General features: G+C 38.7%; 2 protein-coding genes and 1 long non-coding RNA gene across 3 annotated transcripts; all 3 read left to right on the top strand.

Moving 5' to 3' along the window:
* Window positions 1–28,946: 28,946 nt before the first annotated feature.
* On the top strand, window positions 28,947–31,407 carry LOC136691239 (uncharacterized). The gene is made up of 3 exons (XR_010801863.1): window positions 28,947–29,041; window positions 30,277–30,416; window positions 31,292–31,407. It is a non-coding gene; the product is annotated as an uncharacterized lncRNA (long non-coding RNA).
* A 73,859-nt stretch (window positions 31,408–105,266) lies between these two features.
* Window positions 105,267–174,855, top strand: LOC136692507 (neurexophilin-2). The gene is made up of 2 exons (XM_066665972.1): window positions 105,267–105,637; window positions 173,780–174,855. The coding sequence occupies exons 1-2, from the start codon at window positions 105,584–105,586 to the stop codon at window positions 174,575–174,577; spliced, it is 852 nt and encodes a 283-aa protein (XP_066522069.1). The 5' UTR covers window positions 105,267–105,583; the 3' UTR covers window positions 174,578–174,855.
* Window positions 174,856–180,995: 6,140 nt separating this feature from the next.
* On the top strand, window positions 180,996–212,067 carry shmt2 (serine hydroxymethyltransferase 2 (mitochondrial)). The gene is made up of 12 exons (XM_066663781.1): window positions 180,996–181,100; window positions 192,632–192,826; window positions 196,602–196,681; window positions 197,223–197,423; window positions 198,062–198,143; window positions 201,301–201,423; window positions 206,858–206,997; window positions 207,353–207,515; window positions 207,982–208,081; window positions 208,395–208,550; window positions 208,655–208,762; window positions 209,255–212,067. Exons 1-12 carry the CDS (start codon window positions 181,068–181,070, stop codon window positions 209,380–209,382), a joined length of 1,509 nt encoding a protein of 502 aa, XP_066519878.1. The 5' UTR covers window positions 180,996–181,067; the 3' UTR covers window positions 209,383–212,067.
* The last annotated feature ends 5,438 nt before the right edge of the window (window positions 212,068–217,505 follow it).

A 217,505-nucleotide genomic window follows, 5' to 3' on the forward strand; every position in this document is an offset into this window, starting at 1 on the left:
AGTAGATACAGAAATGCTGGTTATTTTTCTAGATGTTAAAGTACTCTGAAATTAGTACTTCAAGTGTTATATTGCACTATGTCTAACATATTAGATATTAAAGTACTCCATGGTTAGAACTCCAGATGATCTAGATATTACAGTGGTTTATGATTAAGATACAAGTGACCGTATGTCCTTTTTTCACCAGACACGTCCTCTTTTTGGGACCTAAAATATACGTCTGGCCAGGATGTCTAAATCGCTAAAAATGTCCAGCATGTTGCTCTCCTCCATCCCAGTTCTTGACAAAAGCTTTACACCCTTCCTTCAAGTGTGCACTTTGATGTTGACAATTGTGAGCAAAATGGGTGTGAAGGTTGAAGTGTTCTAGGGGTCAAAGTGTCAAGAGCAGAATTAGGACACAATTTGTGCGAAGGACGTCATGTCTTAAACACAGTTCAGTTTTTTTGCCAAGCTCCGCTCAATGTTACAATGTTTTACTAGAGCCTCAGACAGAAATGTGTCGAAAGTTCTTAAGGTAATTCATCATAATCTCTTCTTTATGTGTGGAGGCGTTTCTGTGACCCATGAAATTTTTCTCTCTGCTCTTTACAAAATGGAAATCTCTTCTGTGCCTATAATGACACAAATAGACAGACAAATCTGACTGTTACTGACATTGATGAGTAAATTGCATGTGCGCAGCTTTCTGACATGAAAACAAGTGAAATCTTGGGATTATTAAAGCCAGAACTTTGAAGAGTGAGGAATGAGACTGTGAATTAATACATACTGCATTTTTTTATTAGCCAGACATTTCTATGAAATATAAGTGCATAAATGTATAGTTCCCAGAAATGCCCTGTTCCTTTATCAAGTATATATTACTTTTAGTTGATAAAATGTTGTGCTTGATTTTAGCAACATTAAAAAATCAGAGTATATATATATAATATAATATCTTTTTTTTTTCTTGTAATTATTATTTTTAGGGACAAATGTTGAATGGAAAGGAATCTGCCCATAAAGACATGTGTTCATTGCCTTGTTAAAAAGTATCTGTTTATGTCTTAGCACTTTAATACCTGACACATGAAATAATAATACAATAAAATGATTTCAAAAAAGATATATATTTCTTTGGGAAAATGACACATTATGTGACCCTTTAACTAAAATTCCTAATGTAGTTCGTTTTTAATTTTGAATCATATACATTTTGAATGCATTATATTTAGGCATTTAACAGTATATATATATTTTTTTCTTTAATTGGTCTTTCATTTAGTTCACTGCATCAATTAAACCTGTTCTTTAGACTTCTTTAAAATTTTTCTTAACTTTGATTAATTTCAATTAAACAATGAATAGCAAATGATATTCTAACAGTGAGCTGATGGGGAAACACTGCTCCAGAGGTCCTTGACCCATGATTACTCTATTCTTCATTCTGACCTTTTTACATTTCATATACTGGTGGTGATAAAACCACATAGGCTCATTTTTGGTTGATCTGCACAACCGTGTTTCCACATTTAGAGAAAGTACAGTTCTTTCTGTTACTGTCTGAACCAAGGTATGAGGTCATTCAAAAGACCTCCCACACTCCTCTATATCATCATCATCATCTTCCTCCGAATCTCACAAAATCTATGTCATCAACCGAACCGACACATTTTGGACATAAAGGCCTTTAGAAAACTAAACATACATTTTTGTTTCATAAAAATACTTGGTAAATTTATCTAGATGTGTTTTGCTGCTGTAAAGAACAGATTGAATTTTCTGAATATTTATCATTATTAATGAGCATTCGGCAGGTAGAATACTCTACAGCTATGAAATGGAACAAAAATACTTAAATTTACTGCAAGTAACATCATTCAAATCATACCTGGAATTGATTCAGTTTTGCAAAAAATAGCCTTGAGATTTTCTCCTGTTTTCATGATGATAGCAACAATTTTGTAGTGGTTTGGTAAATGCATGGAAATACTTCCACTTCATTCACAGTTCAGTAGAGAACTCAGAACACTTGCCCCAAAAGGATGGAAGTTTGTTTCAGTATTTCATACAGAAGATCATGTATTATATTTGATACGTTTGGATTTAAAGAGTTAAAGTTTAACAACCACATCATGCAGCAAATGTGCCCCAAGTGTCTACTTTATTGAAAACTAAAATATGGTCACTCTACATTAGCTACTGGAGTGCTCCATGGTTACTCATGTAGGTATTAGAGTCTTGACTTTAGAACACTAGATGCTGAAGTACTCTATGGTTAGAGCATAAGTCATGACTCTCTGCACTGGAGAGGCCTCAGGGGCCGAACTACAGCTGAGAGACTCAATCTTTTCCGAACACTTAATCGATATCCTGGCCCCGATAGGGAGAGAGGGGAGGAGCAAGAGGGACGAGTGCAGGGCTTAGGATTGGGGGATGAAGAATGAGAGTGGGCTTTATTTTACTCACACCAGGGCTCTGCATATCAGTGCTGACTGGGGTTTTTCAGCAGAGAAAAAGTGAGAGAGGGCAAGATGAGAGATAATGGGGCTCGAAAGTAAGGAAAAGTGAAGGAGAGATGCTGCGCTAGATCACTAGAGAGAAAAGAGTGGAGAGGAGAAGTCTCTCCCTGACCAGGTCAGCACACACTTGACACACCTCAGCTTTTTCCTCTCTTCTTGTTCCTCTCATCCTTTTCTCTTCACTGTAGGCTGTTGGTGGTCTGGAGACCCTGGCCCAGTGCTATTTAAGCTACCTATGCTTCATTTAAGCACAGTGCATGATTCAAAAAATTATTTTCCGCTCTGAGGCTTTATTTCCATTGTTGTTGTCGTAAAAAGTGACATGGATGCAGGGTAAAAAAACAGTTTCATAACAGGATTATACTAGGAGGAGTTAATGGCACAACTCAAAACAAATATACTCCACAATACTCAAGCCACTGTAACCTTCTCTCTCTCTCTCTCTCTCTCTCTCTCTCTCTCTCTCTCTCTCTCTCTCTCTCTCTCTCTCTCTCCTACTTTTGTCTTTTTCTGTCACACTCTCATTTTTTTCTTCCAGCTTTAAAGATTGGTGATCCATAACCTTACCATCTGACCAGTCCAATGATGCAGTACTCTGTTTCTGTTTTCCTTTCTTTTCATGTTTTTCTGTTTCCGCATGTATTCCCATTTTTTCTCTTATTTTTCCCCATATATATATTTCTCTTTCTCTCTCTCTCTCTCTCTCTCTCTCTCTCTCTCTCTCTCATGCACATACTTCTCTCTCTCTCCCTCTCTCTCTCTCTCTCTCTCTCTCTCTCATATGCACATACTCCTCTCTCTCTCTCTCTCTCTCTCTCTCTCTCATATGCACATACTCCTCTCTCTCTCTCTCTTTCTCTCTCTCACACGCACACTGTTCTCTTTCTGATGTCAGGGTGAGTGTGTGAGTGATGGCTGATGCTGATGGCGAGTGAGAGAGGGATGACGGATGTGTGTGACAGGCAGATGGTTTTGGTTGTCGTCTCTTTAATCACTGCGACTCGGCTGGGCGTGAAGGCAGAGCTTTGTCTCGTCATGGAAACACAAACAGGAGACAAATTTATCCTCTCTCTCTCTCTCTCTCTCTCTCTCTCTCTCTCTCTCTCTCTCTCTCTCCATCACTCCTGTGGTCCACATGTTTTTATTTTTCATTTTCCCAAGTTTTTGAACAAGCAAGTGTGAACAAGTGATAGGGCACATGGTGAATGATGCTTTTAGAAATAAAGGAGAGCGCATAAGAGCGGCTGCATTGTGTTTTGAGAAGACAGTGAGACACAGCTCCAGGGACCTGGAGGTTGTAGGTTCGAGTCCTGCTCTGGGTGACTGTCTGTGAGGAGTTTGATGTGTTCTCCCTGTGTCTGTGTGGGTTTCATCCGGCTGCTCCGGTTTCCTCCCACGATCCAAAAAATACACGTTGGTAGGTGGATTGGCGACTGAAAAGTGTCCATAGGTGTGAGTGTGTGTCGCCCTGTGAAGGACTGGCGCCCCCTCCAGGGTGTGTTCCTGCCTTACGCCCTGTGCCTCTGGGTAGACTCTGCACCCACCGCGACCCTGAATTGTATAAGCAGTTACAGACAATGACTCACATCACTCAGAAGTACAGAAGCCCACCACTTCTTTGTGTCAGGGGGATAAAGGATCATACTGTTTTCCACTGGCATTTTCATCATAGAATCAAACGGAAAACTGTTAGCATGTTAGACTCCAATGCATTTGTCTGTTCATGTAACCAAATCTACAGACACAAGCAACATATATTTCTCATTCTTTTTCCCCTGTTTATGGGGTAAATGATCAGGTCTCTGAGAGTTTCATGTAGGGTACGTTTTTTTCATGACTGTCTGTCTAAATTATTGCTCTGGTTTGGCTTAAAGTGTAATAAAGTACCTTTTTATTGTCTGAAAATGTGTTTTATCATGTTTCCATGCCACACTGAAGCTGAAAATAATTTTTAGCCAGCTACAACATTCACTGGTGTCACAGTGGTGCCACAGGTAGTGCCGCTGTCACACAGATCCAGTGTCCTGGGGTTGTGGGTTTGAGCCCCCCTCCGGGTGACTGTCTGTGATGGGTTTAGTGTGTTCTCCGGGTGCTCTGGTTTCCTCCAATGGTCCCAAATCACACTTTGGTATGTGAATAGGCTAGTCAAAAGTGTCCATCGGTATTAGTGAATGTGTGAGTGTGTTTCACCCTGACGAGGGCTGATGCCCCCGAGGTATTCTCACCTCGCCTAGTGATTTCGTGTAGGCTCCGGACCCACCATGACCCTAACCTGGATAAGTGGTTACAGATAATGAACGAATTAATGAAAATTCACGTTTCCCTTTCAAATTAGTGTACTGTCTGGTTAAAGTATTTTTAGATTTATTATTTTTGATGTGCTCTATGTAGTATATAGGGTGTATGACGCTATTTGGGATGTGGCCCAAGGTCTTCATGCCTCACAGACACAGACCAACCGAGCTCTGTTTACAAATGAGATGTGAATAAATGGGTTAGGATATACAAACTTACTTTAATTTAATGTACATTCAAGGACTAAAACCAACAAAACAATTAAACAAAACAGTTTTTATTTGAGTTGTGTGTTCATGAGAAATGATTAAGTACCCAATAGGGAAGCTACTATACACAGTGAAGACACTTGCAGCCCATGGACAGAATCAAACAAAGGGTTGTTTACTGTAGATGAAGTACCTTGTAAAACTGACTTGTGGCTCACTCACATATTCACACATTAACTCACTCACTCACATTAGACATTAATCAAACTGTAGACGCTCCATAGGTGTAAGCTATTAGCCATATTTTGTTGCTTCAGGGTAAAAAGCGATTTTTCTTTCTCAGAAAATTAATCATTTTTGAAATGTTATGCCAGTGATGATATGCTTACCCCACACACCACTCTCTCGTTTTTTTCCTTCTTCTTTTATCATAACTCCGACAAAACTTATGATTTTAATAAACTTTCTGCTTGAAACTTTTCTTGAAGATTTTTAAACTTTGGTTGTTGATATTTAAAAAGACTGAACATGCATTTGTTTTAATGCACTTCTCAATCATTGTCCTGAGTATATGTATATGTATAAAAAGCATCTAGAGCTGCCTCTCTGGATGTACTAATTATAATCTGTAATACAGGAACAACTGTGTGGCTAATTTTGTAATCATGAATTATGAATTCTGTTTGATTTTCACTGAGTTCATACATTGTTAGTAGTTAAAAAGTGCAGCTTTCTCTCACTCACACACTCTCTCACATTCTCATCTCACACTTCCTCACACACAGTTTTTCTCTCTCTATATCATTCTCTCTCTCTCTCTCTCTCTCTCTCTCTCTCTCTGTCAGAGTATGATTGCTGTGGATGTGTATCTCAAGGTTAGGCTGTCAAGGTTAAATAGACTTTAGATTAATTAAGTGTCAATTAAAGGGGTAATTGTTTCATAATGTGGTCAGCCCTGGAGACAAAGGTGTGAGTGAGTAGGGATGGCACTGTCAGACTTGCTTTAGTATGAGAGTAAGAGGTGTGTGTGTGTGTGTGTGTGTGTGTGTGTGTGTGTCTAGATGAGAGGGAGATCAGCAGAGATCATTTGGTTGTGCAGGTAATTCATTTGCTTTCAGTGACAATTGGTTAGTGACCCCGCCCCTCCACCTGACACACACACACCCACACACACACTCTCTGACTGTATCGCAAAGAGGAAGTGAACAGATTTGGTGGCTGAGGACTGATCCAACAGGATAGAGATGTGGGACTGGTATAGGGAGTGAAAAGAATGGAGAGGTATAAAGAGAGGGGGTGAGACAGATTGAGCTATAGAGAGATAAAGAGAGAGAGAAGGTGTTGATGAAATGGTGATTGCCTCTTGTCTTTAATGGCTGGCCTGGAGCTTTCCCGCACAATGGAGCCCATTCATTCTCTCTCTCTCTCTCTCTCTCTCTCTCTCTCTCTCTCTCTCTCTCTCTCTCTCTCTCTCTCTCTAACACAAATACATTTTTATTCTCTCTCATTCTGTATTTGTGTTGGGAGGCCCAAATGACTAAACTCTCCTAAATAATGAAATCTGTTAATTTAATCTGGCTCATTTCAAAGCTCTTCGTAACACTTTAAGACCTTGTGATTCCTTCTTGTATTCTTTTCACCTCACACCCTTCTTGGTGTTAAAGTATTTGGAGCACTTGTCAGGAAGCTAGTAGATGTAATAGAGCTAATGTGTGCTGGAGCGAATGAGTGTCATCTGTATTTAAAGTGTAGCGGAAGGGATTTCCCAAAAAAATTGTTTATTTTCATAGATAGCACAGCCAGGGTGCACAGTTTAGTTAAGTCATGATGTATTACAATAAACCTCTTAGTGAAATATATGACTCTATGATCTTATATATTTTGTTTGGGTTGTTAAATAACCTATTCATAGTGTATTAATCATTTATCTGATTTTCATATAATATACATTCATAAACATATTGGAGCACCCAGGAACATTAGGTTATACAACATTCTGTGTTTCTACTGAGACAAAAATGTGGCTACTGGAAATAAAGTGATAGCTATTTTCTATTAAAAGGCCAAATGTTAATGTCTGTCATTTTGTAGAACTGTCATACATGTTATATATGTACTATTGTCATTATATAGTTATTTCATTCATCAAGTTTGTTTGGGAGCGGCACAGTGGCACAGCAGGTAGTGTCGCAGTCACACAGCTCCAGGGATCTCTCCCTGTCCCTCTCCGGGTGACTGTCTGTGAGGAGTATGGTGTGTTCTCCTTGTGTCTGCGTGGGTTTCCTCCAGGTGACTGTGAGGAGTGTGGTGTGTTCTCCCTGTGTCCGCGTGGGTTTCCTTCAGGTGACTGTCTGTGAGGAGTGTGGTGTGTTCTCCCTGTGTCCGCGTGGGTTTCTTTCGGGTGACTGTCTGTGAGGAGTGTGGTGTGTTCTCCCTGTGTCCGCGTGGGTTTCTTTCGGGTGACTGTCTGTGAGGAGTGTGGTGTGTTCTCCCTATGTCCATGTGGGTTTCCTCTGGGTGACTGCCTGTGAGGAGTGTAGTGTGTTCTCCCTGTGTCCCCGTGGGTTTCCTCCATGTGCTCCGGTTTCCTCCCACAGTCCAAAACAACAAGATGGATTGGTGACTCAAACGTGCCCAGGTGTGAGTGTGAGAGTTAATGTATCACCCTGTGAAGGGCTGGCGCCCCCTCCATGGTGTGAGCCTGCCTTGCGCCCAATGATTCCACGACCCTGAACTGGATATGTGGTTACAGACAATGAATGAATGAATGAAAAAGTTTGGTTGGAAACAACAGGGTTAAAAGAAAATTATCCTGTCAAGAGGTATTCAGTGAAACCTCTCTGACTGACTGAGAATTCAGAAGGCCTTACATATTAAGCAAGTGGTCCAATAACTACAGCAGAACTGCATATTGTCAGGCCACTATACATCTCTGATACAGTAATAGTAACATTTTTCATTCAATCATTCAGGGTTGCGGTTGGTCCAGAGCCAACGCGGAATCACTGTGCAAGTGTGGAATACACCCCAGAAGGGGACACCAGTGCTTCACAGGGAGACAATCAATTACACACTCACATCTACGGACAGTTTTTGAGTCGCCAATCCACCTATCAACGTGTTTTTTTGACTGTGGGAGGAAACCGGAGCACCCGGAGGAAACCCACATGGACACGGGGAGAACACATCAATTTACTCACAGTCACTAGGAGCTGGGCTTGATTCCACAACCCAGGACCCTGGAGCTGTGTGGTAGTAACATTAGCTATGGTTGGGAGAAAAAAATAATCAGAACAACAAAAATTGGCCAGTTTGTTAGATGGATTTTTAGGTCCATGTGAATCCAGTACCTTTGGAGACTCTGTATCTCTGCCTTTCAATTAAAAACAGGTTTCCCTGCACATTCACACACAATCTACCATAAGACACAATGTAGACAAAGCGGAATGAGATGCTGTCTGGTAATCCACAGTGACTTGAATTTTGAAATAATTATGACTTGATATATATATATATATATATATAATTTGTTTTTGTTTTTTTCGCCATGGTCCAGCACCCATGAAAGCCTGAGAAACTGTGAGCTGGATCTTTGGTTAAAAGGATGGACGACTGCAGTATTAGACCCACTCCCAACAGAACTTAGGAAATTTACCAGGAAGTCACAGTCAAATTGATTTGTCACATTCTGATTTTCAAACGGTGGGAACAATTTTCAGTTTCAATGTTGAGAAACAAGAAGTCAAAAACAATCCTTTCAGAGTGCTAGCATGTTTGAAAGGGCAATGTTGGAGTAGATTGTGTATGGATCTAGTTTTGGGACGATCCATGTAGAACTTGCTTTTATAGACAGAAATTATGCGTAGCTCTAATCACTTTCCAGACCAATCTATTTTAATTACATTTTGAATCAGTGCAGCGGTAATGAGTTTAAGGCAGAAACATTGCTCTCTGGCTCTTGTACTAATTGATATTAGGTCTTGAGTTGTTTGTTGTGTGGCCTGGGCTCCTACTCCTTTTATATGTTTAATTATTTGCTCATTTCCTGCCATTTTTGCAGCACTAAATGAGTAGAGAATGACTGGGTTTTTGGACGATGTTGATCTGGAGACCACAGCTGAATGGCATTCACATTTATATCACAATTGCAGGAAAAAATCAATGTGAACTGGAAATCTTAACATATTTTTCTTCCATATCATGTATAATTTTTAACAAAATTCAGAGGATCTTTAATTATAATCAAACACAAGATGAGATGTAAAATATCTTATGGCAATACATTAGAGCATCACACTCTAATGGACAAGGCCCACCCCCCTCTCTTCCTACTGGCAGCCACACAATTTCTATTGCTCCAATCCTACAGCTACACCCTAATGTTGCTGTGGCCATTTATGATCCGATCATCAACCAGTTACCCCTAACTTCTATGGTTATTCGTTGAGCTCATCACCTGAGTACCCAAACCACTCACTTCATCACTAGCTCTTCACAGGGGTCATCCAGTAGGCACCTCTGCTCATCAGTGTTTTGCTGAATTAAGCTCACAACTCCTCCAGAAGGCTCAACAGTGAAGCCTGGTGTTCCAGACTCACCACCCTCCAAGTCTACCTTACGCTTTACCATCAACAACTGTAAATCCACACTGGCCTCCCTGGTGAAACCAGTGGCCTTATTTTGCCTGTGATGCTGCTGAGCTAACAGGGTGATTGGTGTGTACACTAGGATGGGTATATTAATTGGTCAAAACTATTTGTTAATGGTGCTCTCAAGTGGCTCAACATTGGTCCTCGCCTCCATCACCTCACCTCCTTGTTGATGCCCCACCCATTAAAAGCCAGAAGTCCAAAATTGCTGGAATCTCTTCATTTGGGAAAGATGGGCCTCCCCCCTCAACTGATGCCACTAATTGGCATAAGAGATTTGAGTGTGATGCACTGTCCAGTGGTGTTGTGTTAGCAGCATGGCATAAAGAAACAGTCCCATATATCTCACAGTAAGCATGTGCTTGTCATAAACCCTCAGATTGGTAGCATGATATGATTTGGGGGAGTGTAAGCAAACTAATAGTGGAACTGGAACCAAAAAAGGTGGGAGAAAATAAAAGGGTAACATAAATAAATGAATATATAAATATAAACAAAAGAAAAGAGAGACAAGGCAAGCCTAGTTTGCTGCATCGCCATTAGCCATATGCCATGTAGCCATTGTCACAGAGGTTTTTCTGGCATTTCCAAAAAAAGGAAACCCAAAATACGTACCCTTGTCATTGGAAGGTCTGGAGATGCTTTGGTGTTTCATATCAATGTCTTTGTTTACATGTGGTTTTTATTATGTGATTGTATTGTACAGAAAATATTGAGGGCAGGTAATAAATGAAGAAATGTAAAAAGGAGCACAAAGTTTTGTTCATAATATATAACATCATCAGTGTTTTTCTTGTTCATTCGTTGTCTGTAACCACTTATCCAGTTCATGGTCATGGTGGATCAGGAGCCTACCCGGAATCATTGGGCGCAGTGGAGGCACACACTCTGGAGGGGGTGCCAGTCCTTCACAGGGCGACGCACACACACAGACACTTTTGAGTGACAAATCCACCTACCAATGTGTGTTTTTGGACCATGAAAGGAAACTGGAGCACCTGGAGGAAACCCACATAGACATGGAAAGAGCACATCTGGAGTGGGACTTGAACACACAACTGCAGAACCCTGGAACTGTGTGACTGCGACACTACCTAAAAAAGATAAATACTACATGATCTATCACATAAAGAACAAAGAAGACCAAGAACATTTTGTTGTTTTTAAGATTTACAATGACTTATTTAATCAATGTAACGGGTCAGAGTAAAACACATAAATTTTAATGTGGCTGTGCACACACAAAACTAACGCCACAAATTGTCTTCCCACCACAAAGGCACACACACTCACGAAATAAGACAAATAAAACACAAATAAGTGGAGAAACGTAACTAACTCGGAGCCAAACACAAAGGGTGTTCCTGCCTTATTTCCTATTATTCAGCCATGGTTTGCGCTGAAGAACCTGCTGTTCTTTGGTTCCAGCTGGGAACGAATTATTCTGGTTCACTAACCAGTTTATGTCAGTGGAAACATGTCAAATGGTTCTAAATTTAGTTCATGAACTGGAATGTGAAATATGGCTGAACTAACAATAGACGTGTATTAGCACAAGTTCTTTCTGTGAAATACACAAAAAAAAAACAATTATTACACATTTGTATAGCAGTATTATTTACTAACATTACTCCTCCCTGCTCCCCTACTCTTCATTCACTAATACATAATGACATAACCCAAAATGGAAAGAGGTGGGACTAAATTAATGACATTGAAGTAATTACATTAAATAGATAACAAGAATGTATGCTTTTAGAAATTGTAATATAATTAATGATGTTTAACATTCCCTTCCTGGATCAGGGCCTTGTCGTGGCAGAAGGGCTTGTGTGGTCTCATGACCTCCAGGGCTATGTCGTCGGGAGCTGTTAGCTCCCAGTAGGGTCTCCCATGGTGAACAGGTCTGGAGTGAAGCTCCAGACAAACATGATCCAAAAGCATCCCTATGAATACACCCATTAAAATTAAAATTCAGTGTACCCTGCCCAGGAGAGGGTTACCGGGACCTACCCCTGGAGCTAGGCCTGGGGGTAGTGTCCAACGGCGAGCGCCTGGTGGCCGGGCAGCCCACGTAACCCGGCCGGGCTCAGCCCGAAATGGCAACGTGGGAGGATCATGTGGACTCACCACCCGCAAGATCCAGAGTAGGGGTGCGGTGCAATGCCCATTGGGCACAGAGCGGGGGCGAAGGGGCACCTGGCATTGTGGAACTTGTCAGCGGAAACTGGTTCTTGGTACGTGGAACATAACCTCACTGGGGGGGAAAGAGCCAGAGCTGGTGTGTGAGGTTGAGAGATACTAGCTAGATATAGTTGGGCTCACCTCTACACACAGTGTAGGCTCTGGAACCAAACTCCTTGATAGGGGTTGGTCTCTCTCCTATTCAGGAGTTGCACAGGGTGAGAGGCACCGGGCGGGTGTGGGGATACTCACAAGTCCCTGGCTGGCACCTGTACAGCTGGAGTTTGTCCAAGTAAACGAGAGGGTCTTCCTTGGCTTGCAGAGAGGAAAACTTTGACTGTTGTGTGTGCGTATGCACCGAACAGCAGCTCAGAGTATTCTGACTTCTTGGAGGCAGTGAGTGGAGTTCTAGAGGGGATTCCATGCACTGACTCTATTGTTTTACTGGGGGACTTCAATGCTCACGTTGGCAATGACTGGGAAATCTGGAGAGGAGTGATTGGGAGGAACGGACTGCCTGATCTAAACCCAAGTGGTGTGATGTTGTTGGACATCTGTGCTAGCCATGGTATGTCCATAACGAACACCATGTTTGAACATAAGATTGTGTAGCAGGCAGAGCTATCACTGAGTCATTAGTTATTTTTGGGCTTGGGCAGCCACCGTAGTTGAGGAGCAGCTCAACTGCACTCCCCCCTCCCCCCTTCTCTCCTGGGTCATGCTGTTGCTCATTAGCTCCAGTGTATATATACGCAGTTAGCATGTGGTAGGCTAAGCTCCCACTTTTTATCGTTTGGGTCGCGGTACTTGCTGCTGAGCGTCTCTGACATTCTACCAGAAAGAAGACAGGTGCCACTTTCCCCGTCGATTCACCACGTTGCTAGCCGTTAGCGGCAGCTTTAATCTGGGACAGTGCATATAAAGCAGTTGGTGAGTACGATTGGTTGGACAGTAGACATTAGGAGCTACTGTCACCTATTTTAATGAAGTTGATTGACTAAATAGTAGGGAAATTAACAGGAAAATGTCGTATTTAGGTGTATGTTGGTGTGCCTGAGAACGGGTGGGCTGGCAAGCTGCATCAAGGTACGAATTTCATTCTTTTAGTTAGGCTGGTATATGTTTTAGTTATAGATGGGTTTAAGGGCTTGAGGCACGGAGGGTATGTGTGCTTAGCATGTGGCTAGATTTATCCCACCTATTATATGACGGTTTTATATTTTTATGATTAAAATGTTCCTTTTATTAGGTGCTCTGGGGTGTGACCATTGGAGGTGGCCCAGGTGGTGTGGAGCAGAGCTTCTCCTAGTCTCCTGCTGTTTTGCCTTTGTGGATACATTGTGGGGTTGAACCACTTATATCTTGTTTTATCTGGTTGTTTCTTTTATTCTGATTATTTGCCCTTGTGGGTTTTCTTATTTGTTTGTTATTGAGTTCTTTGTTTTTCTTTGCCTTTTAAATGAATCCTTTTATTCTGGTTATTATTTTGGATTGTGTTTGGGCTGTGGGTATTACAGTCCTTTTAAGCATTTGATCTGCCTGTTTTACGTAATTGTGTATTTTACCTGTTCTTGCAGAACAACCTGGTACATGAGTGTCCCTTTGGTTGACTGGTTATCCTTTTCGGACATTTCTTTCCTTTTTCCTGGGCACTTGATCTGCTGTGTGTGGAGTCACTAGCCTATGAGTGTTCTTTTTGGTAACCTGTGTGTGTGGGTTGTATAGTCTCTAGTATTGGAACTCTGTATAGGAGAGCATCTGTTTGGATCCCAGTTAAAATATATGCAAATGGTGGGATCATATGGTGAGCCAATCTAGTCAATAACCTTGTTGGGGTTATTTTCAGAAGCGAATAGGTAAAACCCCACTGTATTCTTTTGTGTTTTAATTTTTTTAAACTTATTAATAAAATTGTTATTTTAAATGTTGTAAGACAACTGGTATTAAGTAAAGGACTTTGTACGCTGAACTCCATTTCGTGTCTCTTCTCTTTTCGGAACATACCTGTGTGCTTCTGGGAAAGTACTTGGGGTTATTTCCTAGGGTGAAACTCCCTAGGTTGCGTAGTCGGGCTCACACTAATTTAAACACTAGCCAAGGCCACATTTGCTCATAAGTGTACTTGGTACCAGAGCACTCTGGGCCAAAGGTCAATGATCGACTTTGTGGTTGTGTTTTCTGACCTGAGGCCGTATGTTTTGGACACTTGGGTAAAGAGAGGGGCTGAGCTGTCAACCGATCACCATCTGGTGGTGAGTTGGATCCGATGGCGGGGAAGCTGCCGGACAGACCTGGTAAACCCAAACGTATAATGAGGGTGTGCTGGGAAAAGGTGGCAGATGACTCTGTCCGGATGGATTTCAACTCTCACCTCCGAGAGAACTTCTCACATGTTCCAGAGGAGGTAGGGGGAATGGAGTCTGAATGGACACTGTTCTGGACCTCCATCGTGGAAGCAGCTGCATGTAGCTGTGGTCAAAAGCTTGTTGGTGCCTGTTATGGCGGCAACCCAAGAACCCATTGGTGGAGACCGGGGGTGAGGGAAGCTGTCAAGTGGAAGAAGGAGGCTTTTCGAGATTGGCTATCTCAGGGAACTTCCGATTCTGCGGATGGGTACCAGCAGGCGAAAAAGGCTGCAGCTGTGGCAGTTGCTGAAGCAAAATCCAGAGCATGGGAGGAGTTTGGAGAGGCCATGGAGAATGACTTCTGGGCGGCCCCAAAAAGAGGTTCTGGAAAACACTCCGACAGCTCAGGAGGGGGAGGGGGGACACTGTCCAAGCTGTGCTCAGCAAGGATGGTGAAACTCTGAACTCGACTGAGCGTATTGTTGGGCATTGGAAGGAGCACTTTGAGGAACTCCTTAACTCACGCGTCATGCCTCCTGTGCAGGAGGTACGGCCAGAAGTGTCTGGGGGGTCAGATTCCATTTCCTTGGCTGAAGTCACTGAGGTGATGAAAAAGCTTCACAGTGGCAAAGCTCCAGGAGTGGATGAGATTCACCCAGATTTACTGAAGGCACTCGATACTGTGGGGCTGTCTTGGATGACATGCCTATACAATATTGCATGGACCTCGGGAACGGTGCCTTTGGATTGGCAAACCGGGGTGGTGGTTCCTTTTTCAAAAAAGGGGACCGGAGAAAGTGTGCCAATTATCGTGGCATTACACTTCTCAGCCTCCCGGGGAAAGTCTATGCCAAGATGCTGGAAAGGAGAATCCGTCCGATAGTCGAACCTAGGATTTTGGAGGAACAATGCGGATTTCATCCTGGCCGTGGAACTATGGACCAATTCTTTACTTTTTCACAGATGACTGAGGGGGCATGGGAATTTGCTACTCCACTCTACACATGCTTTGTGGATTTGGAGAAGGCATATGACCGTGTTCTCCCAGAGATTCTGTGGGAGGTGCTCCGGGAGTATGGGGTGCCAGGGTTGCTCCGGCGAGCCGTACGGTCCTTGTACTCTCAGAGTTTGAGTTGTGTTCGCATCCTTGGTAGTAAGTCAAGCTTGTTCAGTGTGGGCATTGGACTCCGTCAGGGCTGTGTCTTATCTCCACTCCTGTTCCTGATATTCATGGACAGGGTGGCAAGGTGTAGCCTGGGGCAGAAGGGCTTCTGTCGAGGAGCTCAGGAGGTGGCGTCTCTGCTTTTTGCAGACGATGTTGTTCTTCTGGCTTCTTCGCACGGAGGCCTCCAGCGTTCACTTGAGCAGTTTGCAGCCGAGTGTGAAGCGGTTGGTATGTGGATCAGCACCTCCAAGCCTGAGGCCATGGTTATCTCCCGGAAACAGATGGCATGCTCCCTTCAGGTAAGGGGTGAGAACCTGCCCCAAGTGAAGGAGTTCAAGTATCTCGGGTTCTTGTTCACGAGTGATGGGAAGAGGGATGGTGAGATTGACCGTAGGATAGGTGCAGCGTCTGCAGTAATGCGATCACTGTACCGCACCGTTGTGGTGAAGACAGAGCTGAGCCATAAAGCAAAGCTCTCAATTTACTGGTCAGTCTACGTCCCCACTCTCACCTATGGTCATGAGCTCTGGGTAATGACCGAAAGAACAAGATCGCGGATACAAGCGGCCGAAATGAGCTTTCTCCGATGGGTCGCTGGGCGTACTCTCCATGATTGGGTGAGGAGCTCAGTGACTAGGGAGGAGCTCGGATTAGAGTCGCTGCTCCTTGGCATTGAGAGAAGCCAGTTGAGGTGATTTGGGTATCTGATCAGGATGCCTCCTGGACGCCTCCCACTGGAGGTATAGCAGGCACGTCCAACTGGAAGGAGGCCCCGGGGTAGACCCAGGACATGCTGGAGGGATTATATCTCCCGGCTGGCCTGGGAAAGCCTTGGGTTCCCCCAGGAGGGGATGTTGCAAGGGACAGAGACGTCTGGGCTTCTTTGCTCGCCCTGTTGCCACCGCGACCCTGAAATGGAAAAGCGGAAAAGAAGATATATGTATGTATGTATGTTTAACATTGATTTACTATAAATATATTGAGATGTTGAGATTTTAACATAACAATTAATCTATGCTTTTAAAGGAAGACTTCAGCACAGTAGCAGCTATCATGAGACAAATGATCAGGTGTACATCAGGTGTAAGTTTGGTAGATGTTACAGGCCTACTCACTGAATCCCAGATTTATCTCATATCAGTAAGCTGAAGTCATTTAGCAGTCCAAATTATATAATTATATAAAAATATTAGGTAATAACTGATTTAAGGGATAACAGTTTTTCTGTTATCTTTGTACAGTAATTGTCTCAACTCCTATTGGATGTCTTCATACAAGACATTTTGTGAAGGATCTGATTGCAAAATATAAATATATCAGGTTAGTATTACAAGAGAGATACTGGAACCCGGGCGGCATGGTGGCGCAGCAGGTAGTGTCGCAGTCACACAGCTCCAGGGGCCTGTGGGTTTGATTCCAGCTCTGGGTGACTGTCTGTGAGGAGTTGGTGTGTTCTCCCCGTGTCCGCGTGGGTTTCCCCCGGGTGCTCCGGTTTCCTCCCACAGTCCAAAAACACACTTTGCAGGTGGATTGGCGACTCGAAAGTGTCCGTAGGTGTGAATGTGTGTGTGTCTGTGTTGCCCTGTGAAGGACTGGCGTCCCCTCCAGGGTGTATTCCCGCCTTGCGCCCGATGATTCCAGGTAGGCTCTGGACCCCCCCGCGACCCTAAATTGGATAAGCGGTTACAGATAATGGATGGATGGATACTGGAACCCTGCTGGCAGAAAAAGTTACAAATCTGTATTATATCAAAAGTGAGTGAGTGACAAATGCATCCATAACCATTCAACTATTTTGTTGAACATTAAAATATAAACAGATACTTTTTAACAAGACCGCAAATGCTTTTGTGGCCAGATTCCTTTCCTTCCATTCTGTGGCTCTAAACAATAATAACAAATAAACATTTTGTCAGTTCCTGATAGTGAATGATCATGAAAAGCCTGTACTAAAAGCACTGTATTGAAATAAATCTGATGATTTTATTTATTCATCTAGACATGCTTTTAAACAAATGAATGGATGAGTTCTACACTTCCCATCTTTCTTTTACAGATGTTCTTTTGTTGACGTTCCTCTCTCTCTTCCTCTCTCTCTTCCTCTCTCTCTCTCTCTCTCTCTCTCTCTATCGCTCTCAGACTGTGTTTCTGTCTCTTTCTTACATTTCATCCCTTTTTTCCTAATTTTGCATGAGGTTGTTTTCCTGGCTGCTCGGCAGATGGTTTGGACACACACTGTTGCTTTAGTCTGAAGGGATAGGATGGTATGGGGGTGGTGTGTATGCATGCTTGCGTTTTTTTTCCTTTTCTTTTTTTTCCGGAATGATTTTTGATCACCTGTCCCCTAATACACACTATACCCACTCTTCCCCTCCCCCTCCAAATGCTCCTGATTTCCTCTACATTTCCTCCATGCTTTCACTGACTGGGAATCACCACAAACTCCATGAACCTTTTCCTAAACATCTCCATTGATTATGGCCTCAGCTGGATTTATGGAGCTGGTGGTGTGTTATCTTCCAGGTTCTGGCAGAAAGTGGCGTGTTAGCACAATCTCAAGCCTATTCAACAAACATGTCGATAAGTAAGCACTTTTCCTAGCTGCAGGGGAGAATAAAGGGAAATTTTGGGGCCCTGTTGTGTGATATCCCCCTTATCTGGAGAGCATTGTAGGTGGCAGGTAAGATGCTGTAGCAATGGAGAATGTCTGTGGAAATGAGTGAAAATATATTTCATTTATTGCGTCTTATTTAAGGATATTCACGCATGTGTGCTCAGTATGTGATGCACGCACACACACACACACAGTCAGCTGCTGCTGTTGTTGTTTATTCAGCTTTGACCTTCCTCACATGCCCATGTCCAGTCTTTCCTGTTTATAAAAAAAAATGCATTTTAAGAAGACACAAATGCTCTTTTCCATGAATTCTGTATTATTTAAAGAATGACAGCAATTGCTTTGGAGTCAAATGCGCTTGTCACTTACCTGCATTAAGGAGCTTTCTGCCCTCAGGGATCTCGTTGTTGTTGTTGTTGTTGTTGTTGTTGTTGTTTTCAAAATCTGCACATTTGATAATATTTGTCTGCCATTAATTTTAAATATAGATTTTCAAGCTAGCAGCTCTGACAATTTTGATGTGCCCTGTGTGTATGTGTGTGTGTGTGTGTGTGAGAGAGAGAATGTTTTGCCATTTAGCAATTCAGGTACAAGTTTGAAACATGGCAAGTCCCAGGGGAGACAGAGGGAGGAAGAGATGCTGGAAAAAATGGGGAAAGAAGAAGCCTCTGGAGCTTTATGAGATGAGAAGAGGAGCAAGAGTGCGAGAAGGAGCGGAAATCGCAGAAAAAGATATTTGTATTTGTTAAAGACTAGAAAACACTTCAGTAATCACAGAAATGCAGGTATCTAACATCACCTTTCTTTTACTCCTGCAGCATTACCCTAACCCAGCGTTTTATTCTCTTAACAGTCTCTTTACAGCTCAAAAATAGAATAAACATTATTTGATTGGTTTGCAGTTCAGCATATTGAGTAAGTATACTTAATTGTATCAGGACTGTGCAAAAAATGTTAGGCACTTGAGAAAATGAGAAAGTTATTTATCTGAGCAGTAACACAATTTAATCCTTTTACTTTGACTGTAGTTATGTTTTTGTATTTATTGTAGTTATATATAATTTAATATAACAACTCACTTATTGAAAAGATAAAAAATTTAATATTATAATAATATACGTAGGTGCATACGTACTAAGACCTTTGCACTGTACTGTATATACAATAAATATAGAATAGGGTAAAATTATGTTTCCAAACTAAAAGCACAGATTATATACCTTGGAGGGTACCACCACAGTAACACCACAGTGTAGTGCACTTACAATAATCCTGAGAAATGTGTGATCACTTTGAACAGTATAGAAATAGTTTCCAGAAGTGTGAATTTTCAATTTCAGTTTCTCTTAAATTGTGACTGAACTTATACAAAGTGTGATTAGAAAGCAGTCTAAACATCAAATTATGTTTCTTAACTGCTTATAAAAACTGAACTGCTTATAGCCACATTTATAAATGTTGGGATAAACTGGTATTTTTGTTATTATTACTTTTACTATTGTGTATATTTAAGTAATTGCAGAGAAAAGTTTCCGTATTAACAGTTGGCTTTGCTGTGCTAATCTTCCTAACCCTGCTGCTCTGAAGGTAAATATGCCTAACACACTTGAGGCCAGCTGAACAAGGGAGGTCTATTACACCCAACCTCTTATATTGCTGCCTTGGCTGACCACTGGCAACCATGTTTTGTTGTTGGAAACCACACTCATGAATGGCTCTCGAGGATTCCCCATCTACCTACTTTGCTTTGCACAGACCAGAGAATCCCACCAGTCTCCCACCATTTAATGCCACCACTGAACTGTACTTCTTCAAGATGCTGCACTCACATCTTGGAAGATATTTCAGATATAGTTAAGCGCAGCCGTAGCGAACAAGCCCATCCCATCAGACACATCATATCAGCGCAGAAATGATGTATTCATTTGCCATTGGGACAAGCCCTCCACTCTATCACGAGAGCGGCAGTAATCTAATACAGACAGCCACCATTGATAACACGCTTACCGTGCATGAGGCGAATGGCTGACAGAGCGCTGTGCAGATATATGAAGATGTATCTGCTGAAGCATAATGAGTCAGTGTCTTACAGCTCTACGTCAGTTGTGGGGGGGCTTGGGGGCTGGTGGGACTCCAATAAAACAGTGCCTGTCGCTCTCTGTGCGAGGGGGTCAGGGGAAAAATAAATTACGGAAGAGAAAAATGAATTAGGGATGACGGAGCGTTGGCTTTGAAAAATTGGACTGTCAGGGCAAGCAGTCGTGAGAGTCTGATAATGGAAGAGGATGAACTTCTCTCTTGCTTTGATTGTGGAGCGCGTGTGTGTGTGTGTGTGTGTGTGTATGTATGTATGTGTGTGACAGAGAGAGAGAGTATGCTGCATATTACTGTATTATTTAAGGCACATGCAGACAGATAAATGCACTGTTTTGTCCATATTTTGCATACAACTTCACTGAAACAAGTGCACATTTTTAATGTAATTAAAAGCTATGTCATGTTTAGTCCTTTACCATATCATTGTGTTCTTTTTTCTATTGCATGTATGTGTTAAAACGATTTTTGTCTCTGCTTTGACTATTTCCTGTTACTGACTGTCTGTTACTTGCTGTTTCTCAGTCTTATTAGCTGTTTGTATGTGTGGCCTTCTTGAATGTTACTGGGTTGCTGGGGCCCTAAGAGACATCCTTTTGAGGAGTTCCTTCAAACAAAATTATGTGATTACACTTTATTAATACACATAAGAATGAAATATTCCTGCATGAATAAATATAAATCATTCTCATGTGTTTAAATGAGTCTGAATTCTGTTTTCTTACTTTTTTTTTTTTTTTGTTAGAGCACTGATAACAGTGTCATTGTATGCTTACTTTGTACTTTATATTGGTATGCAGTAACCTTATAGTGTTTTCAAGTTTACAGTTTTTTTTTTAATATTTGCCTGAATTCGATGGCAGTAACACAATCCAAAAAGATGGGACAATGGCATGTTTACCATGGTGTTGCATCAACCAACTCTAGAAACTGAGGAAAAGGGATTTGAATGATTAGCAAAAAAGTGAATTCTGTTTTGCTTGCCTTTTGCACAGCATCCCACTTTTTCTGGAAATGGGGTTTGTAAATCTTTATGGGCACATTATTTTATACTGATAGGTGCATAATTATATATTCATATGTCGAGTTATATGCTTGTGTGTATGGTTACATACTTGTGTGTACAGTTGTATACTCCTCTGAGTATAGTTATATGCTCATGTGTATATTGTTATAAAGTCTGTGGTGTATAGATATATAATTGTTTGGCCCCTCATAGGCCTAATCAACTACATCTACAGCTCATAGCATTGAAGGCCCTGTCTTTCTGTACTGTATGAGTGAACAAGGAAAGGCCTGTGTGTGTGTGTGTGTGTGTGTGTGTGTGTGTGTGTGGTGGCTCAGCTCTCCTGGGTAAAACACAGTAATGTTATTTATGTGGCTGCTGGGATGTAATTGAATGAATAATGGGGAGAGAGGAAAGTCTAAATGGGGAAAGGCTTTAAGCTCATTATAGGGCACTGTGTGTGTGTGTGTGTGTGTGTGTGTCTGTGTGTGTGTGTGTGTGTGTGTGTGTGTGAGAGAGAGAGAGAGAAAGAGAGAGTGCAAGAGAGAGAGAGAGAGAGAAAGAATGTGGTATCATCTGGAGCTGCCACTTGAGTTGCTGCCCAGTCATAGTGGCATGGAGAGAACGCTGACATCTGGAATAGCAAACACACTGATCATATTCACTCCTCCACTGTCTCACCTGAATATACACAGACACTCACCTACACCCGCACACACACACACACACACACACGCACACACACACACACACACACACACACACACACGCACACACACACACACACACACACACACAAAGATCACATTCACTCCCCCTGCTTCTCTATTGAGTGAACAGACACACACTGTGCTGTCACTCCACTTATTATCTTGAATCTTATCTTCTCTGCAGACTGTAATCAGGAGATATAAATGCATCAGACAGCACAAAGCGTCTCACAGCTTCTCTCTCTCATATTCTCCTCTCGTTCATTTCTTCAGACACTGTGGCCCTTTCCCGGGTGGCTGCTGTCTGTGTCTTTGCCCTGTTACCTGCCTCTACAAATAAACACACACACACATACACACACGGTCACCTTTCCTGCTTTGCTTGTGAAGGTTAGACAATCCCTGCCAACTGAGCCTTGTCTTCTTCCTTAAACAGAGTCTGGCAGAAGTGGTCACTACAGCAAATACCAAGAAATTTGTTTTGAATATTTGTTGTTTGGCCTGTGAAGGACTGGCGCCCCCTCCAGGGTGTATTCCCGCCTTGCGCCCAATGATTCCAGGTAGGCTCTGGACCCACCGCGATAAGCGGTTACAGATAATGAATGAATGAATGAATGAATATTTGTTGTTTGTGAAGAAAAGTATCACTGTACCCTAAACTCACTGTCCAGTATCTGACCTACTTATTGAGCCCAGTTCAATGTTTTATAATATTTATGATATACAGACCCCATTTCCAGACATTTATGGATTTTTATAACTGCAATAAAAAACAGAATCTGTGTTGTAGCACTGAGATAGAAAACTTTCCTCCCACAGTCCAAAAACACACGTTGGTAGGGGGATTGGTGACTCAAAAGTGTCCGTAGGTGTGAGTGAATGTCTGTGTGTGTCTGTGTTGCCCTGTGAAGGACTGGTGCCCCCATCCAGGGTGTATTCCCACCTTGCGCCCAATGATTCCAGGTAGGCTCTGGACCCACCACGACCCTGAACTGGATAAGGGTTACAGATAATGAATGAATGAATGAAAAGATATAATTTGTACAGTTTCTCATTATCCAGATTAAAATAGACATTAGAAGCAAGTTGTTACCCAGTTACAAAGAGGAAAGGAACCAGTGAGGTTTTGAATGTAAGTAACCAGACAGCAAACTTAATTTTTAGCAACGTATCTTCCTTTTTGTCATTTCTGTCTTTAAGTAAGCCTTGCACTCAAGTCCCTACCACACCAGCAGGAAGGAGTATTCTTTTTGTCTGGAATGTTTACCCCTAGATACGACTATACAGATAATGAATGAATGAATGAATTAATTAATAATTTAAATAAAAAATATGATGACTGCAGCACACTCCAATTATGGCTCAAAAATGTAAACATTTCAACACTCTCAGTGTTAATTTAACAGTAATAGTGTGCCAGAATTTGTGCAAGATTGATCCAACTGTTCAAAAACATTTCACCATCTACTGTACGTGATATTGTAAAAAGACTAAGGTAATATGGAGATATCTCTCTCTGTGCAGGGCAACACTCCTGCAGTGCATGACGATTGAGCCCTCAGACATCATGGCATGAGAACCTGTCATCCTACCATAATATATATAGCTCAATGCAAAACCCTAGTCACATAACTCCGTCCACCACTCCATCAAGGAATGTAACTCTGAAACTCTGTTACACAAGGAGAAAGCCACACATCAATTCTATGTGGAAACACTAATGATTTCTCAGGTCACAAGCTCATCTTACATGGTCCATAAGACAGGAGAAATATGTACTGTGGGCAAAGGAATCCATGATTTAGCTTGTTTTCATTAAAATAAAGATGTCAGTTTTTCAGTGCTATGGTAAAAAAGACCATCAAGACTGTTATCTGCAATAAGTGCAGAAGCCAACACCTGTCATAGTATGGGTGTGCCTCAGTGACCACGACATGGGTACTTTGTATATCTTAGAAGTTTCCACTGATGTTGATGTGAACATAGAGGGTTTTTAGAGCACCATATACTGACATCTTATACTGAGAAGTCCATGGTCATTTCAGCAAGACAAAGACAGGCCTCATTCAACATGCTACAGCATGGATTCATAGATGCAGATTGGATTTGTTTGACTGACCTGTCTGCAGAACAGATGTGTCACTTATGGCACATCGTGAAGTAGAGAATTAGACAACGGCAACCATGGACTTTTGAGCAGCTGAAGTCATGTGTCAAGCAAAAATGCACAAACATTCCACTTCTACCTTAAGAATTCTCATTTCCCAAACGATTAAAAGTTTAATTAAAAGGAAAGCTGATATAAAACAGCGGTGAACAGGCCCCTGTCCCAAAATTTTTGGAGTGTGTTAAAATGTCAAATTCTAAAATGTGATTATTTTTTACAAAATACAGTGTAGTCCAGTGAATACATTGGAAATAATTTCTTTTTGTTTTTGTCAGTTTAATAAAGCTTCAAGACTATTAGCAAATCACATGTTTATGGAAATAGGGTTTGCATTACGATTCAATGCACCTCAATGTATTTGGCATGTAATTTGTAGAATTTTGGCTCATTCTGCAGGCGACTCAAACGTGTCCAAAGGTGTAAATGTGTGAGTGTGTCGCACGTGAAGGACTGGCACCCCCTACAAGGTGTTTTTCCTGCCTTGTGCCCAGTGATTCTGGGTAGGCTCCAGACCCACCGATACCCTGAGCTGGATGAGCAGTTACAGACAATGAATCAATGAATGTAGTTTGTGTATTTTAAATATATGACTGACTGTCTTAACTTTGACTATGCTTAATTTGTGTTTTGAACTTGAGATGGTGAAATTTGCAATTACAATAAATACATTTCAAAATTACAACGTATAATGTTCAGATTAAAAAAATATCAGATCCATAAATTAGAAATTCTCAGATATGAAAGTCTAGCCCAGCGTTGAACCATTCAGGCTTCCCAGGAAAATAAACTTCCATAGAGTGACCAAATACAGCGCCCTATTCTCACAGCATCTAATCTGAAAACTGCCTCACTTCCATCCCAGATCCTGCCATAAGCCCTAAGTCCTTCCTTGAAATGTGCACTCTGATGATGTTGCATAAGGGTGAGCAGAAGGGGCATAAGAGTTCAAGGGGTCAGAGAGCTGATAGAATTGGAGCACATTTTTCCCTTCAGCTGTGTATATCACAACTTCTTAAACCCCACTTACTGTGGTCTCCAGCCAAGCTGAGCTCAACATTACACTGTTTTACTGGACGTTCCAAAAGAAACCCATTCAAATCAAATTAATGAATTATGACATTAAAGTTTAACAAATGGCACATAAATGTACTTAAAAGTACAAAACTTTAGATTCTTAGATACTCATGTCAGTCATTCAGCTCTGTAACAGCCTGAATTTAAACTACGTTCCCTGGATGCTGCTGACAGCACTGAACGAAAGGAACTACACTCAATAACAACACAGCACACAGCTGGTTTTATTATACTATGAGCTCAATTCAAATGGGATTGCTATTTCTGAGTTACAGGTTCAGTGAATTATAGATTGTTATTCTGTAATAGAAGTCTAATAACCTGAACATGGTTGGGTGGGGCTGAACTGCTATATACTGAACAGATGAATATAAAGCAGCTCTCTGTATGTGGTTTGATGTTTTAACAATGAGAAATACAGTCCAGCTGGAATAAACCTTCCCATGTCTGAGCTAGCCATATTTACATACAGCTTGGTGCTAATTCTGGTCTTTGGCATGCAGAGCCCACCCAGTCTGAAGAAGCTGAGACAGCTACAGCCTGCAGTGCTGGTTTAGCAGCTACTCACAGATTGGGCTGATGGGAACAGGGTGGAGAATCACACCCCACATAGAAATCCATCTCCTCCAGCAGGTGCCACTCATTTAATCACTCAGCACCTCCCCATTTCTCACATTGGGCTTGTAAAAATAACATTTGATAAATAATTATTCATGATTATTCACAGAACTGATCCTAAAACTTAAGCCAAACAGCCGTGTGCCTGTGTTTCCATTAATTGTTTTATATCTTGATTAGAACCAGTCTGAGTTCATTATCTGAGTAATTGAAAATTGTAAACTTCACTGCTGATTCATGATGATGAAACGTCATTCCTTCACAGTACAACACACACATTCAATCACACCTACAAACAATTTTTGAGTCACAAATCCACCTACCAACAGGTGGTTGACCCGGAGGAAACCCAAGGGGGACAGGGGGAGAATACACCAAACTCCTTACAGACAGTCACCTGGACTGGTACGTGAACCCACAACCTCCAGGATCCTGGAACAAGTTGACTGCGGCACTACCTGCTGTGCCATATCCATGCTTGGAAGAATCTTTAAATACGATTTTTAAACACCCCTACACCAGACCATACAAGTCCTTTATAAGTTTTTCATCATCTCTGCCTGCCTCATGCATATTATTGGTAGCACCTGCACACGCTAGAGAAGGCATTATGTATAAGTAGCTATCTATCTTTTTAAAAACACTTTATTGCCTTCAGTAAATTATTCACATGAAGATGTTAGATTGTTCAATTGTACCGTTGCACTTAAATGCTGCATTGGCGAAACACAGGTTTCAGGCTGAAGATATGTTTTTAGGTGCTTTGAACGTAACTTGTTCAGATTTTAAGGTGGAACAGAACATTCAAATAAGAAGCCAGGTTTATTATAGGTTATTTTTTTTATTTGGATTGTTTGTATTTTCTTCACAACATTGGCAGAATATGTATTAAAGTCATCAAGAACTTAACATCTACTGCAAACTCAATGTAATGTATGCATCATTTTAAGGTGGAAGGGAAAATTTGAACAAGAAGCTAAAAAAAATGGTGGCTGTAGTAGTGATATTAGTTGCTGCTGTGAATAGTCCTACAGTAAACATAAATATTACTCCAATGAATCAATACATTGATGTATATGGCTGAGACACACTGTCCCCTTAACATTTCACGTTGTAGATGCTGTATTGGTCCCAGTAGGAATGGATGAGATAGGACAAAGGCCTAAGCTACAGTGACTTTCAGTGATATTATTCCCATTTATTCTGAATCAATTTACACATGGTTCATGTGGAAGAGATTCTGTATAATGTGAATTTTATTTTCAGGGCAAGAAAACTGATGACAGATTTTGATTTTTGGGTGGCTTATGCCTTTAATGTTAGTCAGGTACAGGCCTAAATTTTGTATGGTAGTAACCTATAGTATGTTGATTTTGCTCTGTAATATATTGTTTGTGACCCCTGACTTCAAAGGCTGTGGTGCGGTATGTGACACATTAGCTGCTGTAATGGATTTATCCATGTACTGCAGACATTACAGTAAACAAGCAAGACTCTGTAAGGATTGTAAGACTTCAGTTTACTGAAGTCTGCGCTCTACTGGTTTCCAATAATGACCTGAAGGAAAAGTTGGCCTCCCCAATTGTCACTGTATAATTCACACATTGGGTGTAAGGGTAACAAAGTGTACATGACAAATGCCCAATATACTGCTGTGAATGTCTAAATAAACTGGAGATTTCAGTGATTGTTTGACTCTGTCTTTATTCTTCTCATTTCTACGAGGGCCTGAGGAGTATAATTTTGGAACTCTGTCTTCCTTTCTGGCACAACTTGACTTGACACAACAACAACAACAACAACATTACATCTATAATGTATTATTCTGTGATTGAATCCACCTACCAATGTGTGTTTTTGGACCGTAGGAGGAAACCCATGCGGACACAGAGAGAACACACCAGACTCCTCACAGACAGTCATCTGGAGCAGGACTTGAATGTGTAACTCTGGTTCCCTGTGTGAAAGTGACACTACTTACCTACTACCGTGCCACCCCAATAATAATAATAATAACAGTAACATAAAACATAACATCTATAATGTTTTATTATTTGGTTGAATTATAATACCAGATAATAGAAACATCTCCATGTTCATTATCTATAATTAAAACTATGAGCAGGCACACCTCATAATGCTTATTTCATTTAATGATAATTAATTTAATTATTTTATATTCCATTAAAAAATGCAATCTTCCACCCCATGTTAAATTATACATATTCTTTAATTTCACACAAACTGACAATACATTTTTTTTAAATATAAATATTATTTAGTCAAACATCCATGCTGCATTCACAAGGATAATTAGAACAGACAGTAATGTAAATCCAAAATATACAAAATGAAGAAAAATAAGGGAGAGGCACCAAAACCCTCATACATTTCAGTAAAAACTTATATAAGAAAAAAACGATAAGTCAAAAATAAATGCATAAATACCCTTAATATACCCTTTATGGAATACGCATATGTTTACAAACACATAATACATGTGTGCCTGTGCACAGAGCCCCTGACGTCTAAGGGGTTTGAGACTTTTATTTTAACAGCGGAGAGTCGCTCAACATAGCACCCAGTGACATCTAAGGGTTTGGGACTTTTATTTTAACTGCTGAGAGCCTCTAAAGAACAGGCCATAGCTCAGACGGACCAATGAAGTGAAAGTAGTGCTTTAAACCCGCCCACCTTTCCCCATCAAAATAATGAACCGTATATTCGCTTAGGAGACAGAAACGAAAAACCAAAAACATGGACTGAGTTCTCTGACAAAGTCTTTGTCTTTGTGTGTTGAAATTGAAAATGAATAAACGAGCAATTTTTTGGTTTCCCTCATTCTACATTCAGTCTAAGAATCAAATTAATAAGATGTACACGAATCGAGGAGTATTCAGGGTCCGTGTGCCTTTCGTTAATTGGTTATTCATTTCTAATCCTGCAATATAAAAATGGATAACGACCCATTTTTCTATTTTGTGTGTTATCAACAGTACCAGAGAATGAAGATTTGATTAGTTTTTTCTTTTATTCCAACGTATCAAAACACAAATACAGGTAATATTAGAGTCGGATATATTTAAGTTCACTATACATTTATATTATGTTTCGCATTTTTTCGTATTTTGTATTTAGTTTCATTATGTTGTAGAAAACGGTCTGTTTTCCTTAAATCAGTGATATTTGTATCATTCAAAATAGGGAAATGGGTAGTTCTCTGTTTTTCTATTACAGGATTAGAAATGGAAAACCAATTAACGAAAGGTATACAGACCATCCAGCATCAGGGAATTTTGTGTGGCAGTGGGAATGGGCTCTGTCTGTCATCGTCATAAACCACACCCAAATACTGCCTGTTCAGCACTGAAGAAACTACACTATGTATCTTTTGATGTAAGGTAGGAAATTCATTTCACATAAAGTCAGGGTCACGTCCCCTTGTCTTTATTTTGAGACCGAGAGGTACAAGCTGATCAAGAAGCTTGCTACATGGTGAAATTTAGAACTGATTCAGATGCTCTGGTGTTGCCCCACACCTTTTGACCGTGTTAAAGGCCACACTGTGTGTTTGATGGGAATTTCTCCACAGGCAATCTTAAATATTCCATAACCATAAATGCACTCCCTTGACTCTGGTACTTTAGAGCAAGTGGTGCATTCATCCTGAAAGAGATAATATCCTCTAGCATCTCTCTCTCTCTCTCTCTCTCTCTCTCTCCCTCTCTCTCTCTCTCAATCATATCATGGACTTCCTCTTCACTTAATGAAATGTCCCCTTGCTTCCAGAGCCACACACACTCACTCTGTCTCTCTTTTACACACACACACACACACACACACATACATGAAGCATCCACTCTTCTCTATGGTAACCACTCTATTGTTGTCTAATGAATGGTTCTTTGTTTCTAATTGCATTAGCCAGTGGCTTATTGAAGTTTCCCTCCATAAGTCAGTGTGGAGAATGCTATAATGCCTGAGCACGGTGCTGGTCAAGTCTGGATAACATTAGTGTCAATGCGAGGGGAAATATGCTGCTAATTTAACTGCAGGCTAATCAGAGAGCTATGAGAAAAGTTATTATAAGGCAATATGGCTTTTAGAGCCAGAGGATGAAGTAGTTGGCTTTATTTGTGTTGTGCCACAGATGAGATTAGACAGAATTATGTTGCAGAACTAGTTGGGATACGTGTCTGTTGGAGGTTTGCAGTCTAGTGAAGTATGAACAGAAATTTTGTTTACTGTATTCTGGTTCAGACAGAGTTGAGCTAACATCAGAGTCATGATCATGCAAAGTTCATTAAGGCTATAGCCAGAATGGGTCTTAATTTTGTTGGGCTACATCTGTGTTGAGTCTTATATTCAGATTTCACCATAAATTTACCTGCCGTTCAGTTGTCAGGTATAGACCAAATAAGTTTATGGCTATCATCCATGTCATACAGAAGTGTCATGGCATACAGTCAGGATTGGACAGAATTTACTGGGGCTACAGTTTAGTTTGTTTACCATCTTGCTGCTATAGGTAGCTAGACCTTTCAAGCATCACTGTTAAACATATTTCATTCATTCATTTACTCATTCATTCATTTATATACCTGTATATTTATCCATCTGTTTATTCATCTGTCAGTTTTCCCTGCCTGGGTGTCATTTGATTGAATTGGATGAACCATTCCGAGTGGGAGGAAGAGGAGGAGGAGGAAGAATGTGGTATTAGGAGATGCAGAAGGAGTCAGACTTTTTGAAAATGTGCTTGTGCTGGGGGCAGAGGTATGTGCACAGATGAGTGTGTCTCACTTCCATGTCATTAGTTTTGGCGGGTAATGGCAGCCTCAGCTGTCAATCATCCATAAGTGGCACATGTTGAATTAGCTGTGTGTGTTTGTGTGGGTGTGTGTGTGTGTGTGTTTGTGTGTTTGTGTAAGAGAGAAAGCGAGAATTCAGAATTCTCCTAAAGCACTTAAGCACTGCCTCAGACTGAACTGTCTCATATTAAAGGTGCTGTTTTGCTGTCTAATGGGTGCCGTTTCCAGCTTCAATGCTTTTTGCCAAAGGCCCAAAACAATCGGTACCCCTACTCCAGTCAGTCTGGAGAAGGAAAAGTTTTGCTACTGTGATTAAACAAGGCCTAGAACTCTTACAGTTTGCTCAAGGAATATGATGAATGGCAATGAATATACAGACTGAGGAGCTGAAGTACATTGGCTGTCAGAAAGGATTGCTCAAGTTTGCTAATGCTCAGGCCTTGATGACCAACTCATTCTCCATACCACTCACACCTCCACTTTCTGACAATTACATGTTTCATAGGCTGAATATTTTGTCTCCACACATTCCCCCCGAAGCCTGAGAGGGGAAAGTGAATGGCACATTGTGAAACTTTTTTCTACAGTGTCTACAAGCTGCATTCCACTGGTTAATGCCAATAAAGTGAAAAAGATGATCCATGATATGAACCCTAAAAATGTACAAAGTAACAAGTAAAAAACCCTAACCTTTTTATGCTGATCTGAGGTCAGATTTGTGCTTTCCTTGCAATAGTTTTTGATATTATATGGCTTTGAATTTGCTCTCTCTCTCTCTCTCTCTCTCTCTCTCTCTCTCTCTCTCTCTCTCCATCTCTTCTCTCCATCTGTTGTCTGAAGGAGAGGTGGAGGAGTAATGCAGCCATGAGAACATGATAGCAGAGCTGATATCACTGAAGAGAGGCCGGTGTGTGTGTGTGGGCTGCGGGTGTTGAAGGGTCCGCCGACTGCAAAGGCAATTCCAATTTGTCGGTGAGCATTGTAGCGGTGTGGAGTGTGTATGTGTGTGAGTGTGCAGCCTATGTGTGCGTGTATGTGTGTGTGAGAGAGTTAATGAGGCGAGTATGTGAGCTCTTACTCATCCTGCCAGCACTGGCCGATCGCTCTCTGATTACTATAATGAAACGGTCAGGGGATTATTAACCAAACCGCCACAACACACTCTCTCTCTCTCTCTCTCTCTCTCTCTCTCTCTCTCTCTCTCTCTCTCTCACACACACACACACACACACACACACACACACACACACACTACAAGAAAAAAAGAAGGATCGCACCCACATGTTGTCACTGAGTCATTTTGGCCATTTGTCTGCTATTTGTTGATAGTGAGGGAGAGAGAGAGATAGTGAGAGAGCAAGCTTTTCTAGAAGATATCGCTGCCAAAACAACTGCCTTCTCGGTGAAATGCCACAAGAGTGCGTGGCCTCGAGCCACCACGGTGTATGACTTTCATTAAACTCAGATAGAAGAAAGAGACAACGAAAAGGATGGCCCAAAATAAGACCAGGGGTATACGAGCTCCACTGATAGAACAATAGGTCAAGTAGAAATGCTGTTATACCTCTGTGCCGTGCTGTAATGTAGCTTTCTGCAAAAGACAAAGCACCAGAGCAAAGCTCGTTTAGTCTATGCAGAATGCGTTATGTTCATTGACAAATACAAATGAGCAGATGTGTGAGCCGTGCACAGCTGAATCCTGCCATCCCAGCTCAACTGTAGCAACCAAAACATGCAGAGCATGCATTATACAAACTCCTCGCTGACTTGGGTTGGGAGTGTACTTAGTTCCCTATCAAGAAAGAACCCATTCCTTTTATATAACATAAAGAGACAGTTCACACAGTCATAAAAAGTTTCTGCTTTATCCCATGTAATCAGTCTACCAAGACACATCTGGTCTCCAAATCTGTAAATTGGCACATTGATGCTGGTTTGCTGAAATGTGATTTCCACTGTCGCATTTTAGTCAGCAATATTGGTGAACAAATTCTTTCCAGGGCGAATGCATCTAGTTTTTGAAATTTCCAGATTGAGGTATTGGTGACGTTTTTACCATAGGGCTGCCATTTTGGCTGCAGTGACCTGAAGGTGTAGGGCTTTGTATAGCAGTATGGAGGAATCTCTAATTGTATCTTTGTGTGGTTTGAGTTGTCAATCTTTCAACACAAACTGCAAATGTTTCTTCAGATCATGTTTCAATAAAATTTTCACAGCCCATAGAGCTGTACGTTTATTTTTAAATAGCCAGGGGAAATCTCTTGATCAGTGTGTTAGAGTAACAGAGACTGTTCCTTCTGAGTTACAGAGCTCATGCTGACACTAGAGCTAACTGGTGCAGATGTAGATAATGGTGATTAATGGAGTAACCCCTCATTTTGTGAGTTGGTGAAGTATAATGGCCAAAACCAGTGACTTAACAAAGCACACCAGGGTTCAATTCTCTGAGCAAGGCTCTCAACACTGCTATTTCCTAATGCTGTGATGTAATTAAAAAAATTTTTTCCAGAAAGCATATCATCTAAAGTTTTCAATGTTTTTGTTTCTGTAAGTTTTTATAGTAGTCCAGCTCTGTCAGTCTCAGCAGATGTAACAACACGGCATTGGCAACACACTTATATTAATGCAGACGTGTGAAAAAATTCTAAATTTAATCGTACACTATTGGTTATCTGTTTGTATTGCAGTGTTAAGCCATTGTATATGGCAAATCATTATGAGACTATAGCTACACGCCTCAATAGTCCACAACAGCGATAAGCGAAAGAGCAAAAAATATTGTAAGCAAAGAATGAGTTTGTTTTCATTGTGCCGATATTTGTAGGCTGATATGAACAGCAGAAGACTGTTGTGTGGGCAGTCTAGCCTGATGCAAGTATTTTTCCACCAAACTATCTCCTATAATGAGCATGGCATGTAATTAAACCTTTGATTAGGAGTCGTTCTTAAGCACCTTATAGGAAATGAACTACAATCCATCCTCAGTGGCAGTTTTCAGGTGGAGATACACTTCTGTTCAACTACTCTGCCTTCTAATGTTAAAGGCGCCAGACCTGCTCTTCTGATCTTCGGAGTCTGTGGACGGAAGAGTATTGGGACAAAGACTGCGCAATAAAACACAAAAATACACGCTTCAAAATAAAGGTTTTGTGAAAGAGTGAATGTGAAGAACCTTTTAAAGGTTAAAAAACTTCACCTAATGTAAAGATGATTTAATTTTAAACATTATTAGCAAAAATAGCTCTTTATGGAACCAAAAGTGGTTCGTCTATGGCATTCCTCACAGAACATTTTGTAGCATTTTTAAGAGCATGTATTAAATCTCACATTATAATCTTTTCATTCTTGGCTTGATACTCATTTGTTATTCCTAAGACTCAACCAGTAAATTATATTAATTATTCCATGACTGTTATGAAATTAGTATATGATAAAATGGGCAATAGTGCAACCATCAGTTAAGGTATGGTGTTTCTTTTACCTAGTGATAGAAAACCTAGTAGTGCAAATAAAACTCCGAATCCAGATGCTGATCCATTGTCCCACCATTCTGGGGGAAAGCTTTAATGTGTTATAGCTAAGTCTTTCAGCGTATCTTTACAACATATTAAAAGACTTGTAGAAGAACATTACATTCTCCTGAATGTATGAATACATATATAAAATGAACAAAAGCTTAAACTATGGGGGTAGGAATTCCCTGTTTTTTTGTAAAACAGATGCCTAGCTTATGTAGGGCAATCTTAGCATAGCTGGCAATGCTGGAATTTGAACCTGCAGTGCTAAGCAGTGATCTACATGAAAGCACCCTTGGGTAAAAAGTCATTATGATTATAGCTCAATAACGTAAAGCATTCATGCCTATGCTGCGGTGAAACATATTTTTTAGATTAAAGCCTTAAATTGGGTGTTTACAATAAATAAAATGGCAGAATAAATGAGCATATTCCTTGCTGCTTAACACCCAGTTGTGTGTTGGTTGTGTCCCTGCCACACAGCTTCACAATCTTGCACTACTGTGTTCAATCCCTGCCTGTCTTTGAAGAGTTTGGTGTGTTCTGTCTGTGTCTGTGTACTCCTAATTTTCCTCACACAATCCAAAAACACTTTCTTGTATGTGGAGGTAAACTGGCTGTGATATTGTGATGCTATGTACAGAAGCGAGTGTGTGAGTGGCTGGGTGAGTAAGTATTACTGTCCACAGGTGTGAGAGCGTGAGTGACTGGGCGAATGTGTAATACACTGTGATGGACTGGTTCCTTGTCCTGGGTGTGTGATTCACGGTAGGTTTTGGACTAACCTCAACCATGATGAGGATGAAGTGATTAAATAAAATGAATAAATTAAGCAATAATATGCAAATAATGTGAGATATTGGCACTAGGGTGCTCTTGTCATAGGCCGAAGATCAGTACACCATTTAACCTTGGTTCTCTTGTACAAGCCCGTACATGTTCACACCAGATTTGTTGGAAAATATGGCTGCATTATTCAGAGCTGCTTTCTGTCTAAATATAAATCTAATAAACGAATCAAGTCAGTAAAATGTCATGGTTTAACCATTATTTACAGTGGATTCAGATCGTAGTGATATATATCATACACTAAACGATGCCAAGTTCTCTCTGTTTAAGTTAAAAGTGAGTATTTTGGAGTATCGCTCCAGAGCCGTGCTGCTGAGCTGGTGAATAAAAGCAGTGGAGAAAAAAAGACGTTCCTTGACTCAAGTTAAACACAATCACAGAAACCACATAGACATAGCAAGTTACTTTTATTCATTTATGATTTCCTTTTGTTTCCAAATCAGAAAGCAGATAATAGTCAACTGCGCAATAATTCTAAACTCTGTTCAAAATAAGGTGTGCAAATGGAAAATTAAGTGTTGGGTGAAAAAGTCCAAGCACAGTGCTGTCTTGAAAACATTGCTGTCGTTGCTAGGTTACATGTATTTTGCAGAGTGATACCTGAAGAGCTTCGGTCAGAGTGCCATTATCGTGTAATATTGGCACTCCTGGAACGTCTCTCAGCCAATCACATTACAGGGTCGGAACTAACTGTGGTATAATTTATGTTTTGGCATCGAAATGATATCAAAGTCTAAGCATTTGCAGTATCCTTTGGAGACCGTCAGTGATAACACTGGCATTCACTATTAGCAGTCCATAAGAGCATAATTGCCCTCTCTCTTCTTCTCTTGGTGGTGATTAAAAAAACCTGGCGAAATCAAAGCACAAAAATTGCCCTCCCTTATCTCCTAGTTTTTGCACAAAGCCAGCAAATACCAGTTTATATTGGCAACAGAAAAATGTAGATAGCTTCCTCCTCCAAGCATGTTGAGCACCAATGATGTTGTGTTTGAAAGAGGTGGAAAATGGTGTCTGTGATCTTGTCTTAGAAGGAAAATTTGCTAGTGGTCAACATCCCTTGGCATTACTTGGTAGCCCTGTGTGACTTGGAAAGACCACAACTGGCTGTACTAACCAGACTGTAATGTTTAATTAATTTTCCCCTCCTCATATCATCTTGTTGTAGTTCATATCTGCAGGTTCTGAAGTAATACTCTTTTACTGGTACATTTTGGCAGGAAACAACAAGGATAAAATAGGATTTGCTTGTCATTGCTAATTACACCATTTTAGGTCCTGTGGACGGATCGCTGTGACACCACTGACTAAAGATCAGTCTCAATGATGGGGCCAGCATTTACACAGTTGCACCAATCTTGAGCCCCAGTGTAGGTGTTTCTGTAGTTTGCAGATATTAAGCATTCTTGGAACGCTTAGAAGGCCCAAAGTGTATCTTATAGCATTTATGTGATCACAGATCCTCTTTTTCTTCTTCTTGTGAGTTAAGTCAGAGATGGAGGAGCTGCATATTTATTTTCCCTACCTCCACCTCTTCTTGCTCTATATGTAGTCCACTTACACCAAAGTTCATTTACACACACACACACACACACGCACACACACACACACACACACACACACACACACACACACACACACAAATGCAGCAGGAGTAATCAGAACAAGCAATAGCAATCACATCACATCGACCAGTATAATTCAACCCAGCATTGCATTCAGGCCCATTTTGTAATTCTTCACTATTCACCAGAGCTCATCACCCTTGTGCTACTAAGAAAATCAATGGTCTGAATTGTCGCACAGCGTTGATGTTGTGTAAAGTTTGATTGTTGCACAACAACAGTCATGTTTTGCAACCTGCTTTTGCTGGGATCTGGGAGTTATGCTGTATTCAATGTCACCAATGTTCCATTTTCTGAAACTACAAAAGTGATTTGAAGAATCATTTGCCTATGTCTTTATCTTTAAATGTTATGGGTTCATTACGTTGTGGCAGTGTTTGTGGAGGTGAGATTGCTGTTGAGTTATATTCCCACTGCCGATTTGTACTTTGAATACTGCTTCTTTATTTTTTTGGTTACATTAGTCATGGATGTTTTTCCAATTGGACAAAGACTTGCATGTCGTCCAAGTGTGAAAAGAACTGTGCTTTAGCTCCAGAAAGGTTTATGAGAAGCAATTAAATATTATATATTTTCATGTATTTCTGAGTCAGACATCTGTGTTACTTAAGGGGATACTATGTAAGAACTGGCTTTTTTGTCTCTTGGGCTCCCCATATTTTGGAGAGTAATTCACATTTAATGTCACAAAATCAAGTCACACAAACACCCATCTCTCTCTCTCTCTCTCTCTCTCTCTCTTGCACATCAATGGCAGTGTTTGCTAAATGTTTGCATGTTGAGTCTGGGGAATCAAATTAAATGATAATGCCTACATGATAAAAGCACAAAGTGTAATTCTAGGAATTACAAAAACACAGCAACCACTAAAAATGCACTTATTACCAGAATCAAAGCTTAATGCTAAAAGGTTAGCTAATCAGGCTGAAGCTAGCAGTTGCAAACCCTGGCTCACTTATCAGCAACACTCAAAACCCTGATTTTAACACACAACAAAACTTATCACCAACTTACACAGCAACCCATCAAGTAAATGTAACAACATGTTAGTACATACTATTCCAACAAGGAGAAGGCTTGTCAGTAGAATCAATGTCACTAGTATCACTGTCACTAGTATCAATATCAATAGTCAGAATTTCATTATGGATATTGTCTCTGTCTAATTAAAAACACGTATCTTCATTTTTAGCCGTTTTCAATTTTTTACATTTGTTAATGTGGGCCTTTATCTGTTCATAACAAATGTGTAAAAATGTAAAAATTACACAGTTTCTACTAGTACCTCCATTAGCTGTTAGGCCTGTCCATCAAAACCACGTATTTCCCCCCTCCCCCATCTCCCAGACCTGAAGTGAGCATGTGAGTGAGAATAGTATAGGAACAACTTCCTGTCCTGCAGAATTTTGAAGAAGAGTCAACACCCAACAAGTAGAAGTGATATCAGACACTGCATCACGCTAAATTAATGAAGCAAAATTCACTGTCTGTCACAACGTTAGCATTTTCTAATAACCTAATATGAATATGTATGTTGAGGTTTATCTGTGTACCAATGACATTGCCTTACAGTACCGTCTAGGTATCTAGCCTAACTGCTGGGGATAACTTTACCACTAGTGCAAAGCCAAACCTGAGTGGGTTTTTTTCAGTCATTCTTGCTATATAATGTAGTCCTTTCATAGTCCTCTGGGCTGAGTACCAAGGATTGACCCAGAGCAGGCCAGTCCTCAGAGATCACTCACAGTGCTGCATTCTGTCTGAATTTACTTAGTTTCCCTGAGGAGAAAAACTTTCTAAGAACCATTTTCATAAGTGAGTTGTTCATGTGAAGGTCCTTAATATAACTGTTACTAAAATCTCTAAATAGAAGTTTTTGCATTTTTTCATTCTTTCTTTCATTTTCTGCCAGTGTTATACAACAGCATTCTACAACTAATAAACACAATCAAGCTATCATTTGTGGTCGGCACAGTGGCGCAGCAGGTAGTGTCGCAGTCACACAGCTCCAGGGACCTGTCTGTCTGTGAGGAGTTTGGAGTGTTCTCCCCGTGTCCGCGTTGGTTTCCTCCAGGTGCTCCGGTTTCCTCCCACGGTCCAAACATGTTGGTAGGTAGATTGGCAACTCAAAAGTGTCCGTAGGTGTGAGTGTGTGAGTGAATGTGTGAGTGTGTGTGTTGCCCTGTGAAGGAATGTTGCCCCCTCCAGGGTGTATTCCCGCCTTGCGCCCAATGATTCCAGGTAGGCTCTGGACCCACCGCAGCCCTGAACCGGATAAGGGTTACAGATAATGAATGAATGAATGAAAAGATATAATTTGTACAGTTTCTCATTATCCAGATTAAAATAGACACTAGAAGCAAGTTGTTACCCAGTTACAAAGAGGAAAGGAACCAGTGAGGTTTTGAATGTAAGTAACCAGACAGCAAACTTAATTTTTAGCAACGTATCTTCCTTTTTGTCATTTCTGTCTTTAAGTAAGCCTTGCACTCAAGTCCCTACCACACCAGCAGGAAGGAGTATTCTTTTTGTCTGGAATGTTTACCCCTAGATACGTCTGTAGTGCCATTGTAAGAGACAAGTAGGCATGTGTGCAACCAACATAGTAGTGATTATATTTTTTTGAGTAATTTTAAAAGTTTTAAGCTTATTTCTGCTACTATCCTTTTGAAATTAGGACAGAGGATACTATATGTCCAACACCTAGAAAACACCCCTTGTAATGAGATCCCTCGTCTAATTCACAGTACATCCATTGTGGAAAGAGATGCTCAGCATCCTTCACAGATGTTCAGCTTGACTCTCCACAGAATACCATAAAACTGGATGCTGAAGAGCAGCCGAACACTAACCTAATAACTCAATGTGTAAAGCTGAGGGTTGGCTAAATTAGCCTACTGGGACCGGGCTGTGTATCAGTGGAAGATATACAGAGACACATTTGGGATAAACTGCCATCAAATCCTCAAAACAGTGCCCAACCTTCTAGTCTAATGCCCTCTCAGGACCAAAGCTGAATTAATTTAGGCCACAATTTCTTACACTTTCCAAAATATCTTTTTTTTGTTTTCTGTTTAATAAATATTCTAGAGAATTAATAAACCACATGTTCTGTTTTTTAGTGTAATTTACAGTGTCACAACTTTTACAGGTACTAAAAAAAAAAAGAAAAGAAAAGAAGAAGCCATAACAGAAAAACAATATTTATTATGTTATAATATTTGTATAATCACACATAATTCTCTTTGAAAAGAGCAGTGAAGAGAAATGTCTATATATATATATATATATATATATATATATATATATATATATATATATATATATATATATTAGTGTGGTGAGGAGTCCCAAGACACTTCTGTTCACACCCTGGCCTCCTGGAACTGGAGTTAGCATTACAGCTGCGTACAGCTGGGGAATATCATTTCCATGCAAAGTGCCGATCTTGGGGAAAAACGAGGAGGTGAGATTAGAATACAGAAGCTGGCATCTTAATATATACCTCTCACCTAATAGATGTTCTGTCTCAATTAAGCTCTGATATAGATGTAGCGCGGCGCTAGCGTATCCAGGAGAAGTTCATCAATCTTAGCAGCAGCCATCCTGCCAACTAAAGCGAGTACGGCAAATTTCTGTATTTAATTAATGTAGCAGCTCTGTTACTGCCGCTCAGCATCTTTCCGCTGCCAATATGTGAGTAAAAAAAATACAAAGAACTAATATTCACCCATGCTACACAAGCGTGGAACAAGAAAGAGAGATTAAGTGAAGAGCAGAGGAACGAGAACAGCAGGGATCTGCAAACTTTGTGATGAATGTTGGAGTTTGGCATCTATGATGGATGAGGACACAATGGTGTTTGTCACAGAAGTGAGAGCCTTTTTTGGATTTCATATCTGCTCCGCCATGCTAACCCAGCACACTTAGTCCACAGAGCCCAACACTAACCACACGATTACAACGTAATATGTGCACAAATCCTTTTCCACAGCCAAATAATATGGGTAAAATGTGATGTTAATATTGATTGCCTTCTTTGATAGTTTAGACCTTAGCTGTGAACATAAATGATGCTCTGAGGGATTTTAAAACCTCCCAATCGACTAGGTCTCGGCACAGGCTTAATAATGTACGTTAGCGGACATCCTTTATAACCAGTGATTTCGTATAGTTTGGTGCACCCACAGTGGAAACATATGTTTAATTATACACACCCAGTTTGTATAATCTCCATAGAAAGGCATTGAAGGAATACTGTGGTGCAGCTACAAATGAGCTTAATTTCATCATGTTTAAAGGGAACATAATACTCGTTCTTAATAAACATCTGTGGTATGATTTAGTCAAAATACCACAACAATCTATTTCCTAACCTCATCTTAAAAACTCAGACAAGGCATGACAAGTCTATTATAGGACAAGTCTTCATAAGATACAGCAACAAAACACAGCACCTCATTTTATCCTGTGTTTTCAGACTTAGACAACAAAATATGACATATTTTAATGTCTGGGTTAGTAATAACTCCAGATCCTAATATTAATATGCTAATGAACTCAAAAAAATGCCCTTGTTTCATAATATGTACTCTTTAAAGGCAAACAATATCTAGAAGGGAATAAAGCTCCCAAACTTTGAAATGCAGAGCAGTAGAACTGCATTCTCTGGAATGATGGCACTCCATCTGATAGCTGTGGAACACATTGGAATAGGGCTTGTGATTCAAATCTAACCCCACCTAATCAATATCTTTGACTTCACTAATACATCATCAAATTCCTTCCCAAAAATTTTGTTTAGCTATCCACCAGGTTCTGCCCTTATTCAGTTTTAAGTAGTAATGTACGAGCAGCTCGTACCAAAGCAAATCACAGCATCTGTTGTTTGGACATGTTGTGTTTTGACTTTAATAAAGATGACACTGAACAAAAACAAGTTCCCAGCTACATTAGAAAAAAAAATACTCATTGAACTATGAGGGTAAAAAATACAAAAACAGAATAATCGTTCATTAATATTAATTGTGGTAAAATGTACAGTTAATTGTGATATTGATTTGTGCTCATATCCCTCAGCACTAACTGCAGACGATTACGTGTTTACAACATGATATTACTATACACAATATGAGCAAAGGTTGGTGTTTAAATTTGAAAATATTCAGCCACTGGATCATAAATGTGGATGTGTTGGATGATTAGGTAGTGTATTGTGCTCCAGGGCCCAGTGACTATTGTTTTTAGTTCCCTCAAGCCAATGCTTGGCATAGGTCATTGTGACAATAGGCTCATGTGCAGCTGCTCCAGTGTTTCCCATTTTGTCTCATGCTTTTCTATAAACTGAATTAATTATTAGGGGTGTCCAGAAATACTTGGACTTACAGTGTATTAATCCTTTAATGTTATTTTTTTGTAATTATTATTACTGTTAAAATCTGTTGATTCATGTTAGGTGTAAAGTTAATGCCGTCTAAAAATTAGTCTGACATTTGGACTGGACATGACTTCCATTTCCACATTTCTGAAAAAGAGCAGCTGAGAACATGTTCACATCTCGATGAAAGAGGAATATCACAGAGATCCACTATAAGACAAAAGAATGAGTGAGAAATGTCTGTGGATGAAGAGTGAGAATGAGAAACAGAATGAAAGAGAGGAGGTGGCAGGAAGCCGGAGGAAAAGAGAGGTGAGAAAGACAGATTGAAAGGGAGAGGAAGAAGAGGAAAAGAAAGGAGAGCAGTAGAGAAGTGGCAGCAGAGCCACATCCTTGAGGAGTGAAGTAAAAGAAAGTGGGAGGATGAGGAGTAAGGAGAGAGAGAGAGAGAAAGAGGTGTTAACCTTGAGAGAGCTCATCCATTATAGGCAGACTGCTGCTCTCTCTGTCACACTGTCAGAGAGACGCCACCTCTATAGCACAGAAAAGGTCACCTCCAGCACCACACACACAGACATGAACACACACCTGCACTCCACAGCTCCTTAAAACATTATTAGTCATTCTCTTCTTATGCCCCAGTTTTTGCCCAAATTTCACCCAGTCGTTAGTCGTCTACAGTCCCACCCGTTTAGCTATTAGCCGAACTCCCCCATCGCACACACAATGCGACCAACATTGTGAAGGTGCTTCCTCTGAGATGCGTGGTGTCAACTGCTGCCTCTTTCTGCACTACTGCTATTGCAAAGTCAATGGATGGCCTCATGCACTGGAGGATGGTGCCAACTGCCCTGGTGATAGATGACCGCAATGACTGGCCTAATGTTAGTGGACAGCACCACGTTCTGGAGGCGAGCACAGATAGCCCATGTCCATCACACCAACTGCCATATAACCATCCTGTCATTGTGCAGTTGTGCTCCCTTAAGACTCCCAGCCTTGGATAGCTGAGGCATCACCTGGATTGAACATGCGATCTCCTGATGGTAGGAGTGCTGGGCCACTCAAGATTCCATTAGTCATTCTTAAAAGTGAAGTCACATTTGCATTCACAAAGACTTCACAGCTGTCCACATGCCATCACATGTTTGGATAAATATAGCAAGAAAAACAACTGTTGACTGTTGCCTGTTTCCCTTGTTTTTCAGTGTCACTTTGCCCCTCGGAACTGAGTTACAATGTGTTGTGGTTAAAATATTTCCCTATATGTCATCAGAACCCAAAGATATAAAGAACAGCACTTCATTACTACAAAAATATACTAAAATATATACGTAACTGCATTTTATCTATTATCATTAAAATGTTTAATCGCCATAACTTTCATTTTAAATTGCCCCTATATTAAGCAGCTTTTACTAAGTAAGTTTAATGACCCAAACTAAATTTGTAGTTTGTAGTTTACAATGTAGTTTGCATTTGATGAAACGTTAACGTATCCATGTCAAAATTAGCACCTGGAAAAGTTATACATTAATCCGTAGACATTGACTGAGCTACTTAGATTCTGTTTTAGATATTGTAATTTAATCATGTGCTAACTTTTAATTGACTGAAAGTTTAAACAAAATGAACAAAAGGCACATTTTCAGACACTCCTTGTTTTGGTTGCAGTGAAAATTGTTTTGAATTGAGATGTGTTATAGTGAATCAACGTGTGAATGTTTGAATCATGCTGTATTTGACATATCTAAGATTTTCTTTGTTCATATTTATTTTGATATAAAAATGACAAAAAATATATATCAGGTGCCATCAAATGTGGCAACTAGCAATCTACACAAGAATAACTGTTCATCAGACATAAACTGTGAGAGTATACCTTGTCTTCTGATAAGGACCAGAAACATGGAATGGATTATAATTTGAATTTTTAAACAATATTTCTTTACCTTTTTTGTGAGAAACAATAAAAAAAAACACACTGCATATCACTATCATCTTCAGAGGGTTAAACACCACATTATTATTATTTCTGGCATTAAAGGGTAAAAAGTTCTGAAAGAGAGCTTTAAAATGGCGGTGGACCCTGGCAAGAGGCTGAATTCCACTCAGGAGTGATGTGCGGAAATGTGAAGTTGCCACACATTGATAAACTCTGATTTCCCCAGATGCATGAAAGTGAATGATCCATAGAATTATTCAATCTTTTCTAATGTTATACTAGAGCCAAGTTTCAGGCTTTGTTTTTTTTTTTCTTCTTTTTTTTGCACCTTTGACAGAAGCCCCTTTCCTTTTGTCACTTTGTAACACACAAATGCATGCACACACAGATATGGGGCACACACAGATACACACACACACATGCACGCACACACACAGTGTGACAGTGGTCCTAATGAAGTACATCTGGTCTTCACACCTTCCCACTCACCAAGTTCATTGTGTGTGTGTGTGTCCTTTTATTAAAGCCCTGTTATCTGCCTGATTATCTACTGAAAGCACTGCACTACTGTTTCCACTTCTACATCATTATCAGCTCCTATACCATATGTCAAACTGTGTGCATCACTCACACTGAGTTTTATCCACTGTGTGAAATCACTGGAGTTTCCTTTAATACATTTGCAGGGCATGAATTAAATACTTGAAATACTTTAATACATACAGTCTTTATAACCCTCCAGCTGAGCAGAATCAACACTGTCGTTAACATCGCTCATTACCAGCTCTAAACATAATTAGTAACCTCAGCTTTTCCACTTGGATACTGCTGGACAATTACTGATATAACTAGGTTATCTGTAGGGGTTGCCTTTTTAATATACGTTATCGTACTTAAGTGTTATTTTGAAAATCATTTGACTTGTTACCTTATCATTTAAACCTTCTAAGTACTCGTTACAAAGACCTAGACATGTTTGCCAGTCTGTCTGTTTTTTTATTTACAACATCCATACAGTATGTGTCCAAATGTTTGTAGATTTCTTTATGGCCTGGACACATTGTGGTCCCAGGCGCTCAGTTGTACACACACATCTAGTATAACTTAGAAAGGCTTAAAATGAAATGGCTCACTGTGGAGCAGTTGCACACAAGCTAATGATCCCATGCTCAATGCCAAGCATTGGCTATAGAGGTATAAACCTCCTCAGCATTACACTGTACGTAGAGGATCTGTGATCATGGGAGCGCTAGAGCTCCATCCGATACTTTCATGGCTGAACACTATCAAATCCCAAAGTTAACTATGTCTATTTGTCCTGTAAAGTTTCCAGTATCAAAGTAAAGGATTTGATGTGTTTTTCAGCTGCAGTTGCCAGATCTAAAATGGCCACAAAGTCACATTACAAGCCTGGTCCTCCCTTCTTGTCCCTCCCTCTGTTATTCTCTCTCTCATTAGCCCTTCATTTCACTGAGTGGAACAGGTGGCTGAAAGGCTGAGAGATGGCACCTTAGAGAGAGAGAGAGATAGAGAATGCAAATCTCTCCCACAGCCGGCTCCAGCAAACACACACACACACACACACACTCCTTCAGCTCCAGAGCACCGAGGAGGCCTGCAGTTAGTTTCAAAAGTAGCATTAGACACTTTGAGAGTCCAAGAGCTGGTTAATGTATATTTTCTTTGTTTTCAGTAGTTTGGACTTAGTTTTATACAGTGTTTAGGGGCACTTATTTATTCAGGAAGCTTTTAAATACGAGCTTGTTGCATTTGTAAATTGAGATGACGTGTTTTGGAATTTGTGAATAGTTTCTTTGTCCTTGCATTTTTATTTTTCATATTCTTTCAATGGTCTAGGTTTATTTTAATTGAACCTGTCTACACAGCAACTTCTCCAGCACTAGTTGTGTTAACTTTACACTGAGAGTGTTAAATTATTACGCTCACAGTGTATTACACTCACAGGTGAATTTGCTGTGTACACATGAGGTGGAAAAGACAAATCAAAACCAACTTTATCTACTGTCTCTGCTTGCATCCTCTATATCAGTGGTTCTCAAACTTTTAGACCAAGTATCACCCATTATCAAACCAAAACCTCCAAGTACCACTATGATTTTTACCACAGAAACATGTGCACCCGTGGTCCTAAAATCCAAATTGCTCACATCTGTCTCTAGCTCTTGCTTACATTCAGCAAGCAACTGAAACTGGGTTTTTTTTTTTATATGGGATTTCTCAGAAAATTGAGGGAAAAAAAGTGGAGGAACGCTGTGCCTCCCACCCGCACCTTCCGTTTCATTTACGGACGTAATCAACTACGGTTTAAGCGTAGCATGTTATTTTCTACAACTACAGATTCTACAATTCTACAAATTAATTTAATTGGGGCATAATTATAGAAACTGAAACATTATGTAATTTACACATAAAAACTTTAGATTTTATTGTGTGCGGATGTGTGCGTTTAGAAATTCCTTAATTAAGTAGCAAATTTTTTGAGGTCATTTGGCGTACCACTTTTTGCTGCTTCACTTACCACTAGTGTATCACAGTTTGAGAACCACTGCTCTATATAATCGTTAAGGCAGATAACATATATAATTCAAAATGTTATTATATGTTATATATTAAGACGACACCAGTTGTCCTTTCATGGATTATGTGCGTTTTCTCTCTAAGGGCCATATTTTTATTTTATTTTTTATTTTTTTATTTAAAAAAGTATTTATTTATTTATTTATGGATCAATTTGAAAGAAGAAAAAGAAAGGAGAGAAAAATAGGCTTCTCACATGATGTGTCATTTTTACCATTATTACCATTCTAAGAGGGCTGTTTACACTGTACCCAATTGTTTTGCTCTCATTTGCAATTTAAAAAAACACTCAGCCACAGGACAATTTTATTTAATATGTACACTCCTCTAGGTTGCTGTCACTGAGGTTAGAAAATGCCTTGAAGTATGGATGAAGAGACCTTCTCATCTCTGTACCTTAGAAAGTATTTTGACCTAATGTAGAAATATAATCTTGTGTCACATTATTTGCAGGTTGCAGTGTGTCAGGCTTTTGCTAATATTGCTAACAAGAGCCAGATATGAACGGCAGCCTGCTGGATGTTCTCTTCTCTATTAATGATGTTTGACAGACATTCTCATCCAGGCTGAGTCAAGTTTAAAACGCGTTAAATCTTGCTCAGGTTAGGAATCAGATCTTAGTTCATTTCCACTAGACTATAACAACTCCTGCTGTTACGCCCCTACTAATGGGCTTCTGGGTCTAGGGTGGTAGTAGTAAGGAAAAGAGAGGAAAAGAGAAGCCAGCCAAAAGCTAGAGACCAAGTTGCTCAGGGACTACAAACATTACTTTAATAACAAAAGATCATACAACAATAACATGACAGGTAGACAAACCTTAGGAGGGAGGAACATGGACAGTACCAAAGAAATAAAAATAACAAAATCAGACTAACACCTAAGCTATGTCAATATACTCTATAACTGTATTCTATAAAGAAAATACAAGGGGTGGTACCTGCCCTCTACCCTGGTGTATCTGTACAATACGGAAACTACATGTGCACCATGTAAGTATGCACACATCTAGCTTGTTTTCACTCTCCTAGGGAGACACAAACAAACTGACAACCTGACAGTTGCGCAGCAAACCTCAACTGATTAACTGGTTACAGACAATGAATAAATGAATGAATGAATAAATGAATGAAGACGTCAGTGATCATAGCTGATGATCTGAACGTGCAGTGTCCTTGTTATCATGGTCTTTGAACTGTATTTCTAGTCCAGGCCAACTCTGTGTAATGCTGGTCTAAACGTGCCCTCCCCCACATTCCTTTATGAGAGGAAACAATATCAATCATTGCCATTGTCCTTTATTGTAATCATTTTTAGCATAGTAATTATGATACCGTTCTGTTAGTAATAGTTATGCTGCTTTGTCTGGACTGACCTGATTCATCTGAAATGACCAGTATTAACCAGCAGGGACATTTCTCATGAACTCCAGGTGTATTCAATCTTAGAAGTCGGTTGATTTTTGTTTTCCTGCTACTCAAGGGTCCGTTCAATTAAAAGGCTTTTAGTGGTGTTGAGGTCTGGACTCTGGGGTGGCCAGTCCATTGTTCTGAGATTGCTAACAACTGTTAGTTTCCTTTGCCAACATACTTCTTTTTTTCTACATCCATATATCAGTAACTCTTAAAACATCCTCTCTCTCTCTTTCAGACTTTTAGCACTCACTGAATTGCATTCTCAAAGTGGATGAATGAAGAGGGAGAAGGTAGTTTATTTTGAGATCTGTAGCAAGATGTGGACTTGACTTTATATTTTGTCTCAAAGAGGAAAATGTTAAATATTGTATTGTATCTGATAAATCTGGTGGCTTTGTACAGCATCTGTAAGAAGTTGCTTTGGTGGAATATTTCTGAACATTGTCCAGCTGCAGGTTGAATTTTTCTTTCTTGTACTTTTTAAATATTCCACTATAAAACAAGTGTTTCAGTTCCTCTGAGAGTCCTATAAGCATTTTCCACCCCGATCTAGTAAATCAGTGGTCACCAATCTTAACCACAAAGGGCCGGCATGGCTGCAGGTTTTCCAACCAAACAGGAGCACACCCTGTATAACTGTTTAGAGAAGGAGACTAGTTGATCATACAATTAGAACCAGGAGTTCTGCTTAATTGGAATGAAAACCTGCAGCCACACTGGCATTTTGTGGATAAGATTGGTGACCCCTGTATCAAACAAAATAGTGGCTTCTTAAAGCTTGACATGTCCATGTTTAATCTGATACCATCCTAAAAGTGCGCCACGATCATCTTGACGCTAACATCTTATTAGAAATCCCATAGGGTGGCTAGCATAAATAAACGTAATCCTAAAGGTGTTTTGACAATATTTTAATATTTACGTCCTGAAATGAATGCTCATCTTTAATAGACATGGTTTACAATGGTTGAGTTTAAAAGAGGTAAGACTTTGGTTTACCTTTTCCTGCCTCTGGATTTTCAGCCTCATGTCAACCTTCAAAGACAACAGCAAAAAATGTGAGGGTGTGTGTGTGTGATATTTTGTTATTTTCACCTAATACATACCACTCTACTGCATTCAACGCAGAGCACATTTCTTGGGTACTTTACAGAAGACACTGTTTTTTATAAATGAGCATTGTGTTCGGTTCTTGGTGTCCGTGTTCTCATGCCTTCCCCCTTCTTTCTGAAGAAAGCTCAACAATTAGCATCCAGAAAGAGAACAGTTCAAACCTCCAACCAGCAATTAAAGGAAGGAGAGAAGAAAAGCAGCATGATAGGGATTTTTTTTTGGTTGTTTTCTTTTTCCCTTTTTTTTTTTAATTGGGCTGGTGTGTCACTGTTTTTTTTTTCACCCTCCTCCTTCTGTCCCTTACACACACACACACAAACACACACATACTTGTGCACACACCAATGCTCAATTAGTCTCGGCCAATCAGTGGCCCAATTAAGTGTCTCAGTGACTGGCTCACCCTCTCGTGTGTGTGTGTGAGATTAATCAGGAGTCATCTTCCAATTAGTGCTCCAGTAATTAGGACTGACAAATGCAAGGTGATGACAGTGCCGCCGTCTCACTGACAAAGACCAAGAGAGAGAGAAAAAACAGAGAGAACAGAGGATGGCAGCACGTGGATATGTGCGTGTGTGTGTGTATGCCTATGTATACATGTTTGTGTGTGTTTGTAATTGTACATTTTAAGAACAAAACAAGAACATCACTAATGCTTACAAGTGTATGTGGTACACAAAATAACGACCACACACACACTCAAAAAATTGACTTTACATCCAGATATATAATTTGACAATAAGTACAGGTTACTCTGAATGTACATTCTTTCATTTCAGGTATCATGCAATTTTAGTAAAATCTAAGTGTCCTTTTTTGACTGCTCACATACACACACACACACACACACACACACACACACACACACGCGCGCGCACAGTGGTCAGTTTGATCACAGACACCTTCCATATAGGGGCACTTAAAGACTGAAGCCCATCTGTTGCTTCAAGTGTTGCAGTAGATACTCCAAAGAGGAACCCTTTACAAATGGCTCATTATGGCTCTAAAAATACTAATTTACTTATCACCTTCTGGAATTTAAACTGATTTTGGAAGCTCAAGTGTTAGCCAGTGCCAGGATCTGTTAGTTGTTATAACAGTTTTGGGCAGTTAGCTTTCTCCTCTAGGCATATTAAGCCTTCCAGAAATGATGCATTAGAAGGAGTGATAGTCATCTTCATGTGTCAGCAGAAGCCCAGGTCGGTGGCTTTGTGTGTAATTAGGGGACACTCAGCTAACAGCTAATGAAAATTATTAAATTGAGGAGAAAATTAGGTAAAACTGATAGGATGCTGCGGTCTTCAAAAATTAATGAAAGTATGAATGGCGCATATTGATGTAATGTAGTGGGTAACACCACTGCCTACAACACAGAAGACTGAGCTTTAATTTCCCACAAATCACATGTGGTATCTGTACATGTCTCTGGCCAAGATACCTAATGCTACATTCTACTATTTTTGTACCACTCTAGCCATATTATTATTATTATTATTATTAATAATATGTTATAAGCTGCGCAGAATGAGATTCCCTATATGTAAAGGCTATTTATCGCATCAATTAATATTATATTTGTCATTATTCTGAAATCATTTATCATTTTATATATAGTTTTGATGAGTTCTTTTACCACAGTAATATTTTGTCCCACTGTCAGGGTATGGACCTAAAGGATATAAGGCTCCACATCCTGACATTGCAAAAAAACATACCTGTGTGTGTGTGTGTGTGTGTGTGTGTGGTGGAGAGGCAGCAGTCAATGTGTTTTAGTGCATGGCACGTGTGTGTAAGTGTCTGTGTGTGGTTGCAATAGAAAGAAATGCTTTTGGGAATCTAAAAGCTTAAAGAGCAGAGCCAGTGTCAGTTCACCACTGTGTTTTTTTTGTTCTTCTTGTGTAAACAGAAGATCCGTCTCAGATCTGTCTCAGATCAGTCTGCAGTCTGCCCAGTGGATTAACCTCCTCTACTCCTCACTGCCCTATCTCTCTCTCCCCCTCCCTCTCCATCTCTGTCTTTCTTCATGTGAGTCTCTCTCTCTCTCTCTCTCTCTCTCTCTCTCTCTCTCTCTCTCTCTCTCTCTCTCTGTGTGTGTGTGTGTAGCCGGAGCCCTGTTCAATGACTCGAGGAGAGTGTCATTTCTCAGGTTGTTCCCGGCGGCTTGGCGTCAGGCTGTGGAGAACAGAATGAGATGTTTGAAACAGACTGTTCAATTAGGCGCGTGCTGCTGTGAAATTGCCTCCAAACGATAAGCCTTTATTATTTCTGCTGCCTGCCCAGAGCTGTGTATCACACACACACACACACACACACACACACACACACACACACAGATTCACAAGCCTTTCTTGATGTGGTTCTCAAGGTGAAAAAATCATCACCTGCTTTATCCCTTACAGCATCTTCAAATTATGTTTAATTGTTTTTGTTTCAAAGCTCATTGACAGAAATTCTGTGTAAAATCCAGATTCTAAACATGCTGCGTTTGATTTTGTAAGCAGAAGACAACTTGATTTTTAGAATATGAATTTGATTAAAAAATACCTGCTGTGTTTAGTTTTGTTTTATGTAAAGAAATACATTATTTTTATTATAATTTAAAGAATTTCTTTATCACCAGATTTTTCAGAATTTTCTCCCAAGTTATTCATCACTGCAATTTCTCATCAGTGAGCCAATGAGATCACACACAGTGTGACCTGCTCAGGGACAGTGGGACATGAGGCCAACCCACTTGTTCTTTTTTAACTGTCCTTTATACAACACCACTGAACAGCTTAACAAACTGGATGAGAATGCAAACTGCCCATATATGTTACATTAGCGGACTGACGTCTGTACTAGCAGTGGGTTGGGTGACGGGAGGGCCATACTACCAGGGACATAGCCACCACCCAAACTGGATTTTCTTACATGACACAATTAGATTTGAAAGCTATCAGTAGAGAATACACAAGATGTGAAGAACATAAATATATTATTATGTAATATCATACTTTACTAATTAGTATACATGATTTGAGCAGTAAACAGCAGTAATAACCTGAGATGTGTCCAGTTTCATTTACTCTGGCACTTGTGCTCAAGCACTTTAATAGATTTTCAAATGGTGTAGCATATTAGTGAGTAAAGGTATCTACTCTTTACTGATTTATATCTATTTATATTAAGTCACTAATTTTATATGGTTTATTTTCTTTAATTATTGCTGGTCATCGCATGTGTATCTGCTGTGCATTTAGTGATAAAGAGAAAACCAGCTGAACAAATTTTATTTGCTGCCAGTAATAACTCATCACTTAAACTGAACACCTTATAACCCTTTTCCAAAACGTGACAACAGTTCCCGGGGGTCTCAAAGAGACATCCATATGTATTTTTTTGTCAAAATGCCACAAGGATCAAGCATCACAGCACAATTTTACCCCCATCTAAACAGTCCTGTTCAGTAGGAAATGTTTCAAGGCCTGTTCCTTTAAATGAGGATGAGCCACAGATCTGTTCAGCATGAGAACCCTGAAGTGAGGATCGAGGACCAGAAGATCTGGTTTTTAGTCATTTTCACTTTGTTCTCCATTCTTGTATTCTCTGTATTTGATTGTTACTCTGGTGTCTCAGCACTTGTTGTTTTGATTTGCTCCATTTACCCTTGTCTTTGCGCTCTCACACAAACGCTGGTCCAGTTCTGTGACTGGATTGACTCAGATAAGGAGGAGGTACAATTCAGTCTCTCCATTTGATAAAGGAAGGGGAGCAAAATTAGAACAGTTCATTTTTTCACATTTTCTGACTTGTGCAGCCCACTGGGTGGTATTATTTCACAGATACACACATTTATTCATTGTCTGAAACCACTTATCCACTTCAGGGTTGCGGTGGGTACAGAGCCTACTTGGAATCACTGGGTGCAAGGCAGGAACACACCCTGGAGGGGGCGCCAGTCCGACACACGCACTCACACTTTGAGTCATCAATCCACTTACCAACGTGTGTTTTTGGACCATGGGAAGAAACCAGAGCAGCCAGAAGTAACCAACATTGACATCAAACTCCTCACAGACAGTCACCCGGAGCAGGACTTGAACCCACAACCTCCAGGTCCCTGGAGCTGTGTGATTGCAACACTACCTGCTGCACCACTGTGCCTCCCACAGATACACACATGTAGATGCAAATTCACTGAAAACTTTTGTCTATAATATGCCTAATTTAAATATTCGTGAGCAGACACATTTGTAGTTATATTCAAGCTGGGTTTTTTTAATGTACTTCTACTTTTTACATTTTCAGGTATTTTACAGAACTATTTGCGTCATTATCATTAATATTACAGTCTAAAATAACCCCCCCCCCCCCAACTCTTTCAAGTAAAAGTTAAAGTGTAGCATTAATGGCTTGAGGGCCTCGTGTTGGTTGACGTTGTGTTGTATCCCATCATTACAGAGAACACGGTTCCACTGCACTCAATGCTGTGGAACGTTATACCCCTCAATTTGCATTGAATGTGTTTGCCCTAGGATCATTTGCAGCCATTGCATTGTACTACATTTTCAGAAAAAAAGTATGGTAGAGGTACATTATTGGTCACTAAACATACAAATAGTGTAAATTTACCTTTAAAACACTCAAACAATGAAGTATTGGCATTTGTTTGTTTTAAGAAAATAAATTAAGTTGATATTAATGTATTTAATCCATTTGTAAAATATACTTAAAATATGTGTTAAATTAACATAATTATCCAAATAGTTAATTAAACGTAAATCAATCACCCCAAATAAAAGAAAATGAATTAAGTTTATCCAAGTCTCTTGCAAGATGCATGCGATGTGAACACGTGGGCTCTTATATGAGCCTCTGAATAAGGCTGAGACAAACCGTGTCTAACTGGTGGATTTGCTTGGCCGTCATCTGCTTCTCTTCGGTAATTGATGAATTTGTCCGTCCATCAATGTTTTTGCTTTAAACTGACCAATGGACTCCCCGAAACCCTTAACTCTTAGTAATGTTTACTTCACATTGGAAAAGTTTATAGTTGAACCTTTAGTAATGTTTACTTCACATTGTAAAAGTTTATAGTTGAACCTTTAGTAATGTTTACTTCACATTGGAAAAGTTTATAGTTGAACCTTTAGTAATGTTTACTTCACATTGGAAAAGTTTATAGTTGAAACTTTAGTAATGTTTACTTCACATTGGAAAAGTTTATAGTTGAACCTTTAGTAATGTTTACTTCACATTGGAAAACTTAATAGTTGAACCTTTAGTAATGTTTACTTCACATTGTGAAACTTTATAGTTGAACTTTAGTAATGTTTACTTCACATTGGAAAACTTTATAGTTGAACCTTTAGTAATGTTTACTTCACATTGGAAAAGTTTATAGTTGAACCTTTAGTAATGTTTACTTCACATTGGAAAACTTTATAGTTGAACCTTTAGTAATGTTTACTTCACATTGGAAAAGTTTATAGTTGAACCTTTAGTAATGTTTACTTCACATTGGAAAAGTTTATAGTTGAACCTTTAGTAATGTTTACTTCACATTGGAAAAGTTTATAGTTGAACCTTTAGTAATGTTTACTTCACATTGGAAAAGTTTATAGTTGAACTTTAGTAATGTTTGGTTCACATTGTGAAACTTTATAGTTGAACTTTAGTAATGTTTACTTCACATTGGAAAAGTTTATAGTTGAACCTTTAGTAATGTTTACTTCACATTGGAAAAGTTTATAGTTGAACCTTTAGTAATGTTTACTTCACATTGGAAAAGTTTATAGTTGAACCTTTAGTAATGTTTACTTCACATTGTGAAACTTTATAGTTGAACTTTAGTAATGTTTGGTTCACATTGTGAAACTTTATAGTTGAACCTTTAGTAATGTTTACTTCACACTGTAAAACTTTATAGTTGAACCTTTAGTAATGTTTACTTCACATTGTAAAACTTTATAGTTGAACCTTTAGTAATGTTTGCTTCACATTGTGAAACTTTATAGTTGAACCTTTTAGTGATGTTTACTTCACATTGTAAAACTTTATAGTTGAACCTTTAGTAATGTTTGCTTCACATTGTGAAACTTTATAGTTGAACTTTAGTAATGTTTGGTTCACATTGTGAAACTTTATAGTTGAACCTTTAGTAATGTTTGGTTCACATTGTGAAACTATATAGTTGAACCTTTGGTGATGCTTACTTCACATTGGAAAACTTTATAGTTGAACCTTTAGTAATGTTTGCTTCACATTGTGAAACTTTATAGTTGAACCTTTAGTAATGTTTACTTCACATTGGAAAAGTTTATAGTTTAACCTTTAGTAATGTTTACTTCACATTGGAAAACGTTATAGTTGAACCTTTAGTAATGTTTACTTCACATTGGAAAAGTTTATAGTTGAACCTTTAGTAATGTTTGCTTCACATTGTGAAACTTTATAGTTGAACCTTTAGTAATGTTTACTTCACATTGGAAAAGTTTATAGTTGAAACTTTAGTAATGTTTACTTCACATTGGAAAAGTTTATAGTTGAACCTTTAGTAATGTTTACTTCACATTGGAAAACTTAATAGTTGAACCTTTAGTAATGTTTACTTCACATTGTGAAACTTTATAGTTGAACTTTAGTAATGTTTACTTCACATTGGAAAACTTTATAGTTGAACCTTTAGTAATGTTTACTTCACATTGGAAAAGTTTATAGTTGAACCTTTAGTAATGTTTACTTCACATTGGAAAACTTTATAGTTGAACCTTTAGTAATGTTTACTTCACATTGGAAAAGTTTATAGTTGAACCTTTAGTAATGTTTACTTCACATTGGAAAAATTTATAGTTGAACCTTTAGTAATGTTTACTTCACATTGGAAAAGTTTATAGTTGAACTTTAGTAATGTTTGGTTCACATTGTGAAACTTTATAGTTGAACCTTTAGTAATGTTTACTTCACACTGTAAAACTTTATAGTTGAACCTTTAGTAATGTTTACTTCACATTGTAAAACTTTATAGTTGAACCTTTAGTAATGTTTGCTTCACATTGTGAAACTTTATAGTTGAACCTTTGGTGATGCTTACTTCACATTGGAAAACTTTATAGTTGAACCTTTAGTAATGTTTGCTTCACATTGTGAAACTTTATAGTTGAACCTTTAGTAATGTTTACTTCACATTGGAAAAGTTTATAGTTTAACCTTTAGTAATGTTTACTTCACATTGGAAAACTTTATAGTTGAACCTTTAGTAATGTTTACTTCACATTGGAAAAGTTTATAGTTGAACCTTTAGTAATGTTTGCTTCACATTGTGAAACTTTTTAGTTGAACCTTTAGTAATGTTTACTTCACATTGGAAAAGTTTATAGTTGAAACTTTAGTAATGTTTACTTCACATTGGAAAAGTTTATAGTTGAACCTTTAGTAATGTTTACTTCACATTGGAAAACTTAATAGTTGAACCTTTAGTAATGTTTACTTCACATTGTGAAACTTTATAGTTGAACTTTAGTAATGTTTACTTCACATTGGAAAAGTTTATAGTTGAACCTTTAGTAATGTTTACTTCACATTGGAAAAGTTTATAGTTGAACCTTTAGTAATGTTTACTTCACATTGGAAAACTTTATAGTTGAACCTTTAGTAATGTTTACTTCACATTGGAAAAGTTTATAGTTGAACCTTTAGTAAAGTTTACTTCACATTGGAAAAATTTATAGTTGAACCTTTAGTAATGTTTACTTCACATTGGAAAAGTTTATAGTTGAACTTTAGTAATGTTTGGTTCACATTGTGAAACTTTATAGTTGAACCTTTAGTAATGTTTACTTCACACTGTAAAATTTTATAGTTGAACCTTTAGTAATGTTTACTTCACATTGTAAAACTTTATAGTTGAACCTTTAGTAATGTTTGCTTCACATTGTGAAACTTTATAGTTGAACCTTTTAGTGATGTTTACTTCACATTGTAAAACTTTATAGTTGAACCTTTAGTAATGTTTGCTTCACATTGTGAAACTTTATAGTTGAACTTTAGTAATGTTTGGTTCACATTGTGAAACTTTATAGTTGAACCTTTAGTAATGTTTGGTTCACATTGTGAAACTATATAGTTGAACCTTTGGTGATGCTTACTTCACATTGTAAAACTTTATAGTTGAACCTTTAGTAATGTTTGCTTCACATTGTGAAACTTTATAGTTGAACCTTTAGTAATGTTTACTTCACATTGGAAAAGTTTATAGTTTAACCTTTAGTAATGTTTACTTCACATTGGAAAACTTTATAGTTGAACCTTTAGTAATGTTTACTTCACATTGGAAAAGTTTATAGTTGAACCTTTAGTAATGTTTGCTTCACATTGTGAAACTTTATAGTTGAACCTTTAGTAATGTTTACTTCACATTGGAAAAGTTTATAGTTGAACCTTTAGTAATGTTTACTTCACATTGGAAAAGTTTATAGTTGAACCTTTAGTAATGTTTACTTCACATTGGAAAAGTTTATAGTTGAACCTTTAGTAATGTTTACTTCACATTGGAAAAGTTTATAGTTGAACCTTTAGTAATGTTTACTTCACATTGGAAAAATTTATAGTTGAACCTTTAGTAATGTTTACTTCACATTGGAAAAGTTTATAGTTGAACTTTAGTAATGTTTGGTTCACATTGTGAAACTTTATAGTTGAACCTTTAGTAATGTTTACTTCACACTGTAAAACTTTATAGTTGAACCTTTAGTAATGTTTACTTCACACTGTAAAACTTTATAGTTGAACCTTTAGTAATGTTTACTTCACATTGTAAAACTTTATAGTTGAACCTTTAGTAATGTTTGCTTCACATTGTGAAACTTTATAGTTGAACCTTTGGTGATGCTTACTTCACATTGGAAAACTTTATAGTTGAACCTTTAGTAATGTTTGCTTCACATTGTGAAACTTTATAGTTGAACCTTTAGTAATGTTTACTTCACATTGGAAAAGTTTATAGTTTAACCTTTAGTAATGTTTACTTCACATTGGAAAACTTTATAGTTGAACCTTTAGTAATGTTTACTTCACATTGGAAAAGTTTATAGTTGAACCTTTAGTAATGTTTGCTTCACATTGTGAAACTTTATAGTTGAACCTTTAGTAATGTTTACTTCACATTGGAAAAGTTTATAGTTGAAACTTTAGTAATGTTTACTTCACATTGGAAAAGTTTATAGTTGAACCTTTAGTAATGTTTACTTCACATTGGAAAACTTAATAGTTGAACCTTTAGTAATGTTTACTTCACATTGTGAAACTTTATAGTTGAACTTTAGTAATGTTTACTTCACATTGGAAAACTTTATAGTTGAACCTTTAGTAATGTTTACTTCACATTGGAAAACTTTATAGTTGAACCTTTAGTAATGTTTACTTCACATTGGAAAACTTTATAGTTGAACCTTTAGTAATGTTTACTTCACATTGGAAAAGTTTATAGTTGAACCTTTAGTAATGTTTACTTCACATTGGAAAAATTTATAGTTGAACCTTTAGTAATGTTTACTTCACATTGGAAAAGTTTATAGTTGAACTTTAGTAATGTTTGGTTCACATTGTGAAACTTTATAGTTGAACCTTTAGTAATGTTTACTTCACACTGTAAAACTTTATAGTTGAACCTTTAGTAATGTTTACTTCACATTGTAAAACTTTATAGTTGAACCTTTAGTAATGTTTGCTTCACATTGTGAAACTTTATAGTTGAACCTTTTAGTGATGTTTACTTCACATTGTAAAACTTTATAGTTGAACCTTTAGTAATGTTTGCTTCACATTGTGAAACTTTATAGTTGAACTTTAGTAATGTTTGGTTCACATTGTGAAACTTTATAGTTGAACCTTTGGTGATGCTTACTTCACATTGTAAAACTTTATAGTTGAACCTTTAGTAATGTTTGCTTCACATTGTGAAACTTTATAGTTGAACCTTTAGTAATGTTTGCTTCACATTGTGAAACTTTATAGTTGAACCTTTAGTAATGTTTACTTCACATTGGAAAACTTTATAGTTGAACCTTTAGTAATGTTTACTTCAAATTGGAAAACTTTATAGTTGAACCTTTAGTAATGTTTACTTCACATTGGAAAAGTTTATAGTTGAACCTTTAGTAATGTTTACTTCACATTGGAAAACTTTATAGTTGAACCTTTAGTAATGTTTACTTCACATTGGAAAAGTTTATAGTTGAACCTTTAGTAATGTTTACTTCACATTGGAAAAGTTTATAGTTGAACCTTTAGTAATGTTTACTTCACATTGGAAAAGTTTATAGTTGAACTTTAGTAATGTTTGGTTCACATTGTGAAACTTTATAGTTGAACTTTAGTAATGTTTACTTCACATTGGAAAAGTTTATAGTTGAACCTTTAGTAATGTTTACTTCACATTGGAAAAGTTTATAGTTGAACCTTTAGTAATGTTTACTTCACATTGGAAAAGTTTATAGTTGAACCTTTAGTAATGTTTACTTCACATTGTGAAACTTTATAGTTGAACTTTAGCAATGTTTGGTTCACATTGTGAAACTTTATAGTTGAACCTTTAGTAATGTTTACTTCACACTGTAAAACTTTATAGTTGAACCTTTAGTAATGTTTACTTCACATTGTAAAACTTTATAGTTGAACCTTTAGTAATGTTTGCTTCACATTGTGAAACTTTATAGTTGAACCTTTAGTGATGTTTATTTCACATTGTAAAACTTTATAGTTGAACCTTTAGTAATGTTTGCTTCACATTGTGAAACTTTATAGTTGAACTTTAGTAATGTTTGGTTCACATTGTGAAACTTTATAGTTGAACCTTTAGTAATGTTTGGTTCACATTGTGAAACTATATAGTTGAACGTTTGGTGATGCTTACTTCACATTGCAAAACTTTATAGTTGAACCTTTAGTAATGTTTGCTTCACATTGTGAAACTTTATAGTTGAACCTTTAGTAATGTTTACTTCACATTGGAAAACTTTATAGTTGAACCTTTAGTAATGTTTACTTCACATTGGAAAACTTTATAGTTGAACCTTTAGTAATGTTTACTTCACATTGGAAAACTTTATAGTTGAACCTTTAGTAATGTTTACTTAACATTGGAAAAGTTTATAGTTGAACCTTTAGTAATGTTTACTTCACATTGGAAAACTTTATAGTTGAACCTTTAGTAATGTTTACTTCACATTGGAAAAGTTTATAGTTGAACCTTTAGTAATGTTTACTTCACATTGGAAAAATTTATAGTTGAACCTTTAGTAATGTTTACTTCACATTGGAAAAGTTTATAGTTGAACTTTAGTAATGTTTGGTTCACATTGTGAAACTTTATAGTTGAACCTTTAGTAATGTTTACTTCACACTGTAAAACTTTATAGTTGAACCTTTAGTAATGTTTACTTCACATTGTAAAACTTTATAGTTGAACCTTTAGTAATGTTTGCTTCACATTGTGAAACTTTATAGTTGAACCTTTGGTGATGCTTACTTCACATTGGAAAACTTTATAGTTGAACCTTTAGTAATGTTTGCTTCACATTGTGAAACTTTATAGTTGAACCTTTAGTAATGTTTACTTCACATTGGAAAAGTTTATAGTTTAACCTTTAGTAATGTTTACTTCACATTGGAAAACTTTATAGTTGAACCTTTAGTAATGTTTACTTCACATTGGAAAAGTTTATAGTTGAACCTTTAGTAATGTTTGCTTCACATTGTGAAACTTTATAGTTGAACCTTTAGTAATGTTTACTTCACATTGGAAAAGTTTATAGTTGAAACTTTAGTAATGTTTACTTCACATTGGAAAAGTTTATAGTTGAACCTTTAGTAATGTTTACTTCACATTGGAAAACTTAATAGTTGAACCTTTAGTAATGTTTACTTCACATTGTGAAACTTTATAGTTGAACTTTAGTAATGTTTACTTCACATTGGAAAACTTTATAGTTGAACCTTTAGTAATGTTTACTTCACATTGGAAAAGTTTATAGTTGAACCTTTAGTAATGTTTACTTCACATTGGAAAACTTTATAGTTGAACCTTTAGTAATGTTTACTTCACATTGGAAAAGTTTATAGTTGAACCTTTAGTAATGTTTACTTCACATTGGAAAAATTTATAGTTGAACCTTTAGTAATGTTTACTTCACATTGGAAAAGTTTATAGTTGAACTTTAGTAATGTTTGGTTCACATTGTGAAACTTTATAGTTGAACCTTTAGTAATGTTTACTTCACACTGTAAAACTTTATAGTTGAACCTTTAGTAATGTTTACTTCACATTGTAAAACTTTATAGTTGAACCTTTAGTAATGTTTGCTTCACATTGTGAAACTTTATAGTTGAACCTTTTAGTGATGTTTACTTCACATTGTAAAACTTTATAGTTGAACCTTTAGTAATGTTTGCTTCACATTGTGAAACTTTATAGTTGAACTTTAGTAATGTTTGGTTCACATTGTGAAACTTTATAGTTGAACCTTTAGTAATGTTTGGTTCACATTGTGAAACTATATAGTTGAACCTTTGGTGATGCTTACTTCACATTGTAAAACTTTATAGTTGAACCTTTAGTAATGTTTGGTTCACATTGTGAAACTTTATAGTTGAACCTTTAGTAATGTTTGGTTCACATTGTGAAACTATATAGTTGAACGTTTGGTGATGCTTACTTCACATTGCAAAACTTTATAGTTGAACCTTTAGTAATGTTTGCTTCACATTGTGAAACTTTATAGTTGAACCTTTAGTAATGTTTACTTCACATTGGAAAACTTTATAGTTGAACCTTTAGTAATGTTTACTTCACATTGGAAAACTTTATAGTTGAACCTTTAGTAATGTTTACTTCACATTGGAAAACTTTATAGTTGAACCTTTAGTAATGTTTACTTCACATTGGAAAAGTTTATAGTTGAACCTTTAGTAATGTTTACTTCACATTGGAAAACTTTATAGTTGAACCTTTAGTAATGTTTACTTCACATTGGAAAAGTTTATAGTTGAACCTTTAGTAATGTTTACTTCACATTGGAAAAATTTATAGTTGAACCTTTAGTAATGTTTACTTCACATTGGAAAAGTTTATAGTTGAACTTTAGTAATGTTTGGTTCACATTGTGAAACTTTATAGTTGAACCTTTAGTAATGTTTACTTCACACTGTAAAACTTTATAGTTGAACCTTTAGTAATGTTTACTTCACATTGTAAAACTTTATAGTTGAACCTTTAGTAATGTTTGCTTCACATTGTGAAACTTTATAGTTGAACCTTTGGTGATGCTTACTTCACATTGGAAAACTTTATAGTTGAACCTTTAGTAATGTTTGCTTCACATTGTGAAACTTTATAGTTGAACCTTTAGTAATGTTTACTTCACATTGGAAAAGTTTATAGTTTAACCTTTAGTAATGTTTACTTCACATTGGAAAACTTTATAGTTGAACCTTTAGTAATGTTTGCTTCACATTGTGAAACTTTATAGTTGAACTTTAGTAATGTTTGGTTCACATTGTGAAACTTTATAGTTGAACCTTTAGTAATGTTTGGTTCACATTGTGAAACTATATAGTTGAACGTTTGGTGATGCTTACTTCACATTGCAAAACTTTATAGTTGAACCTTTAGTAATGTTTGCTTCACATTGTGAAACTTTATAGTTGAACCTTTAGTAATGTTTACTTCACATTGGAAAACTTTATAGTTGAACCTTTAGTAATGTTTACTTCACATTGGAAAACTTTATAGTTGAACCTTTAGTAATGTTTACTTCACATTGGAAAAGTTTATAGTTGAACCTTTAGTAATGTTTACTTCACATTGGAAAACTTTATAGTTGAACCTTTAGTAATGTTTACTTCACATTGGAAAAGTTTATAGTTGAACCTTTAGTAATGTTTACTTCACATTGGAAAAATTTATAGTTGAACCTTTAGTAATGTTTACTTCACATTGGAAAAGTTTATAGTTGAACTTTAGTAATGTTTGGTTCACATTGTGAAACTTTATAGTTGAACCTTTAGTAATGTTTACTTCACACTGTAAAACTTTATAGTTGAACCTTTAGTAATGTTTACTTCACATTGTAAAACTTTATAGTTGAACCTTTAGTAATGTTTGCTTCACATTGTGAAACTTTATAGTTGAACCTTTTAGTGATGTTTACTTCACATTGTAAAACCTTATAGTTGAACCTTTAGTAATGTTTGCTTCACATTGTGAAACTTTATAGTTGAACTTTAGTAATGTTTGGTTCACATTGTGAAACTTTATAGTTGAACCTTTAGTAATGTTTGGTTCACATTGTGAAACTATATAGTTGAACCTTTGGTGATGCTTACTTCACATTGTAAAACTTTATAGTTGAACCTTTAGTAATGTTTGCTTCACATTGTGAAACTTTATAGTTGAACCTTTAGTAATGTTTACTTCACATTGGAAAACTTTATAGTTGAACCTTTAGTAATGTTTACTTCACATTGGAAAAGTTTATAGTTGAACCTTTAGTAATGTTTACTTCACATTGGAAAAGTTTATAGTTGAACCTTTAGTAATGTTTACTTCACATTGGAAAACTTTATAGTTGAACCTTTAGTAATGTTTACTTCACATTGGAAAAGTTTATAGTTGAACCTTTAGTAATGTTTACTTCACATTGGAAAAGTTTATAGTTGAACCTTTAGTAATGTTTACTTCACAGTGGAAAACTTTATAGTTGAACCTTTAGTAATGTTTACTTCACATTGGAAAACTTTATAGTTTAACCTTTAGTAATGTTTACTTCACATTGTGAAACTTTACAGTTGAACTTTAGTAATGTTTGCTTCACATTGTGAAACTTTATAGTTGAACCTTTAGTAATGTTTACTTCACACTGTAAAACTTTATAGTTGAACCTTTAGTGATGTTTACTTCACATTGTGAAACTTTATAGTTGAACTTTTGTAATGTTTGCTTCACATTGTGAAACTTTATAGTTGAACCTTTAGTAATGTTTACTTCACACTGTAAAACTTTATAGTTGAACCTTTAGTGATGTTTACTTCACATTGTGAAACTTTATAGTTGAACCTTTGGTGATGCTTACTTCACATTGTAAAACTTTATAGTTGAACCTTTAGTAATGTTTACTTCACATTGTGAAAGCTCATAGTCTATGTTCACTTCACTGTGTAAAATTCATATCATCGCTATCTAAGTAATGTTTACTGTGTACAAGTTAATTCCTTGTGTAAATGTAAGTTTTCCTTGCAAATAATAAAAATGTTTTTATCATATTGTCCTGTGCACATGAAACATTATATTTCTTAGAATTTTAATTATTTAGTTGTGTGCATATGTGACTTTATTTGAAGTGTAATATTCCTGGAAATCTCCCTTCATATTAAATCAAATCAAATTTATTTATATAGCGCTTTTTACAACTACAGTGCTTGATACATAATTAGTATCAATACAGATAATTTGAATCAAAGCCCAATGCGAGCAAGCCAAAGGCGACAGTGGCAAGGAAAATCTCCCTCGAGGCTGGAGGAAGAAGCCTTAAGAGGAACCAAGAATCACAAGGGGGACCCATCCTCCTCTGATCAAACTACTGATAGAATTTTAAATTATTCTAAGTGTATAGAAGTGTCATTATGCTACATAATAATAATAAGAATAATAATAGTGAAATCAATCTGGAGGCATAATAAAAGTGCATCAGACTGGAAGCATCAATCATTATCTGTAACCGCTTATCTAATTCAGGGTCACGGTGGGTCCAGAGCCTACCTGGAATCATTGGGCGCAAGGCGAGAATACACCCTGGAGGGGGCGCCAGTCATTCACAGGGCAACACAGACACACATTCACTCACACCTATGGACACTTTTTTTGAGTCACCAATCCACCTACCAACGTGTGCTTGTGGACTGTGGGAGGAAACCAGAGCACCCAGAGGAAACCCACGAGGACACGGGGCGAACACACCAAACTCCTCACAGACAGTCACCCAGAGTGGGAATCAAACCCACAACCTCCAGGCCCCTGGAGCTGTGTGACTGCGACACTACCTGCTGCGCCACCGTGCTGCTAAGCATCAATCAGATGCAGCAGTAGATGGAGGTGAGCCGCTGGTATGGTGTGGACTGCAGGAGAATCCCGCAAACAATCTTTTATCAGTGGGCCGTCATTTTCTCAGAAAACAGTAAAGAGAAGCAGTTAGTTTGGTTGAGTGCAGTAGAAAAGCGTATGTGAATATTTTAATTAGTGTAGTGACAGATCTGACAGTTACAGACTGACTGGAAAGAGGGAAACCAGAAGGAACGCAGACATTAGGGCATCCTCAGACAATGACATCCATCCGCGCCACCATCCTCAACAAGAGAAATTGTGAGCACAGAGTTTACTATGATTCCCCATATCCATGAGTTCCTGAAACAACAACCTTAAACTAGAAGAAGAGGTTAGTTGCCAAAAGCTAAACTGAACAAGTGGGTTTTGAGCCTAGTCTTAAACATAGTGACTGTGTCTGCGTCCTGAACACTAGCTGGAAGTTTGTTCCAGAGCTGAGGGGCTTTGTTGGAGAAAGCTTCCCCCCCTCTGAAGTCTTATGAATTCTGGGAACTAGTGAGAGGATGTTGTCCTGAGATCTGAGTAATCTTGGTGGTTCATAGTGCGTGATGAGGTCTCGCAGGTATTCAGGGGCGAGACCATATAGGGATATATACGTTAGTAAAAGAATAGAGTGCAGCAAGTGTAGAATGCAGCATTAGATTTGTGTGAAAGAGAAAGACAGACAGTGTGTCCCCACCCTGTCTTTCAGGTGTGCATTCCTCCTAGGTGTGTGTAGGAGAAAGGGAGTAAGAAACCTCTTTCAGCTGACTTAGTAGTACCTGCATATTTATTTCTTTTACAGAGAGGATTCACAGCTCTCGGGGACCAGTGAACTACACCAGTCAGCCTCACTTCAGAGGTCACAATCTCCTTCTTTGCCTGATACAACCCAAACAACCTCAGGTGAACTGCCTCCCTCACAGCCAGCAGTCCTCCCACAAAAGATTTCCCCTGAAAAGCTTTCTCTGACTGTTACCGTACCTCAGTCTTCATCAGGACAAATGCCTCCCTCACGGCCATCAACAGCCTGACCAGCAAAGAGGCCCTTCCACACAGACAACAGCAAATTCACCACAGCCACCAGCCCATCATGCTACAGTGCCAGCACCTACACAGTGGCTAGCTATGCTGTCCTGGAAGACCGAAAAAGACCTAGACTCTGCTCTCCTTGAAGGCTTCGACCAGCTCGGACACCAGGGCCACAGTTCAGTTACGTATACCTCTACATATACACCCTTTGATGTGTTCAAACTTTACTTCCTTGTACAAACTGAACAAACATCAGCGTCAGGGAAAACTGGAGACAAGGTCACCTCTTTTTGTTGCCTCAGCCATCATGCCATGGTACAGATACAGAGCTGTGTTAAGGAGTCTTCATCTTAGTGATTCTGATGAAGATGTCCATAATAACAGAAAAAAGGGCACAGCCAGCATGATCAACTTTTCCAGCTAAAACCCCTGATGGACACTCTCAGGAACGCCTGAAAATCATTTTATCATCCTGACAGTGACCTAGCTATGGATGAAAGACTGGTTGCCACCAAGACTAAAACTGGGATATAAAGGAAAAACCCAAAAAAGTAGGGGTTCAAGCTATTTGTCCTGGCTGACTCAAGGAATGGCCATACAGTAGACACTGGACATGGCCTGTCCTATGGTTATTCTTTTTCAGTTATAGCTTTTACACAGTGAAGCACATAATAATGGAATGACAGTGATGTTTAACACAGTAGAGTAAACATTAAGCTACTATTGGACACACCATGTACTTTCTGCAATTTATTTAGCATTTACTATTTGACACAATGAATATTTACACAGTAAACATTTGCTAATGGACCCAATTATCTTTTACAGAGTAAAGTAAGTTTAATTAATGGTCAAAGGTGAATGAATATTTTGTCAAGTACAGTGATATATAGCACTTACTAAATAAATGATTTTACAAAGTTTCATTTGAATTCAGTATTTAATTCATACTGTCACCTTTTCTGTGTCACCAAATCTCTGGTAAACCCATTTCGATAACAATTTGTCCAATGAGTAAAGGCACGTTTTGACAAAAAATATAAAGAATTTCCAAAATCTGAATTACATTTTTCAGGGTTTGGGCCAGATTAATTTTTTAACACTGCGTTGAAGGTCAAATGGGCCTTACTTATGGATACTGAACATTTTGAAATAAAACCTGAGGGTATTATATGCATGAACTTTAAAGGCAAATTTCAGAAAATATACAAAAATATCTTAGACCCCAAAAGAGTTCAAATAAGTTGGACCATTGTAATTATAAAGGAGTTAAATCAACACAAATAATTCTATTATTTGAACATAAGTAAAATAAATTTCATTCACACTATTAAATCAAGTTCAGATAACATTAATCAGTTAAGTAGGAATTTTGAAAACATATTAAAGTATCAAAATGGTATTACATTCATTATCTGTAACCGCTTATCCAGTTTAGGGTTACAGTGGGTCCAGAGCCCACCTGGAATCATTGGGCGCAAGGTGGGAACACACCTAGGAGGGGGTGCCAGTCCTTCATAGGGCAACACACACAATCACACATTCATGGACACTTTTGTGTTGCCAAATCCAACATGTATTTTTGGACTGTGGGAGGAAACCCATGCGGACACGGGGAGAACACACCAAACTCCTCACAGACAGTCACCCGGAGTGGGACACGAACCTACAGCCTCCAGGTACCTGGAGCTGTGTGACTGCAACAATTTGTGTGGAAATACTTTACATGATTTAATTAAGTTAAGCCAAAGAATTTTTTTTGAGTACATTGTATACTCTTCTTCAGATAGAGGTGAATATTTGTAATCTTCCCTTATAGAATTGTGTAAAATAAAATAAAATAAAACAATATAAATCCTGGAGATGAAATTGCGTGTATGAAATCAATACAGATTTCAAATCTACAATTATAATAGAATAAGGTACAATAATGTTCCTTAATTAAAGTTACTCCTTAATGGTACAACCACATGACAGTTTTTCTCACAGTGTAGTGTACCTCTTTTCTTGTTTCTCTCCTCTCTTCTCTGCTTTTTTTCTTCTTCTGTCTCTTGCTGTTTTCATTTTCTTCATTCTTCCATCTTTCTCTCTCTCTGATTAGTATAACTCTGTTCGTCTGTATGTCTATATGCATCTCTCTCTCTCTCTCTCTCTCTCTCTCTCTCTCTCTGCGCTATTACAGTTGGGCAGCATGGGGGTCATTTGTTTCTGACTTGCATTGTTTGCTAAAGGTTAAAGAAGAGAGCTATCTCTCTGCGAAAGAGCGAGTGAGACAGGGAAAGAGATGAAAGAAAAGTGAGTGAGCGAGAGGGGGGGTACATGTGTGCAATTATCTACAGTCTCTGTGCGATTCACACAATGGAAAGGAACATGGCAATTAGTCAAGAAATGGTGTTGAGCTGGAGAGAGTGTGGGGGAGTCTCTCTTTCTCTCACTCTCTTACTCTCTCACCCTCCTCCTACTCATGTGGAGGGGGCAGTGTTCTGTCATTAGAGCGAGGGATGGTAGGTGCGTGTAAAGATACTCTCAGATTGCCATTGCTCACTGCTTCATTTCCTCTATAACCTTATTAAAGCAGCCAGTGGCCTCAAGACTTTTCATGTCCACCACATAGAATTCCCACAATGTCCTGCACATAGAAAATGACAAGAGTTGGAGTGGCACCCTTATTCAGCACCTTGTGCTCTGTATTTACCTTTCAAATATTTCTGTCTGAACAAATCCTAGTATCTTCATTTTGGCCTGTTACATAGGGTGAAAATATCAGGAACACATGACCAGTATAAGACCAGATAATCCATATAATCTGAACCCAAGGACAAGCCAAGGAAGGAGCTGAAGGACATTCCCAATATCCAAGTCTAGGCTTATATCTAAGCTAACCTGCCCAAATCATAAATCCTGACTTGGATATATCCTCAGCTATTTTTTACATTATGTCAACACTTATTATATATTATGTCAATCCAATGTTGAATGGACCAATTGTATTCGTTGCATTTTCTTTGAAGTCAGTGTAAGAATGGTTTACAAGCTGTTTAAATGTTGTTGCCCAGACACGGCTTAATACTAGTGCTGAACTAAATACACCTTTCAATGGAAAATCCCAGTTCAATATACTGTGGTCTAGGCTTAATCCATGTCTGGGAAACCACTCCATTGTTCATTCATTCATTCATTATCTGTAAGTGCTTATCCATTTCAGGGTCACAGTGGGTCCAGAGCCTACCTGGAATCATTGGGCGCAAGGTGGGAATACACCCTGGAGGGGGCACCAGTCCTTCACAGGGGAACACACACACACACACACACACACACACACACGAACTTACAACCTCCAGGTCCCTGGAGCTGTGTGACTGTGACACTACCTGCTGCGCCACCGTGCCGCCCCCCACTCCATTGTCATCTTTAATTTTTAGAACACATTAAAAACTGGAATAAACTTAACCTTCATTGTCACTTTTTGAGTCAAACAGACGTGTCATTTCACAGAAGTGTTCACACATACATTAACACTCACTGAATACCAGCGCAACTAAAGAAAAACATACTAACAGCTAATGGCAAAAACTCTCATAATTATAAAATACCTTCAGGCGTGTGAACTCAATAGAGCACAACTGTTAACTTAGTCATCTGTTTCATGAACAGGAAATATTACCATTATTAAAAAACTGCTTTATGCAATGACAGACTTCCCTTTTGAAATAGTGTTTAAAAATGACAGATTTTGCCAGATATTTTTTATTTCACATTTATTTACTGCAATTACTCCATAATTTACTAAATTACCTCATCATACACAAAATAAATAATCTCAGATCCTCAGAAACATTTGATACTGTGTCTATGCTCACACACAAAAAGAATAGGAACGAATAACAAAGGAATTACCTACATTAATAAAACATGGTAATTTGCTAACTGATTTTTGCATCTTCTTCTGTAACATTATTCATAGTTGCACAATTTATAATAATTAAATCAATTATTGTAGCAGCCTAGATATAATTTAGTGTGGGTGTGGGTGTCAAACTTATCTCCAAAACATAAAGGAACCCAATGAAGCACAGATGTGAGGCCCTTCAGTCTTACCATCCTTACAGTAAACTAGCTGATGATAGCATTCATCCATATGCAGCAGATACAATCTAATTCAGAAACTTAAATACACACAGTGCCTTCTCTGGCTGCACAACAGCAGCCTGAATGAAAACACGACCAATGATGAGTGAGGCAGACAAGACGAGAAATGGTGTGGTCCACTTTAGGGAAGTCTGAAATTATATTACATAATTCTTCTAGGCATGAATATAGGAAATATTTTGATATATATACTTGACCCCTCCCCACCAACCACAACCCTGAAATACCTTTTTACCTCCAATCCTCCCTGTAATTCAAACCACATTTGTTGCCTTTCTATTACATAAAAACACTGATTCTCAGATTTTGAATAGTGGTGGTGGTTGTGTGTGTGTGTGTGTGTGAGAGAGAGAGAACTCGAGAGAGAGAGAGAGAGAGAGAGAGAATGCTTGTGTGTGATCACTTTATCCTGATGTTGCTGATATCAGCACACATTGCCCTTCGCTTCTACAGGAGTTTCATCTGACAGTGAAAAATCCCCTTCCTTAAGGGCCAAGCTGAGATAATGTGTGTGCGTGTGTGTGTGTGTGTGTGTGTGTGTGTGTGTGTATGTTCTTGTGCATGTGCTCATGCCATGTAAGGTCTACAGATCTTTGGATGCTCAGTGTTTCAGTTATCAAGTGTGTGGACAAGATGTATGATTTATATAAAGAGCAGTGTGTGTGTGTGTGTGTGTGTGTGTGTGTGTGTATTTGGCTGAGGAGTGGAGTGCCAGATACTCAGCTCATGCCATTAAAGGCGATGTTCATGATTTTGATAAAAAAAAAAAAAAATTGAGGATGTTTCAATATCAAGCCAAGGAAAGAACTGGGGTACATTCCTATCAGACAGTCCTCAAGTCTAGAATTATGTCTAGACTAACCTGCCCTTATTAATGAATGAATAAATAAACAAATAAAGAAATAACCTGGCCTATTTCTTTCACTGTCAACTGTTGTTCTGATGCTAGAGTGACCAATATAGACCGTGGACAAGTGTTTGGGGGCTACAGTTTGGGCCTCTGCAGCCTCGTATGCAGCCAGCTGTGATATGTTTTGACACTTTTTAATCAGAGCCTGGTTTACCTCTTTCAAGACTTTGTGCCACAGTAGCGGGTCTGTGGGACTGGATCAGGTGGGCTAGCCTTCATGTAACAGTGTGCCTTGCCTTGTTAGGTACTATCCACTGCATAACAGGAACAGCCCACAAGACCTGTTGTTTTTGCTTGCTTCATTTGCTGTGTAATATACCCCACCACTTTAGAGGTGCCATTGTAACCAGATAATCTGTCTGTGTTTTTTACATTGTGGCCTTTTGGAACTATTGCATTCTATATTCTATTTGTGATTCATATTTTTAATTAATTGCGTAGACTCTAACAACTGCAAACAAATTGCATAGACTGAGAAACCAAGTCTTTTAGATCTCTCTGTGTACTTAGGCTCTGAGAGAGAGAGAGAGAGAGAGAGCGAGAGAGAGAGAGAGAGATTGTGGTGGCCACCTGTGAAGAATGATGATTGATGAACATGTTTAAAAATTCTTCATCTGTCCTTTTTGTAACTGGCCATTCCCCTTTCAGTTCCAACTGCCTCTGTTTTCCTGTTTCCTGCTGATGTCGCTGAAATTCACTGTGTGTGTGTGTGTTTGTGTGTGTGTGTCTTTGTGTTTGTGTGTATCTAAGATTCAATATTCTGATTTAATCTCCTTTTTGAAAAACTGACCTGTGTGGTTTAAAATCAATGGAAACAATTCAGAGTTTTATTCTTCTGCACATTTTCTTGCCTTTACTTGAGTGCACTCTCACACATCTATAAACACACTGTATGCTGCAAGAAGTAGGGACTTATTCAATGCAGGTAATAGCTCCTCAGACAAATCATCACTGTTTCTGTATTCCTCTCTGGTGAATTGCAGACCTACTTTTGTGTGTTTTATAATATTTTTCAAACACCGGTTTTGTTAAGATGTGTTAAATGATGTCTGACTGCTTTTTGTGTTTTGACTGTTTTCCACTCTGAGAACTAGCATGTAAATAACATATGTGACGTGATATTGAATGGAGTATTACTGAAGCCCCTTGTCTGCTGATAGGTAGTTTAGATTTGGACCAGTTTCCATCACAGTTTCACCATGGTTTTAGTACATTTTAGTGCAGAAAGTCTATAACAGGCTCAAATCTAGCACCAACACTCAAATATAAAATTAAAGAATCAGGAATCTGCTTGAAATGAGTATCTAAACAAATAAACACATTTGAACTAATTCTGAAACCAAACTCAAACAGAACTAAAGTGTTGCTGCGAGATATTTGCAATATTTCTAGGATAATACAGTGCAGTGTAAACAGCACCATTTTTACATTGTAGTGAAATGGCCTGAGCTGGGGTAAAAAAAAAAAAAAAAATCTGACGTAATTATTTGATTCCGAATTTCATATATATATAATATTTGGAGTATTATTCAATTACTCATTCACCTCTATGGTCGTCCTTTTTGGTACAAATAATTACAATGATTTTTTTTATCATTACCAAACTTTGATACTAAAAGTTTGATACACTTTATCTTTGGCTATTTATTCCCCTTAAATAGGGGCATTGGTGTTACACATGTTGCTTTAAAACCTGTGTATTGCAAGACAGCAGACAAAGGCTGTAAGAGAAGCCAGTCAAATTTGGTACACTGTTAAATATTAAATTAATCGTTAGTAACAATCTGGACCACTGAAATGGATGTGTAAGCAGCTCTTTAAAACATTTAAGGGTCCGTATTGATGGAAGTGATAACGGCTGTAGTTGGGGATGCAGTGCATCTTAACAGCTGACACCCAAACCAATGCCTCAGAAAAAGAAAGTGCTTCACTATTCAGGAGACAGTGACTTGAAACATGCCTCTGAAGCTACTATGGAGTTTTTCAGGGCCAAAAAGTAGAATCCAAAATAAAATAGTTGTCACTCAAACATTGTTCACTGATGACTGAGGATGGTGCTGAAAATTCTTTATGAGATGGGGTATTAAAAAAACCTATTTGAAAAAATCAGTCCAATGATCTGTGCTATGGCTGCATCGATTTATATGAACACACTCAGATATAAAATTATAAAATGAAAATGGATAGTCTTGGCAAATCTATGCATTCCACAATCTGTGTACTTCCCTGGCTTGCATGTGTGTGTGTCTGAGTATCAGGTACTAGTGTATCATCAAAAAGAGTTTTTAATACTGTAGATCTCATTAGATATAGTGCCTTTGACCTAAATACAAATGATGATTATTATGGTTATTAACAGAATTAAAGCTGAAAATTAGTACAGCATATTCCAGGCTGATCTTGTAGATGAATTAATCTAAATCATTAAGTTCAAACCTGTCAAACTTATGACAACATGCTCCATTAGACTGTCCTGTTTGAGGCTAAGAAATAAGTAATCTCCACTATTGCTGCTCTCAATCCATGTTAAACTGGCTTTGTAAATCATGCTGATCTTTAGATCAGTGAAGAAAAGAATTGAAATCATTCTTTCTTACAGAAAAATGTGTGGCAGCTTGACAGTGCCAGGTCCTGGGGTTCAAGGTTCAATCCTTGCCTTGTGTCACAGGCTGTAAGACGTTAGGTGTGTTCTCCCTGTGTCTACATGGGTTTCCTTGGGGTGCACTTGTTAGGTTTGTCTAGGTTTGGCTTAATCCTGGAATGGACCCATATCATTGCAATATTCAGATTGTAGTGTGCATATAACATACATAAACTACTGCAAGGCAGCTTGTTTAAAATTGTTTTTGTGATGTTGTGACAAGCAACTTAATAGTTGTTCAAATGGAACTGTGCCTTATCATGATGGTCTGCAAGAGCATCCAGTTCCAATTTGGGGAGTAATTGAGAAAGAGCCGTCAAACCAGGCAATTTTACTGCCAGCACTCCACATGAGCCAGAGGTTCTAACAGCATTGACAAATTAGATATAACATTACTCTGAAGAATATAAATTTGAAATTGCATGTGAAAATAATAACCTCAAATTCACAAATATCATACAGCACAGTAAAATGTAGGATATTTGTCTTTAAATAAGCAAATGTGTCCAGTAGAATTTAGTTTTGTTCTCACAAAGAGGTGAAACTGTCCAAGCATTGGCCCCATCATCGGGAGTGGAATCCCCACTCATGACTTGACCATGATTGGTGTAAGAAAATTAATTAAAAGAATTAATGAAACACACTGGGTTAAATTGGAACCATATCAGGTCAATGCTGAACTGAATCATATTGACTCAATAATGAATCAAAGTGTATCAAATCCTAATTTGTTTAAACGTATCTTTTGCATCTTATTGTGAACTGTGAATCTAGGCCCCAGGCTTCTGCTGCCGAAATATGAAGTTATTTGCAATGTTTAAAATAATTCTGTATTTTTAAAGATGTGTATTACTTGACATGTTGTTAGCTATAGCATACCTTGACCACACAAATCTTCCTGTTGTCCTTATACCCTGCAAGGGTCTGCATGTAAGCCCTTTCTTTTTGACACCTTTATCTGGTATTCAGTGAGTGTAGTAGGAAAAACATTTATAAAAAGCCCTCATAATTCTCAATTTATTTAGCATGATAATTCTGAAATCAGGCGGCACGGTGGCACAGCAGGTAGTGTCACAGTCACACAGCTCCAGGGACCTGGAGGTTGTGGGTTCGATTTCCACTCCGGGTGACTGTCTGTGAGTAGGTAGGTGGATTGGCGACTCAAAAGTGTCCGTAGGTGTGAATGTGTGATGCCCTGTGAAGGACAGGGTGCCCCCTCCAGGGTGTATTCCTGCCTTGCGCCCAATTATTCCGGGTAGGTTCTGGACCCACCGTGAACCTGAACTGGATAAGAGGTTACAGACAATGAATGAATGAACTCAAATCAGGGCAGAAATGTGAGAACGGACACATCATATGACAACAACTGTTGAGATATTTGTTAATAAGGAGACGATGTGCAAAGCCTGCTTCTGATTTAACAGTGGAAAAAGAAACCGTAACCGGGCTAAATGTTCTATACAGCTACAGACCCTTCATTAGAACCGTTTGGCCCTGCAGTGGAGAAGAGACACTAGTGTCTGAAAGGGAGAGGTCCCTCTCTTGGGGTATAACATTACACAAAACATGGTCACAGATGCCTTTGGCCCAGATGCAAATAATTACAGTTATTAACAAAATAAAAAGTGCAAATGTTCTTAATGCTGACTTTAGGTTCAGATATAGATAAACATGAGTGTTCTCTCAGCACCATTTGAGAATTTTCAGAGAAGAGACTCTACTGCTAATATTAAAAACATCTTTTTGATTATCTTCCTCACTGTGGGATGTCCTAGAGCAGCCAAATCAATCACCTGACCTGAGTCTTTTAGCATGTATGTGTTGTACTGAAGAAAAGACTGAACTCCCAAAAGATGCAGGAACTAAACTGCATCACTTACCTGCCAGAGCATCACCAGGGAAAGCATGGATTATGGATTGCAATCAGACATTTATTGATTGTAAAGGATTTACAAGTACTAGACAGGACATCTTTATTCATGCTGATTTCTCTAATTCCGTTTAAATGGACCATGTATAAAATGGGTTTGATCCTTATATGGTTCACCCAATATATATGTAAATACCTTTGAATTTAAGCTGCTCAGAAACTGTAACCACATAGTTAGTGTTTTATTTCCCATGGCCAGACAACAGAGGCAAACCACCATAAAAAGCCACCATCCAAATACACTACATAAAGCAACCAAAACATTAAAATTTCCTTCTTATTTCCACATTCACAGTTCATTTTATCACCTCCACTGGCCATAATATTGCATGTTGTTGTTCTACAGCTGAAGACTGTAGTCCACCTGTTGCTATGCATACTTTGTTAGGCTCCTTTCATCCAGTTCTTGAGTGGTCACGACTGAGCAGGTATGATTTGGGTGGTGGATCATTCTTAGAGCTGCAGAGACACTGACGTGGTGGTGCTGTGTTAGTGTATGTTGCTCTGGTATGAATGGATCACACACAGCAGTGCTGTGGGGTCCTGACCGCTCAAGAAAAAGGGGAAAGGAGGTTAAAGTGTGCAGAGCAACAGATGGACTGCAGTCTGTAATTGAACAACAAAGTGCATCTGTATGTTCAGTGGAGCAGATAAAATGTAAAATATATGTAGAAAAAAGATATAATTTTAATTGTACAGCAGATTGGGGTGAAAAGTTTATTCAGTATATTCCCTGTAATCAAAAGTAGTTTGACCAACTTTGGTGCCATAACATTCCACATTATTTACTAAGAAAGTTTGTTTTTAGAAAATGTGTAAAGACTAGGGGTGGGAGATATGGGCCTAAAATAATATCACGATATTTCAGGGTATTTTGGCAATATGACAAAACACTGAAAATAATTTTATTCATTTTAAGAACACACTATTTCATCCATCCATCCATCCATTATCTGTAACCGCTTATCCAATTTAGGGTCGCGGGGGGTCCAGAGCCTACCTGGAATCATCAGGCGCAAGGCGGGAATACACCCTGGAGGGGACGCCAGTCCTACACAGGGCAACACAGACACACACACATTCACACACACCTACGGACACTTTGGAGTCACCAATCCACCTACCAACATGGGTTTTTGGACCGTGGGAGGAAACCGGAGCACCCGGAGGAAACCCACGCGGACACGGGGAGAACACACCAACTCCTCACAGACAGTCACCCGGAGTGGGAATCGAACCCACAACCTCCAGGTCCCTGGAGCTGTGTGACTGCGACACTACCTGCTGCTCAACCGTGCCACCCCCACACTATTTCAACAAAATTAATTTTATATTAATATAAATATATTTAATTAATTAGTTAATTACATTTTATTTTAGTACAAATTTACCATTTTGAAACATTCAGAAGAAACAACAAATATATGTGTAAACATTTGCTTATTTTGTAAACAACTATAACTTGCCAAGATTCTGACATTGTATAAAAATATTTACAGTGTTGAGATTTTATATCCAAACCACCTCCACACGACTGAAGTCACATGTCTTTCGGAGGAAATATTTGAACACAGAGCAGATTTCCACCGTACATGTCGCCACGCTGGAATGACTCATGTAATGAATGTACGCCATATTATGTGTAACTGCATGACATCATTACGTAAACAAGTCAGAGTATCATGATAATCACAATATAGATTTTTTATCGTTTAAAAATATGGCACAGCCCTTGTAAAAACTTAATTCTCTTGCTTTTAGCAACTTTGGCTGATATCCATTTTTTTTAAATATTTAAGCTAAATGTTCTTATTTATTTTTAATTCATTTCTTTTTACCTTGGTTATTTACGAACTGATTTTAAACCGTGTTTAAACTTCTGTAAGAGTAGTTTAATTATAAAGTGGTACTAGTATTTCTGTTATTTTGTTGTAAAGCACTTTGAGACTTGTTCTAGAAAAGAGCTAATTAAAAATTTTCATTCAATTACATTAGATGCTGGAACATTTCTGTGAGGATTTGATGGCTTTGAGCCAGGAGCCTATAAGTAATGCAAGCACAGGAAATTTGCCAGTGTTAAATGATAACGTTTAGTGTTAATAGTGTGAATGTTAAATTTTGAAAGTCTCAGTGATAATTTAACACCAAGACTGTTGAAGTACCATGAGCAGATTTGCTGTGTACTGATGATGAATATGTTTTTTCTAGAAATTCTTCTCTAAAGTATTGGATGGAACTCACTCTGGATAATGCTGTTTCACAACTCCACAGGATTGCTCCTGTGGAGTCCACATTTTGCATTGGGTATGGTAAGTGAATGCTCACGTGCTGCTTGGTCCACAGTTGGTGCACCTTAAATATAATTGAACAGACTTATTATGAGGGATGTGTCAAGTTTTACATATAGTGTATGTACATGGAATTTTTTTCTTACATTTTGAAGTGGGCACTGGTATCATGGAGAGTCTTGTTTGCTGTCAAATCTCTGTCATTAACAAAACCCAGATCTGTGTCAGGTGTTTGCTGATTCGCGCCGAGCTCTCTTCAGTCGACAGTGAGAACATCTCGCTACAGTGATCTTTCTTTCTTCATTGTGTTTCTTCTTCAACATATCTCATCACATTTTGACAAGTCACTGTAAAATTGAGAATTTTAACTCTGTGGGTGTGTGTGTGTGTGCGCGCATCTCGCTGCATGCATGAGAGAGGCTTTCTGAAGGCTCACACGCCGTCACTCAGTAGGACAGTCAGACTGGAAAATGAAGTGGAGTGGTGTTTTGTGGGGGTCCGGCTGGGGGCTCATCGGAGAGAGAATTTCACTCGCTGGAGTGGAACGGCTTGGACAGAAGAGTGTGTTTTGTCTCTCCAGATTCACCCGCCGAGCTGGAATGAGGGAATCTGTGTTTCGTTTCATGTGAGCGCTTCAATAATACACAGCCCAGTGCAATACAGGCCATTCATTTAGAAACATATTGGTTTTTTCTTTAGTTTTTTTTCCTTCTCACAAATTTCTTCAAGGAGAAACTTTTCTGTACATTTATTTTTTTTATTTTGGAAAAGTGGAGAAATGAATATTGTGCAAAACAAAGCCCTCTATACACGTGTTTTGTTGACAGCAAATATTTTTTGTGTGTCCATGTTCACAGGAGATGCTCTGGAGAGCAGTGGGACATGACTGAATAATGTAGAAGCTATGCATGTTGTGTGTGTGTTTCTGTGTTTTTTGAGAGAATTTTTGGGGACATAGATAGGGTTGAGTCACCTGTAGTGTGACTTTAATAGTTTCTCCTCACTTCTTTCACTTATTGATCCTTCAGTAGTGGATGGAAATAGGTGTGTGTAAGTGTCAGATAAATTAGGGATGTTTTTACACCTCTAGAGTTCAGTCTTAGAAATTGGTTACAATTTCTGCTTCTCATGATGTGATAAATTGTACTCTGGGATTAGATTTTATTATTAAGTATTTTTTGGGGGGAAATATATTTCAGACAATATAAATATGTCATTTGTATGTCATTAACCAATGACCGGTATTCAAAAGAACAGAAACACACACACACACCATTCATTTTATTAGGTCCATGTGAATTTGAATAATTGTTATCTTGTCTTCCCCTCTCTCTCTCTCTCTCTTTCTCTCTCTCTCTCTCTCTCTCTCTCTCTCTCTCTCTCTCTCTCTCTCTCTCTCTCCCCACTCAACAGGCTGTGGACATCATCTCTCTCCCTTTATCCATTCCATCCATTTCTCTCTCTCAATCTCACACTTTATTTCCTTCCTCTTATTCTTCTGGGACAGAAGCCCTTCGCTCAAGTCCACTCCGAAAATACATCATTAAGCTGCCCAGGATAGAGAGAATGTGTGTGTGTGTGTGTGTGTATTTGGAAATCTGCAAAAGTGTGTGTAAAAGGAGAAAGAGGCAGAGAGGGAGAAATGGAGTAGCCCTGTCTACAGCAGTAAAGGTGTGTAATGAATAAAATATGCTGGTTTCTCTGGCTGACTGACACATGGTAGAAGTACAGTAGGCCAGTCGTGCAGCAGGACAGGAGCTGAGTATTTACACACTCACTGTCCATCATTAGCCCTATAGGGATATGCATGCTTCTCTCTCTCTCTCATTACTTTACACACTGCTGTGATATGTCAGCACAGTTCATGCATGCAGATTCTAAGTCAAAACAAGTGCAATGCACACACACATTCTAGCCCTGTTAAAGGACCCATTTCATGCACCAATACCTGCTAGAAAAACAACATATGCTTTGGGTAACATGCTAAATCAGTACAAGCCAGCATTAATCAGTACAAACTAGTTTAGACCAGTATGAAATCCATTTTGTGGAAATGTTTTCTTTTTATTTGTTTGTTTTTTGTCCACCCCCCAGAGCAGGCTCCATATTTTCTTTTGAAAATGAATCTTCTCAATTTTTTAAACCATACCTTCACTGCCAGAGTACGAGCCCCATTCAGTTCATGTTCTGTGGTCCTCATGTTAGTTTCAGTTTCTTCATTGGGGACATCTTGACTGTTTTCCTGATCTTCAGAATCTTAAAATGAAAAAATTACTCGATACCACAAGGAAACAAACAACCAAGAAACTCTTAAACCCCTGGTTTATTATAACTTTATAACTTAGTTTGACAAGCTCTTTATCTCTTAGTTTTTTAACAACACAACTAGATTTACCTTGAAACTAACCATTTACCTTGAGAAATCTTTAGTAAACTTTGGAACAAATTAAGTAAACACCAGTATCTCTCCAGTGCGCATCTAAAAAATGAAATCCTTGACACTGATTTTTAGGAAGCCTTTTAAATGTAAAAGGAATACGACAGAGGCTATTAACATTTGTTGCTGCAACCTAGCTGTAAGGCCTCGTAGTCCTGGAGTTTAATCCAGAAATTTGGTGTGTTCTTCCTGTGCCTGTGTGGGTTTCCTCAGGTTGATTCAGGTTTCTCCCATAGTCCAAAACAAAAACATTGGTATGTGGGTTGTCTGTGTGAAATTTCCCACAAGTGTAAGATTGACTGAGTGGGTGATGCACTGTGATATACTGGTCAACTCTATTTAACCAGACATTATCTACATCTAACTGGAGAAATGAACTCTAAAGAGTTTCCTAAAATTTAGAGAAACATATTTCTGTCAATATAGAGTACTAAACTCTGCAGTACTTCCAATGTCACCTGACATGTCACATTTCAAACACCTGACATGGTTTCACTCCATATATAATGCACCTGGAGAACTCCTGAATGTTGTATTTACAATGCAGAATTTGAAACAATCCTCTCAGTGGTTCTCATTGTACTATACTGTACAGTAGATATTACAGGTCATTCTGGGATTTTTATTTTACTGTACATTTTGCAGTAAATAGAATTAATAGAAAAGAAACATAAATAAAAAATTATATATTTGTATATATATACAGTGCATGGCACAGACCCTTAAATGTTATTGTCAACCGCTATTAACGAAAATGTGTGTTGGTGTTTGTTTGGTGGAAGAGCTGGTGTATTGCTGTATGTTGTGAGCTCCAAGTGGGACCCTCAGCCCTAATATCAGAGGAATAAACACAGAGCCTTCAAGGTGCATCTTCAATTGCAAACAAATAATGTTGGAATATCACACCAATAAAGAATGAATTAACCCAAATTGTCAACACCACTGACAAATTCACCATTCGTGGACAGTTGTCTTGATAAGTAGAATGTCCTCTCTCTCCCCAATTACTCAACACAATACCAGCAAACTAACAGAAACAGAACTGAGCATAAAGGAACAGAGTTGTCCTCCAGGTGTGTTGAGCTGTCCAGTCTTATTGCATAAGCAGCAGCTCCAAGAGAACAGTTGCTGCCTTCACTTTGATGATTCACAACTATATTCTAATATTAGTATAATATGCTAAATATATTAAATATATCTTTTCTCCTTTCGCCACTGAGGGCATGTGCACATCATTATTAAATCATAACTTAATAGAATTAGCTCTCCGGTTATTAAACTAATTATGCCTATGAAAGAGTAGCAGGAGTGGATGAGTTGCTGGCTAGCTTGTAATTGTATTAAGTCTATTATTGTGCTTAAAGGCAAAAAAAGTGAGCTGAAAAGAATCCCCAGGTGTTCACTTCAGAGCCTGAGCTTAATTCAATGACTGGATGTGGGGACACAGGAGAGTAGTGCACAGCAGAATGAGGCGTAACAGGTTTCTGCAAGGATTCCAGTGGTGGTCAGTAACGAAGTAAATGTAATTCGTTACAGTACTTAAGTACTTTTTTTTTCGCGTATCTGTACTTTACTGAAGTATTTCTATTTTGGGTGACTTTTTGCTTTACCTCCACTATATTTCAAAGTCAAACATCATATTTTTTACTCCACTGAAAATCTACCATTACTTTCAGTTTGTGTGAATAAAACTGAAACTTGCCTGAACTTATCTCGCTGTGCCGCTCAGCTCTCCGCATGACACACATTGGCACTGTTGCTAGGAGACAAACAAGCTTTTTAGCTGTGCTAAAGCAAGTGAAAAAGTTTCTCCGCCTAAAACCAATAATATCAAAGGCACTTTTGTTATCAACTGTTGTGCGAATTTGAGACTAAGTAATCACCTTCAGTACCTAGAAATCATAATGAATTAACAAAATGCTTTGTACCGTTAAGTATTTGGCTGTGTCTAAGACATCGGTAGCTAACTACTATTCATATACACGGTTTACGAACCTGTAGATATCACAAATCACTCACAGAGAGTGAGAGTCAGTTGGAGATTTATTAAACTCAATACGTGAAGCAAGGTCAAAACCAGAGGAAATATTCCAAAACCCAAAAATCAGTACAGAGAGATAAGTCCAAAAAAACAAAACCAAAACATTGTCAGGCAAAATGTAAGAAAAACAAAACTGTAGCCTGTTTAAGAAACAGGTTTCTCAGAATTGCAGAAATAGCTCAAACTATACTCCACAACTATGTATACAAACATTGGAGAGCTTAAAGGAACACTACTGACCTGTAATAGGGAGACCTCTGTTTGGAGGGGCAATTGGTTTCTGCTGTGTTCAGTGTCAGACTAATTAATGAAATTCTATTAAAAGATTGGGGAACCAAGAGTGACTTTAGAGTCTTTTAACTTACAGTGTGTTAACCATGAGTCTTGTTACAAAAAGGATACTAGGACATTAGAGCCATAATACGTCACAGTACTTTTTTTTATTTTCGATACTTAAGTACATTTGAAGGTACATAATTTTGTACTTTTACTCAAGAGAAGCTCTTCAACGAGGACTTCTTTTACTGGAGTAATATTTACCTTGTGTTCTACCAAAGTACATGGTTTTTGTACTTTGTCCACCACTGAAGGATGCTAATCTCACTCTTTCTCTCTCTCTCTCTCTCTCTCTCTCTCTCTCTCTCTCTCTCTCTCTCACACACACACACACGGAGTATAGTCCTGAGTATAGTCAGAGGGTACCTGACATAACATACATTCACAAGTTTCGATACAGAAGAACAGGATTTCTTTGTGTCCATTTGTTAATATTAATATTAATAATAATATTGAAGAAATACACACTCTGAAATAACAATCCTGATCTTGCATTAACAGAAGTTCCTCTGACTTTCACAACATTTGCATAAATAGTTACTTTATATGTAAAGAGTCATCCAGAGTAGGTTGATGTGAAAAGTGATATTCCAGAGAAACTTGGAGTAAGAATAATGTACAGTGGTGCTGCAGACAGGAACCAGATGTCCAACACACCTTTACATGACATGGTTATGAATTAACAGCTTAAAGCTTGACAGTTTGTTTATATAATAGTTTTGAGAGAAGATAACCCCAGCCCACTTTTGCCAAAGAGTATTGTATATTCACTATGTAGTATGAAAGATGATGTAGACCTGATGTGTATGTGTGTGTGTGTGTGTGTGTGTGTCAGAGACAGGGCGCTCTAATAATAAGAGGTGAGGGGAGGATGCTTGTTTTAACCAAAATGTTTCATAATGAGCTCCTGGCTGTTTGACGACTGAAACAGCAATGCCACTGCGGTGCTCATTAACTTTAACACATTCTTTCTTACACACACACACACACACACACACACACTCACACACACACATGCGCACACACACACACACACACACACACACACACACACACACTCCCTTTAAGATAGCCTTGCTTACCTGTCTCCTACAGACACGCTCCTCTGTACACCTATGCATTGCTGCTGAAGCGTACTCGCTCTTTTCATCACTTACACATTGTCCAGATTCCTCCTCACAGCACTGATCTGAGTGTTACCTCTCCATTGTGTATAAACTCCTTCTCTCTCTCTCTTCTCTCTCTCTCTCTCTGGTGGTGAGGGAGTGCTAATTTTATACACAAGTGCATCACAGTGGCTACAGGGAAGAAACCTGTTTGATGGAAAGCATGTAAGGAGTGCAGACACACACACACACACACACACACACACACACACACACACACACAACCTTTTAGTGCTAATGTAAATTATCTATGAAATAGGCCTTTTTCTCCTTAGTCTCCTTTAGTCACAGACAATAAAAAAATACACACAACAGCAATGTTAATGCGGATCGACAAAGTTCAAACCCACTTTACCTGTAAATATGGAATTTATTTTCTTATTATTTCTGATGTTACGCAGTGCTGCCTGTCTCACTGCTTTCTCAACACTGCTGCTGAAAGGGAGACAAGCTAGTTTTTAAATGAGCGTCTGTTCTTGGATGCAGCGTGTGCTCCTTGTGTGTTACAGAGAGAGAGATCTGAGCTGCTGGACTAGTGTTCAGGGTGAGGACTGGTGGGAGCGAATGGTACGTAATGAATTTTCAGATATAGAACAGGACGAGAACTACAGAATGTGTCGTAGACAGCTCTACTCTGTCTGGATACGTTCGCGTTTATGCGCAGATGGAGAAATCCAAAATAAAATCAGTGTTTGAGTGTGCATGCACTGAGAAAACAAATTAATGAGCTAGAATCCAGCTCCTTAAATGGATTTTTTAATCTGATATATAGATCTTACTCTGATCTCCGAAAACAGAATGATGTTTATATGACCACTTGAATAATCAGATAATGCAGAAATCCGATTTAAGAACAAATTATTATGTTACTATCCATCCAGAGACTCAACCCACTCAGAGGAGATTTAAATGTGACCTATAGCCCCCTGCCTACGCTCGTAGGTTGGCCTGCATGTATTAAAGTGTCCATTAACGATAATGTATGAGTGACTGGGTGAGTGTGTGATACCCTATTTGTGCTTTTCCATGGCATTGTATGTACTCTGCTTGGCTCTTCTCAGATTTTGCTTTTCCACCAGGCAAATCTGGTACTTTTTAAAAGTAGTTGATTGCGTGCAGTTCCAGGCGAACAGAATAGGGAGTAAACAGGGCAAATAAACTTTGCAGAGCGCTGACTGACCAAAGAGTCTTGTCAGTCATGACAAATACAGACCTCTAACACAAACTAACCATCAGTAAAATATCCAAATACAGCAGTTAATGTTTGTATCTATCTAACTCAGAATGGCAATTTGTAGAACTATGCCACATTCTTTTGAAGAGTTTCAAACCTTCCTTCAAATGTGGCAGACAAAAAACTCCAGTGAGAGGCCAACATACAATAAGGATTCAAAAACCCTACTGCTCTATGAGAATGTTGGCATGGAGCCATGTTCAATGTCAAAAACAAAACAAAGCAAACACACAAAAAACCCAACAACATGTGAATACACAAGTAAACAGCACTTAACGTTAGCACCGTCAATGCTGTGGCTTCCAAAGCTTGTGGTTCTCTTTTACCAATGGGGTTTTGCAACTTCACCATCATCATTTCACAGTGGAGCTGTCTTAGTGGAAATGTGACTAGGGACCAGCGCTGTAAAGCGTGTCGAGGCGTGCCAAACTGAATTGAGTAGATACCATGCGATGGAAAAGCGCCATATGATGGACTCATGCCCTGTTCAGGGTGTGTTCCTATTTTGTGCCCAGTGATTCTGGGTAAGCTCCAGATCTACCACACACCTAAACAGGATGAAGGGGTTTTAGAAAATGAATGAGTGATAAAAGTGGAAATATGTACCATGAAAACAGTGAGAAAAATTGCCATGTAATTGAAGTGGTTTGTGGTGTCTGGAAGTATGGAAAGAGATGGTTTTCTACTGTTATTCCTGGTATCATTGTTGCACTGGTAATAATGGTCATTTATTAAACATTTACTACCAACTCTGCACTTTCCTTTGTGAGCGTGCGGTATTGCTCAGGTAGATATTTGAATTGTAAGGCTGCATTTGTGAGGTGCTTATTTCTAATTGGCGAGATGTGCTGAGGTAGTGAGAATTATTTAAATCTTCAGTCACTAAGAGCTGAAGCAGCACCATGGCCTAAAATTTAAGTGGTTGCATTTTTGTACACCTGACAGGGACTTAAAGCATCTCTCTAAACTCATCCTGGGACAGACCATGGCTGAAGATAGACAGCACTGAGGACACTTCTGTTATATTTATTTCCCTGGCTTTTATGTTCATTGTTTGTCACTTTTTACAAAAATGTCACTGTTCACCCCACCACCAGGTTTTATTTAGTGCCTATTTTACTGAATGAACATGCTCAGAATCCAAAAAATAAGTGTCACAAAAAAGTGTTCCAAAATATATTTGTGTATGTTCATAATTTCTGGCAACCAACCATGAAAAATCATACTTAAACCCTAATCCTAAACCTAACTCTTACCATAGTCTCAGCCACAAGTGCTCTGCCCACAAGTAGCCAGAGAGTCTGATGCCTTCAGTGATTTAAGATAGCCTCACTGTTGCATTCTGATTGGCTCTCTGTACATCTGCGTATACGCACTTCTGTGTATTGTTTTGTATTGGCTACAAAGATAGCCTCCTTCTACTTATCATGAAAATACAACAGACTTGTTACTGGTCCTTTTGCATGTCAGTCAAACTTCCTTTTCCTTCAGTAGTAGGTAGGTCTTGGCCATGTTAAGCAAAAGGTGAATCCCTAGAGTTTGGCAATGCAAGACTAAGCGTAACCTTAAATCTTGTTAAGTCCTATCTCTAATACCTAACCCTAAACCTTCCCTTAAACCTAGCCATAAACAAAATTCTAACCCTACCTCTAACCATAACCAGTGCTTAACTTTAGTTGGATTCTGTCGGAACAAGATCTCACTCTTCTTGAATTTGGAACTCATATCAACCCATTGATGTAAACTCAGCACCTCTGCATGTTAATATAGAAAAATAGGGTCCACTGACAAACACTTTCTTAAGTTTTTTATGTAGAAAATGTCCTCATTCTCATCCTAGTAAAACTGCTGCATCATGGTCAGAAGAGTTTTGCCTTGTGCCCTGTCTAGTGTTTTCCTGCTGTCTGTGTATCATTGTTTCCTTTGTCTGTCATGTATGCATAAGCACATGGCCCTTTTTTTTTCCTGTCTTACTTGTCTCCTCTCTCTTGTGCCTCCTTTGTGTTCCTGCCCCCTTGTTATCTGTCCCAGGTGTTTCTTGTTTGTTTGTCTATCTATCTATCTATCTATCTATCATTACCCTTATATAGCGCCTTTCTAGATACCCAAGGACGCTTTACAATCCACACTGCTCAGAACACTCAATCCACACATTGGCGAGAAGTGGCAGCCAAACGTGCCCAACGTACTCTCGACCAGGAACGACCATCCACCTGGAGGACAGCATCGGGCACTAGGGTTTCACCCAGGACAGAGTGCCAATCCATATCTGGGCACACACACATTCACACTCATACAGCAGGACAGTTATTAGACAGAAGCCAGTTCACCTACCCTCCATGTTTTTGGACTGTGGGAGGAAACTGGAGACCCTGGAGGAAACCCACACAGACATGGGGAGAACATGGAAACTCCACCCAGATGGGACTTGATCCCAAGATCCCAGAGCTGGGAGGCGAACGTGCTAACCACTAAGCAGATCAGGGTCACGATGGAAGTTACCTGGAAAGATTGTGTGCAATCACATCTGAGATAGGGGAACCAGTCCATCTCAGGTCATCACACACTCACACCTTTGGACAGTTACACATATACAATGTGCATGTGTACTGGATTGTGAATGGAAATTTCACCACTTGGAGGAATCCCACACAGACAAAAGGAGAACACACTAAACTTTTGGCAATGACGCAAACTGTTTATTATTATTATGTATTATTAGGAGTAATACTACTACTAGTAATAGTAGTAGTACATGAGCAGTACATGAGATTTCATGTGAAATCCAGAGTTGGAGGACTCTCATCCCTATAGATCCAAAAACGTCTGTCTGTATTATGATTAGATGAAGAACTGGAGCGTTCAGGTTGTGTTTGTGGAACACCATAATGAGAATCAGGGGTCAGGGGCTGCTGCAGAGGTGGAGAAGTGGAAGAACGTCCTCACATCACTGAAAATCTAGCGAGTTATGAGCCAAGGCTCACCTAAACCTGCAGATTGGTGCCGCTGTGGCGTTACACGGTTAATCGCTCTGATCATATCTGACTCTCCGGCAGACGCTCTGGTGAAATCTCCCATTATATCCAGCCACCAGCTCAGCCTCCTCTCCCTATTTCTCCATATTCCGCAACTACTTCTTGTAATTAGCGGCTCTCGCAACAGTGACTCACTCACATTTTAATTGCTTTTGCCAGCTGATGTCTGGGCTCCCACTTTGGGTGTGTGTGAAAAGGTTCGGGGGAAAAATTCCTTATTTGGAGGCTTTTTTTTTTTTTAACAGCAGTGGCCACACATCACAACATTATTAATCACGGAGCATTTATGCTGTTTATTTATGCGGATTGATGAGATCCTACAAAACCCCACAGCTCCAAAGTATTAGCTGATTAGTAAGTCAGCTGCACTAGGGAAAACTTTAAAAAGTGCATAGGTATGTGAAAGTTGTGTGAGGGAATAGAGGACTGTTAAATATATTCTGAAGCATTGAAGGTATAGTCTTGTGTTTTTGGTGTCTTCTGCCCTCTAGGACTGAGAGATGGGTGATTGAGCATTACAACCTCAGTACTGTTTATTCTCTTTAGACTTGCTAGTCTTGAATCCACTTGGCATTTAACATGAATATTTGACTTGATTTTGTTGGAGGAGACATTCTGATATAACTGGAGCCTAGCCTTTCTTTCTTTTTCTCTCTCACATTCTCTCTCTCACTCTCTCTCTCTAATGAGCAGTAGTCTAGTGGAGCTCTGTGGGGTATCTCTCACTAATCATGTGGGTGTGAGAAGTGTCTCTTCGTGCTGCATTATTAGGCGACTCACCTAATGACCAGGCACAGTAGCTCATGTCTCTCACACACACAGCTACAAGAGCCTGAAAGCTCAGTCAAGAGGGCTCTTCCACATCTGTTACATTACACTTTATGGCATCCATTGATTTCGAACAATAAAAGGCACTGATATATATATATATATATATATATATATATATATATATATATATATATATATATATATATATATAATTTTTTAAAATCCCTTCTCAAGTGTTTGACTCAACTGCTTCCAAATATAAAACAGAAACAATCCATTTTGTTTTTAGCTTTACATATTTTTTATATATATATTTATTTATTATTATTATTTATTTAGTTTTTCTGTGCAAAAATCCCATTGTATTGAATGATGTTGGTTTTGTTAGCATCTGGAAGGTCACATTGTTAGGACAGACTGGGTGAAGTTTTCTGTTGTGTAATGGAACTAACAATAACCCAGACTTAACCATTGCAGTTTTACTTAATTTTCAGCCCATGAAAGATTCCAAACACAACAAGCACAACAAGAAAAAAGATAAATATGGTGAAAATGTGAATAAAGAATGAAGAGTAGAAAGTAAATATGGCATTATAAAAACATTTTGCTCCTCAGTGCGATGTTTACACAGTGGATAACACCTCAGTGTTGTTTGATCCTTGTTACAATTTTGACCAAAGCACTTCACAGATGCTTCATTAACATCCCTCAACTATATTCACTTTGGGAAAATGGACAAATAACATGTCCCCTTCAAACCTTCAGTTGCAGTCATGCATTACCTGAAAGATCATAGTATACTGACGCTGAGATTCATTTAAAGGAGCACTAGATAAGATTTGGAAATTTTGTTCCTGGGCTCCCCTTGCTGTTGTAGAGCACAATTCACATGTGTAGAGGGTTTCCTACCCTCCTCCAAAAGACATGTAGTGCAGTTTCTGCTGTGCTGAGCCCTGGATTGCAATGGCAAAGGCTCTATTCTCCCTATTACAGGCCAGAAATCATCTCAATGATTTAGAAGCTGTGATTTTAATGTAAAAAAATATATCCTAATTTTACTTTAAAGGCTTTTATTTGTGTTCCTAATGTTAGGAACAAATGAGAGTTGCAGCATGAAGCAAAATGAACACACTATAACCAGTTTTATAATCAAGTTAGCCTATGGCTTACCTGCGTATGCAATCCACAAGCATGACAAGATGTTTCTTACCATTTGGAAACAGGAGTGGCAATATTCTTTATTGTGGATGTGCTCTGTTTATTTCAAGTTGACATATACCATTTTCAATAATTCATTCATTGTCTGAAACTGCTTATCCAATTCAGGGTCACGGTAGGTCCGGAGCCTACCCGGAATCGCTAGGCGCAAGGCGGGAACACACCCTGGAGGGGGCGCCAGTCCTTCACAGGGCAACACACACACTCATACCTACGGGCTCTTTTAAGTTGCCAATCCACAAAGTGTGTTTTTGGACCGTTGGAGGAAACCCACGTGGACACAGGGAGAACACACCAAACTCCTCACAGACAGTCACCCAGGGCAGGAATCAAACCCACAACCTCCAGACCCCTGGAGATGTGTGACTGCGACACTACCTGCTGCGCCACCATGCTGCCTATATGCCATTTATAAATGGAAAAAAAAGTTAATTTTATTTAAAAACATTTATCCAAAAATGTCTGAAACAGATTGTGCAATTTATAAAGTAAAACATATTTAATAATTGTTCAATAATTTCTTTTCAGTAAATGTAGTTACTGTCATCTGGTGTATCAGTTTACAACCACAGTCTTAGACCATTCCTGCCCAGGAAATCAGTCATTTAGAGTGTCCAGTTGCCAGGATAGTTCCCACAGTGCACCAGTAAAAAATAAGTGAGCATGAACTGACCAGCGTCAGTGTCACATTACACACTCCACACACAGGAAAAAAGATGTTAACTCTAGATAATATATTTGTATTTTCTCTTAGACAACAGACACTGACCTGAAGTCTTCTGTTGCTCAGACACTCCATGAGTCTCTTGAGTTTCAGGGGAGACCTCTGTAAAATCTCACACTGGGTTCTGATTTGCCAACCCCTCACTTCTCCTAATGTCTTGTGCGTTAATTCCCTTTGGGAACTGTAGAATTCAGAAATCTTTATTTAAATTATTCTACTTACTCATAAAGTTACTTTCCTGAATAATCCTTTGGATCATTAAGTTACCAGTATACTGACACCTATTGGCCTGTGTGTGTCAGAGAGTGAAATTAAAGATCTTTTGAACAAGGCTGCCCTTATGTGGGGGACCCGATGTATGGTAAACTACTAAGTTCAGGGAATACAAAATAATCTAATTCATAGTGATAGGTGATTTGCACATTCATAATATTGTTTATGCAATTTGCAAAGTCCTGTCATAGACTCTTTAATGTTCCTGAGCTCTGATTACCTGTGACCTAGGCACTATTCCAGTTTATATTCATTACAAACCAAACTAGCGTTTTGAGACACAACCTGACTGTGCTTCACATGAGGGCTGCCCCATTCACACCGGTGGCCACCAAGACTTTGTGTGGAGTATGTGTGTAGTGTGTTATTCCTCTGAGCCTCTGCCATGCCTCTGTGCAACTGTTGAGTGGGTTTAAAGGTGTGATTGTAAATCTGAGAGTAAAGCCATGCTCTATGGCCCAGTACGAAGCCCTCGGGGAACCTGGGGAGAGGGGACAGAGCGTTTGGAGGGAGATTTGGGAGGTGGAAGGTTCCGGATGATGAGAGGAAACGTGCAAACACACCACGAGGGAGAAGAGGAAGGGTCTTGAGAGAGAGAGAGAGAGAGAGAGAGAGAAAGAGAGAGAGAGAGAGAAAGAGTGAGTGAGAGAGAGAAAAAACAATAGTGTTTGGACATGCAGACAGGGCCTGATGAGAGAGAAACAGAGACACACAGACGTGCAGAGAGAGGGAGAGAGAGAAAAAGAAGGGAATCACACTTGGTAATCTTGCACGTCCTCCTGAGGGAGCTGGTATCTGCGGGGGGCATCTTTGACTGGATGATCCCACTCATCACCTTCTCTCTCTCTCTCTCTCTCTCTCTCGTGCTTGCTCGCCTAGCCCCCCCCCCCGGGAGCTCACTGCTACCTGTCAGTGTTTCTGCCCGCAGGCGCCTGAAGCAGGGAAGGGATTTTGTGTGTGTGTGTGTGTGTGTGAGAGAGAGAGAGTGAGAGAGAGAGAGAGAGAGAGAGAGAGAGTGTTTTGTGTGTGTATGTATAGGGTGAGGGAGAGGGGTAGGGGGGCTGTCACTGTGCCCTGCTAGAGGAGTCACCTTTCTGGGATATGAATCCTAATGAGGCTGGGGTGGGGGGGAGACAGATGGGGAAGAGCGCAGGTCTGACAGGCCAGCATGCAGCAGAGCTGCCACATTTATTTTTGGTCATTTATTGCTATAGATGCTTAAAGAGGCCAGGCCTTTGACTTTAATGCCCAAGGGTCTGTATGTGGACCAACAACTATCACACCTAGGCAACTGACTTACATTGTAAAGAATAGCTGTAAATTATATAAATATAAATATAAAAGTGTAAGGGCATTGTTCCACAACATTAATAAGAATGAAGAGAGGGGTTAAGTTTTAAAATATAATTTAAAATTTAACCACTTTAGAAATAATAGAACAGTGAAATGCTCTGAAGCAGATACTTGTAGTGATATATAAATATGAGATGATGTGAATGTCTTTTTAAGTCTCTTTTTGTACTGCGCCTACAAATGGAAATATTTCATATACATTTACTCACTGTATGTGTTTGATTCTGGTTTGGTGACAGCATTTGTACTGCTTTGTGAATGCTCATAGCCTTAGCTTTAGTGATTTATTATTTCGTTTTAGAGCAAAACCCATAAAAAAAGGAAGTATACAGTGTAACAAATACATTTCAGTAGCTGTAGTTGACCTAAATTTAACCTTGTGAACAATATATTTAATATTTAAATAAGGAGCATAAGGGTGGCACACACTCACCAATGTGTTTTGGGACTGTGGGAAACCCACACAGACACATGGAGAACACACCAAACTTCTCACAGATAGTCACCCCAGAAGCAAGACTTGAACCCACAACCTCTAGGACCCTGGAGTTGTGTGACTGCGTCACTACCTGCTGTGCCACCGTGCCGCACCATTAGTATAAATTAAATATAAACATTGTATTTTGTGGTTTGCTGTAAAAGAACTAACTGGGAGGCTTTTGAAGTGTTAGTTCTTGATATGTTTGGACTTATTGGCTTTGAGCTTTTCTTCCATTGCTTAGTACTGTTAATAGGGTGACAAGATGACAAGATGTCTCGCTTGTCCCAGAACAGTCATGTTTTTAAATCCACGTCCTGGCGTAAATGTAAATTTGTCCAGTATGTCAAAAGCAACAGCAATTATTACGATATATAAATTGTTGCATGTGTATTCAAGGGTGCACAGGGCATCCTTCAACTTCTCAGCTTAGCTTTTGTTGTATGATTGGGATGAATTAACAAGAAGTTGATAACTGGTCAGGACTAAATTATAGGGGAAAATGTGTTAGACCATAGCCAAAGAGCCATGAATTTATAAAGTTACAACTCAGCATAGTAGAGCTACCTCCCCCCATACCTACGTGTGTCTACAGTGTAAACAACAGTGAACTTCTCCAAAACATCCAGCTCTGCCGACCCTACCATCCATTCATGCATGTGTGCAGCCTTCCAGGTGGCATTACACATATTTTCAACATCTTTCCCATCAATATAAGAATCTAATAATAAATAATATAATTTCATTCCTCTCCTCTACCTGCCTCCTGTCTGTCTCTCGTCGAGGATTGCATCCTGAGCATCATCCCAAATCGCATTAAAATGACAAAGACACAATCATAACTCTCCTAAACATCTCAATGCTGTGTCATTCTCCACGCCTTGCTCTCATGAATCCATCAGAAAAACACCAGCAGATGACAGCCTCTCCACTCCGAGCAGTGTGCGCTCAGCAGGGGGAAATCAGAGGTTTTTACACATGCATACACACATTGAAGGGGAAATGAGGATTTTACCCATATAAAAATCCTCATTAAAAATGGGGCATGGTTACAAGCCATGCAGGAGTATTGTATATCCATATATACATGCACTATTTCCTAAGAAATGATCTTATGTAAATCAAAACTGCAAGAAAATGCCTTTCCTTTTTTATTCCTACCAAATACAAACTGAAAAAGAGTCGGAGTGAAACTTTGTGGCTCGATAATGCTGATGCTCTATATTATCATAAGCATATGGTCAGCAGGATGCTAATGCACATTCGCAATTTAGACTTAGCCCCAGTCAAAGCACTACAACACACTCCAAGAACATTATACACTCCCATAACAGACTATCCAAGGCAGAACTCTTTAGAGGATACAGTATCTCTCAAAAGTTTGTGACACCAAGCTTTTCATTGAGAGTAGAGTGTGATTTAGCATAGCTGGATGCTACTAAGGTACATTTTGCCACACTTCACATCATGTTAAAATTTTTAAACAATTGTTAAAAGAATACTTATATACATTGCCTTTGCATTTGTTCAGGGTTATTTCAGAAATGACCCTGAACAATTTTACTACGGCTAATTTATGCTTCAGTGCCGTAGCGTGTGTTCACTATGCCATTGTGAGTGTTTATAATTGTGCATTGGTCTATGTTGCTCTGCAAAAATAAAACTAAAATAAAATAAAAAGCTGGCACTTTTATGCCTCTGTGTGTTTCTGCTCCTTAGAAAGCACTTCCCCCACCCCCCACCTCCCAAAAGTGTCCTTATTTTTGCCTTGTTCCATCTTTCTCAAAACCAATGTCTGAGGAAATCTCTAGCTGTGAATTTGCTGCTGTCTGCAGTCTCTAGTTTGGAGAATATGAGTTTATATTTCTGGACATCCTTGGTACAACTTAATCCATGTTAGTCCAACTGCTGACCAGTCACAGTCATTCACGGTCTGTGTCATTGCAATGCATAGTTACTTTCCTGGGGAGGTGCATGTCAGGCTACCACATAGGGTCTGTGTCAATGCAGGATCTACCCTTTTCCTGTGGTGAAGGTTCGACTCAGAAGCAATAATTGACCTTTAGTTTGCTGCGCATTCGATCTATTCACAGATCTCAGTGAAAAGCCTTTTAAAAAGCTGTATTTGAACAAGCCACCAACACCCAAATCATCACAAAATATGGTGTATGTGCAACCTGCACTACTACAGATGGCCTGAAAGCTCAAGCTAGAAAAATGTGTCAATAGTGTTTAAAACATTGGTGTTGTGCAACATGTATTAGTTTAATATTTAAACATATAAAGTCTTTTACTACTACTACTACTACTAATAATAATAATAATAATAATAATTTCAATAGTAATAATAATAAATCTAAGTAATAATAATAAATCTGAATATCACTGCACAGCTCCAGGGCCCTGGGCTTCTGGTATCAAATTCACTCTTCAGTGAATATTTTTGTGTGTTCTCCCTGTGTCTCTTGGGTTTTCTCAAGATGCACTGGTTCCTTTCCACATTTCAAAAACACATACTGGTAGGTGGATTGCCTATGCAAAATTGTCTGCTGCTCTGTCCAGTGTGTTTGCCTTGTGCCCAGTGATTTCAGGATCAAATCAAGACTGTATCATCAGGGTCTGTCCCAAAACCTGGTAAGCCACGTTAGTAGGCACAAAGTAGGCAGCTGTTTAATAGGCAGTGTTCTAACCAACATCTGTCCTCATTAGGCAGATTATCGAGATATTCTAATTAGAGATCAATTGCATCACGGCTTGTCCCCACTCATTGTACGCAACCGCCCTTTACTTACCTCAGCTGCTAGCATTGCTTCAGCATGTCAGCACTATGAATTCTGCTCTTCCCAATTTCATTAATGTGTTAAATATTTTTGCTCTGTAAAAGTGCTAAATAGACAGTATTTATGTTTGCGTTCCATCATGGGATTGCCTTAGCAGCTGAGGAACGGTTCGATCATGTCTTAAAATTTGGCCATAGGTATCTCAGTAGGCAGTGTATTTAAGCTGTTTAAGAATTGGAACAGCCTACGTGTTGAAGCATGCACACTATGAGGTAAAGTGTTCTTTATGTAGACAGCTCACTCGGTTTTGGGACAGATAAAACATGTATCTGCATTTTCTTTTACATTTTTTCTATTTCTACATTATTTAAACACTGGAGAGGTCCTTCTATTTGTGTCAAATGTGAATGAAATATGGTCCAATAGCAGTGTTTCAAACTGGAATATAAACTCTGTACACTGATTTACTTAGAAGAATGTTTTGCTTACTCTTGTAACTTTGCCATATTGGAGATATTTTTTGTTGTGTGTTAAGGATTGAGTTTCTCTTGGGTGGTGAATAAAGCAGGCATGAGCGAAGCTCAGTTTTATGGAATATAAAGCAGTAAACTCCATCGCTGACGCAAAGATAGCTCAGGGACAGGTCACAGGAGACCCAGACCTTCTGTTTAGACTGGACCAGCTGATCTGCACTACGTACAGCCAGATATAACTGGATGTTAATATTTGATATGTCCCTCTGCTTTCTCCAGGCACTATCAGGCCTGCTCAGTGAGAGCGGTGCTCTTGCTTGTCCTCAGATTGTGCTGATGTAATTGGGGATTTAGCGCTGTCAGTGTGATTTACTGTTTGTTTCCTTCTTCTCTGCTGGCGACAGTGGAAGTCCAAACAAAGAATCTTTAACACGGCACAATTTTCCATTAACAGAAGTGCGACTCTGGCAGCATTAATGAGAAAGAGATCTATACGTATTTGGATAGCTCGATTGATTTTTTTTTTAATGTATTGTTTTTTATTTATTTATTTATTTTAATAATATCATTAAAACAGTTAAAATGCACTTAAATCTGATCATAACGTGTGGGCGTGTACATTTCTCTGACAACCTGTCTGTGCTTATGCTTTGGAAAGGTATCTATTTGTGTTATTTATGATCTGTTTCATCATTAGAATAAGGAGCACCAACTGCATTGTTTTATGAAAAATAATCACACTCCACAATTTGGATTTCTACCATCTGCAATAAGGCTAATTTTAATTAGTGATTGTAATTTTAAGGCCATACAACCTTTGGTCTGTAGTGGAAGAAATTCACTTCCTGCTCAACCCTAAACCTATGAGGACAACAATTGGCTCATGCACTGCTGAATGCTCTTCTAACTGGCTTAAAATTGAAACATCTGCATAATCCCAAGACCAACTGCCATCAGTACTCTTGATAACTTTATTTGTAATTTTCTGCCAAGCCTTAATGGCAACCTCTTTTGACCAGTGCTTGTTTTCGGGAATATTCACACTTCAGTTTCCTCTCAGCCGATGAAATTTGTGGAACTTGGCCAGTCCAGAAGTTTTTACCTAATTTTCAGGTGAGCTCCTTTTAGTTAATAATATCACAGTATGATTCAGGCCATTGTCTTCATGCATGGCTTCATGCATGGCTCATCTTTATGAATTCCAGCATGGTACGTCTGTTCTTGGTTTTTCTGAGGTGTGTCTTTTAGGGAACAGTGAATACTGACACTTTCACCAATTTTCACATGAATTTCTTTTTATTCATTTTGATGTTATTTCTGTAATTTTTTTAGCATTTCTACACAATCTAACTACAGGTATTATTGCACAAATGATCACAGTAAAACTACACTTCCTTTAGTTTCCAGTCACACATAAATCCACCAGCCTGGCAACGGGAAAGCAAGCATGTGCTTCCTCCAAGATGCATGAAGCAAACTCCTGACTCTTTTTAAGCAGCCACTAATGTAATGCCACTGAACAGTTCAATGACCTGAAGGAGAATGTCAGCTGCCCAAAGTTCTGGCCACCAGAACCACAAAGAAAGCAAAGCCAATTGTGCTGTCTTGGCCCAGATGGCTGAGGTGTTATGGTGGTACAAACTGACGATTACCCGATGATGGTGCCAGCGCTGGTGCACTCTTCATGAAACCATTTTCAGCCAAATATCCGTCCAAAGAAAAACATTAATCTCCATTTTTGTGGATTGTCAGTTTACTACATAATTTGAACACTGATGAATGGACCAATAGACATACTCCAAAATTAGGCATTTTCCTTCTCCTGTAAAGTTTATATATTTTAAAAGTTAAATAAAAACAACTTTAAAAAATACTCAACAAAACTTTTCAAGCAAAGTTTATAGGGACCTGGGTTCAGAAAGAATTTGTAGCAGTTGTTGCAAGTGAGGGTGTTTTGGTTGGATTGTTGAAAAGCTTGCACTAACCTTGCCCCAAGCTTTAACCTTAGCCTTTCTAAAATGTTAATACCAGCTCTCAATCACAGGGCAAACTTTTTATACCTGCTCCTGGTGACTGAGATTGGACTGGTTCTGAGCTGAGGAATATAAACAAAGAAAGACGGAACAGTGTGTTTTGTCTGGGCACAGAAGAAAAGGACGACTTAAACAGCAGGTCCCAACTGTCAGCAAGCCTTCCTATTCTTTTATCAAATCTGTCTATTCATAATATACAGCCAATATTGTTTTCAAATACCTGCTCAACAAACATTTCTCCTAAAGCACAGGGTATTAATATGCACTTTGTTCCCCTTTGGTTGCTCTTCTGGAAGGCTTTCCACTAGATGATGGAACATTGCCTTTTGGTTTTGATTACTTCATTCCTCACTACTATGGGTCAGTGCTCTTCTATGTATGATAGAAGCTATGTGTGCAGTTGAACAAAAGCTAGCTGAATTCACTAACTACAAACAGTGTTCACAAATGTTTGTGTAGTCTGTCTGTGTGTCTCTCGTTCTCTATTTATTTATCTATCTTTTGAAAGTTGGAGGCTGCAGGATTGTGGTAATAGGCAACTGCTGTAGAGTTGTTTGTTGTTCTAGCAAATTTTTTATAAATACACTTGGCAGAAGATTTATGTATATGATATTTGCAAATACAACATTCCCCTCTGCAATAGGAGAGTAAACATGGACACCTAAACATATTCAAAGTTTTCTTCATTGTAAGTCTGCTCTGTTCTTCTCGATGGTGCATAAACAAAACTCCCCCATTTCACTTGCTACCAGAACCTTTTCAGCACAACCTTGACCCTCAGCATTTCTTAGTCTGCAGTGGATTTTCAAAATCCAGAGCAGTAAAAAAGAGGCTTGACAGGTGTGAGTCGTAACACCTCAACACCAAAGCACTGATGACCTCTCTAGTCATGAAGAAATGCAAAGATGCCCATGCTGTATATAGCAAAGAATAAATCTCTACTTAAGACAACAAACAATTATCTGTGTCTGTGTGCCTTCATGACACATAAAATCTTTTAGAAGTTAGTCACAAAGTTTTGTGGAGCAGAACCAAGGCCCATTCCTTTAAGGTGAATGCAAAACGTAAATAAATCCAAAATTCCAGCAGTGCTGAGCAAACCAAGTAAACCAATTTTCAATTTGATGCCAGCAACACATTCCAAAAAAGTTGTTTTCAGTGGGTGATAGTTCTGGAATAGTTTAGCTCCTGAACTCTTTTACAAACAGTTCATTACCCTTTCTAGTCACACTTACACTTCTGTTACTCAAGGGGTACCTCAAGGATCAGTCCTTGGGCCCCTTCTTTTCATTGTATACATGCTTCCCCTTGAACATATCTTGTGTAATTTTAATCTCAACTTTCACTGCTATCAGGAAATCAGGAAATTGATGAATCACAACTTTCTCATGTTAAATAATGACAAGACTGAACTCTTGCTAGGGCGGCGCAGCAGGTAGTGGCGCAGTCACACAGTTCCAGGAACCTGGAGGTTGTGGGTTCGATTCCCGCTCTGGGTGACTGTCTATGAGGAGTCTGTGTGCTCCGGTTTCCTCCAACAGTCCAAAAACACACGTTGGTAGGTGGATTGGCGACTCAAAAGTGTCCGTAGGTGTGAGTGAATGTGTGTGTGTGTCTGTGTTGCCCTGTGAAGGACTGGTGCCCCCTCCAGGGTGTATTCCCGCCTTGCACCCAATGGTTCCAGGTAGGCTCTTGACCCACTGCGACCCTGAATTGGATAGGCGGTTACAGATAATGAATGAATGAATGAACTCTTGCTAATTGTTTTCAAATCAATTCTCAAAAAAAAAAAAGTTTCCCTTTCTCTCTCCATTTATAATTCAAGTGTATCTCCTTTTTCCCTGGTTCGTAATCTGGATGTCATCCTCGACTCAACTCTTTCACTTAGTGCTCACATCAGTTCTATAATGAAAACGTCTTATTTTCATCTGTATAATATCGCCAAAATGAGGCCATCTCTTTCTCAATCTGCTGCTGAAATCCTTATCCATGACTTCATCTCCACCTGTTTTGACTACTGCAACTCTCTTCTCTTTGGCATCAGCTCTTCCTCCATCCACAGACTTCAGATTTTTCAGCACTCTGCTGCCCACCTTCTCACTCGCACTCGCTTTCACCAACACATCACACCTGTTCTCCAACATCTTCACTAGCTTCCCATAAAGTACTGTACTCAATTGAAAATACTTCTTCTCACTTACAAAGCTCTAAATAACCTTGCTCCTTCATACCTGTCTGCTGTTCTCCATCCCTACAAACCCATGCACACACTCAGGTCTTCCTCAGCCGAGCTGCTCACTGTCCCTCCTTCCAGCCTCCACAGCTACGGTGATCGTGCTTTCTCTAGATCTGCTCCACGACTCTGGAACTCTCTTCACCCTTCAGTCCAACATTCTCCAACTCTATCCATACTCAAATAAAACCGCAAAAATATATTTTCTCCCTTGCTTATGATACTCCTCAAACTTAATCTTTTCATGCTGGTTCTGTTTGTTAATGTTCTGTATTCTATATTTGATCTGTTTTGTATGTCTTTGAATGTGTTCTGTGTATTAACTATTGTAAGCGTCTTTAAGTTGCGCTATATAAATATAATGTATTATTATTATTATTATTATTATTATTTTACAAAGTCGCCTTGCTGTGGTAATCCATGCAGAAAGTTGATTGGCCTTATCTTACTGAAATAAACAAGGTCTTCCCTGATAAAGATGTCTGGTTGGTAGTGTGTAGGCCTAAATCCTGTATATATCATTCAGCATTAACAGTACCTTCACAGATGTGAAATTCATGCCACACATGTTATGTGCATTATTGCACCCTCACCTCCCACATCATCATGGATGCTAGCTTTTGAAATGTGTGTTTATTATAAGCTTGATGATCCCTGGATGCAGCATCGATGATTTCCAAAGACTTATTTTGACTTGTCAGACCAAAGGACACTTTTCCACTTTGCCTCACTCCATCTTAAATGCGAGGCAGCTGAGTTTTGTGGATTCTGATTTTTTTTAATGTTTATATCTTTGCATTTCTGAGATTTAACTTGTGTTTGTGTATATAACGATGAACTGTGTTCACATGTCTAGTTTGTTCCTGCTCTGTCTGTGTCTCCCTTGTTGTCATGCTTTATCTCTTTGTCCTTTGATTTCTGTCCTTGTTTTGTGCTTTGTCTTGTTCCATGTGCTGTTTATGTCAACCATGTGCTTGTGACTCCTCATGTGATTTCCTGCCATACCACCTTCTGTGTCATGTGACTCTTGTTCCCAGGTGTTTTGTATTCAAGTCTAAGTGTTTGTCTGCCATTTTACAATCCTGCCTTTCTATGTTTAAGTCAGCCTTTCTGGGTTTCTGTGTTTAGTTTAGCTTTTCCAGGTCTGTGTTTTTGTCTAGTAATTCTAGTTGTTGTTTAGGTCTGCATCAGTGTCTAGGTCTCTATCTTAGTCTTCAGGTCTTTGTCTAGTGTTTTGTTATTAAGTTTCACATTCTTTTGATTAGTTGTTTTTAGTTAGTTTATCCTTGTTTGTTTCTACTTTGTCCTTTTATTTTAATAAAAACATACCCTATATTTATCTCTGTCTCCCCTGGTACTTGCCATGCCACATGCAATGATTTCTGTTACATAAACATGTCTGTTTTTAATTCAGTGCAATCTGAGAGTCTAAAGACCACAGCCAGCTAATAATGGTTTTAGGTCTCTTTCATTTTTCTCAGAATTCTCCAGATTCTCTGAAATTTTTAATGATGTTATGGGCTGTACATGATGAATTCCATAAGAATTTATGTTTCATAAAACGTTATCATATTATTTGATTGTTCTACAGTCTTTCAGAAAGTGTGAACCCCTCACTATCTTTACATCTGAAAGACTGCCTCTCTGAGACTCTCTTTTTAAACCTGATCATGTTACTGCAGTATTGCCAATTCACCTCATTTCAGGTTGCAGTGGGTCTGAAGCCTATCAAGCATCATTGAGCATAAGTCAAGAACACACTGGACAGGTCATCAGTGCAAAGCTGGGCTCTTTTAAAGTTTATTCTTTTAAAGGCCTGCTTTTGTAAATGATGTGAGCAAGAACCATCCCAGCATGGGATGTGCATTGGCCAGCGATTGTCATTTGCATTCACATTCTTGAGTAAAGCATTTCTAGGTTCGGATTAGGATAAATACAATAGTTAGGTTTGGGATCAGGTTGAATCTGAGACCCGCCACAACCCTGATCAAGATGAAGCAGTTAGAAAAATGAATGTATCAATGATCAGATAAATGAATGTGTGAATGAACATTTATGCACATCATCTCCACTCTTGTCCAACTAAAGTGTTATCAGAAGTTCCACTGTCCACATTTGTTCTCCTTGTTCAAAGACTTCTACTTGAGTCTTGCAAATGACTGCAGGATCTCCCCACATCTCTGGTGATCACGTGAATGAAAGTGCTAGTAGACTGTAGGTTCTCCAGTTTTTCACTGAACCAGAAAGTTTCTTGTTGATTGTTTTGAAACAGCGATAGTCCTAATGTGGCACTGCGAGGCTTAGCAGTTTCTTTATGTAGAGAACAGGGCCAGGGTATTTAGTCAACTCATTCTCACTAAACCCAGGTTTTGGCAACAATTTCAGTTGTTAATGTTTTTTTTTCCCCCCCTAACTCCACACTGTTTCCAGTCAGAGTATTTGAATGAGTGCGCGCTGGCTTGGAAAGCAGAGGGGGAAAGAGGAGGGGCACTATGATGCGTACATGTGGGAGAAAATTGGGCTCATTTGTTCCAGCCATGTTGATTCATTTGTGCTAAAGCGCCTGGCAGAGCTCCTCTGAAATAGAAGAGCGAACTCACCTGCCACCTTCAATACAGAGCGAGGCAAAGACTCAGTGAGACAGAGCCAGAGCCAACACAGCTTTTACAATAACAACTAAATGTGCCGCTCCAATTTTAGCCTCAAATATGGGCTCCGGAACAGGGTTATGGGGCTGAGATGTGAGCATGTGTAGTGTGGTAAGCTTTGTTTTCTTTGGGCTATACAATTATAAGTGTACATGATCAATATCAGTCATGTAATCACTCATATTTCCTTCTTTGTGTCTGTGACATAGCACAGTGAGAGTTAGCCAAGAAAAAGTACAGCCTGTCCATGTTGGAATATTTAGTAATGAGCAACACATCAAAACTTTACCCACTGTTTGTTGCTCGGCCAAAAACAAAAGACACGAATTTGGTAAAGGTTCAGAGCAAATGGTAAGTATTAAATAGTCATAATTAATAATTAAAACACATCCTATTTTTCTTCAGAGTCCTGTGGTGGTCACCTCAACCATTTTAAGCACTCAACAGTAGCCAGAAGGTAACTGATGTACCATTTCATATGGAACAGAACTTTTAAATATGCTTACTATAGCTGTTTAATGAAATATGTAATTCTTTGCCTTGGATAATAATTCAGTGTCTTAATTCTATATACTTTATTATTTTTCACTTATTGTCAGTTTCTTTAGTAATTAAAGTCATACCAATGATAAGATGTAAAATGTTCTATGCCAATCCATCAGAGCTTCACATGGGGCCCATTAGATTTGTTTTCACTTTCTTTTAAACTCATATTTAGATTAATATATTTGTTAATCTAATTTGTGTGTGTGTGTGTGTGGGGGGGGGGGGGGGGTTGGGGTTGGGGTGAATGCCTTAACATAAGGTATTTTTATTTCATGCACCTGAGACTGAGGTATAGTTATTTTCAAAGGTTTGTGTACCCTGATCACAAGTAAACACTCATCCTCTAAAGAGAACACATTTCTGTACAATTCAATGTACAAGTGGTATTTATTTGCTATATTTATAATATATATATATATATACATATATATATATATATATATATATATATATATATATATATATATATATATATATTCAAGTTAGCTTAGTAAATAAAGACACTACGCTAAAATGTGCAGAAATGCCATATTAAATCGTGTTACTTGTCGAGGATGTTTTAACTTATTTTCACAATATAAACCTAACGTCATTTGGTCAAACTTTTACACGACTGGACTTTGCTTGTAACGTGTTGAATAGTGTTTTCTGGCTGTATCTCGCGAGGGGGCGCTGAAGAGCTGCTGTGTCAGGATGTTATGGAAAAGTGGAAAAGTTTTGGTGGTATTTTGGATGGACACGCAGCTCCTCCACAGCTCTAAAGCGGCTAGTTCAGTGTTCACTTAGCATTAGCTCTGGAGCAAATACCGCCCCCTCCCCCGCCCCCTTCGACAAGAAGACAAACCAAATGAAGGGCTTACACTCGCGTTTCATGAAATAAGACCCAAGCAACTCAACAGAAGATTTCGCGCTGTTTTCCTTCGTCACACAAACATAATGAAATAATGAGAGAGAAAAAAGGAAAGACGACGAATAATAGAATAACTGTTACCGAAACGGAGAAAAGAAAGAAACCAATGAGAACAGGGAACACTGTAGAAGAAATAAGTGAATATATAGCGAGAACGTGATGTATAGAGAGGTGATTAAAAAGAGAAAACAAGAAAGAGTGAAAGAGAATTTGACTTAAGGGAAATACGTAGTGGAAAAAAGAAAGCCAAAGAGGAAAACACTTTCAAGTAAAAAATAAAACGGAAAAGAAAAATGTGAGGGGAGAGAAAGGAGAAAATAGAAAATCGGACAGAGGACAGTGAAAGGCAGACTATGAAAACAAGAGACAGAGGGACGAGGTGAGAAAAAAAAGAACATAAAGATACATAGAGAGGGTACAAAGACAGAAAGGTAAAGAGAAAAATTTGGGAGAGACGGAGTGGGTGGAGAAAGGCTGCAAAGGGAAAGAAGGAAAAAGAAAGGGGAGCCTTAATGCACTTTGCTAACACCCATCTCTCTCTCTCTCTCTCTCTCTCTCTCTCTCTCTCTCTCTATCTGGAAGGGAGGGGTGGGCTTTAGCTCGCGCGCCGCTGATAACATCAGTTTTCCACAAGTTGCCGCCTCTCGTGTGCCGCGTGCGAACTTTTCTCAGCTGCTCTCGCGCGCCGTCCGCTGCGCTATGGATGTGTATGAGCGCTCTCGAGACTTCAGAGACTAAGCTCGCGCTTCTCCCGACACCGTCCTCCGGCACGTGAACTTAACGGGAAAAACACACACTCTCTCTCCTGAGAAACAGCTGAGCGCCCGCGCGGTGTGTGTTGTTGCTGGTTTGGCGGGTGTGTTGTTGGGGAGTGTGACCGGTGTATGTTCACTCTACCGGACTAATCTTCAGTGGGAGGTCGCTCTCGGAAGGGAAGGAGCCATGAGGCTGCTCTGGTGGACGCTCTTCATCCTCAACCAGTGGATTCTGCGAACGGTAAGAAACCTCTGCCGGAACAGGGGTCGGGCGATGTGGTGAAAATATATCACGATACTTTACTAATTATATCTGGACACTTCACTACATAGCAAAAGTGCAGTGCTGTCTGGACGTTACAGTTTAGAAAATGGGGAAAAAATAGCCGCCTTTGTGCGGTAACAATTTTTAAAACTGGTTTTATTAATTTAAACATGTTTATTTTTTTCAAAGTGTCCATTTGAGTTGAATGATGCTAGTTAATTTGGTTGTTACAGTCATTTCAATTGATCAACCTCTTTCCACAGTGTAGCCAGTAGTGCCATTAAAGGAAAAAAAAGAACATTTCACACATTAAATGACACAAGTTCACTTATTTATAGACTAGATTCATTTATTCGCTCATATTCTCTGACCACTTTGTCCTGGTCAGGGTCAAGGTGGGTCCGGAGCCTACCCTGAAACATGGGCCAAGTTTTGTTCTCCTAATAAAACATGAAAAAAACATAACATTGACCAACTCCACCTGTAAAACCCTAAACCTAACTAGCCCTCATGCATGGACCACTTTACTGAAACATGTTTTCCACTCCTCAACTTTTTCCAGAGTCTTTTTTTCTTGGATAGTTTTATGATATCAAGGCTAATATTAGAGTATTAAAGGGTTAAAGGGCTTATACAGCGCACTCAGCACATCTCAGAGGGGACAAAAGCCTTCTCCCCCTTTCCTGCTCCTTTAAGCAGTCTCACTTTTCCCCCCCTCTGCCTGCGATTTTCTCTCCTCACAGCTGGCACATTTCGCTATCATCTTATCAAACAGGCCCCCAGCAACTCTCTTTAATTTTCCTCTGAAGTTGAGGATATACTTGCCCCGGGCTTGTTTTATCTTCTCATCGCCATTTACGCAGACGAGAGAGTTCACTCATTGAAGTGCGAGTGTGCTTGAACAGATTCCAGCCAAATGAAACGCATTTGACTTCATTATCTATGGCCTCTTTGCCTTTTACCAGCAACTGAATGTAAATATGATTTCCCTTTTTGCAGTACTGTGTAACTGGGGCTTTTTCTCTGTTACATATGAGATAACCTGTGCAACAAGGAGCCTTATGATTCCACTCCTGTGATCTTGCACACAGTGTGGAGTGTGTGACCACTCACCTCCTTTTCTTGGCTTCTGACCCTGGAGTCTGACCAGATTTTTAACAAATACAAGAGTGCACATTTTACATACAGGGTTTGCGCTATTCAATATAGACAGTATAGCGTACATAAAGTATAGTATGAATTCTGATTGGTTTGCTGTTGGAGTTATGAACGATAGTGAATTTATATGTGAAATATAGGGTTGTAAGGATGGCTGAAATACAATAATCACAGCAGCAATATGAGGAACATTAGGAACTACAAAACAGAATGGTTTTGATCATGTCTATAATGAAATACTTCTGAGACCTCTTTTAGTCTCACAGGCTGATGTCACATTAAAAAAAGAAGGATTTGTCAGTTGTCACCTGACGCTTGCTGCACTGATTTGCAGCTGTCTAGGGCTGCTGGGAGTCTATTTAAAATTGATTATTTTTAATCTTTAAAAGACTTTATTTTGCTCTTTGTCATGCAGTGTAAAATCATCTCCCTCAGAACAAACAGCGTCTGTCTCCATAACCTCGCAAAAAGTTCGGGAGCGTTCTTTCTTCTTGTTCTCAGACACCGGCCTGCTGCTCCAGCGCCTCCAATTTAAGATGTTGGAGAATTTCACGGGCGATTTCACCAGCGCATTTTCAAAAAAATTAGACGGGCACAGTTTGTGTATGCTATTTTTAAAACCCCACCCCATGCTGCAGCTTATTGATGATCCTGTTACCTCCCAATGCGACTGTGATCATTTCGTCATGACCTGCCCGTAAATTCGCAGCCTCGTGTCGCAACCTTGTACTGCCATCCAGACAGCAGGCAGAAATATGTCCCGGACCACCGGCCCATGGCCCAGCGTCTTAATGTCTTTATTCTTTCTGCATAGTTTTTCATTTAACACACAGTTGCCATGTGCTTAAGGAAATTATAAGCTCAAGAATTTTAATTTATATATTTTATATGATTTTTTTTTTTTGGATGTAAGGAGAGGAAGGGGCAAAGAAAGAAGGACAGACAGATGGATCCACCAGTGCAATATGTACCATGCAATCCACCATGCAATATGTACTGAGTTCATTTCTCCTGTGTATCATTTCAATGGCCCAGTGTAGGGAGTGTTGGTACAGGGCTATGGTTATTTGTACATAATAAATGATTGCAAATAGATTGGCACTCAAAATGTACTTAGAGCATCAGCAAAGGGGTTTGGCCCACCCCCAACCACTAAACATAATAATGCATTTTCATTAATAAACAATTATAATCTGAACAATACTGACCCTTTGCTACATTTAATCAGATCTGCGTTTGATGAAAAATGGCATTTTAGAAGATAAAAGAAACCTTGCTCAAAAACAATGCTCTAAAATATATTTGTAAGACATTAATCCAGTGTTTGTTGCTCAGTTAAATTTGTTATATTTTCTATGTCTGCACTTTTTTTTCTAATAATATTAAAAAAATAAATAAATAAAAAAGGAATACGCTGTTTGCTTTGCTGCTATGAAATGTGGCTACATTTCTCTGTTTACTGATGCACAGAGTGATGGTATCAGAGCATCAGGTGACGAGGACACAGTAATTATTAATAGAACGATAATGATATGCCTGCACTATAATTATGACATGCGTCATGACATCATTTATTTCTGACTGAAGATTTAAAAGGTTGTGTGTGTATGTGTGTGTCTTACAAAACAAAAAAAAAGGTAATCGTGTGTTCATTCAACTGGAAAAGAATAGCAGAGGACACTTTGATTATTCTGATCTGAACACAGAGAAGAGTGTGGATGGTAACAGCTTTGTGACTGTGCTCATTTCAGCTCCTCAATTTAATCCTCTTTAATTTTAAACCATTTGCAGTGTAAGAATTGCTCGTTTGTGAATTGCCAGTTGATGGACTTAAGGCTAATGAATAATAATGAATTGAGCAGGTCTCTATGGTAACAGATAATAGCCCCAGCCACATGCGAACCCCAAATCCTGTGATCATATGCAAAATTATTTATAATCAAACTCAGTTATGTATTTGATGGAAATTGCTTTAAAGTGATGGGAAAACGCTGGGTTTCATTTCGTCTTGTTAGTGGAGTCGGGTCTCTGCGTAGCCGACGCTACGAGCTCCTGTCCTCGTCTCTCAGAAATATGATGTCAAAGAACTGACTACTTCAGCCATAAGAGATTTCTCTTTCTAGGCCAGTGATGCATTGGTTGCACAGCTCTCAACAGAAGTGAGAAAGTTCTCGTGCGGAATGTATCTCGCAGCCCACCAGAATAAGAAGTGTAGCCACATGATTGTGAGATGAAGGCTGTCGAGTGGCTCTCAGCTGGACCATAAGCTGGTAATTAGTGGAGCCTTTATTCAACCTGGACGTGGTGCACTAATGTTTGTTGTTATTGGATAGGGAGAAAATGACTATAGTGGGAGCAGAGTATGAAATGTGTTTCGAAGCTCACAGTATGTGGGTGATCATTAGTTCAGTTAAATGGCAAAGAAGGGGTGGTAATCTTAGATAGTTTCAGGTTCTGTATGTGCATCCGTGTTGAGGTCAGTGTTAGGTAGGACAATAATTACATTTCAATAAATATCGTAATATATCATGTTTCAATAACAATGTTATGAATCTTAAGCAGTTTTGTAATATTTCAGTCAATCAATCACATTTTATATTATTAATATAAATACCCGACTTATATTTTATCGATCTTATTTAAGAAATATATCATGATATAAATTTTGGCCACATCGTCCAGCCTTAGTGTTGGGTTGAATTTTTGATAACAGCGTATTCTCCAGTGTCACAAACCCTGCAATACTTTATGAAGGCCCAGTTATTTGTGGATAGATGCATGCAGAGTATAAGCCTCACCCCCTTCCCTGTCCACTTGACTTTGATGTGAAGCACCTGGATGCCATACACTTCTAAAGTTCATAGATTCATTTTTCAGTATGTCAGTACTGCAAGGTAAAGCAGAAAACAACAGTTTTATATTTGTCAGAAATATAACAGAGTGAATAGCATCAAGTCTGTTACATTTATCGCTGTTGGTCAGGTAAAGCCGGTCCAAGGTTTCTGCGGTGAGCAGGTGTATTTATCAGGCTCACTGTTAGCATGAGTGATGCTGACAGAACCAATAACAGTGTTAAGTTGCCAGTAAGCAACCAGTCAAACCCAGCAGCCCTCCAGCCCACCAATCAGATCCTTTAATCTGCACTAACTGCCCAATCAGGTGTGACAATTACCCCCAGCCCTCCCACCATCTGCTGAGGCGAACAGCTGTGTCTAATTTTTCAGTAGAAGTAGACCAAACCTCCCCGGGCAGTCAGGAAAAGAGAGAGGGAGAGAACTGGGCTTGATATCAGACCCTCCTTGAGGTGCCAGCAATGCCTGTGGCCAGCTGCTGCCTGGCCCAGGGAGAGCAAGCCCCTGCATGGGCCAGAGGCAGTGCCCACTGCCCAGCTCAGTGCCAAGGCCAGTGGGCATGCTGAGGTGTGGGCACATGAAACGCAGTGGCCGGATTTATCCGGATAACTCTTCCCTGACAGTGCCTTCATCAGAAGGGTGTGTGTGTGTGTAAAGCATTTTTGGCATATATTCCCTGAATGCACTTTCTTTATCACAGAAAATCTGGGAGCAAAAATGCATCAGTGCATCGTGATACATGAATATATTTTAGTAAGATTAGTATTAGATGTACCCAGTAATATCCATATCATACTGGTATCTCCTCATAGATGTTTAGCATTGACATTGAGTTTCAGTTAAATGCATGCAGCGGTGTGTAAAAAGGGTCATCAAAACATAGTGTTTATTTTACTCCAGAGGAAATGAATGTTTGGATTATGCTGGGTTACTGCTTTAAAATATTTTAGGTCAGTCTAATTTCATTTTTTAAATTCTAACTATTTACAATTACATTTGTTGCATTGGCATCTGTATCCACGTAGGATATGAAAAACATTATTTTCAAGAGTAAATCCACCTAGATTGTTGTGTGTTCATTTTATTTCATATATTCAACTTGTTTTATGCAGAGGAAGGACAAACTGTCTAGAACAGATAGAGTTGTATAACACTGAGGTACAGTGATAGAAAAATGTCATTCATTCCCCTTTTGTTGATGCCCCAGTTTGAAACATTGTGAAACAGCTCTAATTTCTGCCCAAAATATAACATCAAATGCCAACATTTGAGAATTTATGAGGTATTTAATTTTCTAAATTGATCAGACTGGATCATTTTGAGATGAGATTGACACTAATGCTTGAGCCAAAATCCCATCTCCACTTAAAACACATAACTTTTGTTTAAAAGAACCTCTGAGGGTGGGAGATTGGGGTGGGGGGGCTATTGCAGTATGTCTGGGTACTGGTATGCAGTATAGATGTGGTTTATTGCTTCAACTTCTTGTTAGTGGCTAAACCACACGTCACAGAGCAGATGACATGTGCCTCCCCACCGCCCATATTACTCAGCCTCTTCTACATCACGCCTCACTACAATTACACCTTCCAGACGCACAGAGAGGAAACCTAATACATAACAATGTCTAAAAAGGAAGCTGAAATTATTCTGCACCACAACTCGTCCCACACAGTACAATCAGGGGCTCCCAGACACCCATGCGTATATCACCCAGAGAGGACAGGAGGTGGGGAAAAGATTATTCCTCAACAAGAACGAGTGAGTGAAGGAATGAAAGGGTGAATGAGTGATCCATATGGAGCCTGCTGTGCTGACAGTGGCGGTGCATAGAGGATAACTGCTTTTATTAAGGGCCACTCAGTTATTACCAGTGAGGTATTCCAGCAGTAAGGGAAAATAAAATGCTTGATAGGGAGAACAATAAAGGGGCATTATAGTTGTGTTCATCAAACTGACCCCAGTTCTTTCTCTCCCTTTCTCACACGTTTTCTCTTAGGCCCCTCTCTGTCATCAGTGAGTGAAAGAGAGAGAGAGAGATAGAGAAAGAGAGAGAGAGAATGATGGATGTAGAAAGGTCTCGGCAGTCCACCACCTTGTGTGATGTGTATCTTTGTCATGCGCTGTTTTGCATGCGATAATGAAGCCACAGGGAGAGTGAAAGAGGTGGAGGGCGGCTGAGAGGAGAGAGAAAGGTGGCGAGATGGACAGTGAGAAGGGCTGGTGGAAAAAGAGAAGGTGTGAGGGGATGGCACAGTGATATACAAGAGAGGAAATAGTTTGAGCTGAAAGGAACAGATAGACAGCGAGCAGAATGACCAAATATGCTAATAATCATGATCTCTTTTGTCTCACTTCCTGTTTTCTGTGTTCCTTCCTGTGTTTCAGAGTCAAATTTAAGTAGGAAGTGGTTAAAAATTGAGGGGCCGGCTAACAAGCATTACTAGCTTGCTAGCTAGTTAACTAGCTTAAAGGAACCAGCTTAGTTCCCTCAGTCAGGAAGGCTAATGCAGTGTTTATTAGTAAAAGGAAAGGGAAAAAACTTTGTTTCTGTGTTTTTGCAGAACTGACAGCAGTTTGTAGTCCACCAAAATAAAATGATTGATGATTTTTGATTAGTTAATTTATAGGCACCTTTGTTGACACACAAAGTCACTTTAAAACTGACACTGGACAGAACGCCAATTCTATTCAACACACACTGGCAAGAAGTGGCAGCCAAACGTCCACCCAGTACAGCATGCCAGTTTATATCTGGGCATAAACATATACAGACATTTATTCACATACACGCTCATTCCCAGCTGAAAACTATACAGACACAGGGAGAACAAGAAAAATGGTATTTGAACCCAAGATCCTAGTGCTGAGTTGCAAATGTGCTAGCCACCATGCTACCATTTGCTTTTAGAAGAGGATTCACCATGCCCCAATGCCCAGCACATTTTCTCAAAGTGACCTCACACTTTGGGAGGTAGGGGTGTCTGGATTCAAATATTTAGACTAATGTTTACCAATGAACTGTCAAATTTGAAGGCAAATATATAACTCTGTAGGTAAAACAAGGAAGGACGTGCTTTAAAGAAGCATCAGGTAACTGAAGAACCATGAGAACATACAATTATTTTGTGTACATATCTGCTTATTCCGATATATAAACATTTATTAAAATAAATAGAATATTGGACTGCAGCTAAAAGCCCAATTACAATAAAAATGTAACATTTTATATTTATTTCTGAAGGCTTATTGACTAATTATCAATAGTTTAGTTTTTCTAAACATAGAGCTTTTCCAGAGTACAAAAATACATAACGTATTGACATATCCCTTAAATATAAACATCCCTCTAATGCCAGTATAGGGCCTACTTTTTAAAGCAGCTGTCTGCGGATGCTGACATGAGTCTGATATCATTGTGAATCCCTCATGGATTGATCAGAAAGATTATATTTAAATTCTTCTAAGTAGGCCACCTTTGCCTTGATGTAGCTTTGCAGACGTTTGGCAAAATCTTAAGAAGCTTCAAGAGGAGCCAACTGGGATAATTTTCCAGTACTCGTTTCTGGGGTGCGGATTTATAATTTCAAGCCTATAAGCATTTTCAAACCTATAGATCCACATTTAAGATCGGGGAATACATGTTGTCAAATAAATAAGGAATGCAGTTTTAGTAATTTCTTTCTCAGTATTAATACAAATCCAATAAATGTGGGACAGAATGTGAAATGCTTCTATACACTAAAAGCAGAGGTTAGTGAATCTTGTTTAACATGTATTGTGTTGAAAATAGTGCAAAAACAGAGTATTGTACAAGGAAGAGAGAGAAGAGAGTGAAGCATAGAATGATGAAAGCCTTTTCTGAAGTGGAATCGAGAGAGTGAGCAAGAAAGAGGGGAAATTGAGGGGGTCAGTCTTAGTTAAGACTACACTGATGCCCTAGTTAATGTCTCAGCAGTCGTCAGAGACTTTATGATTTATGCAAGAAGTGTACGTGTGCTCCAGACTGTAATATACACACTCCAACACACTCCTTTTTGTGCTTCATTCAGGTATTTATTCAGCATATGACCAAAACCTTGTACACACCTGGTTATTGGTAGATGGTAGATTTTCCACCCACTGATGCAGTAGCAGCAGTTTATTTCCTTCAGCTATAAACCTCGCTGAGCGCTGTTTCTGATATTAGACGATGAGTTTTAAATTAGGGCTGATCTATAATTAAATATAAATGTGTGTAAATGTATAAATCACAGTATAAACTTTCATATTGATATATGAATTATATTGTATTGGCTAGAATTAAGAAGTATATCATGATATAAATTTTGGCCATATCATCCAGCCCTATTTAAAATCACCAACACCACTCCAACCATTCCCAGAGGTTTTGGATCTTGCTACATCCAGAACACAGTCCCATTGGTCCACAGCCCAGTGCTGGGAGGCTTTAGAGCTTTAGAGGGAGCGGCGACTGTCGGCTTATGCATGCATTCTATGGAACTCCAGAGTACACAGTACACAAGAAGTGACGTTGAGGTCAGGACTGTGGTGATCAGTCCATTTTTTTCTGAGAACACCAACAGCTTCTTTGTTTTTGTTACTCATGATCGTAGTAACAAGTTCTTGGTAGTTTAACATCCTTTCAGACCCACAGTGTTTACCTCTCTTCTCAAAGTGGAAGAGGGGGTAAGAACACTTACTTGTGAAGACTGGAGATTTATTTCCTTGTGTCTAACTGTTGCTTTTTATATAATTTTTTAATTATATTTCAATGTTTTTTTTTCCTTTTCCTTTCTTTATGCAATTTAGCTCCTGAAGGAATGTTTAATTTACTTAGTGGGCATTCTGACTGTACATAAATGAATGGTTGACTTGTGTACTCTGCTGTATAGCTATGTTGATAGAGAATAAAAATAGCATTTTGATTAATGCATGCGTTTTCAAAGTATTTACTTTCTTTCTTTAATAAATGTTGTGCATATGTAGCCATAGTGGCCCATTATCTTTATATGTGTTTGTGTGTGTGAGGGTACAAGTATTTCTGTTAGGTGTGTGTGTGTGTGTGTGTGTGTGTGTGTGTGTGTGTGTGTGTCTGTTTGTTTTTCCAGTTAGTTGTCTGGCTCAGTGGACAGCCTTGGTTTTGCTCCGTGTAGAGTGTGATTAATAGTGACACACCTGCAGTAGATATATGACCGCGGATTTTCATGCAATGAAATATTAAGGAGTAATCCGAGAGATGCCGAATGCCATAACTCAGCTGTGCTCAGGGTCAGAGGACTTACATACACAGACACACACACTTGCTCTCTCTCTCTCTCTCTCTCTCTCTCTCTCTCTCTCTCTCTCTCAAGGATTAGTTTTTATCATTTTTTAAAACCTCTATGGTTGCTTGTAAAGCATTAATTTTGACACACATGTAATTTATTGAACAGAGGAGGAGAGGGATGTGGACAGAGGGAGGGGAGGCCGTTGTTTCTGACCCGTTGTAATTCATGTGGTATTTATAGAAATGCACTAGCAATAGTAATAAATAAGAAAAAAAAGAAAATCTGCCCAAAATCCTGGATCTCAGCCTAGTAGATATATAAAAGGATACAAGGGCTTGTAATAAAATATAAACATGTATTAAAGACCTTGTACCTGTCAGTATTAAATCCCAAATTGAACCACGGCAAAACAGAAAGGAACAAGGGGGGGAAAAAATTGCTGAAATTATTTGATGTCTGGTGTTATTGAGGGTATGGCATCTTGCTCAGTGGTGGGCTTCAGGCTTTGTCCAGTAGAGGGTAATATGCTCTTTATTTTAATGAATACATTGCATTAAATAAAGGCAAATGTTGGTGACAACCATTCAAAAGTTTGCAATCGTGAGTTTCAGTATTATAAAACCCTTGATTTCACAGGCTTATGTTTACAATGACTAAACAGATATATAGGAAGAGTTGTAGATGATTAAAAAAACCTGATTGAGAATAAAAATTCAAAATGTGATTTTACCATATTTACCCTCAGAGATATAACAAAACATGGAATACTTATGATAACAAGCACTGTACTTATGAAACTAGTGCAAAGAAATTGAATATCTCTCATCTCAGACGTACAAAACATATTTATTTTTATAAAGATAAGGTAAATCTAGAAGAGTCATTCAGTGCCATATTTGTACTGTAGAGTGCTAGGCTGTTAAAAAGGAACTTACTAATAATCTTGTTCTTGAGACTTTCTTTAGTAGTGCATCAAAGTCTGGTGATAAGACCAGAGCAGTAGACAATTATATTATGTAATTTAAGAGCTCATGTGTGAGACTAGAATACAGTTTTGTGTTGTTGTTCAGAAAGGGAACATCCAAACCTGCACAATATCTTTCAGCCAGTGTGATCTATTTGGGGTATGCAGGAAAGTGATACAAATCATGTGTACACATTTGCTGAGGCAAATTTGGTTTTCCACACTGAATCACACAGCAAATCCATAAGCCTGAGTCCCATAGGTGTATCTGAAGCCTTTACAGTGAACGTGAGAGAAAAATTTAAAGTTTGTCTCTAGTTCAGAAATAAAATCGGAAATCATTACTGAAATTTATGTTGCAGTCTAGCACTCTGGTCTGTGTACTGATGCCAGTCAGCATTTCCGGTATCAGATGTATTGTTCGGATGGGGGAAAGGAGCAGTCTCACAGTTTAATTGCTGCAGTTCCCACAAATTTACCTTTCCTGGAAAGCAACAAGACTTTCATAACACTGTGACAGTGTTTTTTTGTCATGTATTTAGGGATTATTTAATGTCTACCGTGAATGCAAGGGCATCTATTTGCCGGACTGCCTACCTATCGCTTACTGACTGAGTAACTGACTGAGTGAGTAAGTGACTGACTGACTGACTGACTCCTAATGTTGAAATGCTCATGCACAAGTAGGAATTGTTGGTTCAGCCACATTTCACAGAGAGAACTTAAGGTGGTGCTAATACACGTCTGTTGTTAGTTCTGCCATATTTCACATTCCAGTTCATGAACTAAATTTGGAACCATTTGGTGCGTTTCCACCGACATTAACCAACATTCAGAAAAATTCATTCCCAGCTGGAACCAAAGAACAGTAGGCTCTTCAGTGTGAATCATGGCTGAATAATAGGAAATAAGACAGGAACACCCTCCGTCAGTGTGTGTTTCAGGGGCTGTGTTTGGCACGACACCATGTGCGTTGGCCAGAGCCTCGGCTCGTCATTGGTTAGTTCACAAGCTCAGCAGGATGGCTCGGAACTCTGCATTTACACAGGTATTGTATCACACAGAGATAATTTGTCTTATTTCACATGAGTGTGTGTCTTTGTGGTGGGGAGAAATTTTGTGGCGTTTGTGTGTTTATAAAACTCCATATAGCAGCACACAGCCACAATAAACTACACCTGTTTTTCTCTAACGAGTTACATTGAATAACTAAATGTAATTTCCTAAAATGAACAAAATCGTCTTGGTCTTCTTCGTTCTTTGGTGGTAGATCATCTAGTATTTATCTTTAAATGAAACCAACAAGAAAAACACTGATGCCAGTGTTATATATTATGAAAAAATCTTTGTGTTTCTTTTTTCATTTCTGTATTTATTAGTTCTGCTCTCCATATTTTCTGTAAATCACAATCACATAATAAAAACCACATGAAAACAAAGACATTGATATGAATCACCAAAGCTTCTCCAGACTTTCCAATGACAAAGATATGTATTTTGGGCTTTCCTGTTGTGGAAATACCAGAAAGATCTCTGTAACAATTGCTGGCTAATGGTAGTCTGGCAAAACTAGGCTTGCCCAGTTTCTCTTTGCTCTTGTTTTTCAAACCTTTCTATCCACTGCCTTGCTCTAAGAAATGATCCAACAATTCTTAACCATCTTACAAACCCATTTCCAGAAAAGTTAATAATACAATCCAGATATTGGGCAAAATATTTAAACCCTGTATTTAATTGAAAATTTAACAAAGACCACACTGGGAAATGTATTGCATTTTTTTAAATATATGCCCGTTTTGAATGTAATGCCAGCAGCACGTTCTGTCAAATTGGAATGGGCGAACAAAAGACTGGTAAATTTATGTAATGCAAATTTAAAGAGTTTTTCAGAAGTAAAGATGGGGAGGGTTGCACCACTCTGTGAAAGACTATGGGGGCCTAATGTGAAATAACTATCAAATGTGAAATAAGATCTTAGGGATTTCATCATGTATGGCCCATAATATAATAAAACATTTCTGAGAATTTGGAGGAAATGTCTACTGTAAAGGACAAGACACAAAACCAGTATTAGCTGGCGGTGCTCTCCAGAACCTCAAATGGCACTGAATTAAAAACACTTTTCTGTAGCACTTTTCACTGCATTGGCCCAGAAACATTTGTTTGTGAACACAGTTCATCACTGCATCCACAAACACAAAGTGTAAACTCACAAACGCAAAGAAGAAATCATAAATAAACAGGATCCAGAAACTCAGCTGCATTCTCTGGGCCTGAGCTCATTTAAGATGGACTGAGGCAAAGTGAAAAAGAGTCCTGTGGTCTGACAAATCAAAATATAAAATTGTTTTTGGAAAAAAGTATTGGCCTTGTTTATTCTGCATGGATTATTGAGGTGAATGTACTTGTCACTGAGCAAGCTGTCAAACAAGCAATGATTTTATCTTCTGTTCTGAATGTGACTGTGCCAGTAACAATTTGCATTACGTAAATTGTCTAAAATTATTTGGAACACAGAGTTTCACATTGTAAAATACAATGACAGTTGCAAAACACCAGCCTTGCGCTAGCATCCAGAACTTTCTATTTGAATTGTGTGGAAATATCTGCCTTTTCTACAAGCATTGCATAAGCTCCATCGGTACGAAGACTGACAACTTGCCCTCAGCCTATTCCGATACAAACCCCCAGTAATGGACAAATTAGTATCAACACCATGAATGAAACTGGTCTGTTTTGCAATATCAGTAATATCATGTATAGCTACTGAAACTTAACTTAACTTAAATGACTTAACCTTCAGTTGGTTTTATACAATTTCAGAGAGCTCTGAAAACCTGTCTGCAACCGCATTGTGTGTCAAATAGATGTTGGCTAATGCTTGGTGCATGTTTTGAGGAATTAGCCATTAGAGTATGGACTTGATTCTGTTTATGTTTGTATATCAGATGGCTAGCTTCAACAGCTGTTTCGCTGATGTCTCAGCTATGATCACAAACTATCTGCTGTCTCTTCAACACACACTGCAATTTATTAATTTTATACATTCTCAGTTGTGCTTTAAAACAGCATGAGTCTGAAAATCGCACCAAATATAATATTCTTTCAGAACTGCTGAGATTTGTGAACAAATTAAATACATTGTTTGTCCACCAATTCTCAGAAATCTTAAAAGTTTCTACATTTATTCTTTTGTAAAGAGACATGTTTACATTGTTGTAGCTTAATATCTGTAGCTTGCTAATGAACAATTATACATCAACATTTAGTTAATAACCCATGACCTAGCCCTGAGTTTATTGCACAGTCTGCTCCTAGTGGAATAACAGACTTTAGCTCCTTTCCCATTCGTACCATGGGGTCTTTCTCTTTAGTGTAATTTAGAATGAAAACTGGGCCAGTTCCAGCCCACCAGCCTTATGTTTAATACCTCTGTCTTTTCAAAATTTCTCACCAGCATCCATGGGTCATCAAAGCTGGTCCACCAGTGTCCCTCTTCCATCACTCCAAGGTCAGTGGTGTTGTAGGGGGTTTTGGCTGGGTTGTCAGGCATGTCTCGCAGGTGATATTGGCAATGGTCCGCAAGGACTAGTCAGTGGCTAAACAGTCCCATATACAGAAGGGGGTGCTACATTTTGTGTTGTGACACACACCTTCCTAAATGTCTGACGAGGACCACCCAAAGACTTTGAATAAAATGTGTCTTCTGCATTTAACTCATACGTGGCAGTGAACACACAAGCTCAAACACTAGTGTACTACGTGTACTGACCGAATATACACACGGCAAGAAATGGGCAGACATTCCCAGTGCCTGGGAAGCAATTGGGGGGTTGGTGCCTTTTGTCAACTGCATCTAGTCGTAGATTCATAACAGAGGACAGCAATGTTCTTTCACTCCCACCATTCCCCTAATTTTCCTGATGAACATGGGGTTCGTCCTGGTGACCTTCCAATCCCAACCCTGCTCCTCTAATCATTAGGCCATGGCTGTCCCCTAATTTTTAGGTTCTTCAGTCTATGGATTCTAAGGATGATTCAAACAAGTAAACTATTTTTATGACTTAAACCACTTCAATCATTATTCCAAAAAATGATTCCAATTTTTGAACAGTAGCATTACTTCACTTGCCTTAATTATTCCCCATTGATTGCTAACATGCCACTGTTTCCTGGACCTCAAATGAACCTGTACACCTTGGCATTTCTACCTATCTCTCTCTTCCCTACACACCCAACCCTTGCTCTCTTCTCCTTTTCCTCTTCCTCTTCCTGCTCTTGGCTTTGATGCTGATGCTTTCTCGGGGTCTTGCTGAGGTTCTTGATTAGAATGTAGCCCAGGTCGGAATAATATATTTGAGACGAGTTCTGGTTCCCCTATGCCTGCTTTGTACCGCTGCCCATGTTGAAGAAGATAGAGTAGTGTGTGTGTGTGTATTTCTGGCCTGTGTAACCATGACTTCAGTAGCTGTGGTTGGAATAGCTGCGTGTGTTTTGGTCCTTGGTGAATGTAGTTGGAGGGGAGATGGCAGCCTTCAGTATTAAATAATATACGCTCTCAGCTTGGGTTATTCTTAATTAGACCAAGAAGAGGAAGGGAATTTGCGGGGAGGTGCCGTCCCAAGCCTTTAACTGAGTCCAAGTTTGCCCAGAGGAGACTCAGAGCTGGGGTCAGAGAAAGAGAGATCTAGAGAGAGAGAGATGTAAGGCTGAGAAGGCTTTCCTCAGATTTCATATCATGACATAGCTCAAACACTGTGATTTGCACTCTGCACTTTGTCAGGGATTAAAGGTCTTTAGCGTGATCCATTTGGATTCCCTACATTTTTTTTTTACTTGTCTACAGTGTTTTTTCTAGATCTGCTCTTTGCCAAAAGGTCTCATTTCTGTCATTTTTGGCTTTGATTTAAGTCCAATGCCATGTAATATATATATTTGATTCCAATTTTTATTCCTTTACAGTAAAACAGAGCAGTTGCAGATTATTTTTATTATTATTATTATCATTATTATAAGTCAGTTCCACCAACTTATGTAGGACTGTGTTTTTGGACTGTGGGATAGAGCCAGGACACTTAGAGGAAACCCACACAAACATGAGGAGAACACACACAATTCCTCACAGACAGTGTCCCGAGATGAGGTTTGTATCTGAAATGAGGACCCTGAATGACCCTGGAGCTGTGTGACATAAACACTATCTCTTGTACCAGTGTGCTGCCCTAAAGTTTCCAGTACCTAGTATTCCCAGGCATTCTACCATCCCATGTATTCACCAGACCTAGTCCTGATTAGCTTTCATGAGTAGACAAGATCATATATTCTCAGTGGTAAGGCCGTTACAGAAATACCTTTTGCTGTCAGATTACAAGGCAGACATTTACAATTCTGGACATAACTGACATGGCAATATTTGTTTCTCTGTAATATATATAGTGATAGGAAAAAAATACAAACAATATTTCACCAGATGACGTAGAGCTGTGTTTGGAAAGAATTACTTGTTACGAAGTGATTGGGGTAATTTTGTAGAAGAGTGCAGCTGCAAAGGAAATAAAAATAGTTTTTAAAAAAGCTGAAAAATTAGGCCTACTTTTTATTCAGATTTTTTTTGTTGCAAACCATATGAACTTCAATGCTGTAAACCTGGTTTCAGTGCCCCAAACACAAGCAGGAGAGTATTGTGTCTGCTATTTTGAAGAGATCTTGCAGGGGAAATGAGTATAATACACTCAGTTTACTATGACACCAGTATTCATATAATACTCTTCTATGAAATGAGGCTAAAGTTCACTGATCAAGAGTGATGGTAATTGGTGGTTTGTTGTGCATCCAGAGCCTGCATGTCTTTCACTAGCAATAAACCCCATATATCCAAGAACCCTTCAATCAGAGGAAATGATGATCTATAAGACAGAGTGCTCTTGTAGATTAGTCTGAGAACTGTGCAAGGTTTTAATTCTTTTTTAAGTAATCTAGCAGCAAGAATGTTGTATTAAGACGCGTTTGGTTTAATTTGTCTTTTTGACATAAAATATTCTGATTCCTCTTCATCCTGTTGTTCTATCAAAGTGTACACATTCCCCTCACATTACTCATATCTTCAAATTGCATATCAACCACAATGAAAATTATAAAAAGATATATAAACACCGAACGTCAACTGGATTAGGAACACCGGCCTTGTACCTACACTCATGGTCCAGTTCATGAGCTCCCCTGACCATACAGGAGCACATTGTAGTTCTACGATTACAGACAGTAGTCCACCTGTTTCTCTGCACACTTTGTGTTCCCCATTTCACCCTGCCCCCTAATAGCCCCCCACAAGACCACCACAGAGCAGGTATGGTTTGGGTGATGGAGCTTAGTCTCAGTGCTGCATTGACAGTGATGTGCTGGGTGCTGGTGGTATGTTAGTGTGTGTGTGTGTGTTGTGCTGGCATTAGTGGATCAGACACAGCAGTGATGCCCTCAGTGTCATATACATACATACACATTCTTAGTCTTAGGCACCTAAGATATTTATATCTATTTATACTAATGCCTTCTCAGTGAGCGTGGTGCTTGTATAAAGTATAATCACAGTAAATACAAAAATAATAATAATATAAAACAGAAATAAGTTTTTTTTTCTATAAAGTAGTAGGTGTGAGTGAGTTTGAAGAACAATATTTTGTTCAGATTCTACTTGATTGCATGAATTTGTTAAATCAACAGCACACATTATTTCAAATAATTATTTATCAACCAGTAAAACTAGGTATTAGATTATAACCTCAAATAATATGGACTGCCACGAGTCCATATTATACATAGAATATCACAGTTACTGGAATAATGTTATTTGGTTTTATTCTGATGTTGGGTGTTATTTTTTGTGTTTGATTTTTTAGCAAAAAAACACATACTGCTCAGATAAATAGCTTTTTACATCTCAATTCTCTCTCTCTCTCTCTCTCTCTCTCTCTCTCTCTCTCTTTTAATAATAATAATGTTTTAATGTTGTTAACTTTATATTGGAAAATATATTAACACAAAATTATTTTATTTATAACCATATAAATTAATGGAGTAGTATCACTATCTTTACATGGCATGGCTTCTGTATTGCATTGTCTTTGTGTGTGTGTGTGGATTCTCAGAGATCTTCTGGATGTCATATTGAGATTGTTTCCTGCCATCTCGGCCACCTGAAAGTCGATGATGCGTCCATAAGTGTTGAATTGAGTGCAGCCACTCGAGCGTGTCCATCTACTCCCACATAGAGTGTGGTAAAGACAATCCAGATGAGCTCTATCTCCATATGCTGTCTCCAGGGCTAAGTTTGTATTGAACATGTCCCTTAGGAGTTGTGTGTGTGTGTGTGTGTGTATGCCTCACATATACAGCTATTATATATGATATTATTCCATTGTACACACCTGCTTGGCATCATGGGACTTGTAGCACTAACATTCTACCATATGTCAATCAAAGTCATCCCATGAAGGAAGATGTTGGCTGCAGAATTGGCCACATGCTATTTACCACATTGACCTAGTTGCTTAGTTTCAGAATTTTTTTTTTACCCACTTTAGAATGACACATAATGCATCCTGGTAATGACTGTGGTATTGACCAGTGCAGGCCTAATGGCACCTTGTTAATTGAAAAATAATCAGAGAGAATGGATCTAGTCTTCATCTGGGAAAAATAGGGCATAGATCCTTTTGTTTAGTAAAGCATAACAACCATCAAAATGTTCAGCTTCAATGTGAGCTCCTGATTTCATGTTTAAATGCGTATGTCATATTGTAGTGGTCCTAAACATTAGCAGTATCCCAAAGCCTGGGCTGCAGCTGAGGTAGGCTACAGTTATAAACTGCTACATCAAAGACATTGTTCCAGACAGATATGATTTTGATTTACATAATAGCCATTGCACAGTGCTACCAAGTTGGGATAGTGATGTTAGCACAAGATTCTCACAAGGAGTCACTGCTGCTATCACAACACTGAACGTGCTTGGAGGAGGTCACTAACAGCACAGGACCTGTTATGTTAGCTTAAAGATGTGCTTATAATTGTATGATTGCTTACAGTTGTCAGTGATGATTGTATTAGTAGTTTATTAGTGCAGTGGTGGTTGTGCCTTTGACCAGGGCAGACGAACAGTCCAGAAGCAGATGTACTCATTAATGCCATACTGGATTCAGTTCTTTTGGGGTGTATGAAAGAAAACCTGCAGCACACTCTGTCTGTCCAAAGTGCTGGAAAAGCTGTGAGATGAGCACCCATGACATCAGACTTCACAGCTGCAATATTTGACTCCAGGCTATTGATGTGGAGGCACTCTCAGGGTCTACTGTATGTGTAGCAGTGTATCAGCTAGAGCAGTGTTACATTTACTGCAATAAGAACCTGCAGACATTTGAGACTATTTGAAAAATGAGTCTGTATAAATGGATTTGATATGAATGAGTTGGCACGCAAGCTTTCTACAGGAAAATCTGCCAAAACACGCCTCCCTGTAAGACAATGTTATACTAATGATTACGGCAGTGTGTGTGTGTGAGTGTGTGTGTGTGTGTGTGTGTGTTGTGTATTTCAGGGTTCTGGGCTGCTGTAATCCTGCACTATTGCCTGATACAGAAACATAAATCACACAGAGAGATTAAAATCAGAACACTGTGAGATTAACTGTCATGTTCCCTTGTAAATTGTAATTAGACACAAAAAGAGCACATAGTCCAAGTGTTTTTACTCTGTCAATACAGATGACCATAAGAAATCAACAAGCAGCTTCAGTGTGTCCGGAATGAAAACACTTATCTCCAGTGAGAAGATGGTGGCTGTGGAGCAGTGGTTAGAGCTCTGTTACTGAGAGTTCAAGGCAGGTTACAGAAACACATATAGGAACGTAAACTGTAAACCTGGCCCTGTTTCCAATATCTCAAGCAAAACTCTGTAATATCAGATTGTAGAATCAACACTGATATAACATGGGCTGAGACATTTGAGAACCTATGTGAGACTTTTGTATTACAGATAGTCAATAATCTCAAATATCAGCAGATAGTAACTTTTAAAATACTATTTGAGTCATGCTCCCTCTAGGAAAGTTGGGGTTACGTGCCTTGCCCAGAGGCATAATCATGTTTATACAGTCAGTTCTATAGGTTAGAACATGATCCCTTCCTTTTAGTGCAGTGGTCTACATCTCCTTTCACTTGGCAGGGTTGGAAATGTTTGGAGATTTAAATCATTAATGTTTTGTTGTCAAATTCACTAGTTTAGCCAGTATTAATTTCATAAATAAAAAGAGGGCTCGCTAGTTGTGCAATTAAGAGTTCATTTTATAGCTGGAAAAGCATGGGCTTTAATTTCACTGGTGCCAAAAACCAAACATATTAGTAATACATTGGTGTTATTTTACTATTGCTGATAGTGATAAAACCGTATGTGGTCTTTATTGGCCAGTATTATCAGCCAACCAATATATCAGTCAGTCAGCGTCTGTATAAAATTATAATTCTGTAAGACATTAAAAGCCATGGTGCAACCAGACAGAAATGTAAGTACTGTATTATCGTTTATAATTTCTATGTTTGCTTGTGTGCAGAAAAGAACATCTAGGCTTAAAACACACTAATAATAAAAGGCAATGGGCAGATATTAGGTTGAAAATGCTGAAATATTCCTTTAAGAATGATTGCTTTGTAATTTGTCTAAGACTGGTTTATCTTTTAGTGGTTAAAAATATGTGAATATATATTTGTGCTTTTGAGTGATCAGCAGGGATAATTAGCTATTTTTTTTATCTATCTCTATGGAACAGGGTGTCAAGAAAATGAGTGGTTTAAAAGTGTCAGCATGTAAGCATTTAAAGTGCTAGGCCTTAAAATGCTTACTTGAGCACCACTAAGTGATAATTAGAAGCAGTGTGTGTGTGTGTGTGTTCGTGTGTGTGTGTGTTCATGTTATGACAGTAATTCCTCTATAATCTAGGATTACATTGTACTCATGCAGCAATGTTGATCACAGAGCAGAACATGGTACAAAGAGCTGAGCTTCTCTACCAATAACTGAACAAATATCTAAGCCTAGTTTCATTGAAGAGGTGGGGTGTTATACAAGAAACCAGATTTTTTTGGGAAGGTGGCCTGCTTTTGGTGGAAAAAACTGTTCCCTGTAGCTAACAGTGATTTCAAACTTTTTATTGTAGAGTAATAGTCTCCAAACAATAGATCTTTTTGCTTCCTGGCCCTACATTGTAACACAGTGAATACATTTTAGTCTAGTCACTATATCTAATTTTTCTCATTATGATATTGTACAGTTATTCAACTTTTTATTATGTTTATTAAATTTATTATTAAACTTATTCAACACTTTTAAAATAAATTGGCAGGCAAATGTTCTTTTCATTCATTCATTCATTATCTGTAACTGCTTATCCAGTTCAGGGTCGCGGTGGGTCCAGAGCGTTGGGCGCAAGGCAGGAATACACCCTGGAGGGGGCGCCAGTCCTTCACAGGGCAACACAGACACGCACACATTCACTCACACACCTACAGACACTTTTGAGTCGCCAATCCACCTACCAACGTGTGTTTTTGGACTGTGGGAGGAAACCGGAGCACCCGGAGGAAACCCACACAGACACGGGGAGAACACACCAACTCCTCACAGACAGTCACCTGGGGCGGGAATCGAACCCACAACCTCTGTGTGAGCTGTGTGACTGCGACACTACCTGCTGCGCCACCGTGCCGCCAGGCAAATGTACTTCTTAAAAAAAAAAAAAAGTATATAAAACACGTATTTCTTAAAACATATCAGATAACCTGCCAGAGGAATTCTTCAAGAGAAGAGAAGAGAGGTTTGTCAAACACTGCAAAAACTTCACATTCTCAGTGCAAGATGATAAAGATTTATGAAAATCCAGAGAATTTCCAGTCAGTGTAGGTTTACGTCGAAAACTACTGCTGGATGGGAGTGATATTCAAGCCCTCAGATGTCATTGCATAGGGAACCACCACATGGGCTTCAGAGAACTGTGGAAACCTGTGTCACTTAACAGACTCAGGCTCTGGTATGCAAGGAGAAAGATATACAACAATGTTGTGCATTAATGTTGCTGACTTCTCTGAGCACAAGCACTCTCAGATGGTTAGGAAGACTGGAAAAGTGTACTTGGGGTAAGATGTATTGAAAGGGTCCACCCAGATTGTTATCAGTGAATGGTGCAAATGCCAATATCTGCCATGGTTTGAGGGGGGCCTTAGTGGCCTATGGCCTATGAGAGAAGTATGCTGCCATGAAAGCAATATTTTTTCTCTGAAGTTCATGTTTACTTCAGGAAGACATGCTCCAGGACTCATTCTGCAATAAATGGTAGACTCAGATTGGCTGTGTTGACTGTCGTCCATATCTGTGTTCAGTATGATGTCATGAAGAGAAGAATCTGAATCATTGATGAATCACAGATTTTGAGCAGCAGAAGTTTCAAACCAAGTGAAAATGGGCAAAAATTCCACTTACAAAACTGTATTCAGGCTTTTTAATGTTAAATTACTTCATTTACAGTAAATGTGGTGTAGCACAGTGGTAAACATGCCTCTGTCCCAAATTTGTGGAGTGTTACAGGCACCAAATGTATATGTGTATATCATTTTATTATTATTTTTTTTTAGTACATTTACTGCAATCTCATATTCAGAAATATTAAACATATTGTCTAGATGTAATATAAATTTACTAAAATATATACTCTTTGCACTGTGAACACATGCACATAACTTTTTTTCTGAGGGCTTTTGTGATGGCTCTGTTTATTTACCTCAATATTAAGCGGTCAAATACTGAAGCCCATTCACATTGCATCAACTACCACACTGCTGGCCTTGTTGCCATGATAGTTTAACATAACTTCCAAACAATGTAGACATTTTCAGGTATCCATAATTTCCCCAGATCCCCCCAAACATCGAAACTCTCCTAGAATATTTTCATCACATTGAGGACTAAGCCATGAAATCACTGCAACAAGCTTATAGCAAGAAAGCTTCTCATCTTTATTTTAAACCAGGGCTCTTCATGCTTCCCTCTTCAAAACTCAACAACAAGGTCAGTGAGCTTTTATTTTTAATGCAGTTTCCTGTTATTTTCTTTCCTTTCAGTTTGGTTTTTCGGAAATTATATTACACGTTTTTTTTTCTTTACAAAAAAGTTGACAACTACCCTACAACATTTCTTTAAAAGTGTAGTTATCAGTCTATTTACCCAACTGTAATACAATAACAACTTATACTCCTTTCAGGAGGCTTTGTGCTAGATGTTGGAACATGTCAGTGAATATTGGATAGTATTCAGATACAGAAGCGTTAGTGGTGTCAGGTATTTCTGATGGATTATTAGTTATGAATAACAAACCTTGTTTCCACTCATTCTATTACATTGGGAAGCTTTAGAGTAGCTGCACATGGGCCGAAAGGCAACATGCCAAGTTTCAGCAAGAGGACTATTAAGTTTCTTTTTGGAATGATGAACCTTAGGATGAGGTGAAGTATCGCTTGGGGTCTAGAACTAATCTAACATCAGTATCTTGTCTAAATTATTATCTTATATATATATATATATATATATATATATATATATATATATATATATATATATATATATATATATATATATATATATATATCATTATGACCACCTCCTTGTTTCTACACTCACTGTCCCCATAGTTTGAGTTCCATACAGGAGAACTTTGTAGTTTTATAATTACAGACTATTCCATTTGTTGCTACTTTATTTTCCCTCTTTCATCCTGTTCTTCAATGTTCATGACCACAACAGTATGTTAGTGTGTGCTGTGCTTTTACGGCAGTGTTGCTCTAGTTTATATATATATATATATATATATATATATATATATATATATATATATATATATATATATATATATATATGTATATATATATATATATATATATATATATATATATATATATATGTATGTGCGTGTGTGTGTGCATGTGTTTATACATAGCACGTATCGCTGCTATCAAATTTCATATAGTTAAAAAATTCTCATTTGAAATGTCTTACATATTGTAGTATTTTAAGTCGAATTGGGTTTAAATGAAATGCACATTATTGCATTCTGTATTTATTTATAATTTACAGTGACCTAATTTTCTGAAAATATGATTTGTATTATTTAATGTAGACAGACAGTCATCAGAACATTCCCCTACTACTTGTACTGTGTATGCATATAACTAATAATCTTTGATTTTAATTGATTTTGTTTTGATTGCAATCAGGCTGTTACTGCAGCGAAAAGAAAATGTCCCCATTGCTATCCTTTATTAACAAAAGTCTGTGGCTCACACACTGCAAGACAAATGACTCCTTGCAGAAAGTGAACAAGAATTAAATTTTACTAAACACAAGAAAAAATATCTTCCCTCTCCTAATATCTCTGTACATCTTTGCTGTATTTGATGTGCTTATATACATTTTTCATTATTTTTCATTAGCTTTTAATGCAAAGTCCTACATGTTTTAGTGTTATCTTGGAAAAATAGCAATATTGTTTTTTTAATGATACAGTGTTCCAGTTAATAGTTGTAAGTACAAATTCAGTTGACACACATTGTTTTGATCGTGCACAGGGCCATCCTCAATTTGACAGGAACTGTATTCAGCAGCCCCAGATCCAGTGGGGATGATTAAAGTGTTACACTAATTAGGGAAGGTTCAGAATGTCAGGGAACAGGGGAGCAAGCCTGCAAACAAACAAGTAAACAAAGAGCTGGTGAAGGGTAGTAGGGGGGTCCACAGTGTTTGAATCATTCTGGGTTAAAGTGTCCTGAGAGGGAGAGAGAGCGATAGTGTGTGTGTGTGCGTGCGAGAAAGAAAGAGAGAGTAGCTGTGTGTGAGAGAAAGAGCGAGTCAATGACTCAATAAATTGTAGTGAATTATAAAAGCCTCTTTATTGTACAAAACCAGGCAGTGTCACCCTGTTCAGACATACGTGAGCGTGTTTGTGTGCCTCCATTTTTTATGCCTATGTCATTTTACTTTGTTTATATGAAAACAAACTTCTGTATTTTTAGGAAATCCAAAGGCAGCTTGGGGGATCCACTATGTGAAAGTGTTTTTCTGTGTATTGTAACAAAGGGATATTCCGTCCAGAATTAACAACTGAGATTATTATTTGTATGCGTATTTGTGTCCTGGATTCATGGCACAATGCCACAAAGGGTAAGAAATCCCACATTTCTGTGGTGTAATGATGTAACTTGAAGATAAAATTTGAAAGCCTTTAAGGATGGAAAGTTTTTATTTTTATTACTTTCTTTCTGCAGAATGTGTTCTCCCCATGTCTGCATGGGTTTCCTTCGGGTGCTCCGGTTTTCCCCCATGGTCCAAAAACACACATTGTTAGGTGGATTGGCTTTTCAAAGTATCCATAGGTATGAGTGTGTGCCACCCTCCAAAGGACTGTCGCCCCCTCCAGGGTGTGTTCCCATCTTGTGCCCAGTGACTGCGGGTGGGCTCCGGACCCACCTTGACCCTGAACTGGATAAGTGGTTATATACAATGAATGAATGAATTAATTAATTTTAATGACTAAACGAGACTGGTGCTATATGCTGATGCTAGCTGCCACTATTGACCTGTAGTTTAGATTTGTATTGTGCTGCAGGCTTTTACTGGGTTTATATGATGTATTTGAGAAGTGCCTGCTGTGTACTGTAGTGAGAGAACACTGAGAGACAAAAACATGAACACATGATACAAAATCATGTATTGTGTCAAACCAATGAGGCAGAGGGAGTCTACAAAGAGCCGGTATAATCTCCATAGAAAAGCCTTCCCAATGGAACAGTGAACAGTGACACATGAGCTTAATGCCTGGCTTTTTTTTTTAACTGGATTTTAAAAACCCTAACTGGTGTTGAAAAAGTGAGACATCCCAAACATACTGATATTTTTCCTATTTTTCTGTGCTTGATCAGATTAGCCCTCAAAGTCCCCACACTACACATTCTGCCATGAATGAAACACACATTTTTAGGTTGATAGAAAGAAATGATGAGTGCAGTCAGGAGTTTCTCAAAAACTAGATGTAAACACAAACGATGGCTCAGCTCTCATTGGTTTAAGGTCTCTCAGGCAGGACGTTAACGACACGTTTCACACCTGAGAGTCTGAGTCCAGCTCACATTTCAGGATTTTGAACGTGTTTCGTATTTACAATTCACAATCGGGCCCCCTGACTGCACTGGGAGTGAGGAGTGTATTATGGACTCCCCACACTCCAGGAGAATCTGGGAAGATCACCCTAAAGTCAGGAGACCTTTGCAGTCAGAAGAAGCAAATTGTGCTCAAAATCAGTCTGATTATCCTCTAGTGTGGGCCAGGCATAGGGTCATCCTTCCCAATGCCAGACATCAGGTAACAAGCATCAACATCCAGTATCTTTGGGATGAGTTGGATTGGTTTTGGACTGTATATGCAACATACATGACCACATTCTTTTATATATATTTTTTATATAGTGTTTGCCAGTGATTTCTTTTAACTCCTTCTAGATCCTCTGTAGAGAAAGCTAATGTAGTATAACAGCAGTGTGATTATATAATAATATAATATCATATTTTATCATTAACAACTGTATATGATTTTCTAGGAATCTTCCAAATGCACCATGAATATCATCCATATAAAGTGAAGACCCCAGACGCATACTCAATACCAGGTTCGGATCATAGATAGAGGATTGCTCTTAGGGAACGTTAGCCTGGCTCATAAAAGAATAAGATTGCAATGATCATGCAATTTCAGCACAGGTGCTGTTTATGGGTAGAGGGAAAGAAGGAGAGAGTCAGGTTGGAGGAGAGAGAGAGAGAGAATAATAATCTCAGTTGAAATTAAAAACATCCAAAAATGAAATAAAGATGAGTACTGTGTTCAGGTCTGGCTGGTGGAATATAAAAGACAGAGTATTAAATATATATATAGCGCAGGAGACAAACTGAATGCTAAGCCAAGCCTACCTGCTCTGTGGCCTCCACAGTCGCTTCATTACTGGGGAAATAGTGTAGGATCAAGCCCTGTTCTCCTCCCCCATTTTCTCTCTTTCTTTCTCTCTCTCTGGCAACAACAGAGAGAGAGAGAGTGAAACTGACAGCCATTTTTAATAAGATTCCATGTTATTTTCCCCACTCCTGTAATGCTTTTATTATTGCAGATTCACTCACAGGTGAACTGTATTGATCACAAAGCCAAGAGAAAAGAAAGAAGAGAAAAATACAAAGGAGAGTCTTCTGTGCAGTGTTTTCTCCTAGAAAGCTTTTCTGTCTCCTGAATTATTTAACCTCAAACAAGCCAGCCATCAAAATACAGTAAATGAATTTGCAGCTCGGCCCATGGTAATCTGCTTAGCTTTTATTGTACAGTAGCTTGCATATTCTAAGTATTTTCAAGGAATGTTTTTTGGTGTTCTTAGGTAATACTCCTGGCTTTGCTTGTTATTTTTTTTCTTGATAGTATTATTACCACTCAAACCAGCAGTAGATTGAAATTTTATGATGTACTGTCACAGACCTAAGACACTAACACTGTCAGCAACAAGTTGCAAGTTACAAAGAGCATTTCCAGACACATCATAGATGATATGAACTTTTCAAGGCCTAAAATTTCCTGTGGGACACAGTTTATAGATCCCGCATCACGTGAACATGATTAGATCACAGCCAGACAAGATGAAAACTGGAGCCTGGAGAGGAGCGTCGGTGCAAAGAAACCATTTGTAGAGTAAGAGCTCTATTATTGGATGTAGAAAGCATAGAGCGAGAAAGAAAGAGGGAGAGAGGGAAGTAAGTAATGATGTTACCTCGTGCCTAGTCCTGAAGGTCAGCAGTCTGCAGCAGTGCATTGTGGGAGAGTTGCCCCAGTCTGAATGGATGTCTTGTTTGTCTTTGACTTTGGCCCAGAATTTATTGCCCTCCTCCACTGGCTGAGGAACAACAGGCCTTGGGAACGAGAACTGTGAGCTTACCCCCCTTTATCTCTCTCTCTCTTTCTTTTTTCTTTGTCTCTCTCTATCTCCCTGTCATAGGTCTGAGTCTGACCCTATTCTGTCGTCTTGTCAGTCATATGATTCACAACATTTCTATTTAAATAGACGCACAATTGGAATCAGCAAGGTTTTGCTCCAAACACCCAACCTGCATTTATCAGGATTCATTTGGTTTCAGCCGATTTATGTTGTAATTTAATTACGTAAATAATGCAAGGCAGGTAAGAGTACTCATGCGGTATATGAAAGCTGCTGCTCCTTCACCTGCACCAAATGTCAATGGCCAGTTGCCTCTTAGAGTTCATGTAGAATTAGATCTGATTAATGTTACATAAATAGGACATGTTAGGACATGATACAGCACTGCAATAAACCGCTTATAGAGTTTCTGATATTGATAGCAATTCACTAATTTAATTTTAAAAATGTACTGTAAAGATACTGCTGGGTTAATTTGGCCTGGGCTAGTGCCAGCACTGGGATTTATTCTATACATTTGAATGTGAATATTCTGTGAGGAGTGTGGTGTGTTCTCCCCTAAAACACACGTTGGTAGGTGGATTACTGACTCAAAAGTGTCCGTAGGTGTAAGTGTGTGAGTGTGTGTGTGTCACCCTGTGAAGGACTGGCGCTCCCTCCAGGGTGTATTCCCGCCTTTCACCCAATGATTCCAGGTAGGCTCTGGACCCTGAACTGGATAAGCGCTTACAGATAATGAATGAATGAATGATTGATTGAATGTGCATGTTCTTCCCAATGAAATTAAGACACTTCTTAAATGACTATAAATAAAGTACTACAAATTTGATTTGTGGCTGAAAAAGAGTTTCTATTCATGTTTATATTGAAATCACAATTTGAGGTGCAGTTTGAATGCATTTTTCAAACAGAAAGAACTACAATTTTTATTGTCTTCAGCTTTAAATGATGACATTTAAGTTACAGATAGCAGTGGTTGATTATACATGTCAACCAGAAACTGCTGTGTACAGGAAAACAGCCAAAACTGGAACTCAGCACTCATCATTAAAGCCAGATGTTATTGGTCATCTTGGTTATAAAAACAGGCCTTGATTTATGAAATATAATTGCAGTTTTAATCTCAGTGGCAATATTGATCCTAAAAAATCAATATTGCCAGATCCTAAAAAATAAGATCCTAAAAAAATTTATTTATTTTTTTTTATTCCACACACCATCCAGCCCTAGTTTGAAATTGATCTCAGAATACTTTAGAAAGTAAGTACAGCATCAGCTGGGCTTTAACACTGAAGGAAAATTTAGAGCTGGAGAGAACAAGAGCGCCTGGATGCTTTGCATCATTAGGTTGTGATCTAATTAAAGAAAGTGTGTGTGTGTGTGTGTGTGTCAGAATGAAGAGTGAATGTGTCCTGTGATGTTGACCTGTCTGCCTCAACACCTCAAAGCTTGTTAGCAATGACAGATCCACTGCATTTCCCAGGACACACGCACACACATTGATCTACACTCACAGCCAAGTGGCTCCTGACCAGGTTCCATATTCTGAGCAAGAAGGTGTAGTGAATGCAGTTTACATGGGGCTTAATTATCTGTAAATACTAAGTTTTCCATGAGCTTCATTATTAAGTAGAGTAGGAAAACCCTGATCTATTTCATGTTGACTCCAATTAATCAAAATTATTTCAGAGAATGCATTCTGGGATTGGCACTTGATTTGCATTGCAAATTGAAACAGGAATCCAAGTGTTGCTGCATGTCATCCACACCTGGTGTTGTATGTGATATGAGCTAGGAAATCTTCCCAGAATCAAATCTGAGAAAGCAGACTATTCCTGGAGAGTTTCTACCTGCTGTGCAAAGCCAATAGTCCCATTACATCCAATTCATAAACATGGCCGGAGGTCTGACTGTCTGGATAGTCTTACACTACACCACCAGTATTTCAGCAGTCAGGGAAAAGTGTAATATTAACACAAATGGAAAGTGTTGCCTACAGTTATAGATTAGGCTAAGCTTGATCAGTTGCTTTGTACTAATGCTCTTGCTGCCCTACTTAAAACTCACAGAGCTCTGTTCTTTGAGTTCTAAACTCCTCCAGACTCATGTACCTGATCTGATCTGAAAAAGATGCCCACCATAAATTACATAAATCATGTCTACTAATTTATGGAACTTATTATTTATAGAAGTTTCAGAAATATCCTTTTTTTTATTATTATTATTTTTTTTATGTCACCTACAAATCACCACATGCCTGTTCAGCCTAAAGCAGTTTGGTTCTAGAATTCAAATAAAGCAGACTTAACATACTTCAGAACTGAACATACATGCAAGAAGTACTGTGCTGCGCAGACAAAAACAATACAAAAATATACAGAAGAGCGGCATGGTGGTGCAGCAGGTAGTGTCGCAGTCACACAGCTCCTGGGACCTGGAGGTTGTGGGTTCGATTCCCGCTCTGGGTGACTGTCTGTGAGGAGTTGGTGTGTTCTCCCCTTGTCCACATGGGTTTCCTCCGGGTGCTCCGGTTTCCTCCCACGGTCCAAAAACACACGTTGGTAGGTGGATTGGTGACTCCAAAGTGTCTGTGTGTGTGTGTGTCTTTGTGTTGCCCTGTGAAGGACTGGCGCCCCCTCCAGGGTGTATTCCCCGCCTTGCGCCCAATGATTCCAGGTAGTCTCTGGACCCACCGCGACCCTGAATTGGATAAGCGGTTACAGATAATGAATGAATCAATGAAATATACAGAAGACCTTAAATAAATAGAAAGAACATATGAAGAGGCATTAAATACAAGTGAAGTGTAACTACACTACAAAGGTATTTACACGTGAAGCTTTTTTGGCTTTTGCAGGTGCTACCTTACGCAATCCTTGTGTCCAATAATATGCATGAGGCAGGTAGAAGAGAGGTAAAACTTAACAAGGAATAGTATGGTCCGGTGTAAGGGTGTTTGAAATTGTATTTCAAGATTCTTCCAGGCATGGATATTGTAAATTTATTGTAATTATAGGTAAGAAGGATAAATTTTTTTGACTGCTTCAAACTACTTTTACCCTCTTTTGGGAGGGTTCAAGTCTTAATTAAGGAGGTCAGACCGTTTCTGTATGAGATGAATACAACACAGTTAACCAGCTCATCAAGCTCAGCCAATCTCATTTACATATGCCATTTTTAAACAAACAGTTGGTTTACTACTAAGAGATAAACAGGAGTTGGTAAAATGTAAAACGTATTAATTATGGCTCATCTCAAACATCTAACAGTCTAAAGAATCAAATGATATGAGCTTTTTAAAACTAACACCAACCTGTGATGCTTGTACTATTGCCTGACTAACTCATGCTGTTGGTTGTTTAAAAAAGAAAACTTTTATCTATCAAATAGAGACCTATAGAGGGATTAAATGGATATGGGGTTGTCAACTGTATGAATATGAGAAAGTAGCAAAAAACTGCTACAACCTTTTTAACTACAAAAACATATTGGTGTAACATTTTAGCCTGTGTTAGACTATGTTCTACATTCCTTGCCATGTCTCCTGGTAAAAAAAAAAACTAATGCATCTCACCTATCGTGTAAGTGTGAATTATTTATATGAGGTGTTTTTGTAAGCAGTATCATACTGTATAATGTCTGTGGCAAACACCCTACATGTGTTTTTTTTCTGCAAATATTTTCTGAAGTCCAAATCCAGTCATTGGTGATGACAGTGTTTATATAATTTCATATATTGAATAGTCATCGGTTTTAGGAGATTCGAGCTACTGTGATGAAACTGTGCCCTGCCACACTGATAGCATTGTGGTCTATTTTTTATCCTAATGCTGATGAACAATAAAATATTCACAATGTAGTCATTAAACTTTAGATTGTTCATGGATTATTAAAGTTAAATGAGTGTAAATTTGTTGACAATTGCTTCTTTGTGATCAGTGGAATAATAATAGTAATAAAAAAACAAGACAAAACTCATAATAATGTCCCAGTGTCGTTTATAGCTGTTGGTTCTTGCATTCAGAGCTGCAAGAGTAAATATTCTAAGGGAAGCAGAGAGTTTTATTAAATATTTCTGAGAAATTCCTTGTCAAGGGCCATTTCTGAACCATTTTAACGAACAAATACTGTTACAGAATTCATGTTGAAATTCATCAACTTTGCTATTGGGCCAATATCAGCACAAAATATTAGCTCAGATACCAGATGGGAGCAAAAGAATGAATCTGATCCAATCCTGGAGATTTCCCTTCATTTTTAATGAGCAAGTCACCATTTCTAAAATGGTGTGTTAAAATAAATATTTTATATTAAGTAAGCTGAACTTAGGCTTTCTGTTTGACTTAACAGCTGTTGTTATGATCAGGTTTGTAGGTTTTTACAGGGGTGGATCTGAAACCAGTCATTTTATCACTCGTTGCTCACTAGCAGCTCAACAATGCACTATTTACTTTGATAACCGAGTTACAGTAGAATATTTTTAAATTTGTATATAAATTAAAATATCAGAGTCAGTTTTAATTCTGTTAACAAATGGTAGCAAACGCAGGGTATTCACTAGTGCAACTTTGGCGATTCCCATTCCTCTCCTCCTTCGACTTAGCAATGAAAAAGCAATGAATTTGATATTGCCAAAAAAAAATTTAAATTATTGTAATTGCTGTAATGTAGAGCAGTACTAAACCTGAAATGTTTGAGCCATGGTCAGGAGAGGCCTTTCATTATTCAGTGTACAGGGTTAAAAATATACCTTAGTGATTGGATGATCAATGTGGCTTGAAATTATAGCCAGTTTCTTCTCATTAGTGGTGATATAATGATAGTGCAGAGCAGTGACAGTGGTGTAAATGGAGCTTCTGACATTAGGCCTTGACTTGTACACATTCTCCTTCCACTACCTTCAGTAGAACACGCCTCAAGAGAGAAGAGGAAAAAGAGCAAAAGATGGAATGGGAGCTGATAGCAAAAGAACAAGAAAGAATGAAAATGATGATTACTACAAAATGTGAACAGTTCATTCATGTAAAGGGCTAACTGAATGCACTGATATAAAATACATTCCTGTTCAGTATGTTGTCATTGTTCTTTGCTGTGTTTTTGTCATGTGTTTGCTTTGTTTTGTTTCCCAAGGGTTTCAGTCCCTGCTTGCGTGTCCTAGCCATACCCCACAGCTGTTTTATATACTTCCTTTCTTTGTACATTTGTGTTGTCATTCATTTGTCATTGTTGCAGTTCTCATATCTTAGTACTGGTTATGTTTCTTTGTTGTAGTGTTTCTTAGCGCTTGTATTTCTTATATGTTTCAGAGGTCTTCATAGGTTACTTCAATTATTCATGTCATAAAATTGTTACATTTACAGACCAAATTAGAACATAAAATAAGCCATAAGGAGTAAATTGGCTTATTCTGATTTTCTTATTTACTGTGAAGCTTAAAGGTTACTTTTTGTATAATTATTGCCTTTTGCTGTTTTTACACACACACTATATTTTGTGCATTTTGGTTGTGTGGTATATTTATATGCTACATTATTTATTTTATACAAAATCACAATCTTGGTTTTAGTAAATTACAGTTGTTTAAAAATTAAGCAAATGTTTACTGATTTCTTTTGTCACTTTATATTTTTGAATATTTGGAATGGTTACATTTGTAGTAAAAAAAAACCCTCTTTATTAAATAAAAACATTTAATTCAAATTTAAATAAGTATTTTTCAGTGTTTTGGTGATATCACAAAGAATATTCTTATCGCCAAAACACCCTGAAACATCATGATATTATTTTAGGGCCATATCGCCCACACCTAGAGGAGACCTATTTGATAGAGGAAGATTTCCTGTTATCTGGAATCATGGTGTTGTCCTGAGAGAGAGAGAGAGAGAGTGAGAGAAAACGAGAACATGTGTCCTCATTTCTCATCCTTAATTTGCTGTATTTGTACACAGGGAGGTCAACTTGGAAAACCCTCATCTTTCAAGAGAGAGAGAGAGAATGTGTGTGTCTCAGTTTGTGCCAGAGGCCTGTAAACATTCATTTAGCTAGATGCCAGCTTCATATCTCTCAGCTTATTTTTTCTGGACACGTTTATTTTGATAAAAAATGAAATGTAGCTACATATGTGACTTTTTGACTTGGTAATCATTGAATCTTCCCACACTGTAGGAGGGTCTATATTATAAAGTTACTCAGTGGAGCCCTGGGGTCTGGAGAGACTGTGCTCAGTAATGAAGTCATGGATGCTCCTGGTTACATGTCTTGCCTCTCTGCACGTTAAATAATCCCTGTCCTGCCTCCACGCCAAGGGGACAGTATGTCTTCTTGTTCTTATACTGTATGTGGGGAGGTTAAGTCGGAGTTCGTGTGTGTGTGTGTGTGTGTATTTACCGAGCTGCCAGCTGTCATAGCTTCTAGGCAGCCTCCTGCAGGTAGTATGACCTCAGCGGAGCCAGAGCAACTGTTCCATCTGGCACACACCTTCGGCCATGTGTCTGAGACTCCTCTTCACTGATGGGCCTCAGGTAAGCAGTCCTTTTTAAGGCCCTCACCAAATAGACAGACAGACTGGGGAAAAAAATCTGAACAGCTTCCCTAAACCTCCACCTTCTAACCACCCACTGTGTTTTCGTTCAGGTGTTAATATCACCAAATGAAGTCTTATCTGCAATATATTTAGAGATTTTGGCGTTCTCCTCATAATCTGTTCAATTCTGATAAAACTGGACTTTTAGGGTAGCTGGGCTATTAAAAACATGGCTTTCACACAGAACCGGAAAGCACAGTGTGATTAAAGCAAAACACTGGTCCCCTTCTAGGCATTGATTAAAAAGACAAACAAACAAACAAACAAAAACAACTCATCTCAAGATTTCTTGCTTCTTGACTTGTGTAGAATCAAGTGTATGTAGGTTGGTTGGTCAGTTTCTCTCTCTCTCTGAGCTTTTGAGCCGATGATCAGTATTTCTGGTTTATCTTGGTTAAGTTATAAAATATTTTGTGATATCCAGGTCTTTCCATCTACTCAGAGTAGCATGTCCAATTAAAAATTAATGGTCCTAAGATCAAACCTTGTGGTACCCCACAGGTTACTTCATAGTGCATGAAGGAGTTGCCATCCAAAAACAAAAAGGATATTCCACTATGAGGTACACCTTTTCCAGAATAGTTCCACACAGGCATGAGACTTGTTCTTGTATCATTTTCAGTGTTTAGCAGGGCTTTCTCTGTGCCTTAAAACCTGATTTTTTTAAAACCTGCATATATTTCTTGTTTACAAATGTACTGTTTGTAGCATAGTGGCACTACTACACAGTTCCAGGGTCTTGGAGTTGTGGGTTCAAAACCCAACTTGGGTCACTTCACCTGTGAGAAATTTGGTGTATTCTCCCCATGTCTGCATGGGTAGGCTCCAGACGGAGTGCAACAGGGTGAAGCAGAAAATGAATGAATGATTAATATAGTGTTTGCTTATATATAAAAAATACTTATTGTGTTATAAAATACATTTTCTACTATTTTATTTAAAATGGGAGATTTGAAATTGGTCTAAAATTGCTTGGTGTTAAAATGTTTTGGTGTCTCTTCTTGAAAAGAGCTTTTTTTGTAAAGCTGTTTTAACAGCAGGCAAACCCTGCAAGTTGAAAGGATTGGTAACTTAGGTTTGTGAAACCCTGGCTGTCTGAATCTGTTGGTTAGATATTGTCTTTGGAACACTGCAGTTTTTAAGCGGAAATGTTCGACCATGGCGCTGACTGTTTATTCCACTCATGATACATCTTCTAGCACAAACAACACCACAAAGACACATTAACAATGTTTAAAACTTGTTTTTCCCCCATATATATGAGGGGTAATGAGTTCAGTTCCTAGCAATGCCAAGGTCATATGTGCTCAGGAGTCAGAAAACGGATAATATAACTCTTTGTGTAGGTGACATGACCCTTCCTTGATGGCCCTCCCTCTTCCCTCATCACTCAGCACGATGCTTGTCAACAAAGAACACAGTTGATGAAGTAAAGATGAAGTAGATGAAGTAATTTTGATGAGGAAGTTGAATGGAATGACTTCATTTGTGCCTCATGTCTTTTAAGGAAGAAAAAAAAATAGAAGAGGTTTTACTTTATTAATCTGCCTTGGGTAAATTGAGCTTCGGAATTGATCTCATCTGTGGTAATTAATACATATATACACTGAAAGCCAGCCATAGTACCCAGGGCCAGTTGGGTGGTTAGATGCCTTGCTGAAAGGCATTTTAGCCATGGATATTGAGGGAAGAAAAACCAAATTTGCTTCATCTTCCCACTCCCATTTTTCTTGCCAGTCCAGGGTGTCAAAATGGCAACCTTCCATTCCCATGTCTGTTTCTGTAACCTTAAGGCAATGTCTGCCCAAAAAGAATAAGTATGCTCCCTGTGTTAAAGCATAAGAGCTCTTAAAGTTGCTGCACAAAAAAGTTGCCTTCAGCCTATGCTTGCCTTCAGTCTCCCAGCTTGTAACGAGTGGTGAAGCCTGGCAGGAGAGTGGAAGTGTAAAAATGACGTGATGTTATGTTATAATTTTTAGCATAAATACAGCAGTGATATGCATAGCATGAGTGTGTGTGTGTGTGTGTGTGTGTGTGAGTATATGTGGGTGTGCCCTGTACTTTGTCTGTTCCGTGGAATAGAGTGGCGGTCAGCAGTATGGCCGCTGGTAGCAGATGGTGTGTGTGCGTTCTGCTCTCAGCGAGGGGTCCACAAGCTACGTCCTTGAAGGCGTTGCACATCCACCACTCAGCAACTCGAGCTGCTGCAAGAAGCAAGGACTATGGAAAGTTCTACACAGTGAAAGGCTTTTCAAACATGAGCACTCTTTAAGTGTTGTGGAAAAGTGCCACGTATTTGATTAATGGTTTTCAAATGTGTATTGATTTTTGGCCAAAAAAACCCTGGTTTTCTGCATTTTTTTGTGCTCACACAAGTTGTAGGAGGAGCTTTAGACTTGGAGCTCTTGGCCTCTGTGTTGTGCCCTCATGGTAATCAAACACACACACACACACACAGCACAACAAAGAACAGGCATTTAGCAAAAACACCCCTCACTCTAACTGCAGTTAGTTTAGTGATTCAGCATTTTCTTCAGAAACAGGTTTGAATAGAAGGGATGTCACTTCTTTCTACCTGTGCCCCCCTTAGCTTTAACCCACAAAAGAAAGGTGTAAAAGTTGGTGGACACCTCTTTTTTGAGTACATTCTTCTATTTAAAGTAAACCTGTTACTTACAAAGGGGTTCAATTGCACACACTGTTTGTTTATGTTCCACTGAAAGCAATGGCCAATGTAATGGGACATTTCAGAGTGGCTGCACATAAGCCTATGGTCCCCATGCCTAATACCAAGGGTTTGCCAGAGGGTAATAAATGCTCCTTCAGTGAGATGTGGAAACTAGGAGTTTTCTGCAATGGTGGAGCTCCATCCTATACTTACCTGTGTGTGTGTGTGGATTGAATGTTGCGTGTTGATTGTAAAGCGTCCTTGGGTTTCTAGAAAGGCGCTATGTAAGTAACGTTAAATAAATTAAATAAACTTAAAGATTTGGAGTGGTGAATACTGGATGGCTGGATATAATCAAATCTCTACAGCAATACTCGAATATCTAATCTAAAACCTCTAAAGGAGAGGTCAATAATAGCCAGACCTCTAATTGTACCGTAAATTGTAACATTTATAGACTTTACGGTACAGGTTAAGCGGCCCAGGAAACTCTCAGACACATTGCGCGTGTTGTAATATCGCATGTGACACTAATCAGCCAATCAGATCGGAACACTCAATAATGTGCCTGTTTATGGATAAAGTCCCACCCTCAGTAAAAAGATCCAGTCAGCTTTCTGGTTAGGCCACAAGTGGAGGTGTTTTTAAATGATTGTCACGCTTGTTGGGAAAAGTACACTACATTACATTTGATGATTAGTTTAATAATTTATTAATAATATATAGTAAACGCATCATTTTAATATGTGTTTATAATATTTTTAAAAAATTCTGTTTTACTTTTGTCACGCCCTGGCCCTGTCCTGTCTGTTGTTCCCACCATGTGCTTACTTAGCACATAGCTCTGTTATTGTTGTTGTTGTTGTCTCCGCCCTAGTCCTGCCTACGCTCTCGTCAGTGTCTCCATCTGTGTCTCCTTTGTAATCCTGCCCCCTCGTTATCTGTCTCAGGTGTCCTTGTGGGTGTTTAAGTTCCTTTGTGTGTGTGCCTCTTGGTTGGACGTTTCACTGGTCTTGTCTGTTCCTTTCTTTGCGTCACTTACCTGAGTATGTCTCTCTGGTCTGTCTGTTCCTTCCTTGTGCTTCGTGTATTTGTTTGGTTTGTCTGTTCCTATCTATTAGTCTGTTCAGCTCTCTCTGTCTAGGTCTGTATGTACTTGTGTCCCAGTTTAGGTCTTTACCTGTCTCTCTAGTCTAGGTCTCTGTTTAGCTCTCTTTGTCAAGGTTAGTCTCTTTAGCTCTCTGTCTGTTTAGTTCCCACTGTTTAGGTTTGTCTGTTTAGCTCTCCTTATAAAGTCTTTCTGTCCAGGTCTTCTGTTTAAGTATCTCTGTTTATCTTTTGTTTAAATAAAGTTTGTGTTATTTGTATCTGCCTCCATCAGTCCGACCAGTCCTCACAACTTTAAAATTTTCCTTAAAATGAGAAAAGATCATTTTTATTTTCATTTTTTTTTTTTTTTTTTTTTACAATTGTCCATTTGTTTGAGAACTGACAAAACGTTGTTGAAATGTAGTGAATTGTAATTTTACTTGGAATTTGATTTTGCATTCACTTTCTGACCATATAAAATGTTGATTTTTACTGCTAGGCTACTTCAATGTACAGGATATGGTACTGAATCATAATGCAAATTAGACATGATGTTTCAGACCTTGCCCAGAGGATATTTTCTTTAACTGGACCTTATTGAATTTTAATTTAAAAAACCCTGCTCTAAAGCCTTCCCAGAAAAGCTGTTGCTACTGGAATTGGGGTGGGGTGTAGAGGAATGAACTTCATATAAATACCCTTCATTTTAGAAATATAATATAAGCAGTTGTCTTCAAACTTTTGGCCATCAGTCTCAGCGTTATAGGATTTCCTTCTAATGAGCCAGTTTCAACGTTTTGTTTCTTTCACTCTCTCTCCCACAGCCAGACAGTTGTAAATGAGGTCTGTGATGGTGGTTTGTAGGCCATACAATAAAACAGAATAGGGATGTTTTCATCCAATCTAAAGAATCAGTATCAAAGCTGCTCAAATCTGAGGCATATTTTCATAAGCCCTATCAAATTGCTGATCCTTTCATGAGGCTATTTTACACTGTGTCCTACTTGCACCAATGTCATAGAGGTGACGTCCCTAAACAGATATTATCCACTAATTGTGCCACCAAGATTGATTTTCAGATGTTAACAAGCTGCTCAGATCAAAGGTAGGAATGTGCTTAAATGTCTGCAGCGTGGATCTATTTTAAAGTGGAAAATGAAAGTAGCACAACAACCACTTGTTAGTGTTAGAGTTTTGGCTGTGAGCCAGTTTACATCAAAACACGATTTGTAAAAATTTGAATGTGTTGCTAGTACACAGCGACAAGTGTAGGCTTAAATTGTGTTTATTCAGTGCCAACGTATGCCTAAGAATAACTAAGAAAGAAGAGCCAGAGATCACTGTGTCCAATGCCAGGTTTTGACTATAGGGTTATAAAGCCCTCTGCATTGGGCTCTATTCAATAACATAGGGATAAATTGGAGTGGGGTTGGTGGCTCACTGCTTTCAAATCCACATTTTCCAATATCTAGTCTAAAGCCCATAATGCCTTCCTAGAACAGAATAAATTGTTGCTACAGCAAAAAGGGTGTTATTAATATCATTCAATTCCAAAGAAATATGTGATGTGTTCACAAACTTTTGGCTGTATAGTGTATGATGAATCATGACTCCTATAACTAGTATGGATCGGTTGTAAAAAATGTGGACATAATATGGACCGAATTTTTAAATTATGACATGTCTGGTGTGCTGACTAAGGTCATTCATCCGCATGTACGAACAAACAGATTTTTCTTTCTCTATTTAAAAAAAAAAAAAAGAAAAAATCCTATCCAGATGGATACAAAATTGGTTGCATTGCATTATCAGCCAGTCCCTAAAAAGTACCCCTTAAAGATAGACATTAAAAAAACAAAGCATGAAAAGAAAACACAGAGGTTTATACAATGATCACTCCATACTCTCTGTGAAGTGCACTACGCAATTAAATTGCTGAATCTAGATCATAATAGTGCATTATATATATACATATATATATATTTCTAACACACCAATTTTAGATTTATGTGTATGTGGGAATCTGAAATCTAGTGCTAGAGGCATGTATATTGTATTTTTATGACTTATGTCATTCACAATATAGGGAATGGGAAACTATTTGAATTTCAGCCAAAGACAGGCACACAGTCCACACGAGAACAGTGACATATTGTTTTCAAAAATCAACAGTTTGGAGAGAGTTTGTTTTTATAATGTCCTAAAATGTAATTTTAATGTGGACAAGAGGCCAAAATGCCAACAAAGACCTTTGTTTTAAAAATATCTGAATCTCCAGGACTTCTATTTTATTACATTGTCTTATACAGTTCTATAATGAAAGCTTACAAGTATTAATTTCTCCTTCTGGAGAAGAGAATGCAATTTACCTTTCTTTATCACAACTGGACTTGAGAACTGAATAGTTACACTATTTGTACCTTTTGTTGCAACAATGTAATAATATGGTACTTTTTTCTGAGAATATAGTTGTGAGTTTAGCACAAGAGAGAGGAAGTTGGCTAAAAACAGACAAAACACTCAGACTCTTCCCTTGAATTTGTGCTGACAGATCTTAAACTTTATCCTCTAAATGTGCGTAATTTGAGCCTCAGTTACCTGGGAAATGGTCTGTGTTGTGGTCTGCATCCTGTTAACTCACTTATCTAAGACTAGCTGGCCAGCTACCTTTCTAAGTGATGCAAAATCAGTCTTATTTCACTTGTTTTTTTGTATCCTCTGTACCTCCAGCAACAGACACTGGACGTAACTTGACAGTATAATAGTATAATAGACAGTATAATGACAGTATAACGGCATGAAAAAAGTGGATACAACCCATCCCTAATGACCAGTAAAATAAACTAATTTGTTAAACAGAAACATAGAAAGAATGAGAGTTAGGAGGGAGGGGGTGTGTAATCACGGAGGATGTATAGAGAGAGGGAGAGAACTAGCATGGTGCTGCTTGGCTACGTTAGCGTAGCTCCCAGTGCCAGTCCATCAGTCACAGTGCTCTCCTGCAGATGAGCTACCTTTATTTTAGCGCCTCACTGAGTCACACCGCCCACCCCACCGTCCCCGCCACTCCTCATGCCATCCCTTCAGCACTCTCTCTTTCTGTCACCCCTCGATCCTTCCACATTTCTCTATAACACCCCCGTCCTCCCACTTTCTGACATGCCTCTAGCTTTCTCAGTCTCCTCCCTTATATCCCTCTCTCTCCCTGCACACTCTCTCTCTCTCTCTTTCATTTTCTCCCTTTTTCCATCTTGCTTTCAGTTTCTATTTATTGCTCCCTTGAGAACATAGACGCCTTACAACCCCCCCCCCCCCTCATCTTTTCATTATGTAGACAGGCTTCTCTCTGTCTTTTCTCCATTCTTTCTCTCTCTCTCTTTCTTTCTTTCTTTCTTTCTTTTTATTCTTTGTTTCTTACCCAGCATCTGTCTTTGTGCTTGTCTTTTCACTCTTTTTTCTCATTTTTCTTGCTTTCACTCTTTCCTTTTTTCTCCTCTCATTCTTGAATATCTCTCTCTTGCTCTCTCTCTCTCACTTACTCTCTCACACACACATACACACCCATCACTGTTTACTCTATTCTTTATTTATTGCTGATATTTTTTTCTGTTGATTTCTTCTCACCAAGGGAGTGGAAAGGGCATCAATCACTGTCATTTAGTGTCACTCAGAAAAGGGGGGCTCCTCTCTCTCTCTTTCTTTCTCTCTCTCTCACTCTCTCTCTCATTCTCTCACCCTCTCACCCCCCCACACACACACCCACACCAACCTCCACTCAGCAACTTGCATTTTAAACTCCCTCAATACATAAATCTGTGAGGGGGTCTTTGGTCACGCGTCTGCAATCTGACTCAAATATATGTTTACAACTTTCCAAATGAGAATAGCGCCCGAGCGCCGTCACTTCTTATTCCCGCTGCAGCAGCGCTGCGTTAGACTCGCCCAGGCCCAGTTGGAGGAGTGCGGCGCTTATTTAGATGAATGATTAAAGTTAAGGCCCAGCCACCAGTCTCAGCCCAGCACTCTTGTTTAAAGAAGAATGGGGGAGCTGTCATCTTTTGATGCATTGCCTGCCATCCCGCATGCAAAGAGGATACCGTGCCACACACACACACACACACACACACACCCTGCCACCCACCCAACTGCTACAAACAGCCTCTTTTTCTCTCCCTCTCTTCTGTTCCTTTCTTTTCTCTCTCTCTCTCTCTCTCTTTCTCTCACACCTTCCCTCCCCCTCTTGCTCTAAAATGATGGATCTCTAAGGCTTGTATCAGTGGAGATGAGTGCCCCCAATCCCCCGCCCCCCCCTTTGTCGTAAGGCCCCTGAGAGCTTAGAGCGTGAGCAGGTGATCTATAGCCGTCGGAGTTCAGTACAAAGTCCTGGCGGTCGAGTGTATCCTCTGGGGGCCGGGGGAGTTGGGGTGGGCGGATAGAAACGTGCGACAACTGCTCAATGTTCCTACATGGCCAGAACCCTGGGCTTCTCAGTGAGAGATCTCAAGCTTGATTAATCAGCTCCTGAAATTCACAGCTAATAAACCTGTTCATGCTCCGCCTACAAAGACATTTGTAGTTTGGGCAGGTTGCACAGAAAGTTGGGCGAATTCAAAACTTTGTGGTTTTAAGTTATACATTTATAATATTTATGCATGGGGTTCCACAGAGATTATTTCTGTGTCACAAAGTGGAAGAATTCTAATTATTGCATATGGTATTAGGGTTGGTGTGTGTGGTGTGTCAAATATCTGTTCTGTGTCTTTAAATACAAGGCCAGATTTCATTCATGTGCATTTAAGAGAGCCACAGGGAGGGGGTGCTGTGGGAGCTCACTGACTGGAGATGTTACAGTCTGAAAACAGGTCGGGAAAAACCACAAGCCCAGTAGCCTACTGCAGTTGCGAATTTAGCACTGAGTTTGGGTTAAAAGAGACGAATGAAGCTGAAAGCAGGCAAAATACTTGGAAAATAACTGGTAAAACTATCTGCTGTAGTGTGCTAAACCACAAGTGCCTGTTAGCTGTTTACTCTTCTAGAAACAGGTATTCATCATCAACACGTGTGTCGGTGTGCACTGTTGGGCTGTGCTGAGCTAAACTGCACAACGCAAAAACTCTTCACTCTACCCACACTCACAGATATGAGGCTCACACAGCACGACAGTGCACCCCCATACCATTCCACAGTAATACCGTATACCGTGAGATGGTATGACGATATGAAAAATGTTGGTACCGCCCATTCCTATATGGTATATTGTTATATTTCGACCATCTGTGTCAAGGGCTACATTTTACACTTCCATTGTGGGGTAATGTGTGGGAATTTCTGTAGAACCCTCGTACAGCATGATCAAAATAATTGGACCTTGCTAAAAATCAGCTGAGATACATAAATATAAGAAATAAAATGATAAATAAATAATATATCAGATGCTTTTATTTTTGATAAAAACAATAGAAATATAATATGGTCCTATTATGATATTTATAGTTATGGTAAGGGTCTGCAGGCAGAATTTTTTTCAGATATTTTATAAGTTTCTCCCATCCACAGTTTTAGTCAGAATAAGGAATAGGAATCTTCACCCACATTGTGTAAGCTACAGAGAAACACATGTGAGAGAAGCATGGAGGCAACAGTTCTCCACAAATGAGTCCAGTGTGAAGCAGGTAGAAGTGAATTTATAAGAGGGCAGTACAGAAACAGGTAACTGATACTGTCACTTTTTTTATGAACCATGCAGCAGTTAAGAAAAACTCGTGAGATGTCATTTTCCTGTCCTTTAGTCTGGCTCTGTCCAGGATGCTATCTACAATGACTATGGCTGATGCAAGTGAATAAAGACAGGAATTCTTCCTGCAAAGTTCGACCAGTGACTGCTGTTTTTCATTAGCGCTGCTTGTTGTTACCATGTAATCCAGACAGTTCCTATAAAAAGACTTAGGGGTGTAAAAGTTTACCTTTCAGACTGAAACCTGTGACAGAAAGTAAGTATTCTGTCTCTGTATCTGTTGTAGGTGTATGATCCCTTCTGTTTTTGATTAGGGAATAAATAAAACTCTTTAAAATGCACAGTAATTTTTTAGATATTATGCATTATATAATTGTATTTTTGTAAAACCCTGTAAAATATGAATCTAAAAGTTATATATTCTCTTAAAGATGCTGTTCACTATTCTGCAGAACAACAGTTCTCTGCCCCTCAACTACATGCACACACATTTCCAGGCCTCAGTTTGTTTGTTTTTTTTACATCTTTTAAGGTGGAAACATATTTGGATAAAAAGCTGACTGTAGCTTGTTCACATATCTGGAGCTGAACTTGCATCATCTTTTAAGGTGGATTAAAAGATGTCTAGTCAATGGTACATCATTCATTCATCATGCATCATTCATTCATTTTCATTCTTTTTAACATTCTGAGGTCGCTACACCATCCAAAAATATTCGCTGAAGTGAGCTGGATTAAATTTGTAGACAGCACCTGTAAGAAAATATTCCCCATATTTTCCCTCACCAAGTCCATTTAATTTTGTAAATATAAACAATTTTTTAAAATTGATGCAGCAATACACTCCAAAAAGCTGGGACAAGGTTATGTTTATCACTGTGTTACATCACTTTTCCTTTAGAGGACACTGTTAGAATTGTTGCCCATTCTTCTTGATACCAGACTTCATCGGCTCAACAGTTTATGGTCACCTTTGTTTGATTCTCCACTTCATAATGTCCTGTACCTTTTCAGTAGGACACAGATCTGGACTGCAGAGAGTTTTTAAAAATAATGTTTGTGCTGAAGTGCCATCTGCTGTGTGCATTGTTTCAAAATGGCTTCATGCTTTGTCCAGTAGAGATACTCCAAATTGATTTACAATAGAATCTTCATTCTGTTAAATTTTAAACTGGCAGTATTAAAATAAAGATCTGAGGTGCTCATTAATCACCCTTTACTTATTTTGAAAGGCTCAAATGTGGAAAAGAGGTGAGCTTCCTCTCACAACAAAGGCTTGCCTTTACAAAGGCATTCACATTGCTCAAAATGGAGTCAGATTACAGTGGATCACTTTATAGACTTTCTAAGCAGTGCACAGGAAATGAAAATGATCCTGGATTACACTAATTCAGACTTGATTATATTATTCCACCACTTTACTGATTAGATTTAAGCACCTGTTCACTGGCCCAATTGTAGTTCAGCTGGAAAAGTCGACTGCAAAGAACTGTACTGCAGAACTGCACTGATATTACTGTTGTAGGTAAATGGTGTCATGACTGGTTCTGGTAATGAAACACATACATGACTTTTGAGGGTTTCTTCTTTTGAACTGAATGTTTTGATAGCGATGGGAGAGATGGAAATTCATTTTAGAACTGGACATAAGCACTGAAGTATTGTTGCTCTTTTCCTGACAGTATGAGATAATGACAGTATGAAAAGTGGAGGGAAGTGAATTTGGGTATTTGGAATATAGAATATGTATTTGGAATGATTTAATAATACATTAATAGATACATTTTAATAGTTTTATTGCACAGGATACAAACCAATATTTCTTCCTCAAACACTCAAGACATTATAGAGGTTTACAGGTTTGTTTGTTTGTTTTTTTTACACAATGGCATTTTATTTATTCTTTTTTTCTTGTCTGATATCTGATGCTGAAATGGGACAGATACCTGGTACACACACTTTGCAGTTGTTCAGGAAAATAATGCAGTTTTATTTCAAGGATCACAGCTGTTAAAACCACTGTATTGAAGGTATATTTACATTGCTTGTACCTACTACTGTACCTCTTTCTTCTGATAGAGAACATGATCTGTCCCATCTCTGTGTGAAACCAATAGGAACTTATAGAAATTCAGTGTTTCAATGTCCCTGGCAAACAATAACAAATCAGAACTCATTTTTATAAGAGGACTGACAGATGCTGGTTTTGAAATGATGATTTATGACGGTGCGTCTCATTTACAGTTCACTGCTGGGAGAAACATTAACAGTTTAAGTGTGAAGACATACATATGGGAACTATTCTTCCCTTTGCTGGGTTAATTTTCAGAAGAGCACTTACTCACATGTTATTATGTTTTAATCACATATGTACAAACTCTGTAATAGTGTTAAAATGATTTTGTGAGGATTGTATGAGAGTAGGTGTGTCATACTGTATTAACTCATATCCGCAAGGCTCTTGTTCAGAACAGTGTCATGGAAATGATAGTGTTTTTCTACAAAGCGTCTAATGATTTCTTTTCTCCCAGTGACCTCCCAGTGATGTGTGTGTCATGTTTCTGTGTTTAGCATTTGGACAATCTCTCTTGATTGCGTTAGAGGTCGAGTTGCTCTCTGCTCTTCCTAAAACCTTTACAGTTATTGGCTGCCAGTCGATATGCCTTGATATTTCCATCCTACACTACAGTGTTGTGCTTTAATGAGGAGCTATTGAGTTCTTACAATGTATTCTTTCCTAAAAAAAATCTTTGCCATTCAGAATATTGATAGAGTTTTCAATAACACATACCTGTCTGATGAGTGAACTCTACCAACTCCTTTTTTTCCTCTTGTATAAACGTAGCCTATCTTCCTCAATCTACACAAGGGCTCTACTGCCCCTCAGGAAAACAATAAACAGCTAACAACAGGATAGAGTTGTTACATGAAATTACATTCAATTAATTAGATTTCGCTGTCTGATATCTGATGTCAGAGAGAGACAGAATCCTGGTGCCCTCTTCGAAAAATGTCAAGTTTGCTCTATTTTGTGAAATTCTTCTGCAGTAGATTATTAAACAAATGGCAACAAATGAGGCAGCAGATGCTAATACTAGTTCTACTGCAAAAGACGTACTTTAATTTACAGTGTTTTCTTCAAAAGCCATGAAAAATTAAAGAAGGTCACACTTCTCCAGCTCTGGAAGCCTTTAAAGGACAATGCTGACATTTTGGAGACTAATCTCATGTTTCTGCTTGTTTGTTGGGAAATAAATGCACAGTGATATTTCAGAGGTCAGTTTCACATTCCTATGACAAATTTACTAAAGCACATCATTGTAAAACCAAGCAATTCAGCTCAGGGAGACAGTCTCCTAAAGTGTGTGTATGTGGAGGAAATTGGCCAATGTCTTTGCTAAAATCTTGTGCAAAAAAACACATTAGCATATGGCTAGAGTCAAAAATGTCAAACCACTAAGTTTTAACCATCAGGAAATATGCACGAATTAAACATAAAGATAAAGTAGCTCAGTACAGGGGCTTTTCTTTTAAATAGTGTCTTGAAGATTGCTTTATACAGAAAGAAGAGTCCGTTTTATTGCCCCTCAGTACTGATGGCCTCTAACAGTTGACGGGCCATTAAATAACATTTTCAGTATAGTTTGTGTTTGAAGTGAGACCAAGTATTCTCTTTAGGGTTTAATACTGGACTATAACTAGGCCAAACTTGCGCCTGATTGGCTTTTTCTCAAGCCACTACTTAGTGGTCTGTGCTGTGTGAGTATTGCCTTTTTGCGAAATAACATCTAGCCCTTCCTATTTATGTATAAAGGAACTTCCTCAACAATGGGAAGCAAGCCTTTCTGCAGTACTGTAAATGCCATTAAAAGCTTAATGTTTTGTATTTTGCTTGGCTTCTTTTTCACATAGGAGTATAGTCTCAAAAACATGAACACATGCCTTTTGTGGCTTTGCACACATCAGTGGTTTACCCATCGCATGACAATCAGGACTAAAATTAGCTCTCCTGTGATGGTCCAGATGCACTGTTAGACTATCCTTTCTTCTTTACACATCACCACCTCCTTCAGCTCAAACCCTCATCTTAGCCACTAACTGGAAACTGCTAAAGCTGATCCATCACTGAAAACATGATCTATTTCCAATACCATACTTTTGTGATAATAGAATTCCAAATCTTTTGTTTGCATCTTTGTTCTGCACCTTTTTACACTTGTTTTGAACAGGCATTCACTCTTCTTTGTTTGCTGTTATTGATTCAGAAACAGTCTGCTTCGCTGTGTTCCTCAAAGTAAAACCCATTCAAAAAGTGTATTAACAGCCAGGCACATTATAAAACAAATAGCAAGAACCTGAAATATGCCTTTGGTGGTCTAAGGTCTTTGTAAGTGAGTGAACACTGTTTAATTTGTGGGATGTTTTACATTTTGGAAGTAGTCACAGTTCAGTGTTCATTAAGACTGAACAGGGATAACTCCATTTAAGAGGGCATTCTAGCCTAAAATCTATACTAATATGTCCTTCACTGATATTCATTGTCATTAACAGAACACCCCCCCACACCCCCAGTGTAAATTATTATTACACTGTTCCAAACACAATGTACCAAATATAAAAGATGAGTCTTTTACTTTGAAATGAAAGAAACGTATTCCTTACTAAAACCATAAAATTGATCATATCAACCTAGAGCCCTATATGGATGAAGTTATTTTAACTAGGGGAGCTGTGGTAATGTTGTTTTACCACAGAGCATCAGTAATATTTATGGTGGATAAGAAATCTTGGTGAAAATAACTGATTTGGAGTGGCTACTCCATTCATGCATTGCTATCAAACAGTGGATCATACACAGCAGAGTTACTGGAGTTTATAGACTGTCATTACTGTCCTGCGTACTGCCCGCCTGTGAAAAATATCTAGCCCTCCAAGCCCTTTATCTTGTAGTCCTTCGTAACAGATAATGGTTGAGGCGATGGCAAAACATTTTACTAAACCAAACCATTACACTAATATTATAAACCATTTAATGGTTGATTAATTAGTAGAAAGCACATTCATAACATGTCTCTAGACTGCTGTTGTGCACAAAACCTACCTGTAGCTACCAGAAGGTTCTCTTCTCTGAGTGATCATTTAGGCTGTTATGTGGATTTGATCATGATGCATCACTAAGCAGCTGAGCTTATCCTCATGCTTGAACCATACATTACATCAGTAAATGCCTCCTCCAGTTCCACCATTCTTGAGAAAACCAAAAACTCTTTAACCCTGGGATATGATGCAATATTCCCCCACATGTCAGTTTGCATGGGGTTACTAGAACCTGGGGTTATTTTTACTGCTCGTTTTACAGTAGGTAAAAGGCTCAGGAATCTTTCATGAAACAGGAGTGCATACTTCAGAAAAATGACTATATTAATTTGTTCTGACTAGATTAAAACTACTGAGATAATAATTACTTTACCACTTTTCCACAAGGAAAGCAAAGATCTGAATATGGCTTAGGTCTGTCAACCCTGCACTGGATTCCAGTACAATTTTGCATTGATTTTATAAATCTTTTGTTGATATACAAAGCCCTGCATGGTCTTGCCCCTGACCACCTTCAAGACTTCATTTCCTACTTTGAACAATCATGTCCAATTAGATCAAAGGATGCTAGCTTTCTACTAGTCCCAAGAATTCAGACTCACTTCAAAACCAGTTCAAGAATTCAGTCTTCTAGTTATATTTCGGGACTTAGACACAGTCATAGTCTTTGAGTCTTGACTGAAATCTTATTTGTTTAGTGTAGTTTTAAGTAATGAACCCCCCCCCCCCCACACACCCACACACACACCCCCGGGGGTCTTGTGGTCTTCACTCTGTGTGCTGGTTCACTCTGTTTAGTTGTGCTGTTGTAGTCAGATCTGCCAGAGTCAATATCCACACCCCGACAATATTCATAATCTCTAGAATTCATTCACAACTTATGGCAACTCTTTACTCTCTTCCAAGTTAATGGCTGCTCTCCTGTCCAAACCGATGCCAATTAAAGACTGACTGTCAGGGGTCCCCTGCTCACCTGTTTCGAGAACAGTTATCCACCAATCCATTCCCAGCATCTGCTACACTCCACACCTCCTCTTCACACTTGCAACTTCATGTCTATGGCACCTGTCATCCCGATACACCAACACTTGTTTATATGATGAGACTGATTCAGCACAAACCTTTAGTAAAGGCCTCCACTACATGGAGTTTAAAACTATCCATCCATCCATCCATTATCTGTAACCGCTTATCCAATTTAGGGTCGCGGGGGGTCCAGAGCCTACCTGGAATCATCGGGCGCAAGGCGGGAATACACCCTGGAGGGGACGCCAGTCCTTCACAGGGCAACACAGACACACACACACACACTCACACCTACGGACACTTTCGAGTCGCCAATCCACCTGCAACGTGTGTTTTTGGACTGTGGGAGGAAACCGGAGCACCCGGAGGAAACCCACGCGGACACGGGGAGAACACACCAACTCCTCACAGACAGTCACCCGGAGCTGGAATCGAACCCACAACCTCCAGGCCCCTGGAGCTGTGTGACTGCGACACTACCTGCTGCGCCACCGTGCCGCCCAGTTTAAAACTAAAGCTCCATTTATTTATAATTTTCTATAATTATTTGTTTGACCAGAAGAGGACGGGTTCCTTCATTTTTAAGGATTTTTATTTTTTGTCACATTTGGCTTGTTCACATGGGGTCATTCATTTTGCATTTTGTTTTAATTCTGCATTTCTGTAAAGCTCTCTTTTTTGCGACAGAATCATGCTGTAAAAAGCACTCTATTATACAAAAAAAAAGAATCAATTTTGTTTCGTTAATATGTAAGTTAATATCTTAAAATTTCAAGATGTTATCTAATTATTCTGAGATGCTAAGTCAATATATTTCAATTTTTGTTACTATATTTATTTTTTAAATAAAAAAAATACTTTTTATTTTATTTTATTTTATTATTTTATGTGGGGTAAACAGGCTTCCATACTATACAAATTAGTCATGAAAATATAATATTACTAGAGTGGCCAAAAGTATTACAATTATCAGTATTATCACTATATTTTTAAAATGTGCTGAAAAATTCAAAATGTATTCATACACAATCTGAACTAATTTAAGCAAATTTAATTTTGAACACATAAATAAAATTAGCAGCATAATATATACACTGAAATAAAATCTAAACAAACATACAACTAAATTAATAATAATTCTGATAGCTGCTGTAACCAGTGTAGGTTTTTCTAATCACGGTAATTTATATTAAAACATTATCACTAACTTTCAGGAATTTTACAGTGGCTTAATTTATCTCTAATACAAATAAATTTGATTTGACTGTTAAGAGCACAGTCAAGACACTCATGAATTATGTAAGACAAATATCACATACTCTAGTAATGCATACAAATGTGTAGGGATGTAAAGGAATTTATCTGTAAGATACCAAAAATGTTCTCCAGTAATTCTTCTTCATACTATGAAACAGCTGTGATGCTGACCCCTACTGTCCTGGATGTAGAGGTCAATCTGTACTGAATCATTTTGAACACAGCCATTGGCATGTGTTGAATAAACTGGTTTATTTATAGACTACAATGTGGTTTAAATCCTTATTTATGTAAAGTTAAACTTTATAGAAATATATTTGAAATGAAAATCACTTTCATTAACATTGTTTGCTTTGGTTTGATGATAATAAATGATGTATTGCTCTTTTAAATCAAAAACTCTGAATATGAATATTAACTAAACTTTAATGTTAGATTAGTGCATTTTAAATATGTAACAGTGAAAGGGTTTGGAGACAACAGCCATGTTTACTGGATCAATATTGCATATATATTTCATAACAAATCTGTAGCCAGTGAATTTTAAATCAGTCCGCCACTGAATCTTTCATTTGCCAGGTGCAAGTTGTACAATGTCTATATGAGCGGGTGTCAACATAAATTCCAATAAAATACAGATAAAAATTTGATACACAATATTCAAAATAATAACAGTAAACAAGTAGAACACCTGCAGTGGGGGTTGCAGCTACATTTGAAATATTTACATACAGTTATAGAGTACATATGCAATGTTTGAGCAGTGAGAGGAGCAGGGCACGACCCAACACAATGTAAAATGTAACATGCATATTTTATGTAGGTAAACAGGTTTGAGAAGAGCATGCTTTTGGTGATCCTATGGTAATTGCATAGCAACTCTATCTGTGAAATTATGAGGATGTTTTAATCACAAATATTTTGTAGTTGTGTGCACAGGTCTCAGAATTCTCTCCGACATTATTATTTTAATTATCCTTTTGGTGTCTGTGACATACACAATTTTGTAGCATGTAACAGCTCACAGTGGTTATGTTTGCATCTTTTCCAATCCAAATGCATTCACTCCAATTGTAAATTCTGACTGAACATAGGGCAGCCAAGGCCTAATGGATAGAGGAAAGGGCTTAGGACTGAAAAGTGGCAGGACATTGGGGGGCGGTGGGAGTGAAGGAACAGTAGTGTCCTCCTCCTTTAGACCACGACTGAGGTGCCCTTGAACAAGGCACCGAACCCACAAGTGCTCCCCGGGCATTTGGGTGTGTTTTCACAGCCCCTAGTGCACTGGTGTGTGTATGTGTGTGTGTGTGTTCACAGACACAGATGGGTTACCTGTGGCAGTGACACATTTCGTTGTACATTGTACAATGATAAGTAATTTCATTTCATATAATTTCAACTATAGTCCCACTCTGCTCAGGAAATGTGATAAAATTCTCCATCCACATCAACTCTAAGAGTATCCAACTCCTTAATGACACCCATATGTAGATTGCCAGTTAGCATAAATGTTGCAATAACAATGAGAATCATGAGTCTCAAATCACTCGCTACTCTATATTTAGTGAACCTAAACTATGCTCTAAATGCTAGTAATGGAGCTGTGCATCTTAAAACCAAATGGTATATATATAATGCACTCTGTGTAAGTACAAGCCATTATTTCAAATTCACATAGTGCAATACATACAGGGCATAGGGAGCAATAGGGATGTGAGTTTCCAGTCAAACTTGTTTTAATTTTTTATTTTTTAATTACTCTGAAATTATGGCTCTATATCTCTGGAAAAACTGTTTTATGTGTTTTAAAATATAAAATTGTAAAATACACATGTGCACATCATTCAGATTTCTACTGGAAATGTAATCAGATACAGGCATGGTAGTTCTTGTTCTGTTTAATGTATTATTTAAAGCACTACGCACCTTGTTTAACTGAATAGGAACTTGTTTAACATTTCATGAAGCATACTCACTCATTTTAATTCAAGTGTTTTTAACATTATTTAGCAATAAAATGTGTTCTGTTGTGCTCGTCCCTCCCTGTAGCATTTGCTTTGGCTGTATTATTGCTACATTGCAGTCTTGTCTCATGAGTTTGCCAGGAATCTGTCTCTGAGCCCCACTCTTCTCAGTTGTGCGATGCTTGGCCTGTTAATACTGTGATCGGACCTTTACTTTGTGGTTCCACAGTAACAGTGTGTTATCTGTCCGGCGCCTTCTCTGCACTGTGCCATGTCTGTAAATAGTGGACCTTGGCCAGAGGGGTGAAAGTCACAGTGTGTAGAGATGCCAAACTCTCTCTCTCTCTGGCAGTCTGTAGAGTCTCGACACACACACACACACACACACACACACACACACACACACACACGTATAAGTTCATTGAGGGGACATTGCATAGACTTCCATTCATCTTGACCCCCAAGATTGTACACTGGTTTTGGTCCCCAAAATGTAATGTATTCCTCACAAACACATACACACACACACACACACACACAAACACAAACAGCAAGACATGGTTTCTGACATCCTGTGTGGTGTGATGGAGTGAGCAGGGTCATCACTGGACAGGTGGGACAGGTGTAGGTCAGACAGACTGGTGGGATAGAGCGAGGATTGGTGGTCTCTCAGAAAAGACCTTTATCCTCACAGCTGTTGTCACACTGCCAACACATGCTCTCTCTCTCTCTCACTCTCACTCACACTCACACACACACACACACATGCTCACAAATAAACACTCATGTACACAAGTGGATAAAATTGAGCTAAGGCCTGATGTTTTTGTCCCATCTGAGTATTGTGCGTGTGTGTGTGTGTGTGTGTGTGTTCAAATGTGGACATCTATCAAGTATTACAGTAATGTCTGAGCAGGTTTCTACATATTTTTTCACATAGATGTTGACTTTTGTAATTTCTCTATAGCACTTGCTCTATACTAAACTAAATAAGTCTTAATGTTATAATAATGCTATAATAATGTTTTATTGTGTAAACTAGTAGAGTCAATGTAAGGCTAAGGTGTAGGTAGACGGTTGTGTGGATGGAAGGATGGAAGTATTTCTTCTGTTGTGATACATTGTAAAATTGCTAAGAGTAAATCATTGTTCAGTAATGAATTACCTAACGATGGTATGTGCTTAGATGTGTGTTGCATTTATTGAAAGCTGAGGTGGTTAAATGAATTTGTTAGTGTGTAAAAAGCAGCAGAGAGAAAGCATGGATTTTGTCCTGGATAAATCCTGGGAGTGTGCTGCCGTTTGACTGCTGGCATCATTAGAGCGTTTGGGGCTGTTTGTCTCTTTAGCCTCATGTTATGACAAGAGCCACAACAACAGGCTCATTTTAATGAGACTCTTTCCTTTCAGAACCAATAATGAGAAATGGCAGCATGCATTTTTCTCATTCAGCGCACCCCCTCATTTACCAAATGCCCTTTTCCTCTCCCTTATTTTTGCAATGAAAAAAAGGGGGAAAAAAGATGAAGATGGCATGACGGCAACAATTAAGGAGCTGCACTTCGTCTGATGCGACACTTGAGTCAGTCTTTCACTTTCTTGTGTTTTGTTTTTTTCATTCCTTAAGAAAGTCTGCTCATTTTTACAGTAAATCCCTGTCTTTTCTGCACATATTCCCCTCTCTCTTTCTCACTCTCTCCATTTCTCTCTATCCTCTTTCTTTCTCAGTGTTATCAGCCTCTGTTCCATTTCTCTGTTCTCTGATATTCCTGACTCTGTCGCTTCCATTTTCATGATAATCCAGCAATGGCATTGGACTGCAAAATCATCTCTCTCTCTCTCTCTCTCTCTCTCTCTCTCTCTCTCTCTCTCTCTCTCTCTCTCTTGCACTTCCCTCTCTCCCTCAGTGGTTTATCTCTTTCCCTCTGGGCTGTATTTCACTTCTCATAATTAAATGTCAGTTCCAGACACTCAGTTTCATAGGAAAGAAAAAAGTTTCTTTCTGTAATAATTGTTAAATTAAAAAAAAGAAAGAAACTAAACTCTCTTACAGTCTCTGAGACTTAATAGAACCAAATGCTTTACAGATGTTGTACAATGTGTCTGATTGAAAACAATGAGTGTTCCCGCCCAGTTTCTTTTTGCCTGTCTCCCATCTGTTGATAAGTCTGTACCCTTTGTGAGGTACGACTGGATCTCAATCCCAAATTACCAATTATTTTTATGTTGCACTCTCTGGCTTCATTTCATACAGGAATTTCAGACAGGCAGTTTTTGGGTCAGCTCTGAGAAAGAAAAACCACAACAGCTCACTGGGTACATACAAAAGTATGGCTAAAAAATGTAGTAGTACTCAACAATAGGGATCAGAATCCGAACTTTGTTATTTTTGGTCATTATATTATTACATTATATAACAGTATGTCACTCGGACAGCCCACAGAAGCAAGTTTCTTGAGTTTTTGATATGGATGTCTAGAGAATATTATGTAAAATATTAAAAATGTCTGTATAGAACCAAACTGATTTGTCGTCTTAAGTAACATTTAAACCACAAAGATTCAATAAGGAGAAAACCAACATAGAACTGTGATAAATTGCTGCTCAAAAACCGGCTGATTCCGCTGATCAGACTCGTCTGCTTTATTGAGTGTACCCTTAATAACGCATGAAAAAACTGCTGTAGCAGACATCTGTTATTAGACACCACAGGCATGGAACACTTACATTTAACATTTCATCAGACGCCTACCGTTCTCTTAAACTTCTTTATTTAGCTTTTTATTAGCTGTCCATTTTTATATTGCTGCATTTGTATTAATAGAATTCATTATGTGCTGAATATCCATTTTTATATGGCTTTAAATGCTGTCTTTATTCCTTTTACCTTTATATGTTATTAAATACAAATGTTCTTTAATTGCATCCTAGTGTTTGCTGTTCATTGGTTTATGTTCACTGCCTGACTTTATTTGACCTGGCATGTTTATACCCACCACCACCGACCACTGTTTAAAGGACCAGTTAATCTTTACATGCTTTTAGTAACTGCAGTCATCTAAGGGGAGGACATAAATTATTCTATGGGGCATCACATTCTCAGCCAGTCAGGAGACATGTTATAGGCGACATATTATACCCTTTATCCACAAATTGACTGTTGTTTTACTGTGGCCTTAATGAAGTGTCTTTGATATCCTTTCACAGCTTTGTTCGGAATGCTTTTTCCTTTAAATGATAATAAACCACTGCTCACCCAAGCTGCATAGCAGTGGGAAGCAATACACAGTATCTCTGTTTTCACCATTTGTGCTCAGTTGTCTTATTTATCTGCTCGTATCATGTCTGTTTTACATGGCTTAACCCCAGCTTTTCACTCTCACATAAGCACAGTTCCTGCTCTGTATTTGGAGATACCCAGATGGAGGCAATATATTTCTAATGATTCCCTTATTACGTCTTAAATAAAACAAGATCAGAATGGCTTGTTTTTTTCTGACTTAGGCAACACCAAACCGAAACACCATATTTTAGTCTGACCTATTTTCAAAATCACATTTCTATAAAACCATAACAGAAAAATAGAACCTTCACTTCAAAACTTTCCACCATTGAAATAGTAATTAATGAAATTAATTATTCATGATAAATTCTGAGTGATATTATTGAAAAGTGTACAGTGGCAGACCACATAAAATTACAGAGATGGTTTGCCGACTGCTGAGGCACACAGTGCGTGAAAATCACCAATGCTCTGCTGACTCTATAACTGCAGAATTCCAAACATACTCTGGCTTTAATATGAGCATGAAAACTGCTGGGATCTTCATGGCATGGGTTTTCCAAGGTTTTCAAAGCCTTACATCACCTAACACAATGCCAAGCGTCAGGTGGAGTTGTGTAAATCTGACCAACAAAGGACGCTGGAGCAGTGGAGATTAAATCAAATCCAAATCAAATCAGGTTTTATTGTCATATCCCATTAACAAAGGTGCAAAAAAAGTGAGTTAAACATGTTCATATTCCCTGCCAGCAGTAAATACACAAGAAATACCAGTACATGATGTAAACTATGAAGACGGTGGGCAGTAATGGAAAATATGTTCTGTGGAGTGACGAATCACACTTCATTAACTGTCAGTCTGTTGGACGAGTCTGGGTTTGGTGAATGCTAGGAAAATGTTACCTGCCTGACAACATTGTGCCAGCTGTAAATTTTAGTGGAGGAGGTATAATCCTGTGGGGTTGTTTTTCAGGGGGTGGTCTAGGCCTCTTAATTACAGTGAAGGAAAATGTATATGCTTCATCAAACTAAAACATTTTGACAACGGTATGCTTCCAAATTTGTGGGAGAAGTGTGGAAGGATCTTCCTGTTCCAGCATGAATGTGCCCCAGTGCACAAAGCAAGTTCCATAAAGTCATGGAAGAACTTGGAAGACAGGCCCACACAGAGCTCTGACCTCAAAAACATCAAATATGTTTGGGATGAACTCCAACAGAACTTGTGAGCCAGGCCCACTCCTCCAACATCAGTGTCTGACCTCACAAATGTTCTTCAGGGTGAATGGGCAAAAATTTCCACAGACATGTTCCAAAACCCTATAGAACACCTTCACCAAAGAGCAGACATTGTTACAGCTGTAGAGGGGACACCAATTCCATACATAATACCTATGGATTTAGAAAGGGATTTTATAAAACGTGAAATGTTCTATAAAAAGGTGTAATGTCCCTATATTTTTGTCTAAATAAAGCATTTGAAATTCTACCGATAATTACATATTGACATACATATAAGAATATTCCTAACAGTAGGAAGCTAACCAAATGCCATATGCTACAGATGGAATTACATGCATATTCATTCATGCATTATCTGTAAGCACTTATCCAGTTCAGGGTCACAGTGGGTCCAGAGCCTACCTGGAATCATTGGGTGCAAGGTGGGAATACACCCTGGAGGGGGCACCAGGCAACACACACACACTCACAGTGGATTGGCGACACTTTTGAGTCCACCTATCACGTGTGTTTTTGGACTGTTGGAGGAAACCGGAGCACCCGGAGGAACACATGGACACACCAACTCCTCACAGACAGACAACCGGAGCGGGAATCGAACCCACAACCTCCAGGCCCCTGGAGCTGTGTGACTGCAACACTACCTGCTACGCCACCGTGCCGCCTACGTGCATATTGTTCTTAAACAAAGTTCCATGTAGTCTCCACAATGTGATGTTAGTGCAATGCAAATTGATCATTGCTAATTAACCACTTAAAATACAAATAAAGCTTATTGCACACCTAATGAAGCATGCTTTTGTAAACACTTCCTTCAAGTGTTTTTGTCCCAGCAGCAATGAGGACAAAAGCATGTTTTAAGGCCACATCTTTTCTGATTCTCTGTAAAATTCAGAAAGTACATAGTCTATATATGTTTAACAGTTTGTGCTGCACTTTAGCATAGAATCACACCTTTTTTGTGTTCTGCACTTGCTTCCTTATTGTAGTGTGTAGTCGCTGTGGTGGGTGGTGTGTGTGTGTACGTAGGCTTTGTGTGTGGTGTCGGTGACAGAGGATCAATGTGTCTGAGACTGAGCTGAAATGAATTGATTGTGGGAAATAAAACTCCAATTAGAGGAAGGAACAGGCGGTCAGAGAGAGAGAGAGGTACTCATTCTCCCATCATTCCTTGGGGAGGAGTGACGAGTCAGCGTAGGCATAACACTGGACAAATGGAGTGAGAGAGAGTGGAAATTTAAGAGGGAGAGAGAGTAGTGGAGGAGTCATGAGAATGAGAGTGATGAAATTACTGGATCAGTCTAACACTGTGGCCATCGATCCTGAGCTTTCCAATGATGTAGAGCCGTCTTAATTGTGACTGTGTGACTATGTTCCAAGAAAACAGCGAATCCTCTGGGCCCTGCTATGCCCTGGTCTGATCCTGGTAACTCTGTCCTATACTGTATCTCTACTGTATGTACATATACTTATATACACTATATGGCCTAAGGTTTCTCTTGCAATCCACATTTCTTAAAGGGTCACAATAAAGATTTTGTCCCCCTTGGCAGCAGTAACAGCTCTCACACTGCTGAGAAGGATTTGCAATACATGTTGGAACATTTTGTGAGGATTTGACGGCATCGGGTACTCATCACAAACGACACTCCAGCAATCTCAGAACTTTTGAATGATGTATCATCACTCAAGAGAACACACTTCTACTACACAGCCAAGTGCTGAGAGATTTGTAACACTATAGCTCAGACCCTGAGCATGTTCACCTTAGCATCCACAAATACTGAATATGTTCACACAAGTGAATTTTAAAATTAAAGTGAACATTAAAATTACAGCTCAAAATCATTGTGATGCTTCACTGACCTGAAATAGAGAGAACAGAGTTTCTGTTGGTGCTACTTTGGGTGCAGCACTGCAGAAACTGCACTGTGTAACTTCTGGAAGCAGGCAGGAAAACCCCCACCCCCCACTACCACACACACACAGGCTGGTGTTGAGATCATAATGCTTAGGTACCAAGGTAAAAAAAAAAATAATAAAAAAATAAACTGACTGTGCACATTTAGTCTTTCTCTCTTCCTCCGAAAACTGTCTTAAGACGCTCCAGATGAAGTTAGCGATTATTAATGGCCCTCATGCTTGGAAACAGGCTCACTCTCTCCACTCTTTTCCGTCCTCCTCACCCATAATGCCATTTTCCTTCTATGAACCTTCTCAAACGCGCCACAATCAAATTGTCTTTATATTAAATTCTTTGAGACCTACATATGTATACACAGCTCAGCTTCGAGGATCACTCCATCTTGTGCTCGAATCAGTTGGTTATTATTTCCCTGTGAAGAGGGTTGGAGTGAGAGGGAGAGGGAGAAAGGGGGAAAGAGAGAGAGAGAATGAGTGAGGGAGGGAGAGAGAGAGAGAGAGAGAGAGAGAGAGATGGTGTATAAGAAGGAAAGACCCTATCGTAAATCAGTGTGCTTTCTTATATTGCACTTGTAAAAGACAGTAGATTTCCATTTAATACTTAATATTGCTTTCTTCACAGTTGTAAACACGTGTAGTTGAAAAGCAACTAACAATCAGGCTCAGCTGGGGACTTACTGAAGGATTTACTGCTCGTCTCTCATATCTGTAAAGAAACGACTGAAGTGGACAAATTGGCAAGCACCAAACTTTTGAAATTATTCAGAAAACTTTGTAATTCATTTTAATAGCTTTGTTGTTTGCTGTTGGTGCTTTCACACAATTTGTGTCCGCTTTCTGAAGACACCTTTTTTTTTGTAAAATATATTTATAGGAATTTTGTTGGCATTTTGCTGCAGTAAAATTCTTGTCTCATCTGGAAAGATGGTATTTTTGTTATTGCCACATTGCTCTGTGGATTTGATGGTATTCTGCCATGACAGTGTTGGACAGGCAGTGATGATAAATCTGTAGTTCTGTATCACACCTCATTCTAAATGTATTTTGACGCGGTTCCACTTCTCCATACTAGAGGTGGGTGATACAGGGAATTTTCGATCCGATACCAAGTAAATACAGGTCCAGTATTGCTGATATCGATACCGATAGTGCAACAGCAAAATAAGGGGTGGGGGGGCGTTGCTCTGCGCTACTGTGCGCTGACTCACACACAGACAGAGAGTAGACTTTGATGAATCTGTGTGCACAGCACAGGTAGAGAAAAAAAGCTTGAGTATCGATCTTTTTACACAAGTATTGTTCAGCGTTGGGATCAATATTATCGATATTTGGATCGATCCGCCCACCTCTACTCCATACCCCAGTGCTTTTATACCTCTGTAGCTGATGCCTGACACTGGCATGGCAACATTTGGCTCATGTGCCCCAGAAAACCCATTAGATTGGTCAATGTTTACTATAGAGATACTACGTGAACACAATTGAACACCTGAGTCTGCAAATGATGCACCTTGAAGTAGCTGAACTAACAAATTAGTAGAAGTGTCCTCATATTTTTGAACATATAGTGAGTCTATCTACCTCCTTACAATTGTAACATTAATCCAGGTGTGTGTGTGTGTGTGTGTGTGTGTGTGGTTTATCAGGTGACCCTGGGAAAGCCCACGTTTGCAAAAACTTTTTTTAGATAAATTTTATTGTCTGTTCTAGTACTGAGTCAACACTCAGTGGTAGCTTCCAAATGCTTTGTTAGCATGGGTACCATTAGCCAGCAGCACTGCTGACTGAAGCGAGGGGAGGTGGTGGCCCTTCCTCAACGAAAGAACCTCCTCATGATCCTTTGTGCTACTTTGTATCGCAGGGTGCCTAGAACTGGGCTGGCAGGAGTGACCTCAAACAGTTCATTATACTATGACAGCTCTCGGTCAGAAACACTTAAAGGAGAAGGAGCAGATGTGCTGGGTTTGTGTGTGTGTGTGTGTGTGTGTGTGTGCATGTGTGTGTGTGAGACTCCCAGGGAGGGTGAACTGTGCTGAGTAGGCATGATATGAAGGACTGGGGCACAGTTACCCTCATTATTACTATGCCTGTTCTCCTTTTTGTTGAGAGAGAGAGAGAGAGAGAGAGAGAGAGAGAGAGAGAGAGCACTATATAGAGAGAAGTGGAAGTGGAGAGAGAATCAGTTATTATATGACTTGTTTACAGTAGCCTGACCTATCAGGGTGTCCTTTAAATGAGTAAAGAGTATTTAGGTCACTTCTGTTTACTTCTGAATAAAAAATATAAAAAGAACAAATCTGTGAGATGAAGCAATGAAAAAAGTGTAAAAGTGAACTGCTCATCTAAAAAGGGCAGACAAAGCGGCTACAAAGAGACATCAAGGCAGAGTTTGTCAGAAGCCTGCTGCAAAGTCTGCAGTGAGAAATTAGTAATGTGATTTTTATTTCAGTTTGTTCTGCAGTCTTCCAGCCCCTCTCTCACTTCAGCATCCAATAGCCTGTGCCTGTTTAAAATCCCATATTTAATCTTGTGCGTCATGAGTTGCCTTTTCAGCGACAGCAGCCAAATCAATGGGCAGTGTTGCACAATCATAATTGATTCGCAGCAGCAGAACACTAGTTGCCATTTGGACGTGGTCGATGCTTATATGCTTGTACGCTTCATGGCTAAATATTTGTGGACACCTGCATTTGCAACATTCCATGTAAAATCAAGAATGTTAATATGGAGATTTTCCCCTCTTTGTTGCAGCCTCTGGTCCTCTAGGGTAGTAGTGTAGAAACACCGTTTTTCCAGGGAGGGAATACAGTACTCCCAGTATCCATGTAAATGAAAGGCCACACTTTCACCTGCTTACTTACAGGATGTAAGCAGAGGCTGGAAACAGACATGATTTAAAACATTATTACAATAAAGGGCAAAGTAGCAGTGGTGGACAAAGTACACAAAGCATGTACTTGTGTAAAAGTACAGATACTTAAGGTTAAATATTACTCCATTAAAAGTAGAAATCCTTGTTGTAGATCTTCACTTGAGTAAAAGTACAGAATTATTTACCTTCAAATGTACTTAAATGTCAAAAGTAAAAATACTGTGACCAATTATGACTCTAATGTCATATCATCATTTTTGTAACAAGACTCAACTATCAACTATTACATACACACCAGGTATTGCCCCTCCAAACCAACAGAGGTCGCTGTCTCCTGAGTATTAAACCCAATTTATGCTTCTGTGTTGAACCTGTGCTGTAGGCAGCACGGTTTGATGCGCACCTCTCCAGAAATGTAACTCTTAGTGTCTACGCAGACCACGACTGAGGTTGGTCGGTAGTCAGATGAACATGGTTCGAGTTGCTCAAGTCAAGAAGTCCTCTACACTACACTCCCTAAATAGTGCACTTTAAAAATTCATAAAGCTAATACCACTACAACACTACATTGTATACTAAAAAATACATTGAGTTGAAGAAGATGTTGGAAACACATCAACACTTTCACAATGGCATAGGATACTTGTGCTCTCACTAGTGCAATTAACTTTTACAGCACTGCACTGAAATTGCTAGGGAGTAGGGGTGGTTTCCTACACTCCAAAAGTTACATAGTGCCGTTTTTGCAGTGCTGAGCCAAGAATAGCAATGAAAGAGGTTCTATGCCTGTACAGGTCAGTGAAGCATCACAGTGATTTTGAAAACTTAGTTTTAAGGTAAAGCTGTTACATAGTGTTCCTGTAAGCTCTCTGTTTTGTCTACATAGTTGCAGGCTATAATTTGAGCTATTTCTGCAATTCTGTGACACCTGTTCGATGTCTCAAATACAGCCAAAAGTCATTTTGTTACTTCATAACAGTTCTAAAAACTGAAAGTGATTACTTACACTCTCAAATTCTCACAGCAATTGATAAAAACTGCCTTTGGTATTATTGATTTTCTTAATGTAGTGAAGTAAAAAGTAAGATATTTGACTTTAGTAGTGTATTTAAAGTAAAAAGTCACCCAAGATGTAAATACTTCCGTAAGGTACAGATACAGAAAAAAGTACTTAAAGTAACAAATTACATTTATTTCGCTACAGTCCACCACTGCAAAGCCGACCCAGAAAACGAGCCTAAGTTAAGCATGAGAACACAATGAGAAATTTTCCTGCACAGAGAAGGTCAAAATCCAGAGCCAAAAAGATGAAAAGCCTGTTAACATGAAGACAGTATATAAGAACATGCTCAGTATGTTGAAGGAAATAAAAACATGACATTTGAGTCCTAAAACGCCATTTTACACTACAAGCACCATGCCTCCTTGACCTACTGATATCTAGAGGTGCCAAGAGACACTCATTTAATTGCTGTGAGCACCTACCCGAGATGCAGTGCTGTTTTCATCTACTTAAGTGCAAAATTAATCATTCATTCATTCATTCATTATCTGTAACCGCTTATCCAATTTAGGGTCGCGGTGGGTCCAGAGCCTACCTTTTAAACTATGTTTAAAACTTAAATCAGTTTAGGCCTGTTTAAAGAGGACAGTTTTGTGCTCTGTAATTGTTAGTAATTATATTACAATTATTTCATGCAAAATTCATGTAAAAAGCTATAAAGACATTTATAAATTCAAGCATCTATTATTTTTACTTATTATTTTTTAGGAATACACCTATGCTCTAGGGAGGCTTTATGCTAAATATGAAGATTGCTGTGAGAATGTGATTGAATTCACTTTCTTGATGATTAGTTCTGGATCACCATTTACCAAAGGTTGGAAATCTTTCCAGAGGAAGCAGTTCTAATTTTGGGGCGGTTCATACCCCTCTTACTGACGCTTAGCATTGGACATTGTGTGCGCGCCTAGGTTCATGTGCATCTGCTTCAGAGCGTATGGTGTGTTGTTAAGCTTGTCTATAGACATGGCTAAATTTGTGCATTCACACACCACATCCTTAAACCTCTGTATTAGCAGTGGTTCTGCCTTAAATTAGCTGAATTCATTAATTACCATAGATGTCTCAAAATTTATTTAGATGTACCGTGTATTTAGCTCAGCCCAGATGCTGCGCCCAGATTGTACTGGGTGACCCCTCGGATCCCTTCGTCTGTCAGCAGGGGTCAAGGGTTAGGGGTCGGAGGACATGGCTGGGGCTGGTCGCCATGGCAATGTGGAGGTGATCTGGGCAGGGGTTGGTATAACAGATGGCACATCAGAGACGTGTGTGTTCTGCTCTGCTGACTTGGCAGGGTGTCAGGGCGAGTGAGGAGCTGAGGAGTCAGAGCGTTTACGCTGTTCACGGCGTGTGAATCATCTTTTTGCAACAGAACACCGTAGCCCCAAAGTGCCACAACTCTGTGAACTGCATCCTACACCAAGCTGAGACTCTACTGAAACCTTTTGTTGTCAATAAAAATACAGCGTACAGCTGGTGTGTTAGGAGAACTTCACACACCTTCCAGTTACGACACACACACAAAAAGGGGGAAATAAACACCACAGCTCCCTTGAATTTTCAGTTCAATTTAAATTTTATTTATAGGGTGCTTTTTGTAGCTGGTGTTGTAATTCCAGGTGCAAGCCCTCATTCCATAACACATATTTAATGAGCATATTGAGAGTTCAAATTTTTGTTTCCTTATATATCCACTGTCAGAATTGATGATGAGATATTTTTAAAATCCTCTACATTTTGTCTAGCTGTAAAACATATTATTGTGTAAGTGGCCTAATTCAATTAGAAAAAAAAGTTTTTAAATATTTGGATTCCTTTGGAAATGATCATAATGATTTCTGCCTAAAAAGTAATTACTTTTGCTTGAAATGAAAGCATATGAACTATTAGATAAACTTTTGACCTCAGAGGTTGTTAAAAAAACTGAAGGTTTTGAGTAATGATGTCATAAAATTAATTATTGATAATGCAACACTGACACAAATATTGTCTCAGATATTTGTGATGAAGTGTGTAAAGTGTGAATATTCTAATAACTGCAGTCCAACAAAACGATGATTGTTATGAAAAGCTCCCATGAGTGTCCCTCAAGTTTTGCTGTGTAATATAGGGGTGATCTGCATATTGGGACTGTTGTAATCTCTCTCTAATAGGTGAGCTGTAAGTCACAGCTGAATAAGTAGAAGTATCAAGTCCTCCTCCATCTGTGTCCAGTGGCAACTGGCTGTTTAAAATCCACTTGGAGTCATTATCCAGTCAATAGTCATTCATCACCATCTCCTTTTTTTAAATCTATGCAGCTAGTGATCGATATTGCTCCACTTATTCTGCTCCAATCAATTCCCTTGATGTGGGCAGTGTGAGGGACATGTTGGGGAAGGGGCTGTGAGTTAAATTAATTGAATGACGGTGGGCATTACCAGCAGCACTGACGAATGTTTCTACAAATGGTGACATGAGCTTTGACGTCACCTGAGCACTTTCTATCTGGAAATGGCAAAATGGAATTTGAAATTAAGAGCATGGCCTGTCGTGGACTCTGAGTGGATGGACGCTGGTTTAAAAGGCTCATGAAGATGGTCAGTCAGTTTGTTTATCCATTAGAGAAGCATGTGTGCCCATTGAATTCCATCAGCATGGCTACTGTTACTCCTATGACCTTAAATAATGGCCTTTACTCTGATTCCTCAAACTTCTGTGACAGCAGAATTTTGTATTGTATTTTGAAGAAGAGACAAACTTGAAGTCTTAAGTGTCAGCGCAAGTGTGAACGTACCACTGACTCTGTTTGTGTTTTTGAGTGTGAATGTTTCCTTTCACACGTTTTTCTTATTTTCTCTATTTTTTTGAGTAAATGAATATGTGTATGTGAGTGTGTAACTCTCTCTCTCTCTGTGTGTATGTGTGTGTGCGCGCACGTCTGTTTGATGCTTGCAGGACTGAGGATGAAACAGAACTGGCACATTTCCAGTCAGTCAGCACTGCACACATTTTCACGCACACATGCAGGATTAAAGAACAGGCATCAGAACAAACATCCATTACTCTGCTTGCACCTTTCCCTTTTTCGTGTAAATACAACACTGAAGATGATATTAAACGCACTGTAAAAATAGAAATTCTACAAAGAAAACTGGATCAAAGATCAGTATGTGAAGTGTAAGCCTGAAATGAAACGCTGCTTGTGGTGTTGGGGTAGAGACTGCAAACCTAGACTTCACTCAGCTCACGTTCTAGAGTTCTCAGCCCTGAGGGAATCTTTCAAGGACTTTTTTTTAATTCAGAGCTCCAGACAAGTCCTGTAATTTTGCCAACAGAGATGATAATATCATTATTTAATTACACTTTACACAGTGGTCCACTTGCATAAAGGACACTTCTGCTTTCCTAATTCATGCATTAACAGTGTGTCGCTAATGCTAATTCTCTGTCTTTCATATTATTACATCTTGTTTTGTTTACAATGGCTATCCAGAACCTAGCTAATGAAACAAATGTCCTTCATATCATATTTGTTTCTAAATGTTCAGTATTAATAACTCTCCCTTTTGGTGGACCTTTAGGCTGATAAAATCTGATTTGTTTACATCACATACTTCTTTAAAATGGATGTGACATAAGTACCTCAGCTACATTAGCAAACTGTTAAGCGTTTGATTGAAGAAAATGTGGCTAATCGTTTCAAATCAATGCACTTATTTTGCTTAGCAACAGACACTTGGTTAGACAGGGGGTTGTTTTAGCTTGTATTTGTACTAGCTAGGGTACACATCCTGTCTTAACACTTAGCACTTTTGTGAGTCTCTCTGGATAAGAGCATCTGCTAAATGCTCTAAATGTAACTTCTGAGTCAGTATATTTATACACTGCTGATTGAACAAGGGCAGTGTGCGGAATTGAACAGAGTAAGGAATCCCCGGTAATGGGTGCCCAGTGGCAAAGAGACCATGGCCATATATCAAACTAGAAATGAAGTGTTACGCAGAAAAATAGGAGCCTACCGACACACAAACTATGACACCCAGTCAGTTTTTTTTCTTTCTTTTGTGGTTTTCCTGAGTCAACATGGGATAAAACGAGTCAAATTTTGCGCTGCATCTTACATAGAATGCAAAAACTTCCCGCCTCCTCATCCGAGTCTCTCCAATTGCAGCGCAGGATCCGTGTTTATATCAGAGCTCAAAGGGGAGGTTAAATGGAGCAATGCACAATACAATACAACACAATACACAATGTAGGCAGGGAAATAACGGTACTTAAATATGAAGAAAATAAGCACAGAGAATAAGGAGATCCAAGTGAAAATGACTAAAAAGCAAAGCTTCTGCTCCTCACTCCAGGCTCTTTTGTGGGTTGAGGTGTGGCTCATTCTCATTTAAAGGGACATACGCTGAAATTGGTTGTTCTGAACAGGGATGTATAGACAAGGAGAATTGGCGCAGTGTTGTTATATCATTGTGGTATATTGACCATTTGAGCGTCTCACAAATCTGTTCCATTTAATGACCCTGGTTGTAACAAGAGTAGTGTTCCAGCACCCATATTTTAGATTTTTTTTTTCACTATATGCAAAGTGTACATCAGGACTTGGCCAACCAGGCAGTATAGATACAATATGAACCCATGGTTTGCTCTGCACTCCTTTATTGATTCTCTGCTGATTATAATCATTGGGTGTATGTAGCAGCTTGCAGTAGTAAATCCACTTTGCGTTGTATTTTATAAAAACACATGTAAATTGGAAATCATTCTCCTTCCGCTGTGAGCCGTATGTAGAAATGCATTTGCATGCTCTGCTTTTTGAAAGATACATTCAGCAAACTCCTTGAATCAATTATCCAACATAGCACTTTTGTGTATTAGTTTAAAAAATACATGTGAAATGTTGTAGAATGAAAGAATATAAATCTACACCCTTGTCTTACATTGTTTCAAGCTTTTCACAGTGAACGAAAGCCTTTAATCCTTGTTTTATCCCCCTTATATTGTTCATTTTTCTGTCTCTGTCTCCCCTCAGGTGCATGGTCTGGAAAAACAAGTTAGTAAATCTCTGGAGCTAGGCGAAACAAAGCCCATCCTGAAGACTGTCCAATATGGTGTAGAGGCACCAGTAGGAATTAAACCAGATGTCCAGAAGCCCAGGGTGTACTCCCCTATGGACCACATGCCAGGGAAACCCAAACCTCCCGCATATGGCTACCATTACCCTTATGACTGGTCCAAGAACCATTCGCAGTACCAGGATCAGACAGGCTACCGTTCCAAACGCAAGCCTACACTCAAAACAGCCATGAAGACCAAGAAGATCTTCGGCTGGGGAGACTTCTACTTCAACGTCAAGACCCTGAAGTTCAGCCTGCTGGTGACGGGGAAGATCGTGGATCACGTCAATGGCACTTTCACCGTCTACTTCCGCCACAACTCATCCAGCCTGGGAAACGTCTCAGTCAGCATTGTGCCACCATCCAAGGTGGTGGAGTTTGAGGTCCTTCAGCAGCAGCAGAGTTCTATTCATCAGCCAGAAATCCACTTCCACCAACCTCATCAGTCCACCATTGACCCAAAGGACATCAAAACCTTCAACTGCCGCGTGGAATACGAGAAAACCAACCGCTCCAAGAAGCCCAAGCCCTGCCAGTATGACCCATCTCAGACCTGCTTCACCGAGCACACACAGTCCCATGCCGCCTGGCTCTGTGCCAAGCCCTTCAAAGTTATCTGCATTTTCATCTCCTTCTTCAGCATCGACTACAAGCTGGTCCAGAAGGTGTGTCCGGACTACAATTTTCAGAGTGAACAACCTTATTTTGGATGAGTAGCTGAAAACTGAAAGAAGGAGGTGGTTGAGCAACGAATGGGATATTGTCATGCGTCGTCTGTCTCTTCCACGTTCTTGAGATTTTCATTAAAAGAATGTGGAACGTTATGTCAACACGCTAGACACTTTCCCAAGACGCTGGGAGTTTTCATTGTATATACTGTAAACACAACCAAATCTGTTAAGGTATTAATATTTATTTATTGGGTTTTATTTTGGTGGCGTTTGTCTGTTTGACTGTTGAACAAATTTTGAATGAATGTGGAAATGGGAACATGGGCTTTTTTTTTCTTTTTTTTTCTCTCTTTTTTTTTATTGTTTCTTTATATGACCCTGCACACTCTGAAGTGTCTTTGGTTGAGGGTCATGTTGTATGTGAAACTGATGACTGATTGTATAACAGCATTGAAATCCAGAACTGTACCCTGTACTAGCAGATTGTGGTGGTTCTTTCTTAAATACGTATCGCATTATTCTATTATTTGGAAGCCGAAAATGAGTAGCTTGCTGCATAACAACCTCATCACATTATCATACTAAGCACCATTTTAGTTTTGTTTTCATGTCACTTTTGCAGAATGAAGTGTCTCACGGGTGCGTAGTTTTTCTTCCCAGCCCTGAAGAGATCCACATGGGATGAGAAACATTAAATAGAAACTATTACAGTCTGCTGGTACATAACGCAGCTCATCTTCACAGGTACATTCAGAGTGTGCATTTTACTCCTTTTCCCCTGTACACACAAACCCTTGTTCAGGGAGATAGTCCTGCGTGGTCAGACCAGTTGCCAAATGTTCTATACAGTATTGTGCAAAAGCCAGACACTGCTTTCATTTGTTACATTTCCTTTAGAAGTTACCATTAACTACTACTTATTCGTTCTGCAGAATCAGAAAATGTTTAACAGAAACAAATATATATTCAAAAAACACACCAGATATTATTAGCAAACTGTTGCCATTTAGTGAATTCAAATCATTCTTCTGTGTGAGTGACTTCTATTTTTTCCCAGAGATCTTCAGGGATATTTTTTGTCCACACATCTACAGATCAGTTTTATAACCTGTATATTTTTCTGCTCATCACAGTTGAACTAATTCTGCTCTGAGCTCTGGGGCAGACAGTCCATTCTTCTGTGAACACCAGCAGCATTTTTGTATGACTTTCAAAAGTATGTTTTGTCTTTTTCCTACTTCTCAGTAACAGCTTTATGGCAGCTCCACATTCTTTTAGATCTATAGGGCTGTATTGTCTTCTCTTAGTGGAATAACAGACAGAATCACGTGTAGTTTTTTAGAAATTAAACCAGACGTGGAGCTTGTTTTTCTCCTGTTTCTCAAAGCTTTATTTACATCTCACTGATTCCCAAACCTTTCCTGCAGTGCCATGCTTTTGTAGATGCTAATATTTATTTATTTATTTGAAATTTGGGGAATATATTTGGAACATTGGGATTCACTCAAAACTACAAATTCTCACGTTTATGCTGGCATAATTACAAGTGACATGCATTACTTATTAATTTGCCTTGCTATGCCACCGCTGCAATAGGTCCGCTCAGCCCTTAGGGAACTACTGGTGACAGTTTTGTGCTCTCACAGATCTTAACAAGAAATCAGTGGACATTTTAACTCAAAATTAAATACATGGAGGGTGGTCTCTGACTTTTGCCCTATAATGTATAAACCCAGAACATGTGGCTTCTGTATATGATGCCAAAAGGCTTCAGGTATATCTGTGATCTACAGATAATCAGTACTGTGCAGAAATCTTAGGCAGTGGTGAATATTTGCCTGTAAAAGCACCTTAGAAAAAAATACAAATTATGAATATAGTCAAATATAATACCTTAGTAAAGAATACAGTTCAATGTTTCGTTTCCAACTTAAAAATTGTAAAGCTAACATCCTCACATCCCTCAGAATTTTGCACGGTACTGTAAATATAAATGGTGCACTGGGCATAACTGAACATGGAAAAAAAGAGAGTTGTTGCCCAATGAAATTCGGTTTTAGAAAGATTACGTCATATTTTTGAGGGGCATTTTCTCTTTCTACTGTTTGAGAACGACAATGCTATGGAGAACTGCAGTGAAGTGCTTTACTCATTATTTTGAATCCCTCCTGTTATTCTCAACTGTAGAGCATGCTCCTGGATTACAACCCTTGGTTTAAGATGATATTAAGATGGATCAGGGGTTGATTAAAACTGCTAAACTACATATTTGGAGATGAATATGCATTATACCCGTCTCTGTGTCCTTTAGGCCAAATAGGAAACCAGTGAGACATAATGTGTTTAATCCAAAAAACTCCTTTAATGTGAATTACCTCTATATATAATCTCATGAAGGAAAGAGTACAATTAATATTTAAGATTAAATTTAATAATGAAGTATTGCATTTGTACACTGGCCTAAGCTTGGAAGATGCAAATAATAATAATATTATTAATAATAATAGTAATAATAATAATAATAACAATTCAAACATGGATTCTGATGATTTGTTGACGCAAGAAGCAAATAGAGTCACATCTCATCTTCCTCTTATTTTCCTGTCTTTCATTTGTGCAGTATAGCACCAAAAAAGCAAACTATGTTCATTTCTGGACAACCGATCAGTCTGTGAAACAAAGAGAGGCTTAATCTGGAGCAGAACTGAAATGGCAGGTCTGTGAATAAAGTATTGCTTGAAAATATGTATATTCCACCTTGGAGAAATTATTGTGTGTAAATAATGTATCTGAAATAAATTATTAAATCTGGTCTCATTGCTGTTGTGTCATTTGTGGATGTGTGCAGTGAAATCTATTGAACACTGAATTAAAAATTAGAAAATGCCACCAACCTGGGTGTGTAAGAGCAAGCACACTCTTCCTCCTAGACATGTGAAACCAAATACTGTTTCTTGCTGGTTATACAACACAATTTTATACATTTGTATACATTTATATAATGATAGTTTGTATAAACTGTTTGCTCTATGCACTTGGAGGAGAGAATGGATTGCTCAGATCTTTTACGTCTCATAACAGACGGCCTTGCTAGAAGTGACCAAAGAGGGGTTCATTCAGCCATGCAAAGAATTAGGTAATTTGTGCCTAAATGACTGAAGAATCCCTAAGGTAATTGAACATATCCCAATGATTGGGCTGATGCTTTGACCACTGTGCCACTCAGGATCTTTAAATACATCATACATGATAAAAGGGACCAGTAGAAAGGTTCATAAGGTTTTAATTAATTAATTCAATAATCAATTTTTTCAACTACTTCATTCTGTTCAGATTTACTTTGTGACAGAAGCCCACCTCGGATCACTAGTCATAAGGCAGGAACACCCCATGACAGGGCACCAGTCCTTCACAGGGTATCACACACACACACCTATGGACATTTTGAGTAGCCAATCCACCTGCAAGCATGTGTTTTTGTTCTGTGAGAAAGAAACGGAGCACGCAGAGGAAATCCATGCACACACTATGAGAACACACCAAACATCTCACAGACAATCACCCAAAGTAGAGCTCAAACCTGCAACCCCACAAACCTGGAGATGTATGAGAGTGACACAACTTGTTGCCCCACTGTCAGGAGCAAAATGTGGGTTTTTCCTTCTCCAGTGAAGTTACCGTTTTTTTGGGTGTTTTGTGGGTGTCATTTAATTAAAAGCTGACACTCTTAATGAGGGGCAGCACGGTGGCGCAGCAGGTAGTGTCGCAGTCACACAGCTCCAGGGTTCAAGTCCCGCTCTGGGTGACTGTCTGTGAGGAGTTTGGTGTGTTCTCCCTGTGTCCATGTGGGTTTCTTCCGAGTGCTCCAGTATCCTCCCACGGTCCAAAAACACAAGTTGGTAGGCGGATTGGCGAATCCAAATTATCCATAGGTGTGAGTGTGTGAGTGAATGTGTGAGTGTGTGTCTCACTGTGAAGGACTGGTGCCCCCTCCAGGATGTGGTCCCGCCTTACGCTCAGTGATTCCGGGTAGGCTCCGGACCCACAGCAACCCTAAATTGGATAAGCGGTTTCAGACAATGAATGAATGAATACATTCTTAATGAGGCTTCCAGATAGTTACTTCCAGTTTCCACTGCATTAATGTCTGGCTATGTAAACGTGTGCTTAACTATTTTTCATTATAATGACCTCGATTTTCTGTAAAAAGCCTCACTGGATGGCTCAGACTCTCATTTTCTCCAGGGACATAGAACAACAAGAACCCTTTCAGCCCTCAGCCATTTATTCTGGCCTCTGAAACACTAGCACAAGCAATTTGGCAATCCCTGATGTAGAACTGATAATAATTAAGAACTCAAACCCCTGAACCACCCCGTGACTTCCTCTTCTTTATCTCTGACTCTGTGTTCTATTTTAACAGCACTGAGGTTATTCTTTAAATACTGCAGTCATCAGGATACAGAGCTGGAAAAAAGCTATACTGCTCCTGTGAAGCAGATAACATCACTGACCTTTTGATACTCCTGTCTTAGTAATGTCAGATAAAATTCCAAATAACTTGTCAATTTTATTAATCTATCACATCTGAATAAATGTATAATATACACCACAGGTACTGGATGGAGCTCCAACACTTAATGGATATAACAATCATTTTTGATACCAATGATTTTTGTTACTTAATGTTAATTAATAATTATTATAAGAAGAAAAAGAAGAAGAATTTATAAATCGCAGACCAGACACCAGAAGGATTTTGAATGTTTAATACCGCTCTCTATGTATAACCTGGGATAATCCATTCCTGTACTATAAAATAATATTTTAGGACATATATAACATTATTTAAAAGTTGCTAACATTCTGTTTTATCCAAATATTCCATTAGATTTATAGCTATATTAGCTATATTATAAAACGTGCTGTTTTCCTTTTACAATAATCCACATTCTAGACACATCTGAAGTTTCCTTCTTATTTTTTATTTCTTACAGTTTCCTATGAATTATTACAAACCTGTGAAGTTGCACAGAACTAGAGTGTTAAAAACATTTTATGTTTCTGACACTACATTTTTCATACTACTGAAAATATAAATTCTAACCTGGAATATTTGTTTGTTTGTGTATGGGTGTGTGCTTGTTTGTGATACTAATGAAACCTTTAGGATTATGAAATAAAAATTCATCATATAACTTACAGGAAAACCACTACTTTTTGGAAATAATATCCTTTTGAATGTAAAATAATGTACACTCAAAATAATAAATATATGAATGGACATTTGCTGTTCTTTGAGACTGAAGAGTATTCTGGCCTTTACCAACTGGGCATTTACACTACTACATCAAATGTTGAGAAATCCTAGAAGTACAATTTCCATTTCCAGAAAAAATGGGGAATATGTTATAAATGCTAAAATCTGTAATTAACTAATTTACTTCAAACTTTATTCATCAGACACATGTATGAAAAAATGGGCTTCACTGTTTTCAAATTTTAACTTTTAATTAATTAATTAATTCGTCCATTATCTGTAAACACAAGCACAATACAGGGATACACCCTGGAGGGGGCGCCAGTCCTTCACAGGGTGACACACACTGATTCTCCTTTTCATGCCGTGGTATAAATTTTCCATAGGAGGCAGATCTGGATTGGACTGCAGGTCAGTCAAGCATGCACTCAGTTTTAAAATTTCAAGAGAAATAACAAATCAGAGATTCATGGTTTTATTGCAACTTATAAAATTTCCCAACATCCCTGGGGTTCAAATCCCATGTGAGCCCAGCTCCTAAATGTGGATTTCTCCTATTGCTGTTTCAGGAATTGTGTGATTTCTAGGCCTGGCAGTCTTGGCCTGGAGGTTAGGAAACTGAGCTTTTAACTGGAAGGTTGTCGGTTCATCCTCAGAGCTGGCAGGTCATGATTGAAATGCCCTTGAGTAAGGCACCTAACCCCCAACTGCTTCCCGTGTGCCATGGGCATGTGTGCTCACTGCCCCCTAGTGTTCATTAGTGTGTGTGTAAATGTGTGTTTCACTGCACGGATAGGGTTAACAAATTCCTCTGTGTGCAGGTACAGTGGCCAATAAAGTTATTTTAATTCAAACAATTCACACTCAACAGTGTCAGTGCAGTGACAAATGTCCAAATGACCTCTTTGTAGTGTGTGTTCTCTGGGGGTCCTGACTATTGACGCATAAGGTGAAAGCTAGGCTAACAATATATGCTTTAATTGTGGATATAAAAAGTGCAGATTTATTGAGTTCTTGAACATGCTACATTTTTGTTATAATTTTGTTAATATTGAGCCGGGGCTTGATCAAAATTAGGTGAAGGTTTTAGGTTGTTTTTTAATCTGTTTTAATGGAGTGGGGTGTTTTTTTCTGTAGACTAACATAATGATAAAAACTACATTACCCATGAGAACCCGGGGCTGGTTGCTGTAGACTACGGCGACTTGCGGTGGATTTTTGAGTGTGTCTCTCTCTCGCTCTGTCGCCTCACTCACACACACCGGCTCAGACATGCTCTCTTTCTCACTGAGACTCTCATTAAGGGTAAGCACAAGAATATGCCTTTTTTTTTTAAATATTAAACGCGGTTTACAGGACGTTTGCATGCATCAGTACATGTTTACGGCGCGGTGTTTAACGTTATCTTCTGCTGTAACGTGGCAACCTGCAGGCTTTACTGAATGTTAGCGGGCTGGCTAACGCTAGCTGTGTTTTTATAAGAAGTAGTTATTTCTTTTTGCTGTGCAGGTTTCGAGGGAGGGTGTTATTGAACACCGTATAAATCATTTCAATAGAAGCCGTTTAAACTGCGGTAATACTTTATGGGTGCAGTGTAAGTATAGCTGGCTAACAGGCTTTATGATTTTTGCTAACGTTGCCTTGATAAATAAGAATTAGTGGTACAGCAATATTATCTAAAAACCTACTGACAGTGTTATGGACCAAAATGTTTAACTGTCACAAGTATTCACTTAATGGTATTGTCTAGCCAAGTTACTAGAAGCTAAAATTACAAACCACGGAACTTTTTTGTCTACTTTTAACAACCATACAAATAAATGATGATAATTATAAATAAATAAGTTTCCAGTTGGATCTTATCTAACCCAGCAGAAGTTGTACAGACGTCCAGTGGTTTGTGAATTGATTTCAAAAGCTCGGCTCTGGGTGAAGCCTCCTACACTGTGTGAACCTAAATAAACTGATGATGCAACCGTTCAGTGTGTCTTTCATCAGAAGTTCAGTCCAGAAGCTTATTCTGCAGTAGACACCTGCTCCTTCTTTAACACATGTCCACCAGATATGCACTGGTCAGAATGCCGGACAGACACACTGTTGGACAAGCAGCTTGGTGAATTCAACACATTGGCCTGGAGGGGTGGACTGTTTAATTTATTATAGTTCAGACAGTGAAACAATTCTGACAGTTTCGGTTATGACATAAAGCTTATTATAATTGTAATACATTTATATATAACCTATAACAGTATTAAAGGATAGGATTTCATATTTATAAACATTATATTGATGACATTATTTATTAATCATCAGAAGATCATTAACTTTTAACAAACTTTAACATAAGATCATGAAACTTTTAACATTCCTGGCCACAGTCCTCCTGACTTAAAGTTGTTGGTGTAATGATGGAGAGTTTTGTACCTACGGATTAAAATTTTTATCTTCATTTTAGCCATTTGTTATTTTCTGACACAGCTTGAATATAATAGCTGCTCTTTATGTTGTGGGAAATTTTCATGATGAGTGCCCTAAATTAATTTAAAAATAATGTTTTTAATGTAATGCTAGAATTGTGTTCTAACCCAAGAATATATTTTTCACCTAAAGAAGAATACAACGTTAACTAGCATTAATACATTAAAATGAACAGAGATGTACAGAGCAACTTTATAGAGATAAAGTTATGTGAACAAATGGTCAGCACATGCTCACAATAAGCATACATTTGACCAGTTATATCCAGGCTCCTAGGAAGTGTGTTGCTGCATAACCTGAACTTTTTTAATTCAGTATAGCATTTTAAAGTTCCCTGAAATTTAAACTCAATTAATAATCAGAGGCAGGGTTTTTAATCACAAATAACTTAAGTTGAAGTGGAATGAATAATAAAAACTGTATGTTATCATTGCAATACTTAGCATATCAGGATTAATTGAAAGTTCAATAGGATTGTGTTGTTGCTCAGGTATCGTGTTAATATTATTTTGTGGAGCTTTAGGAGATTTCAACCACTAGTCAGTACCACTATAATTCTGAAGTCATCTCCTGTATTTCCCATGTATCCCTAGTTTTTGAGTTTTTCCTAGTTTCAAAGTTATCCCAGTTGTAGAATTCAGTGTCCTGCTTTTACTGGTTGGGAAACAAAACACTGCCAAAGTGGTGTGTAGACACCCTTTCAATTATAATAATGTGTCCAGTTTACTGTGTACCAAAGAGTAGATTTTTGCTCATTTGCATTGTACCAGCTTTCTTTACCTGTGTGAAAATATATATTGAAATATATCCCAGTAGTGTTCCAAGAATGCATGTGTAGTTCATTAGTTGGTGAGGTTCTGTTGAATTAGCTTGTAGAAGTGTGTTAGCCTGGGTGATAAAACATATCTATATAGATAGATAGACAGATCTGAAGATGGATCAACCAATCACTTTATTGATCCCAAAGGGAAAATCAAGTGTTACAGCAGCATGCAGTACTGAAAAGACGAGCAAAGCAACCTAATGTAATTAGAGATTTCTAAATTGAATACGACATATAAAAATAAATTATCTGCAAAATATAAATCTAAAAATAATAAATAAACAATCAGAAAAAAAGTTATGGTATACGTACATTATTGTCACTAAAGGTACAAACAGTGTAAATGTGGTTGTAGGGTTCCTGCTCCCTATAGATACATTACATTGTCTTCTCCAGAAGGAGACGCAAATATTTGTAATGTTTTATTATAAAAGCGTGTAAAACATAAGAACACAAGTCCTGGAGATGAAAATGGGCATATGAAATTAACACAACTTTAAAATCTACAGTTAATGTCGAAGATGGTGCAGTTGTGTTCCTTAACTAAAGGTACACTTGAGTGTACCAACACAGTGACAGTTTTTAAAAATAAAATATAACACAGTTTGACCTGCTTTCTTTATTCACTGTGTTTCTCAAGACAAGATCATTCCTTTATAAATTTTTAAGTTACTTTTATTGAAGTTTATTAGTGTAGTTTTCATTGTTTTCTCAACAATATTACTTGCTGGCCTTGATAACTATGTAAAATAAATTAAAAATAAGGTGGTCACATTTAAAAAATAGTGTTTAAATTCAGCACTTTCTCCTAATATTGATTTAAAAATATCAGGGTGTATCAATATTCATTAAATAATTATTTTAGCTCTATTGCCAAGCCCTTATCCTATGCAACCTTGAATCACACACATGCATTAATGTTCACAAAGTTAGTAGACAGGAGGCTCATGTGATCAGTGGACGCAAGATAGTATGAAACTCTTTAACATCCAAATTTTGCTTGTTATTTTCCAGTATGTGCCAGAGGCTGAGAAACCAAAGTGCAAAGCACATTACAAGATTAGTGAAGGTTTGCCAAGACATGGGCTGCTGCATTTTATTGTTAGCTATTAGCATTATTTTGTTAATAAATTAATGTTTAATCCCAGAGTTTACAGAAAAACAAGACCTCAAACTTGTAATACTGCATATTTGATAATGATTTGCTCTTCAATGTAATGTTATTGTTCATAGATATTTTCTGCACTGCCACTGTTGTTAGATTAGTGGCAAATATGGTGAAGATGGTTGATCATGAGGCTTACATGTAGAGTATTAGACAATGTAGTCACTTGTACCTCACTTGTGAGTTGCATGCTTTTTTCAGTTGTGCAAATAAGTTCCGTGTGCCCCTTAATGTAATATGAATGCACGTGTGTTTTTGTGATTTTTGGCATGGCCCAGTTGCACTCTTTGAAGCCATTTTATTAACTTAAGCACTTTTAGGGAAAGTGGGACATTAGCTAATGTACTGCTTAGGACCTTAGGTGAAAAACACCCGGTTCCTGTTTTTTAGTAGTACGTATATGAGAATCAAAGCTCAAAGTGCAGTGCAGATTATTCCAGCAGGATCTGGCATCATCCGCATGCAAACACAAGGTTAGATATCTACAGATTTGCTAATCACCAGCTTTTATCTTAAGCCGCTCTTTGTCTACCCTGTTATTAACTTGGTCGTCACTTTAGAGAAATTCTTTCTGAAAATAGGCCAGTTAACTGAACGTAGGATGGCTGTAGCTGTGTTTTTTTTTTTTTTTGTTTTTTTGTTTGTTTGTTTGTTTGTTTTTTTGCCGGATTATAGCTGTGTTTCTCAGCCAGGGTGAACAGACCTAGAGCCAGCTCGAATTCAATTGAATGGCTAAGTGCACCCAGACTTCTACAAAGCTGCTTTTATTCAGCTCCTTGAGACTGGGTCTGTAATGGTGAAACAAGTTGTTTCAGGATGTGCAGCTGATTTTGTCTTCTCTGCTTCCTACATTACCCTCTCCACCTGCCAGTCTACTGCCGCTTATCTGCTTTCCTTCGTAAGACATACAGGATGACTCAATAATTAACTTTTTGTTGTTTTGTTTGCATAATATGACTTTTAGAAGAGGCAAAGCTCATCTCTGTCCTTGACCAATGAGATAAATGCTTTGTATGCACACCCCAGCTCAAAATTCCCAAATGCCTAAAGGAATCCTATGGCAAAAAGTATAATGTAAACCATTTCCAACAGCAAATGGATGTAAACCAACAGCAAATGTTTAATGAACTTAAACCTCAGAAAATTAAATCATGCTACATATCTAAATCTTTGAGTATCTGCTTAGTAATTTGTATAAGTATAATCATAATACTGTAAATAAATACTGTGCTCACTGTAGAAAATGGGACACGTCTCAAAATTGGTGAAAAATGGAAAGCCTTTATTACAGCAAGCAGTTGCAAGATACAATGATGTACAGTGGATTCAGCAGAGCTGAACTGAACATTGAGTAGTAGAAAAACACAGCATATATAGATTGACAATACCGCCTTCCACTAAGCTCCTCCTGAAGGATGTGATGTCAGTTGTGTCTGAATACAGTCCATGTGCAAATACCACTCAAGTTCTAACTCAGTGGAAATTGGGTTCTGTCACCTTCATGTTCAGACTAGTTCCCTTTGTCTGTGATGGTTGTTGATTACTCAGTAATAAACTTCCTTTGGTATTGATAAGGTCTGGTTCCACAGTGAGAGTTGTTGTGGCCCTTCCTGCTTTGCCTGTTCATATTCTAAATAAGTCAAATGGTCACCCTATCTGTAGGAAGACACACTGGTTTGGAACATTTATTATGATATTAATGTTGTTGGTTGCAGTGAGGTAAGCCAGTCACATTTGGGTCCATGCTGTAATTTCTTACATCGCTTAAAACAAGCAAAGTACACAAGATTCTGAATGACTGATGCATTTACACTAATTCTATAGATATGTTGGAAAGACTGTCTTTAGGTTAGCCATTGTTTTCTATTTACACTCAACTGTAGAATAATTGAAGGCATATATGACCCCAGTCTCTCTTTATTTCTATTTATCGTGTTTATTTAGTTCTCATATTTTCTTTAAAATGCCCTTATTATCTGTAGCCTCATTTATGCAATTTTTTTAAAACTTGTGAATATAGAGAGATAAACAGCCATATTTGGATTGTCGCTTCCCAATTCAAAGCTACTTAATAATTGATTCAATCATATATTTTAATGGTTTCATCTCTATTTTTAGCTCTGCTCTGCCTAAGTCCCAGTTTTGCAAAAGTGGGTGGAGAGGGTGGTGGGATGGGGTTGAGGGGGGCCAGATGCAGCTGCCTGCGACAGCATTGGCAGGACGCTGCCGTCAAATCCGGCAGCCAAACGAACTGATTGAGCAGCCACTCAGAAATGCAGAGTTAGTCTAGATGCATATTAAAAAGATTCCTCCAGCGCCCTTCATGTTCCTATGCGCTGAAACGGCTTCGGCGCAAGCTGCCTTGCTCTTTCTTTCAGTTCAGCGGGCCCAGATGTGTCCCATCATGCACCAGAGAACGCGGGCTGACAGGGACGGATGCGTTCCAGGATCGCTCCTCGCTGCCGACTCCATCTCCAGGATTACGGCGATAATGTTCCAGTCTCCGTGGGAAATTGGCTTTCCACACTCCTGATTGTTCCATGTCACTCGCCTTCAGGCTGTGAGGAGCCGAGTGGTAGAGTGAGGGCTTAGGCCACTTCTCCATCTCTTTCTTTCTGTTTCTTTCTGTCTCTTTCTCTCTCCACACTCACTTTGCCTGCTGCCCCTGCCCCATGTGTCATCCTCGGCCAAATCGGTGGGTAATTTGTAACGGCCGCTTGCCTATTAGTCACTGACAAGAAAGAAAAGAGCGTATGTCACTCTGACTGATCTCTGCGGCCTGTTGACACTTTTCTGCTCTCTCCATCCCTCGTTCCGCACTGTCTCTCCGTCACCCGTGTTACAAGGCTGATTGTCATCCGGCAAGACCTTGATGGACAGCAGTCATCTGTAAAATTGACTCCTTCCCTTGAAAACAAGAAAATAACAAAAAATAATAAGTAAAATGAAATGATTTTTTTTCCTCTCTTCTTCTGTTTTGAGCCACTTTCTTGTGTGAGTCAGGCAGGGCAGATGTGAAATGGCATGCTCTAAAATGACAAACATTGTGTCAGTCATGCCAGCTGAAGTGTGTGTGTGTGTGTGTTTGGTTGTGCACATCCTTGGCTGTGTGTATTTGAGCTATTCTCGTGCTCTGCTGCTACAAAGTTCCCACTTCAAAGTTCACCTTCAGAGCCTGTAATATCTCTCATTCCAAATATAGTTCTATGACAGATCTAGTCCTTGTGTCTTATCAGCTCTAATTTTCATCTTTTTTTTTCTCTATGCTTGGAATATTTTAATAATTATCATCCGTAAGTGTTGATAATGTTCTGGATTAATTTTGTGTGCACGTGTTTCAGACATTGCCGATGCTACAGTCTTTCTCTGAAATTCCGGGGAAACACAGTATTTTTTTCTTGATCATTATCAGGACCTCAGCTTCATAGTACTGATAAAGCAAAAGACTGCAATATGTAAATGAGCCTTAATCCATTCAGTGATTTATTTAGTGCTATGGCCACATTGTCTTTGGATGTGGAATAAATTGAAGTTTTCCCATAATCCAGCAAAAATCCATTATTTTTATCTGAAATAATTTAATCAGCCGGTCAGTGTTTACAAGGTGGTCGGTGCAGATATGTCTTTGAAAGTCAAATAAATGAAAATTTTGGCCCATATAAATAATAAAAAAAAAAAAGATTTTTCATTATTAATCATTAAACAAACAAGGGAAATCTTAAGTCTTTTCACATTGAGGCATGTTTTCATAATCAGCAACTGTTAATATTAAAGTTCTTTGTAAATTTTGGTTAATGTTTACATTTTGTTTTGTATGTTGTGTGAATTATTTGACACAAAATAAAAATATATTTGGCTAATACTGTAGCTCAAGAGAAATATAGCTTGCCTTGTTTAGTTTTAGTTTCAAATTTTTCGACTTCAATAACAAAAAAAAAACGCTTCTATCTCTCAGATGATCAGGATAGTGTAGTTTGAAATTACTTATACTTCCTTAACTTTTGTTTTCTCTTTTAAGTTGGGTAGTTTATATTCACAGCCATTATTAAACTGCAGGCATACTAGAAATTTGCATTTCACGTCACTCTGTGACATAAGCAGGGCCAGAACAGTGGTCAATTTTGGTGTTGTAAGCTAACAAACAGGCCAACTCACCAACTAAAATCAAGAGTTAAAATAATCACAAGAAAATAAATAAGCCATCTAATCTACCTCTACTATCAGAAACTATTTGCCCCATATTTGTCTATAGTATGAAATTGCTAGTTATGGCTAATTCCATCAAAATGAATGTAATTACACTCGCAGCACTTTACTGACTGTAGTCTTGTGTGTCCACAGTTTTTACTGCAGGTTTGTTCTAGGGAGATTTCCTTCATTGTCAAAGTAAGTAGTAATCAGATGTCAGTCATTATTTTGCACCCAGACAGTTGCAGTTTGGTGTTGTCTTTTCTATTTGTCTAGTGTATAATTCCTCTCTCATTTTCAGTTAATAGATCCATATCTAGCATTATATATATATATAATCTATTTAGGTTTTTATACCCTCTGTATTATACCAACGGTGCTTTAAAAACAATAAATTATAGATATTGCAATTTGAAAGGCAATTTTTCAACTCTCTGGAATGAGTGCGTTAGTGTATTTCTGACTACAGTTGACAGATACAACAGGCTGTTGGACAGCTCAGTTTGTGATCACAGCTCATCTTTACTCGATGGGTGTTGATATCATGCACATTTTTTACACTTGTGTACACACACCACACACACAAACACACACACAAACACATCCTTCCACATCACTCTTGTTTCTGCCTGTAATGCAGTGGACTCTGTGTCCCTAGTGGAGGAGCAGACAGCAAAGGACAGGTCCCGTCAGAGAGTAATGACCCATGTGATATGTGTGTGCACGCTTGTGTGTGTTTGTGCGGTCATGATGTGGCCCCTGAGAGACAGCCGGGCACTCTGTGTCCTGCGGCTGGCGCGTGGGGTGCTGCTGCTGACAGAAGGCCAGGGGAGTTGTGCCACTCTGCTTCCCATTACCGCAGCACCACCACATCTACGGGCACCTCTTGTCCTGACCCCACAGTAGAGGGGAACAGTTTGAGCATATGTGCATGTATGATTGTTCCCTTAGGATGAAACTGATTCAGAAATGTATTGTAAAGCATTTTTTTAAAGATGATCACAATGTAATTGATTTAGTCTAGTAATATAAGGCTTATTTTGTTCTTGTTTTTAGTTACTCAGTCCAGCTCATTTAATACCTTTTTTAGTGTCTACTAAAACTAATTCTAATTAAACTGAACTAAAACAGCTCATTTAAGAGCTGCTTGTTTTTCTGCTGATGATATACTGAGAACATCTATAATTACTCAGACTATTAAATTATTTATAAAAAAGTTTAATTCCCAACACTAATAAAATATCACTGTATGTCCCTCACTGATATTTATTGTGTTGTAGCTAATAAAACTGCACATGTCTAACTTCAAGCATATTAAACCTTTTAAAGCCTGTTAAACTTTACAGTTTCTTGAGATGCGAAGCTGCAGAGTTCTTGTTAAAGTAAAAGCAAAAGCTGAAGTGCAGTTGCTTTATTTTTTGTGTGTAATGTGACACAATTTGGAATCACTGTTTTTTGCTTAATTTATTGCTTTCATATAAGTTGCTTCAGCATACATCTGGTGGTGTAAACTCGGTCAAACTCATTGTTATATTACATCAATAGGGCTTAGATGATTGTGGCACTCGTGAACACTGACCACACTGGATTTTCTTATTTTATATGTGGCTAGGTTAACAGTTTAGGTGAAAGGTGACTATCTTACACATTTGAATTTTAAATCAATGACATTGCAGGTATTTCAATTGACTGTTGGGATTGTCTAAGTTCAGAAAATTCCTAATGGTTAAAGGAGCAGGTTTGGGACTGGTCACTGAAGATCACTGCTAAATAGTCCCAGGACCAGCAGGTAAATTATGGGCAGGGAAGTGAAGGAATTACCTATATTGGAAAAAAAAATTCTGAAAATATGTTTCAAAGCTACAAATTTTGTATAATATTTCTATGACATTAGCATATCACTGTGAAGTGAAGTCTTAACAAATGGTCATAAATGCATCTGGCTTCGCACAGATGAAAACTGACAGATATTTGGCTCGAAGAATCTTTATGCAAAAGTGTTTTGTATTGCGCTGTATTCTGTTAATCTCACTCAATAGAGTTTCTCCTGATGGCAATAACTTATGGCTTCTTCTTAACATTCTACAAACTTAGCCGTTTGCCCTTGTGCCTGCACTGAAGTAATGAAGGTCTTATTCATTTTGTCATATGCTCTAAGGACTATTATAACACTCATTAGTGTTATTTATTTACTCATAAGGTTTACAGTATTTACCTATTATATCACAGAGACACTGTAGGCGCCCACCTTACCCTGCAGTATTATGGCTTCTGATGAAGTGACCGAGTCCGTTCTAACCGTTGGTGCTCTCATGCTAAGCAAAGCTTGTCTCTCATACATCGTCTCCTAATGCTCCCACATCATTGAGCTAATTGTTTTTTAATAACGTTTTTTAAATGAAGTAGTCCATCACGCTCCTGGCCTCCTGTGGAGCAAGGAGCATCGGTGGCTTGGAAAAAGGGTCGAGCAGGGGGTCCATTATCTTTATTACTGTTATTTATGAAGTGCCTTGCTTGGTGCATTTATTAAGTACAAACATCATCTTGGCAATTATATCTTGAAACACAAGTTTCCAGGAAAATACAGACGTTGTTAGTCAGCCCTTTTTGTCTATAGCTGCAGCAAGGCCTTTGAAAAGAGGGAGACCACCAAAAAAAGCAAAGAAGTGTCAAAAAAGCAATTGGCTGTTGATGTGAAGCAGTATAGGAAAGAGCAGGAAGAAATGAAAGAAAAAAATATACTAAGAGGATGACCTGAAAATGAGGCCTGAACTGACAAATGAACAAATATAATGGAGCGTATGAAGACAAGCTTTTGGAGACAGGAGAAAAGTGAAAGCAAGAAGACCTGATAAAGTTCTCATGTGAAGTGTGTGTGTGAGTGAGATTAGATAAGAATTGTGCTGAATATTTGCCCTGCTTTGTGGAGTCCTGCAATAAAGTCTTTCAGCTGTACTGCTGACTCCAGCATAATTAACCCTCCACACTGATTATTACATCTCTTAACCAGTCCCGCTCCCTCATCTAAACGGACGAGACAGCGTTCAACCAAAAGTCTCAGCAGCTGGTGTTAATTCTAAACCTAGACAAGTTGGATCAAGATTGTATCAAGTGATCTTACAGAGCCCCTTTTCATGATTGACAGGTCACTTTGGCCAGTCAGCTCTCTACATGGTTTACATGTCATGGATTAATTCCTACTCAGCTTGCTTGGAACCACAAGTGTGTAGCAAAAAAAAAAAAGTCATATACCACCAAAAAGAGTTGAGTAGAGTAGGGACCATGCAGTGGATAAGCACCGTAAGTGCTGTTCTATGCATGGAAGTTAAAAATAATCACTGCAAACACTACTTTTTGTACTTTTGGCCTTTATGCTACCTCACTGACCTATGGTTTGTGTGTTGCAGTGACATTATAAGCGATTTTATTAAATTGACTGACTTTGAGCTTTCAGTTGGTGTTTCCTCTCTTCCAGATTTCTAGGCCCTTTAGTATGCTTTGGTACATGTTCCAGGACGAAAGGAGTTGTAACATTACCATGCTAGCATACATAGCACCTGTGAGCAACCTAAATTTGCCAGTGCAGGCTATTTAGGCTATTTCTGTTCAGGCTGTGTAGACTCTGATTTCACATATGCAGCATGAAATCTTAATTTACTTTATTCTTCCTCTACCTTGAAAATGTGTGTTATGTTTACTATAGAGCACTTGGTTGTGATGCTGTTGAACCCCTCAGTACTCATTACCATGAGCTCTGCTTGAAAGTGAAGTGGTGCCGTCTGACTTTATGATGAAAGCAAAGTATTAATGTTCCTTTACATTACTCTACAGACAGTTAAAATTTATTTGGCATACCCGTCTCACTGAAAGTTGTTAAATGTTTCATCATACTGTATTGTAAGTCTGTTGCATATTATAATTTCTCTACTGCTTTTTAAAAATTTAATACGTTTTACTTTGATTTAGACTTTTGTCTCAGTTGGGGTTCAATGCATGAATAAAGGATTTAATTGAATTTCAAGTGTTGGTTTTGAAGAAGTCCTTTTAAAATGCCATACAAAAAGGTGTGACTTCACTTAATAAGTAAACATTAATACAGGCCATTGTTCAAGTATGCATCCCTGATTTTGGGATGGCCTTTGAATTTACAAAGTACTCTCTTCTTCCTCTGTGTGTCCACAGCCCCTGTCCCAGCGTGGCACTGCAGCCGTAAGTGCAGGCCTGAGGGGTCAGCACTCAGCAGCTGCTCGGCCAGCTGAGCACGAGCGGCCCTGGACTGGGCAGGAGAGCCTGGCCCAGGATGACCCTGAAATGTGGGACCTGTTGCAGAAAGAGAAAGACAGACAGTGTCGTGGACTTGAACTCATTGCTTCAGAGGTAAACAAAGGAAAAAAATTACACTCAAAAACCAGTACACTGACTTCATATTGATTGATTTTTACTTTCTGGAACATTTTTAAATGGTTTAAATGGTTATTCTCAAGCTTGTAAATAAAGACATTGACTTTGATGCTTACACCTTAGGCATTTATATTAAATTACTAAACCCTTTTGTGTTTAATTTAGCTTTGTTTTGTTGGTGACAGCATCTGTAGTCACTCCACTGACCTTTTGAACTTTAGCATGCTTTTTATATTAGACGAAAAATATCCTAAACAGGAAAGAATAGCATCTAGCAGAATTCATCTAGCATCTAGCAGAAGTGCTGTTCTGTGAATGAATCAGTTCCTAAGCATGTTTCAGCTTATGTTTCATACTTCTACTCAAGTTGTTTTCTCTTTATTGAGTCCTTATTTTACCTGAATCATGGTAATTTTATTGAGCATATATTTAGGCTGCTCTATGCTCCTCTTAGGTTGCTAAGCAGCGTCACTTTCACTAAATAGTAGAGCTTATTAAGTTTGTATGTAGTCCCACAGGCTGAATAATGTCTGAATGTCTGTCTCTGAATCTCTCCAAAGAGAACATTTGTGCAACTGCTGGTTAGGTGTCATTTCAGGCATCTGTGATGTTCTCTTGATGTCCCTGTGCCATCCTTGACTCATACTGTGCTGCAGATGAGTTCCAGGTCACTCATCATCATTCCAGGTCCAGGTTTTTGCTAATTTGCACTCCCAGTTCTGTTTACTCACCAAGACATGCCCTGACTAATCCATTACATTGCTTACACAAGAGATGTACTATGTTGCAGCTAATAAAGAGGACAGAGAGGTTTTGTTATGAAACAAGACATAGAAAGCTCTAGAAACACTGTAATGTTGTTTTGTTGTACAACAACAAACTACTTTTTGGGTCTTCAGCACTTGGTTCAGTGGTTTCATGTCCACCTCACTGAGCCTGACCAAAGTTTTCTCCCCAATAATTGATCACCAGGTACACCTGATATCAGTGACTCCTCCAATAGCACACAATGCCTCCAGCCTTGTAGAGGGGCAGAGGCATGCACATAATTCCTCAGGGCCAAGTGAAGCCAGCTGCAGCCATTTTTCAAAATGCCTCCAAGGCAATGACACTGGACAAATCTGCCAAATTAGCCATTAGACACCTAGGTGTGTGTTTGTGTGATGAGGGAAAGAGAGGGTCATTCTACTCACCCAGAGAGCAAGGCCAGTTGTGCTTTCTTGTGATGTTTTCACAAATGAAATTGGAAAATATTCCGAGAATCAGATCTGGATATTTTCCAGCATTGTCTTTTCATACATGTAGTGTACAGACTGAGATTTTTCATGTCAGATGCCTTTTCACTTGAGGAAATGTTCCATGTAGTTGCACAGCAGGGTCACACTGTTTGGTAACTCTTGGGGTTGTGGGTTCGAGCCCTGCCCTGGGTGACTGTATGGTGTGTTCTTCCTAGAGCTGGACGATATGGTCAAAATTGATATTCCAATATATTTCTTGATTTCGGCCAATACGATATAATTCTGATATCGATATGAACAATAAAAAATGCCATGGAATTACTGCCAAGATGCAACATGACAATACAATCAAATAAAAACCTCTTGGCTTTGTCAATATTAGTATTTTAGACTAACTTTAAAATCTAGTGCTTTTTACTGATAGCAGTGCCCTGTAATGACAGTCAGTGATGGCTGCTGTAAATATTATATATAGAAATATTAAAAATGTGTATAATAATCATATAATTGTGATTGAAACATCTTATATTATTATATGTGGTGATACTTAATTATTGTCCAGCCCTAGTTCTCCTCATGTCTTCATGGGTTTGCTTCGGTTTGCTCCTACAGTCCAAAAACACACTTTGGTAGGTGGCCTGACTACTAAAATGCCCAAAGATGTGAGTGTGTGACAGAAATAATATTGGCTGATATAATTGCATATTTTGTTTTTGTTCTTAATTTGTCTATATTAAATAAAATTAATTAAACTAAATTGATTTATGGGATTGTCTTATGAGATTCACCAATATTTTGGGCTTTTTTCTGAAGTTGTAAGGAATTGTGTAGACATGTTGTGTATCTGTTTGTCAGAGAGTGCAGTGAATATGGAGATCAATAAACTTTGAAGACCAGTTTAACTGGAAATGCTTGGGGAGATTCTACTGTGTCAGAGGAGTCTAACAGGGAAAACAATGGTCACCAAACTGGACACCAACCCTGTTGTTACATAAAGTAATAAATAGTGAAACCTTAAGGTGTAAAAAAGTAATTGCACGTCTGTTGAATGTAACCTAGTTGTAGAGATAATGAAGGTGAGCGATAGGAAAATCTGCCTGCTATAAACTGGCTTTAACCAACATAGTCAACTGAGCATCATAAGAGTTATAAAAGCAATCCAAAAACAATCATTAATGTCTATCACAGCTTAGTAATGCATGAGGCACATTGCTACTGGTCTTATTTCACCAAAACTCAAGATTTGGCTTAAGACTATGTTGAAATACTCTATAGCAGAGGTCTTTAAATCTGGACCTGTGATCCAGGTTCCAGGCTAGGATTTTACAGTCACCAGATGGTATCACCTTATAACTGGCTACTTAGCAGTTGTGGCTATAGATTCATACTAGCCGGGCATTTTAAAATCCCAACCTGGATCCAGATTTGAAGATCTGTGCTCTATAGTCAGACAAATGAAAACGAACATTATTGAATGAACATAATACCTAGCTACAAAAATATATAAAAAATATATAAAAAATACAAGTTATCAAGGGATCAAACATGTTATTGGCATTCGGGTAAAATACCTAAAGGGCCTTTGATTTTGATACATTTAGTTATATTATATTATAGTTATTTTATTTGATTTATGGCACAGCAGCAGATATATTGACATCTATGGTAAAATAGTAATGAGGGAAATGTTGTTCAGGGTTGACAGTTTTACCATATTTTACTATTCTGAGTATTACATATGATTCACTGGTTATTTTGTGTTGTTAAATAAATTGATCTATTCTTTGTCTGTCTCTTCATGATACACCTCTTAACGCTGTCCGTTTAAAATAAAAAACTTAGTGTTCCTCCTCGTGCCTGTTTGTTGAACACTGGAAAGCAGCGTTACACTGGAAGATCAATGTAGTATGAAAGAAAGCTCATGTGTTCACTTTCACTCATTCCTCACTTTTCTCCTTTCATTCTTTCACTGCCTGGCCTTTATTTATTCTCACACTCTCTCCCTCACTCTCTTGGCCTCTGTCTCTCTCTCTCTCTCCCTCCCTCCCTCCCTTTAGATCTCCTGTAGAGACTCTGCGTTTGTGGAGCAAGATCGCAAAAGTTCTCAAATTGCATTTTCAATTTGTGTTTGCTTTCCCAGCGTGACAGTGGCATGCAGTTGAGAGATGTTGACTGCACTGTGGTGGCTGACGATCTGAGGCCAAACATTAGCATTGTGTTTTTGTATGTGTGAAGGACAGTAAGAGAAATGGGAATAGGAGGGGAGCATTGTGATATTATGGGTAGACGCTTGTCAGGATACCACCCAGCAGGGGCAGTTTTTTCCTCCCTCTCCTCAGGGGCGGGGGGGCACTAGCTTTATGATAACGACCACAAACAAATATTTACTCACCACTGTGTGTGTGTGTGTGTGTGTGTGTGTGTGTGTGTGTGTGTGTGTGTGTGTGTGTGTGTGTGTGTGTGTGTGTGTGTGTGTGTGTGTGTGTGTGTGTGTGATTGTTTCTTCCCCACAGAATTTCTGCAGCAGAGCAGCTCTCGAGGCCCAGGGCTCCTGTCTCAATAACAAGTACTCAGAAGGCTACCCAGGAAAGAGGTACTTATGTGTGAACAACAGATTGTGAATATATCAGCAGCTTCACTTGTATTATTCTATGCTGCCTTATGTTGAGACCTGTTTGGAATATTATTATAAAAAGCAGTTTTCTGTAAATGAGTTCTAGAATTATGGACACACTTGGTATAAATGAACAGAAAATGATTTGGGAAGAAATGTTTTTGTCAGAGCTATATTACAAAAGGAAAGTGAGATAATTTGAATCATTAAGTCAAAGAAAAACCTATTTCTCTAAAGCTTCTTCAAAAGGCCCCCCTGCATTACATACTTTAGGTGCCCTCGAGCACACATCCCAGTGAAACACACATTAATGGATGTCTGTTTAATTTTGTAAAGTCCTATATCTGCCTTTAAACACAGACTCCAATTGCCACACATTTTTTAGGATTTTTATGTTGTTTTTAAATTAAACCTCACAATTTTTCCATTGAGATTAGGTTATGGTTTTATACACAATTAGCATTCTGTTTTTAGAACACATTAATACCATTATAATCATTGAGTTTGTTTGCTAATGTAGGTATTATGGTGGTGCAGAGGTGGTGGACCAGATTGAGCTCCTGTGTCAGAAGCGGGCTCTGGAGGCATTTGATTTGGACCCAGATCGTTGGGGCATAAACGTCCAGCCCTACTCAGGTTCCCCTGCCAACTTTGCTGCTTATACTGCTGTGCTCAATCCCCATGATCGCCTCATGGGCTTGGACTTGCCTGATGGAGGACAGTGAGTGGCCTTAAAGTGTACAATAACATTTCAGCACACTCCTCTTCGTCCTCAGTGACTTCAAGTCTGATCAAAATTCTCAGTACATTTTTCAGGACATTTTAAGGCATAAATACATACTCATTCAGAACATAAGTCCAGTTGTTTTGTTTGCTTTGTGTTTCTTGAAGTTTAGGTTTGCCTTAGAAATTTTATTTTGCACTGCTACTTTGCTTGGGCAAGATAACCAGTCATCCATGCTATTGATCATGTATTCCCTTCCTTATTCACTCATTCATGTTGTACACTTCCTATGTACATTTCTTTTCCTCACTTACCCAGTTTCTATTGAGACAGTCACACAAACTCACCAGCTCATTCAACCATGCCTTCGATCTGTGGGTTCAGTACAGGTTGTTCTATCATGTACTCACTCCCTGACTCATTCACTCACTCCAGTTCTCTGTTGTCTAATGGAGAAAAGTGTGTATCTCTTGTTCGTTTTGCTGCCCTGTCAGACTGAGGGCTTTGTGTTTTGTGTTGAGTACTCACGCACTGTGTATTGACTCATTCTCTGCTTTAAAAGACAGCGGATGTTCTGCATGAGCTAATGAAGTAATGTGAGTAGGCCAAAGTAATACTCCTCTCTTTCTCTCCAGCCTTACCCATGGCTACATGTCTGACGTGAAGCGAATCTCTGCCACCTCCATCTATTTTGAGTCCATGCCGTATAAACTAAATGTAAGTCTGACCTCTCTATATTAAGTCTTACTCTATAATGCTGACACATACTTTGGTTGAAATCATACGCTGGATGATATTCAGGTTTGCACATGGAAATTAACTCATATCTCCCCAGCACCCCATGCTTAAAAACTGTTCTACGAATATCTATTTGTCTTTTGCCTTTGGTGAAGCAGGTGATCATTGGCACATACACATCTTACAAACTGTCCATAAAAAAGCAAAGGCAATGGAATGGGATGCTCTAAAACAGCTGCAAATGAGCCTAGGGTCACAATGCTGCAAGACAAAGCGTCGGCCAAAGGAATATGAAGCCCCCCAGCACTGGGCTGTGAAGCAGTGCAGCTGTGTTCTCTGGAGAGACGGAGCACCAACCAAAATCATTCAACACTGCGTCTCATCAATGTAACAGAGTTTTTGGGTGATCAATGTGTTGGGGTGTGTGCTGTCTCCGTGGTCTACCGTCTGATGGATGAGAGGGCAGTCCCCTCTCAACGGGAGAGATAATAGGAAATCGACAGGCGGGCCGTGGCCTCTCTCTCTTCTCACACACACACACGCGCACACATGTATGCACATGCAGACCCTCAGAGCTTATGTCAGTGAAGAAGTGAGGAGATGGACTGAGAGTGAGAGAGGTGGATATGGGAGATTACCACCTGTACAGAGAAAGAGTGAGAGAGAAGTGAGGAGTAGAGATGTGTTCTGAATAGGATGTTAAGCCTTGTGTACTGTTGTCAGTTATACATGGGCACTGACTTGGCTTGGCTGACTTGAGAGGTGGGGATGGGAGATTACCACCTGTAGAGAGCAGGAGAGAGAGAGATAAGGACAAGGGAGGAGCAGAGATGAGTTCTGAATGGGATGTTAAGCCTTGTGTAGTGTTATCAGTTATACATGAGCACTGAGTTCCAGGGCCAGTCACTGAAAATATGATTTTGTTCATTTTTAAGGTTTGTTTTTAGGACATTTAACAAAAGACTGTTTTTCTTTGTTCAAAACTGCCATAAAAATTGGTTATTTATTTTCATGAGATTTTTCCTTTGAGATTAGACATAAAACAACAAATCACATTACATTTGATATTTAAATAAAGGTGAAAGGAAAATAAGTGGGAGAGTTTTCCATGCAAGAATATATAAAGACACTAGGAGTCCAATCAACTAAGCGCATTATGGTTGACTACCAAAACTGTCCCCCTTTGATAAACAGCACTTGCTGTTATCTTTGAGGGAGGGATTGGAGATAATACTTTTTAAAAACGGATTCTAAGTCTCCATGAATCCAAATCACTTTTGAGTCCATGCAGTCCAAATATAGGATAAATTAAACCGCAGAACATCATAGTTTCATTTTTTGTGCTGTCACATTTGCATATATCTGCCTATTTAGCATTCACCGTTTTAGCCCTAATATCGTTCTATAAACACTGAAATATTAAAGTCATTTTACATAGTGACTGTGCCTCACTGTTATTAAAGTGCATATGAGGACCTCCCATTAAGCTGGAGGAGCATTAACATTCCTTGAGTTACTGTTGTTGCTCTTAATAATGTGCACAAATTTGGTAATGTTCAGTTTTGGAGAATAGCCTGCTTTCATCAGTCAGCACCATGCAGCTTTGCTGTAATAAAGAACACTGTTTTGTGTTCATTTGTAAAATCCATCCCCCATACTGTCTTTGCTACAGTAGACTATAGCACTGACAGCTGTAAGGACAGCTACAACAACCAGTAAAACTTCATTAACGCTGTAGCAGCAGGAATCAAAGTTACTAAGCAACATTCCTAACACGACAGTGAAACAGTGTTTGACAGTTAGTGCTGACTAAAGAAAATGTCATTTTTAAAAAAGGAACAAATGTCTCTACAGAAAAGCCCATAAGCTATTCGGTCTCCAAGGTAGAGAAAGGCTGGATAAATGGGCTTCAAAACAGCAATTGCCCATGAATACAAACCTGTGACCTGTAACATTTCTTTAAATTAGTGTGGATATCAAGGTTCTTGTCGTTCTGATATGTTGTTTAACCATAAAATTGGTCAGTGCAGAGTATGGCTCTTTATTTGTATTTTCAGACAACACCCAGTGAGTGCAGATGGAGGTTAAACGTAGTAAAACCATTTGAGATATGCTAGGCTGCCTACTGGTTTAAAATAGAAGAGACGGGTCTTTGGATGTAGTGAATTTACTTCAAAAGAGCAAAACTATTAGGCAATTCTGGACCAAGATGATGAAATTTCTTGCTTTATATTTTTTTTTACACTTGTAACCCAAGTCAAATAAATAGTAGGCTTCTCTATAGTGCCTTGCCAAGTAGAATATCTTATCTACATCTACTGAAATGTACATGGATAACATCAGCTATTGGCATTGGCCCACTATTCCCATTCAGTGTGAATAACGCCAGTGTTCTTTGTGGGTAGTTTAACAATATATTGGAGAAAGGTGGTTAACTCCCACAATAGAAAATATGACACTGTGTATATTTCTATATGCTGCAGATGTACATACTGTGAACTGAATTCTGAAAATGAGCCACAATGTCACAAAAGTTTTGGACAGTGTTTTTTCATACAAACATTGACTGTATATACAGAGTGCACTGGGGTCAAATGATCTGGACAAAGCATTGAAATTTAATCTAGCCTACTTAGTCAAAGTAGATACATTAATATCAGTTCACACCAGCTCTTATATTGGTTTTTGAAATCAATCGGGATACCTCTAGATGTGATATTACTTTAAAGGTGTGATTTTCTTTAAGTTTTTCCACTTGTCAAATGCATGGATTTTCACATAAACAGAAATCTTGTGTTTAGCACCAGTGGTGCATCTTTTCAAATGACAAAAAGCTGAGACTATTTTGATCCTCCTGTCATTTACACTTTATTGTCTTTTATAGCTCCAATTGAAAACTAAAATGCTAAAATGATTTGCATTTATGATCTGTGTTGTTCTGAAATGAACAGATCATATAATTTATATCTATAAATTTGTAGTTTTGCTGTTTTGAAAGTTAAGGGGTTTGTGTTTAGGGGTGTGTGTGTGTGTGTGTGTATCCCCGGTTCAGATTTTTTTTTTTTATCTCACTGTTCATGTAGAAATGACATACCATTCTCTTCTCTTTTGTTCTTTCCCATCTTTTACCTTGTAGACTCAAACAGGTCTAATCGACTATGACCAGATGGAGAAGACTGCAAAGCTGTTTCGGCCCAAGCTGATCATTGCTGGCACCAGTGCCTATGCCCGCCTCATCGACTATGCCCGCATCAAGAAGGTGCCACACACCTCTCTCCCTCATTCACTATCTCACACCTTCTGTTATCTTTTTCTTTCTCTCTTCCTTTTCTCATTTTTCCTTCATCTGTTCTCTCTGAAATACTCTCTCATTGTTACCCATGTCTTTTTTCTCTCCCTCTCCCTTCCTTGCATTGTCCCTCTCTCTCTCTCTCTCTCTCTCTCTCACTACACTACACTACATCTGTCTCTCTCCTACACCCTACACAGACAGACATTTTGTTAAATTGCTCATTCTTAACACTCCTGGATTTTTGCACTTTTTTTAATCTCCTCTCACATTGCTTGTCACACAGTTGCTCTCTGCCACTTTTTCTCCAAAACACACACACGCACACACCTCTTTCTCATTCCATCTCCCATAAAGACATGTGCTTTCTTGGTCTTATTCTGTCTGCATCAGTAAGATGTTTTAGCACTGTGCCATGTGTTCTGTTTTCTCATTGGAATGGGCCTGTGTGAGACATGCTCCTCACACCCAGTCTGCCTCGTCCATGTTCACACACACGTTTCATGACCATCATAACTAAGCAGTTTTCGTGCATTTAGTGTTTAGTGTTGGTGCAATTAACATCTGCTCATAATGGACTAATGAAGTCCAGCAATCATGTTTTAGTGGGATTCCAGTTTACTTTCAATGTAAAAAATGTAAACCTCTGCAAAAGCTACATTTTTTAGAAAAACATCAAATCAATAAAAGTTACGTATGTCTGTGTTACATGTTTATCTCTGGGTGAGTTTACGCTGGCATCTCTCTTCCACTGCTCTCTTGGTTTATTTTCTATACTTCAATAAGTCATTTACTGATGGACTGACATTATTTTCAGGATCACACAAAAGACCTAATCTGTTAACAGCCTGGTTATATTTGGTTTATGAATCAGATTTTTTTTCTAATACTGGCCTGTTATGGAACCCTCGTTACCTGCCCTTGCTGCCTCTCAGTTTGCTTGGCTATTCAGCAGTAAGATTTCAATTGCAAAAGTCGATACTGTTTGCAAAATTTTCCGGTAGTGAGCTTCAATTGCATTTCCTAGGCACCGGTTCTAAAGTGGTTAGTGGTCTGCTGGCTAACAAAATTCATTTTCTGTTCTATGCATCTGGCTACTGGTGCTTTTTTATTAACTGTGCAGTGCTTCACATTCTTTTAAATCCGTAGACTTTCACTCAAGCAAAATGGCTTAATGCCTAAAGTCAGATTTGCTAAAGTTAAATATAAGGAGCCAGCTATTCCTCTGACATAAACACTCTGTTGCTGCTGCTATGGGATTAGCTTGACACCCACACTATATTCACCTGGATTCCCCTTGCCATATGCATATGCCTGGAATTACTGCAGAGGATAGGTGTTCTCCATCCATTTAGTCATCATTTCCTCACTGAGCATCTAGATCATCGAGCTATAGTAACAACATGAACTTTTCTAACCTCCAGCAGCTAGAATACATACAGGGATTAGACAATGAACCTGAAACACCTGTCATTTTAGTGTGGGAGGTTTCATGGCTAAATTGGAGCAGCCTGGTGGCCAATCTTCAATAATTGCACATTGCACAAGTAAGACCATGTGCATCCAATGGTTCAGACATTGTATCCTGAAGGCGGTGGCGTGTATCAGGACGACAATGCACCAATACACACAGCAGGACTGGAGAAAGATTGGTTTGATGAACATGAAAGTGAAGTTGAACATCTCCCATGGCCTGCACAGTCACCAGATCTAAATATTATTGAGCCTCTTTGGGGTGTTTGTGAGGAGCGAGTCAGGAAACGTTTTCCTCCACCAGCATCACGTAAGTGACCTGGCCACTATCCTGCAAGAAGAATGGCTTAAAATCCCTCTGACCACTGTGCAGGACTTGTATATGCCATTCCCAAGACGAATTGACGCTGTATTGGCCGCAAAAGGAGGCCCTACATCATACTAATAAATTGTTGTGGTCTAAAACCAGGTGTTTCAGTTTCACTGTCCGACCCCTGTACTTGCCTTCTATCTGGATATATTTCCCAATCAGCTTCAGAACCTGTGCCAGGTGAATTAGCATTAGTTAATGTGACAATACTGTGGAATGACGTCTCTCACAGATTGGACTTTTTGTCTTATACTTGGTTAGCAATTAGCCCCAATGTTGGAATCTCCTAGACTGTAACGTCTTCAACGCACATTTGGACTATGGCCACAGGGGAAGCTTAGCAACCGTTTTTAATTGAATTCAAATGTTTACTGTAATTCATGTCTATTTTAATACTCATATCTGCTGCCCTTCCCAGCCATTGTTTGGGTTCTTTTTCTAACATGTTCATTCATTTAATTTGATTCAGTATGACCTTGAGGATTCAGTTTCCTATTAGAATCATTTATCATTCTTTTTTTTCTCTTTTTATTTAAATACTCAAATTATTTACTTTGAGTTACTGACTGTGGAAAGTATGCTATTTTAATCATTTTAGACCAGAACACAGCCTTTCACATTGCTGATCACATTATTTTGCTGGATTGTCTGGAGTATGGTATTGGTACCCAGGGTACTGCACTGAAGCGATTTCACTGATATTGGGAGAACAGAAAATGTTTGGAGGCTGTCGGAACATTTTCTTCCTCTTCACTATTTATTACATGTGGAATAGCTCTGGGTTCTGTTTTGGGGCCCTGTCTTCTGATAGGTCATGCTTCTGTACATATTTCAGAAGAATAAATTACGGTTGTGCAGATGATGTGCAGTTGTACCTCTAACTCAAGTTGGATTAAAGTGACAATACACATCTTCTTTGTCTAAGTTCTAAGGCGCTCTGTGCTGGGTGTTAAAAAAAAAAAAAAAAAAAAAAGAAAAAATAAAAGTTCAAATTAGCCACAACAATATAGATTTATGCTGGGGAATCCTGATCATAGCAGAGATGGCCAGTGATTTGTGTCCATTAGTACACAGCCATGCAACAAATCATTGTGTTATTTTCATTTCAACTCTTAATTTTGAAAGACAGTTCCTTGGACCTTAAGAATGTTGCAAAAGATAACTTTCTGTTTTTTAGTGACCCAGAAATGGTTGTTCCATGCCTTACATCGCCTCCTGAATTGATTCTTGCAATTCAGTCTAATTAGGAATATCCAAGTCAAGCTATTGTCCTCTATAGCTAGTTCAAAATACAGCATCAAGGCTCCTGATAGGCACCTGATAGGACAGAGCATTGCCCTTTTCCTCAGTACGTTGCACCGGCCACAGTTCAGATACAGAGTGAAGGATTTAAGTTTTATTAATTAATTTAAAACTTTACATGGCTTTGTGCCAAGCTATAGCACTGATAATAAATTCCACACTTTGCTGAAATATAAAGGTGACCAGGTTTTCGCTCCTCCAAAACTTCAGAATGATCCCTTTTTATTCATTTATTTTTTTTAATCAAATATTTTTGCTGTTTCTTTATTGATTGATTGTCAGTGTAATTTTAAGTTCTTTGTAGTGTTTGCTAGTAGGTTTTAGGTTCTAGTAGGTTCAAATCCATGGCTAGTCTACAGGGTCGTGTTGGGCCCGGAGCCTACTCTGAATCATTGGGCGCAATGGAAGGTGTGCCAGTCCTTCACAGGGCAACACACGCACTCACACATTCACTCACACACTCACACCTACGGACACATTTGAGTCACCAATCCACCTACCAACGTGTGTTTTTTATTTGGACGGTGGGAGGAAACTGGAGCATCCGGTGTAAACCCATGCGGCCACTGGGAGAATACACCAGACTCCTCACACACAGTCACCTGGAGTGGCACTTCAACCCACGACCTCCAGGTCCCTGGAGCTGTGTTAATGCAACACTACCTGCTGCGCCACCGTGTCACCCTTCATTAAATAAAATGAATTTAATTGTATTTATTGATTCATTCATGCAGCCCTTTGATTCACACCTGCTGTTTTTTAAATGTGCTATATAAATGAAGTAGCCTTGACTTGATCACTTTTTGGTGAAATTACACCTTTATTTTTCTTGCAGCTTCTGGAAAGTTGTTATTGTTTTATTTTTACTTTGCCGCCTTCCTTAAGATATGTGCAGATGGGAGCTCTGACCAGTTTTATTAAACCGACATATTGTCTGTCTGAGTCATCATATGAAGCCATATATAAAACTGTATACCCAGTGGTGTTACATAAATAAACGTCTTTAAATTCAAAAGCAAAACTTACGGAGGCTTCTGCCTTGTTTCTTGAAACGCAGCATGCCATAAAGTGTCTTATTATCATTCCTCCATATGGCTGGCACACGCACTCTGTGGTGAACAGCAGTGTGTGCTCATCAAAGTTCCTGGTGATCTGTGCCTCTTTAAAATATCAAAAACTATATACAACTCCCATTCTAACTTATCCTTGTTTCCAGAATGGAACACAAATCTTAGTGTTTTTAATAATTATTTAAATTATGTGAAGGAACACTGTTCCTGATAGAGATGTTGTGTAGATGCTCCACAGCCTCCTGTGCATCCTTCCCTCTTTTTGCTGTACTTTTGAAAGAGTTTGGTGGGCTTTTCTTAGCTGGGACATGCTCCAGCTTTCCTGGGGCTACTCTTCTCTCTCGCTCTCCCTCGCTCTTGGTCTTACTCTCAGTCCCCCTCGCCTTCTTCCTCCTTTCCTCCTTTCATCATCTCCTCTCTTCCCCTCTCTCTTTCATGGATCTTTATCCTCTCTCTTCCTGCAGGGCCAGATTGTGTGTCTTCTGTTTGTTGCCGGGATTCGATGTGGCCTGATTTTTGCTGCTTGATAAACACCAGATCAGCAACACACACACAGATTATGCATATTAAGCGTGCTTGCATGAAAAGATCAGTTAATATTCAACCAGAAAGGAAATTTTGTGCTTCTTCCTGTGATTTGCACAGATATGACACTTTCTAAACTGTTTATGACGACTTTATTTTCCCTAGAAAGCAGTGGGATATGAATTACATTGAGTTTTTAAAGTGGAGTTTATTCATCGTCTTCTACTGTTGTCCCTGTCTGTGAGTGTAATCTCTCTCCCTCTCTGGCTGTGTTCACACCTGATATTAACCTCCGTCTCAAGAGATCTGACCATAATTGGACAACAAGACAGTGGTTTATGACTGGTATTTCCATGAGTCTTTAAATGTGTCTCCAGTCATCACTTTTGATCGCCACACATCAGTGGATGTTATCAAGTATGTTAATGTGCAGGCATATTTAAAATTCTGTATACCTAAAACATAACATATAAGCATATAGGTAATGGGACAAAGAACTTATCGGACATCAGTGCTCCTGGGGGCGCATTGGGTCTTTCTCCCTCACTGTCTCTCCTCTAACTGAATTTTAAAAGAACCCTTTAATATCATTTTTATTTATATTAGAGATGTTTATTTAAAGTCTCTTTCTCTCCCCCTCCTTCTCTCTCTTTTTCCCTTTTAGCTGTGTACAGAGTTAAATGCGTATCTGCTGGCAGACATGGCCCACATTAGTGGCCTTGTGGCTGCTAAAGCTATTCCCTCTCCATTTGAGCACGCTGACCTTGTCACCACAACCACACACAAATCCCTCAGAGGAGCCAGGTACTGTGTGTGTGTGTGTGTGTGTGTGTGTGTGTGTGTGTGTGTGTGTGTGTGTGTGTGTGTGTGTGTGTGTGTGTGTGTGTGTGTGTGTGTGTGTGTGTGTGTGTGTGTGTGTGTGTGAGTGAGAGACTATATAATGTGTAAATGAGAGCACTAATATTTAGAACAGAATGCAAATATACAAGATTTATTCCTCTCCAGTTCATTAATTATCTCAATAACATCCTCAACACATTAAATGTTAATTGGATTTCAGTTCTGTCAGAGTTCAGTTTAGGAACCTGCACAATTAAGAAAAAAAAAAAAAAAAACTATCTAACTTAATATTTTTTAACATTCCTTCTTCTCCACTCAGAGCTGGGCTGATATTCTACCGCAAAGGTGTGCGCTCAGTGGATAAGAAAGGGTCAGAAGTCAAGTATGACCTTGAGGACAAAGTCAACTTTGCAGTCTTCCCCTCTCTGCAGGGTGGACCTCACAATCACGCCATTGCTGGAGTCGCTGTAGCTCTCAGACAGGTATGGAGCCCAATAGCCAACCCAAACAAACTGCTTTCTGCTTCTTTAGTGTGTTTTGCCCTTTTTATTAGTAACAAAAAAATGAATGAAATCCCATAAATGGACTTTACAGCATATTTATCACAAGTTATAAACGTCATAAACTAGTTGTCTAGTTAATTTTCCTGTGGTAATAATTACCTGATGTGTTGTTCAAAGGTCATTTTTGAAATAGTCCACAGTTTCAATGAATTCTATGCAACTAATTTATCCTTTTCTGTGTAGGTAAATAAATACACTGCAGTACATAAAATAAAAACACTACAGTAAACAGAGAATACACACACATTTATTGTTTATTTGTTTTCATTCATCATAATTGGGAAAAAAATCTGAAGGGATGAGGGATTGTTTTCTTTTATTCCCCTGTACAGTAGATACACTGCTGTAAAACGTGTTTCCTAATTTCCACTGCTTATTTACTCAGGCCAACACACCAATGTTCAAAGAGTATATTGCACAAGTCATGAAAAACGCTAAAGCCATGGCCAACGCATTGCTGAAAAAAGGATACACTCTAGTGTCAGGTAAACACAGTAACACAGCTCACCCAGGATACACAAACACACACATCACACACCCCCAGCAGATTTAACCTACAAGTACTTCAGTATAAATTTCTTTGAATGGTTTTGCCTATCTTTCTTAACTTCCTATTAATAGAGTTACAAATGTCACAGCCATGTTATTGCAAAGAAAATTAATATAATTGTAATGAACAGACAATATATTGGATGTCTTTAGGATGTGCATATATTCATTTCATTCTTTCTTTATACATGGATGTTTCTCTCTTCATCTCTCTCTCTCTCTCACACATGCACACACACACTGTCTCAGGTGGGACTGATAATCACCTGGTGCTGGTAGATTTGAGGCCACAGGGAATGGATGGGGCTCGAGCAGAGAGGGTTCTTGAGCTTGTCTCCATCACTGCCAACAAAAATACCTGCCCTGGGGACAAGAGCGCACTTACACCAGGAGGCCTTCGACTGGGTTAGTGGTTCCACGTGACTTCTCTACGCTTACAGTTGTATTCCTAACAGTCATAGTGTTGAGTTTTCATTCTTTACCCCCCATCATCTGCTCTGGTATCTCAGGTGCCCCTGCCTTAACATCTCGCCAGTTCAAGGAAACAGACTTTGAGCAAGTTGTGGAATTCATGGATGAAGGCTTCAAAATTGCTCTGGATGTAAAGAAAAAGACAAGTGAGTTGACAGAACGATAAAACACTTTTCATTTCATTAAAACTTTAAAGGGATAGTTAATTAATTGACCTTAACCGGAACAGCACACATTCGTCAAACCATGTCAAATTGTTAAGTAATGTCAGATAGATTAATTTTGTGCTTTCCAACTCTGACATACTGTTATTTATAAAAATGGACAAAAGTACAGACTGTTGGATTTCTGCATTACTGATTTTAAAAATATTGGGGGGAAAAAACCCCAAAACTGCCATTTGGCAGAAAATACCATTTTGGTCCCTGTGGTTATGTCAACTTATTTGTAGTTAGAAAATTAACGAATTCTATTTGATCAGGAATACCGTAACCTTTCATTTGAGTTTATTTAGCAGTGTTCTTCTACCACCCTATGAAGCTCTGATAACTGTGGTAAAGACTAAAGGTTCCTAATATTTTTCTTGCCACCTCTCTTCTCTACTTTCCTTTACTCTTCTGTGTTTGACCCCTTTGCAGAAAAGCTGGCAGAGTTTAAGAGTTTCCTGCTGGAGGATCCAGACACGGTGGCACGCATCGCTGATCTGCGCTTCCGTGTAGAGGCTTTTGCTCGGCCGTTCCCTATGCCAGGCTTTTCTGACCACTAACCCAGCTCACAGACAGACAGACAGAGAAAATTAATGATAAATGGGTGAATCTACACACTTGTCTAAGAGCCCTGTGGCAACAACAAAGTGAACAGTAACAGAAGGTGATCAGTATTCAGACAGTACTTTTTTTTTCTTTTTTCTTTTTTTATTTCTTTTTTATTTCTTATTTTTGAGCCATTCGTAGGCTCCTTGCTGGTAAACACATTCAGGTGACAAGTGGTCACTATGCAGAATTACACTGATCAACAATTAATGAACAAAGCTCTTGAAATCTGCTCAATTCCCAGCTGACTCGTGTTCTGAGGGCTTTAAACAACTACTGTGGTTTGTTATTTAGGTCAAGATGTCCAAACAGTATGGTTCAGTGAACTAGAATGCTTTTGGAGAAGTTAGTGACAGGCCTGAATATTATGGCAATGTCAGTTTAAAAACCTATATTAATTTCCCTGAATTGATCTGAAACTGAATTGATCCAAACAAAAGCAGTTCACTGGCAAAATCCAGCATGGGAAATTATTTTGGCAACTCTACTTAGGGCACTATTAGTCCTAGCTGAGACAGAGACAACAATAATATAAGCTTATATAAGCCTGTCTTACAGTGGTGCTTAAAAGTATATGAAACTTTTAGAATTGTTTATATTTCTGTTCTAAATTCAGATAAACAGCCCAATTATATGAAACAGAAAAGTTACATTTAGTCTTTTATTGAGGAAAATGATCCAATATTAATGATCTGTTAGTGGCAAAAGTATGTAAACCGTTGTTGTTACCGAACATTTCCAGTAACTGATGGTCAGTGCTTTACACTAGCTTGGAGGAATTTTAACCCATTCCTCTTTTCAGAACAGCATTAGCTCTAAGATGGTGGTGGTTTTCTTCACATGAACCACTTGCTTCATGGTCTTCCACTATTTCTGTTGGATTAAGCCCAGGACTCTGACTAGTCCATTCCCAGTATTAACTTTTCTTTTCTTTTACTCATTCTTTGGTAAAATTACTTTAGTGCTAATGTTTGTTGTTGTCTTGCTACATGAACCATATTCTTTAGAGATTCACATCACAGACAGATGTCCTGACATTTTCCTGTAGAACTCAGCAGTATAAATCAGAATTTATTGTTCTGTCAACAGTGGCAAATCATCTTGGCCCAGATGCAGGAAAAACAGGCCCAAATCATGATACTACCACCACCAAGTTTTAAAGATGGGATAAGTTTTTTTTCTGCAATGCAGTATTTTCCTTTCTCTAGACATAAGAAATTGCCATTTAAACCAAAATATATTTTGGTGTCATTTATCCACATAACATTGTTCCATTAGGCTTCTGGCTTTACTTTAGTAATTTTTAGCAAACTGCATATGAGCAGCAACGTTGTTTTTGGAGAACATTGGCTTTCTCCTTTCAACCCTGCCATGCAAACCATTGTTGTTTAGTGTTTTCCTGATGGAGGTTTTATGAACTTTAACATTTACCAGTGAGAGAGAGAGACCTTGTTTAGAAGTTACCCTGGGTTCCTTTGTGACCTTGCAGGCTATTACACCCCTTGCTCTTGGAGTGATCTTTTTTTTTTTCGACCATTCCTGGGGAGGGTAATAATGGTCTTAAATTTCTTCCATTTGTACACACACTGTCTGACTGTGGATTGCAGTCCAAGCACGATAGAGTTGGTTTTGTAAAATTTTCCCGGCTTATAAGCATTAACTCTTTCTAAGATCCTCAGAAATCTCCTTTTGTTTATTCCATGAAACAGTTTCACAAACGTGTTGTGAAGATCAGACATAGACCGATCTCTGTTCTTTAAACACAACAGTGTTTACTCACACTTGATTGTCAACCCCTTGATTGAAAAAACCTGTCAAATTTCACCTTCTAAATCCTAAATATGCAGAGATATAGAAACAGTTCACAGACTTTCAAGCACCACTGCACATTTCGTCTTACGAATTAACATTAAGTTTAGACAAACCACGAAAGAACAAAACAAATCTTAAACAGATCATTGCACTGCAATGACATCCAATGTTTACAGATCATTTTTCATCTCATGTCTTAACGTTGAACTGTGGAACAAATATCCATCATCAATATCTTTATGCCTCGGCATGTGCTATTTTTTATTTTTATTTTTTCTCAACTTAACTACTGCTGCTTTCTACTTAGAGAGAAACGTTAATTACTATTTATATTGAAGGACTAAAAACACATGCGTGTGTCTTACTTGTAGTCTAATATAAGCAAAGAACTTATGGAGGTCACTAATGTATTACAGGATAACTGGATTTACATTGGGAAATGGGGGAGAGTCTTGAGTAGTGCCAAGTTTTTTTGCTGTGAAAATGCATACATTATAACAAAATCTTTTGGTTAATTAGCTTACAATTCACCTTTCCTTTACTAACAGAAATTGTTTTAGTTTGATGATGTAATGTTAAACGATGACCAAACCTCATATGATACTGTTAAATTGCATTGACACTAAGATATGGTGTACATCTTGTCTTTTGTCTGTACAAGCAGTCCACCAGCAAAGCCTACAGTAGCCTCTGATTTTTCCCCTTTAGTCTGTTATTCTCCAGAATGCTGCCTAAGAGACCTTTTTATCTGTAAAGTTTTTTAAGACCTTTAAAAAATGATTTTATAAAAAACAAAAAATTAAAAAAATTCTAATCCCAATAAACATGTGCAGTAACTAAACCGCTCCTGTTTTCATTCTGGCCTAATCAAATTTTTTGGGTACATGTTTAATGGAGGTCAGGCGTGCAAGGGAAATGAGTTCAATATGACCCTGGATTACACGGCATGAATAATACGCTCCGTTCAATCTTATTGGTTTGAATATAGAAGTTTCAATTAGATTTAAGAACTCTTTAGAGCCTCCCATAAACCTGTTTTTCACAAAAGAATAACAAGCAGGCATTGTGCTGGTTTACATTAGTCAGTAACTGTACTAGAGCTGAAACCTAAGATTGATAAAGAACGTTTTGGTTCTGTTCAAGACCTACCTGAATCCTGCTGAAACAGACCTTGAAAATGGTCATTTATAATAGAAATATCATTCACCCTGCCCAAGCAAGTACATGTACAGTCTGGGGGCCAGTCGACAGAGGCTCAAGTCCTAACTGATTTATTTCTGTGAAGTTTCCTGCTGTAGGCCATGCCCCTAATGCTCTTCAGGTTTTTTCAAATGTGCCTTTTGGATTTGAGAGATTATTGTACTCCTAGATGACAGCGTGATTTGGTCTTGATCTGCTGATGAAAAACAAGCTGGTGCATCATGGAACAAAAATAATGATTGCTTGAACAGGTACATGTAAGTATAATCCTTCTGCTTGTGTGTATGTGTGTGTTCTTGTGCGAGATGGCAGCAGCAGAATGTGTGCTGTTTCACAGCTGTGCTTTAATGACAGGCCAGCAGTGGAAATTGTCTTACTCAAAAAACCTTAGAGAGACAGACAGCGTGTGTGTGTGTGTGTGTGTGTGTTTGTCCATCACACACACAGGCACGCACACCAGTCTACCTGTTCTGTGTCAAGGAGCAGTAGCTCTTGGGATTTTTTTGACTCACCGTTACCCTGTCACTTTAAGCATTGCAGCACTGCACTAGTGTGTGTCTCTCTCTCTCTCTTTCTTTTTCTCTCTCTGCGCTGAGACAGGCAGGCACTAATTTGACAATAAATCACCAATGTTCAGCGAGGGACGGATAAGCGACAGCGCCCACAATTAATTGGACTAGTTTATTTGGAGTGGCACACCGTCGTTGCAGCGCTTGTCATAATTAAAAACGCACAGGAACATGACGAGTCATTACAGGCCGACGGCTGCTCGGGCTTAAGTGCTGTTTTAGAGTTAAGCTCCAAACTGTCCTAATGCACCATAATTATCTCATAATAAAGTGTAAGTGTCTCTTATAGCGCAATAATGCTCCCCCATCGAGAGAGGGAGAGAGAGTGAGTGAAGGATGGCTGGATCCTGAGATCGCGAGGGAGGAGAGGAAGCGTTCCACTCATCAATTAACGACCTGACAGTCCCGCGGAGAGACACTGAAGGGGGGGCACGCCCATGTTGCTCAGGAATGGGTGTATTTCGTCTCTCTGTCTCTTTCTGTCTCACACTCTCGATTTCTAGTGCTAACCGCCACTCTCATTTATTGGTGTGTGCGTTTGTAAAATGGTAATTTGTAAATGGTTAACTATTCTTTATTTAGTACAAGAGTCTGTAATGGGTGTGCACACTTTTATGTGGAAAGTATTAAAATACTTAAACACTGAACATTATTACCAACACACACTAAAGAATATAAACACACACATTGCATATTATAGCAATAAAAAAGCAAGTAGTGGACCGTAATTGATTACGTGACAGTGAAGCCCAGGTACAGAGAGTCACGTTACTTGAGGCATGCTTAACAGACACCATGTGCTTTTATAACCGCAGATAAGACGGTCTGAGTAAGCATTTCAGAACAATGGCAGAATAAAGACATTTTCAGTTAGTTTAGTATTGATCCTCTGCATCATTATCTTGCCTTTTCCATCACAAACAAAAAGTACAATCTGTTCTGCATGGTGTTTAATACTGCTTTTAGAAAGTGAGTATTTGAAGCTATAAGAAGGATTTACATACCATATTTAGTATTTGCTACAATACTTTTACACTCAATTGACTAAGTTCTTAACCAGTATAGAAACATGCCTTTTTTATATATCTCTTTCCTCTGGGGTTAAATCTTCAACCAGCTAAACATGTATAAGGGAGTTAGTGACTGAATTCTGAGACCTAGATTGAACCAAGTGATTGTTACTGTGTGTTCTGAGGCAATTTATTATAAACAATAGAAGCTGGAATATATTGCATATACATACAAACATATATTCACATATTGTCGCTCTCCAATTATTGACATGTATCTCCATTTTGAATGAACCAATAGAAATGCTCCAAAATTACTTGGAATAAAATCTTTTACATTCACTTCCTTTTGAAAGTTCAGGATGTTTTAATCCTCCTTCTGTAAAGTAATGATTATGAGAGATATATTTTTAATTGGACAGTAACTATACGTGTGTGTGAGTGTCTGTGTTGCCTTGTGAAAGACTGGCACAATACATATACAGCCTTTTTTCAAAAAGCACAAAGTCGTACTTTTTTTTTTCTTCTGCCCCAAAGTCAAAAGTATAAATTGATAAACAGATATATTAAATTGTATGAATGCATCCATCTGCTTTGTCATAAATTATGGCATAAAAAAGAGTATCCCACTGATTTATAGTTGTACACACTCTTTCTCCCACATGTACATACTCACACATACACCTTAGGTTTCTTCTTCACACACTTTTTCACACACACACCACAGCTGGGAGCGATCGCATGTTTTGGAGATGAACATCCGGCTTATATTCACACCAAACTCCAGACTGCAGCTTTCAGCTTATGGTGTCATTTCTTACTACAGCTTAAAAGAGGAAGAGCGAGCTGGAGGCTGTTAAACTCCATGTGCCCAAATCTACCTGTCCTATTGTGTGTTTTACATGTTTCCATGTACAATTTCAGTTTGTTTCTTAGCTTGTGATTTGTAATACATTTTTTTTTAATAGTAGAGTGGCACGTGCAGGGTGTTGCATGGCTGTAGACATTGTGGCCCTATCTTATCACCATCACTGTCAACAAATCTGAATCATTCAGCCATTTCATAAAAACTTCTCTGAATGTCTTTTTTATATGTCGAAAAACGGCAAAAAATATTTTGAATTCTGCTTTAATATCCCCAAGACACTCCTTTAAACAGGTCAGCTTAAACAGAAGAGGGCAGCAGCTCTCCTGCTTTGGTGTCATATTCCTACTTTTCTACTGAATTCGCTTTGTGTGCTCATCTCCCTTCACATCATCCTCTGAGACAAAAATGTGTGTTTATCTGTGTCTTATCAGCTTTAAATCGTGAGAGCTACGTCAATGAGCCAGTTCTACAGTTTATTTATTTACATTTGTCCTTATCCAGTATTACACTCAACTGAAGTGTAATACTGAAGATATCAACTAAAGCCTTTGGCACAACATGAATTGTGTCCTTCTTTAGTGTCTTAGCTGTCTAAAAGCCTGAAACTGAAGTGTGAGAGGAATATGTGTGTGCCGAATGATCACTAGATTAGGAACCTTGTAGGAACCACTGACCATACAGAAGCATACTTTCCTATCCCCATGGTCTTCACTGGTCAGGACCACCACAGAGGTGGTATGTAGTTCATTCTCAGTTCGCAGTGACACTGACATGGTGGTGGTTCCAACTAGTGCCCACACTCAAGAGTTTTCAGGATGAAACTGTCTAAAGCAGCTTTTGGAATAAGCCTTTCCTGATGTTTATGTGGATTTATGATAGATGTTTCTTAGGCTAGCTAACTCCATGTTCAAGCAATACAATTTTTGTTCTGTCTGAAATAATTACCAGAGGAACATTCAGTAGTGAAACTCATAACTGGGTAAATTTCTGTTGCTGAGAAAGAATTTAACTTTCGAAATGTTTTATACAGGTATCTGGGAATTTACACACTGTGGAAGCTGTATATTCAGAGGCGGGCACCTGTGTTGGCTATAATTCAAACAGTAGGGGAAGGTTTGTAGATGTGCACGCTCAGAAAGGTTATGAAGTGATATTTGTGTAGCATGCGCTGTCACGTTCACTCTGAAAGGCATTTCAGCATACAGCTAGAAGCTAAACTATAAAATGACCCCATCTGAAGTACACATATTGCAATTCTCATGTAGCAGAAAATGGAAAAAACCAAAAGCATTATGGGGCTGGGTGTGGTTTTTTGGGTTTTCTGCACCATGCAGGTGTGTATGTGTGTGTTGCATGTTCATAGTGGTGCTGTATGTGTACGTGTGGATTGCCTAAAGCCTGCAGGCGAATAACAATACAAAGAAAAACAAATGGAGGCAATACAATCATAATGGGCCACCAAGCCTTCCGCTTTGGCAGTGATGGCTTTTGTGTGTCTCTGTGTGTGTGTGTGTGATTATGCATGGTGCGTTGCCTCAACTGGCCTGATTACCTGTCAGCATGTGCCTGGACCCTGACAGGAGTTCTGCAACACTCTCTCTCTCTCTCTCTCTCTCTCTCTCTCTCTCTCTCTCTCTCACACACACACACACACACACACTCTGTCTCCCCATCACAGGCACACACACTCCTCCCCCTACTCCCTCTCTCACTTATATACACCAGGTGGAGCTTTTGGAAATTTATGCGTTTGTGTGTGGGCTCTGTGCCCCTACCTGGCAGACGAGTGTGTGGATTCACTAAAGGAATGCAGACATGGAAGTGGGTTGGAATATGTCCTTTATTGAGGAGCTGAATGGTTCATCATGGCTATAGATCTGGTTCTGGGAGTGTGTGTGGGAGGGGTGGGTGTGTGAGCGAGTGAACACTTCTCTATGGGTACTCATCTGTGCGAAGGACAGGAGAGATTGCTGCTAGATAGCATGTATTATTCTCACCACACTGACTCTAGTCACCAATTCTCACACATAATGCCCCCTCAAATGAGCCAGCCACAAACTTAGGGATATTTCTGAAGACTCATCTATTGCTTTATATTGCTGTTTTGTTGTCAAATTGCTCACAAATCTCCTGACATGACGTGTATGATAAGAATTGCAGTCCACAAGTAATTGGACAGTGAGATGAACGTTCTTTTGGCTCTGGACCCCTGCACATTGCAAACAAAACCGTAACTGTAAATGTTGGTTTAATTTGAAATAGTCCCTAGTTTCAGTGGACCATGAGTAATTGGACGATTGGACGCTCACTTTTGCTGTAGCCAGCCATGCGTCATGACATCATGGGGTGCACAAATGAGCTAATGACAGGTAGTTCATTCTAGATGTGACATTTTTTAACTTGATGTGTTATTGTGGGATCACCTTACAAGGGCCACAAAAGAGTCGGTGTTTGGAAAAACACTCCAAAGCTGATAGAATGCTAGTGTGAAAAAGGACCATTTGTTTACAACTAGAAACTCTCTTGTGAGATTAGCTAATTACAGCAAGTGTTCAAAAGATTATAGACACCTACTCATACATAGGATTCTACTTAAACGTACACTATATTGACAAAAG

This window comes from Hoplias malabaricus, chromosome 3 (assembly GCF_029633855.1).
Source record: "Hoplias malabaricus isolate fHopMal1 chromosome 3, fHopMal1.hap1, whole genome shotgun sequence".
Taxonomy (NCBI): domain Eukaryota; kingdom Metazoa; phylum Chordata; class Actinopteri; order Characiformes; family Erythrinidae; genus Hoplias; species Hoplias malabaricus.

Excerpts from the sequence above, each read along its gene's own strand:
- LOC136692507 (XM_066665972.1), top strand. The coding sequence starts at position 105,584 with ATGAGGCTGCTCTGGTGGACGCTCTTCATCCTCAACCAGTGGATTCTG. Across the intron at positions 105,638-173,779 it reads ACCAGTGGATTCTGCGAACG|GTGCATGGTCTGGAAAAACA; the intron begins GTAAGAAACCTC and ends GTCTCCCCTCAG.
- shmt2 (XM_066663781.1), top strand. The coding sequence starts at position 181,068 with ATGCTCTCTTTCTCACTGAGACTCTCATTAAGG. Across the intron at positions 196,682-197,222 it reads GAAGGCTACCCAGGAAAGAG|GTATTATGGTGGTGCAGAGG; the intron begins GTACTTATGTGT and ends TTGCTAATGTAG. Across the intron at positions 207,516-207,981 it reads TCGCTGTAGCTCTCAGACAG|GCCAACACACCAATGTTCAA; the intron begins GTATGGAGCCCA and ends TTATTTACTCAG.